This window comes from Homalodisca vitripennis, chromosome X (genome assembly GCF_021130785.1).
Source record: "Homalodisca vitripennis isolate AUS2020 chromosome X, UT_GWSS_2.1, whole genome shotgun sequence".
NCBI classification, from domain to species: Eukaryota; Metazoa; Arthropoda; class Insecta; order Hemiptera; family Cicadellidae; genus Homalodisca; species Homalodisca vitripennis.
This window is the reverse complement of record NC_060215.1, coordinates 103,942,384-104,230,741: the sequence shown is the minus strand read 5'-3', so window position 1 is coordinate 104,230,741 and position 288,358 is coordinate 103,942,384. Positions and strand designations below refer to the sequence as shown.

The window sequence follows — 288,358 nt, the reverse complement described above, 5'->3', positions numbered from 1 at the left end:
TAAACCTTTTGATACGCTTCCAATTTCAATCACCACCAAATTTAGTGTGGCTGTCAATGATTTATTTTTTAAGAACAATTCCTCTATCAATTTCAAGAACAACCAGATTGTGTGATTATACAAACAAATCAAGTTGGTTCTTGGCTGTTATTACACATAACAGGTTGTTATAAACAGTAAGTTCCTTTACAATTTATTCTCCTAACTCAGAGCTGGTACTAAACTGCCTTGTCTACTCAGCACCTGCTTATGTTTGTTCCATTTGATGTGTGAGTCAATCCACTGCCAATGGCAATATTAACGTTATATAGCTGAGGAATTGCCATAATTTTAATAGCTGCCATAACCATCATATACCGACTTGCCACCCCTCCAATCTCATATAAAATTTGTATGGGAGCATATTGTTATCAATTAATTGCAATATAGCATTCAATAGATTTAATCATCAGTTAAGTAAGTTATGTAAGTAAACCCAATAAATTGAAATAGCAGGTCTCATCATTTTTGCATGTAATTCCATTCCTATGCTGAACATTCCCTTACATTACAGACCATGTAAAATGGTGTATAAAATAGTTTGAGTGTTCTGTGCTGTATTAGGTTCGCAGAGGACCATTTACCAGTTTAGTTTGGATTTCAGAATCTTTGACTGTTCGTACTGAGTAATTAACAAAGATGATCCTGAATTTTCATTCTTGTGGAGTATCACCTCTTGGCTAACAAAACAATAGAAATTCCCAATTTGAAAAACACAGAACTTCATCATCATGTCATATGTGTTAGTATATTTAAATCATCAATAATTTAAGTTGCCATTTTTTCACACCTAAACCGTAATTTATTAAATTAATATGTATGAATTAATATGTGCTTACATATTAAAAGAGCTACAGATAAAACTGACTGGTTTGTTCTACATCATAAGATGTTCAAATGGTTCTGGAACAGAGTCAATGTAGTGGCCAACCAAATAATATAATTAATTAATTAACAAACAAACAAAATAGGAATAAAATAAATCACGAGGTAAAAATGATAATTTTACAGTTTATTCTTACATATTTACATATAAACAACACAAGTACATAAATAAAAATAACAGTAACTAAATTTATGTTGTACCCTATTTTTAGTAGATTCACACAAGTAAACAAAAATAAAACTTGCAATTAGACCAATTTCAAAATCCTATAATGCCCGGCAATCTCTTTTGTAGAACATTGAATATTCCATGGAAAATTATAACAAGTGAATATGGATCATTAAAACATTCATGGTATCATGAATGTATCATTAGTGATTTACAAAAAACTATGACTCTCGTTTGTAATTAAAAATGTTATAACTCACATCATACCTAAATAAATTAGTTATATTTACAACTTGTAATAAACACTTGTCAGTATATAGTAAGTATATCAAAAATTGAAAATATAAAAATGTATAGATGTGAGACTAATATAATAATACAGTACATCACATTTCATTTAATTACGAACACATATATAACTAGTTAATATTAACTATTTTGCTCGACTAAATATAAAGAATATACATACAAAAGTCAAAGTTCAATGTATTTAAAAGATGTTAATTAAATTCCCTGGCTCCTTTATATTGTCTATGTACATAAATAGCTCATTGAAAACACATCAAATTCTAGCAAATATATTACACAAAAACGTAAAAAGAATATAACAATAACTAACCTATGAAACATAGCTGGAATGTGCAATTTACAAATTCATATGTTACTTGTCAATTATTTTTATTTATTTGATATTTTATTAACAAACACAATCACTAACATAAGCATAAACAATTTAATGCTTTATAAAAATTACATTTAATAATTGTAAAATTTATGATGTAATCAAATTCTGGTTGGATTAACTTTTTTATATAATAAGCTTGTTATCATAGTCATTTAATGTCTTCCCAAAAGTAAAAAATAATAGAAAAGAATTTTATGCTACATGAGGAGTTTTAGGTATTTAAATAAACAGTAGAGGCCATATCGAATTCAGCTCCATTAAAAAATGGTTGAAGATACAGATTTGATTTTTATCATTTGTATATGAAAGATGACTCAAGGGAATGGCATGGCTTTTGTATATAAAAATTAATGTTCTTAAGTATTATTTCATTAAAAAACACATCAAAACATTTTTTTTTTTTCATTATAAATTACATTACTTTAAGTCATAATTCATATGAATATTGAACAAAATTCATTCACTCACTACCTCTGTTACTGTACTATACAGTCTTTCCCCAGGCCTCAGGAGTCTTAATAAGATTAAATTAAAAAAATATATCAAAATCCTATAGTAGTAAGTTATAAACATCAGTCCAAAATTGCAATTTAGAGATATATTTTGCTTAACAAAAGGTTCCCATGTATAGATAGTGCTATGAATACAGTGAAGTCTTAAACATGATTAGGTCTAAATTAGAGTAACTAGTTTTAGTTTGGTGATTAGCCCTTAGGCTAGCAGGTTGATCAGTAGCCTACTGCCCTTTGTATATGTGAGACCGTTTTGTGGGGCCTTCCATTTTCTCTTCTTCAAAAATTACCCTTTCTTCATTCACCAAAACACAACACATTGCTTAACACAGCTTCCTATAATAAATGTTCTTAATTGTACTTTAAGTTCCAAAGTTCCAAAAAAGAAACATTTCTCCAAATTACTTGATTTGAAGAACCACATTCCTGAATTAAAAGATTACTGTTTCAGTGAAACATACTTTAAAGCTAATATTTAACATGAAAAATCGTTTTAGAACCATACAATAAGGATAGACTATAAATAAAATGTAGAAACATTGTATCTAAAACCATCTAGATATCACTAAATCCCTTACTTCCTGATAAGGTTAAAGGGATTAAATTTCACAAAAATTAAGTTTATAACACTCAACTAGGCAATGTAAGGCATTATACTTCAATATTTTATGTTTAAGATGTGTAGGATACCAAAGTTTTCCCAAAAACAATAAGGATTATACAGAAAAATGTTGAAATTTTAAAATGGCCTAATGATTTAATGGTCATGAACAACAAGAAGTTTGTTTTGCATAATGCTTGAGAAGATTTTCATATAGAAAAACATATTAATTGTTTGTGTGTTTGTGGATTTCATCATTTAAAATTTAGCTGAATTGTTTGATCAAAAACAAATTTATATTTCCCATGAACTCTTCAATGACCCTTACAATTTTTAATAGTTTAGAACTGAAAATTTTTTTGAAAGTATGGGATTATAAATATAATTCTAATAAACATACATCCTATAACATTTGTATATGAAAAAAGTGCCAGTTAACAGTCCAGAAAGTGTTGGTTGTTGTGATAACTCTAAAAGCCTTCCTTCAGCCCAATCACAAAATTAAATTTTTTCTGCTATGGAATATACTATTTTAAAATTAAATACTAATGATGATGTATAAAGTACAATATCAAGTGGTGATCTAATACCTTGATACGTGGGAAATTTTTTTATTATTTCAGTGGTGGTGAACAATTCCTTTCTTTTGATGAAAATAAAATAGGAAGTTTATTAAGGACAAGCGAAGAAGTCATCCAACAGCCAGTCCTGGCCTCGAACAAAGTAAGTGTATTATAGTGTATTTCCTCTTAATTATCTATCTGACTAGATGGTAATGGAATTATGACTCAAAATTTAGTTCTATGGCATAAATTTCTAAGGAACTATTTGAACTATCATCATTTTGTTTTATGGTCATATGTAATTAAGAATTACAGGAATTGTGGTGTTTATTGCTCAACCAGAGTATACTCATGACGTGATCTACCTTAATTGTATTGTTACCATACATTTAACCACTCAATTTAGGAATAATACCTAAATTTAAGAAACATCTTCATTTCACCAATAATTTTCCAAGATTTCATTGTAACAATGAAATATTATTATCATATGTGACTAAAATCTCTGATTTATGTTACAAAATTATTTCAATATGTACTATAAATGTGAAATATAGTAAATAAAGAGGTTTTCCAGATGCCTAATTCTAGTAGTAGATTGACACTCTGGTAAGAATGCATATAAGCTTTCCTCTAAAAAGGTGCAAAATTACAATTCTAGCAATACAGATTTTTATCTCCCTGACTTTTTAATGTTTTGAAACACAATAAAAATATAAGGCAAACAATAAACTTATTAGCTTGCTGTCTTATAATACCCAAACTATAAGAAATATATATTTCAGTCACCTTCCTTTAAGAAATGTTACCAACTCTCTAGTTTGAGTGCACCCAAAATTCTCCTTATTACTGTTTCACCTTTTTTTTAACATTTTCATATTTATTTTTTTATTTCAATGTTCTATATCCATGTTATAATATGTGTTGTTGATACGAAAGTGACCAGTATTAAAGGAAGGAAAACACTGAAATGATGACCTGATTTTCCAGAGTTTCTTGGTTCTGTTGTTACTTGCGCTGTTGTTCCTTTAGTGTCTGTAGAATTTGTTACCATAATTGAAGTGGTTGTAACTGGGTCCATTGGTGTAATTGTTGATTCTTCAGTTGTCTGATTAAATAAAGAAATAATATCTATCACTGTGGACATTTCTGTAGAGGATTCGAAAGATTGAGAAACTTCAGTGATTGAAGATTCAGTAGTGTGCCCTGCCAAAGTCGTAAGCCAATCAGTTGACTCATCAGCTGTTGTTTCTGGAACTTCAGTGGAGGATCTTAATGTTTTTGATGTATTAAAGGAAATTTCACTTGACAGTACATTCAGTAGTGTTGAAGTTTCTGTTGTAAATAGAGAAACAGTTAACTCAGAATTGTCTTGTAAAGGCTTTGATGTTATAGATGAGAATACTGATTTGGATGATTCTTGAAGTGGCTCTTCAGTTCCTGAAGAGTATTCAGTAATGGATTCTGAAGTATCTGAACTAGGTGATTTAGTCAAAAATATCGTAGAAGTTTGCAGAATTTCAGATGAGGTACCAAATGTTTCCAAAGTAGATTCTAAAACTTCACATGAGGTTTTTAACGTTTCTGATGTGGGTTCTGAAATCGATATGGATGGAAAATATTCCAAAAATGTAACTTCTTTGGGGATCAGAGACCAGATTTTGTAATTCAGAAGAAGGTTCATTAACTTCTGGAGAGATCTTGGACATTTCAGAATACAACTCTTGTGATAAGTGAGATATGTATGTAGGAGATATTGGGTCTTGAGATAAGGATTCAGAGGCTTTAGGTGCATAATATGAAGTTTCCGATAACGGTTCTGATGAAATATGAGTTTCAATAGGAGTATGAGTTGTTGTCTCAAAAGGTAATTCAGATACTTTAATTGCTAGAAATACAGTATCAGTTGAAGATTTCGATGAGAATAATTCGTCTAAAGATAAAGAATTCTTGGAGGATGGTGTTGAATCTTCAGGTGAGGATATATTTATATATATGTATATATATATATATATATATATTATTTGATTTAAAAAATAAATCGCAATATGGTTAAACGATTATGATTCTATTCCATTGGGGCAATTATTCATCCCATCAATACGGCGCTGATTTAGCAGCCCCTAGATTATCTCTCTCTCTCTCTCTCTCTCTCTCTCTCTCTCTCTCTCTCTCTCTCTCTCTCTCTCTCTCTCTCTCTCTCTCCTCCCTCTCTCTCTCCCCTCTCTCTCCCCCTCTCCCCCCCTCTCACCCCCCTCTCTCCCCCCCTCTCTCTCTCTCTCTCTCTCTCTCTCTCTCTCTCTCTCCTCTCTCTCTCTCTCTCTCTCTCTCTCTCCTCTTCAGTGTTTCTGGACTCAAGAAGAACCCCTCTCTGCAGTAACAAATCTGCCGAAGAATCACTTCGTGATGACTTCTTCGACTCTACTCACTCTAGGGACCCTCAAGGACGCTATGTCTTCGGCATCCCCTTGAAGCCCGAAAATCTCTCACTTGGAACTTTTGAAGCCGTTGCTCAGCGTAGGTTCCAGTCCCTTGAAGTAGAAATGAAAAATAATTCGGATTTCAAAACTCTCTATCTCAATTTCATGTATGAAGTACCTTGCCCTAGGACACATAGGTGGTCGTCTCCTCACTACGTACTGTCCCATCATAGCGTGTTTAACGCCCATAGTAGTGCCCCCAAAGTCTGCACTGTTTTGTATGCCAGGTACAAGACCAGTTCAGGCCTCTCTCAATGATGTCTTGATGACTGGACCAAAACTAAATATATTGCGATATTATTATCCCGTTCCACATGTACAATGTGTTCTTCTCGTGTGATTTAAGACACATGTTCCGCGCCATTAAGGTGCAAACCGAATTATCAACGCTTTCAGCTCATATTTTGGCGCTCTGATCCCTCTCAACCTCTCTCTGTCTACCAGCTCACTACGGTGACATATGGTATGAACATAGCTCTCTCTATCTTGCCATCGAAACTTTGAGGCAATTAGCAAAAGATAAAGGTGCTGCAGACAGAAATAAAGTTATAAATCTCAGGCCACCTGCAGGAAATACCAACGATTCGTTATATATTGCTGCCGTTAAAATTAGGATGTCCAAAAGCTGATAAGAAGTGCGGTGGGGGAGGAGAAAATGAACCATGTGGTTTATTAGACCCAATGAAATTACAATAAAGCCTAAAGAGCAACACCCATTCCAGGATGGCGGAATTTGATTTGAGAGAGTAAATAATGTCTTAGTTCAAACCTTTGAGGCTAGAGGTACACGTAAAGAACCGCGGCGTAAATGTTGCCACATAGGACACGAACCAAGTTCGACACGTGCACGCTTCCCTCGTGTAGCCGAGGTCCTCACACATCAGATTTATGTGGATCACATCATGATTGGTGCTAACAGTGTCGAAGAAGCACTAGAGCTTCAAGACCAACTTACCCAACTTCTGAAGCTAGGAGGCTTCGAACTTAGGAAATGGGTTTCCAACTCTCCCAAACTTCTACAGGGGCTTCCTGTATATCATTGTGACACTCCCGTCTTTTTTCAGCATTCAGATTACTCCCATTTCTCTATATTAGACCTACATTGCTCCTCTCAAAGTAAATCTTTTGCTTACAACATAGGCTGCTCTTTTGAGACCCCTACGAAGCGTAAAGTGCTTAGCCTTATAGCCAAGATCTAACTAAGATGCTTGTGGCTTCCTCTCTCATTGTATAATGACCACTAAATGTTTAACGCAGTTGCTCTGGACCTCTAGGAGTGATTGGGATGAACTCCTTCTACTGAACTTGTTCAAAAAGGGAACTCTTTTGTGTCAGTACTTAAAATTGTGATTGACATCTCTATACTTCGTCTTCTACAGTTGAATTACCCAGTAGACTATGAAAGACATGAGTACTCTGACGCGTCAGAAAGTGGTTACGCAATCGTAGTATACTTGCAGTGCACAAACAGTGAATGTGAAATGCGCTTGAGCCAAATTATATCAAAAACTCGTGTTGCCCCTCTTAAGCGTGTTACACTACCAAGACTAGAATTATGTACCGCGCACCTTTTAGCTTAGCTACATAGCCATTATATGTCGCTGTGGTGTGACTCTACTGTAACCCTTTCTTGGTTACAAACTTCCCTCTGCCATCTCAAGACTGATGTGGTGAACAGTGTAGGGCAAGCACATGAACGCACACCAGTTCAGCCGTACCAGAGCACCGCGCCACGAGAGCCGACCACCCGTCCCCTCTATACTGGAGCCCGCACCTGCAGTACCGTGCCTACTCCAGGCGGAACCCTGGTCAGCCCTGCGGTCCAGGTGTGTCTACTCCTCCACTAAGATAGTCTATGGTCCCAGGTCTGTGAAGTTGAAATACCCAAAATAGCTTACCCACATTTTTTCATACCCTGCGTTAGTTTTTCGTTAGTTCCTGTTAGTTCTCACGAAAATGTTGTTACTTCCGCAATATTAACGACTTTACAGCCTTAATTCAATGGGTACGCTAACTTCACACCATGAAAAGTAGCTTACCCAGATTAACTCGTTATAATTAGATTTTTAAGTATAAATCGTTAGTTCCTCGTTAATTTCCCGTTAGTTCTCATGAGAAAATGATTATATCAGTAGTATTAACTATTTTACAGGCTTCATTTAATGGGTAAGCCAACTTCACAGAATGAAAAATACCTAGCCTACCCATGTTAAATACATATAAGCACGTTCCTGGAGTATTTATTGTTAGTTCCTGTTAGTTCCAACAAAAACTTGGTTAGTTCATCGATAATAACAACTTTACAGCCTTAATTCAATGGGTACGCTAACTTCACACCATGAAAAGTAGCTTACCCAGATTAAATCGTTACAATTAGATTTTAGTAATGTATATCGTTAATTCAACGTTAGTTCCTTGTACTTTTCATGAAAATTTTGTTATTTCAGCAACTTTACAGCACTATATCAATGGAAAAGCCAAATCCAAACCATAAAAAGCAGCATACTCAAAATAAATCTTAATAATTGCATTTTATTAATGTATATCGTTAGTTCTTCGTTAGTTCCTGTTAGTTCTCACGAAAATTTCTTTGGTTCAGCAATATTTACAATTTTATATCACTAACTCTAACTAATGAGAATTAGCCCACCGTCACAGCATGACATGTTGCTTTCCAATTGTATGTGTCACATAAGGGATAAATAATATTATATTTTTTCATTACAGTTTAAATACAATTAATTAATTTATAACTTTACATAAAACAACAAGTGTGCTGAAATGGCCTTATCATCTCTAACAATCAATACTCTTTTTGATAAATCATTAAACAGCTTTCAAGTGCCATTTAAATTTCTAACATACGCTACGTAGTGGCCAGACGTATAAGCTACTACTCCAGTTAGAATAAATCTCTGGCCATACAATTGTAGACACACTGGGAATTCATTTAAGAATCGTGGCCGATTAAATGGCCTGTCTGTTCTTTTTACGGAAACTAATTGATCACTTAGGCAATCAATATCGATAACCAAACGTTCACCAACGTCCAAATGCACTGTGAGGCTTCCTTTGCATGGTGGTGCACAGGTAAGTAATTTATATTGGTTCGGGCTTGTAGTAGCTTCCTCATCACTTTTGACAGATTGAGTTCTTAGTGATGAAATTATAGCTTTATCAATAAAACTCACTCCATTAAGCAATAGGACGTCCATATTAGTGTCTAGGGCACTGATTATTGTAGACCGAGGAAGTCGGCACTCATCTTCCGAACACTTAATGAAATTTATTGTTACACTAGGAACACCACTCAAGAGCTTTCTTGCCAAGGTAGGCGCATTATCAGTACAATCGTACTCCTTGATTTTATTGCCATTATTCTTTGTACTGACACTTTCAGGCCAGTGAACCTCTTGGCTGAAAACTTCAATTAAAGCAGCAGCACGATGGACAAATGTGTCTTTTTGCACCCACAGTTGCTAAACTTCTAGCAGTCTTTAAAGGGACATTCGTTGAGCTGTTTATGAAATTGCGATAATTCTCATACATTGTGTAGGTTGACGCAATAACTTGAACTAACGCATCAAACGCACACGTGTTTCGTAAAAGTACCAAATTATTTTGACTTATTTTAATTGGTTTACATGTGTTTTTATTCATTAAAATTGGTTTTTTGGGTTGCTGTAAACATATTGGCACGAATTGCTGCTTCCACCTCGAGTAAAGGATTTAAGTAGGTTGATGTTTTTTATTTTGTATTTTCTACACCCAGACCTCTCCAATTTTCAACTTGTCTTAACTCATCGTGAATGTTTATATTATTTTGGCATGGAGTACTCCATTGGATACCTGCAGTTATTTCGTTCTTAGGGTATCTTTCACTTTCATCAGAAATATTTTCAGCAGTGGTTCGAGAATTTACGACTCTTTTTTTTATTTTATTATATTTCTGAGTCTACTTGCTCCAATCGGAGTGCTACGACGTTCGTCGTTTGTAGAAGCTCTAAAAATCCTACATGACCCCTCTATGGCATCTATATGAAGCGATAAAAACTTAGGGATGGACAGTGGTTTCGTTAACTCTTTAAGAATATTCTCTTTTAAGTCAGAAAAATCACTCTCAATAGATGGAAAACTTGCAGTTAAGTAAGGGGAAATCTGCCATTATTCACAGTTTTTTTTGAATCTTTTAAAAGAAGATTCAATCGAGGCAATCCACATCTTCATTTTACTTGCACTTTTAATTGCTGAAATATCCAATTCAGTTGGAATATGGAAATCTTCTTCATACTCGCTTGTTCTTCGTGTGGAAAATTGACGTTCTTAAAATATTTAATGTAATTGGAGAGTACGCGTAAACTCTGCTCCATAGGAAACTTCATCGCCAGTGTCATCCATACCTTCATTTGGTGAGAGGCATAGTACTAAGACGTGTTTGAAGGTAGTCTCAAAAGTCTGCAGGGTTTCACTTTGTATTAAAATTCCGAGACATCGAAGATAAAAAATCTTTAAGCCGAGTCATTGTTCTCTCCTGTCGTATGTTCCATTTACTTGCTGCGTTTAAAAAATGAGCTACGTCAAGGATTTAAGCAATATCAAGCCTTCTGCGTGGTTTGTACTGTGGTTTTCAAATTATATTTACTTTAAAATAAAGTTGTATTTGAATGTCTAGATCCTAGTTATTTTAACGTAAGCATATTGGATGCATAATATTTTTTACAATTATTCGTTTTTGAAATATTAAAGTTAAATCATAGCAATTAACAAATTGCAATATGGTTAGAGTGTTATTGTTTTATTCAGTAGGGGATCTTTATTCTCATCAACAATGTAAAGGCGACCGCAGATTCAAGCGGGTACTAAATCCACAGATGGACACGATCAAGGCGTTGAATTAGGACCCCCCTACTCGAAGGGGGTGCTTATTCAGGGCATGGACACGGCCACTGCGTTGATTTAGCACCCCCTTTCGTGACGTCAGTAGCGAGGGGGTGCTATGTCCAGGGGGTGCAAATTTAGGCGCACCTCGTCCGGCTTTGACGTCACGGCAGGGGGTGCTAATTCAGCGCATGGACATGGTCGAGGCCCTGAATTAACACCCCCCTATTCCAAGGGGGTGCTTAGTCAGGATATGGACACGGCCACTACGCTGATTTATCACCCCCTTTCGTGACGTCAAAATGGTGTCAGTCGCGAGGGGGTGCTATGTCCAGGGGGTGCTAATTCAGGCGCATCTTTTGAAGTACTTAAACTTAAGATAACAAGAAGATTGATCTCGTACGAAAATGTGTTGATAATTTTCTTACTCTATACTTTACTTAAAAAAGAATCCTTAAATATCGTAACATAAATAAATAAAATAATGTAACTTGATACATTATGTAGTATTACCTTCAAAATCATGTACAAATGGCACTGTTTGTTACAATGTAATTTGACTGTTCACTATCATAGAGAATTGATAAAAACTCCATATAGGTATTAATAGTATTATTAGGGTGTATAACAACCAAAAATAAAATGCACAACTCTTGGTTATTATATGGTAATACTTACAACTGAGTATAAGAACATTATGTGACGGAACGTGCATATCTTATTATTATTTAATTTTTATGTAGACTTCGTTTTGTAATTTGTTAACTAGAAATACTTTTATTAATAAATACACATTTTCAAATACAATGGCATATTGCTAACTGCGTTAAAAATACATATTTGCATTGAAAAGAGTTAAATTTAACATAATAAAATTTTATGTTTTATTTAAAAGTCAAGCTTGGTAATTTAATATGGTTGATTTTTAGACGCTATATATATTCAATTCTCAAGTGACGTATGAACTTGGCACACTAAGATCACTATATTACATGAGTACAAACATTTCATTTTAAACTTTAAACAAATCTTATTATAAAAATAAATAGACTCACTTACCTTTGAGACTGCTCGACGCTAGTAGTTTGCTCCAGAGCCAACTGGAAAATATGCTCGAACTTTCGCATGGTGTAGGTGTCTGAAATGTGGCTTCTAAAGTGGGAAATGAGTATACATATAGGTTCCTTCCCCTTTCTTCGCCTATAAGAACCCTTTGTTACACCAGGTAGCTCTTACGCTGAGCCCATTAGAAGGGTCTGCCATAAACCTCATTTCGGCGGACCATACGACGCATTGTTCGGATCACGTTCGCACAGACCAAATATTCCCAAGGTCTCTCTTATCTATATTGCCCATCATAAAAGTTCCCTGTGATGAAACATGCAAAGGACCGGAAATAAAAAAAAAAACGCCATTCCTTGTTTGAAGGGTTTTGACAACAGAGAGAATTGCGACCAGTGACCACACACATTCAAACTGCTCGGCACAGAAGATCACTACCAAATAGTTGAAAATTCGTTATTTAATTTATATGGGTAGGATAACTGTAAGGCACGGTTTGATGTCTTACATAATTAAGTAAAAAAACTATACCGAAGTAGTTCAATACTAACAGCGAGTAAAATTTAATCACTTTTAAGAAATTTAATATTCCTCAATAGTAAAATCTGTAAACTAGAGGTTTTTTAGTTTTATTTACTACTGCCACTGGTATTCATTAATAACACAAGTCACTAATACGCGACTCGCGCCGACAACATCAGCGATGAGAACTATGTTAAGAGAATTTCAAATTAACCGTTCAGAGAGATGATCGGTAGGCGTTCATGGCCATTACTCGCTGTCTCTCTCTCGGCTGAAGCGCAGGAAGTAGGAAGTGACAGAGTCTGTATTATATTTGCCAACCCCTAGGTCGAAGACAGACTCGCCACTCCGAAAATTACAAAACATGAATCTTGTGTTTCACTATAAGTCAACTGTTATAGTTAAAATGTATAAAATAAAAACTAAACTAAACAATGATACATTGTTCGACCACGAATATATTCCCAGTTTAACTTTCAGTAACTTAAATTTTAAATTAAACTTAAATATATCTTGAGTATTTCTTACAACCCCCAAACACCCCCCGCCCACCATGGATACGCCTATGCTTGCATGCACATATTCATTACGTAAAATTCAGTTTATACGATTGTTTTGAATTTGTCACTGCTGCCATCTTTAATTAAAGTTGGATAATAATATTTGTCCTCACTATTATATGCATCTCACACCAACAGCTGATATTTATTCATGAGAATTCATGCACAGTACTAGTATACAGCGTGGCATATTGCGTTCTGTAACTCGATCAACTGTCTAAACATTGCCTATCTTTATAGTAAAATACATTTTATTAAAATTACTTTTAAACGTATTCGTTGACCTCCTCCGTAGACTAATGGTTGTAGTTTCGGCTCTCTAACTGTGAAATCACGGGTTCAAATCCCGGGAGGGCCAAAAATATCAGTGTGATAAAAAATAAAAAGCAGTACACATCGAAGCCAGCATACCTTGAAGCTGAAGGCTTCAAAAAGTATTTGTGGATGGTATTTTGGAGTAATAATATACGAGTGTTTTATTTTAATACCTCGTACGTAGGTTTATTGTATTGGAAAAGGGTTTTTAATTAGTTTGTTGAAGTCCTGAACTAATTTCCTGGTCAATACTCCTGAACTAATGATTTTTTTCTTGATAACTAACAGGAAGTAACGAAAAACTAACGATATACATTACTAAAATCTAAGTATTAAGATTTATTCTGAATATGCTGCTTTTTGTGGTATGGATTTGCGGACCTCGTGGCGTCGCGACAGGAGGATGGGAACTCCTTATAGAGATAATCGTGGATCGCACTAAATTCCGTCTATTCAAAACTAACTCAGCCTTGATGACTAATAAATACCTAATAATTTGGGTATAGTTCCGGAAAGGTTCCTAACAAACATATACTTAAATCTAGACCACCCGCTAACTTTCCCGGTCACCCTGCTCGAAAGTGCACTAACGACTCTTGGTCCAAACCTCCGGTCAAGCCTGGAATAACTAGCAGGAACCATCTACAGAACCTGTCCGGAAGAATTTCCCGGATGGTAGGAGGTCCTTTTGTATTGAGCTAAAGGCTAGAGGTCGGCTCGCAGTGGCTATAGCTTTCGCTGGCAACAGACGGGATAAAGCGCGCCAGAATTCAAAAACTGTTAAGCGGCACTCGCCGCATCCTTCCCCTCTTCTCCGAGGTGTTCGAAGGGCTTTAGCCAATTAGCTGTGGTAGAAAAGGGTGAGAGGAAAGTTATTGGAAGGAACGAGTTATGGTTTAAATTGAGCCAAAATTCTTAAACTAGTAACGCAAGAGTTTTACTAAATTTCAAAAACTCACTACCATGCAGAAAGGCGGTGCAGAAACCAGCCATTCTCGTTGAACAGCTCAGTCTCAACTACAGAACTAATTAAACCATCAATTGGGGTAAAGCAACTAAGATCTGTCTATACCAATATGTCACATACCTGTATAAAACTTCTAACTCTTCCAGGTTAAGGTTGGGCTTACTTTAAAAAGTTTAATAAATTTATAGAGATAGTCTTAGGTAAAGGAATCGTGTTTTGACTGAGAATCACGACCTTCTTTCAGGCCACTCCCCCACACCCACCCCTTCCTCCCCCCCCCCCCCCCACCACCCCTCCCACCACCACCAACACACCCCCCTACCCCCCCCCACCCCCCACCCCCCATCCATCCCACCCCCCACCCCCCCCCCCAGCCCACACCGCTCCCCCCCTACCCCCACCCAAACCCAACCCACGCCCAACCCCCCCCCCCCGCCAACCAACGACACCCCCCCCCCCCCCCCCCCACCCCCTCACCACCCCCCCCCCACCCTCGACCCCCTCCCCCACCCCTCCCACTCCACACCCACCCCACCCCCGCCCCTACCCCCCATCTACTCAACACCACCCCACCCCTCCCAAAACCCCACCACCCGCCCACCACCAACCCACCCACCCGGCCCCCCCCCACGCCCCTCCCCTCCACCTACCAACACACCGCCCACTCCCTCCCCCCCCCCCCCTCCACCCCCCCCCCCCCACACCCCCACACATCCCCCCAACCCCCCCCCCCCCCCCCCCCAATCCCCCTCCATCCAACCCATCTCCCACCCCCGCCCCCCCCCCTCCCACGCACCCCCCCCCCACGCCATCAACCCAGTCGCTCCCCCGCCCCCAACCCAATCTCCCACCTCCAACTCCCCCCCTCTACCCCCCACCCGCACAACCTCCACACTTACCACCCCAACCTCCATCCCCGCTCCCCACCCCTTCACCCCCCCCCCACTCCCCCCCCCAACCACCCCCCCATCCCCCCCCATCCACAACCCCGCCACGCAAACCACATCCACTCCCCCACCCACGACCATCCCCCCCTACACCAACCCCCGTCCCACAATAACCTGACCCCCCACCCTCTACACTCCTCCCCCCCCCCACCCCCATCCCCCACCCGCCCCCTCTCCCCCCACCCCCCCCCAACCCTCCACCCTCCCACGCCAAACCCCCCCACCCCCCACGGATCTGCCCCCACCACTCCCCCCACACATCCTACCCCCCCCCTCCCCCGCGCCTACACCACAAAACCCCCCCCGCTCCCCCCACCTCCCACTCCCCATTCACCCACCCCCTCCCCAACCCCACTCCTCCCCCCCCCCCGCCACCATCCACCCACCACACCACCCCCCACCCCCCTTCACCCCACCCCCCCCTCCCCAACCCCATCACCCCCACCAGACCCCCCCCACCTCGCACCCCCCCACTACCCCCCCCCCCCCCCCCCCCCCCCCCTCCCCCCCGCCGCCCCCAGCCCCCCACTCCCCACCTCCCCCACCTCCCCATCACCGCCACCCCTCCCACCCCCGCCCCCCTCACCCCCGCCCCCCCCCCCCTCCCCAACCCCCATCCCCCCCTGAGTAACCCCCCTAATCCGCCCCACTCCCCCCCCCCCCCCATCCCACCCCCCCACACCCCCCATCCCCACCCCCTACCCCCTCCTCCCACCACCCCCCCCCTCTTCCCCCCCCCTCCCTCATAGCAACCCCGTTTCCCCCACCTCCTCCTTCCCCCCCCCACCTCCCCCATTCCACCTCACCCCCCCCCCCACCCTCTCAACCCTCTAGCCCCGCACCCCCGCCCCCCTACGCACCCCACTGCAACCCCCACACCAGCGCCCCCTACCGCTCCACCACCCACACACCACCCCATCCGCCCGCCCCTCCCCCCCCTCTTTCCTCTACACTCCATCGACTTACCCCCCCTCACTTTCCCACCCCCTCCCTCCACCACGCCCACCACACCCCTATCCCTCCCCCTCCCCACCTCCAGACCCACACCCTGCCTCCACGCATCCACCCCCCCCCTCTTCAACCTCACACCCCTATCACCCAAACTCCTCGTACCCTCCATATCCTGCTTCACCCAAATCCGTCCTCCCCAGCATCCATACCTCCCAACCATTCCCCCTCCACCCTACCCACACCCCCACGCCACAATCCCCCCAATATCAAATCTCCCACCCCTACACCACCCCACATTCACCCCCCACCATCCCACAACACCCACCCATCCCGACTCCCCCCCCTCCTACCACGCACCTACTCCCCCCCCTCCCCCCGCCCCCCCGCCCCCCACCCCTCCCCCCCTATCCCTTCTCTAATTTTTACAGGATAGATTTCTCTCCAAAAATCCTCCATCCCCGCCCCCCTAACCCCGCCACCCACCGCCCCCCCCCCCACGCCCCCCCCCCCCTAACCCCCCCCCCCCCCCCCCCCCCCCCACCCCCCCTCCCTGGCCACCCCCCCCCCCCCCCCCCCCCCTCCCCCCTCCCACACCTCCCCCCCCCCCATCCACATTCCCTCCCCCTCCCCCCTCACTATTCCCCATCCGATCAGATTTCTCTCAAAAATAGGCCAAGTAGGAAGGAGAAGTTAAGGAAATTTTTTTTCTCGCGTGTTAAACTCATAGAATATTTCTTCATCGTAGTGGCCCTAATCCTAGTTCCTTACTTCCCTCCCCCCCTCCAGCTAGCGTGGGAGACAAGCCTGCGTACCAACAAGCCAATCTACCCGGTCGCAAGAATGAGCAGGGAAAGTGTAAGGTCCCATGACTCTCTGGAAGAACATATACAATTAATTGTTTTTGTTCATATTTTTCAATAATGAAATACAGGAAAAGGTGGTGAATAGATGAAATGGCCAATGGAAAATATAAATCCAATCTAAATGCTGAGGACTCCCAGTGAACAGTCATAAGAGGCAAGGAAGAGCGAGAATTGGTCGTTGCTAACAAGTTCCTTTAAACTTATCTACCCTATTTAGCTTTTCAAGATTGTTGGTGACTTCTGTGCGAGTAGTATTCCCTAAATGGAGTGTTAAGATCGAGAAGGAATGGGCCAAAAACAATATTCAAGAGAAAAAGAAAAAACTCCTGTTGGCTCAGAGTGTAGTGGCCAGGAATTGATGGTAATAACCATTAATATGTGGATAGATAACATCTAGTTATAACTAACACATACAAATAAATTATTACCTATAATTACCACTTATAAGGTCGTAACACGATGCTCGAAAATACAAAGTAATATCTATCAGCAAAAACCTACCGAACATAAATATTCAAGAGCTTAACTTTTATAGCAATAAATAAGGTATGACTAATGGAGGCGTGAGTGCATTCGTATAGCTTTAGCCTAGTATGTATATAGGAGAAAAACTTTGTTGATACAGTCGATATAAGGGAAATGCTAAATAATGTCACGTTCTAAAGCATTTATTGAGACAAATTATTCTCTATCCTACATGCTTAAGTTATAACTTAACAAAAAACTAAAGGAATTAGCGCATAGATGTAGGTTAAAGATTTGTTAATAATGAAGTGTGTTGGGGGTTGCGATATGAGGAGGCAATGAGACGTGTCGCTGCTCCATTATTGATTACAGAAATAATATATAAAAAAATGTAAATCAGGAAGCTGTAAATACTTCAAACAAAAAAAAATTAAACGGCAGATCTCATAACCACCCTACCCTGTTAGTGTTAGTAGACAGTTTGGACAAACATCAGGAATGCAAACCCAACACCAGGTAGCCAAGAGGGAGCACGCGAGGGTGAACTCCTTAGCCAAAATCCACCTCAGTGTCAGGGCCCAGCCCCAATGCAGGGGTTCAATGAAGAGTAGAAAAAGAAAAAGGAAAAGGTTATTTGGTAAAAGGTGTAATAAGAAAAGAAGAATGAGAAAATAAATCAAATTAAACCTATATCACAATGGCTTTTTCGGATAGAGGAAATATCAGTGGGCAGATCATTGTCGTGGAGTTGGGAGAATGCCGTTTTAATATGGGATACATGTGCTGACTAAACAATTTTTGGTTTTTGGGTTCAACGCAAGGCAACTGTTACAGGGGAGGTAAGGTCTCAATTTCCAAAGTTTAGAACAATAGGCTGAACTGGCTGAGATGTGTTTGGGTGCATTACTCAGTAGAGTTTAAAAACGTCGGGATACAGTACTTATACCCACTATAAAGGGAACTTTGCTCGACCTTTATTCATACTGTTTGGATACTTTATCCTTAGCACGGATCAGAATTGTCTAGAGCTTTATACTCCATCTCTGTTCCATGATTCTTGGTTCTGAATTAGCTTCTAAAGAGTTGGTCAAGATTCCATTTATTTTCCAAGGAGTGCGCAGATTGTGTGTGTGATTTGGGTTTGGTTTTTTTTTTTTTTTTAGGGAGCCTAAACAAAGATACTGGTACCAAATAGTTTTACTTTTTTAATTATTAGACTGGAGAGTTTGAAAACAATAATAGTAATAAAACATTATTTCAAACAACTTGGCGGACCCTAGCTTTGAGAAAAATACAGCAAACAAACACCTTACTGGGCGGAAAGATCAGGTAGTACTTTAATAAATTATATATTAGTTTTATGATTGATGTTAAAAGTTTAAGTAGTTTTATTTTTTATAAAATTTACTTCTGTAAATTAGATTGTATATTTCTTTTGATAAATAAAAGTTATATTCTCATAGCATTTGTTAGAACTTATAATTATGTGTAAAATGTTTAAAGTACTGAAACAACGCTCGTATCCACATTAAACATATTTCAGCGAAGTGATATTTAGAAAACAAAGGTTAAGATTCACCGAAAAGGAAATATTGGCTATAACAAAATTTAAAAAAGTCACCAATACCTTAACCTGGATTCGTAATCAAGGTTAGTTACAAACTGATCGGTCGCAAGCTGTAATTTAAACAAAACAAAGCACCCAGTTATTATTATGTGTTTAACACTACTATCTAAACCAACATCTAAACGTTATAAGGGCTAAGTCGTAAAATAATTTTAAAGAAAATCATTCGGTTTACATTTTAATTAAGTGAAAACGAAAAAAAATTACGTTACTTACCAAAGATAACTTAACGTAGTACCTTAAAAACATTGACCGGGGAAATTATAAAATATTTTTATTAACAGTAGTAGTAAACTCTATATTAATCTCTTCAAATCTACAATGTAGAGTAACATAATTAGGACTTCGTTAATCTACGGAGTGATTAAAACGGATTGAGGAACTCTGCTTGACGAATTACGTGCTTGCACGGCAAAGACTAAAACTTGTGTGAAAATATTACTGCAGTTCACAAAAATAAGAAGATTAATTCGGTAAAAATATGAAGTAAAATAATTATTAAACAATTGCGAGCTTAGACACTTTAAGAATAATTACAAGGAAAAATGTCAAATTTAATTTTAAAAATGTCTTAAAACGAAACGAGAAATTCTTGGTTGAAAAGACAGACAGGACGGGTAATTACGAACTCGTTGTAATAAAAGTTTTAAGACTTAAGCTTATGAAAAACTTGAAAACGGACTTGTGGCTGTAATAAATAATAAATGGACAGTTATGTAATTAAAAGTCACCAAAGAAAAATACTGCATAACACCTATATTAGTGAAAACAAATGTTGTTACAGTCTAAATACAAGTGTACTTCACGGTTATAAGTATAAAAAGAAAAACTATAGAACTTGGGTTTTTTAAACAAGTCGTAAATTTCTGCTTAGTTAAAAGATAATGAGGATCTTTATGTTATTAGTTATTAAAAAAATACTATTTATGAAAATTTAAGAATTTTTTTATATTAAGGAAATACTTTATAAAAAGGGCAAAAAGTATTAAATTATAACGTTTGAACTATGGAATGAATTTTTATTATTAAAAGTTAAAACTGTGAACATAAAATAAATGTTTAAAATTAATCAAGTATTAACGGTTTATACTTTAAGCTTATTTAAATGCTTGACTATTTTAGTTATCTGATTTGTTGGTGTAGGTCGCTGTTCCTCTCGTGGCGTCGGTCGCTGCCTGGGGTGATTTACGCATTGTTTGTGAAAACGAAATTACACTGCTATTCGAAAACTAAAAAAATGGACGGAAAGCGTGAAATTTAAATTAATGCTGGTTTGGAATGGTGTTGGGAATCTAGGGGGGGGGGGGGGGGGGCGGACGGCTCGCGCTACCAATATCTGCGACCTCTGGCGTCGCGACCGGAAGGTGGGCTTATAGGAGGAATAATCCGTGGATCCGCACTAAATTCGTCTTATTCCAAAACCTAACCAGCTATGATGACTAAATAACTATAATAATTTGGGTATAGTTCACGAAAGGTTCCCTACAAAATACTACTAAAATCTAGACCACCCACGCTAACTTCTCCCGGTCCACCCTGTCGAAAGCTGCACAACGACTTTGTGTCCACCAACCCGGTTAGTCACAGCTGAAAAACCTAGCAGGAACCATCCTACCAAACCTGTCCGGAAGAATTCCGGATGCGTAGGAGGTCCTATTGTTTGAGCTAAAGGCTAGAGGTACGGCGCAGCTGGTATAGCTTTCGCGGCAACAGACGGATACGCGCGCCAAATTCAAAAACTGTAGCGGCACTCGCCGCAGATTTGGCTTAATCAATGAATTAAGGCTGTGAAGTTGTTATTATCGCTGAACTAACCATGTTTTAGTTGGGACTAACAGGAACTAACAATAAATACTCCAGGAACGCGCTTATATTTATTTAATGTGGGCAGGCTAGGTATGTTTATGTTGTGAAGTTGGCTTACCCATTAAAGTAAGCCTGTAAATGGTTAATACTACTGATATAATCAAATTCTCATGAAAACTAACGGGAACTAACGAATTATACTTAAAAAATCTAACTATAACCATTAAATCTGGGTAAGCTACTTTTCGTGGTGTGAAGTGGATACGCTACCATTGAATTAAGGCTGTAAAGTCGTTAATATTGCGGAACCAACGAAATTTTCGTGACAACTTACAGGAACTAACGAAGAACTAACTATATACATTACTAAAATCTAATTATTAAAACTTATTCTGGGCAGGCTGCTTTTTATTGTGGATTTGGCTTAGCTATCGAATTAGTGCTGTAAAGTTGTTAATATCGCTGAAATAACGAATTTTACTTGAGAACTAACAGGAACTAACGAAGAACTAACAATAAATATTCCGATAACGTGCTTATATTTATTTTATGTGGGTAGGCTAGGTATTTTTCATTCTGTGAAGTTGGCTTACCCATTAAATGAAGCCTGTAAAATAGTTAATACTACTGATATAATCATTTTCTCATGAGAACTAACGGGAAATTAACGAGGAACTAACGATTTATTCTTAAAAAATCTAATTATAACGAGTTAATCTGGGTAAGCTACTTTTCATGGTGTGAAGTTAGCGTACCCATTGAATCAAGGCTGTAAAGTCGTTAATATTGCGGAACTATCGAAATTTTCGTGAGAACTAACAGGAACTAACGAAGAACTAACGAAGGGTATGAAAAAATGTGGGTAAGCTATTTTGGGTATGTCAACTTCACAGACCTTACGTCCCCTCTCGTTTTAGTGTTGTTTTAACTAGCTCTTAAGTGTGTTTGGTTTGTTTTGTTGAATTCTTGCATGAGTTCAAGTGGGCCGGTGTTTAATATTTACAATAATCCAGTAGAGTAGGTTTTAGCTTTAAAAATTCAGTTTAGGACTCCTTGCTATCATTCTTTGAAATAGTTAAAAAAAAAACAATATATTCAGTATATCACTGAAGTGATCAGTGACCCTTGTACCTGTCGTCCGATTAAACGGGCGTCTCTCACATTGGTGGACACATCGCGTGTTCCCATCTGTCTGTCTGTCTGCCGTCCAGGAGCGTCCCTTGGACATCCGAACATTCAGTTGTACCGTAGGAGCCGTTCTGGAGATATGATCCGGTCGCGGTCTATCACAAAGTCTCGCATTTTGTTTTCTCCCGGACAGAGTAGTGCCGTCTTGGGTGTCGATGCACTCTTTCCTCGTTATAGTTAGAATTGTCTCGTTAGTATAGTCGGAGATGACATGGTACGCCCGCGGTCACTCCAAAGTCTCGTACTCGTTAGTGTGTGTATCGTAGCTTCCGTTGGAGATGACCTGGTCCGGCCACAGTCGCTTACACCTTTGTTCTCGTGATGGTTCCTCTTTAAACTTGTTCTTTCCTCGAAGCCAGTGACGATTCTTAGTTCTACAAATTAATTTTTTTCGGTTGAGCTTTAAGCAAAACCTTTTACTTAAGAGATTAGCAAAATTTGTCTTGTTTGTTTTTATGTGTTTTCACGATATATAAAAAATAATTTAGGTATATACTTGCAGTTTTCATAAGGATTCACTTCTGTACAAGTAACATTAAGTCCGATGTTGGTACATGTCCTTTCATGGAATTTAGCTGATGGTTAGCGAAGCCTAGCTTTCTGCAGAATATCTCGAGAACTCCCATTTACGGGACTGGCAAATTTATTCATCTGTCTTCGTGTCTATATGTTTATCTGTTTTCAGGAAGATGGACAATAAGCTACGGAACTAAATAAGCCAGAGATTTTAAATTCTACATCAAACTTAATTTCTGCATGACCAAAATCGTTTTATAATGATCCAACGTATTTGGCTGAGCGTTAGCAAATCTTATCAATCACTCGCCAGAGTAGTTTGAGCACAAATTTAACCACAAAATTAAAACTTTGCATATTGTACTATAAACATTTGTATTAAACTTAGGGAGATTTAATAAATGATAAAATGTATATTTTGTTTGTCGTTCTTTTCATAGGAATCTGAAGAATAAATCGTTGTATAGATAGGTTTGAATAAATCCTGTCACATAACACATGACCTGGCGTACTCATACAAAGTATTTTTTTACTTCAAGTTTTGAATTATATCTCATAAACGTAAAGTGTTACAGACACAATTAATGGACTTACCATGATATTAATCCATCAATAAATAGATTAACGACTTTGGGAAGAAACCTAGAAAATAGATTTGACCATAAAACCTTTGAACAAAAGAATCACTGTGGAAATTCAATACATAGTGTATGATTCTGACTCTGTATCAAGGAGTTATATTTAAGCAGTAATCTGTTTTCATGTATTGTTTACAAATATTATAATATTCAACTAAAAATCTTAAACAATAAAGGTGCTAAAGTCTCGTTCTTATGAGTAAAATGTTTTTAACTTTTAAAGGCAGGTCCCAAGACAACCTATATAGCCGGGGGACTCCCAATGCCCTTCCAATTGCATTATCTCCCAATTAAAATCCTGCTTATGCCACTGCATAGAAGATTTAATACATGAAACAACAGTGAAATATAGATCATCTACCTAATCTAAAAATTGTAATTATGATTACTTACTTGATTGTTCTAAAATGAGAAACTTTATTTCACACAGTAAGCATTATATACCTACGTACATATTTGTAAGTGAAATATGTTTCCAGCAAAGGCATATGCCTGTGTGCTGGGAACGAGCTCTAAAAGTCTACTAAATAAATATAGCAACCATAAAATATAAATATAAATAAGATAGTAGAATTAATTCAAGGAAACAAAAAATGAACTCTTGTAATCAATTTATGAATAGGTTTAACATAACTTAAATTAGCGAATTAGTAATAGATCAGAAAAAAAGGTAATACAATTTGAGACTACTTATTCGATAAGCTAATTACAATTACCTAACTTGTAATTAGTAACACTTATGTAACACTGTTAAAACTTTTGGCATCTTTTCGTCCTGCATGTGAAACTATCAACAAATACAAGACGAATCAGCAATTTCTCTCTCTATCTCTTTCTCACTCTCTCCTTTCAGTCAATCTCCCTCTCACTCCCTTTTACACATTCACTCACACCTCTTCCCACTTTCTCACTCATTCTCTCTCACACACATCCCAGCCGCTCCTCGCGCGCGCACACACACACACACACACACACACACACACACACACACACACACACACACACACACACACACACACACACACACACACACACACACACACACTACTCTTTAGGAGTATATAGAAACAATAAACCGTTCAACACCTTCTCTACCCACTTCAACTAACCATTTGTTTACTAATTTTTTATAACTATTTATACTTAGGACATCGTTAATTTTAAGGTGTGCTGGTAAATTTGCATACAACATGTTAATGATATAAAACGAACAGGTTTTGTTAACAGATTTCGATAGTCCAGGAATCACAATTCCAATATTTTCCACTGAACGAGTAAGGTAGTGATGGCCTATAGGTGTGAAAAGTGTAAACTTATTGTCAAAAATATATAAAACAAGGATTCTTACATAGAGTTGATTTATATTGATAACTTTAAATTCATCGAAAATTAAGTTTGTCGAGTATCTTCTGTCTTTCTGTAAGATTTTTATTTTATTTTTATTTTATTTTTATTTTATTTTTATTTTATTTTTATTTTATTTTTATTTTATTTTTATTTTATTTATTAAACAGTTGTTTTACATAGTATTGGCCTCACCAAGTTCATTACTAAACTATAAACTCACATTCGGCGGTTTAGGGCAGGCACTAGCTTAGATGTCTTGGTATGTGTGGTAAATTGATTGATCGAAACAGTACATTTTTCAAAAATAAAACTTAATGGTAATAGTTAAAATTAAAAGCATATTTGAGTCCCTAAAAATCCCAATTCATTTTCCCCTCAGCAACGACGAATGGCAACCCTGTCATCAGGAAATCTGACAACGCCGACTACCGGAATTCCCAAATCTCCTTCTCTCTAAACAAATAAAACCTGCCCTCAGTCAAATTCCAATACGTTTCTAGAGTGGACAGTGCGGTACTCAATCCGCTACTCGCTTTAACATGACTGAGGGAATTCCGGCGCGCGGTACTGTGTGTGTGCTCCCCTTTAGTGTTCATGGCGTCGGTGTTTGTGTGCGTCAGTTATAGGATGTGTCAGTGCTTGTGCGTGTTTAAATCATCCAATTAGGTTAAATATGTGTGTGTGCAACACCGTGTTGTGGTGCTCCCCGTGAGGTTGATAGATTTAATAATAACCTTTTGTACTATTTCTAATGGATTAATTACATTTTTATTTGCTCCACCCCAGGCGATTATTCCAAACTGTAAAACCGATTGAACATAAGCATAATACACACATTTAACAACGTTCAGATTAACCATCCGGCGTAAATTAGCTAAAACAAATATGAATTTTCTAAGCTTATTCCTTATTGTAATGATGTGTGGGGCCCAACTCATTCTCTTATCAAATGTCACTCCTAAATACTTATATTCGTCCACACTCTCAACACACTCACACGTTGTGCAACCATTCATTCTGCCACAAGTATGTAACCTGAGTTGTAATCCTACAGGATCAGAAGAAGATCAAAGACAGATGGCCATGCACTTTAGTTTTTTGCGTATTGACAGTAAGCTTATTTTGGCCAAACCACCCCTTAACTGTACGGAGACCCTGTTCAGCATTACCATAAACTGCATCCCATGTCGAACCCTCGAATATAAGAGCAGTATCGTCAGCATAAAGAAATATCTTGCCATTATCTAACCTAACCCTACATAAATTGTTCATGTATATTATAAATAGAATTGGACCAAGGGTACTTCCTTGTATAATCCCGTAATCAATTTCTGCTACTCTACTACTAACACCCATTATCAACACCAACTGACACCTATCACTTAAGTAGCTTTTAAACCAATCAAGTTCTAAGTCCCTTATACCAGCATTAACCAATTTTGTTAATAAAATACTACGGTCAACAGAATCAAACACCAAGTCAATAAACACCATAATACATTTATTATTATTATGGCCAATTGTTTCATGCATTTCTTTTGTAGCAATAAATAAATTATCATTAATATTTTTATCTCTTCTAAAACCAAATTGGATTGAAAACAAGAAATTGTTCCGGGTTAAATAATCAACAAGCTGTAATTTAACACACTTTTATCAATGTGTTTTGCCAGAACACAAGCGAGATTAATAGGCCTATAGTTAATGATCAAAATTTTTTTGCCACTTTTATAAATTGGAATTACTTTGCCAATCTTAAAAACATCTGGATATCTGCCCTGATACAAACTAACATTAATAACATGAGTAATAGGCATGTTTAAATTTTGAAAATTACTTTTAATAACTTTTGTATGGATCCCATCAACGCCTGGAGCTGATCCCCCTTTCAGTTATAAAACACTTTTCTCTAATTGTTCAAGAGAAACTGGAGAAAATTGGAATACGGAGTCTATCTGATAATCCTCGTCATTGACAACCATCTCCGTGACAGGTGGGATTGCATTAACCAAATTACTACCCACATTGGCGTAGTACTCATTAAACTGATCAGCAGCTCTAAAATTTTATCAGTTTCACTTTTACTGTTTCCAGATAAAAAATGTTCAACAGGAAATGTTTCTTTGAATTTAGAAGTTCCCATAAATTCTCCCAAGTTTTTCCAAAGTTCCCTTGCGTTACCATTTGCCAATATGATTTTATTTCTATAGTAATTTTCCTTAGCACTTTTTACTAATGAATTTACCCGATTACGACAATTTTTGAATGCAATTAATGCTAATGGGTTAAAAGGTTGTTTTTTTTAATTGTTTACTGAGTTTGTCCCTATTCCTGATTTCTTTAATTAAATTGTTTGTGATCCAAGGTTCGATTGTTTTGTATTTTGCAAGGATAATTTTTTCTTTGGTGCATCTTTTAATGATATTTTGTAAATTTGTAACAAGTAAACCCACACTAACATTGACATCATCCGTTTCTATGACCGGAGACCAATCTAACTCGGATATAAGATGACCCACCACTGCATCGTCAACAAAATGTGTTAACTTTTTATTTTTCGATTTTGTCTATTCTACCCAGTTTTTTAATTCTGTAATAATAAAAAAATGATCCGTCAGTTCGGATTGAATAACTGAGCTTGTTAACTTATTAATTTCCTTACAGTCTGTAAAAATATGATCAATTCAACTTTTACTTACGCTCGTAACTCTTGTGGGAACAGTAATACAACCAATAAAACCGGACCCGTACAAAACATCTAGGTATTGTTGTGAGAGGGGATTTTGTGTTTCCTGTAGTATGCAACAGTTAATATCACCAACTATCCAGTGCATGCGATCCCTGGGACTGTCATTACAATATACCTCCAGGTCTTGAATAAACAACTGTAGGTCAAGGTCAGGGGACGGAGTACGATACACTGCGAGTAAACAAAGCCGCTCATTACCTACATAATAAGTTTATCTTTATACTTGTGGCCCCGTGCATTCTGACTTCCTCATGCGTAACACTGAAACACTTTCGTACATAGACAATCACACCATCATTTTGATTTCTGCTTACTTTATTAACTATAACGCCATACCCATCCACACCAACAATCATACCACTTTCATCCAACCAAGTTTCCGTTAACACTAACAATTAAAGCATGTTTATTTTTAGAGAAGTTTAGAAAAATACTAATAAAATAAAGAATCCTAAGATTTAATAATCGCTCAGTACAAACACTGATTCTAACTTACAGAAGTGGCGGTCAAAATAAAAATAATGTTCCATGGTAAAGGGAATGATTAGGTATTTATAATATCGGGAATAACATAAAGTAGGCCCACCCTAATTCTAATATTCTTGAGTGTAACTTCAATACTAATTTTATTATTATTTTTCACTGTACCAAATATAAATACCAAATCTTACCATAAAATTCTACATACACTAAATTATATATATATATATATATATATATATATATATATATATATATATATATACACAGCACAAGAAAAAACTTTTTTTAACTTATGTAACCAAGAATACTGTAGGTACCTAAGCAAAAAAATCATAATAATCTTGAAATTAACTTTAATACTAATTTTACAATCCAATTTTATATTTATACTTGAACTATTAAGATAAAATTAAATAACTAATTATATATTGAGATAACAAGAAATAAAATGTAACTACGAAACGCTTCCTTACCAGTTTGCAAGATTAGCTCTAATCGAAAATACGTTGTATTTTTTCCTTCTAAGTAAAACTTGATTTAAAAAAAATGAACATACCTACATATTTTAATTGTACTCCTGAATTTGTTGTTTAGTTGACGAAAAAAATACACCTACAGAATTACCGAGCACAAACACGACATTCCTCATAAATTCTTAAAATTTCAGAGAAAATTAATAACATTATAACATTAAGAAAATCAATGAACATTTAAAGATATTTTATAATATTTTGAAAAATAAGTACATTTGCTAACTATAACAATATTGTTGTTGTTATTAACTTTCTTTTAAACTTTTTATGATTTCTATATGCAAATATTGTATATAAGTAACTCATTAGTAAAATATATATTTAAAAAAATCTCAATTAGCTCAAGATTAAAAAATGTATGTAAAATACGAAAATAAAATGCTTACGTTAAATTGTGATGAGCTATAGGCCTATCCTGAAGTCACATTGTCCTCTAGTTACTGTCCTCTAACTCGTTTAGGCTGCGGAAAATCTTTACTGCACGAGAGTTCTCACTTTTTCCAGACGAGTATCTTGCCGTTGCTGCAACAGGCGTAAGCTAGCTTGTTCTCTCTGACCATGGACTTGGCTTCTTGTAGAAGTTCTCTGTTGTGTGGGGAGAGATGCTCGACGACGAACACAGGGGCTGGCTTCAGAGATGAGTGAAGATCAGTCGTCTGGAGTTTCTTTTTCTTCGCCGGAGTCAACCACGAAGCTCCCACTGACCTCCGAGCAAACTGCACAACAATACTAGCGTGGAAGTTTCGGTCCTTAGGTGCTTGAAGACGATGAGCTGTAGATATATCTTCGTTGTTGAAGGGTACTTGAAGTGCTTTAGCCACAGACTTCAGAATAGTGTAAACGTCTTCATCACTTGTTACCGGAACACCTCTCACCTCCAAGTTACTCATTATTGTGTACTGCTCCATATCCAGGATCTTGTTCTCTGCAGATCACAGCCTCTGATTCAGTTGCTTGTTGTTCTCCCTCAGCTCATTGCACTTCTCCCGCAGTCTGATGTTGTCCTGCTCAACGTCTGATAACCTTGTGATTATATTCGCCATCGACTCTTGGATGGACGCCATTGACTTTTCCAGAGTGGCGAAGCTTGTCTTGAACTCCTTGCTGTCGACTGCCATCTGCTTTTGAATACTCTTCAATAGTTCCAAAGTGTTGATGTCTTCTGACTCAGACTTAGCGCTACAGGACTCGCACTTCCACACACCTCCTCTAGCGTTGAGCTGTTTCAACTTCTCAGCAGTTCTGATGCGGCAGCAAGCGGGATGGAACTGGTTAGAACACTCTGCACACTTGGCCACTTCCGCAGAAGAAGACAAGGACTGGTTGCAGCTTGCACACAACATACTTGTCGGTAGTAAATGTAACACAGTGAGAAAATAAAACAGCAACAAAAAATAACACCAACTTGTTGTTATAGAAGACTTTTTTGAAATAGTAAAAAAAGAAGACGAAAAACTAGGCGGACTGCACGATAGAACTAGCAGGGCAGGAAGGCACGCACACACACTACACGTGGAGGGCTTATCTCTACTCAACCTTCCAGCTCGGCAGACTGATAATAACTGAAAATCATTAACATTCTTTGTTTTCCAGTAAATGAAGACACGTTTAATGAAATGTTTTACAAAAGTTGTTACAGTTACTCATGAGTCAGCAATGTACTGTGTTTACCACATCTATTTGTAGTTTGTACTGGTTCCGCTAGACTGCAGCACATAATTGAATCATATGGATTATTTTGCTTGATGTTATAACAAACTATCTCTACTGTTGCTGTTAATGAATTTTCATTCCCTCTGTTAAGAATTATATAGTCTAAAGATAAGATAATATTATTTAAAAGACTAGAAACAAGTAGCAGATGCACAGGTCTGCCCACAATTAATCAATGTATTGTATAAATTAAAGTTATTTTAATTTTAACTCTGCAGCTAGTGGTTCAAATATGCAACTCATTGCAACATATATTATTACAGTTATGTTCCTTATTTTGCCACAGTGTTGGAATTATGTTTTTACTTTTCACAGCTGCATTATTGACTGAACTGCTGATTTTCATTACTCAGCCATTATTGACTGAACTGCTGATTTTCATTACTCAGCCATTATTGACTGAACTGCTGATTTTCATTACTCAGCCATTATTGACTGAACTGCTGATTTTCATTACTCAGCCATTATTGGACACTTTAGTCTCCTTCAATGCCTCACACGATTCATTATAAATCCATTAAAGGAGATGTTATGATGGTTCCCACGTAATTTCAGATGTCTGTCTGGAGGAGTGCAAGAGTGGCATGAGTTTCAGAGCACTCAGGGGACAGTTCGATTACTCCACTGGTAGTTGGCCAACAACTCTCCTGGAAGAATATAATTTGTACAGAGTCCAATGACCCACTTTATAAAGATATAGAGCTTCAATTACTGCAATGGCTCGTTGGCCCAACAACACTATTAGTTTTATTTCAGTAAATTATATAAACTTGAGTTGTTGGCCCAACAAACTTTACAGATTTAATTTACTGGTATAGGTTCGTTGGGCCAACGATCAGTGGTGTAATTTAACCACGCATTAATATTTAGAAAGAATAGTATTTAGTGTGTTGTTGAACTTTTCTATGATCGTGAAACATGGTTATTGATTGACTGCTCAATGCTTTTGTACCCCTAGTTTAAAACTTTCCAGTTTTTTTTTTTTTTTTAACCAAACCAGACGAAAGACAATTTCGGCTAACAAATGAGACTTAACACAGTGTTTGCAACAGGCATACCTGCAACTATTGATGCCTTACTTTTATCACGATGTAATAAACTTGCATAGGAGTCATGAGTTGAAACAGGAACAGATATGCCTTGTTTTTATTAGCATGTAATAAACTTGCACAGTAGTCATGAGTTGAAACATAAACAGATGCCCTGGAATATAAGTGTTATTTTTATAAATAGATATTAGTACAAACTCATGAGACATAGAAACAAATAATTGTATAAACATTATACTTAAAAATTACATTTATTAACAAATTTTAACAATGAGTTTCAACAAAACTTAAAATTTTTACTTTGTAGGCGTATTATCTGTTGATTTCTACCATATTGGTTCCTGGTCAAACATGTCAGGTTGGTTTAGAAGAAAACCTGGAACAAAAATTAAATTTAAGTTTTCTGCTTAATGTTGAAATAATGATCAACTATATCTCCTCTTCACTGGAGAAAACACAAATACCTTAACCCTCACGCACATGCTAGGGTGGATTCCATCCCAGGCACTCCTTTGTTACCTGTAGAAGTGAAATTACACACTGTCTAATTTAAAACTCTCTATACCTTTCAGTCAGCATGCTCCCTCTTGAATGGTCAAGGTCAACCATTCCTTGCTCACTTGTGTTACCATCAAGTAGCTTTTATTCACACTTATCACACTTGTTAGCAAAATGTTCTCTTCAAGGCTTAACTCTCCATGCAAAGGAAAAGATTAGGAGGCTCAGTAGCGTCCAAGAAGAACCCCAGAAAAGAGAGCCAGGAAAATGTGAAAATTGTTTCCGAGGAAAGTATAGAAAGACCAACACATTATGCTGCAATAGCAAAAAACTAATGTGTAAGGAGCACAGTAATGTGCACTGCAGCTATTGTGTGCTACATGTGACATCAAGTTCTCAACCTATACTGCACCATCTACTGCAGCTCTGAAGGCGGATGGGTAATTAACATACAATATTTATAAATTATAAATAATTATTTGAATAATAATATTTGACACCAGGCCTATAAAATTAAAAGCACTTTCTGTTTGTATGAATTCTTTATATTATTTTCCCTACAAAAATGTATATCTTTTTGAACTATTACATTTTTTGTGATATACACGCAAGATTATAATGTTCAGTTTATATATTTGCTATAAGGTACTCTAATACAAAATAATCATTCAAGATCAAAAAATTAAGTGTTACATTTAATTAAATGAAAAGTTATATCAAGGATATTATCACTAACAAAAATGTCAGCATATTTAAAGTAAATAAATTAAAATAAATTGGATTAATTTTATTCATATGCGTGGCTTATTCAAAAGAGTTAAGGTGTATTTAACATATTATTGAATGATGTTTTTACAGAAATATAAAAATGTTGTGTTTTAAGAGCAAAATAAAATGAGCTTGTGCCAAAAATTGGCATTTGTGTGACTGAGTGTTAAGGAATCAAGTATTCTGCTACATAAAGGGTTACATTATGTTTGGTTTTTCTAACGGTTTTTTAAACTTATTTATTGAACATGTGTGACACAGAAATGTTCATAAGTGACTTATTACAGCCAGCATTCCTGAAGAAAGCACATTCTTGTTTATTATTCAGTATAAGGTACAGGATTACTCAAGGAAGAGTTCACATAAAAACATTGCAGATACACTAGTGCCTTCAACATTAGGATAGCAAGATAGGTGCTGTTCTACAATTGCGTTGCTTTTGTTTAAGGAACTCCTTATATTTGAATGTATTGTGTGATTTATTTGCCCTTCTAGTGGCAGGGTTTTCCAATTTTTATAGATAATAACATATATAGGTAATTGATTCCTTGACTTACCTCTTGCCACTGTAAAGGACTATAAATCTTATTGTATAAGTTAAGCTGTTATTTATACAACAAGAGTTTTTCTATTAATAATACTAAGCTGGGAAAACTACTAGGGAGTTAGAGTTGAACTATCTTTATCTAATAATTAGCTGAAAATACCTATGTTTTGCGTCAGTACAACAGCATACTAATTATGTGTGTAGCAAAAGAATTTAATTTGAGAAGAAAATAAAATACCTCACTGTCACTGTAGAACCGAACATATCAGAAATCATGAACTCAAAGGACAGGTTCAACGCATCTCACTGAAAATTGTTAAAGTTGTGAGTTATTGAATTGTTTTGTTTATAAATAATAATTTTGATTTAATAATATTATTAATTTTCTTATTATTATATATTGTTGTAATCAATACTTTTCTCTGTATATCACAATTAAAACACATTTGTGATACTTATTCTTTCTTCCTTAACACTTTTTCCCAAAGAAATTAATAATATAAAAAAGTATATTACATTTCGCCTGGATCAACATATTCTGACATATTGGTGGTCTTATTTTTGGTTTCTTAAATTAAAATAAAACCATTACATTTATCGAATAAACTATAATAAACTTGTGCTAGCATCAAATTTAATTTCCACAAGAACAGTTTCTATCATAAAGTAAATGGGTAGGCAAGGTACTGACTGATTAATGTAACTCAGATTATTAAAGTTTAACAATTTGAGGGGTCCGTGCCAGTAAAGTGACTGATGAGGGGTCCTTGAAAAACTTTTGTTGGGAAGCATTGATATATGGGATTGAGAGTTTAAAAGATTTTTACATTTTGAAAGTCAAAGTTTCATGTGTGATAAACTATTAAATATGGGAATGTCAATAGTCCATTTGTTTGAATGTTCAACAACAATCTTTGAGTCTAGACTATTACAAGTGCCATCTTCCAGACCACAAATAACCTCACCATATTTGACTGCGGAGTGAAAAACAAAACAAAAAAACTAACATGCAAATTTGAGAGCCTCTCAGGAACCAAATAGAAGCCAAAAGTAAATTGAAGAACTTAAGTTTTTACTCATACATATATTATCTACATGAGAAACCAATTTCAGATTACTTTGTATATGAAAATAAGGAAGTTTTAAAATAGATAACTTTTGAAGAGTATTGTTTTCAGTTTGAATATAGGAAAAATATCATGTCTTTGGAGATGTACAGAACGAAACTGTGTTTTGGAGATATTAAGAAACAATTTATTTGGTTTCTACCATTCAAACAGTGAGATGGCTCGTGTTATCTGCAAACAAAATGATGAAAGGATCATTGCTGGATCGTACGCTGGCTGATAAATCAATTATGGAGAGGAGAAACAATATTGAACAAGTGTTCAACCTTGAGTAACACCTGTTTTTACAGGAAGAATTTCGAGTTAAAATGTTGGACGATTTTGGGAAATTTCTACATACTGCAACTAATTTAAAAGTATGAAGAGCTACATCTCTGAGTCTATACCAATTTAACTTATTCAGAAGCATTATATGGTCAACAACTTAAAAAGTGTAGCTAGGGTAACAGAGGAAACCGAGTGAGTGCTCACCACTTTTGAAAGAATAGTATTTTTAAAGTAGTACAAACAGAAAGTAGAATAACAAACTTGTGCACAAAGTTACATATAATTCCATTCTGTGGTATCAGAAATTTTGTTATGAGTCAGCCAGTGAATTTGGCTTATAAAATATAAATATAATACCCCATATGTACAATAATTTGTATTAAAAAAAATAAGTTAGTGGATTTAATTGTTTTAAACAAAGATACAATGTCATGATTAAATTTAAAATTTAGTGGTAGAGGTTAGTAAGAGGCATATAGTACAAGTACAAGGATTACAAAAGAAGATTGTGTATTGTCAAAAATCCATATAACTTCTGTTCTGCTAATTCTGTAGTGTCCGAACATACATTAGAATAGAACATACAATACATTAGAAGTTGTTATGGAAACTCATTGCATATACTGAAACATCCAATGAAGCTTTTACCTTCTATTTTAAAATGCAATTAAAGGATATCCATAGAAGTGCCAATAAATCACTCATATAAGTAACATCTTATGACTAGACTGTTATGTAGTATGACCTCGCTTGGTTTTCCACATATAATCCATTTGCCATCTCTGGTGGATAGTTTGACATGCTATCGACTATAAACTGTCAGTAAGATTACATCCTAATCCTGCTGCGCTGTCGTCCTGGGGTGAAGCGGGTTATTGACTGCACTCTTAATAATTTGTACAACTATTGTGCCTAATTTGGCAAACACATGCATTTACAATTTCTAGATACAAAGGATTTCTATAGTTAAAAGCAAGAGAAGTATTGAATAATTTGTATGGTTTTAGTGAAAATAAATACGAGAGTCTTGTTGATTAGTAAGCACTGGTGCGTTACTTGAGGGCAAGTAACTCGATCTGAGGCAGCGCAAATTGAAATTATTTCCATGTCACCAATTTTGTGAACATGTTAACCCATGTGATATGATTGTGGAGGTAACGTGAAATTAAGTTTCAAGTGAGTGGCTAGACTATATGATGCAAATGATTGTCTTAATAAATATAATCATCAATTTTATTAACTAATACCTCAGTTTAGAGAATTAAATGCATATGTATACGCATATATATATATATATATATATATATATATATATATATATATATATATATATATATATTGATTTAAAGTAGGTAACAAACAAGGGATTACAATTCGAATCGAGTTTTTTATTATGGCTAAAATGTATTTTTTCTTACTTATGCAGTAGTACTACTAAAATACTGAATCTGTCTAAATTTTAGATTGGCTTTATAGGAAAGTATTATGTTTGTTCTCTGGGCCACCTCCTATATCCCAAAGGACAGAAACTCTAAGGAGATTAATGAGTAGTTTCTCTCTCATAATTACCACCTTGGGAGACAGCCCAAATAGTTGAAGCTGTCAGACATATCAATTGATGTTTTCAGTCCAAATATATTAAATTTTACTGAAAACTAAAACTCTATGTGCTTAACTTGTGGCTTGCTGAATGCAAATTAGATGAAAAAGTGCACATAGATACACAATGTCAGAAACGCCACATTTTGACAATCGGGTTATTTTTCAAAGCTTGTGCAAACACATTAATGTACTTTTCTTAGTGAAATGTACTGAAAAATACAATTATATTTTGGAGATCCCAAACAGTTTTTGTGCTAGTTGATATTCTGTGAACATATATTTTTTATAAAACAAACAAACATTTAGGTTGTAATATTTTATAAAGTAAACTTCAAAAATTTAAGCCCGAAGGCCAAGATAGCTGTGAAATCCAACAGTACAAACTATTAAGTTTATTTATTTGTTTGATTTGTAGCGCTATTTACCCATTGGAAATTTTAAGGAGTTCCCATTCTCTTTGAAGATTGAGAAAGTAATTCACATGAATACATTACTGGAAATGAACCAATGAGACCTCTTAAGAAATAATCAAACACAACAAGTGTATTTTTTCGTCACCTCCAGATATTTCCAGATCATCAGCAAGTTTACTTGTTGAGATTTCTCCATTATTACACCATTTAGGGAAGATAGTTATAGTTCAGTTATACTAGTTAAGAAAAGTTAATAATTAATTAAAAATAAAATATGTATGAGGAACTATAATTAACTAAACCTATTGAAAATAACTAAGACCCGAATTTATACTAGAACTACTCTATTTGAGATTTTAAAACTCAGGCTGTTATAACAGACAAATATTCAAAACATAGTTAACCTGCGACGTGATGCCAGTAATTAATTGTCTACGAATAATTTGAACTCTATATTTGACCATAAAGTAACATCTGCATATTCAGTGGGGAAATGATGTCCAAGGAGATGAAAGGAGGAGTTAGTGGACGACATATTAAATTATTCAAGTCAGTAAAGATCTAACTTGGCTTACCCGAACACAGTCTTACTTTATATGCATTGGTTTCAGTATATAGGAACAACAGTGACGTATGTGTAAGCCATTGAATAACTAATAAATAACCTGTCAGCATGGTTAACACAGCTTGGAAGTAAACATATTTACTGAAAAGCAAGGCCAAATTCTGTATGTTATTTTCATACTTTTTTATTATTTTAAAATATTTTTGTAATAAACACATATTATTTTCTGATCTCACGGTATTTATGTTTCTCCAATTCACAATCTGTATCTTTTCTTTAACATTTACGTTATCTATACAATACTTGTTTAGTTGATTGCAGTTTATTCTTGTTTATTCAATGAGCTGGATTACATTCAATATTTAGGGATCCAGACTAGTTTATTATGGTATATTATATACTAAGATGTGTCCAGCCTTTTCTTTCTAACATCGGGAACTCCTTAAACTATAAAACATGATCAGAGTGATATACACAAATATACAACTGTTTACTAAGTTTGGCTCCTCAAGAGTACTAAAATCAGACAGAGGGATCAAATCTAGTTCGAGGAACAGAAATTAAAACGTGATGTGCTTGTTGGAGGCCCATTTCCTGAATCACATGACTCCCCCACCTACTAGGTGATCATACAGGGAAGTCACACATGGCTCAAACCGACAAATCAAACAGCGATGGGCAGCAGCTGTTTGTTTTGTTATGGCTTGATGTTGCTGTTTTAACAAGCAGGACATATATTTACAAAATCAGAATGAAGTATATCATTAAGTCCTTAAACTAAAATTATTATCCTGCTATTAGACACGCACTTCCTGTAGGAATTATAGTTTGGGATGGATACATGCGTACTCGACCCATTGTACATTTGTAAGTTTGGACCAGAACATAAGGAAAGAAATTTTTTCCTAAACGGCAGAATGACCAGACCATCAGATTTCTAGAACATTTCAGCTCCCAAAGTCAAACAGGTTTGTTCCCAGCATTACCACACAGAGGGACATGTTCCTATTTACGTTATATGGCAAAATCACAGATAAAATCCTAAGTCAAACACATAAAGAAAACACCCATTCTTTAGAGAATGGCTTGTTGAATCAGATGGAACAAGAAGTCTTCCCTCATTTAATTAAAACAATTGAACGTTTAGAATGGATATGGATGAATGACATGCAGAATAATTCACCATTACGTGTTAATACCTAAAAAGAAAATCCACAAAAAAAGTATTGCATAGTTGAGCTGGAAGTTTCTCAAGAAAAATGTAAGTGCCATTGAATGATTAATAAGTGGGGAATAAATTCTTTATGGGGAAAAATTGGAATCAAACATGCAAGGGACCAGACAGACTTTTTGCATAGAATTGCATATATTGCATCTAATAGGTTTACTTATTCGAGCGTAGCTTGGGTAAGCATATAATATGTCAAGATCAACTACATCAAAAAACACATTGAATTCCTTAATGCTAAACTTATGTTAAATAAAACTGATAATATTAAATTAATATGAATTTAAAGTTCAACTGAAAAGACAATGGAATCTTTCTGCTCAAATAAGTCAAGATAAACAACTAAGACAATGAACGTATGAGGACTGAATATTTTCTTAATACTGGGCTCATTTTTAATGAAGTTATTAACACAAAATAACACAATTTAAGAATTAGGGTATGAGTTGGAGGTTTAGATTCTTATCACCCACAAGGTTAGACCCTTGGGAAAGCACTTAAAGGAATTCAATATTGTAACTGGAGAGGTAAACTACTGAAAGTCCAAAACGGAATAATGAGCTCCTTGTTTATTTATTTTCTAACAGTGTTTGTGATATTGTAAAATATTATGTCTGGTAGGATAATAGTTTTGTGTACTAAGATTATCCAGCAAAACAGAGATTTTCTTAAAAACTATCAAAATTCCAAATGTACCTATATGTGATTCAAAAATAAGTTAATATTATTCTCTTATATTTACATTCTTCTTGTTTTAAGTTTGAATATCTTCTCTGAATCAGTTAAATTTCTTAAAGGCTACCCTATATCTCAAATGTAAAGATATGTAGACAATATATATATTGTTCTTACAGTATTAAAACTTGTTACAGGAGAAACTATATGAAATGAAAAACGTGCTCAACTGAATTTGATCACCAAATTTGATGCAGTCTTTCCAGTTTTGATTATACTCATAGTCAATAGTGACTTGTCTTTGTAAACTGGAACAGTTGACTTTATGAACTATTTAATATGAGTATGTTGTGATGAAATCCTGAAGTGGCCTGGCTTAATGAGTTGATAATGACACTTCTCAGATCATATTGATTTCTTCTTGAAACGGAGAGAGTTACACCATCAGCAAAAAGAAAGCCTGATCTGATGATGTTCAAAATTTTTTATCGTTGGCTTTCAGCAAGAATCAAGTTTTATAGAAGATACAGCATATAAAAACCAGTTACTTTTTTGTTGGAGATGACTTCAGCAAATTGTTTTTAGATCCGCTTCAGGTATATTACTTATTTTTGTAAAAGAAGAGAGAGTGCAACCCTAGTCCAAAACTTTGGAAAGATCACCAACATGGCAGTTTTACAATCTCTAACATCCAAATACTATAATATGGACATTAACATCCTAACCACAGACCTGCCAACATAGAGGCAACTCTGATCGGTAAACTCTTTTGGTGGTAGAATTTTGGGAGTTTAGGAATATCTCCCAAGAAAGCGGAGCTCCAGAAGTCCACTTACCAAAAAAGAATATTGAAAATTTAAGGTCAAAACGCCAGTTTTTAATCCCTTTCAAACATTTTCAGAGGTTAAACTCTTTTTTACTATTTTGTTACACTTAATGCACAAAACTATATGAAAATAAATAGATACAAGATTTTAAAGTATATTATAGGAAAACAAAATAACACTCAAATTGTTTAGATTACGTTTGTTATTTTACTGTGGCCACAAACGTTGAACACCTTTACATCATCATTCAGAGATAGAGTTCTCAAAGAATAGAATTGCCATATCTTGGTCCAAAACTTCACCATTTGTAAGTAAGGACTACATTTTCTGTTTTGTTGAGAAGTCAACAAAGTATTATCAGGAACCACATTTTCAGAGCCAGTAGCATTTCCAAAATCATTGCCTTTGTATTCTTTAACAGTATTTATGTTTACAAACTTAGAATTTAATTTCTTTAAAAAGAATGTACAGTGTCAATCAGAAGAAAAAGACAGGGCTTTTCTAATTTCAGGAACTTGTTAAAGTTCATAAGTACTGCCAAAGTAGCCGGAGTGAAAACACTTAAACTTCAGTTGTAGGATTGGTAAATGCTTTTATTCAACCTTTTAAACCTGATGTACAGATAAAACAACTATACACAGATCAACATATTGTTTTAAAGTTTGTTCTACTGCTGTTTACAATGACAACCACTGTGTAAAAACATGTTTCAGTATTTTCTTATACTCTATATCATAAAATGAACAAAATTCTTAAAATATTACTAATAAAAATAAAAATCTTAAATGTCATACTTACATATTGCACCAAACTCATAGCTCTGGAGACTGTATTGTGTACAGTATGACAAGAGCATCCCATGAAAATGTCTGTATTTTTCTTCAGAACCCTGGGCGTTATTGAATTAGACTTGCGAATATTTACATTGGTGGTGTCAACAGAAAACGACCTGCAATTTTAAGTACACTTATATGGTGTATACAAATTACTCTATTAACTTCAACATATAATTTTCCAATTCAAAATACAAAATAAGTGTTGTACAAAGTAATGTCCTGTCATGATTACTTTCCTGCCAGTCAGTATGTTTGTGTTTTTAGAAAAATTAAATGTGATAAAAAGTTATCAAATTTAAACTTGACAGCATTTTTCATCTAATTAAAGAATTGTTTTAATCCAAATTTCAGAAAAACATCATTTCACTTTGCAAAATAGCGACCATACAAAATTTCAAACTTTAATAACTAATAAAACTGGAAATTGAATGAAAACTTATACATATATGGGGTACTTCTAGATAAACCAAGTTTATTCCACCACAAAAATAATAAAGGTTTTACTTAATGCAATCCTTCACTTAAAAAAATGCTCTAATCAAGTTATAATAATGTTGTTTAACTTAATTTTCCAATACTGAAGCAAATAAGAGCATAATTTGGAGTCATCCACTGAAAAATTAATTGCACTTCTCACATTTATGATTTGTTTGCTTTTGTTTATAGCTTAGTATAACCTAAATATTCGGCTTTTGTTTATAGCTTAGTATAACCTAAATATTCGGCTTTTGTTTATAGCTTAGTATAACTTAAATATTCGGATTTATTAGATATAGTCTTTTCCTCAAGGACCAACTAAACATCAGTTTACTGGGCTTTCGTTATACCACAATAAAATAATAGAATTATGGTAAAGCAACAAAAATCGGAGTAAAGTTACACTTATTTCTATTCCTCAAAAAGTACACATTTCTTCAGTGTTTTAACCGATTTAACTGAACTCTAATGCAAGTAGTATAAAGTGATTAAGGCTTGCTTAGAACTTAATTAATGGGGATGCTGCCTTAGCATCCTCTGAGCACTGACGTCACTCCTGGAGTTTTGTTCAGTACATGGACAGGGTCAAGGTGCGGAATTATCATCAACCAGTTCCAATATTTTCCAGTTATTTCATAAATTTAAGGTTGTCTATATGTCGGTATCACGCACTCTGACCGCTACGTCACATGAGCGTGATTGATTCCTGTTTCCTACCATTCTTGCGATAAGACTTTCTTCCCCCTCTGGTCCATTGCCATCCACTATGAGTACTGGACATAGTTATCTGTATCCCACCTGTTCTCATCTCTCTCTCAATCCTACTGAAACCTAGATCTGGTAATTTTTATAGTAGCAGGGCACTATTTAATGTTTTGTAAGCATTCTTTTAGAAATTTATAACCAATATTATTTATTCTCAATCCATTAAATATTTGGTATTGCTGTCTTCATAACATTCTGAAGTTTATTTACATACCAATAAACATTTACATACAATAGACATGTCTTGTCTATTCTTTTTATTAAGTTGAACATTCAGTTTATAACAAAAACTTAAGTTTGGCAAAACAATGTAAGATAGCTAACTTAAATGTCGCTAAAATAAACTTTACAAAATAAAACACGATTAAAAGGTGAGATATAACCATTCCTTTTTCAAATTTTGAATAGCCATCAGCTTTAAAATTTAAGAGTTGTCAAAAATTTGTAAGTATAATAAAACTTTTCAATTATTATGTAATATTAAATAACTGTGATATTGTGTCTGTATCAGTAAATATTTAAATTAAAACAGTGCAGGTTGAATAATATACAGTAACATTGTAGAAATAGTGGTAAAATATCATCATTTCTAGCCAATTCAAATTAAAATTGGCACTAAAACCATACTTACCTATTACTTGGAGAAGTTTTCCCCAATGAAAGTCTAGTCTCGCAACCAATAAAAGGTTTCAAGATGGCGACTACCCACATTTGTGCGAAGTCACGACATAATGCAATTTTATGAACATGCATTCTATAAAATATTAAGTTTAAATTAGTGTCTAGACATATGACTAGTTAAAAGCATCGAAATCCTGTTATCTTTTCATATCTTCCATCGACCACAATCAATTTGAAACAAACAATTTGTAAGCTTAATTTAATCTTTGAATGTTTTCAGATTATTACGTAATAGCGATGAATTATTTTACCAAATTAATCCAATATAGATAGAATTGTTATTATGACAGCCATAATAGAAACGGTGCCAAGAGGTCAAATTTCCCTTCTGGCTTAATTGGAGGAAAGCTAGATTTTACATGTGCTGTTATCTCGAATTTTTTTATAAAGATTCAATTTTCTTGTATACTTCTAAAACTTTTGAACAGCTACTATCTTGAAATTTTAAGGGTTATAAAAATATTAAGAATTACAGTAGTTTCAAATTGCTTTATAATTTTGTCTCAATTCTGATTTATGTTGTGAAATACCCTAGACCAAAATTGGGAGTGCCAATGGCCGAGCGGTCGTCGTTGGACTTTGGGTCTGAGCTAGAGATAGCGCAGGTTCAATTCCTGTCTGTGACCGTTGCACTTTTAATCAGTAGCCTACCATCGACGTTGTACTGTAATGACTCTCCCCCTTATTCTGTTTGATAAGATCCTCGCACAGGCCAGTGGCCCACGAGGACGGACAGAATAAGGCTTAAAAGGGGATTGGCCTCTCCTTTTAAAAAAAAAAATAAAAAATAAAAATAAATGTTGTATAAATGGCCACCATCCTGAAACTTTCTATTGGTTGAGACTACCTAAAGAACTTATCCAAACAATATATAACTTCAGTTTGTCTTGGCTATAAATTATGGCAATCATGTGTTAACCATTAGTCTCGTAATGATATTATTCAATAGTTTGTACCATCATTATGTGAAAGACTTTATGATAGAATAAAACATGTAACAAACGTTATAAATGACCTAAAAATTCTAAAACACTTGTTTTTTTTATCTGTATGATAAGTAAAACCCGAGATATAACTATTCCTTTTGAAGTAAACAAAGTATATATTTGATTGTTATAAGTAAATATGAAAAAAATATCATTTCTGGTTGATTGTAACTAAATCAATTTTACGTTTTTGTTAACAAATGTATGTGTATAAGATTTTTTTTTCTAAAATTTCAAGACCATAGAGTTTTTTAATATTTGGAAGAGTTGCGAATATCATGCCAACCTTCATAGTCATTGTACCATCAGTGTTGTACAAATAACCGTCTATAAACTAAAAATGCATATTTAGTTTGATGTTTTGAGTGAAATCTACCTTTTTCGATTAATTTGAGCAGAATAATTTGTTCCTAAACTGTATATATTTTAAGTCACATTTTAATCGTACTTGTAATACGGATTTTTCATACCCGTAGAGTATCGCTACTTAATGACTACTTGACATTATGGAATAATTTAGCTAATAAATTAATACAAGTTATGTGTTATAAATGCTTTATATTGAATGAAAATTGCTTGAAAGAAGTTTATGGGGTACATATAGTCTATTCATGGAGTGCTGAGAGTGATGTGCGGTGATGCCATCTACCAATATCATGACATGGTGACCAATGAATAGAGAATGTCCTCATTACCAGCCTCGCTTGCTTGCTTTCAAAACAAAGTGCTATCCAGTTCTCTTTCTCAATGCCATGACACCCTACACTTCCAGCCAGACTGATTAAAGGACTGTCTTGTTTTACCGGAGTAGCATGATGCCTCTCAAATCACAAATCAGGTTGTCAAAAGCGGCTCTGTCACATAAAGCAGCTATGGTGGGAAAGAGCTGATTCAATGTGAATGTTGAGTTTAGCTCTAGTTCACCTTCCTCTTACATTCAGCATCTGAAATTTGATGCTGTTGCAGACTTGACTCCTGAAATCTGGAACAATGTTCGCCTGAAAAGATCAACAAATAGTCGGCGACAAAGAACGAAAAAGACCAAAACGAACCCCCTCCACATCATTTCAACATCGGAAACACCCAGACTACAAAAAGTAGTGCAATGTAGGTACATACTCTCATTGTCTCATCGGTTCCACTACTGAGTGGACTACGATGTTGACTGACATGATCGCAAGTAGAGCAACTGAGGGAGTCTTCTACACATAACCTTTAAGTCTTGTGTATTAGTTAACTGTTAGTTCTGCAAATTAATAAGGCTTCAAAAATGTATTACAATTAAAATTCAATGAGTTTAGTAACATTTGTAAACAATGTATAAAATATATTGCTTGATGGTCACTATTACACATACAGTAAGTAGTTAATATAACAACAAAAAAGTAAACTACAAAAATAAGGTATCCCATACTTTTTTTACAGCTCCATGTATGCTCATGTAGATTATTCTTGATACATTAACTTCTAACCTTTTACGTAATGGGATCCATTCAACGTCCGGACCTTTTTGACACTATCAGTCCAAACTGTGCTGACAACTTTGTACATCAAATACATTTTATCCAACCAATCCCAAAGAAATTGGAGAAGATTAGGAAAAAAAGTTAATTTTAGCTGTAGAAAGTGATGCCCACTAGTTCCATTGATGCTGGTAGGAGAGGGAATACAGAGTATGTAGAGGGGTTGATTGCTTTTCTAAACTAGATATACTTGTGTAAATTCAGCACTACACAGTATCTTTATTGTGAACATTCACGTAGGCCTATCACAATAGTTTCACCTTTTATAAGAGTAGTAGCCTAATAAGACCATATATTTTAAGAATTATCTCACAATCAGTGGCGCAGCGAAGGGGGGGTCCAGGGGGTCCGGAACCCCCCCCCCCCCCGAAATTTTAAGACGTATTAAAAAATAAAGCATGGAGCAGGAGAAAAAAAAGGAGAGTTATCATTTACTCTTGTCTACAAACATTAAATTGATTGATTTAATTGATTAAAGTGACCGTTGTTAAAAAATATAATTGTCCTTTCGTTTAAATCATAAAGTATCAAACGATACTTTTGGGCTCGGCCTTTCGGATAGTGTAGTGTAATCACGGTATTTCTATAGAGCGCGGTCACGTGACGTCGCAAAGCAACCTAAATTGTAACACGGCGAACATTCGACCTCCAGCGCTCGTTGTGTAAACAACTACTGGAACAACATGAGTGACATATTCAAGAAGATGGCACAGCGTGCCTTTGGAAGCGCCGGGAAGCCAGCTAAGAGGCCTAGTTCTCCTCCACCTGCCAGCTCGGCGCCTAAGAAGGTCGCTGCTCCAGCAAAGGGCCTTTTTAAAGGCCACAACGTCACCACTGCTACTGTGACATCTGACCAACCTACGGCTTCGGTTTATACGCCCAGGATACCCTTGCTGTTCCTGGACAGTGTTCCGGACTGGCCTACCCACGCCAAGAAGTTGGAGGAGTTGGCGCGGGACGGCCTGACGACAACATTCCACGGTGCTCACTATCGCTTGAAAGTGACCACCGTGGAGGACTTCAGGGCAGTTCAGCGGTACCTACGTTCCAAGAAGCTGCCCTTTACACTCACAACCTTGGGCGTGAAAGATCGCTTAAGGTTGTGATCAGCGGACTGCCCCGACACCGATGATGTGGAGCTCTTCGATGTCTTAACTGACGAGGGCTTTCGCCGTCGACGAGGTTGCACGACTTCGGACAGCCAGGAGACCTACTAGGAGCTGGCTGATCACGCTGACCAGGGACAGTGAGCGAGAGAATCCTGACAACCAACGGGCTTGCCAAATCTACAACGTGACAAGCCTGCTCCATGTCAGGGTCTCAGTCACTGTCTACAAGAAGCCGGTCGGCCCGCCGAAGTGCTACCGTGCCAAGGGTTTGGCCACGGCTCCGGCAACTGCGGGAGGCCGAGAAAATGGTGTCCGCTGGGGGGGAAATCATCTGAAGATGAACTGCCCCAAAGTCTCGACGGAGAAGGGTCACTGCTGCAATTGTGGCGGCGATCACAACGCCAACTATCGTGGGTGTCCAGCCTACAAGGAGGCCAGAGCGGCAGCTGTCCAATTAGGCCGCAAGTCCCGGCCTACCAAACCAGCGGCGAGGCGATCCAACGGCCCAGCCCGCCCAAGCGACCAGCGCGAGATGAGTCCACCAGCGGACTCCCGTATCGGAGAGTGAAGCTGAGGACGACATGCCGCAGAAGAAGAAGCGCGCCGGAGGAAACCCCAGAACCCAGCCAACCGACTTCCTCGCCCGCCGGCATCTGTGGCTGACCTTCCGGTCACACAGAGGCCCAGGGCGACTCCCAGGCAGAAACTAGAGTGGCCACATTCACCAGCCACTCTGCCGCAACAAACGGAGGCGCCAGCAGCTGATGCAGCAGCAGAACCAGCCGCCCCCAGCCCAGCGCAGCCTACAAGCCGTCTTGAAATAGCTGCGCAGCTGACCGCCCTCACCCGCTCTTCAATGAAGCTGTGGCCGTCAGTGGCACACCGACCGACCAACTGCTAGACTGCTGCAGGAGCAAATTGTACAGTTGACAGGCAAGTCATTGAGCTCAACTGCTCAGATACTGCCCACAGACCAGGAGGAGCGCCCAGAGGCCATCCTAGCGACCCAACTTGGACTTGGACAGTTTAAATTAGCGACCACTTCGTTCAAATTCGTCTTGAGACGTAAAATGGCTGCTTAGAATTAAGTCACGACGTTTATTTTAGTGTCATTAAACTGTAGACGTGTATATAATTATCGAAAAAAAAATATAAAAGATCACTTTCGGTCGAAAATACACTTTAAAAGCTCTACTGATAAGAAGTTCCGACTACTTTTGGATTTCCACTGACTGAGGTTATTTGTCTTTGCCTACATTTTCCTTAGTATATTTCCGATCGGAAGTGATTATTTTTGTTTTTTTTCTCGATAATTATATATTTATTCGTCGGCGTTGAATTAATACCTAAAATCAATGTCCTAACAAAATTATAAATACCACTTTTACCTCAACCACTCAATCAGTGAAATCCAAAATCGTCAAAACTTGAATCTGTAGAGAGCTTTTCTTCGGTATTTACCGACCGGAAGTGATTTTTTGTCGATAATTATATAGATAGTCGAGTACAGTTTAATGATAACACAAAAATCGTCGTCCTAACTCAATCAAAAAACCACGTTTACCTCTATAACCGAAGTCCGAAGTAGTTGAAGTTATAATCATTAGAGTTTTTTTCAGGTGTATTTTATTTCCGACCGAAAGTGATTTTTTTTTGGATTTTTTCCGATAATTATATACTCGTCTACAGTGTAATGATACAAAACATCGTCATTATAACTCATTCATAAATACCTCAATCAGTGAAATCCAAAGTAGCCGAACTTCTAATCAGTAGAGTTTTTTCCGGTACATTTTCCGACCGTTAGTTTGATCTGTACCCGAGCAACGTTCGAAAATTGCCCTCCTTTTCTAAAGGGTTTCGGCCGTCAGTGGCCCAATGTCCCCGAAGGGGTATTTCATTTTTTCCACAGAATATACTAGTAGTTGTGTTCAATTATAATGCTTGAGTGAAAGCTCTGTTTTGTTCTTTTTATTTCTTATCCAGTGAATCCAACGTCACTTTGGAGTCATATACTCGGCCAGAATCGAACTTCGTAAAGTTTCTGTAGCAATACAAGAAAATTTGTGGTACTAGAGAGTTGCTGTGAGAGTTGAATTTGCCTATTACATCTTTCTACTTTGTATAAGGCGTAGTTTACTAAAGCTCCCTAATTTTTGGTATTTACCTTTTACCAGTGAACTCATTGGCAAATAACACACAAAACGTCCCCCGGATCTTCCAGTTTCGGACCCCCCCCCCCCCCCCGAACGAAATTTCTGGCTACGCTACTGCTCACAATACTCCTTTAGAGACAAACAACCTTTATTTTTGTATTGTAATGAACTTGTACTGATGTGTCTTGAGGATTTTGTAAAATGTTCAAATCAGTTTGAGAACTAATTCCTCCCCATGTCTTTGACTAATGATGCTCAGAAACATTCTAGACGCATATGTTTGATGACCCCTTTTCGAGTGCACTAAATGTTTGCCACTTCAGTGACGGAGTGAACAGAATTTATCACTAAGATACTGACATTTGTAAGAAAAAATTGCACAAATTTGTTGCACGTTACATCTTACATGGATACAGTTTGTTTTAAAAAGTTAAACTATTTTACTTTTTCAAATAGAAACTAGACCATACTATCTCTATATTAAGTTCTAATCTGTTACATTTATTTCAGCATCCTTAAATATATTTACTGACATGAATATTGAAAGACATTTATTTCAACATTGTGTGATATATTGAGCAATGCAGGAAATTCCTACTCTCCAAAGTATTTTGGACAATTATCATTGTTGAACATTAGAAACATTTACTTTGTATTTGATTTTATGTTATATGATTTCTCCTCAAATTCTTGTCCAAAGGAAAAGAGTGTTTATGCAACATGCTTCAATATCATCAATTGGATACAACATTATATAAATAATTAATCTAACACAATACGTGTTCCATTTTTTACGATATGATGCAGGTGAGAAATGTACTTGTTACGGGCAATGATTACTGTAAGAATAATGGTTTAAGTGGGTGTTTTTCTTATCTGTGTCAAAAGTAATGGCTTACTTCAAATTTGACATTTGATTTTTACCCAATTTGGGTGGATGTGGCTAGCAGTCTTGATGACCCCTGTTTCCTCAAGAGCATTCCCTCCACAATGCCTGGAGTATACATTTATGTATAAACTAGAAATGCTACCCAATATTTTTTAATTTTATGACCATCCAAATAAGTGTTTATCTATTTGCTGTAATTTTGCGAGTTTTTATTTAGATTTACTTTATTATTTTATTTGTGTATAAGTGTATATTTTACAAGTGTATCATGTGAAGACATGCGACACCAATTAAATTTCATATCAGCCCTGTAATAAGTAGGCCTACTGCGTGCTATACCCTTAATATATAAAAAAAATAGTTAAATAGGAATAAGGGATTTTTTACTGTATTCCTTACAAAAATGCAGCAAAAAATATTTCAGTTTTTACATTTTCATAGTGAACACACAGTACGATTTACAAATATCTTTTCTCAATACTTTCAATGAGAACAATTTGTTATAGGATTTTCGACAATTGCCATCATCATATGTTACAAAAAAGTACAACACTTCAGGTAAACACAGTGTTATACTTTTTTTAGTATAGAATGTGGTGAGTCTCCAAAATTCTTTCAAACCTTCCATCGTCAATAACAAACTTTAAACAAAGAAATTTTTTACATCCACCAAAAAGGCTTAGACCATTTAGATACCAGCATATATTCCTTACCACCAGGCTACCTGTAGTAATATACAAAATTAACATATCCACCATTACGGAAATTTCTCTTTTACGCCAATGTCACTCTTTTACCCACAAGTTTTATTGTTAAAATTTTAATCTTGAAATTATCATCAAAATAATAAATAAGCCTTGCCCTTTATACTAGTTAACTTAATATTTTGCAATTTTATGTTTATAAACCTGGATGCTTTTTTAATGGTAAATAACTATTCTAAGTGATTATCATGTTTCTGTTCTAGGTTTCTCACAAATAGTTAAAGATTGTACAATTTTTTAACACAGTGCTAATTTGGAAACTGAAATGATAGTCATGACACCAAAATGTATGCCTAAGAATTAAAAACTAGGCCCGGCTTTATTCAAAATAACTTGCAATATACAGGTTTGGGCTGCCATTTTGCCTACTCAGTAACATAACATGAGTAGATGGTTTAGCCTTGCAATAATAAAAACAAACATGGTACGTATTTTCTCTTAATTTCATTTTCTAAATTAAAATAAGTTTATCTACCCAAAAAGATTTTTAAACTCATAAATATGATCTAAAATACAAAAATAAATATACGAAGTATTGTTTTGTACTTGAATGTATTTTATATTAACATATTCAGAATCAAGATTAAGATATTTAATAATTGTGTAACTTTACTTAGCTTCTATAAGTTAATTACCTTAGTAAGTAGTCAAAATTGCTTATCAACAAAATCATCTTTATAATGATACGGGACTACAAAAACGAAGAGATATATTATCCAAGAAGTGTAAATCAAAAGGAATAACATTAAAATGCAGAACAGAACCACTATATCATCCAGTGTAAGTTCTAATACCATTTTACAAAATGTTACTTAATTTTTGTTGACAATATTGAATAAACACTGTATTATAACAGTAGTTAAAAACAAATTAGATCGATTCTGAAAGTTATTTGTCTTTATCACTGCAGTACAATCAATGTATTGTAACATAAAAATAAAATACTAATCTCGTTCTAAACGAGCTGTCAAGATAAGGTAAATATTTGGCAGGAGACAGACCGCGAGAGAATAACTCCACCGACAAAAGAATTAGATTATACACTTATGAAAATAATTCTATATACGCTAAAGTTATTTATAGCACGTTTACATTTTTACGTTTCCAGTTGTAGACAAAAGAATAAAAAACATATAACAGAGTTTGAATAAAAATTACTTTAGCCTCCATAGATATTTTATCTTTTTTGAAGCTCGATATAGAAGCCAAACTATAGGACTTAGCTCGAATCTGACGGAAAATGTTTGTGAAGAATAAACTATTTACAGAAAAGATCCTATAACTTTTTCCCCGGTCTCTTATGGATAGGTCACAAAATGCTTGCATAGTTGAAATTCAATTGATTATATTTAAATTTCTGATCCTATTATACCCACGCCAGATTTATTCATCCGGTGAATGCTTGACACCAGGTTGAAACACCTGATAAACAATCATTTGATAAAAATGCCCTTCCAAGACACATATCCCCAGGTCTATTTATTCTTATTACAGACACAACCATTCCAGTAAAGACCCCCTGTTCTTTTAACCCACGGTAACATTAACCCTCCCCCCTTCCAACAGGGAATCTCTCTGGTATGGTCAGGTAATGCACTGAGTGAAGAAAAGATAAAGCTTAATGTCTTGGTCATCAGATAACCAAAAAACCGTTGTTGTTTTAACCCCTATGGTAGTGACGTACTCAGTACGTAAAATCTCATTTATTTCCTGGTATGCTGGAAGCATGAAATTTGGCACAATTCTAACTTAGGCCGAGTAACCGTCGGAAAACGTATGAAAGCTGTTAATTTTGTACTTTGAATTGCTATAAAAACAGAATGACTGGCCATTGTAGTCTGTTAAACCAAGCTTTCTAATAAAGTGAACTTGTAACTCTTTAACAACCGGTCAGTTTAATTTTGGGTTTATTATGTATTACTTGGGTTAATAAATAGTTGTAAAATTACACACTACCGTTGTGATGCCTCTTAGTATTGTATGTATTATTACTGAAATTTGACTACTTGGATTTCTGTATTTCGACGCTTTAGAGAAGACGAAAAGGGATGGATATAACCGCGTGCACTCGGTGTACTGTTATGTATGAAAGCATCCACGAGATCTACCAATATCTAGTCCTAAATGAATGCAATGATGTTAAAAAAAACATTCATCTATATATTTTCAAGCTCTCTTTAACTTTCCGTCTTTACCCTTTTCCCTACTTCTTCTCACGAGAAGTTATCTGAAGATTGACGGTTGAGAAGTTGTCTCAACACTGTTCAGTATGGCATTGGGAGTGTCCATCCTCCCAGTCCGGAGAGAAAACTTGGCTCTGTGTAGCCCGAGTTACTAGCGCCCTTCGGTCTAATAATGACTAGCCATAAAAAGGGCCTCGCCGATCTGAAGCTTATCAGGCGACATCCGGATGACCCCGGAAGAACACGTCGATTTGACCGTCAAGGGGAGATGCAGGTAGTCTGCACAAAGTGCCGTCGGTACTCAGGACAGGAGTGGCTGGCATTGCTGAGTGGGTTTGATGGGTCCAGGGATGTCGGTCCACCAGGCAGACGGCGATGTGACAAAACGGATTGATGAATCAGAACCTCTTTCCTGTTGAGCTGGGATCCTGGAAATGAAGAAGTCAGTAACCAACGGCTCTCCAGAGGCCTGTGAGGAAAAAACGTTGATTGTGGATAACAGAATGGCCACAGCCGGACTTGTCTCACATAAGAGAGGGAGCATCCAAGAAGCTTTTGAGAGGTTATATGTCAAAAAGGCCGTTGGGTACACTGCAGGATTCGTCATAGGTTGGAAGTGACGAAGTGATACCGGTGCTTCGGTTACCGCCACTTCCAGTTAGACTACAGAGGGTTCGACAGAAGAGGTCAAGGTCTCTCTATTTTAAGTATAGAAGGCGGATTACTGGTGGAGCGACTGTAAGGCGGAAGCCCGGTGTTGCCTCTACCTGGGGCTGAACGTATTCTCTGAAAAAGTCAAACATCTTCCTGGCACCTTTTCTGCCTTCCGACAGGATATAAACTACACCAGTAAAATATAGGAAGGTAAAAATGCTCGAAGGAAATCTCAACCGAAGTAGATTTGTCTCACAGTTTGTTCGGGAATACGATATCGCCTTCAAATTGATATATCATCGTCTTAATAAACAACCAGTACCGTGAAAAGGACGGGCCGTGCTGGTTCCGTCATACTCTTGAAACCGTTGTAAGTTGAGTTCTAAACACGAAAGTGTTCGTTAAACGTCACGGTACCTGCCGGGGCTTCGTTTGAGTAAATAGCGATAAGTTAACTTTAGTCAGCTGCTATTTCACACCCTAGGAAAGTATGGCGTATTTCCAAAATCTTAACAACCTGGTGGACGTACATCATCTCCCTTGGTGGAGGTAATGTTACTGTCGCTGTGGGTTTTAACAAAACAAAAAAACATGGGGGCAAAAAACATTCGAATAGAGAATGAAAGTGGCTGACACTAAACGTCGTCGCATTCTGGAGTGCTGAACGGTCAGTTCTTGTTGTCGTGAATTTGCGGAACATTTCCACATTCTGACAACTAGGATACCATCCCGGATATAAATTTTGTGGTGAAAACCTCTACGGAAGAATTACGGACTGGAGAGTAATGGAGGATTTTACTGGTCTGATCACCTTCAATATCATGCTAAGGAATCAGAGTTCCGTTCTGGACAACCCCAACGACCTTAAGGTTGAAACATCGCCAGGCTAAGCAAAGATACCATGACTAAAATTAACGTCATAGAAATGAGGTTGTCCTGGAAGTGATGAGGGACGTCGGTAACACTGTAAACTTTGATTTTATCGCGACGGGCTGTGACATCTAGATGCCGAAATGGAGAGGCACGAGACTCGGTAGAGCAGTGTAATGAGGTAATCGCATTGCCCATTAGAAGGTGCTTCAGTCTGAGGCGGAGTATTACCCCTGGTCGGCGGAGAGGACGCATATATCTCGGAGGGGCGTTGAAAAATTACATTTAGCGAAATGAGCTTTAAAGCGAGTAATTAACAGGAGCAAGTGTGATAAGTGGAACGAGTCGACATAGGACATGAACATCGACTCTTGGGACTGGGTTACCGAGTTGCAATGCGTAGATTCCGTGCCCATCTAATAGTAGATGCTTTGATTCCAACTCACCCGGTCAGTAAATACGAGAATATCTCAGTCGACCCTGGGGAGATTCCCTTCTTCATTGACGCGAAGCTTTCCTGGACCGTCGGACAGATAAGGTGCCGTTAGGCGCCTGGCACCGATGTTGTTCCAACGGAAGTGCTTAATTAAGGTGGTAGCTCGGACATGTCCACAGCTGCTGCTGAATATGTACAACCGCTGCTTGCTAGAAGGCACCTTCGATCATCACCTTGATCTTATATGTAAAGGCAGGGGAGGTTCTTATTCACATCAGCATACAGACCTCTTTTTATGCTGGATACGGCAGGGAATCTTTTCGAGCAGCTGTTTAAGCCGCAGTTCGTCGAATTGATCAAAGAAAATAAACAGGTACGCTCGTAAATACGTTTGAAAGCTCGAAATGTCCCTATGGGGACGAGGAGCTCGACGACGCCAATCAGACGTTCTTCTTTTGCTGACGGTAGGAAAACGAAAGAAGAGAATTCCAATCTTCAAAAAAAGGTCTCTGACAGACAAATGACTTATATCAGTACTTAAAATATTATTAACCACACATTAATAATAACGACTAGTAATAACTTGTTAAAAGAGTTCTAAAATCCAAGGGTTCTTGCTACTAATATGTGTTATTTCAGGTGCATTCATTCATATTTATTCTAATTTATATCAGTAATCGAACACAAAACTAAATTTGAGGGTAAAATTCACTTTACGTGGGAAAAAAGGGAAATTTACTTCCTGGGAAGGGGAAACCTCTTCTTGGCTGCTAACGTACTGATCTACTGGTCAATATTCAATTCAATAACGGATCATTGTGCTTATATTTTATAAAGAAAAATTGAAAGTCATAAAAATGACTTATGAAGTGGTCAAATTTGTCTTTCTATGGTACATTATAGTAGGAGTGTTCCTCATAATTTGCTTTTGTAAAGGTCTTTTATGGAAATGTATCGTTGATATTGCAGACTGGATCATCAGATTTTTAGATCCAATCCCATGAAGGAAGTGGGCCCAGCTGAACCAAGTGAACAAGAATGAAGAACTAAACCAAGAAAGACTAGTATTATGAAATTCTAAGTGCATCGATCTTTAAAATTCTTTAAAAATTACATTTTTATAAATTTTATATACATGTTTATAATACAGCTTCTCCTGTATTTGAAAATGTAAGTGTATCGTCTTCAAAATTCTTAAAAATAAATTACATTTGTTTATAACACAGCTTTTCTTGTATCGTGTAAATTTTCCTTATTCATAGATACGATGAAAACAAAAACCTATTAAGTATGGCTCTGCTTAGAAAAGTGTTTATTTGGCAATCACTATTACTGAAATGTTCAAGAAAACTCAAAATACCTGTTGAGTATTAAAATATTATACTAACTCATTATAAATAGGGGCTAAACTTTTCTAGTAGGGTACAAAATAGAATATTATATTCTAAGATAGACTACTAGTTTATTGATATGACAGTAGTTTGATGGTTATAATAAAATAAAGTTATTTGCCACCAGAATTTAATTGAAGTAGCCTCTTCTGTTTTGATACATTGAAATTAAGAAACATTTATATCCAGAAAGAAATTCAATAGCCTACATTTCTTCTATTTGGTAAAAAAAAACCATGATAGGTCTACCTGCATTTTTCTAAGATACTAGTTTATTGGTATGAAAATAATGTAATAAGCCTAATTAGTTGCAATAAAATATATTATTGACCACCAGAAGTTAATTAAAGTATTCATTTTCAATCAAATATATCATAAAACTGAAACAATAAATAAATAAAATGAAACTACTAGTATCGTTAGGTGGTATTCAAGAGCAAACTCGTTTAAAAGATTATCTTATAACAAGTAATGCAGTACAATTAATAAATAAATAACAACTTGTACTTATCGTTAGTAGACTTAGTCAGTAGCTCTTAATAAAATATTTCTTATTGTCGATTGATAACCAAATTTTAGTTCACTACGTAGGCTATATCTACTAGTAGAGCAATATACAGATTTTCATCACAGACCAATCGTAATAATTTTGATTACTTAATAGGTTTTCTTCTGTCTATATTTTTCAAATGTCTATAATAAATCCATAGCCTATTTCAAATACTCTGTATATATTTCATAAAAAAACCATTCATAAATGTTAAATATTGCCTAAGTGTTTACTCTGCACTTATATAAATCATAGCAAATATGATGAGTTTGGTTACTGGACAAATGAAATAGTTGCATTCTTTGCGTACAAATTTAAATTTCTGCATCACTACGAATAAGGGTGTAAGAATATAAAGATCCATTCATCGCATGCAATACCAATATGAAAATAGTTTAATAAGTCTAATTAGTTGCAATAAAATATATTATTCTCCACCAGAATTTTGAACGATGGTTTCTGTTTAATTAAAATATCATGAAATAGTTACTATAAATAAAATGAAACTACTAAATCGTTAGATGGTGTTCAAAAGTGAACTCATGTAAAAGGTTTATTACATAACTGCTCCTTTGTTTGAAGTTTGTTTTTGACGATGGAAGAATTATGAAGTAAACAGGTGTTTTCTGGACATTTGCCATCATTCAGTGATACAAAAACCAGTAAAACGTTTTGAGATCTGCACTCCGATCTCTTCTTCGGGTGAATAACTAACACTTAATTACAATTTAGGTTACAATAAGCTATGATAAAATAATTGTTTATTTCAACCTAGATTGTAATTCTGTGTTAGTTTAGTTATTCACCGTAAGAAGAAATCAGATTGCAGAACTCGAAATGTAATGTTACTGATTTTTTTATAACTTCACTCAACTAATGTAGTGATGATTAATGAAGAAAAATGAAATAAGCTGTCTCCTCTTTGTAGTAATATAAATTATAGTAAATAAGCGAGCAGATAAGTTAGGTTACAGAATGAATTAAATATTGACATTCTTTGCCTACAAATTCAATTATCTGCATTACTAGGAATATGGGTGCAAGAAGATAAAGATGCGTCCATCTCATGGAGTAAGTCGTGTGTGTAGCCTACCATTCTTTGATGTAATCGTATTGTATTTTAACTTCAAAAAATTGTATTATGAAAATGTATATATACTTTAATGTTATGTTAGCTTTGTAAAATAACTTATAAATCATGCACATTGACTAGTAATATACTCAAGTAGCATCTGAAAGAATAAAACAGGCTAAGACAAAATGTTGATAACGTACCATCATTCTAAATCAAATCAAATCGTTTATTTGTTATTGACAGTAAAATAGCATAACAAACGTCAAAATTAACATAAAAAATTAATAAACTAACTTAATTATACTACATTCCTGTCAGATAAGAAAGCATTAATAGAATAGTATTCTTTGTTTAAAAGAAACCTTTTCACATTTTTCCGGAACACAGGCATACTCTGTTCAGATCTTAGGTATACCGGCAGTGATTAAATAGTTTAATTGCTGAGCCCAAAATTTGTTTTTCAAAAAATGTTGTCCAATGCTGAGGATTTGGCAAGCAGTAGAGATCCCGCAGAGAGTAACCGGGTTGTGTGTAGGAACTAAAGAGTTGAGCATTTTGTTTCATGAAGGACTTTCTTTCTAAAATGAACATAGTGGGAAATGTCAGAAGGTTGCTTGAACAAAATAGACCTTTGCACGACTGTGATGTTTTGAGGCCAAGAATCACCCTCACTGCTTTTTTTATAAGCGGAATATTTACTGAGTCCTAGTAGATTCAGCCCCCCAAATTGGCAGACCGTAGGTTAGATGAGGGTAGATACAACCAAAATATGCTGCAAAAAGTATTTCCCTATTAGAAAAGTGAGAGAGTCAACACAATACAAAAATTCCACTACTCACTTTTCCACATACCTTGTCTATATATGGTGATGGTATTTGAGATTACAATCGATGACCAGCCCCAAAAAATCTGTTGACTCAGATGATGAGATTTCTGTGTCTCCTATCATAACACAGGAATTTGCATGTGCGAAATCATCACAATCATGTATGCGAAAGTCAATGAATTTGGTTTTTGTTGTATTGACTGCAAGAAGATTATCCTCTAGCCATGGCAAAAGGGAACCACCCTGAATGAATGCATCTATTTCAAGACATTCTCGGTTCCTACGAGAAAGGCTGAGTGAGGTATCATCGGCAAATGAACAAAAGGTAACTACCAACTGAGTGCGACCCAAAAGGAAAGACGATATCCAATCATAAGCAATTCCCCTGACTCCATAATGCTGTAGTTTGTGTAACAATATGTCATGGTTGACCACATTAAAGGCCTTACTAAGGTCTAAGAAATTCAAAGATCTTATTATTGAGATCTACTAGTGGGTACACAAAATACATATCTTATAAGCAACTGAATTTCATATTGTCAGCAAACTTTATTTGCCCCACTCCATTAGCAAAAAATTAAAAATATAATATAAACCAGTTAAGTTTTGCAAATGGTCTTTCGTTATAATGTATTGTAATAGTTAAAAATTATAAAATGTTTTTACCTTAATCAGCAATATATATATATATATATATATATATATATATATATATATATATATATATATATATATCCAGGTATTTGTGGTCAAGATGTTATTGATCAGGATTTTTACTTTTAAATCAACTTCTTTCAAATTTGAAAATGGAACAGATATTTTTTGTAACACATCACTAACTATTTTCTTGACCTTCAAACCCTCATACACAGCGCATTTAACTATTCTATTCTCACCATTGTACCATTCTTTCACCTGATGTGTGTGTTTTACTTAAACTGGAACTGTCTCAAGACAATGGTAGATTGGGAGCCTTGCACAAAATGTATGTAAATATGTTTACAAAAAAGATTTAATCTAACGTTCGTTTAAAATCATGAGAAACAAATTACCATTATTAATGGTAAAAGTAAAATGCAGTTGTCCATTTGCTGACTATCAAACAATTGTGAGATAAAGTGTATATTAAGCCATCAAGAGAATTTGAAACTGCAATAAATACAGCTCCCAAAGTTTTAAAACACTATTGTTTGTTGTCGCCAAAGCATAATTGTAATAGCACAGTTGAAAGTAACTACAGTGTCAGAGAGAGAAAAAAGTACTTATATCATTATGTGATTAGATATAATTTAAAATGTGTGAATTTTAAAACAGATATTTAACATAATTTTGACACTTTTACTTCTACACTGTTAAAACATGTTGTATAACTAAGTTCTAACTAAATATTTCGCTTAGCTTACACCAGATTAAAATATTATTAGACTGTTACATCAGTCATTCCTCATTCTCTTATTTAAGAGTTACTATATAACATTGCCAAATACCTTTGGTTCTTTTTTTTCTTTTTCTAACTAATTTTCTTATAAAATGTTTAACTTATCAAATTAGGGAATTTTAGAATTCCTGTAACAAAAATGTCTCCAATATATTATGGTAATATTTCAGGCTATATTTTGTATTAAGCATGTAATTGTACAAATTTAAATTGCATTACAATAAAGTGAATGTACTTGTTTACAATAAATTTAAGATTATTTTACCTACTTGTACTCAATACTCAAAAGTAGGATTTGAAAAACTCATTTAACTTTTGTAACTGTTTTTATTGTGCTGATTATGTAATGTAATATACCATTTCAATAATATTGTATTGCACAAAATTAAATTGTATGAAAGATATTTAGAAAAAGAAACTTAACACTATATATGACAGTGGATTCCCACCAACATTATTTTATGTCACATAGATTTTATGATCTGTGTTACCAATCTCAAAATATAATATCTACCTACACAAAACACTTGAGTGCCGTCAAACATTATTTCAGGTCTCATGGATTTTATTATAAGTGTTTAAAAGTTAGTAGTATAACAAACATTTAGGTATAGGTTCAGTGTAAAATAATTTTTATTTTAACTCAGAGCTTTAAATAAGTAAATCCAAATGTGAGTGTATAACGAAATTGCTCTTAAAAATAATGTTGATATCTGCGCATTTTAAGAAATACACATTTAAGGTCATAAAAATGACAGTTCAAGAAGAAATATCCCATTATATAAACTTGTAAAAGTGGCCACCCACTGTTAATGGTGTGCAACACATGTTAAACAATAGACAATAGACAATGTACTTTATTTGCAACAATCATAGAGAATGGCATTAGCGTCAAAAATATAACATCACATTATAAGAACAAATATTAGTTGTGTCAATATTATTACATGTTTATGTCAAAAGTTCTCCAAGATAAAAATTCATTTATGGAATAGAATGGGTGTTTCAACAGCCAGGTCTTTAATGTTTTCTTTATGTTTTCTTGGGACTTGATGTCAGCAGGCAGGCAGTTGAACAACTTCGCTCCCATATAGGATGGCTTTTCTTCAAATTGAGCAGAATGGTTGGGGAAGAGCGAAGTCTGCAGCATAGTGAGTGTTGTGTTGGTGTACGTCACGGCCACGGGTGAAGTTATTCTCATGGGCATAAGTTATTACACTGAGTATATAGAGTGATACTACAGTTAGAATTGAGTGATCAACAAAAGCAGCTCTACAACTGTCTCTAGACTGCAACCCAGCTAGTGTTCGTATGCACTTCTTTTGTAAGATTAGGGTTCTTTGTATATTTGACGAACTAGATATACCCCAAAATAAAATACCATACCGAAGATGTGTTTCAAAAAGTGCATAATAAGCAGTTTTTACCGTCTGCACATCACTAATTGTCTTTATTCTTCGGATTACATAAAGTCCAGAACTTAGCTTCCTGCAGAGACTGTCAACATGAGAGGTCCAATTAAGACTTGTGTCAATTATAACACCTAGATACTTGGCAGCTTCTACTCTATCTATGTTAGGTAGAGTTCCCGCTTCAAGCTTTCGTCTTCCCATTATTAAATGTTGCGATTTTGTTTCATTTAGTACCAGGCTTTTCTGATGGCAGTACTGAGTGGCTACATTCAGTGCTATGTACGTTGACACTTCAAGTGGCTCTGTTTCCTTGTTACTTAATAAAAGCACAGTATCATCCGCGTACATAATAGTGGTAGCAAATTCTTGCAGATACTTAGGCAGGTCATTTGTAAAAAGTACAAATAAAACAGGCCCCAATACAGAGCCTTGAGGTACGCCTCTCGAGTTTGTTAGCAGGCTAGATCTCACCGAACGAGTCATACCATTGTCCGAATGAACCAGCTGAACAAGTTGTTGTCTATCAGTCAAATAGCTGTCAAACCAACTCGCTGAAATTCCAGAAATTCCAAGAGCTTTCAGTTTTGTTAGGAGTTGTTTATGATCAAGGCTGTCAAATGCTTTACTAAAGTCTAATAAAACAGATGCACAGGTATTGCCATTTTCAAGTTGATCAATAATGTGTTCTATTAGACTAACTATAGCGGTTGATGTAGAACGTCCTTTGATAAAACCATGTTGCTGACTAGTTAGTAAATTATTTTCCAGGAGGTGAGTAACAAGACGAGTCAGGGCCACCTTTTCAAAAACTTTAGATATTGTTGATATCAGCGATATTGGTCGATAATTACTAGCATCAGAGGTGCTACCCTGCTTGAAAAGGGGAATAACCTTCGCCAATTTAAGCCTTGTTGGAAACCTCCCTTCTGCGAATGATCGGTTTATCAGTAGAGTTATTGGGTCCGTCAGTTCCATTACACAAAATTTCAGCAGCTTCGAAGATACCAAGTCAATTCCATAAGAACATTTTGTTTTTAAAGAAGATATGATCTTTATTACTTCGTCTGAAAGTGGTAGGAAAGAGTGTTAAGGGTGGAACATTATTCTGAGCAGGTACAAGTAGGGGTGGTTTTGGATTAGCCTCTAGAGCCTTGTCTGCCGCTGTAACAAACCTAGAATTTAGGTAATCAGCGATCTGGGTAGAGTCAGTAATTTTCCCTAATACCGGATCCATTAATTCCTTCGGACTATGTGATATTTTTGTTTTCCTTTCATTATTTACTACTGCCCATAAGGCCTTTGACTTATTTTCTGCATGAAGAATTTTGTCTGTTACTTCTTTACGCCTTAACTCTTTAAGTCTTAAATCATAGGCTTTCTTTTTAGAGGCAGTGTCTTGCTTATGAATCAATTGACCAGTAGTGTTGTATACAATCTGTGCTTGTAAAAAAACTTTATGTAGTCTTTCAGCCTCAGCATCTGTTATTTTATTTCTCCTTTTTCCTTTTACTCTAGATTTTTTTAGTGGGCAAGCAGAATTTATTATCATTCCCAAGGTGTTACTAAACAAATTGTAGGCTGTGTCTGCATCTATAGCAGTAATCAGATCTTCCCATGATTCTTGTTGTAGTTTTATTTTAATGTCCCTCATGTTCCTTTCAGAAAATTGTCGTTTTTCAGTCATCTGGGCTGTTGGTTTTACCTGCTGGTGGTGTAGCGTACAGAGCTGTGCCGTATGGTCAGAGATCCCCTCATCCAAAACTTCCACTGTTATTGTTTCATCTTCTACATTAGTACACACACAATCTATTGATGATTGTGAAAAAGGTGTTATGGAAGAGAAATTCTGAACATACCACAGCTTCTCATTATATCCTCCAACAGCATGTTGTCTCTGTTAACGTTTAGGCAGTCTATGTTGATGTCCCCCATAACAATTATCGGACACCTCCATATCGGCACCACTTGTATGCATTGGGATATAATCTCAAGGGATTCCTCTAGGTTGCCTTGGTTTCTATAAATACCTGCAATGTACAGACACCGATCCTGAAGTTTTATTCTTATAAGGGCCATTTCACAAACCATCTCTACACTCTTCACTTCAATAGAGATTGGATCAATTAGAGTTATTAGTGAGTTTTTGCAGAAAATACCCACACCTCCTTTTTTATGAAACTGCCGACAGAAATCAGCAATCAAAGTATAATCAGTCAGGTTAGTATTGTGCAGCTGGTCATTGCTCAGACCATGCTCAGTGAGGATTAGAATATCAGGCTCAAGTCGTTGAAGAAGATGAGTTATTATGTCAATTTTGTTGTTGAGCCTGTCAACGTTTTGGTGTACAATTTTTAAGTGTTCCTTGTTCAATTGGGGTATGGTAAAGCTGTTTTCATTTTGAAATTGCTGAGGCCGGTCTTGTCTAAAAAATATTTGTCCTGTTCATCTTCTGCTTGTGGTGGGCTCCGCTGGCCTGATTCAGATGGAGATTGTTGGCTTATAGGAGGCCGGGAATTGAACGTGAATGAATTAGACTCAATGCAATCAGCATTCGGCAATTGATTGTTTGTCATGATCGAAATGTAGTAATCAATGTTTGTGGTGTAGAACTCTTCTATACTCTCATCTTTAGTTCGTGATCTTGCATTCATCGGAGGCTTTATTACTGAGGCTTTAGCGACTACGTGTGTGTCTAAAACGGACGTCACCTGTAAGGTGTTACCAATGTTCAGTCCTGTGGATGCTTTAGCATTATTGTTACACATCTCAAATCCTTCTAAATTACACATGTTGTGGTTTTTATATTTTTGAGCTTGGAGAGACACTAAATAGGTTCTTTCCCTTTGCGTCCCGTCTAACTCCTGATTTCCTTTTGTTCCCTGAGGTAGACTTATTCAGGGTAGAATCTAGAGGATCATCTTTATGTTTACATTGTTGAGTAGATTTAGATGCTATAAAGTTAGTAGGTAGGATTCTTCCAGACTCATTTAGATGAAGGTGAGTGTTGTCTAGAAGTGCTGATATTTGTTGCTCCAGTTGGTCTTGCCTCCTCTTAAGGATTAGCATCTCTGAGTTCACTGACAAGGATTGTGGTGCAGGTGGAGGGGTGACTTCTATGGAGGTTTGGGTGGAGGTGTTTATTATTGCTTCCAGACTTTTAAACTTTTCTTCCATGGCATTATGGCTGTTTTTTAAGAGTCCGATTTCCAAGAGAACTGAGGGGAAGGTATTATTTGTTTGATAGTCAGGGGCCAATGTTTGAGTTCCTGTAGTCCTGAGCCTCCTGTCAGTTTTTTCAGGTGTCTGTTGCTGCAATGTCATAATTTTACTCTCTAATTCTTCAATCTTATTTTCATAGTCTTTAATAAGTTCGATCTGTTTCCCGTCATGGTCCTCAAAAATAGTTTGTGCTTCAACCACATACAGTTTTTCCTTGGTCAACTGTGCTTCGAGCTCGGATATCTTTTCTTGGAGCCTTTCCATATGTGCGACATACTTTCCTTCGCAGTTTTCTAACTCCTCTACTTTGGCTTCTAGACTATTCAGTTTGTCTTGGAGTCTACGATTTTCATTTTTTAAGTAGTTGTTTTCCTGGAGTAAAGCGGATCCGATTTTGGCGGCTACTATCAAGCTTTCCTCGCTACTCTGTGTGTCACATTCTGTCAGACTTTTTTCGAGTTCTTGGAGTGAGTTGCTTAAGGGGTTAAGTTCAGAGTTGCTGTTTATATGGGGTTTAGTTTGAGGGAGGTCCTGTGAGACAGACTCCGCCATTACTAGGGCTTCATTAAATTTTTTGTTTTTAAAATTGTTGGTTTTTTGTTTCCCATGTATGTGCTTGTATTCTGTGTATAGGCATATGTCATTTTGTCTGATAATGGCGGTGGTGTCTTCCCCAAAATATGTAACTGTGTATTTCATAGTTTTGATGTTTTCTGTAATTTCTTTTATTTGTGGTGGCCAGTAGGGGTAACCTTTAATTTTGGCAAAGACTAAAGTGCCAACTTGATATAGAGAATTGTTGTGTGTTGCCATCTTGATTAGAGGTGGGGCAGATTGTTTAAATTCCAATAAATAAAGGTATTAAGGTCCTTCAGTAATTGGTGTGCTACTAGCAGTGAGCACATGTGCTGTTGTTGCGTCCACAACTTCAAGGCACTGCTTGATTCCAGTTCAAATACAGTTTTTATGCCAGTATTGTTTGATTCCTATTTCAATTTGTAGAATTTAAATACAGTTTATTAAGCCTTTTAGCCTTAATTTATATAGATTGAAATACAGTTTTTTAGGCCAGGTTTGTCTGCTTCCTATCGTTAATTTTTAAACTTGAAATCATTAGCAACTACTCAATTCATCACCATGATACCAAGTTAAACCCTATCAATAAACTACTAAACATGTCTGTCAAGTAATAATAATAATTATGCTATTAACTTTCACAAAACTGTAGGATTAAAAGAAAAATTAGATTAATGTAAAAATGGAAAACTGTTTTTTATAACAAGGTTTGACAGATTCCTTGTGGTTAATGTTTTTAAATGTCAAAATGGAAAACTGTTTTTTATAACGAGGTTTGACAGACTCCTCGTGTTAATGTTTTTAAATGTCAAAATGGAAAACTGTTTTTTATAACGAGGTTTGACAGATTCCTCGTGGTTAATGTTTTTTCATGCGTCAGGTTGTAAGAGAATTAAGGTCAGGTGGGAAGCAGGTCTGTTGATTGTTGTCAGCTGTATAAGCTGCTGTCAGTAGGTCAGGTGTGGAATGTGACGCTGTCAGCACAGTCAGCACTGTTTCCAGTAAAGTTGTCACCATATGGCTTGAGTTTATTCAGTGGTTTTAAGTAAAGTATTCTAGACTGTGTAAATACAATTTTTGACTTGTAGTGTTTATAAGCTTGTTATTATGGTTTCATTGGTGATAAAGTTCTTTTATTGAAAAAAAATGCTTGAGATTAGATTGCAGTTTAGTTCTTGTGTTACAGTTAGTTTCTTATAGTTATCTTGGATTCTTGAGTAGATTAATTTTCTTCAAGTTTTATGGTGAAAATGGACTTACAGTAGTTCCAGGTAAATATCTGCACACGTGAGTAAATATGGTAACAGAACATACATAACATATATGTAATCCATAACATGTAGGATAGTGATATATTTCTATTAGCCTGAAACAAACAAAGCAAATATTCGGAATCCACCGAATATTAAATAGTCAGATAAATTTTTGTCAGTTTGGGACATGAATTCCCTGGTAGGATCTTTTCCCATGCCAAGCCAGAACTTCACCAAAACTGAGTGGAAACTTTTTCCAAGCAAATTTGAAATCAGTGTAAGGTTCATTTATCCAAAAATGGAAAACTTCAAATTGGTTTCCAGGCCCGTCCTATCTGCTGCAAAGTCCAACATCCCAAGAGTCTTAAATACTGGGGTGGAGCCAAGAGTGTGAGAACGTACAAGTTTAATAACACTGTTAACTGAAAAACTGCTGACAGTCTGCTAAACTTTCTTGACAAAGCCCAAAGAGAAAAATAGTAAATACTGTAAGAAATTTAAAGCGTGGTTCCTACTTAGAAAGCTGTCCACAAAGTAGTCGTCTGAGCCAAAAAGCGACATCACACATTATTCCCTGTGAAGGTGATAAGCGCAATGGCAATTTATTAAAGTCTCATAAGCTAATAAAACTACAAGTTAAATAAAATAAAGGAAATCTGAGGCAACGTGGGATGTTTCAAAACCGTTAACGATGGAGGAGCGAGACTAGCCTGGCAATGCTGTGCAAACAGGGAAGACCATAGAAATATCCAAAGTGAGCTGATAGCTATTGACCTATTAGCTGCATTTATAGATCTTATCCCGGCTTATAACACAGTGTGGAGGAAAGAACCTTCTTTATAAGTTTTACAACATTTTTCTAAGCCCTTTCCTTTTGAGGTTCTCAAATTCAATAAGCAATAGACTAATGAAAGTTTGCTTGGGTCACAGGGAATGCACCTTCAGACATTTAAATGACGACCTTAATCAGGGCTCAGTAAAAAAAAATCACTTCTACACCTAACTTGCCCCTCTGGCAGAACCTGCCTAAGGCAAAATAAGTCCTGTAAACAACCCTTATGTACAACTTCCTAGTTGATCTCAGAAGGTTTTTCCCCAAACGCTAACTGGGGTCTTTTTGAAGGACGAAACAAGTTTCTTAATTACAATCCAACAAATGAATTGGGTGGTATGGACCTTTGCTGGAGGAAATGTGTCTTTTTTAACTGATTTCTTACTCGAGTGGCCAGATGAAAGGCATAGAAATCCAGATGAGGAATGACTCTCGATCTATCATATGATTGTAGAGTAGGTTCTCAGACAAAGGAGCACATTGTCAACGATTACTCCTTCCGCATTTTTTCAGGAGGTTTAGGTGATTTTCATAGCTTGGACAGTAATAAAACAAATTCTTTATTTCTTCTTTCTCTTTTTTAGATGCCAAATAGTTTGCTTTACTCTTTTTGATGCAAGTACTTTGTACTTTAGTATGAACGATAAACGTACAGTAGCTGACAAAGATAATAAAACCATACAATATATATACACACACATACATTTATATGATTAGATAAATAATAATTATAATATGATATCCATCTACATATGACAAGCTAAATACCACCAAACATTATTTTACGTCACATGGATATCAGTGCTGCAAATATCAGATGATTATATACACATCTAATACGATCCCTCATGAATCAAGTTTAAAATAGCTATAACAAATTTATTACTTATTACACAACATAACATTTATTTTTTATAGAACGTCCAATGAAACAGATGCAGGTGTTTCTCAACATGATTATTGATATCCTTCAGACATTAACCATTCATGAGCATTCTAAGAGACCTGATCAACTACTGTAAAATCAAGTCTGGATAGGCTCCTCCTTCAAGTGTACACTTCAGTGTTCTTTACTCTACACTCTAGAAAATTTATTTTCTAGTTTACAGCTAAATCTTATAAGTTTAATTTGTGATACTTGTATTCTCATATGAGATATTAATTAAATTCATTTTAAGTTCACACAGGAATTAATTTATAGTTTTAATTTGAGCTTTTCTTCAAAGATTGGATGTTTATAAAATTGTATGGTTGCACTATTTATTAAAATTTATTTTACTATCAAAATTTATTTCATAATTAATCTTATGAATTGTAATGTAAGTTTATCAAGCTGTTTGTTGAATTCTTGTACATATATTTCTAGTGTTAAGTGAATCTAAATATTTCTTGGAAGTTATTTTAAATGATAATGTTGCCTAGAGCTGAACAATTCTTGTTCAAGTTTTGACATAACACATGAGCATCATTTAATGATTATTGGGTCACTGACTGTAGGTGTGAGATATAACATATTACACTTATTAACACATTTTATAGTCTTCCATAGGACCTGTGATTTGGAATACACAAATTATTTGACACAATAGAACATTACAATTTTCTCTGCATGCTATACAAACTTAAAATATTGTATTACTTTACATTTTATATTACTATACAATAATTACATTTAACAATGGAAGCATGTCCTGCTGGCCACACACATTCCTGCTCAATGGCCTCTTGCGGACTGTAGAATGCCTCTCCAACCAAGCTCTCAGACAAGGTTTGAAACTGTTGAATGATTCCATTACTGACTAAATACAGGAATTATTAAGATTCCACAGGTGGGATTTATGAAGAAAATTGTAGCCTATAAGCTGATACCCTGCTCAATTGTGTTTAAACAAATTGAACGCAAAGTGCATATTTTGATATAAAAAACACATAAAATCTTAAATAAGTTATTATACATTCTTTTTAGTGTAATGTACGCAAATAATATATCCGTCTAGTTTTAATTTTCTTTAATCAAAGTAATTTATTTGATCTTTGGTTAGTGTTTACACAATCAACTCATCCTAAAACCATCTGTACCTGGATTCAGAAACAAATCCCTTTAATTCCATACATCTAACTGGAGTGCTCATCAGCTAGGTTAATTTGGGTATTCATACTCAAGCATACAGTCCTATTTTGGTAAAATTGTTATTGTCTTAGAACTTTTGCCATGACGTTAATAAAAAGCCCATTTGGCTCAAAAATACACTTAAAATCCAAAATCAAACTATACTTAGAATTTTCTGATCACAGAACCTATGTATCTTAAGTCTGGTGGGACAAACATCATGTCCTTCTCTTGTAACTTACTACAGGTAGCTTGTTCCTGGACTTTGAGCATGGGAGTGTCAGCAAAATAGAGACACAGCTACATCATTCACTATTCATTCAATATAAGGCACCGGAAAGAAGAGATCACTATGTATAAACAAAGGAGTTCTTGGAGACAACTAAGCCAGGACTCAAGAAAATTAAATAGAATCTAACATATATTTTAATATCTCAAATTTAGTACTTCCTAAAAGCAGCTCAAAACTGAGCAAATGCAACAAAGCATCACCACAGTGTATTCTAAAAAGTTTAAATGTTGTATGATACAAATAACAATACAGTATATATAACAAATTTTCCAAAATTACCTTAGAAAATTGGAGATATACAGAGAACCGTATATAAAGTTACCCTACAACAGAAATGTGCTACAGCACATTCTGTAATATTGTGAAAAATAAGAGGTCGGTCAGAAATTGGTTTTGTTATCAAAATGTGTGATAATCTATGATCTCTGAAATTGGGTTTTATAAAGCATTTGTTGTCATCTAAGAATTTCGAGAGTTGTAGGATCATCTAAGGTTTGTAGGAGAAGAGACTTCATATTTCAAAATACTTGGTTCTTCTTGTTTTTGACTAATGTTCATATACTAAAATGAGTTCATTTCAGGATGTAAGGACACCAGATGTTGATAGTTTTAAAATTAACAGCTTATGCAATATTTAATTAATGTTGTGTTAAATTATATATCGTACTCACCATTATTTATATTATACTGTAGCTTCTGATTCAAATGGAAAGATGCAAAATTTTGTTTTAAGTTGTATTTAAATATAAAAAACTAGTTGAATCCAACTATATAGGCATATTACAAAATAAATAAGAAATGGCCAATCATCTTGGTAGGAACAGTTTATAATTTCATACAGTTGTTTATATACTTGTATTAAATAGGTTCTTGCTTTATCATATATGAAAGAATTCCTATTTAATTAACTAAATAGAAACTCACCGTCTTGTCAATATGCTAAATGGAAAGTAGCAGTGCTTAACAAACAGTAAAAATGTTAAGACTGAAAAGTAAAGTCTAAATTCGATTACTTTACAAACATCTTGACACAGTCACCAAATATTAAGTTGCCTGGAACTTAATAAATAAAACAACTTTAACAATAACATTTCCTTACATATCTAGGGTAAACAGTAACAAATGGTCTTCAGGTGTGATATTCTGAACAACTATATACAATAATGGGAAATAATCAAAGTTACAAGTCAACAGAACCTCTTCTCGAAGTTGCCAATCAATTTTACATGTTTTAAGGTAGAATATCTTAGCACGTTGTATCCTGTTAGTTAGATTGGTGTAAAAAGGACTGGTGTGAGTTTGTAGTCAGTTATTCTTACTTCTTTTTGACAGGATATTTTTCCATGATTATAAGAATTACTTTGGTAGCACCAGTATTTATAGGAAGTAACAATTCCTCATTGGACTATTATTGGCCGATTTAACTTTTCTCAAAAATTACTAAAAGAATTCCACATTTTTCAATAAACTATCACCTTATCTGATTTGAAACAATATTTTGACAATGGTTCACTACTATCAGGGGCCACTTTGCTCAAGAGACTTTATCGGCTTTTTTGTCCTATGTGATTGAGAAACTGGAGGAAAGGTCACAATGTTTGGAGGATTTGCAACCATTGGCTTCACAAATGAGGTGATTAGCTGCCTAGTCTTGAACATTAATACATTTCTCACAAATTACTAAGGCTCCATTACTGGGTTCCATGGTGTTTTTCTCTAGATAAATAATAGTGTAGTATCCGTTTATTATGCAAACAACATTGCAGATTATATTTGTCTGATCTCATCCTTTTTAATGGATTACAATGTACACTATTTTTAAATTTAAAGGAATCAGGCTGTAGCACATATTTATTTAGATTTTCTTGGTTGGGAGCACTGTTATATTTCTTCTATCAGTTGCTATAACTTACTAAGTCAAAGCTGTTATTTCTTCATATGTTTCTGCCAGAGAATGATGACTTTATCTCTGTATTAGCCATGGATATCATGCCCAGAAAGAGGCTGGTATGTTTTATGCTTTTTATAAACTGAACAAACCTAGGATTTTTTTACATCGATTAGGGAAAATTCCCTCATTCACAGTTGTATTGATACAAAATGAAAAAGGATCATTCAAACTTGAAACTAGTTTTCGTTGGACATATCGTAAATATCTAAACTGTCAGATCAGTTCTTATTTTTAACAGTCCTTGTTACATCATCAGGAGTAACAATTTTTAACTAAACTTTACAGGGACAAGAACATAGCTAACAGGGGTCTGGATACCCCCAAATTTTCAATCACTTTTTAGTTAACGATTATTATTATTTAAATAATTCAGTATTACTGAAGATCGTTCTCAACAAAGGAAGGGGTCAAGAACTGTTTAAGGAACAAAATGGGGCTTTACTCTCTGTCCACTATGGAAAAATATCGGTTGTCTGGACACCCCCAAAAGTTTTCCATGGCTACTTTCTTGTACAGGGGGTCTATGAATTTTTTTAATTAATTCACTAGATGTAATTATAAGTTTACGCCACTTTTGCCACTAAGGGAAATGTAATTGGTATGGTAATGAAAACAGTGAAACCTTCAGATAAACTATTACATTTAAAATTCATACTTTTTTATAATTTGATGTATGTTAAGGTGTGAAAATAGTTTTTGAAACAATGCCATTAATAAAATAAAATAAGTTACTTCAATTAAATGATGAATAAAAGATTTAAAACAATGTCATTCATTTAATAATTAATAAAATATTTATAAGTGAACTAACAATAGCAATAAATAAATAACAACGAACAACGAGATGTTATAGACTGATTTGAAATAACAAGGAAAAGGCAACTAGTAAAGAATCGAGACTAATAACATTAAAGGGTAAACAAATTCTCAAAAAGCAATTTGACCAACTGCAAAAAACTCTTGAAGGCTGTAAAAAGGATTAACCAGTAACCATTTAAGAAGTTTCTTTCAGGAAATTAAGCCAGAACATTTATCAACCAATGGCATCAATTTATTGAAAACTTTTAATGAAATTATTAAGACGGTTAAATACAGTTACTAGATTATTTTGATTCCTGGTATTATAGTTTCCTGGTATCCCATACATCGACTGTGTCTGGTAGAAAAAACTCCAATATACATGGCAAAAAACTATACAATAAGTTACCTAAAAAATATAAAGATTTAATCAATTTAAAAGCAAACTAACAGATGTTTTGTTGAAAAAAAACTATTATAGTATTGATGAGTATTTGTTGGATCCTGAATTTTAAAATTGTATTTTAACATAGATTACAATAAATTTGTTACGCTGTCTTGACCTCTTATATGTATGTTTATGTGTATATGTTTATATGTATATGTGGATGGTGATGTGCATATATATGAATGTGTATGTGTATGTATCATTAATACATTAACTTATGACAATGTTACCTGTTTCTATAGCAATGCTATGTATAAACGTTTATGTAGCAATAAAGACTGATTCTGATTAAGACTGATTCTGATTCAGTTATAAATATTGGATCTGAAGTCTAATTTACCTGGATTTTTTATAATGTACACTACCAAATATAAAATATATATAAATTGATTACAGTAGCTTGATATTGAGTACAATATCTACATAAGCTTGGCTGTTTTGGCAGTAGGTTTTATGATGTTTTTCAAATTAAATAATGAATAAATAACCAGTGTGCAAACACGTTCCTCCTAGTCACTCTCCACTACAGCCTTGTTACACTACAGTACTTGTTCAACACTTTTGAAATTGTGAAAGGCAAAAGCCTGTTAACATCATATAAGAACACAACCTATTTTTTTGTAAAATGATAGAACACTTTCGGCCTGGAAAGAAATCTACAACATGTTGCACCAGTTTAGTGAGGGCCGAATTTTGAAAGTAGCAAAAACATTAAAAATACAAAATACAATTATTTTTACAGGTAATATTTTTTAGCTTGTGACACTAAGAAGAAAACATCAGACACATAAGTTGTACTCATATAAGTGGCAGCCAACGAGATAAATAGACTAAGAAAAAGTTACTTTGAAGTAAAGTTCAGTCTCACGTTGGCTGACAATAATAATATAACTATTATTTATATATCTGGTAATTCATTGCGACTGTGTCAAACTAATGTTCTGTGAATTCTTATCATTTGGTAGTTCAACCTCTTGCCACCCTTCCATTTTGACTCTTATAAAAAATATCAATTCGTCTCTTAGAAGAAATATCTTTGTTGGTTTCATAAAAAACTGCGTTGTGTCATTGCACAATACAAATTGCTCTCCCTCCTGCACTGTTAGAAATTACCACTATGGTTTCTCAGATCCAAGATAATGTTGTTTTTCTGGGTTGAGCAGGATGACTAGCGGAGGTGAGGAAACTGAGCAGCATCAGATAGCTTATTCGAGCATTCCATATGGAAGAGAAAATTGAGTGAAATCAGAAAATTAAGTGAACTCAGAATTCCATCTGTCTATGTTGCTAAAGAGATTAGTCAAATAATCTACAAGTGAAGGGTGGATTACTTATACAAATTTATCTTTATTTATACAGTATTGTAACAACAACAAAAAACAATTCAAGAACAACAAATTTTAAAAATTGATTTGATCAATACTAATAATAACAAGAACAACATTTATATTAAGTTTCTCAAACCATACAACGAACATAATATTATTAAATGGTGTGGCATTGTAAGGAAATTCAGTAACAAGCAACTTCATGCAGCAAACCAAAAACATCCACTCAGTATGCTGATCTGAAACAAATAAAAAAAGTATATTGTAACAATTATGTGAATTATAATTACTAGAGTAAACTATGTATATCACTATCAGGGGAATATTTTGTACACAACCATCCTGTGTATATACTTTATCATAAATCTTTATACATTTACCTTGTTACTGGTCTATTTGTCTGTCTATTCCGTAATACCACTAGGTTATAGTTATTTTTTCGACATGTCTTATACCACTTATACTAGGTTTTTGTGTCTGTTCCATGGTACAAAACTATTTGTCAATGTTTTTCAGGGATTCCAGTTTAGTTGATTTTGTAAATTTTGAGATACTGTACATGCAATGTGTTTGTGCATGTTTATGTGCCATAATCCCATATCTTCAAGAATACCCTGAGGTACATCTTCCTCACCCCCACAACACATATTATGGACTCACAACTAATTCAGCTACAAATATATATCCCTACTATATTAGGTTACCTATGTATTTTATTCTAGTTAAGAAATACTAGAACAAATATTTTTATGTTAGCTCCAACATCTAACACAACAGAGAAAATATGTGACTAACTTTATGACTGAGATAATTCATATTAATCGTTAAATTAACAATTTCTGAATATGTCTCTTCTGCGTTATTTTTGGGTTTCCTGCATAGTTGTACAGCAACTACATTGTAGTTACAAAACTGTAGCACCATTGAGCAAAAATATCTATGAAATCTCATATCCCATAGTACATCTGACAATAAGTTAAGTTAATTTGAATGTTGAATTTAGCTCCAGGTCACCTTCTTCTTATTGCAGTGTCTGTTATCTGACGCTGTCTCAGACTTGACTACTAGAATCTGGAAACATGTTTGTCTGAAGAAAAAAAAAAAGTCTGTGACGAAGAAGCTCAAAACGAACCTTTACATCGTTTTGACATCAGAGACGCCAATAAATGGGTGAAGTGGCAGTCTCATTTTCTCATCAGGTGCACAATTGAGTCACTACGGTGTTTCTGACACGATGAGACAAGTTAAGTTAAGATTATCGTCTTACTTAAATTTCTGTTCAGCCATGTGACTCATACTTAATCTCTTTATTAACCACTGTATCCCAGGAAAATAACATTCATTCTGGATCATTGATAACACCATTACAAAATCGTTTCTTAATGGAGTGATGTAAATAAGCTAAATATGCTCCCAGCCATATTGTCTTGTAAACCAGTGGAAGACTCATAAATCTTCATACATATCTGTCGAGTCTATCTCCTTCTAATAGACACCCACAAAAACTGATGAGTTAAACTCTCCTAGTTTGCATCTCTGAGTAAACCATGATATTTAATCAAATTATACTACTACTATTAGCATTCTCAGAATCAATCAATGATCGATTAGGGTTGTTTTAGGATAATACAATACAAGAATAGAATTTTTTCAAGTATATATTTTATAAGAACCATTTGAATGTTTATTTGTATACACCACTGTCGGAACTTTTGAAATCACACTCATTACGATTTTTATAAGAATAGTGTTATATAGGATACTGTTGTATAAGAATAGTGTTGTATCAGGATAATGGTGATTTAGCTGGAAAATGTTGATGTATTAAATAGTGATGTTACATCAGGATAGTGTTTGTATATCAGGACAGTGACACAGCAAGAGGAGAGTTTTGGGGATTCCTCGGAGCTTAGATAAATATACATTGTATGAGGTAAAAAATAGATTTTGAGGCAAAGTTCTATATAGGATTCACCTGACCGTGATTAAGCCATAAATTTTTCTTTACCATAAAAACCCTTTATAAACTGTAAAAATCTCTATAACTTGTGAATAAATAAACATGTGTTGTCAGTGAACAATATTGCTATATACTGCATAATAAAAAGCACTATATAATCAAGGATAAAACTGAGTAGTTTGACCGGTGCTGTAATCTACACGATTTTACTAATAATGTAGTTTTAAAAAATGAGGGAAAGAAAGAGCTGGTGGGTGATGACGTTTTTGGCCCAAATCACGTGAAGTTTTTCATGACCGATATATACTTAATAAGGTTAGGTATGCAAGCAGTTTTATTTATTTACCTCTTTATTATTTAAACATTTTCTTTATTAATAATTATTTTACTGATAGTAATGTGATATATATATTATTGACCTGTATTATATATCACCAATGAAAATATGAAAATTAAATAATGATAGTTTATACCAATCAATTAGGAAGTGTGGCTGAAAGGCCAGTTCTAGCTTCAAAAGCACCAAATTGAAGATCATAAACCCAGAGGACAGATGCGTGTAACAGTCATATTTATAATTTTGAAATTCTCTATCCTACCTCAAACGTAAACATTACAGTAAATTAGTATAGGCCTAATTACAGCACAAACCTGACCCCTTTCCTTTGTAAACTAGCAATAACTCCCTTATCACCACCTGTTTAGGCGTGACATAACCCCTCTTCATTTTTTATTCAACTAATAAATAATTAATAAAAACCGCAATATATCATTGCAGGTTTGAATGTTGCAGCTTGGGAATGTTGTTTCAACAAACTAGTATTTTTAACAAAACTTATGAATTTAAGATTCATGCTAATTATCTTAAATTTGATTATAAACATATTCTTTAAAGTTCTTCAACATAATCTTTTTTTTTATTTTGATGATTAAGAGCTCTGGTAAGAAACAAACCCCAAATGATATGCCATTTTATGCCCATTATTTAGCAAACCGCAGCAAACTCAGCATACCGTGCTTGCACATCTATGCTTGTGTCATAGCCAAGTTCTATAATACTTTGTTTAAATATTAGAGTAGCATAAAATAGTATTTAAGTATCATGAGTTGTGTTTTATTTTATTTTCTTTCTGGAGATCCTCACCTGTTGATAGTTAAGTGGCCAAACCCCATAGAAGTAATTTCTTCCAGCGCCCTTGTATCAGGATAAAAATCAGAACTATTTCACTAATTATTTTGCTGTTTTGACAGACAATAACGAACACCCAGAAGCTTTAAGCATACTTACATCTACTGATTATTACCCACTAATAACATACACCATATGTTATGCTTGTAGTGTGACTCTGTTCAATTACAGGAACGGTTAAAATAAGCTTATTAACCAATAATGCAGAAAATACCAGTCTTATAATTTATTTACATACGTGATTCTTCACTCTTCAATATCCATCGGTACCTGGAGAAGATCAACTATGGCATCTTCAACTGGGTCATTCAAGTAATCAGGAGGCTCATATCCCACCCAACGGAATACATTTCTGATAAACCATCTGAATATCGCAAATCCAATAATCAAGAAGCCAAGGATGGTAAAATAATTTTCAATTCTTGCTATAAATGGACCTGTGATAAAACAAAAACTGTACATTTATGTATATATTTGTTTATATTTGCACTGATGCACCACTGTGCAACTCTTTGATGACTACAGTTTTTATGAGTACAGCTAGGAAGAAATTGTGGACTTACTCTAACACTCACTGAATCTGTAAACAAAACTAAACAATAACAGTATATCAACCATACTTCACGAACATACTTAGAGTATAGCCAATGTGATAACACTGTATATAAATGAATAGTCAGAGAAAACCCACTGATTAGTGCTAAAACCGACACCATATCCTCAAACAACTATCTGCATAATATATAAAGGTATCTTTCTTTATTGAACAGGTTTTTGTTAAAAGGGTGTGAATTAACAAAGTAAAACTTTTGGGAAATAACAAAAAATTGATATTTTCTTATTTTAATCGTAAAAAATCCAAAACATGTTTTCTTGAAATCTAACCTAGTGACTAATACATATTACAATTTTTGCATAAGTAAGAAGTGCTGTTTTCAAACAATTAAATCCTAATAATACGCCCTTTTAACAAAAATTTAAAAGTTAGTGTAGAAATGTTAACACATTCCAAACACACTTTTTCAGGATAATTATACTTTTAATGTGTTATAGAATAAATATTTAATACATTTTGATCAAGATATACATATTACAAATCTAAATAAAAAACTGCTTAAAAGAAATTCATGAAACGCCACAAGTAGCTAAATTTCATCATCGCTTTACTCAGGTTCAATGTCACTGTCAGTAAACTCAGCATCTATTGTCTGCCAGTTTTTCATTACTTTGTTGTACTCTTTGTACTGAGCAGGGATTTTTGCATTCATCTTCACAATATCCAGTATTATAACCTTCTTATGGCTAGTTTTCTGATATATAGGCTAGAACTGTTGTTGGTAGAACAGCTGCCTGTCACTTTGATGTGAAAAATGTGGAATAGGGAATCAAACTGTTTTTAGTAGAAAATGCTTCAATTAACCCTTTCTTTTATGTTTTATAAACAATAATTATGTACTTATTTAGAAGTAGACCTTCTCTTTTTTAGAAGATTTTTACCCTTTGTCTCTTGGGAAATAGATGTTTTTGTAGTAAACTTTCATCCAAGTTTTGAAGTCCAGAATTTCTGAAGATAAAATTTTACAAATTTTAAGTTTATTAAATCTTGATGTACTAGATTTAATGAGTTCTGAGATCTTGTTTATTGTGTACAAGCGGTTATGTGCCTTGAGACACTTTGATATGGTTCTAAAGTCTCGATCGGACGGCATAAAACTGTACCCCCATATGGGTTATTGAGTTACTTTTTTGAATTTTGCGGAATCAGTTAGTAAACAGCAAAGTATAGAAAAAGCCTGATTTTTATTTTGGCCACTTTAGTTGAAACGAAAAAACCTCAATTCTGTATAATTTCCTTCAATTACCACATTTAATTACTTATACAGCATTGAACAAAACTCATTGGGTCCTTTTTAGCCACTCTTTTGTGATATAAATAAAGATTGGTAGTGTCAGCTTTAATGTTGTTTATACCAAAAATGTTTACAGACAGCTATGGACATCACATTTTCATACCTGGACCTTGGTACCCCAAAATGTATATTTTTGACTAAATTAGGGGTATTTCAGATTCAACAGGAAAATATCTTTAATTTTGTGTCTATATAGGCAATAATAGGTAACTTAAATCATAAAAACTATCATGTAAAATTATGTGTGTTTCCTCCTCAATCAATGCAGCTATGTCTTATTTAATGATCTCAAAGTAAAAAATTAGTGTCTGTTTAAAAAGTTTTTCATGCCTGCCAAGTTTGGTTAAGTTCATACTAATTTATTTATTTAATTCTATCAACAGAGAACACATTAATAATAAACATTACCAGCAAGATCAATATGTCACTATGTTGATATCCCAATTATTTCCTATTATTCCCCATGCCTATATTATTTCCATGATAGATATAGGCATAGCATTTCTTATTGTACCCCACCCCCACATCTTCTTACAGGCTAATCAAATCTTACGTTTGGATTTCCACTGCATTCACGTACCTATCAAACATAGTTCATGTTTGTAGTGAGCCAGTTAGACCGTTAAAACTATACTTAATACTACACAGTTTTAATTTTTAGATGCAATTATTAATAATCAGGGTTAGATAAATCTGGACAAGTTACAAGACTAGGTACAAACTTAGTACAAACCACTGTAAGAGAAGTGAGTAAGGCCTATTACAAACCACGCTGTAAGAAACGAAGATCAATATCTGAAATTGAATAGCCTACAAAGTTATTTTTATGACCTGTCCAAAATTAAGACTGAAAAATTTGTTGCGAAAATAAAACTAAGGTTGGCTTTACAAAATGATGTTCTAGATTAACGTAATTACGTTCTTTAGATCATGTTTGAATAGTTAGTTTTTAAAGCGAAAACTACAGTATTCAGAAATTACTATACCGTACATTGTTTTTAATAATTTTATTGACTTACTTGGTTTTGGTACAAGAGAACGCTCAGGCAACTTGGGATCCATTTTCACACTAACTAAAAGAGATTTTAACAAAGATTTTCCTAAATTCACACTAAATAATCCAAACTAATCAGTGATTACGATGTAAAAGAACAGGAAGTTTAGGTTAATGCAGTACAATAAGTTATTTATGTTACATATTGGGGATGTCTTTCTCGATTTCGTTGTTGTGTCCTGACTATTCAAAAGAACATTGCGATATAATTAGATTTATAGGCCTACTGTATTAATTAATACAATCAGTGTTAATACATTATGTGTAATGTAATAACTCCCTTTTAACCTGAAAAGTGCGTTATAACTTAAGTTTTCAATTATGCGAGCGTAACTAATTTGTACTGCGATTTTATGGGAAAGTTTAGTAAAACTATTTTGAGCGTTGGGAGTGACAGTTTATAAATTTATATCAGTTTGAAAGAATGATCGCCGAGATAAAAAGGAGATACAACTACAGTGTAGGCTATTCACGCCATTGATGTATTTCAAGCCAACGTTGATTTAATAGCTACTATGATGTGTTTGTTGGGAACGTGAGTATATAGCTTTTTCTGCCTAGGATCAGAATCTTTGTTTGTTTGGCGCTAATGACAAACTTAAGTATATTAGCCTACTTTTGTTTTCGATGCATCTATAAAGGCACGTTCTATGCCGTAAAATATGTATTTAATTTAATTTTTTCAATGTTTCAAATTCTAAATACGTTGGCAATGTTAGTCTGCAGATATATACAAGTCAGAATTATTATGTTACCGTTGCTGTACTTGTATACTGATTATTGTCTGATTAGTATTGTAATTAACAAAAAGTAATTTTGTACTGTAATCAACGTTCTGTAATCTAGTCTATAAAGCAAGGTGTGATTCTTGAACTGGTCCTTCAATCGGTTGAGATATACTGTACCTCTGTAGACTAGCTAATCTTGAGCTTATGGTTGTGTCGAAGTGCAAAAAGGTCTATTTTATTTTATCTTCCGTTGCATCTGTCTTTTGGCAAGCTAATCAACCACCAGAACAATTTATTGTTTTCGGGCGCTTGGATGAAGCCGAATAAACACAACTAATAGTATTTGAAATATATCCGACAAATTAGTACCTACTTTCAATTTGTATTTTTCTATGAAATGACAGATAAAGAAATTGATTTATTGAAATGTCAGTGTAATAAACGCCGCTCGAAGGGAGCGCTTTTGTTGTTTTAGGATGGGGCGCCGCGGTTTTAGACGAAGCAGGAAGCGTATCAGGTCCGTATTCTGCTTTGGCGGGCCCCGGTAAAATTGTCCGAAAAAAAAACGGTCTGAGTACGGGCCTGGGCGTTATAATAGCAAATGAGCCATACACTGGCTTGCAATTGCAAACATAATATGGCATTGCAATCAGTGGCGTAGCAACCTTGGGTGGCAACCGGTGCGGAAGTTGGTGGTGTCACCCCATCAAAAGTAAAAAAACGATAGGCTAAATTTTATATGATAAAGGTCATGGATCATTTATTATTTATAATATTGAAGAAATAGCAAAATAGAAATTGGCAATTCACGCCAACCAAACACAACACACTTCACGAAACAAATGAGAAATGTTTGCAACTGAAACGTCAAAGATCGCGAGTATGGGACAGGGAATCCCCCACGACAGCGTCAGGCTCTTTTGGGGAATTCCCGAATTATACATAGAGCTGAGCTAGTGCTAGAGAAGGAATCCCCGAAAAAGAAATTTGTGCTAGCGATTTATTTTGTGTTTGTTTGTACATTGTTCTTAAAGTTGAGAGACCGGGTGGGTGTCACCCCTAAAAAGGTGGCTTCCCCGGGAGCCATCAACCTTAGGAACTGCCCTGAGTGTAATGGGTAATGAATTCATTGATATTAACGTTTATAAGAAAGTCACATGTACCGTACCTTTTTACCATGTATTTTCTACAAGCTGCCCCGGTCGCCGCTTTCGTAGGTTGAAGGAAGGGCGCCGCTGTTTTAGACGAAGCAGGAAGCGTGATAATAACTCAGCCACAATCTACACTTACTTGTATTGTACGGGTTTGCAATAAAATTATGCTTCTTAGTACATACTGGTAATGGTTTGTTGTAATGAAATGTGGAAATGGTAATGTTATCGGTATATTTGCTTTATATATTTATGCAACTCTTTATGACAAATCATATCAAAGGCGTAACACTTTCCTCTTTGGAAAGGAAAGAAGGACCATGGTGGGAGCAGTAGCGTAGCCAGAAATTTCGTTCGGGGGGGTCCGAAACCGGGGGATCCGGGGACGTTTTGTGTGTTATTTGCCAATGAAATCACTGGTAAAAGGTAAATACAAAAAACATGGAGCTTTAGTAACTACGCCTTATAGAAAGTGGAAATATGTAATAGGCAAATTAAACTCTCACAGCAACTCTAGTACCACAAATTTTCTTGTATAGCTACAGAAACTTTACGAAGTTCGATTCTGGCCGGGTAGAAGGCACCAAAGTGATAAGAAAGAAAAAGAACACAACAGAGCTTCAATCAAGCGTATAATTGACTCAACTATATTCTGTGGAGAAAATGAAATACCCCTTAGGGGACATTGGGCCACTGACGGCCGAAAACCCTTTAGAAAAGAAGGGCGATTTTCGAGCGTTGCTCGGGTACAGATCAAACTAACGCAACGGTCGGAAAATGCACCGGAAAAACTCTACTGATTAGAAGTTCGGCCACTTTGGATTTCACTGATTGGGGTATTTATGAATGAGTTATAATGACGATTTTTTGTATCATTACACTGTAGACGAGTAATTATCGGAAAAATCACTTTCGGTCGGAATAAAATACACCTGAAAAACTCTAATGATTAGAACTTCAACTACTTCGGACTTCGGTTATTGAGGTAAACGTGGTATTTTTATTGAGTTAGGACGACGATTTTTTGTTATCATTAAACTGTACTCGACTACCTATATAATTATCGAGAAAAAAAACACTTGCGGTCGGTAAATACCGAAGAAAAGCTCTCTACTGATTCGTTTTGACGATTTTGGATTTCACTGGTTGAGTGGATGAGGTAAAAGTAGTACTTATAATTAATTATGTTAGGACATTGAATTTAGAGATTAATTCAACGCCGAATAATAAATATATAATTATCAAGAAGAAAAACAAAAAAAATCACTTCCGATCGGAATATACTAAGGAAAATGAAATAATACCTCAGTCAGTGAAATCCAAAGTAGTCGGAACTTCTTATCAGTAGAGTTTTTCCGGTGTATTATCTGACCGGAAGCGATTTTTCAATTTTTCTTTGATAATTATAAAGATATTAGTCGGCGTTCAATTGATACCTAAAATCAATGTTCTAACATAATTCTAAGTACCACTTTTATCTCAACGACTCAACCAGTGAAATCCAAAATCGTCAAAATCTGAATCAGTAGAGCTTTTCCTCGGTATATTCCGACCGGAGGTAATAATAATAATACTTTTTATTGTGTCAAAAATAATAAAAATTGCGTACAATCGTCAAATTAAATTATTTATAAGTATGTATATCTATTTTAAATTGCCCCCATTCATACCCGTTCATACACAGTCCACACTCATTCCTAAGACTGATACATACTTACAGCCATACGTTTTAAAATCTTCTAAATTTTACCACCAGAAATAGAGGATGACCGAATTACTTTAAATTTCATCCCAGCGGCTCATCATAAACTCTTCCACTGAATAAAACACCCTCGACTCTATGTTAAGACCCTATGGGATCCCTGTGGGACTCCATAGGAAAAAAGTCGCTAATTTAAAGTGATTTAATTGTTTTTTTCTCGATAATTATATATGTATTAGTCGGCGTTGAATTAATACCTAAAATCACCGTCCTAACATAATCCTAAGTACCACTTTTACCTCAACCACTCAACCAATGAAATCCAAAATTGTCAAAACTTGAATCTGTAGAGAGCTTTTCTTCGGTATTTACCGACCGGAAGTGATTTTTTTCTCGATAATTATATAGGTACGGTGTACAGTTTAATGATAACAAAAATAGTCGTCTTAACTCAATCGAAAACCCCACGTTTACCTCAATCATTCAAGTCCAAATTAGTTGAAGTTCTAATCAGTAGAGTTTTCAAGTGTATTTTCCGTCCGAAAGTGATTTTTTTCAATAATTATATACACGTTTACAGTTTAATGACACCTAAAATCAACGTCGTAACTTAATTCTAAGCAGTCACTTTACGTCCCCACAACGAATTTGACCGAAGTAGTCGCTAATTTAAACTGTTCGTCGTGTTACGGTTCAGGTGACTTTGCGACGTCACGTGACCGCGCCCTATAGAAATACCGTGATTACACTACAGTATCCGAAAGGCCGAGCCCAAAAGTATCGTTTGATACGTTATGATGAAAGGACAATTATATTTTTAACAACGGTCACTTCAATCAGTGAAATCAATCAATTTAATGTTTGTAGACAAGAGTAATGATAACTGTCCTTCTTTCTCCTGCTCCATGCTTTATTTTTTAATATGTCTTAAAATTTCGGGGGGGGTCCGGACCCCCTGGACCCCCCCCCTTCGCTACGCCACTGGGTGGGAGTAAGGAGAACATGAGTAGGCCTGATGCCCATAACGGGAACCATCTATTTACACATTAATACGTGTATAGTGCTTCGCATTCATTGAAAGTACTTATTATAATGCTCATGAAACCCTAGTTTATTAGTACTAACTTGTTAATTATATTGTCTATGTTTAGGATATAATTAACCACATAACTTTATTCTAAACTGATTATTTGCAAATACTACAACTAAGTAATTATAATACACTGGTAGGCCTAAGTATGCTGTAAGAATTGACTTCTAGGAAAAATTGTAAAATACCTAGATATACGGAGTGTTCACAAAAGGGTGTCTAAAACTTTTATGGCAGATAGTATTCATTACTTCAAGCAAAAAGTGTCCTAAAAGTACAGATTGAGAAATGTGTCGTTTAGCCGCTAGCCACCATTTTGTATTTTACAAATATATATTGATATCTCTAGAATTACTTAAGTTAAAGATACCACAATTTGCACATAGGTAACAATAAATAAGAGAAAAATTAGAGAATAATGGTGTGTTTTGCTACAATATTAAGTCAATGGCGCGATGATGGAAATTTTTAAACCAAATAACAAAAAACCAGAACATTTATAACAAGTATAGAAGATACCAACTATTTTCTCATTTTGTCAACAATTCTAATGGTACCTTATTCAACGAAATCCATCAACGCATTAGCGAGCAAGGTCGCTTTAAAGGTTATGCCTGCACAAGCCGGAAGCAACAAAGGTTTAGCCAATTCAAAGGTATCAGCTGTTTTGCATCAGTTATAAAAGGTTTACAGGATGCTAACTAGTTTTGAATTTGTATAACTATTTAACGGTACTTTTAAGACCTCTTTAAAGGTATACCTACATAACTGGGATCAACAAACAGCTAATGCCTCTCAACTGAGTCATGTATCTTGGTCCAGCTGGATGTTTACCCAGCACCTTCTTTAAGTTGTTGGCTTTCTCGATTGTTAGTTTGGCCTCTGGGTGTTCGAGTCGACCAATGACCAGAATCTCCACTTAGATCTTTTTGATATGTTTTGGGTGTCTTCTAGATAACACTTCCACCATGCCCCTTTCTCCTTTTCTCCCACCCCTTGCTAGCTCCTCAGGTGTCAGCTGCGATCTCGGCCTCTTCACACCTGCGTAGCTGGTAGTTTGCTATTGTTTCTTGTCAACAGATTGGAGGAAGTTTCACCTTTCTCTGGTACAACGACAACATCTAAGTTCCCTTTTGGAAACCGGTTTCGTTGCGTGGTTTGACCAGCGCTGGGTTCTTCTCTTTATATCTCTTCTGTCTTTATTTCAGGGGGATTATCGGCTCACCTATAATCCTGGAGAGCTTCTTTTTTGGCCCTTCCGGCTGAACTTCGCATTCTGAAAAGAGTGGAGAGTCTTTCTTCCTCCATCACATCTTAGACACTCTTAGATTCTCAAGTGACAGTTCTTCAATTTGAGTATAACATGACTCTTGTATCTTGGAGTAGTTTGTTGTGTTTGCTTCTTCCATTTTGTTCTTACGAGAACTTGGTATCTGCAATCCATCTTCCCAGTGAACAAAATAGAAAGATAAGCGTATGTAAGACAGGGTGTCCCAGAAGGCTCTGTTACAGACACTGAATACTCCTAGTCCCTCGAGCCTAAACTGTTCACTAATATCACATATACTTGTATCATTGTTTTGTATAACACATTGTAAAACAAGAATATTGTGCTCCTGGTACGAAACATCTCAGTAGCAACAAAAATTAAGTCAAATATGCGGCTTTCTGTTTTTGTCCTAAAAAACTTTTTAAAACAAAAAGGTATTAATTCATTTTAACTTTTCCATGACAAACAATATTTTTCCCCCAGTGGTGGTAATGTTGCCCTATAAAGGAAGCCTTTCTACTGCCAATATTTAAAACTCTTTCTAATACAGATTTCCATCAGTCACCTTCACACAGTATTTGATTTTGAAGATGTTTAACAATACCTTTTAATAAAATGTTATTGATTTTGTATAAATTTCGACTTACAGTAATTATTTCTACAATCAAGGTTGTTTTCTTGGACTGGCAATCTGTCCCATAGTTTAGTATAGCGCTTTTCCTCAGGTGAAAACTCAATTAGTTTAGCCAAGTTACTGCAACAAAACTTATCTATAGGATCATGAGTCTAATCCAAAAATATAATACAAGAAACTACTCCACAAAATCCAATCACAAAAACATCACTCGTTTTTATTCCTAGAATGAGAACAAAGTAAATATCCTGAAAATGGGTTTCCATCACATCTTTCGGAAATATTCTGGAAATATTAAAAGTCTTCAAAAAAGAGAATTAAAGATTGACTTATTATTTATTATTGTTTCTTGACCTATTGTCTATTGACAATATAGGTCATGGTCCTAGATCAATATAATCCAAATAGTGATATTTTTTTCATGTGTATACGAGTTTAAAGCCTGATCTGGACCTCATTTCTTTGAAAATGCTATATATATATATGCCGATATGTGATATGAAAGCAACGGCTAAACTAGACAAGGGGTCCCTCTCTGAGGGATCTGGAGGTTTTCTGTAGTCAGCAAAACTTAAGTTTAAAAAACAGTGAAAAACATGTTGACCAATTCCCTCAGCTGCTTCCCTTTTAGGTACCATTTCTTTTTTGTTAGTAGTTTTGTTGGCAGGTGCTGTGCTCCGCTTATGGTTGGAGTGTGAGAGAGCGAGGAGTGACTGAGCAATGTACCTATTCCTCTAGGGAAAAACCATAAAACAACTCTATGTTTTCATCAACTCAGTTGTTCTTGAAACCTAGAAGCAGCTCAGCTACTGTTAAGATTACTACTTCTCAGACTGGAACCAATCTGCTACTTTACATGGGCCACTGCACTCGCACAGTTTTCTTGGGCTCTCCCCATTAAATTAGAAGTTTCTCTTAAACTTCCTTTTAAAGTATTTTACATTTAACAAATACTCTTTGGCCCCACCATTCCAAAGTCAAGAGTGATTCTCTAGCAACCCAAAAACCAGTACGCACTTTCATGGCTGTATAAACTTACTCACATTGTGCAATTAACATGAAACTGTGCATCTTCATGGCCACAATACATCTTCAATCAACCCTGTAGACGATCCAGTGGTTCTCCATTTCCTGTTCATGGCAAGAAAAGAGTGGTCCTCCAACAAACACAGGTACTCTCACCTCAATCATATTTAAATACTTTTACTTATTTTCCATTTCTATTCTAGAATTTGCTTTTCTCTCTAACACTTGGATACCACAGGAGGAAATGATATCAGGTGATAATTTTGGCCTCCTTTAACTCCTCTTGAATACACCCAGTTATAATAAAAGTGGCGTTTACAACCTGCAGCAATATTTTTAATAGTTAATATGTATAGTTTAGATTTTAATATTTGCATGCCCTTCCTACATTTTTCCTGCATTTGATATTATTTTATTACGCCTACTGTTGGCAGTTGACACACTACAGGATCTTGGTACCTGGGTCTTGGCTTTAGGAAGGGATGAATCAGGCTGAAGACAACAACATACCAGAAGATAAGAAATACATTTAAATTGAAATAAAATAGATCTAATTCGAAGTACAAACATTAAATGTACTATTTCAAACAAGTTGGGTTCCTGTGTTGTTAAAAATCTTGTAGGTCTTTAGGGGAAGGTCTATCCTCCTCATTCCCCTCCCACCAGTTACACCACTGGCTGGCAGTATATCTTGTATTACAGGATTGTTTTATCTTACTCAGGTAAAACAATATATGTTCATATATTGTGCAAGATCTTTAGATACTACACAGCATAAACTCACAGTTTATTTTCATTATAGCTTATTTATTATAACATTTTATTAAACTAATCACTTCACAGTTTTTGTCTTACTATTACATTCATAGCGATTGCATAAAAGTTTGCTACTTACATTATATTGTGCATTGTTATATAGTTTCTATTGTTTCTGTGCCAGAAGCATTCCTTAGCCTTCTGTCATGAGTGTTTGCACCTTGATGAATTTGCCTTAATCACACAGTGCAGACAGCTACCACATGGTATTGTTGCATGCCACCCATATCTTAGTATTTTATGGTTAGATTTCTAGTGTTTATTGTACCACAGAAAGATCCGACGTACAAATAGACGATTGGCTTCGTTTGCGTGATCATGACACAGATAGTGTAAATGACTAAGTGGACAATATATAAAAAAATTCACAAGAAAATAACATTTTTGTGTTTAAAAGTACACACCTAAACTCTACAAACATGTATCTGTATAAAACAGAATAAAATTCATCAAACAATATAGTTTAAGGTACAAAAAGAAAACTATAAAGGTGTTAAAATACCAACAGCTACTTTAGAGGATATCCAGTGAAGAGGAAAAGAATAAATTGAAATTAATTATAAACGCATCATGTCATCAGAAATTTAATTTTTAAACAAACAAGCAAAGTGAACTTTAAGTAATCCACAGGATAAACTGTTAAGACATAATTAAACATGCTAGTTTATTGTTATGAATTCTCTTTTCCAACAGAGTAAAATATGAATGACCCCCAGGATATAGTTCCCAGGAATTCCAGAATAGACCTTACTTTCATCTTTATTTCTTTGTTTAAAAATGAACCAATCTTTTTTGTTAGTGATGATGTAACATTTTCTTTTTTGATTACAAGATTGATATTATGATGTTTCTCTTCTTTTACGTCTAAATTTGTTTCTCCCTCTGCTTTCATGGAGTATTTGACTGTATCATTATTTTCAATGTTTTGTACTAGTTTGTATTTAGCAATCTGAGGAATTGTCCTGCTAAATATAACATTATTCTTTCCATGTTGGTGTACCTCAGCCTGTCTATTTCTCGTAATTGGATTATATTGTGAAATGATGGAATTATTAATTGATGAATTATTATTACTTCCCAGATTTTGTCTAGACTTACTTTCGGCTTTAGCTGTATATCTATTAGAGGAATGGTTTTGCGCGATAACTTTTTCTATGCGTTTGATAGGAACCTTCATGAACTTTTGGTATGTTTTGTTGAGTTATTGCATACGTTACCAAACTATTTTGAATATCTGGTTCCAATTTTCTATGCTGTGTATGGTTATTTATACTCCTGCTTAAAGGTTTAACTGTTTTGTATGTTTCACTCTTGAGAAATTCTTTTTCAGCATTAGTTTTAAAATATCTTGATTTTGTGTCTTCTGGAGTTTTTCTTTCATAAGTTGTTGAAATTTCAATGATTTTTATATTATTTGTGGTATTCACAAATGTAAAATTGTTTTGTTTGGTATCTAAATCACTTTTATTCTGTTTAGTAACTATCGTTGATGTGTTTGGTTTTATGAGATTTGAATTTGTTGTTGTAGTAGATTTATTATAATTTTTATTTGATGAAATCAGGTTTCCATAAGTAACTGGCACAAAATAAGGTGTAGAATACTCAGTTTCATTAGTTCTGTAGTTATTTGTATTACTGTTGTGATTTTCTGTGGTATAGTTTAATTTTACATCAACCGAATCAGATTTATTTAATCCAGTTAACCCGAATGTAGTATATATGAGGTGAAAAGGAATTGTAGTGCTGTTTTCAGCAGTAGAGTCAAAACTTCTTATGTTCCCTGTTTTAAAATTTATGTTAGAAACATTTACAATTTCTGCTGTGTACTTTGGTTCATCTTTAGTTGCACTATTTGAATCGGATCCATTTAACCAAAGCAACGTATCTGATTTTTGAAGAATACTTTGTTTGATAGTTTTCGATGTAGATGATGAAACTTCATTATCTTTATCAACTATTATAGAGTTCATGTCATTGCTATTTACACTTTCTGTTGTATGTTTTAGTTCTTCTTCAGATGAATTTGATATGTATGCATTGCCTAATACAAGTTCAAGATTTTGCTGTTGAAGATTCGTGCTAATGTTCCTTTTGGCTGTAGAGGATAAAATCTCATTATTCTCAGCTACCGTTTCAATGTTCATGATAGTGCTATTTACACTTCCTGTCGTACTCTTTGATTCTTCTTCAGTTGAGTATGTTGTATTTCCTTTAGTTAATTTAAGACCAAGATAATGCTGTTGGAGAGTGGTGCTTATATTTGTTTCATCTGCAGAGGTTGAAATCTCATTCTCATCAACTGATTCTGAGTAAATGTTAGTGCTATTTACACTTCCTGTCGTACTCTTTGATTCTTCTTCAGTTGAGTATGTTGTATTTCCTTTAGTTAATTTAAGACCAAGATAATGCTGTTGGAGAGTGGTGCTTATGTTTGTTTCATCTGCAGAGGTTGAAATCTCATTCTCATCAACTGATTCTGAGTAAATGTTAGTGCTATTTACACTTCCTGTCGTACTCTTTGATTCTTCTTCAGTTGAGTATGTTGTATTTCCTTTAGTTAATTTAAGACCAAGATAATGCTGTTGGAGAGTGGTGTTTATGTTTGTTTCATCTGCAGAGGTTGAAATCTCATTCTCATCAACTGATTCTGAGTAAATGTTAGTGCTATTTACACTTCCTGTCGTACTCATTGATTCTTCTTCAGTTGAGTATGTTGTATTTCCTTTAGTTAATTTAAGACCAAGATAATGCTGTTGGAGAGTGGTGCTTATGTTTGTTTCATCTGCAGAGGTTGAAATCTCATTCTCATCAACTGATTCTGAGTAAATGTTAGTGCTATTTACACTTCCTGTCGTACTCTTTGATTCTTCTTCAGTTGAGTATGTTGCATTTCCATTAGTTAATTTAAGTCCAAGATTTTGCTGTTGGAGAGTGGTGCTTATGTTTCTTTCATCTGCAGAGGTTGAAATCTCATACTCTTTAACTGATTCTGAGTTCGAGTCAATGTGATTTACACTTTCTGTTGTATAATTTAGTTCTTCGTTCTGGTACATTGGATCCCTTTTATGTCTTTGTTGTCCAGGCGAAACTTTGTGCATGGACAAAGTTGTTGTGTTCAAATTTTTATTGATGTTTGTATAATCCATTTTAGTAGTAGAAATTGTTACACTTCTGATTATTGAACTTTTTTCTATTCCTAACATGTTTGTTGGTATATCTTCATCAGAAAACATTTCCTCGAACTCTGGCCAACATACTGCTTGATGCATCCACACAAGGAAGACACATAGTATGAGTCGTCGGGATTCCATTTACTAAAACAAAACATAGTAGTCTTAAATTTATGTATCTTTTGGTGACAAGAAATTTACAGTTAGTTAGTAAATCTTTATATATATATATTTTTATTTCAAAAATATATTTATTTTTATGCTCTGTACAAACATTAGAAACTCAAACAAATTAGTTTTTATTATATCTTCATCATAAGTTTCAATGGAATGACAAAAATATATCCTAAACAGATCAGGCAAAATACATATTTATGTAACAAAATATAATAAACATGGACTTGATCTCTAACAAAATAACAAAAACAAACTTTGTAAAATATAAATCAAATAAGGAACATGAAATACAAAAACATTAAAACACTATTATACACACAGCAAGTACGCTAGGTTTAGTTTTGTCAAGATGGTACTCCATAGTTATGAAAATACTATTATTATTATTCAGATGTATAAACATAGTTAGACTTATAACTTACTGTTATAAGAATTTTTTTACTGTGTCTAAAATTCCTTAAGGATTGTCGCTGCCGTTATTAATTTAATAATTACGATAATAAAGAAATGATCACTTAATGTTTTAATAAAAATGTTATTTCTAATTATTTTTATCCTAAAATAAAAATATGAGTCCATTAATTACAAACAAATAAATCATAATGCTAATCATTGTGTATCAACAGCTTATCTGCAGTAAACTAAATCGTTTATTATAATTATAACCTTTAGTGTTTTAAAAAAAAAACAAAAAATAAAGTTACAGGTAATATAAATCATTATTTAAAACATATGGGGTGCTGAGAAACATAGTGGTGTAAGTCAAGATTTTGTCCCATTTGAGTTTATGACATATTCTGTTTCAAAAATGTACTATTCATCTCTAACGTCGCAATACGAATGCCCCCGCCTGTCCCTATTAATCATTACTTCGGATTCTTAAAACCAACAAAATAGAACCGAAGTCCTATTCCATTATTCCATGCACACAGTATTCAGGCAGAAATCAGCCTGCTTTAAGCACTCTAATTGGTTCAAAGTAAACGTGCCGGCCCATCTCGACACTCAGTCAAGAGCACCGCGGTGGGATTGAATCGGCGGCCTGAACCCTCGGGATGCTTCAGGCGGACCCTACACACCGCCGGGAACCCGGACCGCCACCGGCAGGACGTCCCACAGGACATGTCAGTTAACACCGCGAGCGATGAACCGACATCGTAAGACACAGATCTATATACTAATGTATATACTATATTAGAATATCCTAGGTACACTACAAGTACTTGTAGTGTAGTCATATATATATTTGACAACTACATGATTTATGTTTTTAAATACCACTGGGATTTACGAGGGTTTACTTATTAGGATTTCATTTACTGAACTTTGAATATAGAAATGTATTATTTCATTTTGTATTTTAAATTTAGCGTTTAGTTACTAACTGAATATTGAATATTGTGGCGTTTTAAAGTTTGTTTTTTTATTTTAGACATAGGAGATTGGGGTTCATTCATAGATGCGTTTTGTTATGTTGGGTGACATGAAATTGACTGAAATATTTCTTTATTGTTGTGAAGTAGTAATTTTTAGAGAAGGTTTAAGATGGAGTGGCTCAGAAAATTTTGAAACCCCTCTGATGATCTTATTGAAGCTAGAAAAGTAGGGAAGTTAGTCAGTAGTAGGAGAATGTTCTGAAGTTGTTTTAAGGTAAAACATAGCACAATTATACGAAATAGATATAATTCCTAACAAAGTTGGTAGAATAGATCCTTTTGTCAAATCTGATGTCCATTTAGTTATTGACATGGTTAGGGACAAGGAGTAACTAGGCTGTATGGGAAGAAGTTCATACGAAATTTAATTTTCAAACTTGCCTGAACTTTTTTATTGATAGATCTTGTCAACATAAAGAGTTTACTAATATTTAGTTGGTATGTAGTAGTTTTTAAATGTGATTTTTAAAATATAAAAAACATAGACTGACAATAAACTTAAAGATATATATATTAGTTTTTGGCTCTCGTTGGTCCATGAAAAAATCCTAAAGTTTTTAATGAGAGATTTGATGCCTGTAAACAAATATAAATTGAATTTAGTGGTATGACATTTGTTGTACCCGTGTAGCTTATAAGTGCACCCTCCTCTCCCAAGTCACTTACACATCCACAGCTACCAATTATTTATTATTCTACACTATACACACTAGTGTTTTCTCTGTTAGTATTTTGACTAAGTGAAAAGCCTTGTACTCATATTCAAACAACACACTGGGGTAAACAGATAGTGTAACAGATGTGCTGTTTTACACACAAAGAAAATTTGCACCAACTCCTACCTTGTCGCATCAAACTTTTATTGGTGAAAACACTTATATTCCCTAACTTAAGGTGTTTCAACACCGTGATCAATTACATGACTGAAGCCCATAGCACCAAACTGAAAAGTTTAAAATTATTTTATTTCATATCAGATAGAATAAACATGATACAATCAATATTCCACCTCAAAAATAGTAGATTTACATGTTTTTGTTTTGTATACATACATTATATTGTTATATTATGTAATGATTTTACAGGGTTTATTTATTCCATACAGTAACTTTACAAATAAAGTAATAAACTAATTCTGAGCGTTGTAGGCTGAGCAAGTATTACTATTACTGCTGTTTCATTTAGAGCAGTTTCTGCTTTACTCGTATATAGCCACGGCCAGAATTACAAGTTTCATTCTCAACCAAGGTCTATTTATCATTAAAGTATACTACACGTTGAGTTTAAATTATTCTATAATGTGTTCTATATATACAGAAAGAGTTTAATGCTTTCACATTTTCACATTAATAACTCAAATAAAAAGTTTAATTTATTTACCTAACATGGGGGATGGTGTTTTCAAAACTAAACATAATTAACGCAATCAAGTAGTCATATTTACTCCACTCTGAATAAGTAAAATTATCATATGTAAAAGGAAAAGCTATAAAAAATGCAATGAGGCTGAAAAAGTTTAGTTATAAACATGTACAATTTGATGTTGTTACCTTCAATGTACTGTCCTCCTGGGTCTCTACACAGCTACATGCAAATTTCCTGCTGTGAAGCACTGCTGCATCATTGCCTTAAATTTTGATTTTTTTTCGTTAATAATTTCTTTGCTGTGGAGAACAATGGTGGTGGTCAAGAAGACATCTTGACAATTCCTTCCATAATTAAAATATAATTTTGTGTTTGGGCCTAGACACTTAACATTCAGTCAATTTTGTAGGATATCCTGTACTGATTTATGAATTTGACAACGGTTTTATGTAATTGTGGAAGTCAAGTTCATCCTATATTAATTATTAGCCCCTATAGAAAGAATCTTATGGATAGACCTTTTTTACATATTGTGGGTGTCATATTGCATACTATTAATATCCTTGACATGAATTTTAGTTGCAAAGCAACCGGTTGTTAAACATCCACATTAAGAAATGTATGAATACTGTGTCACGTGTAAGAGCATGGATATTTCTAATGGGTAATGACTAACAAAACTTTACTAAGATGAGCACAAAATTTTATTTCAAACTTATCAATCCCCAGGAAGTCACATTTAACATATACTCTACACTATTAATTATATCTTTTTAATAATTCAGGAGAATAAGTCAAAAATTGTTTACACTTACAGAAATATCAAAGTATAGTAAACATGCTACTTATGTTGTTATGTTAAATACATGTGATTTTTTACTTTTTCAACAAACATAAAGTCTAACAGTGAAAATTCATTTCCACAGTTACTCTTCATCTAACTGTAACAAATTTGGTATAAAATGTTTGGTATTTTTAGCTTTGTACTTTCATGATTCTTGAAACTTTATTTCTGTTATATGGCTTTTCATATGTTGATCAAGATTTTAAAATAGCTGTTATTTAGAAACTAATGGAGATATCAGTGTTATTCATAATTTTTGCACTAGCTTACATCATAGTAAGAAAATTAACAACAAAAGTTACAATCATACAACTTGAACTGTAACTTACAAGGTACAAGGTTTATAACCATAAGGTTTATACATAAAAAAAACAACTTGTAATCAGCAAGGTATGATTAATACTAACAAATCACAATATGTACATGAGAATTGGAATTTGATGGCATAGTTTCATCACATTTTATATTAGTTTAAATATGAACATTGTATATCCTAAAAAAGCGAATATAGCAGAATATTTTGTTACACTTTATTTATAACACATTTTTCTAAAATGTATTATCTACTTTAGACATTTATATTTGAACTTGAAGTAATAAATCAAGTTCTAAACTATCTATTTCAAAACTTACACTTTTTTATTTAAAATTATAAATTTATGAGATTTCGCTACCACAGAATATTAACACACTCTGAAAATTTGAAGATAGTTCACAAACTGGGTCAGATCGAAAGGTTTCCAAGTTCCATAGTCCTTTATTTGTTCCTGACTATGTTTTTGTAATCCATATATAAATAGTTAAAACATTTGATTATATTTTGTTATAAGTAACCAATAATAAGCCTTTCTGATTACATAATAATGTTTCACAAATAACTAAATAGTTTAAATTTTTCAAATTATTGTTACAAATTATATTTCAACCAGATGGTAAAAATAATGTTAATGTTGGATAAACTACAAACAGACATTTGTTTAAAATAAAATAAATTACTTAATGAGTGTCTAAAATAAATTCAAATTATAGTTTAAATGGTTCCGTAATACTTGACAAAAACGATTTAATTTGTTTTAAATTAGGTATACTTCGTTTCGTGTTTTCTAAAATTTTAATTAACATGTACTACTGAATACTGAAGTATTTTAATGATGAATTTATTTATGTTTTTTCTACTTCCAACTAACTTAAAAACTCTCGTTGCATAAAAGCAATAATGAAAAAAATCTACAATCTAAGGTGTACAAGATCTTGAGAATTTCTAAGTGTTTTGGCGCTGGATTAATACACTACCAAGAAACTTATCTTTACATGTAAGTTATACAAAAATTCACTATTTCATTTGACAATATAAAAACTTAGAGTCTAATTTGAAATGTTTAAAGTAGAGACTGATCAACTATTTACATAACGTTAGAAATGCATAAATATATTACTCGAAATTGCACGAAAAGTATTAAGTAATAAATTAGCTGATATTTTAAATTTTAATAATCTTTGAATACATTGTTGACCGTGTATCAAATTCCAAGTTATTTATCTTCGTTTCAAGAAATTTAAATTGAATTAAAAAGTGAATTTGTAAACAAAGCAAAGTAAACGTATAATTACTAATTGTTTAATTAAATAGATATTATTACTTAGCCTCACATAATTTGCAAATGATTATTGTCTAAATTTTGCACTCCCGGCCCAAATTTAAAAATACTGCTAGGGTCGTCACAGTGGAGCCCCTTCGCACGCGACCCGCATCCTCTAAACATTTTTTACTAGACTGAATGTTCTCCATCATCCAGCAGTCCCTATTAGATAGACTCCATGGCTATGCCTTTGCCACCAGAACCAACTATTGTCATTGGTGATTGATATATATATATATATATATATATATATATATATATATATATATATATACCTAATCAATATCCAGTTATTCTATAATGCTTGGTAAGGATCATTCAATTGGAGGTTAATTTACATAGGAGTATGAAAAACTTGATATTTCAGGGTCAATGAAATTTAATGACTGTGGGAAATGCATGACTTAAGAAGATTTAGATTGTTCTGTAGAATTCCAGGAAGAGTAATATGAGATAGTCTGTGTTTGTACTACAAGTCTGTGAGAACAAAGGTTTCACTCAGGAAAAGATGGCAATATAAATTAGTATTCTAGGAGCAGAGTGCTAACTTTCACTTTATAAAAATACAATCCAGTTTTTTTAGTGAAATATTTTTCTAAGAAAGAAATCAGTACTCATTTTCTCATTTTAGTAGAGATAAAAATGGGAAGTTTAAACTTTTTATTATTTATAGCATAGTTTTCCAAACTTGATACCGATCGTCAAACGCATAGGCTATTTAATAGTTATATCATCACAGACTACTAGATAAAAGAGACCAAAGGTTCCTATTTTAAGCGTTTAAGAAAAAATTATCGTTTTATGTTTTAAACCTTTTGATACGCTTCCAATTTCAATCACCACCAAATTTAGTGTGGCTGTCAATGATTTATTTTTTAAGAACAATTCCTCTATCAATTTCAAGAACAACCAGATTGTGTGATTATACAAACAAATCAAGTTGGTTCTTGGCTGTTATTACACATAACAGGTTGTTATAAACAGTAAGTTCCTTTACAATTTATTCTCCTTGTCATGTGTAATCTCTACAAGACTCAATGCTGCCCATATAAAAGCTCATCATTGTCAAGTTTTTTATTTTCTAGCTGAACAAAATATCTCACTAGTAAGTCTAACAAAGGCGACACAGTAGAATTATCATTATAAATAATATATTTATATGTGTCATTGTTTTTCAAAAGGTACTTTTTTGTTGTAGTTTCAAAATTGGGCAATTTTTGAAGAGGTTTCGTTCTAGTGGTGTTTTCTTGAACAAATTTTCTTGAACTTTCTTGTTTTTTGATAGGTTTTTCTTTTGTTTTCTTTGGCGTTATTTTCTTCAATTGATCTAGTTTAATGTTTTTTTCAGACTTAATTTTTCCTGATTCTTCTGTTAATCTATAATTTTCAGTGCTAATTCTTCTTGAGATTTCTGTCTTAGTACCTTTCCTAATTTCTGGTTTCTTAGTTTGTTCTTGCACAGTAATTTCACTCTCATTTACTTCAATATCACCTCTTTGTTGTTTTTTATCTATAACAACGATGTTTTTCGTGTCTTCTGGAAGTAATTCTGGATAATTTGGCGTTGTTTTCGCTCCCGTCTTATTTTTGACAGTGATATTTCGTGGCACACTATTTTCTTCTATCTTCAAAGTTTCTTTAAATGTACCTGTGAGAAAATTTCCTTCTGACGTTGTTTCGTTTATTATTTCACCAATGGTGCTATTTTTAATATTCAACTCAATTTCTCTAGTTCCATTCAATTTATTTTTTGTATCTACAGCATCTGTTTTATTACCCTTCAACTTTAATGCAGTACCACCACTGAATGTGCTATTTGTAATTTTTGAGATTTTACTTAACTCTTTTTTTGCCATATCCATGGTTAAATTTTCAGTATATGACTTATTTACTGAATCAACCAATGGTTGGTTACATTTACAGTGACATTGTGTTTCATTTTGAGCAATGACTTTAATAAAATTTAAGCATATTATGGCAACAAATATTGCTTTGTTTCCAGTAGTCACACTCATGACCTTTTCCTGAAATCAAAAAGAAATTTGAACATTTCCTCTTCTAAACAGTTATATAATGCCATAAAATCTAAATTTCACTTTTTGTGATCTCCATAGTTTTGTTACAGGCTTGTTGTCTTTATAAAAGTTAATTTAAGAGAGCCTCTGATGTAACCACAACACTCTTCGCTACCATCACAACTTGTATGAGTTGAATATCACTTGGCTTTGAATTTGGATGCATCAGCCAATCATTTAGATACCAAGAGTAGCAAATCCATTTTTGTAAATGTACAATAGTAACAGATTAAAACAAAATATTTTAATGTGGAATATGATCTAGAATTAAATTCTTTGATGTGATACTTTGTCTATTTAACAAGAATAATTATTTAACGTTCCATGTGATCTTAAAGTTATATCTCAAATTAAATGCCTAAGTGAAAGATTATAATACATGTTATGTAACGTGTATCATTTCATAACTTTAGCTATGAGATGATAACCACTTTTGGATGGTATGGATGTGGGTGGTGACCTCTTAAATAAACAGTATTCTAAAAGTTTTCTACTGAGTGAATAAATTAAATCTAAATGGGGATATAAATATTAATTAAACCTTTGATAAAGATTACATCGATAAGTACCGATTAATTACTTGAACCTTATCAAAGAACCCCCTTATTAAGGGGAGGGAATCCCTATTTGAGTTGCCTTGTTTGACACCTAGAGGCATTGGTCCACCCACTTGTGCAGTGGAGCTAAAGATTACTTAACTAAAAATATATCAAACTTCAAATGAAAGTTAATCAATTGAATGACTTGAGTGATCTCATGAAGATAAAATGTAATGCATAAATGTATTCACAGCAATTCATATATTTATCAACAATGTACAAAAAGAGTTGAACTTTTTTAGACAAAACATTTATATTTCAATATACTTTATTTCCGATATCAACAATTAATTTGAAACTTACCTGTACACCAACCACAAACACTGAGAAATTTCTTACAGAAAGCTAATATTCAGATTATTCAAAAACAAATAAAAACTTTTATGGAACAAAATCTTTTAACAGATTGATAAAAAACTTTGGCTGAGAGTTTACTTGTTTGTTCATAATTCTATTAACTTTAAACAATTATTTGCTATAATTATTATCACATGGCCTTTGGTGCAGATATTTCGTATTCATTCAATAAGATACTATGTTTACTATCGTAATATAAATGTACAAATTCTTTTTCAGTGGATGTAAAAGTAATTATGTTTTGTTTTTAAACTCAAATTGTAATTTGTTAATCAATATTATCAAAAGAAATATTTTAGATTTGAATTGTGCTTATGATTAGTTTGATTAATTCTTAAAATGGTAGAATGAAACTAAAACCAGCCCAGTGGTTAATATTATTGCAATACTGTAATTAAATATTACTGGTACTTCTTTAGCTTTGATCCTGCCTATCAGATCATTACATATCTCCTGTTACTGTTTAAAGTGTGTTATTTTTAAATAGATTTCCACATACACTGCCTTATTGAAAAATCCACTCACCTTGCTTAAAGAGAAACGCAAAGGAACTCAGCTGCAGCTTTGTATAAATTTAATATCCTCTACTGGTTTAACATTATCAATCGGACCCTAACTCAGAGCTGGTACTAAACTGCCTTGTCTACTCAGCACCCGCTTATATTTGTTCCATTTGATGTGTGAGTCAATCCACTGCCAATGGCAATATTAACGTTATATAGCTGAGGAATTGCCATAATTTTAATAGCTGCCATAACCATCATATACCGACTTGCCACCCCTCCAATCTCATATAAAATTTGTATGGGAGCATATTGTTATCAATTAATTGCAATATAGCATTCAATAGATTTAATCATCAGTTAAGTAAGTTATGTAAGTAAACCCAATAAATTTAAATAGCAGGTCTCATCATTTTTGCATGTAATTCCATTCCTATGCTGAACATTCCCTTACATTACAGACCATGTAAAATGGTGTATAAAATAGTTTGAGTGTTCTGTGCTGTATTAGGTTCGCAGAGGACCATTTACCAGTTTAGTTTGGATTTCAGAATCTTTGACTGTTCGTACTGAGTAATTAACAAAGATGATCCTGAATTTTCATTCTTGTGGAGTATCACCTCTTGGCTAACAAAACAATAGAAATTCCCAATTTGAAAAACACAGAACTTCATCATCATGTCATATGTGTTAGTATATTTAAATCATCAATAATTTAAGTTGCCATTTTTTCACACCTAAACCGTAATTTATTAAATTAATATGTATAAATTAATATGTGCTTACATATTAAAAGAGCTAAAGATAAAACTGACTGGTTTGTTCTACATCATAAGATGTTCAAATGGTTCTGGAACAGAGTCAATGTAGTGGCCAACCAAATAATATAATTAATTAATTAACAAACAAACAAAATAGGAATAAAATAAATCACGAGGTAAAAATGATAATTTTACAGTTTATTCTTACATATTTACATATAAACAACACAAGTACATAAATAAAAATAACAGTAACTAAATTTATGTTGTACCCTATTTTTAGTAGATTCACACAAGTAAACAAAAATAAAACTTGCAATTAGACCAATTTCAAAATCCCATAATGCCCGGCAATCTCTATTGTAGAACATTGAACATTCCATGGAATATTATAACAAATGAATATGGTTCATTAAAACATTCATGGTATCATGAATGTATCATTAGTGATTTACAAAAAACTATGACTCTCGTTTGTAATTAAAAATGTTATAACTCACATCATACCTAAATAAATTAGTTATATTTACAACTTGTACTAAACACTTGTCAGTATATAGTAAGTATATCAAAAATTGAAAATATAAAAATGTATAGATGTGAGACTAATATAATAATACAGTACATCACATTTCATTTAATTACGAACACATATAACTAGTTAATATTAACTATTTTGCTCGACTAAATATAAAGAATATACATACAAAAGTCAAAGTTCAATGTATTTAAAAGATGTTAATTAAATTCCCTGGCTCCTTTATATTGTCTATGTACATAAATAGCTCATTGAAAACACATCAAATTCTAGCAAATATATTACACAAAAACTTAAAAAGAATATAACAATAACTAACCTATGAAACATAGCTGGAATGTGCAATTTACAAATTCATATGTTACTTGTCAATTATCTTTATTTATTTGATATTTTATTAACAAACACAATCAGTAACATAAGCATAAATAATTTAATGCTTTATAAAAATGACTTTTAATAATTGTAAAATTTATGATGTAATCAAATTCTGGTTGGATTAACTTTTTTATATAATAAGCTTGTTGTCATAGTCATTTAATGTCTTCCCAAAAGTAAAAAACAAATAGAAAAGAATTTTATGCTACATGAGGAGTTTTAGGTATTTAAATAAACAGTAGAGGCCATATCGAATTCAGCTCCATTAAAAAATGGTTGAAGATACAGATTTGATTTTTATCATTTGTATATGAAAGATGACTCAAGGGAATGGCATGGCTTTTGTATATAAAAATTAATGTTCTTAAGTATTATTTCATTAAAAAACACATCAAACCATTTTTTCATTATAAATTACATTACTTTAAGTCATAATTCATATGAATATTGAACAAAATTCATTCACTCACTACCTCTGTTACTGTACTATACAGTTTTTCCCCAGGCCTCAGGAGTCTTAATAAGATTAAATTAAAAAAATATATCAAAATCCTATAGTAGTAAGTTACAAACATCAGTCCAAAATTGCAATTTATAGAATAATTTTGCTTAACAAAAGGTTCCCATGTATAGATAGTGCTATGAATACAGTGAAGTCTTAAACACGATCAGGTCTAAATTAGAGTAACTAGTTTTAGTTTGGTGATTAGCCCTTAGGCTAGCAGGTTGATCAGTAGCCTACTGCCCTTTGTATATGTGAGACCATTTTGTGGGGCCTTCCATTTTCTCTTCTTCCAAAATTACCCTTTCTTCATTCACCAAAACATAACACATTGCTTAACACAGCTTCCTGTAATAAATGTTATTAATTGTACTTTAAGTTCCAAAGTTCCAAAAAAGAAACATTTCTCCAAATTACTTGATTTGAAGAACCACATTCCTGAATTAAAAGATTACTGTTTCAGTGAAACATACTTTAAAGCTAATATTTAACATGAAAAATCGTTTTAGAACCATACAATAAGGATAGACTATAAATAAAATGTAGAAACATTGTATCTAAAACCATCTAGATATCACTAAATCCCTTACTTCCTGATAAGGTTAAAGGGATTAAATTTCACAAACATTAAGTTTATAACACTCAACTAGGCAATGTAAGGCATTATACTTCAATATTTTATGTTTAAGATGTGTAGGATGCCAAAGTTTTCCAAAAAACAATAAGGATTATACAGAAAAATGTTGAAAGTTTAAAATGGCCTAATGATTTAATGGTCATGAACAACAAGAAGTTTGTTTTGCATAATGCTTGAGAAGATTTTCATATAGAAAAACATATTAATTGTTTGTGTGTTTGTGGATTTCATCATTTAAAATTTAGCTGAATTGTTTGATCAAAAACAAATTTATATTTCCCATGAACTCTTCAATGACCCTTACAATTTTTAATAGTTTAGAACTGAAAATTTTTTTGAAAGTATGGGATTATAAATATAATTCTAATAAACATACATCCTATAACATTTGTATATGAAAAAAGTGCCAGTTAACAGTCCAGAAAGTGTTGGTTGTTGTGATAACTCTAAAAGCCTTCCTTCAGCCCAACCACAAAATTAAATTTTTTCTGCTATGGAATATACTATTTTAAAATTAAATACTAATGATGATGGATAAAGTACAATATCAAGTGGTGATCTAATACCTTGATACGTGGGAAATTTATTTTATTATTTCAGTGGTGGTGAACAATTCCTTTCTTTTGATGAAAATAAAATAGGAAGTTTGTTAAGGACAAGCGAAGAAGTCATCCAACAGCCAGTCCTGGCCTCGAACAAAGTAAGTGTATTATAGTGTATTTCCTCTTAATTATCTATCTGACTAGATGGTAATGGAATTATGACTCAAAATTTAGTTCTATGGCATAAATTTCTAAGGAACTATTTGAACTATCATCATTTTGTTTTATGGTCATATGTAATTAAGAATTACAGGAATTGTGGTGTTTATTGCTCAACCAGAGTATACTCATGACGTGATCTACCTTAATTGTATTGTTACCATACATTTAACCACTCAATTTAGGAATAATACCTAAATTTAAGAAACATCTTCATTTCACCAATAATTTTCCAAGATTTCATTGTAACAATGAAATATTATTATCATATGTGACTAAAATCTCTGATTTATGTTACAAAATTATTTCAATATGTACCTACTATAAATGTGAAATATAGTAAATAAAGAGGTTTTCCAGATGCCTAATTTTAGTAGTAGATTGACACTCTGGTAAGAATGCATATAAGCTTTCCTCTAAAAAGGTGCAAAATTACAATTCTAGCAATACAGATTTTTATCTCCCTGACTTTTTAATGTTTTGAAACACAATAAAAATATAAGGCAAACAATAAACTTATTAGCTTGCTGTCTTATAGTACCCAAACTATAAGAAATATATATTTCAGTCACCTTCCTTTAAGAAATGTTACCAACTCTCTAGTTTGAGTGCACCCAAAATTCTCCTTATTACTGTTTCAACTTTTTTTTAAACATTTTCATATTTATTTTTTTGTTTCAATGTTCTATATCCATGTTATAATATGTGCTGTTGATACGAAAGTGACCAGTATTAAAGGAAGGAAAACACTGAAATGATGACCTGATTTTCCAGAGTTTCTTGGTTCTGTTGTTACTTGCGCTGTTGTTCCTTTAGTGTCTGTAGAATTTGTTACCATAATTGAAGTGGTTGTAACTGGGTCCATTGGTGTAATTGTTGATTCTTCAGTTGTCTGATTAAATGAAGAAATAATATCTATCAATGTGGACATTTCTGTAGAGGATTCGAAAGATTGAGAAACTTCAGTGATTGAAGATTCAGTAGTGTGCCCTGCCAAAGTCGTAAGCCAATCAGTTGACTCATCAGCTGTTGTTTCTGGAACTTCAGTGGAGGATCTTAATGTTTTTGATGTATTAAAGGAAATTTCACTTGACAGTACATTCAGTAGTGTTGAAGTTTCTGTTGTAAATAGAGAAACAGTTAACTCAGAATTGTCTTGTAAAGGCTTTGATGTTATAGATGAGAATACTGATTTGGATGATTCTTGAAGTGGCTCTTCAGTTCCTGAAGAGTATTCAGTAATGGATTCTGAAGTATCTGAACTAGGTGATTTAGTCAAAAATATCGTAGAAGTTTGCAGAATTTCAGATGAGGTACCAAATGTTTCCAAAGTAGATTCTAAAACTTCACTTGAGGTTTTTAACGTTTCTGATGTGGGTTCTGAAATCGATATGGATGGAAAATATTCCAAAAATGTAACTTCTTTTGATGATAACTGGACTCCAGATGTAGGTTCATAAGTTCCAGATGTGGGATAAGGTATCCTTGTTGTAAATTCTGATGAATGAATGCCTTCACTGAATAAGTCTGTCGCATCTTCTGTTAAAGTTGTAGCTTCAGAAAATGGTTCAGGTACTTCAGATGGTACTAAATTAGCTTCAGATGAAGATGGTGCTGTATTATCTAATGTTGAGGTTGTATAAGATGGTTTTAAACCCTCCGAGATTGTTGAAGAGCTTTCGTAAGAAGAGGCTAAATCTTCATAGGAAGATATTGGCATATCTGATGTAACCGAAGCTTCAAGTAATGATATAGGTATCTCATTTGTTGAATCAAATACAGAAGAAGATGAAGAAAACTGTGTATTGGATAAAGGGTTAGGTAAATAGGTTGATGAAGTTGCGTCTTCAAAAGATGGTTCAGGTTTTTCAGACGTTGTATAAGGTGATGTTAAATCCTCTGAGATCGTTGAAGAGCTTTCATATGAAGAGCCTAGTTCTTCATAGGAAGATATTGGCATATCTGATGTAACTGAAGTTTCAAGTAAAGGTATAAGTGTTTCAGTTGTTGAATCAAATACAGAAGATGATGAAGAAAACTGTGTATTAGGTATATAGGATGATGATGTTGCGTTTTCAAAAGATTGTTCAGGGTTTTCAGACGTTGTATAAGATGTGTTTAAATCTTCTGAGATTGTTGAAGAGCTTTCCAATGAATAGCCTATGTCTTCATAGGAAGATATTGGCATATCTGATGTAACCGAAGTTTCCAGTAAAGATATAGGTGTTTCAGTTGTTGAATCAAATACAGAAGAAGGCAAAGAAAACTGTGAACTAGATAAAGAATTTGGTATATATGTTGATGAAGTTGCATCTTCAAAATATGGTTCAGGTTTTTCAGAAGTTGAAGAAGGAGGATATTGGTCCTCAGATGAAAGATTTGACCCTTCAGTTAACAAAGTTAAGTTGCTAGAGGATTGGTCTATGTCCTTAGATGTTGTAAGTAGTATTTCAGAAGAAGGGTATAGGGTTTCAAAGTTTTGTATTGTTGACGTTAGAGTATTGTCTTCAGATAGTCTAGTGCTACCTTCTAATTCAGCATTGGATGTTGAATTTATTGTTTTAGATGGACGTTCCGGTGAAGAATGTAGTATTTCAGATAGAGGAAATGATATTTCTGAAGGGAAACTTGTAATATCAGTAGAAATGTCAGACAATGGAAATGATATTTCAGGGGAAATATCTGAAGGAGTGTGAGAATAGAGGTATGTAGGTATTAGTGTTTCCGAAGAAGTTACTGAAGCTCGAGTAGAAGATTCTGGAATGTCTGTTACAGGCAGATCAGATGTTTTATTAAAATTCAGAAGATAAGGTGTTTCAGATGAGGGATCAGAGACCAGATTTTGTAATTCAGAAGAAGGTTCATTAACTTCTGGAGAGATCTTGGACATTTCAGAATACAACTCTTGTGATAAGTGAGATATGTATGTAGGAGATATTGGGTCTTGAGATAAGGATTCAGAGGCTTTAGGTGTATAATATGAAGTTTCCGATAACGGTTCTGATGAAATATGAGTTTCAATAGGAGTATGAGTTGTTGTCTCAAAAGGTAATTCAGATTTTTTAGTTGCTAGAAATATAGTATCAGTTGAAGATTTCGATGAGAATAATTCGTCTAAAGATAAAGAATCCTTGGAGGATGGTGTTGAATCTTCAGGTGAGGATATGAGCGTTGCAGATATTGGATTATCCTCAAATAATAATTCTGTTAGTTGCAATGTGGCTTCAGATGTAGTCTGAAACGCCTCCGATAAAGGTTCATCAGGAGAATTTGACACTTGTAGAGATGATAAATCCAAATTTTCGTATGGAGGCTGGGAACCTGAAGATTTTAAGTCAACTGTTTCAGAATCTTCAGATGATACTTTACTGGTCACGGTAGGTTCTGCAGTTTTATTATGTGACTCATCCAATGCTTGCTCTGTGGTTTCATTTGGATTCTGTAATTCACCTGATGTAAATACGGTGCTCCCTAAAGTATGTATTGTATCTTCAGCATTTGAATGTGAAGACTCTGGTGGTGAAAGAGAAGTTTCCGGAGGACTATTCTTAATTTCTAATGAGTCATCCTGTACTTCTGAAGAAAGAGAGATTGATCCGGGCTTTATATTTATTGATTCTTCACTTGAAAGACTTAATTCATCGTCAGTTGCCAAAATTGTGGTTGTTTCTAAAGCCTTGTTGATATTTTCCATAAGTGCATGTGGGGTAGAAGTGGTAGTTGTCAGTACCTCTGGAATTGTATAAAACTGCTTCCTGTTGTCTGCGATAATTTCTCGTCTATGTACAGGAGTGGCAGTCAACAGCTGCGCTGAGCCAATCACGAAAACCACTACAATGGTCGGGTTCATCTTATAAATTACCTGTAACAGAATAATATTGTTGCATCAAATACGGTTTTGAAATAAGCTATAAACATAATGTTAAGAGTCCATAGAGAAAGCAAATCTCATAATAGCTATGTATATAAATCAATCAAAAGAGCTTTAATTTAGGATGAATTGGTATATTGTACTAGCCTGTGTACTTGGAATATACAGTTAGTGCTTATACATGATAAATTGGCATAGTAAAGTTATTATTTGGCTTAACAAAACGAAAAATTTTATATATATATATATATATATAATTAGATCAATATTTAGCGGTCTAGGACACTTTAGGAGCCAGATGGTCATCAAATTGAAAAGTGAAACAAATTGAATGAAATTACCATGTAAAAACAATAAAAAAAACTCTATAAAGTCAAACATTTAAACACTTCATGGGACAATCACAAATTCATTGAGAGCCATGTAAAAATTGAGAGTCAAGCCAAAATCAATGAAAATGTCATGTAAAAACTATAAAAAAACTCTACAAAATCAAATATTAAAAAATTTCGTAGACAATCAAAAATCCAAATGAAAATAATCAAATATTGAGAAGAATATTTTATACTCATTGGAGATAAAAATAGACTGATTGGAATGCACTAAAAATAGATTTATATAAAAAAAATAAATACATTTTTGTTTCTAATCTGCGGTCTCATTTTATTACCTCAAAAAGAATACAATTTGTATTAGATGTTTATGCACATATTCATAGACTTTGCTTCGATATTCTTAAGAATTTTAATGAAAAAAATCTTTATTCTACAATATTAACCATATTACATTCTTTTTCTTTTATTTTCTTTGCTCCAATTCAAAGATTTAAAGTATTTTATCAAAATGAATGATTGTGTCTTTGGTGTAGTCTTGTTAGTGTGCATGTTTTTGCCATTAGGTTTAATGAACATTTTATTCATAGATTAAAATTCAATATTCTTTACACGAATTAGATTAATTTTTGAGGTAATGAAAAGGGCCCTCAAATTATAAACAAAAATGTATTTATATTTTTTTATATAAATCTAGTTTTGTATTCATTCCAATCAAAAAGTATAAAATATTCTTCTCAATATGGGAATATTTGATTATTTTCATTTGAATTTTTTATTTTCTCCGAAACTGTTTATTGTTTGACTTTGTAGAGTCTTTTCTATAGCTTTTACATGATAATTTCATTGATTTTGGCTTGTCTCTCAGTTGGTCCATGACTCTCAATGAATTCTCGATTGAACTATAAAGTGTTTAAATGTTTGACTTTATAGAGTTTTTTTATAGTTTTTACATGGTAATTTCATTCAATTTGATTCGTTTTTTAATTTGACCATCTGGCTCTTAAAGTGTCCTAGGACCGCTAAATTTATACCTCAAAGTTATCAATATTTTGTTTATAAGTTTATATATATTGTAAACTTTGAGCGCTTTCAGTTATTTATTGAAAGCTAATTTGTTATAAACACATGAAAATACATAAACTAATTTGATATTTGTAATCAAGTGTCATATATTAATTATTAAAATCCTATCTGTTTTTAAAATTATACAATATTACTTGACGAATTAAAAGAGTTCGAACTATTCATCAGGATAAGTGACTACATTTTTGCGTGGCAAAAAATTATTTTGACTGGATTTCACAGTTTTTTTCCTGGAAAACTATTGAAGCTGAGAGTTTTAAATCAGTGACAATATCTTTGATTGTTCAAAATAACATTTTACATAATTAAAAATGCCAATTCATAAATATAAAAAAATCTTTGGAACATTTTAATTTTAATAAGAGTCTAAGGTTTTTATAAATTACTATTTATACATACTATTATATTTCTTAGCATTGTGTAATTATTTAAATATTGTTTTTCAGACTCGGACAAGCAAAAAAGTATCTCTTACTGTTCACCGTGTAGAAATCGCGTTATGTGTGAACAATTCTTTCAATTTATATGCATAATAAAAGCTTTAAATTAGGTATAATGAACTCCTTTATTACAGTCATCTTACAAAAACTCTCCAAGCACTTAAAAATGTTAAGTAAATCTTGTGACTAGTAAGACTAAAAGATGAGTCTTATAAACTTCAAAATATTTAGTAAGTGCTTTCTTGATTATTTTATGTGGAACTTAAACTAACATTTTCTAACATTAATATATATCAGCGATAGTTCCAGAAAAAGCAAGAAACCTATCTGTTTCAGTCTCTTTAGATTCTTTTGAAACTGGAATGGTGAAAACTTGAAGTATTAAGCTTCCATTTAATATTCATATTTTACACTATCTAAAATTTAACATGTACTTTAATGGTCTCTGCAACCATACTGATGAGTCATCAAAGCTCCAAAATTGTACAAGTATTATAACCTGTATTCTATGGGTCAGCACTAATTCATAAAAAAAGTTATCTTCATTAGTCCTGAGTCATTAGTTAAACATTTAGATAATGTCAGTGACTTAATTCAATCTATATACCAAACTCCTCATATAGCCATATTGTAAGCTGTTATAATAGGTTTTAACACCTTCACTGCTCCTGGTGGTCAATTACATTGGCCGTTTTTTTTTTTTGTATTTAGCTTTGTTGCCTTTTTTTGTATTTTGCTGTCTTAGTAGGTGTAACTAATACGCACTAATTAACATGGTTATTCCGTTGTAGCCATATAGTTGCATATGAGGTGTAAATGAAATATAACAGGCCATATGAGGGTAACTCTCCATTTAGAGATAATAAATCAGAAGTATGCCAATTTTTTTATTAAAATTTGGTATGGTTCATTTCCTGGAATTTCTTGCTGTGTAGCAGAAAGTGACGTGAAAGACATTGTAACGCTGAGTTAACTTTTATTCTTTATGAAATTATTTAATCTTATATCCTTTATTATATCTTTAGCTTTGGGTAATAACATTGGTTTACTATTTAATAAAAAACTAGTTAATACAATCTAACACACAAATGCGCTCTTGAGCACACTATGGAAGTGCCTCTTTAGTTAAAAGGTTCATGGTAGCATTTTCATGAGTGTGAGTTATAACTATCTTGCCGGAGACTTGATAATATAAATCGAATTCCAATTAACTGATGATGCCTGGATTGATATGGTTTGGTTATTTAGGATCAGACTATCTACTAATTAATATTATTTATATATAATGTATAGCGTACTTTTTTTAACTTTTTAAGCTGATTCATTTGTGGCCTATTGAATGTTTACCGTATTTTTAATAGTTTATCTTCCAAAATTCCGGGGGAGGGAGGATATATCTCGTATCCCCACTGGCTACACCACTCAATATGGTATGAGTAAAATGGCAAAATGTTGTGTTAAAAATAAGTACAATGTGCTAAATTGTAAATTGTTTTGTTTGATTGCTTGCTGTTAGACGTTTTGCACTCGTACATTTGAGTACATCAAGTACAACATGCGTAGTATATAAGCAAGTGAAACAATCAAGCTCAGAGATTATCAACTGATATGTTATGCCAATTGAGAACAAATCTTATTTAACTTGATTTCGTAAGAAAACATATATTTTGTAATTGAAACAAGTGCGTGTAAATGTAGCTGTTTAAGACATATTTGTGTTTGAGTTCTATATAAAAGAATATTGGAAAAGGCGATCCTAAGTTCCATTCAAATTATTGACATTTGTATCTCAGGATCCGAAACAGGACCAAATGTCTGGTTACTCGTGTTTTGCATGGTGCAACGTACAGAGCGTGCCGTAATCTGGGCCGCCTCGTGACAACGATCTCACTGCACGCTTATCAGCTAATGTGCAGCTATAATCCCATTTTGCTGCGACCGTTATAGACGTCCTGCTTTAAACAGTAAAGCATTTACCAACTAATTGTCGGACACTCTATCATTATTGGAAATCAATGCTTCTATAATTGATAAAGGCGGTGTATTCATCAGGGCCACCATCATCCACATCCACAGTCTGAGGAAAAGAATTTAATCTGATGGTGAGTAGTGACTAATCTGAACATTTAAGTAAAAACTTCAAAGTCAAGTCTTTTATTGCCGTTGATAATAATACAATTATTTGGCAAAAGTCATACAGATACATCTATAATTTTTACATTCGTTCACAATACCACATTCAGACATACAATCGTTACATTCATCCATACCACTTAATCGCCAATTCTCTCCACCGCCAACGCCAGTGTCAGTCTTCTAGATTGGAGGTCTCCCAACTATAATTCAAAAACTCGTCGACGCTATAGAATGCTTTAGATGCTAAAAAGCGCTTCAGACGAGTTTTTAAAGCCTTGGGCGTTTGTACGTTTTTCATGGAATCAGGCAAACTGTTGATGAAACGGACACCTGCCTGCGAGGGCAGGTGTTCATAAACCACCGTTCTGTGTCGCCCAGTACGGTAGTTGTCTCTGCCTCTCGTTTCATATTCATGCACGTCACGGCCCCTAGTCAGGGCACATTTTGACTTACAGAATAAAACTGCCTCCAAGATATAGAGACATGGCAGAGTTAACAGCTGCAATTTTTGAAAGCTGGTCTGCACGACTCTTTTTTGAAGCCTGAAAACTCTCAAAATTTGATTGTTTGAACAAGCTCCCCACACAATCCCTCCGTAGGAAAGATGTGGGTAAATCAGGCCTTATATGCATTTTCATTTAAAAAACTCCAAAAGTATTGATTTACGTTTCCATTAGTTACCTGTCCCTAAAATGAGACCAAATCCCCTGAAAAATGGTTGCGAACGGTTTAGCGACGGGCGGGCGGCCAGGTGCGCGCTCGCTCCACGTCGGATCCCGCAATTGAAAGCGATATCAAAGAAATAGTAGTTTAAACTCGTGCTTTAATATCATAGGAATCTGTATACATATAATTATACAACAATTTTAGTTCGGCATCCCCCAATTCTGTACAAGTGTAGAATTCATCATGTGCTTTGAGTTGAGCATTTTTAATACAACTGGATCCTGTTCTGAAGTTATTCTCAAAGAGGGCCGCGCCTCTTGACAATTGCAAAATGTAAAAATGCTAGCTAGTTATTCGAAAAAACAATATAATAAATAGGGACATACCTTTATACGCGCGGCCCGAGATAGAAAGTTAACTAAATTTCGACCCCTCCCCCTCAAAGTCATTACCTTCCAACGTGCTTTGCATGTTTATGACGCCTCATAGTACTAGTATTTTGTGGAATATATATATATATATATATATATATATATATATATATATATTTTTAATTTGTGTTATACATATCCGCTCCATAAAGACCATACTTTAAAACTTCCTAACGGCTGTACATAGTTATGTTACAGTAAAAAGTGGACAGTAAGTTGAAAGCGTATGCAGTTACATAGCAGGATTTGAGACGAGGTCAACTTAACTGACTATTTTATGAGGAGGGGATGAATAAATAAATATTTATTTTCCAACATTTACATACATGTTTACAATAAATGAAAAACTCAGGTAGTCACTGACCAAAATCAAGTAGCCGGCCAGTGTAACAGATAAATAATACATAAATAAACAGTTTATAGCTTGCTCTCACATCTCGTCTGCACAAGACTACATCAAAACTACAACCAAAAGAAAGACGTATAGCAGACTTTTATACAATATAGAGTGATTATTATAATCTAATTAGACAATGTAAAGAATAAAAAAACTGTTTTGAAAACAATACAAATATACAATTTTATGTACTAAAATCATAAATAATTTTACAAAAAATGTATAAAGAAATATATTATAATAATTCAAAATTTAATTAATGTATTACATAAAATTTCATACAAATATGAGACAAATCACATACGTACACTTACATGCAAACGATAGAACATCCACACACTCTAAAACAAACATTCACACGCACACGCTACTATGATTATGATAGTTTTACACAATCAGGTTAAAAATGATGTAATAATGATGTAAATGATGTAATAAGTGGTTGTATAAAACTTAAATTAATACACTCGTTAAAAAAGTAATATCAGGTTTTGTAAACCTGATAGATTTGTGGATTGTAACTATACACAAACAAGCCAGTTTCTTCAGGAATTATATGTACCATTACCAATTTATAAAGAGCATGAAGTTATATCCACATTTTACCATCCAGTGATGAATAACGCAAAATCAATACTCTAGCAACCCAGCTTCTAAATTTCGGCGTCAACGATACGTGTTTAACTCCTTTCAAGGCGTTGAAGAAACGACCGGAAATTCATTCGGTCGTCTAAAAGGAAGTAACTTACCACTTATATATCATTTACAGAGATTTTGCTTCTTAAAACTAAAATTAATTCAAGTCAAATTTATTTTCATGCTTAATTAGAATTATACTCTTGTCAGAGGATTTTATTTGTTAACAGTTTGGGGGGAGTCTTTCCGGACTCCATAAATAAGCCACTGCAATAAAGCGGCAATGTCTGATTTGATGTTATCTCCCAGATTTGTAATTCACTCAATCTTTGAAACCGAGGACAGGTACAAGGAGAGAGGGGTCGTGCTTTATCAGGCGAATTACCAGGCGTACTCTATTTTCAAGATCGGGGGGAGGATGGTAGTGCCAAAGCCACACATTGCAGGATTTTTTCAGAATTCATTAGATTAGTGATACTTATGCGTATGATGCTTACCACGCTCTGGGATAATTTGTTTATTTTAACCTAGATTGTAGTTACGTATTACGTTAGTTATCCACCTGAGAATTACAGATAAATTGATCTTGCTTATTTATTGTATCACTACGCGATAGCAGATTTCAGGAAAATGCTGTTTCCTTCACAAGCCTCCCATTGTCAAAAACAAACTTTAAACAACTGATACTATGAAAATGTATAAACCCCTCGTAATAGACGTAATTACAAAGCGAATTCCGTTTTATAATGTACGTTTGTAATATTTCTTATGAATCGGTGTCCTCCCGAAATGGCGGTATAGATTGCGCGGCTTTACCGCCGTCCCGGATAAAGACATTTAAACACAGAATAAACTCATTAATGAAATCCATTTAAAGGTTACTTGAGGTTTTGTTCACGTTTTTATGAACATTCTCAACCTTTAATGCGTAATACTAAAATAAAGGAGGTGTATCTAGCCCCTCCTACCACGAAATAAGAGATGATACTCAAATTATGTATACACCACTTATTGGTAACATATCTCAAAGGAATAAAGAGATAAAGTAAAAGGTAATTTTTACATTAGGCAGGTGTATCTTTCATAGAGAAATCTACTAAAGAGTCAACGCAACATAACGTAACTTATTTAAAAGTGTTTGTTAAGTTCTACTTACCCATTGTGGTGTTTTCGCCTCATTTTCCGTTAACATATTAGTCTGATACGATAACTATCTCCTAATCTAAGGCATTCCCTCTCTTTGTAGGGGTCATGTTCAATGTATGTTAGATCAAGTATAATAATTATGAAAACAGTTTAACATCTGTTTACTGAAGATGAATTGATACGCAAGCCAGAAAACTTAGATGGCAATATTTTGAACACTGTTTAGTTTCTTTGCATCCACCACACTCATCATTCTCTTACAACCGAAGACCTTCTTTCTGAAAGTCATGTACACATATATATGGCGAACAACGTTAACAGTAATTTTAAACAGAGTAATACAATTTTGGAAAATGGCAACTGTGCATTTGAAGGGTGTATCAATCAAAGCACTCCGTCTAGTTTCGGGCGATGGCGAGTTACACGCAGGCGTTTGTATATGAAGGACGGGTAAAATGTACCCGCAGTCGGTTCGGAGGGGCAGGAAAAATGCACTAAACAATGTAGTAACTATAATCAGCACCAATAATACTAGATACGTTTTAATTTTTAACACTAGCTATTAGTTCTTATTCAAAAGCCGACAGAGACAGACATATGGCCTAAATATAAAATCATTTCTTTTTTAAGACGTTTTAAATTAAGTACAACACACCTATTTAGTTAGATACTTTTTAAAGATATTTATTTTGTAGGGTGGGAAAATTTGGTAAATATGTTTAAATATGTTCATGTGACAATTTATTACAGCTTAATAATAATTTTCTGGTTTTTAATTTTAAATTTGTTGAAAATTCCAGTTATATGTAAACCCCAATTTTGTTTTTTTTTGTTCGCCATTTTGTAACGGTAAAACGTGTTTGGAAAGAAACTTCACTGAAATGAACCAGATCTTTTAAAAAGTGTTAAAATATTACTTTTGAAATTTTCGAGATTTAAATCCTGGACCACCAGTTTTGGCACATATTTTTTTTCTTATTTCATGAAAATATTTAAATAGTTTCCTTGAATGTCATTTAGTGGAATTTAATTTTGTCATATATTTCTTTAAAAAATTAGTTACATGAGATCCAAATTCTGAAATAAATGTCATTGCTGATTAAAACTAAAGAGCACCAAGATTGTTTCCGTTTAGGAACAAAAAAACTGTTGAAAATATATTTTAATATTCAGTTAGATCTTGCGTCATTGAGAAAGCAAAATTTAGATATTAAATTTATACGAGTGAGTATTTATTATCGTATTTTATGCTATAATACTCTGGAAGAATGCAAGAATTAAAAGTTAACTATGTCATGAGTTTTTTTTTCTTTTCTTGTTTATGAGAAAATGTATAACGTATGGTATACTTGAAGTGTAAATGAACAGACTGTGCAACTGTCAGTATTTAAAGTAAATAATTAATAAAACATTCACTTAAAGTACTATTCATTAATATATTGTTCTGTTGAACTCTACTATGCAAGCAGGAAATAATTTGTACTTGCCCCTCAGCAGAAATTTTGGGCTTACTCCCCCCCCCCCCCCCCCCGAGAACCTCTGGTATGCCCCGATTATCTAATTACCGAATCACTATAGTGGCCGTTGGTCTTAGCCCAAATCTAAGTTTTTAAGAAATTATAACATGATTTTATCTACTAAAAAGACAATAATGTTCCGTTCGTAAGCCCAAAACATCTATCAACGTAAATTTGTGTCATCGTTTGATAATTACAAGCCATTAAACATTTTCTGCGACTTCATTTTCTCCGATTCGATTCAATTTCGGATTAATTACGTAAACCACCTAGTAGTAAATGTTCGTCTGTCTGAGTGCTTTAGGCAGGATATACTCCTGTCTATATCAATCCGAGAACGAAATTATCTGTGGAGTTAACATTCTACACTACATATCGTTACTACGTATAAAATAAATAGATCAATTGAAGTTCACGTCCGTCCAAGGATTTTTACTAAGAATTAGCGTCACTTTACTGCCCTTACAATATTTCTAGAACGAATTGAACTATAGAGATGAAATTTGTCGTTTGACTTTGATTCTACGTAGGTAAGACAGAGTCTGTTTATCTCCACGACAATTGGACAAGCGTTAGTGAAGAGGCGTTAGTAGATACAGACAGAGTGTTATTTTTCTGTTGACCAAATAGTATTTTTGCATGATATTTTCGGAAAATACTTTCTGGCCAAAATTTTATGATTACGGTATTATATAGAGGCATTATTTATTATATATTATGTATTATTATATAGAGGCACAGTAATTTTGAATTCATCAATCAAATATTCGTGTATGCTTAAATATATTTTAAAAGATAACTGGTCAAAATTTTGTTCATTAAATTTGTAGATAGAAACATATTGATTTTGAGTTCTGTTTACCATAGTAGTCTATCCTTAAATATCTTCGAGACCATGCTCCCTGGTCAATATTTAATGTCCACGATATTAGTAGTCCACGATATTGACAGAAGAAGACGTCGTTTTCTTGACAAGTGTTCTTGTAATTTAAATCACCCTATGAACTTAATCCTCTGGCCAAAACCTTACGAATGAGAATGACAATACTAGATAAGGGAACATACTCTAGGGAAGTTATAGCATGACCGGTGGGATGCGCGTGAGGAGTGGAGGAGTTGAGCGCGTGGGGGCACAATCTAAAGTAGGGGAGTGAATACGGTGCTACTAACCCTACTGAGAGTTTTCGGCTCCCGGCTCATAGTGGTGGCGGGAGCCGAATATTGTAATGTTTGCCAACATTTCTAGACCCTTATGTTCTTACCACGGTGGTCTTTTATGATGAGCAATTTAGTATAGGAGACCTTGAGAATATTTGAACATTTCTAGACTCTTTTGAAGTTACGGCGACGGACTTTTATGATGGGGAATTCAATACAGGAAATGTTGGAAATATTGGGACCGGATGTACGTGATCTTAACAATGACTATGTTCTACCGAAATTCACCCTGCTGCTGCTGTTGTTCATAGCTCACCCTTCTTAATAAGTTCGCAGTAGAGATACCTGGTGGTAAGAAAGGGTTCTCATAAATTGGGAAAGGGTAGGAATTTATATTATTCTTGATCTCCAACGACGACAACAGTTCAGAATTGTAATTGTTACGCTTTGTTAGCCATTAAAATTCAATTTATCATATACTAACCGTGTAAGCTTCAGGATTTACGATAGTAGATACAATTATACACTACAAAATTTTCAACTGACATAGCCTAGCTGCTAAATTAAAAATTAATATAAAACTGGTTAAACTAATTTGTCAATATACACAGTAGAATAAGAAAAAACTCAGTTTTATCTACCAACTTGTATCAAGTTAATTTAATGATGAATACTTAAAATAACAATAACGCCAAAGATCCACACGCAATAGTTAACATAACAAAACCCCGTTGTCGATGAAAATTATGTATTGTTCTTCGAACTACACCCAAATCAAAATTGTCCAGATTACTTTTAGTATGTTTGCGTTTTCTTACTTTGTTAGGCGTACTAAAAGAATTGCCAATTGGACTTATTTTTTTCCTCCTTCAAAATTCGTCTCAGCGTACTTCCAGAAATTCCAGTTGCCTCTACGACACGCTGTTGAACTTTCTTCAAATTTATAAGTGTGTTGGTTTCTGCTTCCCGTTTCATAAAATGGGAAGCACTTCTCTTGCTTGGCCGTGTATAACTTTTCTACCTCCAATTTTACTTTTTACATTATGATCCATCTCAAACTCTTTACTTAAAACGTAATGAGCACAACGCAATTAATTCACAAATTGTATTACAACTCGTGAATTGGCACAAGCGAATGTTTTTAGGGCGGCACGTATAGAAGACTGGAGACCGAAGTTCACAAGGCTGAAGACGGCAACAGACTGAGCAGCTCCACCCCCCACCACTTTAGTTCCGTCTTTGCCTACGGCGCATCTCGAAGTCACCGGTCATGCTATAAATTCTCTACTATACTAATCCGTTAAACTTTCTTCTCAATTTGTTCATGTCCAATAAAAATAATAAAAAATTAAAATGTTTTTACGCAATACTAACCCCCACGTGATCTATTTCTCTGTTAAAGTCTTAAATCCCCGGTTAACTTAAACATCCTGTAAACTCAACCCTTTGATAAACCACTTGGTCTTGTTATTCCTATAATGGAGTCAATGTACTCTACAATGTCCCCTGTTCGTTTCGTCTCCGATAAGTCCGTGGTAGGTAACTTCTCTGTTATGTCCAGATTATGTAACCCCTATTTTAACTTCAGTGGTACTGTGTTAATATACCCACTTCCTGGTGTGATTAAAACATAATTTGGCACAATTGTAGCTTAGGCTATATAATTATCAGGAAACGTCTGAAAGGTGGTAGTTTCAAAAGGCTCGACTACTTTTAGTCGTATTTCAACGGTTAATCCACTAAACGAAAGCTAAATGAAAACTTATTTTAAATGTAGAAAAGTGAACAAAGTACAGTCTACCTTTAACTTATTTACAAACCTCATCTCCGAATTCACTAATCGCCAAATTGCTTCCAGATACAACTGTGAATCCTTGTCCTCAACTGTTTTGATTAGGCTTGATTCTAAGGTTTTCCAAAATTCTACTTCTAATTCCTACCACTTCTCATGGAATAATAAAAATGGGCTTCCCTATTTGTAAGTCCACAGATATAGTATTTTAAGGGGCTGTGACAAAAATGTTCTTTAAAAATAAAAAAATATCTGCCTCCACTCCTTCTACCTTGAAATATGTATGAGTTGATGGGTTTGAGCACCCACAAATTTTAAATATCGATACGCCACTGGTGACAAAGAACAATAAAATTCTGGCCATTGTGATGTTCAGGATATAAGAAAGTCTTTCTTGATACATGTCTTGGTGCCCTCTCTACCTCTTGTACGTTGGGATGTCACATTAAAACAAAAAATAGCTTACACCTACACAATACAGCGTTTTAACGTCTATTTTACTACATTTTGTAACTCCCCAGCACACCAGCGTCTCGATTAAGAACATATGCGGCTTTATACGTAGTGCCTTTCCAGAGTTTTAGTACCAGCATTTAGACACACCACAGCATCCTTGAAGTGAAACCGATTTTTGGTTCGATTAATTAATTTTTGAAGTGAAAACTTCTTTAGGCGCGTTGAGCGTTTTGGTAGAGGGTAAAATCCTCGGTTCGCGTCACCGACATGCTAATGATACTAACCTGCATGAAAAAGTCAGTCTCGCTATGTTTTTTAACCGTAGACTTGGCCGCGGACTGCTAACCTGCATGAAAAAGTCAGTCTCGCTGTGTTAAAACTGTCCCGGCGGAGTATGAAAACAGACTGCGAAAATCAGTGACCTTTACGGCTTCCTCTCGCGATTTAAAAGTGAAGCCAATGTCGTACAATTCTGTAAGATGCGTCAAATTAAAGATCTTAATATTGGCAATCTATTGGTTACATTTTTAAATATTAAAAAAAAATTTCGAAATAATTTTGATTATTGTTTACATTTTACATAGCGTTTACAATGACCAGAAAAAAGTAGTAAGCGAGGATTTTTTTTATTTTTTGGTCAGACAAAATTTGTCAGCGAGAAAGTTGTGTGAAAATAGATGAATATTTTTTTTGTAATTTATCTTTTTTTTATTGGAAGTTTAGTTTAGCCTGTAGTAGCGTATGAAGTGATGAGTGAACTGTAGTTGGCGCATTGGCTCACTGATACCGTATTAACTCAATAAATTAGTTTATTGTGCAATAAAAATACCTTTACGAAAGAACCAAGTTAATTTAACTAATTTATTAGTTTTAAAAATATTGTGGATTTAATTGTTATTGCAATTATATACTTTATCCGTAAGTAAAGTTAAATTGACCACGTGGGAAGTTCAAAAGTGAGTATGAAACATATTAATATTTTTATACAGATAAATGAATAATGAAAACAACGAATATATTTTTAAACATTTTTAATATTTGTACGAATATTTGTATTTAAAATTTAGCATTATTCATTTTAATTATGTTTTTAATATTTAACCTCTTCATCATGAAATGAGTATTATTACGGTATAAGACTTATCTTACTAGCGTGGTAAAATAGATTTCTAGTTATTTGATAATATTTTTTCGTGGATTTTAAAATTGGAAAATTAAAAACGCGTCACATTTACAATTACAGATGTACTGCTACTATAACGTATTGTTAATTACTCTCAACTTAATAGTTCCGTTTTCACTTCTATCGGCAGTCCCACGACTGCTACTGTTTTTTTTTATATTAAAGATAGGCTGTTACATAAAAATGCATCTTTAAGTAATATTTTCTACACGTACTGTAAGAATTTCGAATCCTAATCTTCAACAGATTTTCTATGAGCTTATTACAAGATATCCCCAAATTCCACTTTGAATGCCTACAATTAATTCCTCATATAATTAGCAAAACAAGTTGTTCTATTTTTCTTGTCTACAGGAAATTATCTTAAAGTGCAGTCCAATCAAAACAATTTTGAAATACAAAAATCCATCAGAACGTCGAATATACCAACTCAACTTGTTAGGTTATGCTGGTTTTTACGTACTTATTACCTGTTAGCCTACACTCAGTTTAGAGTACAGAAACACTACAACCAATTACACCTTAATTCATCTATTTTTAATATACATACATTAAGTTGCATTTCCTGTTATTTTATATTAATTTTGTAATATAGTCCTCCTTTCGTTGCTCATATTTATTATGACAATCAATGAACTGAGGCCGCCATTGAAGTACGATAAATATAATTTTAAATCATTATCACTTTAGATCGTAGAGTATTGTTGATTAACGAGTTCTGTAGATCACCCATAGGGAAGTAAACACTGCAACTAAGGTCAGTTGGTATTTTAAGCGTATGAAATCGCAAAGGAAGTCTTAATGAGCCACTTTCATTGCGTTAAATTACCCAGATAACCGTTAATGGAATCATATATCAGCTGGTGGAGTCACTACGAGTCAGATACTTGCAAATAATGGCCCAGTTGAGATACGTGTGAGTCAGTTGAACTCTGGCCGGCGACGATGACGCATACGCGGTAAACTGTACGTGCAGCAGGATTTCTGCGTACTGGAGACAAACAGCGTTTACATGACATCATTCGATGTTTAAAAATCAAAGGTTGACAAGAGTTTGTTATTTTTTCCTTAGAGATTTATCAGTATTTGGGACGACTGGTTCCAGTCAACAATATACCGTCTTGGAGTGTTAGCAGAAATAATAATTATTTCCTTTTCTAATTAATTATGCTAAAAATTTTGGTATATTTTTAATAATTAGGTATTAAATAACACGACGTGAAGTCAGTTCCATAACATACATTTATACACACATTCATACATACATACATACATACATATAAACAATGTTTAATTGTGCTAAGATATACTATAATCTTGGGGATTTAAAAAGCTTCTTTTATAATCCCGGAAGAGGGTTCAACGAGGGGTTTAGGACAAGGAAGTCTTGGGTTTGAGGAAGAGTAATTTTAAAATTTTTTTAGGAAGATTGTGGTACATGTCCGACGTCCGTTGACAGGAATGGTATGACATTGCTCTGTCACCTGCTCCACACAGCTTGACAGGAATGGTATGACATTGCTCTGTCACCTGCTCCACACAGCTTAACAGGAATGGTATGACATCGCTCTGTCATCTGCTCCACACAGCTTGACAGGAATGGTATGACATCGCTCTGTCATCTGCTCCACACAGCTTGACAGGAATGGTATGACATCGCTCTGTCACCTGCTCCACACAGCTTGACAGGAATGGTATGACATTGCTCTGTCACCTGCTCCACACAGCTTGACAGGAATGGTATGACATTGCTCTGTCACCTGCTCCACACAGCTTGACAAACCAGGGCTAGCCGTTTAAATGATTGAAAGTTAAAAACTCTCTTACCACTGGTATACACCCGAAACAGATACTTCTCGGTTTTTCCAATTTATATATTAGTGTTCAAACAAAGATGGTTGAACCTTATGTACTGACCGGCGAGGAGTTCCACTGGCATCACTGTAGAAATGAAATCCACTTTAACCAAAGTTCCAGAGATTAAGGATTAAAAGAATACTTATTTGTAGGAGTGGAGAGGGTGAATGTACCCTAAAAATATAAGAGGATGTCTGATACAAGTTATTTGACTGTTTAGAGCTTGAGAATATGCACCTTCAAACTTTGTACTTATTGCAGGACAATAAATAAACGAATAACTATAAACTCCAGAAGAAAGTTATTTCCCGGATGCTCATCCAACCCTGAATACAAACCTTATATACTCCCATGACTCCATGGATTGCAGAGAGTGTAAACCCCAAACATTAATTTTTTTTTAAATCTATAAAAGGATCAACCAGTGGCGATAATAATAGGGCATTAACTTACGTAGCTTGATAAATAGTTTGTTAAATCTGTAGTAGAGTCGTGGTGATAAGGTCCGTATATTATCTTTACAAGGATAAGTCTTCTTTATTAATTTTAGGGTGGTTATAAGTGAGCTACGATAAAAACTAAATAGGCTACTATTCAGAAATTAATGAAAATATTCTCATTTTTTTATTATTCCAACACTATCTCGAAAATGTTTACAAAAATAAATTCGATATTTATATGATACAACATCTCCTGGATTTATTTGGGAATTTGTTTCACTAAATTCTTCAATTCTCTTCACATCGAAAATGTATTGACTTAGCCTCTATTTTTTTTACAACACTCAGATTTTTTGGCCAGTAGCAATAAGGTAAAATTGGGCGAAAAAATATCAAGTTTTTCATTTAAGAAAGTACTAATGAAAACTATGAACACAATCTTATTACTCCGAGAGTCACGGTAGTCTCCTTATCTTGTTACGTAGTTAAACGTGTACTTAAACCAACCAACTCCCCTTTTTCAGAATACATTTTCTCCCTCAACCGTAGTGAAATCATCTTATCTTTGTAACAGCACGTCGCGCGGCGGAGTCGCCACGATAAACGGGGAAACTGATAACCACGTCGCGTGAGCAAGACCACAACCATGAATGTGCTCACGGAACTCACGTTTCAATGTTTTAATTATCGGTTAACCATTAAAAAAGAGATAGATCTTTTTTAAATGGAGGGGCAAGAGGTCATAGCTTATAACTACCTATTTTTATAATAGCACCAACTTAAAGAGTATTGAAGCAGAGAGAGTATTTTCATCTTCAGTCTGTATGTGCAATAAACTAGCCCACTGGGAAGTGGAACACTAGATGCACTTTTGTCCCGCTCCCTCTTCCAGTCATCAAAATTAAAAGACCAATATCAGTGAAGTGTGGTGATTAATGCCGTATGTAATTTTAATTTTATTATCTAAATGTATTTAAATTCAATTTAACATCACAAAATATTTGAAATATTCTATTGGCCTTTAAATCTTTTAAAGAAACGTTCTGAAATTGGTTTTAAAAGAATTTTTTTGTTATTTTTAATTTTTAACAAAGTTATCTGATAGTTTATTGTATTCAATTTACCCACTTGCTATATCTTTAAAAGGAAACTTAAATATAAGTAAATATGGCTGTGATAGTCATTTATATTCTATTTAACGATTTTTTTATTTGAACTGTAAATACAGTATTTAATTTCACGAAATATGATTTCAAATAGTACCACCTTTTCTCTTTAGGTGATGTGGTACAATTTTACACCACGAATAAAATAATTTATTCTGTATATTTTTTCAAATATTTTGTTACCAAATTTATAAAAAGTAAAAAACAGATTTCTAAATCTCTGAATTGAGATTTTCTTATCCCTACATCTCGGAACTACAATAAAATTCCCGGAGTGCACCTAGGTATAATATAGAGTTTATTTCTGTAATTAGTTAGGTATCATTATAAAGCTAGGAAAAAGAATATGTAACGATAGACCTTTTACAAAATCAGTAATTTGAAAATAAAAAAGTAAAGCTTCAAAAAATAAAAAGTTCCACCAAACTCACCCAGAGCGCCCGTAAAAATGTAATATATGTACACTTCTTTTTTTTGGTTGCGTTATGTCAATATCGTATTGTTTTTGTGTAAAAATAATCTTGAACTCTGAGGAAAGAATCCAATAAGACGCATTATGTTGACGTTGGTTTCATAGGGCTTCTATAAATATGTCCAAAGTGGACTATAACAATTTTGCTGAAGACTACTATCAATTAGAGGTATAGTTGATTGTGATTCATCACCCATAAACTACTTTTAAGAAATTGTCCTCAATAATAAAATACCTGAATACCTGAACTCACTAATAAATTAGACTTACTAACATCCCTCCCAGCAAAAGTGGACAACTTGATGACAGAGGTTGATAATTTGAATAAGAATCTGCTAGTGTTTGGAGAGACGCGTGTGCAGCAAACAGGCAAAAATTAAGACTCTATAGGAAAGGTATGGATTTACATATATATATATATATAATATATATATATATATATATATATAATATAATATATATATATATATATATATATATATATAGATATTATGAATCTCTGAACCTTCGTGTAACCCGAGGAAGTCATAGGAGAGATGAATAATCGTGCTTGTCGTTCTAGAAACGTGATGCTCTTCAATTTCACTGAATCTCAATACGGAAAACTCGCAAGCTAAATGTTCGCAGTATTGTTAATAAATCGGTTACTTCCTACCTTCCAAATATTTATTGCAATACTGTTAATACCTTCATAGTGGACAAGTCCGATCCATACAAGAAGCAGTCCGTCATGCTTATTTTCGATTGTGATACTAACGCTAAGGCATTCTTGGCAAGTTTCTCGACTGATGTTGCGACTCAAATCAATCAGTGTTTCTCAACCAGTAGCGTGCCTAGAGAAAAACCCCTAGTGAAATCGATGACTTACTGAGATTTGAGTTGAGTGAAAATATCTCGGGGGATGAAAAGGGTATGAAAGTTAAATTTATTAATAACGCCCCCAGGATTGTAACAGATTAAGACAACGTGTAACTTGCAACTGTACACAAAGAAAACTCGATTGCTATTTTCAAAAAGTGAATGGTATTCGAAACAAGTTGGTAGAGTTAACTAAGGCACTGGAAACTACTTCATATCATGTTATTCTTTGGAGGAAACTAACTTAACGTGAGTTGGATGATTTTGAACTGGATTTCGTAAACCACAAGGTATTAAAATGTGATAGTTCTCCACAGCCTGTAGCAAGTGTAGTAAGTAGCGGAGTGCTTATTTCAGTACACAATTCTTTACAATGCTACAGCATATTGTCTGGATATTGCGACAACGAAAATTCTTTATTAGGTGTATCACATCGCTACCTCACATAAAAATTGGCTCTGTATATATCCCACCAAATCAGGCTGCTCCCACACACTTGAACTTCTCCATAGCCGTTGACGAGACTGTTAGCTCTGGTGAGGTAATGGATAATTTGCTTGTGGTGGGTGACTTCAATCTACCTCATGTTGATTGGCATGATAATCTCGAATGTATTGCGCGTCACATCATGAATATAGCTGCCCCCTATGACCTCTTGCAATTTAATTGCACAAGAAATCAACGAGGTGTTGTTTTGGATCTGTTTTTTCCCTTTCTACTACACAAGTCACCCATTCAATAGATGTTCTTCTTCCTGAGGATGCGCATCACCCAGCCTTGTACATCACTCTCTCGTTGGAATTGCGTCCGTTATGTTCTAACACTAGATTCATCCCGGATTTCATTATTGTAATGTTGATAATGTCTTCTACCAATTGCAAGCTCGTAATATGCCCTGTATTGATAGCGTCAATGATACGGAACATCACTTTACATTAATTGATAATAAATATACTTTCATCAATCATCGACCAGAACACTCACTTGAGGAGAATTAAAATTTCTCATTTCTCTAAATGGTCTTCAAGAAGACTTGTAAAACCTTGCCATTGACAAAATGCTGTACATAAGAGATTTAAAACTACTGGGAATTGTTATGACTGTTACCTTCGTGAGACATAGGCGGAATTGTTAGCGCCTGGCCTCGTACTGTTACAGAAACTTCATTGCAAATATTGCGGACAGTATTCCACACAATATCACAATCCTTCTGAAAAGCAATATTAACAATCTGAAAAGCAACTTCCCTTCCACTTATAATAACATTGTATGGATCTGTAGAAGATGACTCTCTGAGTATCTTTAACCTGTTTGCTTAGCATTTTTCTTCAGTTTTTTTGAACCCTGCATTGGATATCCCTCCATTGAATCTGGGTGGAATAATTCTTTCTCACGGATAAAATTAATCGGTCAAGGGATCTTGGAGTTGCTATGACCAGTACTTTAAGTCTTACTGACCATATTGTTAGTATCACCTTCAAGTCATATCCTCCGTTGGGCTTTATTGGAAGGTGAACAAGAGGCTTCAGACCATACCAATCCTTGTTTGTCTTGTACAGATCATTGTTTGAATATGGTTGTTGATTTAGTTGCTTTAACAACTGGGCCACATAGATGAGTTGAACAGAGTACAGGCTCGCTTTGTGAGGATGCTTGGCGTTCGTCTGGGTTTTGCCTACTTGGAAACACCAATACCACAACTGGAACAGCTTTTCTCTCTACACCTCTTCATGACTACAACCTGTCATTTGGGATATAATACTTTTCTTAAAGATACTTAATCTTGGTGGAGATCTTGGTAGATTGCCGTGATCTCCTGGTGTTGATAGATTTGAGTGTAATGAGGGATTCCGGTCAGACTTCAGTCTGACATTCCTCCCTAAATCCTATGCATACACCTGTGAAGTGGCAAAGCTTCAGATGCTTGGTGGTGTTGACTTTATCTATGAGTATGTTTCGTCTTTCAACAAGAGTCTTTTGCAGTTTATGAATCAGTTATGATTTGTCTATTCAATTGTCATGCATTGTACTTATTTTGTTAGTTGTATACTCTGCTAGGTAAAATTATTTCCTGCTGTCCTGGTTGTTGTTCAATTTTTCTTGTGTTATTGTTCTGTTATTAAATTATTACTAATACTGATCAATGGTTAAAACCATATTAAACTATAACTTTCCTAACAATAACACGAGAAACGTATCCGGATAATACATGGTATATGAGGTGGTCTGATAAGCTGTGCTCAGCCAGAGATAAGGTATTATTTGTGTACATTCTAGGTTATTCTCAGTTGCTAGTAGCACCTATTGGAGGAACTTGACACCGGTATTCAGCAACATTGGAGACAGCCATTCCCTTTATATAGCATTCGATTCAATAATGAAAGTTGGTAATTTAAAAATGGGCATTTGCATTTACATTGACTAATATTCGAAATCGTCGACCACATCGAAAATTAAATACAACCATTTTCTCACCAGCCATTTAATAGTATTTGGAACTATGTAATAAATAGTTCAAGAGATCCAAAGCTGTGGAGGCTAGGGGAAATTTGAATCCGTTTAAATCCTCTACATTCTTCAACTGCAGCAGATAAAACTGTTGGTTTGTGTGTGTTAAAAAAAGGATTTTGTATGTATCACCTACGAATACTTTTCTTGCAGCTACTTTTTTTAATCAGTCGAATAAAAATCATGATGTCGGTACATCTGCAATCGGTTTTACCTTTGGTTGAAGATGTTCCCTCGGACATTCTCGAAAACTGTCTCCATTACCCCTTCAGTGAGGAAACAGAATACATTTTCTGCGCAAAGTCTCCCTTTTTAAAGTTGTAAATTGTTGAAAACAGTGTCAAAAAGAGATTATCTTTCCAAAAACTGTTTCCCCTCTACCTAATTTTACTGTACTACTTAGTTTTGGTCGTTTAGTTTTAAGTAATGATTCCTATTTTATTTACACTATTTATATCTTACTAAAACAACAGCAAATCGTCCTTGGAAACACATTACAAAACATTTAAAACTAGAAGATAATTCTTTTTTTAATCACACTACTTGTGTGATTAAAAGCACTGGTGAACACATATGTACACTCGTAATCATGTGTCGAAATATAAGTGCTGTTCATGATATCAACCAAATTAGTTCTTATTTTTTATTTATTTATTCCAACGGTAAAGACCACTTTTTACAATAAAGGTGCAAGTTAGATGGCAAAGTATAGATAGTAGGTAAAAATCAATAATAGCCAGTAAGCACTTAAAAAGCTAAATAAATACATAAGTAACATGCTACAACAAAGTAAGATAGCAAACTGAGATAACAGTAAGAAGTCCTGTAGAATTGTAAATTGTCACAATACAGGAGGAGTAAATAAACTAGCGAGTTATTTATTTATTTAGTTATGTATTTGGATCAGCTGAAAAGATATAAACCTAATTACTTGTACCAGGATACGTTATCCTAGGATTAATCTTCTGGACTTAAGTATAAAATTACCTCCAACAAGATGTGAAAAAATAAATGACAACTGTGATTTGTTTTCTTTGTGGATTCTACAGGGCTTTTGTCAAAATTTAAACGGTATAATCGTCCAATAGAACATGAAAACCACACTTTTAGTGTGTATTAATACGCAATTAATGAATTAGTGTGTTTTAGTTTTTGAGTTGGGAAGGAAGATGATTTAAATGGCAATCCTATCGCTTTGCGTGAATAAACCTAAAGTATTGGGATTGGTAGCTCTATAAAAAATGAAGAAGCCTTGAGTGGTCTAGATAAGAAGTACGATAGAATTTCCATTAATAATCAGTCTGAAACATATAAACACGATTTTCTAGTTCTTATTGATAAAAAAAACACTTACTATTTGTTATCACAGTTTCTTACCTAATAAGGACACCACCCCTTGTTGGGTGATGAAAAGAATTTAATTTCTTGTTACAAGTGCATCAGTATACAAATGTTCTGTGTTATCAAATTTTAACTTTGGAGTTATTTCCTCATGTATCTAATTTATTATGGACTCTCATATGTGTTTACCTCCTTCAAACCATGCACCACCATGTTGGAGGTCCTTGTTCAGCAGATTTAAGTGTGAGTCAGATGTTGACATTTATGTAGGAGTGTTTTCGGAAATGTGTCGTTGCTTCAATATTTGATACATAGTGCCAAAGTTGAGAATATATTTTAACAGTTTATTAGGGAACTTTTGAGTTTTAATAACTGTGTCCTACATAGTAAAAAAGGCGTAAAATATACACAAATCATTAGAACCAGGAAAACAGTAAACATACATTTAGTAGTATGCTCTGAAGATTTCATAGCTCCACTTTTAGTAGTAGTAGTAGGGAACTCGTGTGGATAGTCTTTTATGCGTGGGTAATGGAACTTTTGCTTTGGTATCCCAAAATACCTGTTAAATATTGACACCACCTTCACATGACGCTCTTTTTGATGTGGATATTGGAATATGTTTTATTTTGATATCACAAAATACCTGTTACAATTTGGTATCACATTCAAAGGACGCTCTTTTGTATATGGATAATTAAACACAGTTTATTTTGGTATTCTAAAATACCCGTTAAATTTTGCTATCACAATCACAGGACACGTTTTTATATGCGGATAGTGAAATATGTTTGATTTTGATATTCCAAAATACCTATTAAATTTTGCCATCACATCCACAGTCCAGAGTGAATTACCATTTTATAATGACCATTTCAAACGTGTTTAACATTAAAGTCAATTTCATAATGCAGACAATAATCTGCAATATAATCTGGCCCAGTTGTGGCAACGAATCGTATCTGCGATCATAGGGTTGTATTTTATGAGGTGAAATGAAAACGATGCCATACAAAAAAAAAAAAAAAAACAAAACTTTTAGGGTCACCTGTACATATTACACAATGAATAAAATTCTACAAACTACCGAATGTAACTTTAAGGTCCGCAAAATATAAGTACTGTCGTTGGAGAGAACCGAGAACGATATAGAGTTCAAACCACGATGTACACATGTACGGACGGTTGCTAAAACTAACCTTCGACGAATGGCCCTACATTCCGTTTAGACGGCTTATTGGATAATGGATGTACGTCCTGTATCGCCAGAGCCGGCGCGGCGGTGCGACACCAAACCCAATAAACTCTAGTGGTAGGGCGACTATTGTTATTATTGCAATGGCACAAGTGTGTTTAAGCGATACTCTCCGTTTTACTCGATTATTTGCAGCAAACTGTTCTCGGATTAATAACAGCATTTGCAGGATTACTGCTGCAATTTTTCATTTTTTGTTTACTATTTACAATACACAATTAAATTGTAATATTTTGGAAATTTCCATAATAATGTTTTGATATAAACAAGGAATTTCGGAAACTGGCATCCTGTATATTTTCTATAGGTATAAAATCCTAAAGTAGAAAGGAACGTATAGTATAAAAGTTACGGGAATGTTAAGTATACAATTTTACAAACACGGCGCCAAAAAATCTAATTTTACAAAAGGAAAACCGGCTTGTTTTTCCATGCATCATGTTCTGTATTATTAAACATTTATATTTGATTATAATACTCATTATATATGTACCAGTGAATATTTAACACGATTCCAATCGTGACTTTTTATACAAATACTGAAATTGTATATATTACACGCGTATCAATTTAACTTCAACATGTTGCACGTGTAGAATATTTTAATTACTTAACCAATGTTATTCCACATTTAAAGCTTTATACAGTATTTCCCAAATCATTTTCCAAAACTTCTTTGGAATAATATCACGAGAATAAAGCAAGCTAAGGAATGTTTTATTCAGATAAATAAACCGAAATAAACATCAGCCTAAATAAAAGTTACTTAATTTATGTGATATAGTTAAATTAACATATATATATATATATATATATATATATATATATATATATATATATACTTTTTAGTTTTACTGGGCAATCTAACAACTAATAATAATGTAAACACTTAAATTCATAAACTTTGCATATGTTTTTCAAACTCAATTGGTATTGAGCACAAAACAAAAAGGATCATTTAAAAGTTAATATCAGCTTTAAAAAAATATTGACTTTTGTATGGCTCCGAATCAAATTAACGACGGGTATTTGATACGATGATTTCGTATAAAATTTGCAGCTATCCAATCGTATAAAATTGATGTCTTCGTATCAAATTGAGAGCTATTGATAGTCACAATGAATAGTTTAGAGATCTAGTATTGGCCATCCAAAATTGCAGCTTTAGTGGAATTTGACATCAAACCAATAAATACAGCCATGTGAAAAGCTACTAAATTGTTATTGGATTTAGTTTAAATTTGTAAAGTATTTGTAAATTTGTGCTTACTTGTATTTAACTGTTACTTATTTATTATGCTTGTATGTTCCTAAATTGTTTAACTATTATAAAAATGAAAATTAATTAATTTGTGTCTCAATGCACGTTAGTGTATCTTCACTGTGTGATAGAACCTCACATCCAGCAGGTTTGAATATTTCTCACCCGTCTAGTAGTACATATGAATTCAGGGTGTGTTAAATTATATAAATGGAACGTGTGTCCTTAAATTAGTAGTAAATGATATTTATTAAGATAATAATTGTATTGTATTAATATTAATTAATACATTTGATTTGTGTACTGTTCTTTTATAAAGAATATACGAGATTGCACAACTTTTTGTTTGAAAAAAAAAAGACATATTATCAGGTTTCGTTGAAATCTGTGTAGTGATGTCACTTTGTGTTAAACCGATTGAGGTTGTGTTTGAGATGGATTGAGTGCAGTTGTGGTTACTGTGCAAATATACTAAAACATTCAGGCGGTTATTGTATATATCAGAATTCCGATAAACCTTTTAATACTGACGTGTAATATAAACCTTTTGATATATACGTAAGCGTTCCCAATTTTGGAATAGCAGAAATCATCAGAAAAACTCTCCACCCCCAGAATCCAAGAGTTGTTATGGCTAGGTGTGTAGAGAAGATATCTCCCCTGAGTACTTTAAGTTAGGCTCCTGAACGTAATTGTAGGTACTTTTAGAGTCAGACTTAATACTTAACACTTTTTCGTTAGGAAATAAATAAATAAGCTGAAATAATTAATTGATACATCATAAACGACAACCCCAAACTACAGGGCGTTTTCAAATAAAAATAGCAAAAATTTTACAATAACTACTACTTCTGCAATGATAACCCGTCAGCGTAGAGTGAACAACTAAATAACTCCGATATTACCCATAGGTTAACCTAAGTTCTGGATTAAATAAGTGAGCTAAACAGAAAGATCGCTTTATTCCGCGATTCGGCAGGGCCAAAAAATGTCAATATTTCAAGATTAATAATAGTTATTATTCTAGGCGATGTGATATCGAAATAAACCAGTCTACGAACCTTACTAGAGGCGAGTTGAGAAGTGCTATGATGGGTGGATACCCTGGATCTCAGCATTGTTCTACACATATGTTTTGTTGACTTGCGGTACCCAACTGAGAGTGCAGTCGGCAGGCGAGCTAATATACCATACGTCAAGTCCATGATCTACACGTCACTAAAGTAACAATGCACGGGACATTTCTCAGAGTAAATAAGAAATTAACTTTCCTACGAGGAAAACATTTTCACACCAACTAACTTGTTGCTAACTTCTCAAACGTCTAATGTGCCAAAAGCAACATCCATCAAAGATGTTCTCCCTTTCGAAAATGCTGAAAGAAACCATAATATGTTTTTTACTTGAAGATTTTGCTATAGGGTAAGCAATAATTTCTCACTTTAATTTTCCCTTTAAATGACACTTAAATAAAAACTATCTATAGATTTTTTAAAACTTGAAGTTGAAAGATACGTGAACATTATCGATATACTTATGAAAATCAACAGATTTATTGTGAAAACCTGTATATTATATAGCATGTTCAATGTAGTTTAATCAGTGTATATTGTCTCTTGGCGATACAAATATATTGATAAGAAACTATTTTAATTTGGGCAGATTTGGAGAAAACGGCAATGATTTGAAACTTCCGTTGCTTTTAGTTTGATTGTTTCGACTTACTGAGCGACGGTTTTCTATGCCCTAAACCTGCTGACGACATAAATAAGCAAAGTGAAAGTCGTATGTAATCTTTGCAAATTAGGGATGAACTTTAAAACAAGCAATACAATTATTATTGTTGATATATTATAATTATGTCACTAAAAGAAGTTTTTAATGTATATTTAATGGAATAAACGTTAGAAAAGGTGATTGAAAAGTCTCGTGCGCGTTTGTTTCTGACTTTTTCCAGAACCAGTTAAGTTAAAATTGAACTTTAGTGTTTGAATATATTTATCGTAAGTAAAACCACTGCAGTCATCAGTATTCTCGCACTTGAGAGATTTCGCGAAATTATAATGATATGTGTGTAAAACTATAATTCAAATTTATATTAATTTTAACGATACAATTATATCGATGTGAAAAATTAAAATGTTGACCAACCTGGCGATTAAATGACATATATAGATATGTCATAAAAAATAATATAAAAATATCAATATAAAAAACTTCCTTTAATATTAGTTTGAGTTTATCGATTTATTGAGAAACTGTAATTTATTGTGAGATTTCTATAGGTGCCTTGATGATATCGGTGCACTCTTACAATATCATCGATGAAGGTGTCGACAAGATTTGCCGATAGGCCAACACGAGTCACATGGCTTGAGTCACATAAGCTATAAAGATAACTGAACAGTACTTAACATATGGTTTACTTTTTAAATGTTTTTATGGCCGTTCCTAACACGAATAGTGGCTACTAAACGTGTTTTATCTTTTTTAAACACATAAGTAGGTCGAGTCGTGTAGTACTTTGAAATTGTTAGTGGAAAAAGACAGCATTGTGAGTAAATGATCAAGCAACTGTGTTGTATTTTCTAGTATTTCAATAGAATCTACTCGTCACGTAACCTCTTCCGATGTTCCTACTTTCTTTGTAGGGCCGTTTCGTGTTTTAATCCATCGATGCTAAAGAACTTAGGAATATGCTATCAGCGATTTGAATCACGTTTGAATATCATAGAGATGATTCACGTTCTCTAGAAGATGTTAGGATCTCATCGACTTTTTCAAAATTTTACCCACGTTACATAAAACTTACAGAATAGTCAGTACGAAAAATAAGATTGGCCTTTGATGACTTACACTCGCATATAGTATTCTAAATAGTAGGATCACCGAGCAGTCTTAATTAGCCTAATAAGTTCAGTCGAGAACCTTTAAATTACTAATTAGCAAATGGTTTCTTGGGCCTTCATCTTCACTGAAACATTATCTCCTTTAAAAGAAACCAGTTACCATTACAGTTTTTGAGATAATATGCAACTTAGATGTCTACCTTATGAAACGAGTTCCTTTTAATCTTATAACATTACTTAGCATAACCGCATTTTCAAGGCGTTCCAAAAACTAAAGACTACTTTCTGAATCGACAGTTGAGAGTTTACTGTAGTTTTTTCGGCTTACATGGCCAGTGTAGTCAAGACTACTTTAGTTTTTCTGTTCACACACCGCGTCTAAATATTTTTTCTACACAATTGTTATTTTGAGACAACTTAACCCCGCCGTGGGAAGCCATAGATGTTAAACTGAAATTGAGTTCCAGTTTAGTATTTCATTCTTAACGCAATGAGTGTTATGGATGAGTTAACACAGTTTAGCCTGTGGAGATTGCACATGCCGAAGTTACTCAGTTGGGAAATGAAAACATTCAGATATTTGAAAACTTACATACAACGTTCTCAGCAGATTTCGTCAAAACACAATAATTAGTATAATCTAAAACACACAATTTTTTTAATATTTTATATTTTAGAATAAACCCTTATTTTAAGTTGCATGCAGGTGTCCTTATTTGTTAATAAGGTAAAACAATATATAAAACCAAGTTTACTGAGTTTGCATCGTGCCAAGCATTTGCTTCATACCAAGCAAACAGTCAGTAAGTTGTAATAACGTTATATTTATCAAGTTTTGTAAGTATGGGTTCTTAATACAACTGGTGTATTATCATTGCTCTGAAACGACAGAACCGTAAACTACAAAGAACATTTTCCAGGTTTTAAGTTCTATCTCTTCTTTTGTATAATTAGAAATACTCCTTATGACTGCTGGAAACATGATGTATTTCTTAATCTTGTTTTTGTTCGAAATATGTGTGAACTTTTCTATTATACTTCATCGATCAATCCAATTCTATATTGAATATTTACGTATATAATCATAGTTCGGTGGTAACAAACTAAACCGTACATTTGTTTGAATACAGAGTGTTTACGAAATCTTAGGAGATCTTTTTGAGATTTGTTCTGATTAAGGCAAACACAGAATGTAACATAACCGTCCGCATGCCTATTCGTGTTTTTTATATTTTATTTTTTTACTTCAGAAGTTAGTAAAGTAAAATAAAATTGGAACAATTATTGTTTTTTTGTGTCTGAAATCAAGAGAAAAGTTAGTATTAGATTACCATATCTAGTTTCAAAATAGCGGATGGTTGGACTTTTTAAATCTTAATAACACAAAAACTAATAAGATCATTAATATTTGTAAAGAATAATAAAAGCCGATAAATTTAATTGCAAACTTTTTTATACTTAAAACATAAAATCGTTCAGCAATGGAGATGTTAGCTTTAAGCTGTTGTAAGGTTTACTGCATTTTAACCGTGCATTACAACAGTTAAAAAGGGTTATTTAGGCCACGTATGTTACGGTCCAGAATGCTTTATGTGCCTGGTACTGACAAACAACAGAACCGTCCAGATATGTTCAGATACAATGGGATCCTACTCACAATGGTATATCACGGTCATCATCACTACAAAGTAACAGAACCATCGACGTAAATATGTTGGTGTATACTATGATGGAATCCTACTCAGGTATGTCACGGTCATTACGAGTATATGTCCGATGCTACCAAACAACTGAACCAACAACGTAATATGTTGGTGTATACTGTGATGGAATCCTACTCAGGTATGTCACGGTCATTACAAGTATATGTCCGATGCTACCAAACAACTGAACCAACAACGTAATATGTTGGTGTATACTGTGATGGGACCCTACTCAGGTATGTCACGGTCATTACGTGTATATGTCCGATACAATGTACAGTCGTTGTTGGTCCGATGCTACCAGGTATCTGAACCAACAACGTAATATGTTGGTATTTATTGTACCGGGAACCTATCAGTATATATCCCATGCTACCAAACAACTGAATGGTCGATGTAGATACGATGTCGAGATAATATGTTGATATATAATAGGATCCCGCTCAAGTATGTCATGGTCTAGCGCCAATAATAGCCACTGCAATAAATCTCCAAACCGTAATTCGCGGACATCCCGCTACATTTGGAGACATCCTGTCGACCAGGTCACGCCGTTGTCCATATCAATCAGTTCAGGGCCTCGTTCCAGTGATAAGCAATATTATCGTTTGATAACTTATTGAAATGTAAATCATTTAGGATATATGTGAAAACAGGCATTATGTAAAACCAACGCCTCTTTACAAAGGCTTTGTATAGTGAAGAAACATTTAGATACATTGTCATAATCAGTTTTCTCTTCACTTTTATTGCGATTACGAGAGCTGTTATCATCAACCCCTTCCTTACTAATAGTGACGTTGTCCACGATCAGCAATTTTATTTAAAGGAAAATAATGAATCAATGTTGTAAAACATTAGATGAAGCAATTGATTTTGGAGCCTCATAACACTAAATAATCATTCACTTAGTTAACATACCTGAAAATATGCCTCATTTAATAGTATTCACATAAAGTACAATTATGGTACACGTAAATTTTATCAAAGTAGTACACTAAACGTTAATATATACGTAGAATTTATTGCAACTTAAACAAATTTGTATTATTAAATTTTTATATGATATAATAAAGTACTTTCTATTCAAAGTATATATAACATGATCTTTAAAGATAAATACTTTAAAAGTATTGACTATCTACAATGCGGCTTTCTAAAAAAACACACACGCGCGCGCGTGTATGTGTTTGTGTGTGATAGAGCCAGAATAAAGCATGTGCAAATATCAGTAAGGAAATTTCTACGGATGGCCTGTCCCTCAAAAGCATGTTTTCAAAGATTTATTAGAGACACTTTCATAGTTATACTAGCGCATGTTGTATATTTGTATTGCCAAACCAAAACTTACTATTGAATTGGTGTAACGAGAATTTTCAATACAACAAAATATTTTAAATGCTAATTTACAGAAATCCTTTATTAAGGAAAATGTATCCCATACATTAACCAACATTTCAAACCTTACATCAAATTATGAATTTTATAGTATTATTAGAAGAAAATAATAAATAGCAACAAATTCAATATGTACATAATGTAATAATTTGAATTTGTGCTATAGCTCATTGACATTGACCCAAAAATATGTTTTACTAACACGTAATATTAAAATACGACTGAAATACACTAGAATAGAAAATAAACAATTGTAAATTGTCCTATTGTTCTTGGAGACTCACAAAAAAACTAAACGAAAATAAGCCTGAAGTGTTAACATAAGGAATTCAAATTCATGTTTTTCAGGATAAAGCCCAGCCTAAATGCTCTGATTCTAGCCCACCTCTTCAATTTTTCTTTAATATGAGTTCCAGTCTTTTTAATTTCTTAGCCTTTGTTGAATCCCGTAATATTACCGTTTACAGGTAAACAATATATTAATACAATATTTTAATAATCGTAACTTATAGTAGACTGTAAAGTACCAGATCTCGTATACTTATGCAGTATATATGTACATAAGGATTAATGAAGTTCATCAATAAAATTTAATTCCGAACATTATTGCATTGGAGAAAAAATAAAATTCCAATCACTAACATAATGTTGCACTCAATCACCCGGGTTTTATTTTACATTCTAAATTAAACTTCGAAAATATGTTAATTGTTTTAATTTTATTTATTGACGTAAATTTAGGCATGGCTAAATGAAATCAATTAATTTATAGGTAACGAAACAAATAAAATGTATGAGAAGATAAACAACATTTCAAATTAACCAACCTGAAAAAATTAATTTTAAATGTTGTTTATCTTCTCATAAATTTTATTTGTTTCGTTACCTATAACTTTATTACAGTGTTAATGCTGTTTCCACGTCTAAGACGTTCTGCAGTCTCGTATATTATATAATTTAGTATTAAATATAGAATATTATTTCATTTAAAAAATAATTTTGAAGAAATATATTAAATAAGTCTTTTTGAAAATTTAACGCTTTTAATGTTATTTAGAGGTTTTGAAAATTTTGAAGTTGTTTTTTATGTAAACACGTAACTACTAATAGGTGGCAAGTGTAATTTACTGTACTAAATACTGTAATGCCATGTTATTGTGATGAGTGAATAAATTGTAGAGAACTTACCCACTAAATGTGTAATCCAATCAGGGTCCTGACCCCGGACACACAGACAGACGCACTGACTGACAGGGGCGTCTGGTCAAACAGACGTATTTATACGGTGATAACGTATCTTATCAGAGAAGTCCCACCCCCTCCACCACAGAGTGCCCGAGTCGGAGACGTGGGACCATCACAAGAGTGGCCTAAGTGGCGATACAGCCATCGCCTTCGCCTTCGACTACAATTGAACTCCTGCACAATCAGCTGGTCTCCTGACTCCCGCCTCGTTGCTTCGACGTTTCAGTTTCGGTACCACAGACCTAGCCTAACCCGCAATCTCGGGAGCTATAAATTGCTGTATATGTGCCTCATTAAAGCAGGCTCCGACAGTTATTGTCGAGTACTTGGCATGAATAAAAAGTATTTATCTATGATATTGGTGTCATTAGATTGTGCAAATTATAGAACGTATTAGAAATCCTTATCTTTTCTCGATTAGACGTTCTGTTTCAAACGATAAATCTTCTCAGAAACTGAATAGAAAGTCAGCTCGTACATAATATTGGTTTGTGCCATATTTTTAACCACCATATTCTTCGAATCCGAATGAAGAGTTTGTTATTCCATAAATTGATTATTCACAAAATAAAATATTTTCAAACTTAATAAATCTGACTACCAGTGTAGAGCTACGAGTGGAGCTAAGAATTATGTGATAAAAAGAGGATGTCAAACCAGGTTACCTGAAATTAAGTTTATACAGATACTTGAAATTGTACTTGATATCTAATTTGTTCACAAAACATTCCATGTCCCAATATATTTCTAGTTGTAAATTATTCTTGTAATGCAATCATTTTAAGAATTTTCATAAACGTATCAAGGACCCTTTTAAGCTTTTCAAAATCGTGTCATTGTGTATACGTCCCTGTGACAACTCCTGACAGAAATTGTCTAGATAGTCTAACTTGGACAATTCTTCCAAGGAAGAAATCACATGATGAAGAAATTTAACAAGCTGAGTGCAATCATATGACATTTTATCATGTGTTATAGTAAGACATCTGATGAAAACTTTTGTTCTAGTGGTTGGCAAGACGTTCCTTAGAATCTGTCTGGTCATTTTATGCTCCGATGTATCGATTTATTATTATTTTCATACACATTCTACGAGTATCGTCCAGAACATAAAATGCAATTAGTTCTAATCCAGTAAACGACCATATTTATACTTACAATAAAACTAAACCGCAAGATACTCTTAAATGTGTTCAGAATTTCTATTGAAAGGTTTGTTTCAAACGCTCTTTTGTCAGTGATTAATCATAATTTGACTTCTTCTTTGAGGGTTTCGTCACTTTTTATGCGTTTTTAGAGACATTACAAATATGAAATATATATTTCCAACGACTGAACGGATCAGTATAACAACTGTTACTTTCCCATCTATTTTTGTAAGAGATTACTCCTCCAAGATAATTATTCATCTTAGTTACATGTAATTGTAACTTAATTAATTACTCATCTTAGGTTAAATACAAATTTTCTCTTATTAGCGAAACATAATTTGCCTCTTTTCACATTCATTGCAATTTCACCATTAACACGTTTTTATTTGCCAAGAAATCAAATAAAATCCATATATAATAAGTCAATATATAAAATCCATCCAATATATAAGTATACTCATACTCGCTACGAATGTTAATTTTCGCGTTCCACATACGTTTCAATAACAAATCATGCACTTTGCGCGACGTCATGTCATTAAAACTGGCGCGATAAGATTCCCCCTATAATAAGAAGTTCAAGAGCAATTATTTAGAGCATGTCTAAAGATATACGTAGAAATTGATAAGCTTTGTCGTTGCATACATTTCAAAGGCGATGATGCATATATTTATTAAAGTATGTACCTAAGATATATCATGCAACAACGTCAGAAAAATAACACCAATGTGAATTGGAACTATTTAATGCATTAGATTTAGCGTTATTTAATATTTGCTACATAAAACTAACCCGACTTGGTTATACAACTGAGGAAACAAGAGACTCTTTCAACTTATCTGTTTGATTATCACTTGTGTTGGTAAGGTTTTCTTCAGAATTGCACACATCACTATTTCAGAACGGTTAATGGGATGTACTTTAGACTTGTTTGGTTGTGTGTATTCCCGTTCAACTAAATATATAGTATTGATTAGTATGTGGTTTTAACCCTGAATCATACCATGCCTCACCACTACGACTAGGAATACCGAATCCTTTAGGGATTATTTCAAACCTAGGGAAGATTCTGGGACCAAAGTCTAAGTTTTATTATAATAAACAGGAAATGTAGCTTGTTTGAAGATACTAAAACCCCCTGATATCTAGTTTTTCTTTTATTTCGGTGATAATACGTGAGCACCAGTAGGTGTAGAGTGGCTGTAGGTACTCTGTGAAGAATTTATGTGTTTTTACACATTTTTCATGTTGTTTTAAAATCCAGTCTGATTAAAAACATTCTTGTTCCTGCAGCCAGGGGCAACTTGGAGGGATCTTGTTATTGGATTTCCTAGTTTTATCATTGATAGAGTTTGTTATATGATGTTTTACATATCATTCTCCCGAAGCGACTTGGATGTGCTACGAATGTTTGGAATTGGCACTGAGATTACCTAGACAATGAAGGTAAATTCCTGTTGAAAGTTTCCGGAGTTGCAGTCCGTCGTTGATTCGTTTTTCTACAAAGTTCTGTACGGTCACGGTGAATCAACAGAAAATGTGTGTAAGAGTTCCGGTGTATCCTATACTCTGCGCAGGGCAAGATAATTCGGTAATTCGAGTGTGTGGCTCGGTAATATGGTAATCACGTTTAAACATTTGGATTTCGTCCATAACGAATTTTTGGAAAGTTTTTTTACTAATCATGAAAATATCGCGTGAGCTATGACTGACTGGAATATGCAGACAAGATTGTTGTAATGTATCAAATTGTAGGTGAGGAATGCTTGGAGTTTTGCCTGTGTTGTTCTTAGTTCGCAGAAAGATGGCACGTATACTGACTTTTTCCAATATACTCGGAAAGGAAAACAGTTTACAAAACAAATATTGTTGGACACAATAATATATTCAAATAAACCGATACAAGTTAGTATCGAAAAATCCGACAGAACGTAACTAAACGAAAGAGTTATCGCTCAGTCTGATAGACAGACGTACAACTGCCCTTTGACCTCTTGACCCCAAATTCAGTACAATTCTTCCTTGATTTGGAGTGACCTGTGTATTGTGTATCATGTGTGTTACTCCAGGACCTCTCTGTCAAGTGTTATCGCACAGATGTATACACTGATTGCCCTTTGATCTCTTGAACCCAAATTCAGTAGAATTCTTCCTTGATTTGGAGTAACCTATGTATTGTGTATCTGTGTATTCAATTCAATTTTAGTTATATTTAAGTTTCCTGCATGTAATTCGTTCAATACAGATTTTTTAATTATATGGTACGGTTCGTGATTCTCGACAGATGGAAGAGATCGTTTGATGAATTTCAGGAGTCAGCGTGTTTAATCAAATGTACAACTTAGTATAAGGCAATGCAATGATTTTTCAAGAGAAAATACATATTTAGTCTCTTTACAAAATTCACAAATGTTCATTTTCTGAATACTGAATAAAGTTAACATTAGGAATACCATTCATCAATTTCTCCTTATCATTACCATTATAAACTGTCACTGTATTCACATAAGTTCGTTATAAAGCACTAATTTCCAAGCACAGTTCTTCCATTTCATATCCATAATCCAATTACATTTCTGATCCTTCGTCTTCTGTAGTAAATTGTAATATTTATAAAAAATAAAAAAAATACCATATAACATTTAAATATAAGTACCATATTTTATTTTTAAAATTAAAGTGGGATCAATTAGTTAGAAAACTACATTTGATTTTTTTAAACTGATATAGGTCTTAAAACTACCAATAAATGATTCCAGTTTATGTGATATATAAAAGAGCTTTATACATTTTTGAGACACAGAGAGTCAGAAGTCAATTACGTAATAGAGTATCCGAATTGATGTCGCTCATTATTTGGAAAGCCACTTTTCAGTTACAGGTACTTAATGAATCGGATAAGTGATCAGTTTGCCTGTTAAAATACCACTGTACTGTTTAAGCAGTCGTGGACAACATGTTGTCAGTTTATTACAACTTAGAAGCTTATTTTGGGAGGTTGTGTTTACAGAAATGGTGAAAGTCTTATCGAATAGGTAGATGGAATTTTTTTTAATCCTCTTGTCGGAAAGTCTTTGCGATTAAAATCAAGATGTTCCACATAGCACAGTATCGGGAGACATTGCACGTCATTCGTAATACGTCATATGGCGTTGTCATCGGTATATAAGAGCTTTCTATACTGTGTTGCAGGTAGCCAGCAGTGTAAACACTAAGAAGAATTGGAGCATCTAGCGTACTATTACTTCTAAGAAACTCATAGTGAATTGGATTATATTTCAGTTAGTCTTATAAACTTTTTACAGTATCCTGTCCTTAAAATTTCCGTAGATTCTCGCCTTCATAAAAATTACTATTGTTTGAGAAAATCGGAAACACACCATTTTAGCTTATGTATATTTTACCCCCTTTTGTCATAGATGTGATATTTGAAAGAAGACGTGTAAGGTCTAGTAAGTAATTTATCAGTTAGGCCCTTAACTGTATTGAATTAAATACGAAAGTAGCTACTGTATCTGCTTGGATTGCGGTAAGACACACGGACGCGCCATACCGTGGAAATTGGGTTGATGGGCGTATTGGTACATTCCGGTGACTCACAATCAACAGCTGGTTGATAATTTGTTCTCGTTGTATCATGTTTCCCCGCTGTCGCAGGAACACCCAGTGTATCTTTCGTTGTTTTGCGATGAACCTGTGAATTTAATGAACTCTTCAAATTATTGACGGGGACTAAATATAATACAGAGATGCCTTTTGTACAGATTACGTGTTATTATGGCAAATTTTTGTTAAACCTTGGTTTTTTAATTAAAATATTTTAACTTTTCAACTCCAGCCAACTTGTATGTTGAATATAGACACATCCATACCTACGGACTGCAGTCAATTTTACCATGTTTTAACCCAAGTTGAATCATTCAAGATCCCGCCATATCTTGAAATTAATTATTCATGTAACTCTTGTGAATATAATCTTCACGGTCTTCCTTCGAATCCGTCCTATAACTAATTCAATCTTGTAAAGTTATGTTTTAAAACTAATTAGCCTTTCCAGTTTGGGTGTTTTAGTAGCTGCAGAGCATATAATCCATGTTTAATTCCAAGCTGATCATTGTTCAGGAAAACCTTTTCATGTAACAATTTTTTTTATTATTATTCATTATTAACTAAGCTTTTTCAGAGAATCGACCAATTTAACAGGAAGGTATTCCGACAAAAACGTTTCTAACCTCCTCGGGAATAGAACCCCGATCTCCCGGTGAGAGATCCACAGCGTTAAGATAGGTGGGGTTCGAGAGGAAGTTACAATAAAAATATTGTCCATTTAGAACCCAAACTGTCCTTATTTGTACCGTAATTTCGGACTCAAGGGAATAGGCAAATATAAAATGATATACGTGTACAATGAGAGTGGGTGTGCTGTGTAGTGTAGTCTTCTCACACAATATCTAAGAGCGGTTGATTCTTAGAAAATGTAACCAGTTAATAGTCTATTGACCAGGGAAAGTAACGTACATACAATTTTAAAGTGGATTAAGAACCACTTAATTACTAAGCTGGTTGTATTAATTAATTATTTTAATGTACTTCTGATAACAGAACTAAAAATCTTCCTTTTTATGACCGTTGTAAGACATTGTCTTCAGATGAAAAATAAACCATGAAATAAAAACTATTATAGCTTTAGATAACCCTTTAATTTTAATTTTACAAAAATATTTTATATGTTAATCAATCCCATATAGTATTACACAAGGTTTATATTTGTCAGGAATAGTGGCTAAATGTTTACGTCAGAGAGTGAGTCGATCAGATAATAATATTGTGCAGTTTTATGTAATAGGATGATTCCAACACTAACAAAATTGGCATCGCTTCGTTTTATCATTTTATCTCATGTAATTTATCATATTTGTTGGCGTGTAGATTATAGTGTACATCCAAATGTACAGCGTAAATGTATATTATAGCTTACGCGATAAAACGACACGGTTTCTAATCCCACTTGATAGCTTTGCCGGTTTTAACTCAATCGAATAATATTTTAGATTATTTTGTACGTAAAAGTGAAAAAAGGCGGAAAGGCTCATTTCTCCTGCAATTTTTGTAATGAATAAAAATGGCCAAATTTATTTCCGAAATTTAGTAGCAGGCATAAATATACGACTTTTTCCTTTTTTCTACCCACCTTCCTGAGCTGTACATATTTAGTATACCAAACATGTAAGGAGAGAGTCTGTATTAGATCTGCGTCTCTGTTACAAGTGCACAGGATTTCATAGAGGAAGAAGGGAGCACTCCGTTACCATACGGAAATTAAAAGTAAACGTAAGAAACTACTAATATGTTCAGTTTAGAATTTTAAAAGTCAAATAACATCTGTATTTTGTTTGATTGCTTTTATTCCCATATACGTACCTCGTGTAATAATAATATTTGTAAGACAATACCAGTAGCCAACCCCCGAACCATCAAATAATAACACATGAGGAGGAAATAACTCATACTGTAATAATTGTTTGTCTGTACCGGATTTGTAATATGTATTTTACGATTGTCTGGTCTATTCATATGGAACGATCGGTTTTAATTTCAGACTCATTTCCCTTTTAAATAACTTCCGTGAATACAGAAAAATGTAAAAATCAGGTGCACGATTGGGTGCACTACGATGAGAGAAATAGAATGCCTCTTGTCTGATTAGATTTCACTTAGATCTAATTGATTTAGATTTCACTATATTTTGCATTATAGGTGTCTTTGATGTCGAAACGATATAAAGAGTTAATTTTGAGCTTCTTCGTCACCGACCTTACTTTATTTCTCCATGCGAACGTGACTCCAGGTTCCAGGAATCGTGTTTGTGACAGCGTAAGATTCCAGACGTTACACTCAGAGAAAGGGAAACTTACAAAATAATAAGAGTTTCTACCAAAGCGTTTATAAAATAAGTATCGCTTTAAAGCTCGTGTAAAACTCTTGAAGCCTGATAAAATTGGAGTGAATGAAGTACGATATAGAAACAAGTACAACCTAGTTCTAGCACCTCAGGGTCAACAAATAACCCAGAAAATGTTAGGGAAAAGAATTCATCAAAACAGAAAGGTAGGATCAAGTTTACCTTATTATTATTTTTTAATGACAGAAAGGCTTAATAAAGATTGTAATGCCTTTCCGCAAATTTTTGAAAAGTTGCAACTTTTACTGGCTTATATAGCGGTTTGTGTGAAATGTGGTAGAAACATCAAAATAAAACAAGTACCATTTTGGGCTAAGTATCAAAATCCATTCATATTGTGGTGTATAGCTGTGGATTTGAGTGTCCGAAAAGAGTGGCAGTAATACAATCCAGTAATAAAAGTGCAATAAATAGTATACTAGGCTGATGAATACACTTAGGTGCATAGGTAAAGACAAAGAGTCGGCCACGCATTTTTGTCTAGTTGTGTATTTTTAAAATCCTCTGGCAATGTGTTCAAATAGTATAATAAAATTCTTTGTAATTTAGCTAAAGAAGTATAACACTATGAAAGTTACAGTTACTATCATCTTCAACAGATTCTTCAACCGTCTCTTAGTAAGTAGTAGAGCTACTCTCGTTATTGTAGATCTACTAGTTAGTTTGTGGTTAACTTTCAAACTCGAGTACCTATACTCTTTGTTCCGAGAGTAGTAAAACTAGAGAATTCTGGTGACTTTTCTTAGTCTGAGTAGCTACTCTGAATAAATTTACACAACAACAGCTGATTTGTTTTATAATCAGAAGGATAAATGGATAAGGAACCCGCAGCCGGAAACCCTTCATGTTTTACCTATTTAAATGCCAATTTTTTCAAGATTATATAAGTTGTAAGGGCGTATTGGGCTTAAAACATTGCGTAATGTTTTCGTTTCAAAATGTGTTTGTTTATTTGAAAAATTGCACATTAACTGTATTTTGTAGACTTGTTTCCCTTGGTAGCTTGTCCGGTAAACGAGCCCTTACGAATACCCGCTAATAAAACAATTTAATTTGTATTAATTTTGCAAAACAGCTTCCTGTTGATATTTATTGTTCATAGGGCAGCTCTATATAGACAAGACTTCTAGCGTTATACTCGTAAATTGAAATATTTGAAAAGACTGGTTCGTAAATTAAGCTCTATTATCAACGCAGTCAACTGATTATTTAAAATAAAATATATTGAGCTCGAGGTGATATAAAAAGCTGCGATACTTCACATTTAAAGTGATTTCTTGTAAGAAAACGTTATAAGAAGATTACTTGTATTCTAGTATTATTATATTAGTAATAAATATTATTGATAAACAATTCTAAATTAGTATTAGTTGTATATAAACTCTAGTTATATTTAATTTACAACATGGCAGTTTGTTTACTCCGTATTTATTACTATTAAATTAATAATTAACTTTTGAAAGTTTACTTTGAAATATATTTGGGGTAGAATATGATGGAATTTGACAATATAGTTTTTTGTGTTCATCTCATCCTGATGATGAATAAAACAGCCTTTTATCGTAACGTTTAAAAATCCATAACTTAATACAACGTATTTACAATATTTTAGTATAGGATTTTTAAGCATTTCAAATAGGAAAAGTGTGATTACTCGCTCATTATGAATAACCTTTATATTTAAAGAAGTCGATTTTCTCTACAATCCTGCATATATAACATAATATTTTGTAAGAATATAAATCAGGGATAGAATGCAAATCTGAAAATTAAATTAAACATGGTATGTATTTGAGAGTCAAGATACTTTAGAGGATAGGTAAAAAAGTATTATTTGGCCTAATATATATATATATATATATATATATATATATATATATATATATATATATATATAAAGAATAATACAAGAATTTCTCATGATTATAATCTCTGAGATAATAATCATAAAAGTCATAATAACTTTTCTATGATTTGGAATCCAATCCAAACAAGATAAAACAGAACGGCAAACGTACGCTAACGGTAGAAAATATTATTGCCAACTTCATTTATTTATTCATCAACGGTGTCCACCATTTTTACAATAATAATTAATAATATTTGAATAACACAATACAATATAGGCCTACTAATACTATATGAATACACAATAATACATGCATTAAATATGTGGACAACAACTAAGACAAAAAAAGTCAGGAGCTGGTGAGCAAAACAGCAAGTGTAACAAGACTAGTGTCCAGACAAGAAAAGAGGGCAACAATCAAAAATAAAACTTGAACGACTATAACGGTAAAATTTTTAAAGCAATAACAAGAGATAAACTTGAAACAAATTATAACAATATTATAAAAATTAAAAAAAAAAAATTAAATTTCCTAAAGAAATAACAAAAGATAAACTTAGAACAAACTTCAACAATCAAGACAATAACAAACAAACAATAAGTTAGGCATACAGAAAGTAACAAAAGAGTTAAAAAATTTTACCCTAAACAGAAATTGCCATACCTATGATACTGCCACAACAAAAGCCTAACTAGGGTTTCTTATAAATCATTTGAAACAGTTCATTTCTAAATCCAGTTGGCCTTATGGAGAAGTCAATCAGTGGAACCACGTCACTGCCACAGCGGAGGAGTCTTGGGACTGATGAGTTATACGCATAGTATGAGGGCATGGATCTTCTCTGGAAGATTGTCTTCGATCTAGTACCTTTTGGGATGGAGATGTCGATGTAGCTTAAGATGACCGGGCAATCCAGCACACCACTCACGATCTTGTTCAAAAACACAAGGTCGAGGAACTTCCTTCGGAGAGAGAGGGACTGCAAGCCAAACATGTCCTCCACTTCAGCTACTGGAGTGCCCAGAAAGGTATATCCAAGTCGTATTCCGAGGAGACGTACAAAACGTACCTGAACCCCGTTCACCATCTTTAATGGGGCCAATTTGATAGGGTGACCAAATTACAGAACCGTATTCCAAAACAGGGCGTACTAGGGTCTTGACCATGGTGATTGGGGATCTAAAGTCTCTAGTAGATCTTACAATGAAACCGATGAGAGCATTGGCTCTAGAAGTGACATTCAAAATATGGTCATTGTAACTTAGGGAAGAGTTTAGAATATGCAAGGTCGCGCATCCTGAACACTCTTTCAAGCTGTTTGCCATTGATACTGTAGTTTAAATGACGACAGGTCTTGCCACGATTGAATGTCATTACCCTGCACTTGGAAATATTTAATTCCATGGCGTTGTTGTTGCACCAATCACTTATGCTGATCAATGATGATTGCAGATCGAGTTGATTTTGCTCACTAAGCACATAGGTATAAACTTTTATGTCATCAGCAAACATGGAAAATTTAGTGGTAATAACACCTCCAATGTCATTTATAAATAGATGGAACAGCAGGGATCCAAGGTGGGATCCCTGCGGTACGCCAGAAAGGACAGTATAAGGCGTTGATGTAGTGCCATCACATTTGACTAGAAACACTCTGTTCAGTAGATAACTTTCCAGCCATTTTAACAAGGACCCACAAATCCCATATCAATGCAGCTTTGCAAGCAGAATATGATGATTAACCTTGTCAAATGCTTTGGCATAATCCAGGTAGACGCAGTCCACTTGGTGACCGCTAACATGCGCAGAAGTGACGACTTCCTGGAATTGAAGAAGATTCGTTACAGTCGAGCGTCCTCTCATGAATCCATGCTGTTCCATTACCATACAAAGACTAAGCCGAAAGTAGAGGAAGTCGAGAACAACACTTTCAAACACTTTAGCAATGGCAGGTTGAATAGATATAGGACGATAATTCATAACATTTGCTTTGTCACCTGATTTGTGAATCGGAACAATATAACTCTGCTTGAGAACGGTAGGAAAGACACCTGATCTAAGTAAGGCCCCAAAATGCAGAGCAAGGTGTGGTGCCAAAATGTGAGCACAGTGCTTAAGTACCAGTGGGGGTACGCCGTCAGGACCTGCTCCTTTGTGCTGATCCAATAACTCAAGCTTCCGTTGGATGTCTGTGGCAAAAACAGGACAATTATAGATAGACATATTCCATTCAAAATCGAGCGAAGGTGCGATGACATCAGAGTCATTGTAAATTGATGTAAAAAATTCTGCAAAAAGATTGCATTTGCCATGAGCTTCATGTGCCTCAGCATTGCCATAAAACATTCTTGGTGGGAGATTAGAAGAGCCTTTTTGGCTATTTACATGAGACCAGAAGGACTTGACGTTTCCCGGGATGTGTTTTTCTATTCTACTTATATAATCATCATGACATTTGTGTGAAAGTATTTTGCACTCCCTCCTAGTCTTTTTAAAATGTTCATAGTCATGAAAGTCTCCTGATAGTTTATACTTCTTATGAAGTATTTTCTTCCTTACAGTTAAGATTTTAAGGTCCTTGGTAAACCATATTGGAAATTTAGTAGGATATATTACTTTTAGAGGAGTATTTGACATCACTACCTCACTAAGTTTAGAAAAGAACAAGTTTAATGTTATCTCCGATTGGGGTAGGTCTGTTAGGCTTGGGTGATCGAGGCTTTGTACCTGCCGAAAAACAGAATCAAGATCACAGTTTCTGTAGTCCATGACTTGTTTAGGCTCCCTTGATGCAGATGGCAAATCAACAGAAAAGGAAATCGAAAGCGCAGGATGGTGTTTGTCTTCATGTAACAGAAGATCCTCAGCAGCAGTAACCTTAGTCGAAGGAATTGAGGATAGAACGAGGTCTAAGCAAACACCGCGGTAATTGCGAATAGAATTGTACTGTCTTAAGTCAAGTGTAGCCGCCAAATAAATAATGGGACGAGAGCAATCGCTGCTCCTAGAGCAGGCAAATTTAAATCACCCATTAACATTACATTATCGGGGCTCCCCGCCTGCGCTGAGACCTCTTCAAAAGCATCACAAAGATTGGTGTAATGAGATGAGGGGCTATTTGGGGGAATGTAGACATTGCCTATAACAAAACAAGAAGAGGACTTGGCACATTACACAAAAACTCCTTCAAATGTGTTGAGACTTGTTGATAACCTGCAGCTGTAGATAGAGTCCCGCACAGCAATCAGGACACCTCCTCCACTGGATTTGCGACTGGTAAACAGAGATCTGTCACATCTGAAAACACAATATCCTGACAGACCGAGTTCAGAGTCGCTAATGTCTGGTGCCAAATTAGACTCAACAAGAGCAATGATATCATATGCACAGGAAGCTGCAGATCTAGAGAACAAATTCAACTTACTTCTTAGCCCGTTAACATTCTGGAAAAAACAAGTTTTTTTTTTTTTTTTTTTTTTTTTTTTTTTTGTATGGTACATTGTTCCTGTATTTGATGACAAGACCTTTTTCCCCACCCGATTCACGATCGTGAATTTCATTTTTCAGAAGGCGGAAATACTCTTGCTCACGTGGAGTCCTGTCCCTTTAGAGCTTTACAGCAGCGAAATCGTCTTCCATAGCGGCAGAAGCTTAAGGGGTGAAGTTTTGCAGATCTAGTTTAACATCAGACTCATTACATTACCCAATACGACTTTTAAAGGTCTCGGTTTTGTTTTTTTTAGTTACTTTACCCACTCGAAAAGTCTTCAAAGCAACAGGATCAAAGTTGGGTAGAAAGGTTCGAAGAAAACTAGTAGTAGTGTTGATGTCATGCTTTTTTCTGTTTCCAACATTGGAATCTTTTGATTCAATCAAATTGTAGATCATAAGATTAGAGGCACGACGAGCACGGTCGTTAATCTCTGCAATGGTTTTTTCAGCATTAGATGAGTTTAGTTGGAGTGAGGTACTTATTTTATCTTCAAGTTCCACGATCTTACCCTCAACTGCAGACACTCTTGGCTCAAGGTTAGACAAAGTATTGTGTATTGCTGTAACCTCAGATTTTATCCCAACAACGTCTTTGGATATTTCATCAATTTTGCTGACTTTGTTTAAAAGATCATCCAATTTGTTGAGAACAGTACTCATCTGGACTGTGAGCAACTGTAGAGGCTGATTAGTGAGAGCTGTGCAATCGGTTCTAGTACAGTACCACTTCTCATTGTTATTTCCACTTAGACGCAAACATTCAGCTTTTGACAATTTAAGGCATTCTCGATGAAACCAACGATTACAGGCGTCATCACAGGAAACTCCCTCATCCGAGTCCAACACTTTCTTAACACACAATGGACAAGAAGAAGATATTATACAGTATATTTAACTTAGCGTGGATGATATACAGAAGGCCGTGGAAAAAATGTTGCAGCGATCTTTACTCTGTGACACTGCAGATCAACAAATGGAAATATGGAACGGAACGCAGTGGTTTGAGACTTTTAGTTCTTATTAGATACAAAACAACGTACAGAGATTGTTGGCAAGCTTGTTAAATATGGATTGGGTAATTAAACATATAGCCACATTTAGCTTACGTTACTCTGATGCACAGTTGTTGAAATTTTAAGAAATGAATGTAATACAGTATTTGCAATATCGGCCAAAATCGGATTAGAGATATCCAAACCAACCACCAGCTACCAAAAAGTGTGAGAAACTCACAACGGAACTTATTTAGCGGCTCAGCGCATCCCAGGACCAAAAGACGAGACAACTCAAGAACGGAGATGAAGTACCGAAAACCTACACAGTTCCTGAGAGATCTTCGCACTCTCGTTCCGCCGCGCCGGTCCGAAGGTCTTTGACGGGGTGTTGAAGCCACTGTGGTTGACTAGACTGCCAACATCGACACAAACCATTCTAGTGGCTTAACGGAATGTCGATCTGGACGCTCTTACCGTTCTCGCAGTGTTAGAAGCTAAGACCACGACCTCAAGTACAAGGCCACTGCCGCTACCAACACCCTGGAGGACAGAGCAATTCACAATCTTGATAACGGAAAGTACATGTAAGCTCTCTAACGCTTACAACAGCAATTGGCTGATTTTAAACAATCCTGAGGATGTTTTCCGCAAAAGTTCATTACTACAAGGATGAGTATACAAGACGTATAGTAATCAGGTAAAAGACTTACAGACATCTCAGGTTAAATTTGAGGAAGAAAATAACCGTCTAAAGAACATTTTGACTAGATACCAGAATTAGTTGGAGAGAATGGAACAGTATATAAAAAAAGAACTTCCAAAGTGAAGGAATTCCTGAAGCGGCCACAGAGAAAATGGGAGATATTCTCCTAAAGATATCTAAACTGACAGGTCTTCCAATAGACCAGAACACTGATGAACAAGCAATAATACTGATGAATGCATAGAATACCTAAAAGCGAGAAAGAGGCCCTAAGCCTATTGTTGTACAGTTCTCCAACAAGCAAACACGGGAAAAATTATTGGGCAAGTGGAAAATACCTAGCATAAAGTCAAATTATTTTATGCAGAATTCACCACAAGCCAATTTGGATATATTCTTCAAACCAGTGCAATACGTGCAGGAATGTACTTTATTATAAATGTACACTTATTTGCATACAATGAATACCTTCTGTTTCAAGCAACAACAAAATATAAACATGGTTGGAACATGTGTAGCTTCTTTATGGTAAAATCTATGTACTGGTGGCGAGAGAAAAGAAGAGACCTGGCCCGTGCCGGCGCACAGCGTGTACTAGTGTGTTGCCGCGCGGTAATTTCAGGCGCTTCGCCCCACAGCCAACCCTGCGAATTGTTTATCCTAGCAATGGAGTTATTTGTTTTCAGTAATGTGGCATTCCTGCAGAGTGTGACTCATCTTCGACGCGCCCATTATTTCAGTCTGTCAGTGTTGCATCACGTGTTCTGAAGTATTGATTGATTTCAATAGACATTGTTATTGTTGTTTTAATCTTGATTGTTGTTGCTGTTTTATTAGTATTTGTACTGTTATTTTTAATTAATTGTATTTAAAATGGAAAATGTTCGGAAACGTGGGGCGACAATTCATAGTAGGGAAAGGGAAGTTATAAGACGAGTGATAGAGATTTGTGATAAAGAAGCGAGTGACAAAGTGTTAACAGTGCCTCTTGCAAAAGCAACAGAACGTGCTGCTAACTATTGCAAAGTTTCGAAACAATCAATAAAAAGAATAAGAAAAGAAGCAAAATCCACTCCTGCAGAAAAACTGATGAGCCCTGGTAAAAAACGTCAAAGATGTGATCAATACAAAATTAAAATAGACGAGTTCGACAGGCGAGTGATTGTGAATGTCATTAGGGACTTTTATGCAGTAAAAAAAGTTGTGCCAACCTGTAAAAAACTCTTACCGGTTTTATGTGAAAAAATACATTTTGTATGGAGTGAGTGGGCTCTTCGACGTGAACTGAAAAACATGGGGTTCAGATGGAAGAAGTGTGGGTCGAAAAGAAAACTGCTTATTGAAAGGCCTGACATTGTCAACTGGTGATTCGTGTATCTGAGAAACAGTAAGAAGTGCCGAGACAATAAGAAGAAGATATTTTACCTGGATGAGACGTGGATTGACTCTAACTTAACGTTTCAAAGGTGTTGGCAAAGTCTTGAAGTGGATGGAGTATTGCCGGACATGAACGCAGCAAACCGCGTGATCGTTGTGGACATAGGATCTTAGGATGGCTTTTTGAAAGATGGTCGCCACATCTACAAAGCTAACTGTTCCACGGGAGACTACCATGGACAGATGAATGGTGTGAACTTTGAAAAGTGGATAAAAGAGCGTGTGCTGCCAAATCTACCTGATGACTCTGTTGTAGTGATTGATAACGCGCCTTATCACGGGGAACAGGTAGATACGAGTAAAATACCCAGTAAAAGGACTACAAAACGCGTCATGATAGAGTGGCTGCAAAGACATGGGGAATCCTACGGTGAAAGGGCGACAAGAAAAGCAGTGTTGTATGAAGCGGTTCAAAGATTGAAGCCACCCAGAAAGATCTACAAGATTGACAACTTGCTGAAAGAAAAAGGTCATACTGTGTTGAGACTTCCACCCTACATGTGCGACCTCAACGGTATTGAGTTTGTCTGGGCTCAAGTGAAACAATACGTTCGACTCAACAATGCTTCAGGTAAATAATTTGTAAAATATTTATATTTCTGAATTGCGTTTTATGTTAATCCAGTATATCACAGGTGCTGCATTTCTTATTTAACAAGGCATTCACTGTTGTGATTAATTTACAAAGCTGTCCTTATTTACGAACTCAATTTTTTTTAATAATATTTTTTTTAACACATATTATAAAGAATACCCTGTGCAAAGCCAGTTACAGCTGCTAGTATTTGATATACTGTATATTTAAACTTAGCGTTATGTCAAGAGTAGCCTATACAAAAGAACTCGTTGTTTTGAGGAATTTGTCTCATATTGGTGTAGTAGTGCTATGGGCCTAAGTGAACTGCACTGTTGTTGGACGAAAGAATAAAAATAATATTTACGTAAATATTAAATATCAAAGTTGCAAATTTATTTGTAATAGGATTATTGTAATCATTACAATAAGACATTTAATTATACTTAGCAAAAACATTCATACCGTAATTTTTTTTAGGTAGTGTGTCCTTAACGAAACTATCGAATTTGGCGACAACGGCACTGGACTCAGTGACTCCTGCTAAGTGGAAAAATTATTGTGACCATGTGCAGCACATTGAACAAGAGTACTGGGAGAAGGACGGCATCATGGAAGACGCAATAGATGAGTTCGTCATACGACTAGGCGAAGATGACGATGATAGTTCCAGGTCTGACAGTTCGGATGACCCTAGTTACCCTGAGTCTGATGAAGAATTGCCGATGGACACTGATACTAGCACAGAGAACAAAATGTTTTCTAAATGAATGTGAACACACTTGTTTAACTTTAAATGTAAAATAATGGGTTGTTAATTTCAATATTACTAACAGTAAGTTTTTTATGTTATCTTCCGAACATGCTTACCATTGGAGGATTAAACTGTGTTCTCTCGGTTTCATATTCAACAATTTTTTGTTTAATGTATATCAGTAAGGTATCAATGTTAAATTTTATATACATAAAAGCACTACGTTTACATTATACATATATGAACATTAGTAATTGTTATCTTAACAATACAAAAATCTTCAATTTCAGCAATTCATTCCTTTAATTATTGTTTGTTTACAACCACTGTAGAGCCTAATTATTAGAATTTATTACAAACATAAATTTTGCTCAATTTTAATTGATCAGAACAGTACCGTCATTTAAATCATCTTATAAAACATAACAATTAGGCCGCAAATCAATCAAAACAGTGAAACAATAATGGAATTACGAAACAAGGCGCGGCAACATACCAGTAGTAGCGCCTGCAATTTTCAGATAGGCCAGAATCCAGGTCTCTTCTTTTCTCTTGCCATCATACGAAAGTTGGAAGACTACACAAAATTGAAATCCCATCCCACGATCAAATCATTACATCTTTAAATGTATAAAATGGGCAGTGAAAGTACCAGTGTGCTCTTTGACATTTTATACGGGTTATTATACTGATTATATGACATCCACAAATTTACCAAAAGACTCAAATATTTGTAACTTGAGAGGAGACGTTTCGATGAACTTTGCTTTTACTTGAGCAGTTAAACTTTCACACACAAAATTATCGTTTTATCAGAAGTTTGGATTAAGAGCGGGGAGGAGAATCGATATGAGATGCCAGGTTACAACATGGTCCTTCGACCTAGGCCTGACAATCAGGCTGGCGGCGCGCGTCATTTATCTAATGGACTCTGGCCTTCAGTACGTTATCTATGTATTAATCATACTGCTCATATTTACAATGGACCATTTTTAATATATCGGCAATGTACATTATTTTAAGGAATTCACATAAATTTAAAGAATTGAAATCATTTAAATAAAGTGTAACGATTTATTATTTGTATTAGGTTATATGTTTATTAAAACATTATTGGTTCCTGTAGAGAGTTTTTAAATGTAATGTCATCATTTGGTTTTGAAAGTCTGGTTAATGTAAGTGTTCAATAACAACAAATCATGCATAGACATTATTCTAATATTTGATTGCTGTGTAATACAGCTACATATAAGTGATATGTTTGCTCTGTAACTTAGAATTACAGGAAATAATAATCAAATGCCTCGTTCCAAGAATCTTAAGATTTTAGATCGGGGTTTGCTCAGCAGAAAATTGAGATTAGCGAATTGGAGTTCTGTATTTGAGGGGCCTCATGTAAATACATGTATAGCTAACTTTTATGAAATATGTAATATTTATTATGAGGGCTATTACTTACTCAAACATTTTAATAACAAAAACACGAAGAGACATATCTGTTGTAGCTGATTCATTTTACGATTACTTGAGAACTGTTATTTCTACATGAAACGTGACGCATTTGGCTATGATTTGTTTTCCGAGGATAATTTTCCACAAGATATATATTTGAATAAATTTGAAGTGCTACTCAATCTATTAAGGACTAAACTAGCTGCGGTGTTGATGACATAGATTTACACATTATGTTCAGAACATCATACTAACGTACATTGTTAAGTACAACATTGAAATATGTTCTCCTCCTGTATGTTGTACAACATTGATCAAAAACCTTCAGAGCAAGGGAAAACTAGCTTCTGTCGTGCCAGTTTATAAATCAGGAAATGGAAAAAAAATTGTTATCATATCGTCGTATTTCTTTAATTACTTTAAAGACTATAGCGAAGATTTTCAAAATTGTTATTAAAAACAAGCTAGATAACTACTTTATGGAGAGATTTTTATTTTAGAGTAATCGATTCTGTTTCTTTCCCCAAAGAGGAACTAACTTATATTTAGAAAGACATAAAATATAAATAACAAATTCTACTGATAATCAGGAGTGTACACTCACATAGTATCTCGACATACAGAAAACATTTGATATTTTAGATTTGAATATATTAATGAACAAATTTGGGTATTACATTATTGGCAACTAGGCATTCACACGGTTGACAAGGGTAGAAAACAGGTTGTAAATGTAAATAATTGTTTTAGTACAAATTTAGCACTACAGAACAGCACGGGCGGGCGAGTTCTTGAAGTAAATAACGATTAGTTGAATATCGAGATTAACTCATCTATCTATCTACTCGTATATTTGCGTATGCTGATGTTACTGCACTTCTCTGCTCTGCCAGCAATAGACAATCATTACAAAAATAAAAAATTAATAATGACCTAAAGAAAGTTTCCCTGTAATTAATTAATAACAAGGAAGAAGGACGCCACACCTCCTGTCGGAACATGAAAAATTTCAAACTGATAGCTCATTTAACTCTCGAGATATCCTGCGAACAGACAGTCAGACAATCACACACCAAAGAAGTTATCACACAAATGACGCATTACAGAATTCGTTTAAACATTCAGTTTCATGCAAAATTTAAAGTCTACATACATCTTGACATATCTTGCCAGGTGGTACATTCATTTTGTAAATTAACTTAGGCTTTATATCAGTGTTTAAATAATAAAGGCTACACACCAAGTCATTATATAACGATGTTATATGTGTTGGGATGGTTAGGCATGTAAATAATATGTAACATGTTTGAACCTCTTATGGGTGTGTTGAGTTTGTTTACAAATTTAAGTTTTTTCCTTTTTCTTGTTGCCAGTTTGGTTACTCATAAGACCAATGTAAAACTATATGCTAACGCTCAGCCAAATTCCATGGATTTACATGCACCATCACAAAACACAATGTTCCTCGTATATAAATGGAGTTTGAAATGAAGTCTATGTGTTAAATTTTATTTTGGAGATATCGTGATAGCAGACAGGCAGATAGACAGATAGAGAGGCAGAAATGGAAAATGTCTACCCACACGAATCATTAAAGCTCAGGCAATAAATTGCTAATTATGCTAGTAAGTCTAAGTGAATAGTTCTTATTATCAGAATATTTACAGAATGATTTAAATTTGATTGTACATGAGTACCAATCAATATGGCTGCACCTGATCAAGTGTAGAAATTGTCAAATTTTTTAAAACTCTTGGTTTGTATGTGGACTAGTTTCAATTTGGTAAGTATCATTAGGACCGTAAGTTCTAACTTTCTCACACATACTCCACAATGAGAATGTGGGTCTCATTGTTGTTTGTTAATGGTGCAACAATTTTTCCTAAATTGGATCTTGTACTTGCTTACCATCAAATTCCTGTTTCTCCCGGGAATAAAACTCAAGATAGAGCCATCGATAAGCCGTTTGGTCTTCTCGAACTCACGGACTTTACAATGCAGCACACACCATCCAATGATTCATCGTTGGTGTTTTTGAGGGCCTAGATTTCTGCTACGCCTACACCGACGACATTCTTGTGGCCGAAGAGGAGCATCTCGCCCATCTGCGGTTGCTTTCTGAACAACTCTTTGGCATTTTGGTCAACTCCAGCAAGTGCATTATGGGTGCCGAATGCGTCAATTTTCTAGGGGCTCCAAACCCTTACCTGAGAAGACACAAGCCGTTCTGTCGTATCCCTAACAGAAGATGGTTAAAGACCTCAGACGTTTCACAATAATACTACATTCTATCATCGAATTTCACCGTCTACACGGACCACAAACCACTGTCCTTCATTTTCTATCAAAAGCCCGAAAAATGCTCGCTAAATCAGTTCCATCATCTGGAATATATCAGCTAGTTCACAATGGACATCCGCCACATTTCTGGATCCGACAGTGTTGTGGCTGCCTCGTTGTCAAGGATTGAAACATTCGCTGCCTTATTAGATTACGAAGCATCGGCTGAGTCACGATGGGCTACAGCAGCGCCTCAAGTCGGATTCTAACCTTCAGCTAGTGCGAGTTCTAATACTAGGCACAAGTCTATCCCTGTATTATGACTGCTCTAGCTGCACTTTCCGACTATTCACAAACAAGAGTCGGAAGGTAAACTGTCCACGGCGAAGTGAAGTGCGATAGTTTGATTAGCGACACAGCGTTTTGGCTGAGGATGTCAAAGCGTCGGTTGCAGAGATGGTATATGGACAAACCCTTCATCTTCCAGGAGAGTTTCTCGCTGCATGTCCATCGGGGAACCACACCCCCGCTTCAACTTTTGTGAGAGATACTCAACATCTATTTTCATAAAGGACACTTTAGAACAGGCGTATTTGACGTTTTTGCTTTTTTCAATGAAAGAAATATTGTGAAATGTGAAGTCCAAAAAAACTAGATATTATGCCAGGCATAGGCGTATCTAGGATGATCGAATGGGGGAGGAGGGTTGCCAATGCCGGGGAAAATCTATACATTTTTCCGTACTCCCAGTCAAGCTGAGGTCCATGGGCAAGGTAAACTCCCATTTCACTTCTTGGAGTCCGCCCGATAACACAAACATAAGAAAGAATACGATGTTATTTTAAAGTAATTTACAGAGGCTCTGGAAGTTCTTTAATTTTTTTAATTATAAAATGGGCTACCAGTATATATGTCTTACTTGAAAAATATGGAGATTACACAAATAATATGTAAATTTACATGTTTATTAATTTCAAACCATTCCATCCTTAGTAAAAATTATTGGATTAAAAAGACCAAATATATTTTTATAGGGGAATATTTACTGTGTACAGTATTCAGTTACATAAATTGTTACGCACGAAATTAGTAATGATGTGTTTTTACAGCGGTTGACGACCGCAGATATATTCGGCATACGGATTGCGATTAACAAACATAGACATACTAAATACGAACTTCTATCTAAATATTATTTACCAAGTACGATATTATCATCAAATTTCGGGTTGTCATACACAGAGTACGACAAAAACACGTATTAGCGATCGGTAAATAAATATCGTAATAATGAATTAACGTACACAAATAAAAATCGACGAAAAGTAAATATTTGTTGGAGAGTTTAATATAATCCCCTTGGTTATAAAAAATAATCTAATTTCATATACCTGAAAAAAGAAAACTGAATATTTTTAGTGAGAAATAAAAAAATATCTAGAGGTAAATTAAATGATTAAAAACATGTTTTGGTTAACATCTATTTTTTAATTGTCTTGAAGTCTTGGACAATTTTCATAGAAACGTACCGAGAAATGTGACAATAACAGCAAGTAAAATTTAAGTAATCTCTTTAGAGAAATAAAAAATTTATTAAAATAAGCAAATTAAAGGTATTGCACTTTTTTTGTTATTACCACTACTATCGGCACTGTTCCGAGTTAGCGAAAAAGACAGGAGGCCTCGGAAGCGTGCCCCTCCCAAACTCGGAGCAAATAAAAAAAAACAATCACATGCCACTAGTGGGAAGAGACAAAAAGCGAGACAAGATTTCGAGTACTGGATATAATTAGTAGGTGGCAAACATTTCCATGCAAAATACAATATACAGTTAACTGCAGCACCACGGTGCACCGCGTAACTTAAAAACTAAATAACAACAATAAAATAAATTCCAATAATAACAATAACATAATAAATAAATAATATAATATTAATAACACAATAAATAGAAATTTGGTCTATAAATAACATATATCAGGTACGGCATGTAGGAAAAATTATCTTTAACAGGTAAGTGTTATGAACTGAGGGGAGGGAAAAGGTTGTAGAATTTCTAGGCCCACTATTTTTAAAAAGTAATTTGGTTTCAGGTTTGTAGCCAAAAAATAAAAAAAAATATTTAAAGCCGATTTTCGAAGGAGGCGGGGGCTTAGTTGCCTCCACGAATCCGAATTAAAGATGAAATCCTCCCCTTCAGTTCATGTAACTAAACTAAATACACACTACTCTTAACACTGGCCCTCCTCCAGATCTAATATCTGGCAGCGCTCGCTGCACCCCAATCCTCGCAAGTTCAGTATTAGAAAAGTAAAAAAACATTTTGGATCCAACCTTGTTCCAGATGAAATGAATATGAGCACATGCACTCCGGTTGGATGCCGGTACAGGAGCACTGGCAGGGCGCGGGGCATTCAGTTTTGGTTTCAGTGGTTTCATTGGGCAGACTCGCCGCACCAGTCCCGCTGACGACACTCACGGGGACCCTGCCGAAAGTCGGAGAATTAGCCAGCCATGGAGAAACGTGAAGAACAGAGAACAGCCAGAACACAGTAAGCTTCTCCAAACGTGTCTCCGAACAGTCTGACCGCTCCGAACAGTAGCCGGTGCCGGTGCCGGTGAACAGCTGGTCGGTAAACTAGTCAAGGTCAACCAGCTGACCTCAACCAATCAGTCCAACCAGGCAGAAAATCAATACTTGACGGAGTGACTCCCCCACCGACTGACAAGAGTGGCCGAGGTGGGAAAATAAAAGACAAAAATAATTTGTCCAAACTGAGCCCCGGCTCAACCTCCACAACTAAAAAGGGTGCAACCCCAAACAAAACCTCTCCCCCACTGAAAGAAGAACCAACAAGCTCTGGCACAGGAAACGGGAAGTCGAGAACCCTAACAGGAAACGAAGTCCTGAGCAGGAGGCAGACAAAAACACGATCCTCCTGAAATTTTGAGAGGCGCCTCTCTTGGAGAAAGAAGAAAACAGAAAGAGAGTAAAACGACACCACAGGGAAAACCAGGGGTGATCAGTCCCCGGACACCCCCGCAGCCGCACCAGTATCCAGAGCATGACCAGAGGTATCACCACGGAAGGCCTTCAGATGAGAAACGTGGGCCTTCCGCCACAACCTCCCCGATACGGGATCAACCAACTCAGCAGTAACTGGGGAGAGAAAACGAAGAATCCGGTGAGGACCTGTCCACCGATAGCAAAGTTTGGCTGCCCGTTTATCCACGGCCGAACTGACCGGATGGGCCTTACAAAAGACAAGATCCCCCACCTGGAAGGGGTTAGCAATACGTCCCTTATTGAATTTTCTCCTCACCCTTTCCCTAGACTGTAGGAGCTTAACCCTGACTGCTTCCCAAGTGTCACTCACATTGGGAGTACCAGGCACTGGTAGAAGACTATCCAGACTCCAGAGATTAGACAAGGGATCAGAAGGAGGACGACTAAACATGACCTGGAAAGGCGTGGAATCATGACTTTCGTGAAGAGCAGAATTGAAGGCTAACTGAAGCCAGCTCAGGTTTTCATCCCAGGTAGTTTGTTTCTCAGCGTGATAAGCGATGAGGGCGGCTCTGAGATTGCGGTTGAACCGCTCAGCATGAGAAGGCTGGGGGTAGTAAGGAGATGTCGTAACATGTTTGAGTCCATGCCCAAAACAGAAGCGATGAAACTCCCTCGACACGAATTGTGTGCCGTTGTCTGAGACGAAGGTGGCGGGCACTCCAAAATTCTGTAGAAGGCGGGACTTGAGTGCCTTGACGGTGAGCGACGCCGTGGCACTCCTAAGAGGAATCAACCAGCAAAACTTAGAGAAAGCATCCACAGCGACAAGCAGGGAGGTGTTCCCTGACTTGCTACGGGGAAAGGGTCCCACATAGTCAATGAACACCTTTTCAAGAGGCCGCTCCGCCACCTCGGAGGAAAGAAGTCCTAATTTGGTATTTTGTGCTGGTTTACTGACCGAGCAAAGATGACAAGCTCGTACTCTACCAGCAATGTCTCTGTCCATACTCTTCCAGATAAACTTATCTCTGATTTTAGCGATGGTCTTGTGAATCCCTAAATGACCGCCCACGGGAGAAACATGAAAATAGGAAAAGACCATCGGTATGAGGGCACTCGGCAGAACAATCTTGGGACCACCTCCGCGTCGGGCACGACAGCAGAGGACACCCTTGGACAAGAAGTAAGGAGAGTGGGCTTCTCCCTCCTGGAGCTCACCAATGATGTTTGACAACTCGGGGTCTTGAAGTTGGTGAGAGCCAAAACTCTCAAAGGCAGCAGGGAAATCCAACATAACAGTCCCACACAACGGTGCTTGAGAATCAACAGGATCGCTGGGTAGATGATACATTCTAGAAAGAGCATCGGCGACGACGTTTTGGGTGCCGCGAATGTGCTGCACCCTGAATTTAAAGGCCGCAATTTTGACAACCCAGCGACCAATCTTCCCGAGTTGTCGAGGATGGGCCAATAGCCAGGAAAGAGCCTGATTGTCAGTTTCCAGCAGAAATTCGGAATGCTCTAGGAACCTCCGAAACTTATCCATGCCGAAAACGACCGCCAGACACTCCAGCTCATAAATAGAAGATTTCTTTTCCTGAAGGGTCAAAGTCCTAGATGCAAAAGCTATAGGTTGCCGAGCGCCGTCGAATTCTTGAGAAAGCACAGCTCCTACAGCACAGGATGAGGAGTCAGTCTGCAAGATGAAGGGCCTACTAAAGTCCGGTATTCGCAGCACAGGAGGTTGGATAATGGCCTCCCTAAGCAGTTGAAAAGCACGTTCTTGAACTTCACCCCAAACGAACTTTGCGTCTTTCCTTCTTAAGGTGTTCAGAGGGGCGGCCACCTCGGCAAAGTCAGGAATAAACCTACGGTAGAAATTAACCATGCCGATGAATCTGGCAACACCCTTGGCATCCTTCGGAGGAGGGAAATCCCGAATGCCTTGGGTCCTGGCAGGGTCTATAGATACACCCCTAGACGACACGAGGTGACCGAGAAACAATATTTCAGACTTGGCGTAAGACACCTTCTCCGGATTGACTGTAAGGCCAGCCCTACCCAACCTAACCAAGACCTCCTCAAGATGTTTAACGTGTTCCGTGAAAGACTCACTGTAGACCAGAAGGTCATCAAGATAATTAAAGACATATCTGAACTTCACATCGTGGAAGATGGAGTCAAGCAACCTAGTTAACGTTTGGGCCCCCACAGCTAGCCCCATAGGCACAGATCGGTACTGATACAAATTCCACGGAACACAGAAGGCCGTGAGAGGACGTGATTCCTTCTTCAACGGAATCTGATGATATGCTTGGTTCAAATCAAATATAGTGAAAAATTTGGCCTTACCGAACCAATCAAAAGCAGAATGGAGATCGGGGAGAGGTACTGAGTCTATTTCAATTTTGGCATTAAGTTTTCTTAGGTCAACCACCATACGATGTTTTCCATTAGGCTTTGGAACCAAGAACGCTGGACTGGCATACGATGAGTTTGAGGGCTCAATAACTCCTTGATCCAAGAGATCCTTGATGATACCACGCATAACCTCCATCTTTGGAGGAGCCAACTTGTATGGGTGGGAGCGTACTGGCTGAGTGTCAGTCAGACGAATTTCATATTCAATAAGATGGGTAGAACCGAGCTTGGGTGTGAGGACCTCCGGAAATCTTGAGCAAAGCTCACGGAGAACCCCAGCTTGCTCCTCATCCAAGTGACCGAACGGGTCCCCAGGGGCAGACCCTTCCTCACACTCCACCTCACCAACCTGCGGTGTCGATTTGAATTTATCAGAAAAGGGGACTGACACTCGCCGATTGAATTTGAAATAAGACTGGCCCGCCTGAAGATCCAGCACCAAACCAGTCTTTTGAATAAAATCCGCCCCCAAAATACAGTCCATGCTCAGGTCCTGGGCCACAAGGAAGCTCCACACCCATGAAAAACATTCAACCTTAAACTTGATTGAAGCCTTCCTCGAAATTGGAAGAGGGGAATTAGAAGCAGTCCAGCAAGTTAAAGAAGACTCCTCGGTGTGCTTCACCAAACCTAACCTTGAAATGGCTTCAAAAAGACTGGAAGAGATGAGGCTACAGGCTGACCCGGAATCAACTAGGGCCTTATGCACTGAGTCTCCCACTAAGATATTGATATAAGGGCACACCGAAGATGCTGTCCTAAGCCGCAGGTTTCCCTTTTCTGCTAGGCTCGTAGTGTCCAAACTATTAATCAAATTTTTCGCAAAGGTACTATTTTTTTGAAATTTTTTCTTAGACCTCGGGGGAACTTCAGATAAAACCCCCCTTTGATCTAGTTTTTTGGACCAGTGCGATATCTCCTAGTACACTCCCGACGAGTATGACCTTGTTCACCACAGGCATAGCAGATGGGTAGACGAAGCCCACCTGAGTGGTGTGGCCCATCCACGGGATTCTGTACGGCCGTGACAGCCCTGGAGGGCTGGATGGAACGATGATTGTTCCTCTCCGCCCTCTGCCGGTCAGCAAACTGCACGCTGCGCGAAGCAATGCACAGACGGTCCAGTTCAGAAAAGGTGGAAGGGCGACCAGCAAAAACTAGACGGGACCTCTCTTCAGGATTGAGACCCTCAAGAATGGTGGTGACCACAGTACTTTCGGGGATATTGAGCCTTAACACCCTATCAGTGTCCCTCACCTCGGCCACAAACTTAGCCAAACTCTCTCCGTTGCCCTGAGGCCTAAAGAATTTCTCCACACGGAGACGTTCCCTCAACTGACCAGGAACAAAGAAATCCAATGCCTCCCTATGAAAATCATCCAGGGTACCACCCCTCTGGAGAACTCGAACCAGACAGTCACCCAAAGGTGGCCTACAAAACGGAGAGATGACATGCAGGAAGCTCGCTCCCTGAAGACCAGGCAAGTCATGCAGTCGCAGGATCTCAGAAAGAAACCGCAGCAAGGCTTCAGTATCTAGACCATCCACCGTTGGTAGTCGCTGCAGCAACGGGGTAAGTGGGTTCGGAAGCTTGTGATACTGAACAAAGGATCCCGTCACCACAGTCCCTAGTCCTCCAGATCCAGCAGGCAGGGTCCCGTCCACACCAGACACCCCCGACGCCACGCCCACATCAAAGTCTGCAACAACTGACCCAGGGATCCGGCATTCACCCTTAACAGCCGCAGCAGAGTCAATCGCAGACAAAGTTTTTTCAGGAGCCTTTGCCCCCTCGTCCCTCTCGAGTACAGTCAGCAGGCCGTCAACCAAGGTGACGCGTTCCTCCAACCACTCCTTATCACCAGAACTGGTAAGCTTGGCTCTAAGTAGCGACAGCCTCATATGTAGATGGGTAAGCCGGGACAAATACCTAGCCCTCTCTCGGCCAGTAGGCGGCGACTCCAACCAGTCCTCCTGACTATTCTCAAACGTCTCCAACTTAGCCTCCAAAATAGGCCTCTGCTTCTGGAACGTCAAATCTCTAGGCCAGGTCGTGTCCAGTTCCATATTATCACGCAGTTGCTTCCGCATGGACTCGCAGTCGGAACCCGGAGTAAGCCCACGAGCCAACAACTCAAAATGGAGATCCTCCTTCAACAAGTATTCAGGCACCAGAGAGACAGGCATGATAAAAAAATAAATGACACAGACTAACAAGTAACACACACTGACTCGAAGTCAACGACTAACAAAGCAAAATTAGTAAGGCGACAAGAGAATAACTTAGTGAGACAACACTCTCAGCAGGGTCCCCAGAATTCCTGCCGTCCACGAAACACGGCAGCGAAACCAAAAAACCATAACAAAACACTACGCCGTACCAGAACAAAACCAGAAAAAAAACAACGATGACAAAGTATAACAAAAACACACAAGTAACAATAATCAGAAAATAAATAAGTTCACACACTTCCTGTCGATCGGCGAAAAAATAGCACAGCGAGACGGCACAGGCGCAGGAAGTCAACTAACAACTTCAACTCATCCCTCACCACCAGTGGCAAAACAAAACCCCGGGCCCGCAGAGGGTAAAAACACGTAACCACGCTCTGCTACCATTTTGTTCCGAGTTAGCGAAAAAGACAGGAGGCCTCGGAAGCGTGCCCCTCCCAAACTCGGAGCAAATCAAAAAAAAAAAACAATCACATGCCACTAGTGGGAAGAGACAAAAAGCGAGACAAGATTTCGAGTACTGGATATAATTAGTAGGTGGCAAACATTTCCATGCAAAATACAATATACAGTTAACTGCAGCACCACGGTGCACCGCGTAACTTAAAAACTAAATAACAACAATAAAATAAATTCCAATAATAACAATAACATAATAAATAAATAATATAATATTAATAACACAATAAATAGAAATTTGGTCTATAAATAACATATATCAGGTACGGCATGTAGGAAAAATTATCTTTAACAGGTAAGTGTTATGAACTGAGGGGAGGGAAAAGGTTGTAGAATTTCTAGGCCCACTATTTTTAAAAAGTAATTTGGTTTCAGGTTTGTAGCCAAAAAATAAAAAAAAATATTTAAAGCCGATTTTCGAAGGAGGCGGGGGCTTAGTTGCCTCCACGAATCCGAATTAAAGATGAAATCCTCCCCTTCAGTTCATGTAACTAAACTAAATACACACTACTCTTAACACTGGCCCTCCTCCAGATCTAATATCTGGCAGCGCTCGCTGCACCCCAATCCTCGCAAGTTCAGTATTAGAAAAGTAAAAAAACATTTTGGATCCAACCTTGTTCCAGATGAAATGAATATGAGCACATGCACTCCGGTTGGATGCCGGTACAGGAGCACTGGCAGGGCGCGGGGCATTCAGTTTTGGTTTCAGTGGTTTCATTGGGCAGACTCGCCGCACCAGTCCCGCTGACGACACTCACGGGGACCCTGCCGAAAGTCGGAGAATTAGCCAGCCATGGAGAAACGTGAAGAACAGAGAACAGCCAGAACACAGTAAGCTTCTCCAAACGTGTCTCCGAACAGTCTGACCGCTCCGAACAGTAGCCGGTGCCGGTGCCGGTGAACAGCTGGTCGGTAAACTAGTCAAGGTCAACCAGCTGACCTCAACCAATCAGTCCAACCAGGCAGAAAATCAATACTTGACGGAGTGACTCCCCCACCGACTGACAAGAGTGGCCGAGGTGGGAAAATAAAAGACAAAAATAATTTGTCCAAACTGAGCCCCGGCTCATTATTATCAACGAAAAGTCCAATACATGACTAACATCGACAACGAAAGCGTTAGGAACAGTGTTAAATTTATTACAAATCAGGAGTTCATTGAGATTACATATAGGCGGATGCCATTCTAAACGCGGAAAATTTGCCAGCTAAAGTGGCTGTATTGTATTTTGTCAACCCATACGGGTTGCAGCATGACTCATAATTTCGAAAAAAAAATTAAACCCGGGTCTTGTGTTGTACTTTATGTCAGCTATTGTAGTTAAAAACACAAATTAAACAAATTTGTTTTATTTAACAGAAAAGTGAAACTGAATTACAAGGAGAAACTATACTTTCGAATACAGGTATACTTTCAGGTTGACTATATTTTTACTTTCCGTTTAATTCAAGTAAAAATATACCTTGAATATTTGTATCAATGAGGGGAAGAGTGTTACAACCCCCAAACACCCCATTGGATGCGCCTATTGTGCCAGGAAGAAGCTGTGTTGGAGTAATACAAAACTTTGACAAAGAGTGATTGAAAAAAGCTCTAAAGGACATAGATGAAATTCAGAATAAGTGTCGTCAGAAAGAGAACGCCGTAAAAAGATACCAGGAGAACAAAAGATAAGACCCTGAAAATCTTACTTATGGAGCTAAAATGTATTAAGGTGGTTTTGATATAATAAGATGTGTGTAAGTTATGCCTAGTAACACTTTATATGCGTTTCCTAAAAAATGTGTTTTTATGTCAAGAAACATCTTTTAGGAAACTCGAAATGTTTAGGAACATATTTCTGCAGAACCAGAAGGGATATTGTCATGATTCCTTTTTTAGTTTGTTTATCACTTCATAATCACTTATATCTTAAGTTTTTGGGATAAATGTACTTTAGTCTCATTTAACACAGCCAAGGTATTGTAAATAGAATTTTCCTAATAAATCTATACAAAACACTATTGCCAGAGAATCAAAACATGACAAAAATATGACCTTTAAAACGACTAATAAATTAAACAATACTTTAAAAACTAATAAGAAGGGTTGTGACATTCTTAAAAAGGCTGAGGTATATTAAATAAAAATAAAATACACTGACTGTCCCAAACATTACATAGACAAACCAGTATATTTAATACAAACAAAGGTACAAGGGGCAATGTTCAAATTTTAAATTAAATTAACAAAGATCCACTTTTGTCCAACATCTGGTGAATGGAAACACAAGACTAGTGGGATGTAACACGGTAATGTATCGTTGAGGTAAGAGTTGATCTTGCCAACACTGGAAGAATATTGAATATATGCTGCATTTAAGAGTAACAACAGTAATAGTAAATAAATAAACATGTTTACATTTATAAGCGGATCGCAGTTGTACACTGTTTACAGAGCTACTACGATGTCTATAAATAAAAATAGCTAATAAAATCCATGACATAAAAACTTAATAAATTACTTAAAACTAAATTAACTTAATCTTTAATATATTTTAAAGTTTGTCTTTAAAAGCACTGAGCCCGTTAGTTATCAGATCTAAAGGGAGGTCATCGAACAGTTTAGGATCATAAAAGGAAAATCTCCTCATCCCGAGATCCAGCCTCACTTTTGGAAAATGCAACGCGCTACCAATACCGTTCCTATATTGTGAGACATCCTCTCTAAAATAGAGCCTCTCACAAAGATATTGGGGTTTATTTAAAGATGAAATGTCGTGAACCACGCAGTTATTTTAGCATTTCACATATAATCTCCATAGGCAACATTCCAGAAAGGGAGAAACGTGAGAAAATCGACCAAGACAAAACGGACTGCAGAAATGTGTAAATTTTTATTCGCTCTTTATTCTTCCTCGAGATGTTTTTATCGTAGGCTATATAGCAAAGAAAAAACAGGATTAGTGACTGCATGAGTTCAAACTTCTCCGCCTCTGGTGGCAGATCTCAGGTCCTGCACAGACTCTCAGCCTACTCAAAGCGCTCTGAGAGACGCGCGTGACGTGTACAGTGAAGGTAAAGCCGGCACTGACCAGCACAACGCCGAGAGGTTTATCCTAGTCGCACACAGCCAAGCTCTAGCCGTCTAACGCGACACTAATCCCACTATCGCTGAGAACTCGTACCATGTCGTGTGTTGTAGTTTGCAGATAAGTACACTTGATATGCTAAGTTTCAGGCCATTTGATAGGGTCTATGCCAGAATGTTATCCATTTCGGAGTTTATTTGAAAAGTGGGTACGCGTACAAAGTCATAATCAAAAGACACGTGTAGCTACGAGTCATCAGCGAACATATGGACTGTGAAATAATCCAAACAGCTTGGAAAATCCACTGTGAAGGTCATCCCAGTTTTCAAGAAGGACGACCCTCACTTTGCAAAAAATTATCGCCTTATCTCAATGCTGCTGGTATACAAATTACCAAATTCTATTAAAAGTGCGCCGATGCTTAAGGCATTTAAAACTCCGAAAGTCTGGAAAACTACTTTGATTGCAAAAGCATTTTACAGTACAGACGAGTTTAAGACACACCATAGGGAGACCGCAGAATTTAAAAACTGGCCGGGTGCTACAGTGAAATACTTCGAATGATTGCTGAGATGAGTAAGTGCGGAGATTGTTTGTTGGAAAGAAATTTACATTTACGGATGATGGACGTTTTTAGGATTGTAAATATGTGACGATTGCAATACTATGTAAGAAATTGTTAGTGCAATAATACATTTATTATTATTATTATGATTGTTGTTGTTGTTACGGACGGATAGACAACGCCGTTGCGTTGTGTGCCGTTGCACGTTTTTAAGACAGCTCTTTGGGATTTGTAGTATTAAAATCCTCTAAGAGTATTACAGTTGGTTGTTCTATTTACAACTTTAGATGAAATAATAATGTTCATTGTACGTATTTTTATTGGTAAGAACTAACATTTCTGTACATCAGCTTTCTATTAGTCACTTTCTTCCGAAGACCATAAGACCGAACCAAACTTCAGTCGCAATGGTGGCGCGGCTGACGCGGCTTGGCGGCCGACCTCTCACTTGGGAGATAACCTGAGCAGTAATGGTTAGGACCCTCACAATTAATTACTTATCCGATTAGAACCAAATTTATTATCATTACAAACATGTTTTCCAATTCCATACAATTCCGTACAGATAAAATTAGACATCAGTTTTAATCTGACATTGTTTATTGCCTCATTGGTTAATTTAACTTTTTTGTGTTTAGCTCCGGAATTTCAATATAACTAGAAAACAATTCGGGAGCATTCCCGGAGCAGACTGTCACTGATTGGCGGAGCGCCAGCGAAGCCTGCCACTCGGAGGGCAGGAAAGATTTCTCTTCTATCTGTCTGTTCGCACGGTATTCACGTTACACAATTAATATTTTGTATGAAGCTTCAAACCTATAAATGCAACATCAAGTTTTACGGTGGTACATGTATCTCCATGAGGTTTCGCTAAGCGTTAGTGAAGCCTAATATTCCGCAGGAGATCTCGAGAACGAATTGATCTAACACTTGAGATTTTCTTAACTTTGGTACCTCTCAGGACTGAAAAAATCCTTCTTTTATCTGTCCATCTGTCTTTTGCAGAATATCTCATAAATGGAATACGCTATAGACATTATATTTTGCAATAAGCTTCATTTTTACATAGACAGGTTAGAGCTGAATTAGGGTGTGCGTGCCGTTATGTTATTGGGGTGAGTATCAGCAAAGCCTTTTACTCTTGGAGCAGGCCAAATTTATCTTCTATATGTTTGTTTGCCTTTCTGTCTGTCTGTCCACTGGATATCATAAGAAACTGAATTTCACATTAAACTTCAATGAAGCCTTCCACACAACATGTGGTGTGACATGTTTGTTAGTTCAAATTGTCCATCCCTACATAACGGATAGACAGATTCACGCAGTGATGAGTACATATAATGGTTAAAAAAGCTGTTTAGTTTATGTAGTGTCTTGATAGTAAAATCCCTTTGTCTATTCGTAAATGTTTTGGTTCACATTTTCCGAGCATGAATACGAAATGTAAGAACATTTAAAATAAATACTATTAAAAAGTCAATAACCTCCTCCGTCCTCATAAAATATGAGTTTGCCTTTAACTTAAATCCTCCTGTATATGCTATTAATTCCCTCTCCACTTTCGACTTATAAAAAAATTGTGCTAATTGTACAAGATGTAGGAAGTTTGGAGATGTGGTCAATATTAGGTGGATCTTTATACAAAAATTGAAATAATACGTTTAAAAAAAATCTATTTTTGAGGTATCGTAAAATTAAGAGGGGCGGTTGGAGGATAAGCGGTTTGGTTGGGGGGTGCCAAAATAAGGCCTTGCACATGTTAAGTTTCTATCTTGGGCCGCCCTAAACCTTGATATCCTCTACAGAAATAATTCAAATAAAATATTATCTTTAATATTGTTATCATCAATAAAAATGAGTAACCTCCGGTCAGAACAGGTGATTGGAATGATACAGTATAGCCCAGCATAAGTTGTGTTTTCAATGTCAGTAAATGAAGTTTATAATATTATTGTCTCTGAAATGTTCAGCAACATTGGATGTTTATGATATGTCCAATGATCTTTTGAAAGAAACAGCTTTAGAAATTTTGAAGCCTCTAACATATTGTATAGTATATATTTTATTATTATAAAAGGGTATCCATATACAAAAAGGAGATCCTAAAAAATTTAGCTATCGCCCAATATCATGTAGTAGAGTTGGCAAAAATCTATGGGAAGTGCTCAAGATTCACATATGTCACCATTTTGAATTTCAAAATTTATTCAGTAATAGCCAGTTTGGATACCTCTCTGGACGATCAACTATACAGGCTGTATAGACTCTTGTGGGTCAATTGTTATTGACTTTAGAAGATGGTACAGCATAATTTATTGTTGGCTAAATTACAATTCTATAATTTTCAGGGTACAGACTTAGTTTTTTTTAACGTTATCTCAAAACTTGTAAGCAATTATTTGATATAAGAGGAGATAGATCTCAGATTGTATAAATAAATACTAGAGTACCTTAGGGATCAGTTTTGGTTCTGATTAGTTTCTTAATTGTAATAAATAACTTAAGTTCAATCCTTTCAATTTTACAAAAATTTATGCTGCTGACACCTAACTTCTGAAAGTACATAAAAATGATGAATAGCTCAATTTCGTATCTGAATACACTTTATTAAGTGCAACTTTTTGGTTTGAAACCAATGTCCTATTTTTTAACATAAATAAAACTCAAAAGATTGATGTTTTTAAGAGCTTTAAATATAACAAAAAATGATAAAAATGTGGTTACCTTGTTAGGAATATTTATCATTTTCAATCTATCATGGAAAAGGTGTATTGATAGTGATTCTAAAAGTAAGAGTAATGTATTTACTAGCAAACCTAAAAAGCCATGTAATCTATTAATTATGTACATTAGCTTATTACTCATGTTTTAAGTATTGCAAAGTACGGTTTATTTGTATGGGATGATGGTGTGGGCATAGAGAAGATTTTAATCATAAAGAAAAAAATCAGTAAGAATACTTTCCAGTTTTAAACCACTGGCTTATTGTACAGCTCTTTATAAAAACAAAGATTTTAACTATACTAAATTTGTATGTATTTTATGTTTGGGTTTTAGTTAAGAAATAAACTTATGTTTGTAAATACTTTTTAAGAAGTATGAAACATAAAAATGATACTAGAAATAGCAACAAATTAAAATTAACACGGTATATAGAATAACTAAAACTATGAGATATTACAAATATCTAGGTTTAAAGTTGTATAATGGTCTTCCTCTTTCATGGCAAAATCCGATAGACAAGTGATTTGCAGAAGCTTTCTATAACTGGTTGTTTAGAAACTCTTTCTATAAATTTGAAGAATATTAAATATCTATTTGTTTGAACAATTTGAGATAGTGATAGAGTATTAGTCATATAAAATTATGTTTTATAAGTAAAATTTTTTATTTGGAAAGAGTTGTGTAAAAAAGAATGATATATGTAACTTTTTACGTCTTAAGGTTGGGACACACATAACCGCACCGTGCCCGACACGTGAGTCGGCCGATTGTCGGTGCGGGCTCGGCTCGGTTACCGTGAGGCCACACATGTCCGTATGCAGTCCGAGCGCAAACAATGTCACTGTTTGTACTAGAGCATGTTTCTTTTGAATTCAAAGTGACAGATACTTAAAAAATATTTGGAAGATTAAGTATTGCTTGAGAAAATTGTTAATTTCGTTGTTGTTATGTTTATTAGTAGCTGTGGTGAATGATACATTGCAATGCTACAGTAAAGCCTTTGTACAATCAGCTAGTGTGTAAAATTTGTAAATAATATCATTATCTTGGTTATATGTTTAATGTATAATGTATAATTCTCGTTCATTGTGTTTCATTGCAGTGAATTTCGGTCAAATACACTATAAACAGTGTATTTGGTGTTTTTTGTATTAAACCCAAGAGCTATAGTGTGATGCCAGAGAGTTTGCCATGTTGCAAGCCCGTTTATAATAATTTGTAAAACATAGTAAATATTTGTAAAATATATACTGGAGAACATACAAAAAACAAATTTTACAAAATTATTTCTTTTTATAGCTCCGAGGACAAATAATTTTATTGCCAGAATTAGTCAAAAATAGTAGAAACATAAATATATTTTCTAAAAAAATTAGAGTATGGTTGATAGGTCAAAATGATATTGAGTATATGTTTAAGATAATAAATTAGTGTATGATTAGTCTTGTCTGCTAAGTTATAATGATATTTAAAGTTAGAACATTATAAAATAATTATTTATAATATAATATTTAATGCTACATGTGTAAAGCCTAATATTTGAATTGTAAATCATGCATAAATCCTTTTTGTTTAATACAGCACAATAGTTATACTAAATTTAAACCTTGAAACGTAATAGTACATTATTTACTACATAAGTTACAATAACTAATTTTTATCATTTCATTCTTGCTCGATTCCGCTATTTTTATTTTTTACCCTTTTTGTATATAGTATCCCCAACACAGGAACAGCCTCTTATGGGTACCTAAATTTCCCTTATTTTGTAAATCTATTGGCCTAATTATTAGGCTTAAGAAAAGAAATAAAAATCTAAAAGGATGTAACCTACTTTTTATATTTTATTACTCTAAGTACATAAATTAGAAAAATAAAGTAAGTAGAAAACATTTTTTTATTTTGTTATTTACTGCTATTGTAAATACGTTATGTCATAGTCTTATTTATTACTAAGCACTGGGCAATAATATTTATTTGTAATATTCAGTTTGTTATGTATGGGGAAATAAATGATTTATTATTATTATTTTTTAATTTTAACATGGGTTTTTTCTGTTTGAAAATCTTATTGTAAAAAAATATTTTAATTTTTACTTTATTGAAGTGAAAAGAATAATAAATAAAAACTGTCATAGAGACATTCTAAATATGACTCTTACAAAATACCGGAATAAATTTATCAAGTAACTTCAAAACATCAAAGAAAAATAGATTTTTTGCTTCAAATAATTACATGCTTGTTATTTTTTAATTAATGAAAAAATGTTTATAGACTTTTTTAATAGTTCGAATGTAGTTGTTTAAAATCACTTAATGTACAACATGGTTTTCAAATTTGTTGTAATAAGAAAATATGCACAATAAGAAAAATATGACTAGTTTTACTCTAATGTAAGAAAATGTAATAGCCTACTTTTTATCAATAAATAATGATTTGTACGCGAACACAGGATGTAGAGTTAGTAGGCTATACTAAATAATTCAATAAATAGAACGTGTAGACTACTTAAATAGTTTTAAAAAGAAGAACGCAATAGTAACCAACATATGATGCCGCTCGTAGACCGCACCGTGCCCCGTCAAAATTCAAAACTCCACACATATCGGTGACGGTGCGGGCACGGTGCGGCCACGACGGTCTGGTGTCGGTGCGGGACAAGTATGGACTTGCAGGTTGAAAACTGCGCTGCAATTCTTTCACCGTATGACGGCCAGCATACGGCCGACTGACGTGTCGGGCGCGCGGTGCGGTTATGTGTGTCCCAACCTTTAAATGTAATAGTGAAAGAATCACTAAAGTAGATGTAAATAACTCATGCATATAAATAACACGGCAATGTCCATTGCAATGTATGTTACATAAGCTGTCTTACTGTCTTACAAAAAAATCCCATAACCAAAGAAAATTAAAATCTTTGGTACCTTATTATTTTCAGAAAAATGTAAAACAAATAAGAAAATGCTTTTACTGCTGTTGTGCAATGAAACGGTGATAAAATGTAATCCATTCAACAAACTTATTTTTATATAAACAGTAAAGTACACCACTGTGTATCAAAATGTAATATCAAAAGTTTTAAAAATCTTGCAAACAGCCTCTCTTGACAACCAGACTTCATCCATATATAATTACTTAAAATTTTACAATTAATAAAACACTAATATTCTTCTGGTCACACTCCAAGTGCCTGGACAATTTTAGCTGCAACACCTACATCACCACAGCATTTATATTGCCTGTTAAGAATTGAAGGAATTCAGAAAAATAAACTATAATTGACTGGCAAACTATTAAGCATTTCTAGAACTGCTGTAGTTAAGTGAAAACATGTGGATCCAGAATAACAGAACAATTCAAGCATTACTCACTCTTATGTTTTAAGCTCATGCTTTAGACCAAAATAATACATGCAAAAAGTGTAAGAATTTTGTTACAGCAATTATCTTGAAGTAAAACTGTAGTAATAGTACTAATAATTTGTAATGTGTAAGTATGTAAAAACTGTCAATTTTGTGTCAAAATTACTTGAAATATATGAATAATAAGCAGCTATGCATATTGAATTTCATTTTGCAGGAAAATCACAGTATACACTTACACCCCTGTAATGTTATACAGTGAAAAGTGTAAGGAGTTAAAAAAAAAAACATTTGATTTACGAATCTTACTTCCTGTGTATTGGCTAAGACTGTATGAGCAGTGAGCTTACTTATTATTCAGCATTAAGTTACACAATAAATATCTGATATCTCTGAAAAATGAACACATACTGCAACTATAAATATAATGTTAAATATATTCTATAAATAAATACGATCGCTAACATTATCAGTCACAGAATCCCTACAAGGACGACTGTGCAGGAAGCAGCACGGCAGGGAAGAGGTTCTTTCATGTAAACATCATGTGACTCACCCCTTATTCAGTAGATATAAGCACATGGGTCAACTAAAGGAATGATGCATTTCAGTGTTGCCTCTTCTATTTTTTGGAGTCCCAGCTCAGAAATAATGTGCAATGGGCATTAATAACATTGAACTAATCAAAAAGATATTCAAAATAACCACACTATTTTAAAATCTTAAATTATCCATATTTATAAATTTAAATATGGATACAAGTCTTCAAAAACATATATATATATATATACTGTAGTTCAGGGGGTATACACTAATAGAAGAAAAAGCCTGTCAGTGCTTACAGTAATAATTTATTGTACCACATTGGTTACACAGAATATACTACACCTTAGACGAATTGCTCACTAACCAATCAGATAAAAGTTTTAATCTCATTATTCAAACATAGACCAGCCCCTAATCTTATTCCTCACCATGAACACTTTCCCTCTAATGTCACAAAGTTCCCAAATAATTTCAAAACAAAAACTGGGTAATTTCAATCCTTCCCCTGGATCACTGATCTCGCTTTCCAGTACAATAAACCACGGGTGAGGCCACGACATATTGGCTCCATGAACTCTTGACACCACGGAAGCACAAACTTATGGACATGGGATTTTGCTTCATGATTGAGACATGTCAATTTTTGGTCTAAAATAACCAACATGGCTGACTGACAACCATAGTGAATTCGACTCTTAGAAAAGTGTGTTTTACGTGGTGGTAATTCAAATAAATATTATTAATTTTTTACTTACCTAGGAACACATGTAAGTTCATATTCATATACATTTTAAGAAGATTTTACAATTCAAATGTACAAAAATATTAATTTCAAACACTTGACACTAACAGGCTAGCAAGAATCTTATTTCCTTTTACCAAATAAAATCTGACAAAAATTGATTAATCATAATGAGTTAATATTAATAAGTTAATATTTCTGGTAATTATTAGTAGTTCTCTTGACAGTACATAAATTCAAAGAAAATATAAGCAACGATTCAAGTTCAGTGGGATAATCCACTGATGTCACTGTCAAATCACAATCTAAAGATACCAATCTTCCACATCACACAGTGTTGGAGCACAGTTACCAGGCCACCTGTAACTAGGACACAGGCCCAGATACTACATCAGCACTGTCAGCATTGACAGCTACTTTACTGCACATACATCTGACACAGCAATTGGTTTCTGGTTAACCAAACCAGTCATACAATTTTAAGTAATAAATTATATCTAAACTGACTCAAGTTATTTTAATCTATAAACTTGCCATCAATATTTTTGGACTAAAGAAACCAGTCAAACCTTTAACATAAATTGCAATTATTTTAACCGATATTTTTTAACCCTCTCCCGGGCAAACGCCTTGAAACGCCTCGGCAGGGCGCCTGGCGCTGAAATCCAAACGCCTCCAACTGCTTTATCAACGCCCTCTGCTTTGTGCTGCTGTCATACGATTGTTTGGGGAATTAATACTGGAAATATCTATTGGCAGTGTCATTGCTGCCTTGTTTATTCATAGTTTTATAACTAGGGACGCTATCTAGGATTAATAATTTGAAACGGTTCATTGATTACTTCATTGGTGGTGATCTAGTTGTTAAGTAGTACAATTCTTTCTGACTTGTGCTGCTATCTTACGTAATTTGATGAACTATTTGGGACTTTTTATAACCACTTATTTACTGAAATCATTTCGTTAGTTGTTTTCTAGTTGTTTTCGCAGTCTTTACACTTGGTTCTGTACTTCATAGATGGCAGGTTCAAGGTGTTTGCGTGATAGCGAAATTGATCAGGTTATTATTTTAATAAATATAACTTTATTATAGAGGATTTAATCATCTTTGTAACGATGTAAAATACATAATAGTTTTATTAAAATAAAGTTCTTAACTTAGTAAAAACGCGAATAAGTGTCCCCTCGCGGCAGAGCGGGCCGATTTAATTCAGCCCAGTAGCGCTAAAAGCGCGTCGCAGTAATTTGACCGGGAGAGGGTTAATCAAGGAACCAGTCAACAATTACAATAAGTTTCCGTAAATAAAGAATGTTTTGGCTTTGACTAACAGAATTCACCACAGTCATACTGAAAGTGAATGTCTAACTTAGCCACATCAAAATATAAGAAGTATTTACAATGATGTCTTACCACATCATTGCATATCAAATTTATTATAAGTATTAAACTTGGATTAACTATGATCCACTGTACTACATATATTGTTAACTTTTATTATTATTAACCCTTTGGACACCAGTGCCCGAAAGGTAGGTACTACCCAAAACCGTCAAGGCACACTTTTACAATGCTTAATGTTTTGCTCTGAACTCTTCTTATTTTGTATGTAAATTAAATTATTTTTATTTGTTTTAAAGCTTTTTAGATGGGCTATTGATTGGTATAAATTAAATTTGCATTATGTATATAACGTATTTGGTAATTACATGGTGTTTACAACAAAAAAGAAATTTACACAAAATAGTCAATTTAGAACAAAAATGCGTGGAAATGTTTTTTTCAATTGGAAATATTTTATATTGATAACATGGTTACATCATAAACTCATTACAAAATTACAGAAATGTTTTTGAAAAATAAATTGGCAAGAAATTCTTATTGCACAGAAATGCATTATAACAAGCATTGTAAAGCTGTGCCAAGGTCATTAGTGATACCAACTTTAAAATTGATAAAGATAGTCCTAACTTACTTCAAACAAACTATAAGTTTGAAGTTTATTTGTAGTCGAAACAAACTTCAAAAGCTTGTAATTAAGGTTAAAAGTAATTCTTTCCTAATGGCTGACCAACCAAACGTTGCGTCCAAAGTGTTAGGTTAAACATCTACTAGCAAATGTTAACGGTAACCAAAACTACACACATATCCTGGGACGGAAGCTCATTATTTGTTAATACAATCCAAAACATCAGGTGGAGGGATTGACAACGAGTGTGAACTTGTAATAGGTATAAATAAACAAATGAATACAAAGAAAATTTGTCAATTTATTTTATAAAACATATATTCTTACATGAATATAAGTGCTAAAAGAAATGAACTGTAATGATTGATAAAATGGTGGTGACCACTAGTGCGAAGACGTGTAGGTCCGTGAGTGACTTGGCAGCAGAACTGGGAGATGGGGTCGTGCTGCTGCCCGGTGATGGAGTGGGTTGGGGGGCCGCTGTTGACAAAACAACCGTCACAACACAACTTACCAGTGTAGACAACTTGAAGTAACCTAATCATTATTATACGTCTTAATAATAATTAATCAATACTTCAATGCTACAATGCTTCAATGATTTGTATTTAAAATTACAGTATAGTATCAGAACTGGCCAACAGAATTTAATTTAAAACCAATTCCTACACTATTAACAATAGTTATTCACACATGTGATTGGTATGCTACTTAATTTGAACTTATGTGACCAATTTTGACTGCAGATTAAAAATGTAAATTACAACAAATTATTTCAAAAATAACTTGATTATCTAAACTGTTAACAATAGTTATTCACACATAGAAACACAACCTTTTGATTTGTACATGCTACTTAGGTTATTTGAGGTTATGCGACCAATATACTCACTTCAATAAATTTGCAAAATAAGTTCAAACAATAACTTCAATATATAACTATAGTTTTTTATGTACTTAAACATTTTCAATCTCTATTAATGTATTATTACAATTAGCACTCACACAATAATTACACGATCTTACAAAACAACACACAAATTTGATAGCAGCACAAACTCTTGGGAAAACCTGGAATTAAAATAGAAAAACATTTTAAACTGCGATCGTAGCGCATTCTGCTGGATCCAGTGTAAAACATTCCAAGATGGTCCACCCGCTTAGGAGTAGTTCAGCTCCATACACACGCACACAAGAAATATATATATAAAGATAATGCAATTCGGTAGTTTAGATAGGCTAATCAGAAATCAATAATTCGATTGTGATGGTGGCCGCTTATTATACTTCAGCCTTTAAATAACTATAATCTAATTCGGATAGTGGTTTAGATAGGCTATTCAGAAATATCAATAATTCGATTGTGATGGTGGCCACTTATTATACTTCAGCCCTATAGGAAATATTTATTTAGTATTTTCGATCAATTAAATTCTGTTGGCCAGTTCCGATACTATACTGTAATTTTAAATAACTATAATGAAATTGGGTAGTTTAGATAGACTAATCAGAAATATCAATAATTCGATTGTGATGGCGGCCGCTTATTATACTTCAGCCTTTAAATAACTATAACCTAATACGGATCGTCATTTTAGTAGTTTAAATAGGCCATTAAGAAATATCAACAATTTGATTGTGATGCAGGCCACTTATTATACTTCAGCCCTATCGGAAAACCATCTAATTTGTTTGTGTATACTCCTAAAGGATTAAAAAAAATATTGTACATTCAATGAATAAATTAATTTGCAAATTAAAAAATATACCAGGTTGTTAGAGATATTTGCTTTTTGATCTCATTTGCGCTCCAACTGTTACGCTAGATTTTACGAACTAATGAATACAAGCATATATTTTTAATAATTTAATATTTGTGGGCGAGCTGATGGCCACATAATATAAATTGCCAGACTAGAAGTCTGAATAGAGAGAGTGCCGGCCTAAGTCCTGTCCATAACTACAGCATTGTTAATTAATACTGACAAGTGATTAATTAACTTCTTCCTCTAATTCTGTTTCATATAATCTTTTGGACCATGAGGTCAGGCAGAATAAAACTAAAAAAAGACAAGATTTTACTTTTTTCTGAGCTACTAGTGATAGTGTTATTGAGCTAATGGTTAATGGTGGGGTTATTGACCTCCAACGCTTCCTTCTATTATCTGAGGTAATTGACTTAATGTCTTCAGTGCCTGACTTCTGGACCCTCCTCAGAGCACTGAACCAAATCAAGGAATACTGTAAAACTAATTAAGATTTATGGTGGGGGGGAAATATCCAGCTGCTGATTTTCACATAAAAGGAAAAAAGAATGTGATTGCAACAAAGCAAGTAAAGAAACAAATATGAAATATAAATTATGTAGGTATTGAACAATTTACACCCAATGTAACTGATATATTTTTAAAAATCTAATATAGTACACAATATTTTACCCTCTATTTCCAAAAAAAACATTATTTGGCCATATAAATAATTAATCACTCAAAACTGAACAGCAACAACCAATCTTGAGTATTTCAGACACAATTTTTGTCAAGTTTAAAAAAGAGAGATAAAATATTGTGTGGTCAAGCTCTTTTCAGCTTTTCGTACAAGACTACACGACTTTTTTGTACTTTTATTATCAGTAATAATAGTTTTAATATTAAGTCTTATTCTCTTTTCTTGACAAAGAACTGGAAACTGAAACTGATACGTCAAAAGTTGGTAATTAACTGAAGCTTTCATGTCCCAGGATTTTACCAAGTCCATTCATTTCAATTAAACCAGATACTATTGTATTTTATATTTGATCTAAATAAGAGAAAGTCAAGTACCAAAAAAACCGAGATATAAGCAGAATTATTTAGTTCGGATTAGTGGGACGTTTTAAGTACTAATTTTTTTCGGACAGTATTTTGGATTAATACTAATTCCAAAAATTAATATTCATAGTAATATCCATAATTAATTAATAGGTCATTAAAATTAATATACTAAGTGTAGATAGATTTTTCATTCCCAAAAATAAATCAGCTAAACATTCACTATGAACAGATTTTTGTTAGTTATGGGACCATACAATATAAATAAAGTAGTAATGAACTAACAAACCAAGCAACGTGAAAAAAAATTAATGTCACAAACAAAAACCAACCGAAAAAATGAAATTTTACAAAGAATACATGACACAAGTAAATAAATAACAAAATATGTAATTATGTGTTTTTGTTAAAAATATTGATGTTGTGTGTCTTGTAGCTAAATTGATACAAGACAAAAAAATCGAAGTACAAATAAAAACGCAACTCTACAAAGCAGGAACAATTGCGGCACAAGCAAATACGTGACCTTATTTGGTATATACCCAACAGTTGCAGTACAAGGTTGCAACCTCACATAGTATCGCGAAACAATCACATGACTGAGCAATGTTCCAAAGAATTTGAACTTATTTACTTTGATACTATAAAAATAATTTTACTTGATACTGAACATCCTTTAAAAATATTTTCTACAAAAATTACTTGTACTGAAGTTATTAACAATTTGAAATGTGTTTGACTGTTCTGTAACTTGTAAAATAAGATGCCCTTTGACTTAGTGTTATCACAAGTAAAAAGATAGAAAATTGGAAAGTAGCCCACTCTTCTTAAAACTCCAGAACAAACTAACATACCATATGATGAAATTTACAATTCTTTACAATATACATTTTTATTATTTTGAGTTAACAGCACTAACTCTACTTTTGTATTTGTTGAGAGAAAATACTGGTAACTTTAAAATAACATTTCAATGAGAACTATACATGGTTCACATATGTAATTACTTTTACCACCCTCTAGTTTTGAGAAACTAAAACGTCAAGAAAACTCTGCCAAAACTTTATTCCCTAATTTTAGGACAAAAACATTCCTGCTCAACCCATTGTGGGCGAAAGACGCGCGCTATACACCCAACTGTTCAGTGAACCAAATTCCGAAAGACGTGAGCTAAGCGTAATCTGTTTGCTGTTTAGCAATTAATGTTTATTTCATACTTTTCCAATAAAATGTGCTCGGATGCTCTCAGCTACGTTTGGTACTGTATTGTTTTTGCAGTAGTACTCTACAAATATTTGATATGGATGATATTTGGTAAGGTATCAGCTGTTACTAATATGATGTTCACTTTCACTTTCAGTTCTGTTTGTAATAAATGGCAGTCGGTCGCGTTTGTTGTTTAGAATGGGCGATAACCTGTGTACTTCAGAACTTTACAGATTCTTATTTTCAATGATGAAGAATATGGTAACAATGATGATTTGCTTGACAATGAATTAGTTCGAGTTTGTCCATAAATATTAGTATACATTTCCGAGTTGTGCGAAACCTTCGACGAACAAGCTGAATCTTATTGTAGATTTATTTTACTATTCTTGTTCAGTACTTATCTAAATAATTAAATGCATATAGTATTATATAAAAATGTATAATTTGTTATAAAATTGTATTTAAAATTACCGCAAGTGACTGTTTACGCACACGGCGGGGCGACTGACTGTCTACCGCTGTAAACAACTCCGGCCGCTGGGTGTCACGTGGTAAGGTTTTTCGTCCCCCGCAATGAGTTAATTAAGTTCCGACCAGGCCCATCCATTCCTATTCTAAATTAATTATGAATCTATTTGAATTAAGTTTGAGTTAGGAATTTATTTCATTTTCAAACACACATTACATATATAAAATATTTAAAAGATTTCTTTTTAATTTGTTTAAAGTATTATTATTACTGTAAAATAATTATGAATAGTTTATTATGATCAATTACTGAAACTCTTTACAATAGCTAATACTCACAATAATCATATGCCCTAACTAATTACCATATCAGTTCTAATTGATTGTTCCTAAATGAAACAATTAATTTTATTTGAGAATGTACATTTGAAATACATTATATTCGGCAAGAAAGCGTCTGAACATCAAATAAAACAGGTGTCCTGATAGTGACAATAGTCTTGTTTCAGTGTTCTCGGATCCCTGGAATTAGGATACTTACCAGGCAAAGCAGATTCCAGGGCTGCACCATTGTTCTGCCACCAGGTGGTGCTGGCGTTAGCTGCATCCATGGTCCACAACACAGACTGCACTACACGTGGGTCCAGTCCCAGAGTCATGTTAGTAAGGGACCACAACTGGAACATATTCACAAATTGTATTTTACAGAAACAAATCAGTTTAATCAAACTGGAGTCTCTCCATCAATTTTCAAACATTTGTCAATAGAAAAATATAATTTTTTTAAATACGAACTCTTGTCAAATATTCACTAAATAGATACCACTATTTTGTAGCAGACATGCAAATAATTTGTTATATTCCATTAATGTTTGATTTTGGCATCAGAGTTGCTATTTGAAACAAAAACGTTAACACTATATTTCAAGATCTGCAATCTGATCTCTTTATTAAGCAAACAAACTAGGCTAAATTGTGATTTCTGACTTCTGCATGCTATAATGCACTAGTATGATTTGTTTGATTTCATTTAGTTTGTAGTCTATTTGTAGTTTAGGTATCCATCCGAGAAAGAAATAATTTTGTAGATATCGAAACATAGTATTTACTGTTGATTTTGCTTCAAATAAGTATGGAAAATGTCCGGAAAAACCCTGTTAACCTTGCTACAGATCCAAGGGATCAAGAAACTTTTGGCTCAAGTGAAAACACACCTAATTTCAAAGCTATAGCAAAATAGCTATAGGTAGAAGAAACATCTGAGGTAGAAACATTTTTTAAATGTATAAAGTCTATTTCAAACACATACATGAAAAACCATTAAAAATAGTATTTATAACATTTTCCTTATTTTTGAAAGAAGGAGGATTTTCTAGTAAAAGTTTAATTTAGCTTTAATAAAATTGTTTTACGATTGTTCTTATAACTTATTATACTTTGCTGTTACACATCATTTTTTGTATTCATGAGAGGAAAAAGTTAGTTATTTACATTTAAAACTCTTTCAGCAGCTACCAAGCTATTGAATCACAGGATTTTATGGTATCATCATCAACTGAGTTACATGCAGGCTAATAAATAAACAACCAAAAATAGATAAAATCTTGGCTAAGGTGGACAGTAAAAAATACTTCAAACCGGAGTTTGGTATTTTCATTATGTTTGCAAAATCTCTTATTAACCTTCTCTCACCATTCATCAACAATCGCCTTAAAGGGGAGCCTGGGGTTCTTCATTGCCATAATTCTCTGCTTTGTACTGACGTCATAGAGAAGTTGCTTATACTTCTTATGAAACCTATTTGTTGTAGTGTTGTCATTGTTCACAGAAAGGCTGTTTTTGCATTGGAGTGTTGCCTGGGAGTAATATAAAAAATGTTTTTACATCACTCCATTGCCAGTGATCTGGAGTGACAATAGGAAAATGGAGTAGAAGTTTCATAATAACAATAATTGTAAGTCTAACTTTTATTTATTTAATTTATATTATAAATTAAAGTTACTATACATTCATAATTTTTGTACATACAAGACGTAACAGATTTAATTTTTACATATGATTATAATTTTACTAACTTTAATCTTGTTAGGCTAATAATTATCATTGGCTAAATAACCACATTATAGAGAATTTTATAAGCTGTACAGGATTAACACTAGCTCAAAACAAACCTAAAGCGTTGTGGCAAGTTATTAATTCAGAGAGACAGAGCAAACAATCATCAGAGACAAATTCACTTGAAATTCATTTAAATGGAAAAACTGTAAGTGATCTTGAGTTTATAGCTAATCATTTCAACAAATTCTTTTCTGAAGTAGCTGAAGAAACCCTAAACCAACTTTACCTAATTTTCAGCAACCAGTTACATTCAACTATTCCAGTCCTTTTAGATTTAAACATACCACTCAGAAAGATACTCAAGATGCAATAGCTTCCTTTCCTTAAAACCTAAGCTCTCCTGTGGAAATGTTGAGATACCAGCAAGAGTAGTAAAGCATTGCGCTCCGCAACTCACAGCTCCTATTGCTGGCATAATCAATAAGTCTTTTGCACTCAGCCAGTTTCCAGCCTCACTAAAAATTGCCAAAATTTACCCTTTACATAAAAAAGGCTCACGCACTGAAATAAAAAACTATAGACCAATTTCATATTTCTCCATTTTTTTTAAATATTGAAAAGATTGTCATGACTCAATTATTAACCTACCTTAACCATGAACAACTCCTGAGTGAAAACCAACACGGATTCTTCAAAGGTAAATCTACTAATAGCGCACTTGTATTGTCGAATTCATCATCGATCAGTTAGATTGCTGCAAACATGTCTCAGCAATTCTTATAGACTACAGTAAAGCTTTTGATTGCCTAGGACATGGACTAATAGTAAAAATACTAGCTGCCATGGGTATAACAGGTAAAGAACACCTGTTATACCCATAACTGGCATGGTTTGCCAGTTACCTTGAAGGGCATACACAGATTGTAGAAGTCCAAGATATCACAAAAGGCACAAAGACTGCATATATGTCTGAGCCGCAGCCCATGAAAAGAAGAGTACCTCAAGTCTCAGCCTGGGGCCAGTGCTGTACATTTTGTTTACTAATGACTTGCCAGACATCTTCGAAGCAAATAGAAATACAAAATGTATCATGTATGCTGACGACACTACTCTCCTTCTGAGAAACAACACCTTTATGAAGACTCATTATCCACACTTGACAAAGTAATTAACTACTGCAGCCAAAATGACCTAGCATTAAATACATCCAAGACAGTGCACTTAAACTTCAGTAGACTAGCAGAAACTATTTTAGATTTACCAAACATCACCTCCGAAGAAGAAACAAAATTATTAGGTCTGTCTCTTGATACTGGCCTCAGATGGACTAGCCACATTAATAGCCTTTGTAAAAAAAATCAGCACTGGAGTATATGTGGTCAGAAGAATATATTGGGCAGCAGGACTGGGTACAGCAAAAACTGCTTACTATGCCATGGTAGAATCACACATCCGCTATGATATAGCTGTTTGGGGAGGGACTTCTGAGAGCAATCTTAATAGTATTTTAGTACTGCAGAAAAAAGCTGTTCGAGTTTTGTCGAACTTGCAACCTCTTGAAATACTAACAGTTGTGGCAACTGGCATACTTCAAACAAGAGATCGGGACTTACATACAAGAGGTGAAAACATCCATTCCTACAACACCCGGTATGCCACCGAATTCTTCCTTCCATCTCATCGCACAGTCCAGTTCCAAAGAAAACCAAGTTACATCGGATGCAAGTTATACAATGCTCTCCCCACATCTTTAAAAGCACTCAGAGGGAAACCACTAACAACAGGACTTCACAACTGGCTCAAGACAAGACCGCTCTATTCATTGAAAGAATTCTTTGAAGCTACACATCAGTAAAGAGAAATAATTTCAACATTGTAATTTGTACTCACATATTCCTAATTGTTTGTACTGATTGTATAATATTTTTGACGCCAATACGTTTCTTGATGTTAATGTAAATAAAGATGATTGATTGATTGTTTGTTTTGATATGAATCAGTAGTTTTGTATAAATGGAAATTGGAAAAACGTGGATCTGTGTTCATCCACAGCAGATTGGTCAAATTAATTAAGCCTAGTAGTGCCAAAAACACAACACGGTAGCTGGGCCGGGAGATGGTTAACTTCCTTTGAGCTGTAAATGAAACTTTACAGAATATTAAATATGAACTTATACAACTCATATGCAGTAGCCCATATTTCTTTTAGTGCATCTACATGCCATACTACACACTGTATGGGTTGTAATGGATTACCTTAAACGTATAAAAAGCGCCATTGGTTAAATGAACTATATATTTTATTATTATCTGGGTCTGACTCCCATATCAGAATACTACACAACAGTAACCAGCCACATATTGTGGGGGGTACTCACTCTTAGGATCTGCCATTGTCACCTTGGAAGAAGAGATAGTGTTGTTCCACCCTTTGCCAGAGGCAGGCAGAAGATAAGTGGTTTCCTGCAAGTTTAAGTTCCACCCCTCCAACTAACATCCTCTGCAGTGAATGAGACCCATCGACTAAGTCAATCCATTATCTCATTATCTCAACTTTCGTGTTAATGTAATGATGCTCCTGTGTGTTGCCTGGGTGTAAATGAAAATGGTTATAGCTGTAATCAGTGTAGGTTCTACTAAATTGGTATAAACTAGCCAGAAATAGATCTACCTGGGCGATGAATGTATTGATTTCAATTCATTACAACACATCATGAACATTTTTTTGCAGACTATCAGGAATTTTCATGGTAAGATTTACTCAATAAAGCTTGTAAAAATTCTTATCAGAAAATGGAGATGATTTAACTAAAAATATTTAGAGAGATTATCACAAGAAATGCTTGCAAAACTTTTCCTCAGAAAATGGAAGAAATTTAACGTAAATATTGTTAAAATATGATCACGAAGTGTCGAAACACTTTGTGATCATACACTGTATGTATGACTGAAGTGTATACATACTTGTAAAAAGAAGATTGTACAGTCTGGAAAGATCCTACATAAAGCAACATATAGGTCCAGTGCAGCCACTAAAATTACAAATATCCTAAAGAAACTCCCTGACACCTAACTTGCCATGAGATAATAATGCCTAATGAGAGTTCTTTTCTTCGACTTATGGCAAGTAAACAAAAATTTTAAAAGTCACTACTAACAAATGCCTCAGAATTATTAAAATAATAATAGAACAAATATAACTAACCATAAATTTATTCAACTTCTATATTATAAAGTTTACAAAAATCTACTTACATTCGACAAATCAACTTTAAACTTGCCCAAAACTTGAATAGTAGTAGAGAGGGCTCCAATACCAAGTCTGGAAAAAATGAATTATTTATATAAATCGTTACAAGTTTACACGTTAAATAACTGTTTCTACTCATACTAGCAGCAATGGGTTAAACAATAATAATTTCTGACATTCTAAAAGTAATGTATTTTAGAAACTAATAGAAACAGAAATGATACAACTTAGTAGTCTGACTAGAACATCATTCATGATCCTTTGGACAGACCTAGAACTATGATTAATAAAACATCACTATAGCACATCACTAGCAAATTCTGTAGACTAGTCTTGGTTATTTATTAACCTCAGTGTGATATCTAGGTTTGACTCAGCTAAATTTCACTAATACTACTGTTGTATTGTGGAACTAATACACTAATACTACTCATCTTGTGCCATTAAACCAGGTGTTAAGTTTATAGTTAGCCATCCTGTTTTTGTCATCAAAGTATGCTACTTCTGCTTTGAAAGAGTTAGGTTTTAGCTCTTAGGTTGAAAACAAAACTATTGAGAACAACAATTTCAAATGCTAGACTAGTATCTGTTGCTTGGACATCTTTATGTTGTGACACAACAGCAATTAATTGGTTTGAATAAACCTTCTATCCTGTGTTTCAGGAATCTCAACTGAATAAACCGTAAAAAGAATTGAAACAAGGCCAGAACTCTGGATGAGGCCATCAAGAAGCTGTCTAAAGCCACTCTACTTACATCCCACAAAAATCATTAATCAATCAATTCTTCATAAAGTCTGTCTAGAAGGCCTTTTTTCCTACCATTTTGTAAGTTGCTAAGAGATACACAAAGGCAATCAATGTAAGTTGTTTTTGAAACCCAACCTCAATGAAAGATGTTAGTGAAGGGATGTGGTCACAGCAATTAGGACCAAACCAGAAACCAGCTTGTTCAGAGAGAGGTTCATGGAGTGAATGTTGATTCCATGAGGAAAGAATTTTATACTTAAATGTGCTCCTCAGACGTGTCAGCTATTATATAATTGTAATCAACCAAACTAAATTCAAATGTTTGTTACTAAATTTATGTTCTTCTTAATCAAGTACCATAGGTCTCTCCCAGAGTTTTGAATTTTATGTTTACTTGAATTAATGGTACTTGAAGATTTTAAAAAGATCTTTTATAATTGGAGTATCTAAGCAATGTTTAACCAAATGAAAATCAAATGTTTATTAATAAGCGCTATTGTATTGTTGAATATTCCTGTCCCATAATCTTTAATTATTGTCCTATAAGGACCAAACTTCCATTAAATTACATTTGTAGCAATAACAGTTCATTTAGTAAACCTAACAAAACAATTTATGCAATTTATTGTAATACTTTTCTTCAGACCACCATTCCGCTTCTAGGAACATGAGAAAACTGCAAATTTTACGCACCGGCCTTGGTGTTCTAATTGAAAAGTGTGTACAGTTTTAAAATGGTTGGCCAGTACATTTCATTGGAGTTTAAACATGTATATCTCTTCGTGGGACACACTACGTTTTTTTCACATTCAATTACTTTGTATTCTTTACAATGCTCTATATGGTTTGGAGTCACCTTACGCAAACATGTTTTTGGAATACTTATATCGAAGTTAGTTTCTGTATCCAATAACACCCAAATTTTTGGAATTATGTGCTACTCTTAGATTATTAACAACTTGGAATCTTAACCCTGGAACTGGCAAACGCCCGATATCGGGCATTTTAGTTGCATCCTAGATGGCAGTGCCCGATATCGGGCGTTTTAATATGTCTTTTATTTCTCAATATTACGTACTTAATCAAAGAGTATCGGTATTGATACCAATCAAAAGAGGAAGGTTCAATTTATGTAAATAATACACTAATAAATAATTTTATCGTTTTGTTACACGTCCATACGTTTTATAATCTCTGAAATGTTTGTTTACATTCTCCCGCGTACCGCGCTACTTGCGTGTGCAGCGATGAATCAATTGGTTCATTCGGCTATTGTTATTTCGTCAGCTGCATGGTGTTCTGTCTGATTTATTGAGTTTGTTGTAATGATGGTTGTGTATATGACACAATAATAGTAAGTTTTTTGTGCGTGTTTACATAATGGATCGTAATTTCCGCGATCGTTCAAGTGACATTCAAGAACTAGTTGAATACGAAATAAGCAACGATGAGGATTCCGATTTAGATATTCAATCAGAACATAATTTAAAAAATATATATAATAAAAAAATAGAAAGTTAATATGAACTAATAGTTACAAGATTGTACAAATCCAAGTGAGCTTTGAAGTTCTTACTTTTGTTGGTAAGTAGCACTTTCGAATGTCAGTGTATGATTTTTGTATCATTTACCACATGTAAAAATAAATACCTTATAAACCATGTGTTGTTTTATTTTTACTCAGAATTAAATGCTCTTTCTTTTTTATATTTTGGATTTTGCATGTCACTAACAAAAACAATTTTACAAATCAAAAACTTTGAACTAACTTTTCTTTTTTCTAAAAAAATTTTTTTCATGAAGAGGTAGAGTAAGGATATTATTTTTTTAATTATATTATGTGAAAACTGTTCCTTGAACAATGCTGAATAAAAAATATATAATATGACATAGGTACTTTATAGTAAACATGTAATAATAAAATAAATATAAGGCAATGTACGAAGTACTAAAAACACTCCGCCACTGAGAGAAATATGACCGCCAGTTCCAGGGTTAATATTAATAAGTGTTACTATTGCATAGAACAAGCTTTAAAATTTGTTTAAAAATTTCACTTCCAATTTATTTTCACTTTGTAGATGGCTGCAATACATACTTTTCTTGTATAACAGATGACTGAGTCACTATGAAGTTCACAATTGCTTCTGAGTTTTGCATACTGCCGGCCAAACCAACCATGATGGTCCTGGCATCACCTACTGTGAATGGAGAACTTGAGTTCACTATGGTATTCAGAATGCTGGAACATGGAAGCATATATCACATTAGATTGACACAATTGATAATTGCAGCACACACAAAGACACCATGGTACCCGACAAACCAACCTTAACCCGTCGGTCGACATTTGTCTACATTAACTTTGGGATTTTTTAACATGAGCTTACTTGCGGATAGACAGCGGAAGGGAATTTTCTTTTATTCAGTTGGTATTCTTGATGCGCAACAACAAAGTCAGCCACTATTTCTTAGTGAATTTTTGAGGAAATGTACATTATGAGGTTATGTACTACTGCACATCACACCATGTCATTATGTGATTCCAAAATTCTTTTATTGTTATTCTTTTGAATTATGCATGTATTTACAATATTTTCATTTTAGTTAATAGCCATTCTGTCATATACATACAATCGTTTGATTTAATTAACCAAAAACATGTGATATACCGTTGTAAAGTCTGATGTAGACAAATGTCGACAATGGTTAAGAGTGGATACAGGTCCGTTGTTGTTGGCAATTACAGTTTCTACCAACAAATGTTGACAGTGAGCGCAAATGGATACAGACTCATTACTGTTACAAAATTGGGATTTTTCATTTCAGGTTGAGTGTGATGCAAGCGATTTTGTCAAGGCTGCATGGAGTATTTAGAGAGCCTCTGGAAAATGCTCTTCTTAGTGATGGCGACAGTGATGACAATGACCCCACATGCGACATGAACAAGATGAGTGGCAATCAATTACGACAAGGAGCAGAACTTGTATGAAAAAGGCTAACTAAAGACGGTGATGAAATAAACAAATATGGGGTCTGTGAAGACACTGATCATGACGAGATACCGGGAACCCCAGATTCAAGTCCAACTCGCTTTTGCTGAAGCTTCTGTGATCTAATAAGGCAAGAAATACAAATATAGGCAATAAAAGTAAAGAAGTGTACCATATTTAGCAGGAGTAGGATATCAACAAAGGAGGTGAACAGTGAAACCATTAAGTCAAGGAGGGAATAAGCCATGTTCAGAAAGTAAGAATAAAAAGAAATGTTATAAAAAAGCATAAAAGAAGCCAAATCTCAATACAGAAAGCAAATACCACAGATAATGTTCCTAGGATGAAAAAAAATAAAGTAGGAAAAATCTGAGAAAAACAGAATATATCTGATAATTCTTAAGTTGAATTTGAATGATCAAGGTGCTTACCTGGCAATGATTTTATACCTTTGGAAAGACTTTAACTATATTTATGATAAGGTAGTTGAGTACATTGTAGAATTACAAATGAATTCACAGTAGAGAAGAATCCAGAGGATCCTTCCACCAGTTCACCGACCAGGAAGCTAACATTGCTCTGTTTCAGTAAAATAATAATAATGTGTTTACCATGGTATCAACTGTTGCTCAAGTTGAGCTTGTTGGTAAAGCAAGACGGTGGTCAAATGAGCACAAAAAGTATATCTATATTGATGATATGAGAGTGATGTACCGAATTTATGAGAACATCGCCTTCTAGAATTAATATTCAATCTAAGAAGTGGTATTGGCCCATGATTTCCTACACGCTCATTGTGTCCATGAACAACACCTGGTTGATTTATCACCTCACCTCTAGGGGTCAGAAAAATTGGATTTCCTAGATTTTATACGCTACCTAGTAACGTGTTACATGGTGAAATACACTGGAAATCGACTCACAGCAGGACGCCCAGGTACTAAAGCATCTAGGAGGATCCCAGCAGATGTTCACTTCTGTGGAAACCACTTTTTGGAAACATCAATGACACAAATCAGGTGTGTACACTGTGGTAAGCCACCAGAAAAATATGTGCTACGTGTCAAGTTGCCTCTCATGTACTATGTGACAAACCATTTCACACACGAAAACCTAATTATGTCCACTAACATCAGCAGTAGTATTCAACAAATTATTTCCAATTTTGAGTGAAAGGATACAGACTGTTGACAGAAGTTCTTTTGGCACCAAATCAGAATCAGAATCAAGTTTATTTATTCAGTCCGTACATACATAGAAGAATAGTGTCATATAAAAGTGTCAACACATTTTAAAGTACATGACCTACGTATTTAACCTAAATTACAGATTACATATTCTAATTTCTAAAACATGACATTTCTGAATTATTGTTTGAGTCTATTTTTTATCTACTGAGCATCTAAAATATAAATATATTAATATATTTATATTATATTAATATATGATTTTAATATAATAAGATTTAGAAAAAAACTCTTCCAGTGAGAAGCAGGAATTTGCAGCAAATATTTCTTTAGAAAATACCGGAAGCCCTTTTCACCGATTTTGCTCTTTGTATTTGATGGAAAGTGATTTTAAATTTAGCAACCATATAAATGGCTTTCTTTTTGTAAAAACTAAGTTTCTTTTGGAGTAAATCTAGGTTGTTTCTGTTTCTACTATGATAATAATAAATATTACAGCGCGTATCCAGTTTGTTGAGTTTACTTTCTACCAACATAATGCACTCTAAGTTGTATTAATCATATATTGTTTGGATTTCTAAAATAGAGAATTTTTCTTTTACAGATACTCGCTCTTCTAAATTTAAAATTATTCTTAGTGCTTTTTTTGAAGTATCTAAATTTTTTAGATGTTCCACCAAAAATGGCCCATCCGTAAGATAAATGAGAATGTATATGCCCGTAGTAGGTTGACTTTAATGTTTCAATGCTACACAGTAAATACATTTACCTCAAGATGTAGAGGCCTAATGAAATTTTTCTCGATAAGTATTTTACGTGACAACCCCAACTAAGGTTCTTCTACACATTAAGACCTAAGGATTGTACATTATTCATTTTTTCAATTTTAGTTTTTTAACTGAAATTGGTATTTCTGAAATATCTTTACTTTGTACTGTGGAAAATATAATTTGATTGGTACCCATTTTTTTTTTTTTGCGCCCATTTAAAAATAAGCTATTTCTTTGAAAATAATTGTTTTGAATTGTTCTTCACAGGCTATTTCCAGATTTTTATAAATTTTAGCAGTCACAATTAAGTTAAGACTCATCAGTATACAAGTATATATCTATGATCTAAAATAGAGGGCATTCCTTGGATATAGCATAAAGCAATGAATAGAACCCTGAGAAACCTGATGCTTGATTTTTAGTGTGCTTGATTTGTCTTACTAATTGATTATTTTGTTTTGACATAATCTCAACATACTAGGATCTGTCCGAGAGGTATGATCTAGACCAATTTAGAGAAAGATTTGGTAAACCCAGTGCTTAATTTCTGAAATTTTAGGTGTGGGAACTCTTAAAGCGGGAAGCTCAGACCGGTGGGTATGGAATACACCCCAGGAAGGAGGGGGGCCCTCACCCAGGAAAACTTTTGAAAATTATAACTGTAAACCTTTGTTTTTAGGCCACCCAGACATAATAATACATTCATTTTTATAAAATACCAAGTGATATTTTAATGCTGTTTATTTTCTTTAAGGTGCTTGATTAGGATGTAAGAAAATAAAAACATGAATTTAAATTATTGAGTTTACTCTCTACTCTACTTTACTCCATTAACACCTTGTTGCCTACTTTAAATTTCCCAGAAATATTTGGTTTGATTTCATTGACCATTTTGTTTGAATCAATGAAGCTCGCCAATATTAATTTTTTAATGAATGATAAAATAAAAACAAATTGAGCCTTATTCACAGTTTTATTTATACACATTACAGTAGTAATAATAATACATATTAATATGTAAATGGATGTTTGTTAATATAACAGCTTTTTTACAAGTTTGCATATTTTACAAAAAAAATTGCATACCTTATGGGTACAAAACAATATTAATACATTAAAAATAAACCAACTTCTTGGAAAGGAAAAGGAAGCGTTTAATTACACACAAAATAAATGACACACAGAGTGGAGTAACACGGTTTCATTTTTTTAAATTTAGTGTAGTTTTAAAAAGTTAAGGTTGATTATTTTATTTGCTTATTAGTTATTATAATAAATATGTACGGATTTGTAGTATAATATTGTAAGGCAATGCCAAGACTGTTGGTAAACTTAGTTTTAGTTGTTTGTTAATATTTTAAAGTGAAAACTACAAAAGAAACAAAACAACAATACACAAAACTAACTGTAAGTACAAAAAAGAACTCAGAAACTTGAGTTCAGAACACAACTATAAGTTAGGCATACTACTACTACTGCCGGGGCGTAACAAATCTCAGTCGATTCTTTGCCTCGTCTATGAGCCTCTTCCACGCCACCCTGTCTTCCGCCAGATCCACAGACCCTCCACACCGGGTTAAGTTAGGCATAGGCTAGTTATTTTAATGAAAACTTAATGTTCTGAAATTCTAAAAGATATTTAAAAAACAGATTTAGGAAAAAAGTTCCCACAATGCAATGCTGTCTTCATGGTAAGTTTTCTGCCCTCGTTGTTTTGACTTGGTGTCAAGTGCAGAATGGTGTCCCTTCGCCAGCCAGGTTTTGACGTGTCGCTCGGGATTGTATCTAGCCACAGGAGGTCCTAGGAGCCTGATCCGCAATAAATCGCAAACAGTGCTAATGTAGAGTGAAGATCTAAGAGGAGACATAATTAGATTCATTGCAGAAAACCCACGTTCACATTCAGCACTAGACACTGCAATACTATTTATGATGGAAATCAGTTTCTTAAACGACGGCGGTTGCTCTAGAATAGTAGGTTTCTCTCCACTTAACATAGGCTTCAGTCCCTGCTTGAAGTGTCTGAAGTCTCTAATTATATCCTGAGAGCTGCTAATCTTAAATCTATCGCAGATTCGCTGGATCTCACATTCTCCGTAGGTGATGGATAAGTCTTTTGGCCAATACATGGGGTGGATCACTTTGATGTCATTCATGACTTTGGTGTAGTGTTCAGCCGCATTTGAAGATGATGATAGCAACCTTGAAGTCAAGTTGTTAGCGAGGCTCCGATAGAACTGTTTTTCTGGAATACTGGGTATCTTGGATCTTACACAAAGTTTAACATCTTGAAACATCAAATCGTCAATAGCAATTTTAGCTTCCACTGAACGTCTACCCATGTTTTCAACTCGGTTTTCAAACACTTTGATTAACAGTGTTACATCACTGTGGGCTTGGATAAGGTTGAGGCTTGATTTTTGAAGCTGTAAGGACAAATCCGATAACTCTTCTAGAGCATCGAACATCAATGCCAGGTTGTGTACAAAAGTTGTAGAAGATAATGTACTACAAAGCCCTTTGTAAGTTGAACGTTGCTTCGAGTCCCTTTGTTTGTCTTCAGATGCTTCAATGAAATGATTGTACAAAGCTTTAAAATCTGTCCAAACTGCTTTCACCGCCATTAAGCTGGAGGCTACCCAACGAGTATCTAAAACACGGCCGATTTTCAACATTTGCTCCTCTAGTCCTTTAGCAACTTCTGCCAACTCCCTGCTGTTTTTCGGTGAACAACTAAACATGTTTCTAATTTTATCCATGAATATCTTAAAATGATTGATTCCAGCTACTTCTTCTATGGAATCGTGGCAAGCTCTAAACGATGGTTCAAACAATGCCAAATGAACAAGTTGGGGAACGTTTCAGTAAGCTGTATAGCAAGGCCAGATTTCTTGCCTAGTAGCACTGAAGCACCATCACAAGTTAGAGCAATCATATGGTCTTTCATGAATTCAAAGCTTAGACCTAATGCTTGTAACTGATTTAAAAGTTCTTGTAATATACCAGCTGATGTTGTGCTATTTAGCTCAAAAAGTGTTAAGGACACTGTCATAGGGTTTTGCATTCCCTTTAGAACAGTTCTGATATAAAACACCAAAGCATTTTTGTTTGAAACTGAAGTGGCTTCATCCAAAAGCAGGGAAAATTTAGAGTCTGACTTGATTAGGCCATTTATCAAGTCTGATTTCATTTCATCAGAAATATGATGAATTATATTGGAGCAAGCAACATTTGAATGTAGGATTCGCCCCATATCTAAGCCATTCATTATTTGAAGATCAATTTCAGTTTCAAACTCAAAAAATGGCCTATTTAGTTTAGCTTGCTTATAAGCCACGCTCAGTTACAATCTGCTGCTCTTTATGCATAGAAGCAACAGCTTTTTTCATTGTATCTTTCTTAGCTTCAATGAGTATTTTTTCAGCTAAAGAATGAGCTCGAGACCCACGGTGTAAAAATATCTTTTTCCTAAGAGAGGATTGCTGGTCTTTTTTATTGTTTCCATAAGCGGTAACAGTTCCTAAAACCCACTCTTCGCTAATCTTTAGGCCCTTCGTTTTCTCTGCACCTAGAGTACTCACACTACGGCAAACGTTGCAACCTAGTTCTCTGTTCACAATTAACCATGGATTTTTAGCTTTAAATTCAACAATTTGTTCTTCAGACCAACAAACTGGCTGTTCACCCCTATTAACAAAATCATTATTTTCATTACAAACCTTAGCTTCGTCTGCATCAGATCCCAAACCCACCAACCTGGATACTATTTTGACCGACGAGGAAGTCGAAGGGGAATGGTAATCGCAATTATCCTCATTGATCCCGATTGCGTCTTCTTTTTTATCTTGATCAACAATTGAAGTTGTAGTCAATGCTTCCGAACTGCAGTTCTCATTATTCGCATAACCTTTTTGTTTCTTAGGGTTAGGTTTAAAGAAATCAACAATTTTTCTGGTAGTCATAGTCAATTAGGAAACTATTTAGCTGCACCAGCACTAATAAGCATAAACACGAACACAATCAACGACCTGCACCTCAAAAACGAACTTAAGCGTGATGGGATGCGATGCAACTTGTAACTTAAACGCGAAACACACCAAGGTCAAGTCAACTAGTCAACACACTTGTGATCACTGGGGCGGTGGCGCGGTGAAGGAATGGAGGGGGAAAGGAAGGGGGTGGGGTGGGTATTGCTTTGTTATTGAGAGGCGCAGCCGCGCATGCGCCAACTAGGATGACTCGCCCGTCACCTTCCTCCTGCCTGATTCCGTGCAAGACTCATCACAGCACAGCTCACAACTGCTTGTACGGGCGCTTACTATCTGCTTACGAGTCACTCGCAAACAAAGCATAGCATAATATTGATCCTACCTACAATTTTTTTTAACTAAAACTTGTACTCGTAGTTTTAAAAGCGTTCCCTTGCGTTCCGGCACTCTTGGGAGGTAAGGGAACGCCGTTCCCTTGCGTTCCCACTGAAATTAACCACTGGACCTGAGGTCAATGCGATTGTGACCTGAATGATTGCAAGAATTGTGAGTGTGAGGTTGTGTGAATGTATGGATGATCTCGTGTAAATGGACTTATAAAAACTGTTGACGATTGCGATACGATGTAAAAATTGTTAAAAGAATGCAATAAAGAGATTATTATTATTATTATTATTATTATTATCCCAAATCTGCCTACGTGTTTTTATAGGGAGATCCGCACACATATCTTTTTTTTAATTTTAACGTCATAGACGAAAGAACTCATTCAACCTCCTTGGTTGTACATGATAAATGGCTTTTAATATTATTAAAATAAGCAGTCAAACATTAATCTCCTACAGAATTTATGTAATTCTCTAAGCCTACCAAGTATTTCCTTTAGCCATTCATATGTATAATGAAGTTGTTTTAAACGTATCTACGTTTAGTGTTTGAAGATTCTTTATGAGGGTGCTTCTATAACTCTAGCTCGAAATGAATATGGCTAATTTAGATCGCCGTCTTCCATATATGGGCAATTTTAAAAAGAAATCTACATAAATGTCATGGTATCTTTTATTGTATATAAGTAATTATACTGGAATTCGCATAAAGATTTACGATTACCCACTAACAAACAGATAACTATGAGAGCTTCTCATTGGATATCTGCAATGTATATTTTGGATAAACTTGGAGGTAATTAAGAAGTGTGGGATATAACTGCTAATAAATATGATCCTATATTAAAAATGTACGTTCGTAGATTTACTACTATCATTGTCTATTCCACAGATGTTTAGTTTTGTTGAATGTAGTTTATGTGCCTCCTTGCGACTTTATGAGCATACTGCAATGTAACTGATTGCGTAATTTAGGCAGCTTAGAGTGGTCAATTAATTCTAAACGGAATTTCTATGTATTAATCACCTGAAATGCTTGAATTACCGTGTTATTATTTTAAATAGTTAAAAACATAACTTAAATTAACTTTCCCGGGTTACTCCATGGTTCTAAGGAGTAACTCTCTTTTCTTTCGATGTTAGTAACTAAGATTCATACCCTAGCAAGTTTATTTGTTATATATAATTTAATAAAATCATATCAAAAAGACTTAAATTTAAATAGTTTAAACAACTCATTTTCTATCCTTTTATTAAAGAAATATTTCAAATAATGTGGTCTAGGATAGTTACTGCGGACTTCCTTGGCTTACAATACACTTTCGGTATAAGGAGAAGATTACACAATTCTTACTAACTTCATGTAAAGTTTAAAAATATAACTTTTTAGTAGGTATCGGGTGATAAAAGTCTTGTTTTTTTGGAGTTTAAACTGGGAAAAAAGGCTGTTAGGCACGTTATTGTCCTCTTTGTTTTCTTTAAGCTACTACAAAATGCAGTATGACAATTTTAATGAAGCCAACCAGTGTCTAATATTTTATTTATAAATGGCCACAGCTTTATATATTAAGATAGGTTGTATGACAGTGCTTACATTGTATTTAAAGCGCATAAAGCGTTTTAAATTTACCAATCGGCTGAATTTGTAATGAAAAGTAGATTGTGACTTTTTCTTGGTTATCTATCTTTACACTACTGATCAAGTGCACTTGTATTCTGTATACTTAATTTGTCTAAAATATAAATTTAAGAGATTAAAAATCTCATTAATTTCATTAATAACTTCTTTTCTTAACACAATCATTATTTTTCCAAACTCTAAAATATTCTGACGAATCTCCAATTTTTCTCTTATTATAAATTATCTTCGGATTCCAACAAACGTTTCACAAAAATTGTCCAAATGATCACTCGTTGTCAAGATTAGGGCTTAGCAATTCTTTAGTGAGGAATATTTATTTATAATATTTGTGTTTGATGAAATGTACTAAAAACGCTATATAAAACACTTTTTTGATATTATATTCAGTTGTTAAAACTAACAGATATATCAAACTATTAAGAGATTTTAATCCACTAGTTTTTTTTTAACGTAGGGGGAATGCATTTGCGCACGGAGTGTGGGACTCCCTTGCGGACTACACACTAAACCCCCTACGCGCCACGGAGGGCCCAGGCCGGAACCCTTTCGGATGACATCTTGCCTGGTCCGTGTGTCTTATGTCCCAACCAGGACAAAACTAATTGTTTCGAAAGCTAGGGGTCAGCCAGGCATCCGTCTTCACGCTTCTGATGAAGGATCGCATGTACATGAGTGGTGACTGCATTCCAGGCGTCCTCACTCTGCAGCATCATCTCCACAATGGTGTCTGCCGAAATATCGCCAACTGTGGTAGCGAGCGTTCGCCTGGCCTCAGTGAAAACGCCCGCAAGCGAAGAAGGTGTGATGAACATCATCATCTTCCTCTGGATAGTAAGCACACCGAGGCGACCTGACTTTTCCCATCCTGTAGAGGTACTTCCTAAAGTAACCGTGCCCCGTCAGGAACTGACACAGGTAGAAATCACAGGGTTGAAGCTCTCGAATGAGACGGAAGGTCCAGCGACCGTCCGATCCTTCCGTCCACCTCCGCTGTGAAACCTGCAGAGTTTCCACCCTGGCAGCAGCCAAGGCATCCTCTCAACCCCGCTCGGCAGCCTCCCGGAAGACGGTCTGTCTCTCGATGGCCATCAGATCAATATGAAACACCCCAGCCACGACCGCCACGGCCGAACCGGAAACGGTGCGATAGGCGCAGGCCACCCTAAGTGCCGCTCTTCTCTGTACTGATAACAGCTTTTGACTTTATCGCCTTATCCTCATGACACCCGCCCAAAAATTGCGTTCCCACTGAAATTAACCACTGGGTAAACCCATAACTTTAAGTTTGTTGAGAAGGACTGTGAGAAATACTGTCAATTGCTTTTGACAGGTCCATGAAAATACCTATGGACTTGTCTATCGAAAATATTATTGTTTCCGTAAATTCTAGCAAGGCTGAAGAGTTGGATTTATCTTTACAGAATCCGTGCTACTGCTCATCAAATACATTTTTGTTTTTAGATTAGCTACTAATCGACCACTAGTTTCAGTTACATTTTCAATACACAACATTTTTTACGTATTTAACTTTATATACTACATTCCTTGATTTATTTTTACAAATGTACTTACTGCATTTTAGTCTCACCTAACTATGTGCAATAGAGCACAGAATTATAAGTTTGTATTAAGTGTTATGCAATACTGTTTTGAAACAAAGTTACATTAATGAGAGTATCTCCAACTGCATTCCTTATGCAATCAAACCAGAGGAACCAGAGGAAAAATTAAAGGCATTTAAAGTACACACATTAGGTAATTTTGTAATTATACACAAAGAAGAACCTGTTGAAGATAAGGAAATTAATTTATTATAACTATCAGTCATACTACATGTACATACTTTATAACATTAATATCCATATCGTAAGCTGGTTTTCGTGAGCCTGACTTGATAGCCAAATTTACATATAAATACAATTCCTTGTGAAATGAAAAAATATCATACCTATTTTACTTATCTTCAGGAAATATATCTTAAAGGACACTAACTAAAATTGGGTTAGTAAAAATTTAATTAAATCAAATCAAATTACTCTTTATTTTCAAATATACAATAATTACAATTACATGATTATTATTATGAAAATACCGTCACATGGGCCGAGGCCTGTGCGTGACGGCGAGCTCTTATTTACAACAATTTAGTAGAACAGACTTTTTTAAAATCCATACAATAAGCAAAATTCAGCTCACACAATCATTCCCACAAAATAAAATAAAAGTTACGAAAACAAAAATATCCAAGCAAGCGGCCTGAACATGTTGTATATGCTGACACGACGGCACAGCAACTGAAAGTAGTTATAGTAAATGTAGTTAATAACGGTAAGTGGGAGTGAGGAGAGACTCAGCGTTATCAGAGCCGACCATCCGCAGCCAGGTAGTAATCAGTCGTTTGAACAGACCAGTTGGTTCGGCCCGCAGGTCCCTTATCACTGGAGGCAAGCGCCTGTACAATGTACTCGCCACGTAGTAAATTATGATTGCACCTTAAGGAATCAAAGCTTCAAAAAGTTAATTAGCAAATCCTACCCGACTTGAGAGGAAGAAATAATTTCCACCTTTTCTGATTTCAAAATATCATTCCCATTTCATTACTATAAATTATAAAAACTAACTGGAGAATAACATACTGAAAATCTCGGACATACCCTCAGGTTACAAGATAAGAAGATGGACTTACGTCTGTACGCTGGGAGGATCTCTGATGCAGCTAAGGGACAGGGTGTACAAATATCGAAACCAAGGACTGGGAGCATTCTTGTAGGCCGTCATCAGTTGGCCAAGCACTGATGTGCTGTAGCGTGCTCCTAGGCATGCCACGTTGTCTATGTCTTCTACATCTATCCTGTGCAACAGATGTTGGATTTTTGAGAATATGAAGCTAACAAAGGATAATAATATACAGAGTTAATTAAAAGTCTTGAGACACCTATATAACTGTTTGTGTGTTTGATTAGAAAAACCAAACTCATGTTTTTATGCATACCTCAATGTTTCCACATGCCAAAATATTTGAAATTTTCAGGGCAGCTAAAAATGTTTAAATGTATTATGTATGTATCCTAGATCTTCGTAAAGGATCTGAACAGTACAAATTAGATGTCTCTATCTTTATCCTACCCTAAATGACAAGAGTTAAAAGAACAAACATTCTTAAGAAATTAAAAAACTCAACTTCAATCCTCTGACCAATGTAAACTGACTGGGTCTTCACTCTATACTGATCAGTTGTTGGGTCCTTACTAATTATAGTGCCTTGACAGTATTCACCAGAGTAACATCTGATTTCTGCTTTAATTATGCAGTTGTGAGTGAGAAAGCATAATACTAATACTACTAATGATGCATGGTTACAGTGATCAAATTCGCTCTTATAATGAAAAACGGAATTTTTCCAATGATTTGCATCCCAATTGATAGTTATAAAACGATTAGGTGTTTTGAATAAACAGGTTCTGTCAAGAATTTTTCAAGATCAGGCAGACCTACATCAACAATAACCGAGTAACAATGTGAGGCGGTTTTGAAATCTGTTATTGAAAATTTAAATGAAACAATCACATCAATGTCTTAGCGACTTGGGATTTCTCATGCATCTTTCTGTAAGGTTTTTAAAGGAAATAAGTATATAGGAAGCAAAATCCAACTTGTGCACAAGCTGAACAAGGATGACTTTATGGATGGTTAGAGTTTTGTGAAGAATTTAGGGATAAAATTGACAATATGATAATCTTATTAAATCATATTGTTTTAAGTGACAAAGCTACTTGTATGCTCAATTTAGAAGTTAGAGGATATAATTGCGACTGAAGTAATGTAAACTCTCACTGGATGCGAGAACAATACACACAACATCCGGAAAAAAAAATCAATGTATGCCTTGGTTTTATGAAAGGACAAGCTATTGGACCATTTTTCGATGATGGAAACCCTTTTGCTGAGGTTTGTTTATGAATGCTTCAACAACAGATTATTCTAGCTATCCAGGACGTCACAAATGATTCTGAAGAAATGTGGCTTCAAAAAGATGAAGCACCTTCATACATATGACCAGGAAGTCCACCATTATTTGAACAACATTTTTCTGGAGCGATGGATTGGTAGACATGGTGCTGTTGAGTGGCCTGCCTGATCATCAGATTTGCCACTACTGGAAAACTTCGTTTGAGGTTATTCATGCATTCACTGCAGGTCTGCTTAGCAGGTCCTATCTTCCATGTGGCAAAATAAAAAATATAACAAAGCACATCAAAATGTATATTTTTGTTTCCTATTTGATACTATAAAGCATATGTAACATTAAAAGTTAATAAAATAAGTTAAAAAGTTATGACGCACAAGTGAGTCATTCATACATGGCATGAAAAACATGTTAAATACAGGGTTTACAAAGAAAACTATAAAACTTTACTGATCTCAGAAATCTAATAGTTCAGGAAATCCAATTAATCCCTCAGGAGACGTTTCACTTTGAAGGTGAAATTTTTACACAAGATTAACACATTCTCAGGCCGTTGAGTAAAAGCAATTTGAACATCTCCTGTGAAATGAAATAATGGTAAGATTCTAATTACATAGTTTATAAGTAATTTTGAAGTAAACTTTAGTTGGTTTTTTTTATAAGAGGAAATAACCCGCACATTTTACAAGTTGTTTATTAGGTGTCATTTACGATAGGATAGAGGCAACTTCTAGTTTGTACTGTTCAGTTTCTTTACAGCTGCCGCAAAATGAGCTACCATAGATAGGAAATTTATTCAAACTGAGGGTAACGGATGTTATAGCCCCCTAGACTTATGGTAATTGATCAATTAAAAACTGTATATATGCAACACATGTATGAATTTGGATACCCAACATATTTAACAGAAAACAAGCTCAGAAATGGTCATCCACAAAAAAAGTAACGGAAAAACATTGATGTACGATTGAAAAGCATTTGAGATGTAACAGGATTTTGCAATGTCAGAAGATGCATAGGTTCAACTTACCCTGTGACGTTCCCCTGAAGAATGTGCTGGAATAGTTCAGCCGCAGCCTGTTGACAAGTTCCGAGGTTGAACTCGCAAAGCCATGGTGTCACTACAGCACGCACAAACTCCACATTTGTGTTGGCAGAACTGTTTTTCAGATCAAGAGAGTTCAAAAACTCCTTTGGAAACAGGCTTTCTACATATACCTGAAAATGTAAATCCTTTATATAACTAGATGGAGATTTACCTCATCCTAAATCAATTCTATCTGTTGATAAAGTCTAGAAAAAACTACAAAAATTTAACCTACTACAAAATGTATGTCATACATTTTTTATATTCTGAAAAGTTATTGAGATCAAGAGTAAAGACTTGTAAAATTTCTGTAAATATTTGTTAAAATCACAACTTTATGGTACTAATACTAATGGTAATAAATAATACTGCCACAGCTTCCTCTTTTTTTTATCAAGGGACACAACTAATGTGGGGACCTTCTGCTTGTTAGTTCAGACAGAGAGGACTCCTTTACCAATTTTTCTTTGAACTCCCACAGAGCACGGTCCAATGCACATGAGTGAATACCTACTCCTATTCATAACCTTGCTTCCCCCTTATTTTTTCCTCTTTCTGTTTTAGCCCAACCTTACAACGTGAGGCAATCCGAACAAAAAGAGTGAGTAGTACAGAGCATGAACAAACCTTCTAGGATACTGTTATACCTCCTTGAATATTCTATGCTTGTAAGCTCTGTCATGGTTGACAACCATTTCGATATCTCCACATGGTAATTACATTTGAGTAAACAAACAAGAAAGAAAAAACAATACATGGGTCCAAGAGACCCGTCACAGATGAAATTCTCAAAGAAGGTTTAGATAAGACTTGTAACACTATCTCCAACGAAACAATGGTGGTTTATAGTTGAAAATTCACAGGTCTCTTGTAAAGCAGAGGAATGGGAAGACTCTAAAAAATATCTCCAAAACTCCATATCTGAACAGACTTCAATGTAGGTCTGGAAATGAGAAAAATGAAAAGACTGGAGCTGGAATCTGAGATTTCTAAGCTCAGCAGAAGAGCCCTTAAAAGAAGATTTAGAACTCAGTAAAATTTTTGTCAAGCAGCAAAAAATTCATGTAAAAAGCACCACAGATTTGTGACCCTCGAAGGAAAAATATAGAGGCAGGGAATAAGAAATGACTTACAAAATAGTACCATAAAACAAGAATAGCAATGGTTTTAGAACGTAATTAGAGTACATATCAAACCTTCTGGGGAAAGATTGACATCAACATAAGAGGTGAAGATTTTCTTTAATTTGTGTTTAGACTGTAAATGATCTATATTTGTAAAAAGAAGAAAAAGGGAAATTTTATCTTAACCCTCTAACTGCTGGTCATTTTCCCTAACACGCTAGGAATGGTTTTGATAGTTGTTTTTTACTCTTAAAAGCTACTATGGTTATGATTTAATAATAAATGCCTTGCAAAAAATAAAATTACACAAATTGAGTGGTTTTAATAGTAAGACAAAAATGCACAACAGGTGTTTTAGGTCTGGTAAACTTATACAAGAATACACTGATCCGTCAACTTCCACACAAGGCAACCACCGTTAATTTAAGATGGGCCCTACCACCAGCTTTACCACAGACCAGTGACTCTCATAAGTGAATACCTACCGCAAAAATCCCTAACATCAAGTGCAGAAATCGAACCCGTGACTCCAAAGCCAACTCCTACATCCAAGAGTAATACCATAGACCACACAGCAATCCTGACTTGATGTCTTAGGTGTGCAGATAGCTCACTTACGATTTCACTTTAGCAGCACTCACTCAATTATCGATTTGGCAACACTCTAATGTATCACGATTGCGACTTGTAGCACTAATAGGGTTAAACTTAATATCTCTGCAAACTTTAATGTGACAGGTTAGCATACCACAACTTCCTACCGGATCAATAACAAATAACATTTCATTTGGAGCTCACGTAATGAAGGACACTGAGTACTATCATTACAAATCAACTGATTGGCATGGATAATTAATGTCATTAGTTTAACCTACAAACAACAAGACAGAGAAATGGTTGCAGGTAATGATGAGGAACTAAAATAGTACACTCAGAAACTGGAGAAAGCTAATCTTCTGGGAGGGTTCACTTCTAACTGGTTTATACCTACAGTATCTATGCTGTGTAAACCTAAAACCAATATTGTCACTTACATAAGGGTAACACTATTGATGTCCAGGAGCAGCACATCGCTATCTGAACATTTAATACAGATGTATAAATTACAGCGGAGTGTGATTTTTGGAGTGGGTGAGGCTCCCTTATTGTTAAAGGTTTTATTGCACCTAACGTTAGAAGAGCACTCCTCAGCCCGTTTTTGACAGCCAAAAGTTAGAACAGACAAAATCTTTGAGGTGGTATGACTGAGATAGTGCCCACTACCTCTTCTCATGATGGTTGTTTCATGGGATCTTGGTAGAACCTAGCCCTAATCTCCCAACATCACCCATCCTTGATATTCTGTCACTTTGGAAGCTGTGCAGAAGACATAAATTTACGTAAAGCAGAGGTTTCTACAACTTCTTGTCCTTATAAAAAAAATTAAAAGTCTTTACAGAATACAACAAAGAGCTAAGGAACTAAAAATACAAACATAGAGGAAGTTCTGTCAATACTTGGAGAAGCCATAAGGGTAAAAAATAAAGCCTACACAGGAAACATACAAGCCCTCAAGAGTTGAAAAGAGAAAAGAGAAGCTTCAATAGAAACAGAGGTGAAACAATCCTGGAGCCCAATAGGTCGTCCACAGAGGAGGAGCTCTCACCCATATAATTATGGTGGTGGATAATTTCCTGACAGTGGCTGAGCAAGAAGAATCAGCTTTGCAAGCATTTAAGCAAAAAAGAAAGGATTACTTTCAGCATAATGCTGGAGTGATTCCATTTACCAGAAACTTACTAGGAATCAATGTGTAGAAATGGTCTCAGCTTTCCGCACTTGGACCTGTAGAAAGTTGTCTTTTAAAACATTGGGCCTCAGGACAGAAGTTATCTTCTGTCACATACATAGCATTGGGAGTGGTCCAAAGTAGAATGGATGAGTGCTACCAGTAGTTTCACGCTAAATTTCAGGTCACATTACAGCTTGTTCTCGAGTTATCGTGCGGATAGAAAGACAGACAAAAATGAAAATCTTCATCCCTTGAATAATAAATAGGCTTCTCTAACGCTCAGTCAGTTAGTTTAAAAAAAACGATTACTAAAACACATGTGATGCTCAGGAAGTTTTTTCAATCCACTAACCAATTTAATATATGTTGGTTTACTTTATACTTTATTAACCATTACTTTATATTGGTTTACATTAGTATAAGTTGTATAAGTTACTTTAATAAAAATTCTACCAGAGATCAGTTACAAGGACAAGCCAGCGCGAATTTAGTATTGGTTTGTACAAATGTACATTCCAAAATACTGATTAAAATGCGCTTTATTGTTTTACCAACTATAATATATATATATATATATATATATATATATATATATAAAATATAAAATTTAAGATAATTTCATACCTACCATTTCAACCAACGGTTTATTAATGTTTTAACCATTTCCTGTAAATCAATGAGACTTGGTATATCAATATTACCCATAAAAATAAATTTGTTTATGCTATTGTCAGGTTTTATCTCATCAGAGGGATGGCCCGCAAGGAGGCAGAAGAAAATCTTAAATTAGAGCATAGGTTGACATGTACATCAAATTATAGGTCTTTTATAGTAGAACACGAGTCTGCAAAGTTGACCAGAAAAGGCTTATCCTTTCCAAAATGACGGCTTTTTAAAGTTTCTTAACATATCCGGAGGTATTTGCAGAGTTTCTTCATTGATGCGATGAATTAGTTCTTGTGTGTTGGCAACAATGATCACAACAATGGAATTTCTGAGATAGTGTATTATTCTTGAAAAATCATTAGCCTTTACATCCTTGTTAGTCAGTGAATATTGTTAATGACATCCCTTCTGTCATTTCAACATTAAAGTGATTCGTTGTTTATTTCATCTAATTTGATTGTAGAATAATTTCAGACAGGAAATTTTATTTTTCTTTGGATTTTGTACAGTTGATTTTGTGATACAGTGTTCAAAATAGATTTTTACAGTTTAAACCAGTTTTTAATGAATGTTTTTTTTAACACTGAATATTTGTGTATTTTGTTATTGTGATGTCTCTGACTGAAATTTAAAAACTAACCCTTCTTATGATGACCATTTACGAACATTTGATCAAGTTGTGCATTTATTTAATGACAGTTTCACAGACAGACCATCAATATCAAAGTCTACAGTATGTAGAACAGTTCAACGTTTCGAAGAAACTGGTAGTGTACAAGACTGTGAAGGAAGTGGTAAACCTAAATCTGTTACAAATGAAGATAAAGCCATAGATGTATTACAAAGTTTTCATTGAAGAGCCACACACACCAACAAGAGCTGCAGCTACTTTTCGAAGTATAAGCCCATTTTCAGTGTCAATATTTTTTAAACAAACCCACTAACATCTTGATAAGTTGAAATTGTTTCAGGAGCTTTCGGAAGACGATTTTGATAGAAGAGTCAAATTCTGTGAAACCATGATGGGTAGGTGTGGACAGGAACTAAATTTATTATCTAAGGTTGTATTTTCAAATGAAACTACATTTACACTTCACAGAGTTGTAAGTAGGCATATCTGCCATTATTGAAGCGATAACAATCCTCACTGGATAAGTAATAGCCATACACAGACACCCCAAAAAGTGAGCATGTGGGCTGGGATAGTTTGAAATCGCATAGTAGATTCCTTTGTAATCAATGACAATTTGAATGGAGTTTCTTATGAATTTATGTTGAGAGATACAATTATGCCGGCTTTACATACTGTGTGGTGTTAAAGTTATAATACAGTATGATATCAACAGAGTGGGGCACCACATCATTACGCACTACAAGTACGTGAGCTGCTGGACAGAGAGTTTCCCAATCGTTAGATAGAACGTAGGGGAGCAATAGAGTGGCCACTTAGACCACCAGATTTAAACCCTTTAAATTTCTTTATATGGGGTTATTTAAAACAAAGAGTTTACATCACTAAGTCTGCCAACACATAAGAACTAATTCATTGCATCAATCAAGAAACTCAGCAAATACCTCCAAATATGTAACAAAATGTTCTTATTGGTATCTACCACAAATTAGGATATTGCCAACAGAGACTTAGAGCAAATTTTGAACACTTACTGTATCTGTAAGTACTTGATTTTAAATTTCACTACAATAAATTAATGTTATCTTTAAGAAATAGAATAGTATGTGTTATATTAATTTGTATAATTTAAGACAAATTTTAAAACACCGTCCTTATAGATAGGTTAAACCTTTTGAGGTCTGGTTTGCGGCATTGTGTTCTACTATAAAATATCTATAATTTGATGTACATCTCGACCTATGCTCTAATATAAGATTTACTTCTGACTCCTTGCAGGCCGTTCCACTAATGAGATAAAAACCAGAGAATTGCATAAAAATTATATTTTTAAGGGTAATATTGATGGCCCAAGTCTCATTGTTTTGCAAGAAATGGTTAGAAAATTATTAAACCATTCCGGGACTTTTCAAGCACACTGTATATATTTAATGAGTTTACTCTCAAATAATCAAGTTCAAAAGACAATACATTTTAGAATTACCAGTTTTAAGGCAACCCCAACTAAATAGTATACTTGTTCAAATTAATAGAATATCACTGTTTTAATAACCAACCAAGCATACAAATTACAGTTATTAGTAGAACTCTTTTGGTTATACTGAAAAAAATAGATTACAGAAAAATTAACAGTATGTCACTCAGATAAGGCAGATCTCCTGTCTCAAGAGTATTGAACAACAGACTATCATTGAATACTCACTCCGAATGAGGCATGAACATTCTCGTCATCCCCAATTTTAGCAGTAATGACATCGAATATCTTGACAGTCGCGATCCAATCGGCCTGGTTGCGCTGAGTGTTGCTCAACACAGACAGCATGGTTGTGAATGGAAGACAACCAGCAAGAGCGAGAGCTGTGGCATCTTCCTGTATCATGGCTCTGATGACATCTGGCGTGTTAGTGGAGGCTCCCAGGTCTGTCTTTAGGGCTGCAATGATCTGATCCCAACTGCTATGATAATTTACTCTGTATGGAGCTGAAAAATTGTTTGAACATAGTTAAAATTTATAATTTAAGACAGTATCCTATCTTCCATTTTAAACCAAAATAAACCTGATGTTTGCTTACTTTAACATATTTGAATATAAATAATAAAAGATTACCCATTAATTAATGGTTTAGTCACTAATTATCCTATTTCCTGTTAAATAAAAATTCTGTGCAGATTAACTTTTTATGACTAAAATTAAAGACATTTTCATCTACATATTTGTATGTAATTTTTGTGGTTAAGGTCGTAATCTTTCCAACTAACAATAAGATATACAACCAGACATTTTAAAATTGCAATAAAGCCCTATGTAATGGAAGTACATTAATTTGACCAATTTTTTGAACTACGGTAAATGTTTATTTTAAGAAAATTCAAAAACATTCTAATTTTCGTTTAGTTTTCTGGGAAAAAATATTTGATAAGTGGCATTGATAGGATATTTTATGCATGAAAACAGAATTATGTATGTGAATGTTTAGTTTAGCTCCATTTCATTCCGCTTAGTGCAGCATCTGAAATCTGACACTGTCTTTCTTTTGTGGTCTACGTGTTTCTGATGTCAAAACAGTGGAAAGAGTTTGTTTTGGATTTTTCCATCACCTACTTTTTTTTGCATCTCTTCATACCAGATTGCAGGAGTCAAGTCTGTGACAGTGTGAAATTTTAAATGCTGCACTAAGCGGAAGGTGAAATGGAGCTTAACTCAACATTCGTATTGAATCAACCACTATAGCTACATTAGAAATGTACGTTCAAAGTGCATCATTATGTTTTGAAAATACGTGAAATTTTCCTTCTGCGTGGTTTATCTCCTGAATTTTATTAATTTACCAATTAAAAATTATTTAAAGATCTGGTGATTATAAACATATTGTTAATAATGGCAAAGCCCTTTAACCTCCAATCATGTATTTCTATGTGTCAATGTAAAACAATTAGAAGACACTAAATCTTTACAGAGGTTTGCAATCATGTCCACAGGGTCTGGCACAAGACGAATTGACTCCCACGGAAGAAAATGGGCAAGAAACCAATTACTTTCAAAGGTTTACCCTTATACAAAATTTAAAATACTTTTTATTTTTACAAATTTTATACATTAGACCAAATAAGCAATTATAAGTTTTAAAATATAAAATCATGTATATGGTTGTCAAAAATATTTGTATAAAATCCTAGCATCCTGTTATATGAATGTACGCAGAAGGTTTACACGTAGCATGCTGAACCTCTGCCGTCATGCAAATACGTTAAGGTAGCAGCCTGCCCATGGTGTGTTATTTCTGATTAATAATTCTAGCTTCTACTCTACTGTAAACATGAGCATAACATAATTGAAAATGGTTTTAGCTAGGTCCACCTATCATTAAAATAGAAAGAAATGAGGACATAATGTAAGGTTCAAGGTTCATCCATTGTTTTTAGTTTGAGAAGAAGAGAGACAGTTTCATACCATACTTATATGATGTCAAAACAACCATGAAAAGTTTTTGTAGTATTTTCGTACAAGTTATGATAAGTTTCAGTCTGTACTCGATCATCTGGATGACATCAAGAAGTGAAATATCGAGTGGAGAAAATATTCCCCCACCCTTCGGTGAACTGATGAAAAATCAAGATCTTAAAATCAACTGTTGTTTGACTGGGTCTCACCGGTCTCCAGGTTGAAGACAATCCACTGGTCCAGCTGGTGGGAGATATCGAGGGAAGAACTCAGCAGCCACATACCCTGTCTGTAAAATGTCCAGTCTCGAGTACTGTTCTGGGTATAGGATATGGAGATAGGCCAAACCGCTGATGATACATTATTTGTCTCTGAACAGCTTGCACTCTGAAACATGTTCCACAATTACCATACATATGAGAAATTGGTATTCCATTAGTTGTGGTGCAATACTGTATTCCAAGTGCTTGGAGAGAGACAAGTTTATTTCTAATAAACCGATACAACAGAGTATTGAAAGACCCAACAGAATGTAACGAATGAGGTTGCACAAGGACACAGACAGACAGCCCTTCTACTTTTTGATCTTATAATCAATAGAGCTCTTACTTGGACCAAGAGGAACATATGTACTAGTTTCAAGTCTGTAGGATCTTATGATCACATGTATTGCCCTTTGGTTTTTTGGCCCAAGAATCAGTAAGATTCTTCCTTCGGCCAAGAGGACCCATGTACCAAGTTTCAAGTGTCTTGGACTGTTCTATTCTGTAAAATTATTCAATCATATTCAATACATTCATATTATACATGATAAAATTCAATTGAATCAATAGCTGCGTTATGTGTAGAAAACTTGGTTGCTCCACTGTGCTTAGAGATTGTGTCTATCACATCGTATTGCACTCAATTGTGTACCTGATGAAACAATGAGACAACCATTTCACCTATTTATAGGTCTCTCTGATTTCGAAACGATGTAAATGTTTCGTTTTGAGCTTCTTCGTCGTTGACTTTATTAAGATCTCTTCAGATGAACATGACTCCAGATTCCAGGAGTCAAGTCTGAGACATCGTCAGATACCAGACGCTGCCATAACAGGAAGGTGAACTGGAGCTAAATACAAAATTCAGTTGAATCAACCCTTCCTACCATAGCTACGTTATAGATTTAACTATTGACATATGTTACATAAAAGCTGTAGTTTCAGTGATTGATAGAAAATTTCATTTCTAGCAGTTTTCATTCTGGAATACAATAAACAATTTAAATTTTACAAAATTTGTTTGACTAATAAGTCCTTTCAGTGTGTAGGGTGATTATTCAGATAGGATTTCAAGTTAGTTCAAAACGTGAAGACTAGTAGTGTTCCCCACTTTTTCCATGTTTACAGTGATGAACTAAGTGCAGTAAATACAATTGAAGGCACTTGGTCCAGCCACAGCACAATGGGCTAGGTGAGGGGTGGATGAGGAACATAAGTGAAAGTTGAAAATGTTGACCTGCAATACTGAGATGACCCATTCATTCATAGAATAATGTGCCAATTCAAGGGTACAAAGGTCTTGGTTATCATATTTTTTTGTTAATTTCCTATGTACAGTTGGAGGAATTTAGCTGTGCTCGTAGGGTCCTAATACTACCCTTTCAACAAATAAACACTATCTGTGTGGCGGGTTGTGTTTACATGCTAGCCGCTGAGATGAAGGCGCAACAATGTCTTTAACGACTTTAAATTCACGATTTTGATTTGCAGATTAGTATTGACAAATACGTGATTTTTTAAAACACGTTACAACACTATAACAACTGAAAAACAAGGATAAGTCCTATTATTGCTATTATTTGGTATTCTCTTATTATTTAATTCCACCTCAATCAGCACTGACACAAAACAGACTGAATTTAATGAGTGTGATGAGTTATTTGGGCCAATACGATTCCTGAAAGGAGGGTTTTACACATGAGTCACAGGATATGTTTTCGAGACACAGCGCATAATGCTACCCCGCCACCCCTCCCGCCTATCACCACACACTCAAGGTTACGTGTGCAGCTAAAGTCCTCGAACTGTATTTGGTGACTAGACATACTTGTGCTTTGTTTGTATATGTTATTTGAGCACTTTGTTTTGGAGAGTGTTAGGAAGCCTTCAGTCAAAATCAGCAGTAATCAGTGTAAGGAAATAATATTTATATATGCAATCGGAGGCAGATGGTAACAGTACAAGCAAGTATAGTGACAGCTGCTAAAACTGGTGTCCTTTGAGGACAAAATTAGCCTGTGACTGAAAACAACTGTGGAAAACATTTTTATATGAATGAAAATGATCTTCTTACTATCCAAATTTTAAAATGACTTATAAAACAAAATAAATTTCACCATAAGTAATAAACTTAAGGGATCATCATAAAATAACACTTGTAATAAGTAGAAAAGGTCTGAACACAAATGTACAATATTAGTAAAAAAAATGGGATATATGAGAGGAACATATTATTGATAACCTATCTGTAATCAACACAAAAGGCATAGAAGAGAGGATTGAAATTCAACTCAAAACACTAAGATCATACATATTAACGTTTATGATAGGTTTAAATTAATAATGACCAAATAAAAATAATTGCATATCAGTAAAAAGAATATCACAACAAAACCATTACTACAGCAAGTTTAAAACAATACTATTTTATTTTACACCATAAACCAAATGTAAAGCAACATGGAGTGTAATACATAGAAAAACAATTAGACGCAAACTTGAAGTATTCATCTCAACAATTTCACTACATGAATTTGACAAGTTTTTCATTTATATAGTTTCAAGAGTCACACAAAATAATACATCCTTAAGTCCAAATTTTGTTTCATATCTGAGGAGTTGCTATAGAATTTTAAGATCTAAAAATCTAAACCCCAAACAAACAATGGTTTTGCATGGACAGTTACAAATTGGAAAGAGACCATACTTTTTGTTAAGAACATAAGTGACTAAGAGAAAAAATATTTCATTTATTGTACATTACCGTATATTGTATTTCTACTGTGTTTGTAAAATATATAATAAATAGAATTTTGACTGAATAAAACTCCATTAATATGGTTTTACTAAAGGAAGTATTCATTAGATGTTTGAAGATAAATAAAATCAATCCTATCTTTTAAAAAATGTAACTATAAAGATAACCCGTCTCATTTCCATAATATTTTCACTGCCTCAAAATTAACTGTATAGCAGTACTAAAATACTATGAAAGACTATTCATCTACTCAACATTGCTCGTTATATTGATATGCAAGTGCTAATATAATCAGAAGTAAATTCTTAAGATATTTGCTTAAAGACAAAGGCATAATATCTTATACAATAATCTGTCTCGTGGCAATTTAAAAAGTTGCATTACGATACATTGAAGACATTACAATAAGAAGACAGAAAAATGTATTTATGTATGTAGCGTTTTTAAAGCTACATTGGTTTTTTTTTTAATTAAAATTTAAATTAAAGGAAAATTTTGGGAACGAAATATTAGGTTTTAATTTTAAATTAGATTGTGAGAAGTTAGGGTAAAAACGAATATGTAATCCTTTGGCAATTTACTACTGGTAGTTTTAAATTGTTAGGAAGGCGGTTCACTGCCTAGATTTGATCAGAACTTGTCTTGTTACGGCTATTGTTCTCCTTGTTTGATACAGCTGGACCAATGAGAGAACACCGCGGATGTCCATCAGAATTGCTTGGAAGGGGAAGTATATAAGCGCCATCTCATAATTTTCGCCCTTCTTTGGGTAATTTTCGTGAATTAAGTTGATTACAGTGCGCCGTGTTTCTAAATTTTTTTTCCGCGAGGGATTTTGAGGAAAAAATTAAATTCATAGAAACTAAAGAGCAATATGAATAACTGATTCTCGATGAACAATAGAACACAATAGATACAAGTTACATTTGGTTCAAACTTGCAAGAAAAGTGAATTAAAATTGAACTTTGTCAATAACTTTAATTGAAATTTGGAAATGTAGTAATTTAATTGGAACTGTTTTATTGTGAATTGTTCATTTGTAATTAATTGAACTTTAATAATTGTTTGAGAGAGTTGTAATCTGAATTGCAGAGACTTGAAAGATAAAGTTCAACTAGTAGAAAGAGACATTTAAATTTTTATTTTTGAATTTTGAGTGAACTTAGATGTGAACATTTTTATTTTAGTTATTTCCAAGTGGTATTTGATTTTTATTTTATTTTAGAATAGAGCTTTGATTTTTAGTTTTGTCAATTCTTTTTGGAAAATAAAGTGATGAAAATTCTGAAACGTTGAACTTATTAATTTGCCAGTTAATAAACCCATTATTTTAATTTAGAACTTTGATTTTTATTTAAGACAAACCGGATAGTATTTAATAGTTTAAAAATGTAGTAATAAATGTTACAGAATATTCACTCAGAGCTTGCTAATAAAAAAATATTTCATTTTCATGTTCCGTACATTTTCATGGTCTTGGATGTCTAAATATTAATATCTACAATCCAAGTCATTATAATGTACCATAAGTGACAAGATTTTCTTTTAACTGATATTAGTAAAGAAATCAGATTATACTATATCATATTATACCTGAGTGAGGGTGAACATAGAGTTACTAAGAGGCTGATAGGTCAGTACAGGGTGTCCTGTAGTATTCAGCCAGTAAGGCAGCAGGTTTATTGCAGGAGTGACATCATAAGTAGTATTTGCCTCAATGTTAGCCACCATCAACTCAAAAAGATCAGCTGTTGTTACCATGGACTTCCTGGAAATCATCAAAATTAATGTTCTATGGATACGTTCTCACTTCTCCTGTAACCTGAATCACTGTAGATGCTAATGTTCATATCTACAATTAAAGAGAATTCTCAATATATTATGTTAATGTCACAAGAGAACATAACAGTAATAAATAAACAACCTTGGTTCAAAGCAAAAGCAAGAAATTTTATTTTAAAAGTGTTGATTGCTAAAGTAAAGTTAATTACACTTATCTCATAATTAATATACAGAAAATTTTTGTCATTTGTTTGAAAAACTGTATGTATGAACTTTACCCTGCTTATATGTTTATAAAATTGTTGAACTTAATACACAAATACTATTGAACAAAACTCAAAAACACATTCATATCAATCTTATTATAGAAATATGTGAAGATTTTCTACCAGTCAAGGTTATGAGCAAGTAGTCCATTGTTAATTCTATGACAAAATACCTGATAACATAAACATTTTGAATAAATTCAGTTTTAAACTCTTTTACAGTTCTATACATTCACAAGGCATACTAATTCCAAATATAACAAAAATCCCCATTGAACTTCATTGACACGATTCGAATTGTCATAATGTTGAGGTCAAATCATTATACCATACTGCTTTCTTATTATTTTAATTATAATAATACTGTTATGTTTGTATCTAAATAACAGTACTTATGCCGGGGGCGGGTGAGTCGAAATAAAGAACACTTTTACATTTCTTAAGACACGGCCACACGAGGGGTGGTGTGGCAAGCGAGACTGGGAGTTGACTGCCTACTGCGGCTCAAGGAATGCTCGGACAAGGCAGTGACCAAAGGAGAGGGGGATCAGGTGATCTCGAGTAGCCAATGCCGTTTATTCAAAATCATACGATTAAAACATCCGACACATTACGTCATATGGGGTGATGTGCACCTGTTGCAAATATATTTAAACTTACTAGATAAAGACACAAAGAATATTCATATATAACAATTTCCTCCCTATTAAATTCAGAAATTACAAACAAATCTAATTTAAAAATTAATTGTCCTTCAATAGTTTGAATGCTTCCTCTTGATACTTAAAGTAATAATTGATAAAGTACTGATATGACATGATTCTATAATTAACAACAAGTTGACAAAAAGTAAACACTAAACAAGTTTAAATTAAAATAAACGCTTGATAAAACCACAATGTAATAAAAAGAAAAACACATAATATAACATAATACACAACCATTACTGAATAAGTACATCTTTATTATAAGTCAAGTTTATTTACAGGTTTTCTAGTGCGCTCAGGATAGCGTCGCGTCCGACTTTGACAGGTGCTGTCAAGAACAGCTGATTTTACGCGCTCTGATATGGGTGTAGTACGGTGCGGGGTAGAGGGGGAAGAGAGTGACCTTCCACCACTCGCCGTAGTGGTTGCCATGCCAACTGGCGATCGATTTACGTCATGCGCAGGGGGAGAGTTACATTGCGATTGGTATTGCGGCGCTGCCAAGTCTACGTCTGCGTATGCGGAAGTAGGGGTTGCCACGTTTCTCGGTACAGTTTCTGCTACTGCACTCGAGTCTCTGTCTAGCGAACTGTCACTCAGACCGATCAATTGATCTATGTGACGTTTCGTTACAATGCCAGAACTTAACTCTATTTCATACATAACAGGACTGATTTGTTTATTTACAATACCTTACAACCATTTGTTGTTTGACCTGTAATCTCGCATTAATACAGTTTGACCTGGATAAACTACCCTAGTAATATTTGTATTAAAACTATTTTTGCTCTCCTCTTGTTTCTTATTTACAAACTGGGTAATGTTTGGTCTCAATAGATCCAACCGGGTGCGCAGTTTCCTGCCAAACATTAACTTGCTTGGTGTTTCATTGGTAGTACTATGTACAGAGTTACGGTAGTCAAACAATATCCTACTTAAGGCTACGCTAGCATCTGCATTGTCATGAAATGCTCGCTTTAATTTGTCTTTAGCAAATTTCACGCTGTTTTCTGCTTGGCCATTACTTTTTGGATGATACACTGGACTGAAAGTATGTTTTATACCGTTTATTTCCATGAACTGTTTAAACTCCGATGAGGTAAAGGGTGGTCCATTATCAGAATGTAAATTAACAGGTAGACCAAAGCGACTAAATAGCTCTCTTAGAAAACTTATAGCTAGTTTAGCGGAAGTTGAACTAACTTTGCCTACTTCTAACCATTTTGAGTGAGCGTCAATGACGATTAAATACATTTTATTTTTAAAAGGTCCTAGGTAGTCCACATGAATACGTTCCCAGGGAGCGGAAGGATAGTGCCAAACATGTAATTGACTCTTTGACGGGTTGTTCCGTTCCCGGAGACAGGAAGAACAACTGTTAGCCATATTTGTGATCTGTTCATCAATACCGTTCCACCAGACGTAGCTGCGTGCTACCGATTTCATTTTCACAATACCTAAATGACTAGAATGAAGCTCTTTAAGTACATAATCCCTTAAAGTTACTGGTACGACTACTTTATAACCCCACATAATTACTCCAAATTCAACTATCAGTTCGTTCTGTCTCTGGAAATACGGAGTAAGCTCTTCGCTTCCCTCAGGAATGACATTAGGCCAACCGTGCATAATGTAGCCATACACTTTACTTAAAACTGGATCTTTCTGTGTATCTGATTTTACATGTTCAAAAGTCAAAGGTAATGAGCTTTCTTGAATACAATGTAAATATGTACCTTGCCACGCAAACTCATCAGTAGCATTGTTGTGATTGACACTTAAAGGCAATCTAGATAACATATCTGCATTATTTAGTTCCGTCTTTACGTATTGAATGTCAAATTCGTAACCGGACAGGAACAAAGCATATCTTTGCATACGACCGGCAGCAAAGATAGGTAACCCTTTTTTATTTCCAAAGATACTTAAAAGAGGTTTATGATCAGTGTACAAAATAAATTTCCGACCGTACAAGTATTGATTAAACTTTTTGACTGCAAACACGATAGCCAGAGCTTCTTTTTCTATCTGTGAATAGTTCCGCTCAGCTTGTGAGAGTGTGCGTGACTGATAGGCTATTGGTTTCTCTATACCACCTGGTGAGATAACACTTAGGACGGCTCCCAAGCCAACTGAACTAGCATCTACGGCTAACTTCAAAGGCAATTAGTGTCATAATGCGCCAAAATTGGTGCGTTTGAAAGTAACTCTTTTACTTTGTCAAAAGCTGCGATACAATTCTTATCAAAATTAAAAGGTGTGTCCTTCTTAAGAAGACTGTACATGGGACTTAGTATAGTGGAACAATTTGGTATGAACTTTGAGTAGTAATTAATTAGACCTACTAAAGCTTTGACCTCTGTCACTGTTTTAGGTATGGGAGCATTCCTAATTGCTTCTACCTTAGATTCGGAAGTGTGCAACCCTTCTTTGTCAATACAGAAACCTAAATACTCCACTTTAGGTGCAAAAAATGTGCATTTATTCTTTTTTACTGTGAGACCATTTTCGCTTAGGCGTTTGCAAACTTCCCTAAGTTTTTGATAGTGTAGATCATCATTTACATCTGTAATCAATATATCGTCTAAAAATACAACAACATTGGACAAGTCTTGTAAACACTGTTCGATTCTGTACTGAAATATACTCGTTGCGGAAGAAATTCCGAACGGCATTCTTTCATAACTGAATAACCCTTTATGGGTACTGATAGTGCATAATTTCTTAGATTCTTCATCTAACTCTAGCTGCATATAAGCTTGGCATAAATCTATTTTACTGAATTTCTCGCCTTTCTGTAAACAAGTAAACAATTCATCTATTCTGGGGATAGGGTACTTTTCAACTTCTAAACATGGATTTAAGGTAACTTTAAAATCTCCGCAAATGCGTATTCCTCCGTCTGGTTTTATTACTGGAACAATGGGAGTGCCCCAGTCACTACTTTTAACTGGAACAAGTACTTTTTCCTCAGTTAACCTTTCTAGTTCTTTTTCGACTTTAGTTTTAAGTGAAAAGGGAATGGACCGTGGCTTAAAATACCTTGGTGTGGCGTCAGGTTTTAACTTTAATTTAACTGGTTCACCTTTGTATTGACCTAATTTGTCACTGAAAACTTCCGGAAATTCTTTGATCAAATCTTTAGTTAATTCAATGCAATGTTTACTCGTAACATCCGGATTACTGTCTTTATTGCTTATGTCAAATATTTTATTTTTGAAAGATATTTCCACACCGAGACTTTGAAGCCAATTTCGTCCTATGAGAGGGTGAGCTCCTTTCTTGATTACAAACAATTCAAGAAATTTGCTAACTCCTTGATATTGAACATCCACTTCAATTTTCCCTAACGGAACTATAGGTTCATTCGTATACGAACTTAGAGATAAGTCAGTGGGCAATAATTTACAACTATTAAGGTTTTCTTTGTAAAATTTCTCGCTGCATACGCTTACTGACGCGCCTGTATCAGCCTCAAAATAGATTGGCTTACCCTTAACTATTAATTCTAATTTAACCGGACTAACTTTAATGTGCTCAACTTCCCTTTCATTCATTTTAAATAAATTTGAAATATCTTCCTCATAGCTTTCAGGTTCAACATTACTATCAGTGTTTTGACTACATACTTCTTCTACATAATTATGTCTACTATCATTTTTATTTTTAAAGTGTTTAAACTTAGATTGTTGGTTTTGGGGCTTACCCTTTGATCGACAAACCTTAGCAATGTGATTCTTTTTTCCACACGCGTTACACGTAACACCAAACAATCGACACTGATGGCGCAAATGGCCCACATTACCACAACACGAACACTGCACTTTGTAGTCGTGCGAAGCGCTGCTTTTGGGGTTGTGGTGGTGACTTCCAGGTGTGGTAGCGCCGCCGGCACCCGCCGATGCTCTGCTCCCAGCTGTTACACTGCGGTGATGAGCTGTCATCTTTTGTAGTCGCTCGGCGTTGCGGCTTCCGTTGATCGCCAAGGCTGCTGCATTCTTCTCAGCGGCTTCTGCTGACGTGATGATTTTAACTGCTTGGTCAAATGTCAAGCTGGATTCTCCTAACAGTTTTTGTTTTGTTGCTTCATTTCTAATTCCGGAGACTAAACGATCTCGCAGGTAATCGTTTAAAACTGCCCCAAATTCACAATGGGTGGACATCTTTCTTAACTGGGCGATGTAGTCTGCTGCTGATTCGCCTTCGTACTGAATCCTCTTGCTGAACTTGTACCTCTCGGCTATGAACGATGGTTTTGGATACAAGTGATCTTGAATCAAAGATACTAATGCGTCAAAACTTTTTGTAGACGGCTTATTGGGCGTGCATAAATCCCGTAACAGACTGTACGTTTTTACACCGGCAACAGTTAATAACGTGCTAACCTTTTTCTCCTCCTTAATATTGTTGCACTCGATGAATAGTTCGAAGCGCTCGATATAAGACGACCACGTCTCACTATTTTGATCGTATTCACCGATTCCGCCGATTATTCCCGACATTTTTGTGTTGCCCGGCAGTTCGATATTGTGTAGTAACGGCACTAAATCCACTTCGTCATCCGACATTTACACGTGTTGTCCCAAATTTACACTATGCGGCACAATCGAACAGTTGCATTGCCCGGTATGTAAATTTAACCGACCTCGTCGCCATTTGTTATGTTTGTATCTAAATAACAGTACTTATGCCGGGGGCGGGTGATTCGAAATAAAGAACACTTTTACATTTCTTAAGACACGGCCACACGAGGGGTGGTGTGGCAAGCGAGACTGGGAGTTGACTGCCTACTGCGGCTCAAGGAATGCTCGGACAAGGCAGTGACCAAAGGAGAGGGGGATCAGGTGATCTCGAGTAGCCAATGCCGTTTATTCAAAATCATACGATTAAAACATCCGACACATTACGTCATATGGGGTGATGTGCACCTGTTGCAAATATATTTAAACTTACTAGATAAAGACACAAAGAATATTCATATATAACACATACCTATTAGATTGTTTGTACAGATTATTTAGGCAACTTATCATATATGTCAATAATCCACAATAAGTTTTACACAAATCACAGTAATAAGTTCACAATGAATGAGCTCTCAGTTGAATTTATTGCTTCAATCTTGTAAGCTTTATAAATATTTATTTAGCACCAGGTCAGTTTAAGGAGAAATTTGTTTTTTTAATTTAATTTTTAGCATAATTCTGCCATACATTACCAACATATGCAGCTGTTAACATATAAATTTCGTCTGATTGAATAAAACCATCTTTTCTTATCAAGAACGCTGATTATGAATTTACACTAACCTGGTTGTGAATATTACAAAATAGTATTTTTTTTTTTATTTGATTTTGTATGCATTTACTAAAGCATACAGTAAACTTACTTCAGTTGAATATAATTCTGGATGGTTTTCATGACCAATCCTTCAGGCATGACATCATTCCACATGGTTAGAACATTAAGTCCTGAAACAGAAAAACAACAATATGATCTATTTTGATTGGTTTTCAAAGATGAGAACAACGAAAGAGCATTTAAAATATTTTGAATTCTCTATTACTCATTCTCTTTAAACTTTATTAACCATTCAATAATACTCAATTTTTATGCCCTAATGTCATATTTAGTAGAGATTCGTCTATCTTTAAACATGCTTGCACAAAAAATCAGTCTGAACAAGAGGTCAATTCTAGCAAAACACCTAAATACGCAGGCAGCTCAGAAGTGTTTTGAGACTAAATTACAAATAAAAATAAATTTCTACTATTGTAGTGTCAACCATTCTACTAGAATACTAGCAGAAACAAAGAGAAAATGTTTACCTTTGTACTTGATGGATTCACTGGCTATTGCACTCTCAATGTCCCATCTCGAGAGCAGCTGGTCATCTACCACTGGACGGGTGGAATCACTGAAGTCTGGACCGAATGCATTTCTCCGCATTTCTACTTTGATCCATGGTAAGTACTTTGAATCTGAGTACTGTGATTGAAATAATCCATTAATGAATATTTTGAAATTCATGCTAAAATGTAATACATAATTTGTATCTTATAAAATACAGCGTGTACAAAACATATGGAAAGAGCCTGATAACCATTCAACTCATAGAAATTAAACTGCATACCAACAAAGGGCCTCAGAAACAACTTTCCTATTCTAGTGTCATGTAAACTATCAAAACAATGAAATTAAGTTTTTTTAAAACCTCTTACTGTACAAAGTCATAACACATTTGGAACACTGTTAACACTGAAAGCATACCTAGAGGCCTAGAAGTATATATACATAAAACTCAGATAGTACGTATACAGTTACTATATTTAGTGAGGACATTTCAAGTCAACTAATATTTTATGGAAGAAACTGTCCATCATTGAAATTCAAAGAATTCTTACCGGTGTTTAACTGTTCAGGATACAAACCATGGAAATAGGTAATCGATTAAAATAATATTGCTTCGTATTTGTATAAGTTGACTAATTGACATTACCTGCACTTAGCTACAGTAAAATAATACACAATCTATGTGTGTTATAACTTTTGGGTTTGAGGAAATAAAATAATACTTTTAGATTTGCCAGCAGGAACTTGAGACTTCCGATAGTGAACTGCTGGACACAAACACAGACCTCTACAAAATCTTCTAATAGACAATGTTGCAATATTACCAGACTGTCAGAGGAGCTTACACATAAACAGATAATAAACAATTGGCCTTGGGAGAAACAGCATTCCCAAAATCCTCCCTGTCACTTTCAAAGACTGACCTTGCGCTTGGTCTATTATCATGACGAATTATACATTAATAGGACACTGCATCCGTTTAGTCTGAAAGTGGTAGAGGGATGGAATAAAGGAGATTCTAGATAGAAAAACTATTTGTCCTGCACCACAGCCTGTGAAGGTGATTGCTTCATTAACAATTTCTGATTAAAGCTTTAACATACAGGAGGAACCAGATCATGGAGATGTATTATTGGAGCACCAACTTACAACTGAAGATTGTGACGTGGATTCCTATGTGGATTTAAAGTGTAGCGAAACTCTTAGGTTAGTGAACTGTACCCTCAAGCTCCACAACAGAATCCACAGATTGATATTTCACTATCTCAGTAGGAATTGGTCTAATAAAGAATCATTAATGCTTGTCACCACGTCTTTTTTGTTGTACTAGATGGATCTTTTATTTAGCCATTCATGATTATCTGTGTGTATTGTGCTTGAATTGGGATAATTGTTTTTCCTTTAAACTATCTAGATCTTTGAGGACTGTACATAGATTGTCTGGGATGTTTACTTTACCATTTTCTTACCATACGCTCCCTTCACCTATTTTAAGAATTACGTTGAAAAAACCCGTCTGTCCCAAATTTTCTCACATTGACATGCAAGGATACGACTAGACTTTAGGCCAGAAATAGGTGACTTAAAGTAGTTTATAGAGAATAACAAATTTACACTTTGAAGTAACATTTGAACTGATAAAACTTAAGCAATACAGCCTCTTTAAATTCAATGTAGTATAATGAAATAAAAGAGGGAATGCAATAATTACTTAGATAATAGTTTTGTGTTATTTAGATATAAAAATTAAAACTTCTAGTGTCATCAGAAAATTAAAAAAAAATTACTTTGTGATTGTTCAGGGAATTTTGAAACCAATCAGAAACAAGAGTTTGATCAAAGGGAGGAGCATTACTGTCCACCATCTTGTATCTTGTAGTCATTGTGAAATTCAATATTGTAGGCTCTTTTTGTAATTTTTAGATTTAGTGAAAAATGTAATTTCGGCTTTTGTTTAAAACAAAATCCATGCAAGGTTTCAAATTTGTTTTCTCATTCATGGAAAATAGTAATCATTAAGTGAGTGAATGAATGGTATATGGCATATACAGGGTGCTTTAGACCACCCGTGCAGTATTTTAGTAGCCAAACATACCAAGCTGCATAGTTCATTTCAACAGATACCAACATTTTTGACCTCAAAGAATTCGTTAACACTCTTTATAACCTGGAAAAATTGTACAATAGGAAATTTTTTAGGGGTAGAGGTAATTTCTGGAAAATTTTCAAATGGGACCATAGGTCATTTTAAAGGTATATGTACCCTAAGCATTTTAGCGCCAAAACTTAATATTAGAGCAATTACATTACATTGAACAGTACTCTTTACAACTAACTTACAATGCTAAAATGTGCAATTAGTATAATTTATGAATTCCAAGAAGGTTTAGTTATAAAGAAAGGTACTATTTTTTATTTTATATTAATGTACTTGGCTGAAAGGAGAAATGATTTGGTATTCAATTGAACACCTATTTAATAACATAGAATAATATTTGAAGGCATGTTTATTTGGTGGGCATATTTTTGGTAGCAAACACTAAATACCCATGAAAATAAATTATGTTAAAATTAATTATTATTTTTGTTACAAATCTGCATGTTACTACTTTAATTAAAATGTGCTGTGAATTTAAAATCTAGTTCAAGCATTCTTTACTTGGATTAAAAAGGAATATTTAACATTTACGTATTTAACAGTTTATCTTGAATAGTTTCATCAAAATATTAATAAATTTAAATTTAACATATTTGGCAACAGTATCTTTGGTTAATTGTATATATTAAGCTGGATGGGCGATAAGACATGTTATGTTGAGATTTTTAGATGACGAAGGTTGCTTGTTGATAAAGTTGAATCGGTGGTCGATGTGAGGGAGCTCAAAACTAACTTTCATGAGGGAAAAAATGAAAGTGGTGAGTAAAAATTTACATTGGTATACCAGAACATTAGAAGTTATTACAAAAATGTTAATTTTTAATAATGTTACAATCTATGGAACTTAAGATACATTGTGTTATTCTCACTGAGGCCTGGTTGAATGATGACTCCGATCTGATGAACATAGATGGATTCAGTTGATACAGATCATACAATGGTCTGAACCAGAATGATGGAGTTGTTTATTTACATAGACAGAACAATATCAGTCTCTATCTGTAATCAATTGCTCGTGGGCGGGGTAGCCCCAGGTTTGGCTCTAACCTTTGACTGGGCCGGCCTGCCTTGTCAGTTACTCACCGTTTACCGCAGCTCTAATTCCAGTTTGCTGCAATTCATTGAGAGGATTGGTGAATTTTGTAATTCTAATTACAGATAACGTTTTTCGTATTTTGATAGGTGATATGAATTGTGACATTCTTAATCTGACCAGGTTCTCTGGGAGAAAGGTATCAGCATATATTAGAAGAGGCAGGTTTTGTGAACTGCATCAATGTGGTTACGCGTCCACTTAGTAAATCTTGTTCAAATAATTGCTATATAAAACTCAAGAATCAGATTTATATTAGTTCATGTGTCCTGGAATCAGCCGTTATTGACCACTTCACTCTTTGTCTTGATATCTAATCTACAAAACATATTGAACCTAAAAGTAATTAATTATTCTGAAAATCTCACAATTGATATCAATATGTAACAATTTAAGGGAACAAAATTCGGAAGAAGTTGTAAGTTTAGAATATATAAACCAATGAGCAAATAAATTTGTAGGGAAAATACAGGAAATAATCAGAAATCAGAAATTCTTTATTGTCAGACAGTAGAACACTGCAAAATAGCGTCAACAATATTATGTAATAGATAATTACATTAAGTTATTTTCAGAATAGCCCAATAAAATTAAATATAAAAACGTCAGATTAATTTAAACAGCACTAAAGTTTTTTTCAATGCTAAAATAAATCAAACTAAAGCTTACATAGGTGGCTAGTCTTAACATAAAGCTTAATATAAGCTAGTCTGACCAGAGCACTCGACAAAGTCCCTGACACTGTAGTAAGCCCGCTGTACCAAATGCCGCTTGACCTCCCTCTCAAAAGAAGGACTTGTTTTTGTTTTCATAGAGTCTGTGAGTGCATTATATAGTTTAATGCCGCTGGTTAATAAATGTCTTTCAAAAAAACTTGTTCTATGGGCAGGAATGGTAATCATATTGGAGTGACGTAGATTGTGACGATGTAGGGGATTTTGAGATTTGAAAAGGTGGAGGTTTTTGTGAACAAATGTCACGCAGTACAAGATATAAATCGATGGGAATGTTAGAACCTTTGCCTCCCTAAAAAGCGACCTACAAGAAGTTCTACACGGTTTCCCAAAAACCGCTCTCAACGCCCTTTTCTGGAGTTTAAAAACGAATTTTGTACGTACACTTTCACATCCCCAAATGACTACAGCATATGTGAGAAAGGGGTAGATAAGCCCATAGTAAGCAGCCAAGGTCACTCTGGTATCAGCAAACTTTGACAGGTTTCTAATAACAAAAATCCCCGAGCTTAGTTTCCTACAAACGAGCTCAATATGATCGTGGAAGCTTAATTTATTGTCAATCTGAACGCCTAGAAACTTTAGCGACTTACCAGATGAAATCTCTTCATCCCCCAAATGGAATGGAATTTGCTCCAAATCCTGAGAACTTCTGATAGAAAAATAGATCATTTGAGTTTTCTCGTTATTTACTACGAGCTGGTTATGCTGAAACCACTGGGATATTTTTTGTGGTTCTTCAGAAGCCAGAGTCATGAGGTCCAAGTGGTTTGGGGCTTTCACTGTGAGGGATGTATCGTCTGCAAAAAGACAAATTTTGGCATTGGGACCAGAAATGCAATTTGGGAGGTCATTCACAAACAAGAGGAACAGGATTGGTCCCAGTACTGAACCCTGCGGGACTCCTCTTATTACCTCACATGGTTTTGACGAGGCTGTTCTTTGACAGCTATAGCTGTCCAAGAAAGGAAGCTGAACTGATTGCGTCCTCCCACGCAGGTAAGATGAAATCCAACAGTACGATACACCTCTAATGCCAAGTAAGTGAAGTTTTTTTAGCAAAATTTTATGATTAACCATATCAAAGGCCTTGGTCAAGTCGAAAAACAATCCCATAGCTGAATTGCCCGAGTCCAGAGCCTGTGTCAAAAATGAAATAACAGAGTCAACTGCGTCAGTGGTTGATTTTCCTTTAATGAAACCAAACTGACTTGCAGAGAGAACTCCGTTTCTCGCCAGAAAAGACAACAATCTATCCAGAAATATTCTTTCAAATATCTTAGAAAAGGTTGTAACCAGCGAAATAGGTCTGAAGTTACTACAAACGTTCCTAGCTCCTCTCTTGTAGAGAGGGTGGACTATAGCGTGTTTTTGTGAATTAGGAAATTCACCCACTGAAAAAGATAAATTAATTAAATAAGCAAGTGGGGAAGAAATTAAATCATGGATCTGCCTGAAAAGCTTGGAAGATAGTCCATCATTTCCACAAGATGGCTTAGGTTTTAAAGCAAGTATCACACGCGATACTTCTTGCTCTGTGGTGGGGGACAAGAACAACGACTTGGTTACAGATTGTGGTGTAGTAGTTTGTGTTGACTCGCTTAGGCCATGAGAAATATTTCCACTGGTGTCATGGTATTGACCAATAGTCGAGAAGAAGTTGTTAAACATATTGGCAACCCTGACAGGATCCCTAACTTCATTGTCATCAGAATCAAGCAAAGTGGGGAAAACAGTATTATTTTTTCTGGAAGGCTTGCTGTCATTAATGAGAGTCCAAATGGTTTTTGTCTTATTTGCTGATTCAGAGATCCTACTCAGGAGTTGATCCGACTTAGACTTCCTTATTGCACTTTTATAGGAACGCCTTAATTTTCTGTATGCCAATCTGGAGGGATGTGAGGATTCTAGGTCCTTCGTAAAGGAATAGCAAAACTGTAAGCTGATCCTTGAGTCTTAGAATTTCGGGACTCTCCGTGACGATCCTGTTAGAAGAATTAAGAGGGTGTATTCTTGTCTTTGTCAGAGGAAAAGTTGCTTCAAAGTAATAAGAAATTAGATTTGTAAATTCATTAAATCTATCATTGAAGTCCCCTGATTTAAACACACTACTCCATGTTTCATTTTTTAGAAAATGCCTGAATGTTTGGATATTGCGGGACGTTATCCTTCGCGACATTCTAAACTTAGGCAAAGGTATGGTCTTAGCTGGGAGGACGATAACAGCTTCCTGACCATGATGATCTGATAACGCAGTTATCACCACATTGCTATTTATCAAGGTATAATGCAATCTAACATAGAAAACTTCAAAATATCAGCAAAATATTTTAAAATAAAGCCATGAATTATTTCCGGGCTGATAAAATCAATTCAAAATCGGAATAAAGTTTATAAAAGGCTCAAGAGAGAACCTTATAATTTTCTATTAAAAAACTACTTGTACGATATTGGAACTTTGTACATTCACTAAATAAAAAGAGCAAAATTTAATTATAAAGACAAAATCAATAACACAGCGGGTAATGCTAGCAAATTTTGGGATGTAGTAAATGAGGTAACGAGAAGACCTGGAGTTAAGGAGCAGTTCCCGGTCAAACCGTATGGTGATAACGGGAAATATGCCGACCCCGCACATATCAAAATAATCAACCAATCTTTTAATCAGTACTTTGCTTCTGTAGGGGGGCAGCTGGCTGGTGGCATAGTACCACGTGGTGTTACCAAAGTGGCTGATGCGGACTACACCATGGAATCGGTATTCACAATGAAAGTTGTTACTCAGTTATTTAATGTTGAGTTTTTTAATGTTGTTAAATCTTTGAGAGGAAAATCTGTGCTGGGCTGGGATGATATCCCAACAAAATTACTCCAGGATTCAATTTATTATCTAATAGAGCCCCTAGTGCATATAATAAATGTCAGTATTCCTTCTGGAAAATTTCCTGGTTTTTTAAAATTGCAAGTCATTCCAATATTCAAATCTGGAGCGAAAACAGTAATGAGTAACTTTAGACCAATATCTTTACTATCAATCATAGGTAAAATAATGGAAAAATGTATTAAAATTCAACTTTTGGAGTATTTGGAACAAGAACACATAATTGCTGACTGCCAATATCGCTTTAGACGAAGTAAAAATACTGGTGACGCTTTGTTTGATTTTACTAAGACCGTAGCTGAGAAGTGGGGCAGTAAGAATCGTTTAGTTCTAACATTTCTAGATCTGGCAAAGGTTGTTGATTCAGTAGATAGGACAAAACTAATTTCGAAGCTAAAAACTATCGGGATTGAAGGTACTTCCTTAGATTGGTTTGTCAGCTACTTGGATTTTCACCTTCAGTTTGTGTCTATGTATCTATTAACGGCAGTAAGAGTGACAACATAGATATACATTATGGGGTTATACAGGGCAGTTCCTTTGCTCCCCTCTTATTTTTTATATACATGAACAATATCTCAAAATTAAACATCTCTGGCAACATCTTCCTCTTTGCAGACGATGCTGTCTCGGTTTCTGCTGGCTGTATGTGGGAGGAGACCTATGGTATGGCATCATGCGATCTGGCTAAAATTAGAAGTTGGTTTGGAAATAATACATTAACTGTAAATATAAGTACAACTAAACATTTACATACCAATCTTTTCAAAATCTAAAAACGAACCAGTTCGAGTGGTGCTTAGGCTACTGCACTCCTGTGGTATTCCGTAGGCTGTTTCCTGTGGGTGCAGCATCATTGAGCGAGTCGACCAGTACAAATACCTTGGAGTAATTATTGACCATAAGTTATGTTGCGTTCCACACAATCAATATGTCAAGCAAAGACTCAGACAAATGATCTACCCCTTCTCACAAAGTAAAGTGCTGTCCGCAGAACACTGCAGGATGGATTATTTCGCCTATGTGCAGTCGGTGCTACAGTATGGAATCTTGGCCTGGGGCGGTGCCTCCACAGTTCTCTTGAAGCCGCTAGTGGTCACTCAGAGAGCGATTATTAAAACGATATTTAAAAAAAGGAGTAGATGCCCGGGTGAAATACTGCAAAGGAAGTCTCCAATTCTTAGCATCCAACCATTGTTTATTAAAAATCTCATAATACACATAAAGAACTATGATTTACTCTTCAATGTTCAGCACAAGCATCTGCCGCGAAAGCGAATTCATTTTGGATTCTTCACTCCTACACTAAGTAGTTAATAATATCTAATAGCCAAATCAAGCCGTAATAGATTTAAGTTTGTTATTTGTGTAATAGTACTGTGCAGTTATTCATGGATAATTAAGATACCGACGGACTGATAAAGGTACTCTTCCCTACTCACACATCATATATATATATAGGTGAAATGTAGATGCTTTACAAGATGCTGACTTAATCAGACAGAGCTCCTTACTTATAGGTAGTGAAGTCTTTGACATACATGGAGGTGGTGGTTTCTAATTGGTTTCTATAGCTTACTGTCTTACTCCACTTATACCGTTCCTACAACATCGATTTCCCAGTTAATAAGTAGAACTTATAATCTAAAATCAGGAATTGAAGAATCCAACAGCTGTGGAATATCTTTTAAAGAAACTGTGCTTCACAACTTTACTCCTAGCCCACAACATCATAAAACATCTATCTAAAGCAACACTAACCTCTGGTTGTAACATCATAGCCACAAAGGTACCAACACTGTCAGACAACCAGAGATCTGACCACCACACTGGAGTCATCTGGTACTCCAGGTACTGCTGGAGAAAGGCTAGTGTCAGCTTCTGTCGGAGGAAAAACTGCTTTCCCTGTCCAGGCTCCTGTCCCAGGTACACCTCAGGGCTGCAACAGTTTGTGCCATATTTTTAGTTTGTAGCTGTTTAATGTTTAAGTCTCAATCAAATCTGTATCCTTAGTGTATTTCCACATTGACTCAAATCGAATTGCTATTTATTTCACATATATGTAGTTAATTTTAAAAGATAGACCCTTCTAATTTTTTTCAATTATTATTTTATAATTCAATTTATTCACTTTGAAATATAGACAAAATAGGAAAAATGATATCAAACCACAATAAGTACTATATCCTTACATTTTTAAACATAATTAACATTCTTGCGATACTGTTACACACTCCTGACATTATTCAGCTGAATTGATTTGGTTGCCAAAGGATAACCATAAACTTATTCATGTTTTTTTTTTTTAGTTTTTACAAGTCCCCTCAATCTAAACTGTTACATATTAAATAACATTATATTTATAGCTTATGTACAGCTTATTTATAGCTCTATCGTGGGGTGATACTTTAAAATTAGTAATATGACTTATAGAATGAGGAAAATAACAGTAAAACTTTTCAACCATGTCTCATATGAGCTATAGAAAGTTAAAAAATCACTACAAAAGATAGCAGTATGAGACAGAATGACTTGTACAACAAATCAAATACATTTTTCTCAATGGAACCAAAGATCCAAAGTGGTTCACAATCTAACAGCACAGATCAAAGTAACAATCCTTTCACAGGGAAATAGCAAAATATCAGTTATTACATTTTAACAAACTGTATGTGTATAAATCATAAATTAATGAAGTGAAATCAGATTCCATAATGTTTTGACATTTTAAATTTCCTTATTAAAGAAAAAATAATCTCTTTAAATAATGTTTCTATATACTTATTTCCTAAATAGATCTATACAGGAAATAAATCAGCTGATTTTATTAACAATCATATCAGCTGAAAATAATCAGGTTAGCTGAAGTATATAGCATTTAAATTTACTGTCACTTAATTTGACAGAGATAGATATGACACTCTAAATTGATAAGATAACATTCTTAAATCAAAGTACCTGGTATAGACGATGCCATATGATGAAAAAGCGGTAAAGACCTTGTCAGGGAGAACAACCAAGTTGAAGTTGCCTCCAGGAGTCGGGAGGTTGCCCACTGTATTGTACATGTTTTGGAGAAGGGTTTCAAGGTAGTTGACATTAGTGGCAGTACCAGGGGGAGCATATAGTTGCAGTCCCATAGTCGATACCGGTGCCATTGGAGAGATGAACAGGCCGAGCGAGTGCAGGGAGATGTGCTCACTGATTTCAAAGGTGTCCAATACCATGTCATTCACACTGGGAAATAAATACATTTCAAGATCTGAATTCAATAATGTAAATCTAGTAAGAATTTCAAAGACAAACTAAATAATGTTTATTACTCATGAAAAGATGGCAAAACATAAGTACTGCCAATTTAAAAGTGTAAAGATGACAAGACGTAGAGAAGAACCTGAGAAAATTTAATGTGATAGTAATAGAAACATTGTTTATAGACTAATTATAGAATAATTTGTTTATAGACGGAAAGGAATTAGAGGAAAATTAAACAGTTTTCAACTCACATTAGTAGTGAGGTTGGTGGTACAGTAATAGCTTTAACTTTCCTCAGGACAGTCTTGCATGCAAGGTAGACAAAGAGCATAGATTTTAAGTTCAATTTAAATTACTAAGTTAACACTTCACACATTTGCAGTTTGTTAGCACTTAATGAAGTTCTATGGTCAAGATCGTAATCCATTTCAAGACTTTTACAATGTTTTAATCATATTCTTTTATAAAAGTATAATTGAATACTTCAATATAGATATAAAAACCTACTTTTTATACAAATCAGTCAGTGAGTTTTTGTTTTCTACCTACTCTGTGAGGAGTAAAAAAATGGTTAACATAGAGAACAGATTTAGGTACAGAACAGGTATTTTCTTAATGGAGAGAACTGAAGAGTGTACAGTAATGACGTTTACAAAGAAAAAGCAACCTATTTTGGCTACAGAAGCAGTGTAAGGGCTTCGGGTTACTTCTTGATATGACTGAGTTTTAAGCAACATATATAGGGGGTTTATCAAAGAATATCCAACCTTGACTTTTGGTAAGAATACAAGTCACTCTGTAGCAACTACAATCCAGTCCACTTAATAGTATTCCCTTCCACAAGCCAATACCATTGTCCAATGCTCCTCCCACTTCCAGAATGATTTCTTGAACTCATTTTTGTAATGGCTAACAGATCACTCGTCACATTTTGTTTAATTTGTTCTATGTCCTCAAATCATGTCCCTTTCAGAGGAACTTTCAATTTTGGGAGCTGCCAGAAATCACTTGGAGCTATATAAGAACTATTGTATTTGTATTTCTCCAAAAAGAGCTGAATAAGGTTTGATGAATGAGCTGGTGTGTTACTGTGGTGCAGAATCCAATCACAACTTGCCCATAGACCAGCCAGTCTCCTCGACACTACATCTTGAAGCTGCCTTGGAATATTGAGATAATATGTCTTGGCATATTGTACTGTCTGAACTGTACACTCGATCGATGGTTTTTATTAACTGCCACAAGAACATGTTCAATGTTTACAGGATTTCTAGCTGTTGCATGCCTACCAGATCACAAGTCACTCTCCAATGATTCAGGAAATGATACTCCTTGCAGACAAGTTGGAATTGCAAGAAGACACAAAACATAAAAACATACATATAATGCTAAGCAACCCACTTTAATCACCACAGCTCAGCATCATACTGTCCTTTTTGAGAAGAAACTTATTTTGCAAGACAAATTTTTCAACATTCTGCCTCTAAATTATAACATTTTAACTGACATTTGAAACTACACATAGCTCACAGACTAACACTCCACTGAAGAGTTTCTGGAAACAATGCTACTAGGTTCAGCCTGCTCTGTGAAGTACCAAAGTAGCAATTCAGCCTGTTCTGCTATACAATTTTATATATAATTGAAGGTGCCATGTTATAATTTCTAATGCCTGAAGTATTGTGGTAACTTGTATAATATGTAATAGTTCTAAAATAATTTTTTAATAAAAAATTATTATATTTTGACTACTATCTTTCTAAGTATACCTACTGCTGACAATTTCTTAACTGTTATTAATAATACCTCATTATTATTTTGAGTGAAATGCACAGAGGTTTGCAATTTTGTTCAATGATCACTTTCTTTAGTGACTGCGCTTAATCTCTAATTTCTGTAAATATTCATTCACAATAAAGGTTAAGTGCCACTAATATTAATTAATGTACATCCTTAATGTTTAAAATTCACAGCATTATAAAAACAAGAGCAAAATTGTAATCAAACAACAATCTTCAAGGTTATGTTCGGAAGAGTAATGATTTTCATTTTGAATATTAAGAAGAATCACTGATCAAATTTTCTTTATACATAACACGCTTATTTATTATTTCATAGTTATTTTTCTTAGTTGGCAGTAGATTAATTTTACCATAATTATTGAAGTACTCCTAAATGTAACATCAGGCTATAATTCTGATTCCATTATCTTAACTTGGTCTTATTCAAGAGCTTAACACAGCCACTTATAGATAAAGCAATCTGATATTGTTACCAATCATGTACTACTAAATCACTGTTTCTTTTTTAACTGGTACTTATTATCAGCAAACGTTTAATATTATAGTTGTATGAGCATGAAAGCAAATTCAAATAATAAATCTAAAGGCAGTTATCTATCAACTTCTGCTAGTTTCAAAGTTTCACAACAAATATTTCTTGAATACTCTACACAGTGTCCATTTTAATTTTAAAATATTCTGATGGCTTACTCTGGCGATGTTGAGTTGATGAATGGAGCAGTGGACACTGCATAGTAGTTGGCAGGCCGCTGAACCCGGAGTGTTATCGGAGTCTTGAAGTGGGGCTCATCAAAACACGGAAATACGTTGCGAGCAAACGTGGGACGAAAGTAACTGGCAATGTAGTTGCTGAAAAAGCACATCGCCAAAAGTTGAAAATAAGAATAATCACTATATTATTCTATGTTAATCACTATACTGTTGGACACAGTTTTTTTAGTTATATTGTATTCTATTAGAATTTAAATTTAAGACAAAGCTGTATAGTGTTAATGAAGTCTGATATTACAGAATTTTAACTTGTTCTCACAGTTGATCTATTAAAAAGTTCATATTTGGTATTATATTAGTAGAGACCTCCAATGAGCAATACTTAGTAAATATTAGCAATATATTAAAAGAAAAACGTATGATGATTGTTAACTGATACAAACTTTATATAAAGTACAAGATAAAATAATAGTGTTGAACATAAACATTGCAGATGAAAAGCTGAAAATTAGTGGAGTAATTACAGCAATGTCAGATCATGATGTTCAAATATTAGAAGGTTTTAATGTTCAAGATAAATATTCCAAGCAAAATAGTAAAATAAAAAAAACAAATAGGAAATTTTTATAAAATTTATTTAAATTTATTTATTAGACACTTATCTAAATATACATGGGAGGAGGTTTATTTAGCTAATGTAGAAAATAAATTCAACTTTTTCATTCTATATTTATGTATTATTTTAACAAACATTTTTCTAAAATTTGGATATTAAATAGAGAAACAGATGAAAATTTTTGGATAACAGGTGATATAAAACAAAATCAGAAGGAGGTCATAAACATATTACATATTTATAGAAGTACAAAAAAATTAAAATTTGAAAGAAAAAATAAAAGAAAAAAGATGGAGCTTAGAACTCTTTCAATATCAAGAAAAAACAATATTATGACAATAAATTTTACAATTCAAGCAATAAATAAAAAATGACATGGAAGATTAATTCACAGGCTCAAAAAACTTCCTGTGCACCCAAAACAAATAAAAATATTTCATTCATTGATAAAGATACAGTTGTGTGTGATCCAGTTCTTATAAGTGAATTATTTGATAACTATTTTATTAACATGGTTGATGTTCAAGTCTTGCCTCACCTTGATTCGTTAAACTCACCAAATGTTGAAGAGCTAGTTTTTAATGATGAACAAACAAATATTTTAGTAGATAAGTTATAGGTTTACACCTGTTACAGAATATGATTTCAATTTCATCATTTGACAATAAATTTTCAGCAGGTATAGATGATGTCCCTGTGATCATCACGAAAGATATAAGGTAATTTCTGTCTAAACTTTTAACAAATGTAATAAATTCTGCCTTAGTATCAAGCTATTTTTCCAAATAAATTAAAGATAGCACTGATTGTCCCCAAACATAAAAAAGACGCAGCAACCCAATTAAGCAATTATAGGCCAGTATCAGTACTTCCAACATTGTCTAAGATTTACGAAAAAGCTCTGTATAATCAGATAATGCCTTCCTTTGAGAAGAATGATTTGTTGGACAGCCAACAGCATGGTTTTCGACCAAAGAGATCAACAATAAAGGCTGCTATAAAATTTGTTGGAAATATTATTAATGCAGTAGACAAAAGAGAAAAGGCTTTAGGAATCTTTATGGATCTAACTAAAACCTTTGACAGTGTTCGGCATGATAAACTGTTGCTGAAGCTGAGGAATATTGGTTTCCAAGATAAGGCATTAGAATTGTTGAAATTATATCTCTCTTGTTGTAAACAGTACATAGGAATAAAGTTTAAAGAACAAATTTGCATTAAATCAGCTTTTTCATCATTACAAACAATTCATTATGGAGTACCGCAAGGATCCATGAGTACCTTTACTTTTTTTATGCTATATTACAGGACTACCACAAGTAACCCCTGGTGTAAATAATGCAATATATCTTTATGCTGATGATGCTAACCTAATAGTAACTGGAGGAAATAAAGACTATATAGAAAGCTCAGCACAGGAAAATCTATTATCTCTTAACAAATTCTTCATTCAGAAAAACCTTCTTCTAAATGGCTCATAAACAGATTATGTCTCATTTTGCACAAAGCATTGTAAAACCAACTGGGAGTATAACTTACATATGGGCAACATAAAAATACAAGAATGGAGAAAACAAGTTTCCTGGGACTTATTATTGACATAAATCTAAGCTGAAATGATCATATCATGCACACTTCAAGAAAAATTTCCTCTGGACTAGATGCCTTACAAAGAATGTCTTTAATTGTAATTTGGAAACACTAAAGATAATTTCTTTTGCTCTAGTGCATTCCCACATTTCGTATGGAATATCTGTGTATGGGGCAACCACCAAGGAAAACTTGGATATTGTTCTCAAACTCCAAAAAAGAAGTATTAGAATAATGAAAAATTGAAAACAAATGATAGTTTTAAAGACCTTTTTAAAGAGCTTGAGATTTTTAGAGTATATGAATAAAGATACAAGCAAAATAATATTAAATAATTAACGTACATAAAATTATAAAATATGTAAAAAAATAACAACCTTCCATGTTAAGAGCGAGTCATACGTACAGTACAAGATGAGGTGTTACACTGGACAAACATATACTGCAGTTTTATGAGAAAAACGCTAATTACATGGGGACAAAACGTTTAACTAAAATTACATTAACAATAACAGCAGAGAAAAATAATGCAATATTTACAAACAAATTTAAGTCATACTTAATTTCTTTATCTCTTTATTCATTTCAGGAGTTTTATAATTCTGGGTTGAGCTGAGTTTTTTATAAAACACCAATATATCAATTTGTGTTTTTATGGTTATGTATTCGTTTAGATTTTTTTGTGTATTTATTTAAATTATTGTTGCTAACTTAAGGTTGATTACTGAAATATACTATTATTGATATTGTTATAGTTCCATAGTTTAAAAATGTTTCTTTTAATTATTTATAATATTGTTAACTATTGCTGTATATTTTAAAATTAATTTGTGTTATGCTGTAGATGGAGCTTATATTGGTTACTGTTAACTTACATTAAAACATAAAACCAATATTTAATACTTTTATTTTTTTTTGTGATGTGTCTGAAGAAGATTGCCTCGCTATCGAAAGGCCTCACACAAAAAAAATAAAAGTATTAAATATTGGTTTTATGTTTTAATGTAAGTTAATCTGTGTTATGCCTAAAGCTGAAATTATTGGGGCATTTGTAATTAGATTGACTATAAAATTAGAGTATTTTATCGTATTATAACCTCTTAGTTTAAAGTATATTAGTTAAGTAATTTTTATGACGCTATTCTATGTATACAAAATGTATATTCAATGAATAAAGAGATTTTCAATTCAATTCAACTGTAAAGAACATCTGTTACATTTAATGTTAAAACATTTTGTACGTTGAATTCATATTGTTGTAATCTACTCATGTCACATTGCAATGAATTACTTTGTACTTCTAAACATCCAAATGTTTTAAAATTACATGAAACAAGTTTAAGCATTTCTGTGAAGGTCTTACAAACATGAAAGATTATATTCAGGATTGGCATACATATATTTTCACCACAGATAAGAAAATTGATTACGCTCAAGACATTGAATGCACTGACAGTTGAATAACAATTGATGTTATTGCCTATGAACTTAGAATTTCACATGGGAGTGTTCACAGTGTTTTATTTGAATATTTGAACATACATCTGTAATATTTTTACATAAAAACTTTTCATAAAAAATTACTTGACTGTTAATAATTTACATGAAATTTTGCATTTCTGATGAAATGACCTCTCTACATAGCAAGTGCTGTAACTGTTGGAAATAACATTAAATAATAATGGCATCAAAAGGTTTAAAAAGACTAATTTCATCTGGTAGTGAATATTAACATATACAATTAGGTAAAATTTGGATACTGCAACAAACTAATACTCACAGAACTAGTGTGGTCTGCCATTGCCATCTATACGTCTGCAGCAAATGACATAACCTTTTGTTGGGCGGATGAGGAAGAGGATTGGTTACAAGTATTTAGAGAAACAATACCATATCTTAAAATATGCTCTGAATGAAGTGTAACTGACCTGGTAGTGTTATATGAACCTATAAACAACCCATTAGGTTCAGAATACAGCCGGCAAGCGAATTCTAGGACGAGCATGTACATTCCATTGGGCTTAAGTGTGTCCCCATCCGGCAGCACAAACTGAATTAAGAAAAAACTCAGTTAGTTATTAAACACCATATTAAATCTAGAGCTCATGATTACTGCATAGTAGTAATAACAGTTTTTGGGATACTACATGTATTTTACAAGTCATGAAAGATAAAACATAAATCTTGGTTAATAAAGTATGTGTTGGTATATGTCAAGTTTTGAGAAATCTAAAACAGGACTAACTTAACAGTCCATCAAACCATATCACTTTAATAACAGTAAACTATTTTTAAAATTCATTTTAATATCCACGAAGTATATTAATAAAGAATTACATAAACTATTAAAATTAAAATATTACACTACATTTGTTTAAATATTGTGCAATAAAAGAATAATGTACTTTATAAGCAAGATATTTACCAAACAAAATGTTCATATATATATATATATATATATATATATATATATATATATATATATATATCACATCATATACCTTAAATTGAGTTATTCCATCAAATTTAAATATTTTTAAACCGTCTATACCTTGATGAGTGTGTTGGCATCATCATACTCTATTGCTCCAATAGGAACTTTTAAGCCCGAGGAGTTAAGCAATGTTACTGAAGACTCTCTCACTGTTGCATCTACACCCAGGTGCAGAATTATGGAGTTGAGGGAATCACTCTGAAACAATACCAGTAGAAATACTTTTTTACAATTAATCATTAATTTTTCAAGTCCCTCTGTAATAAATTAATATTATCAAGACTTCACTTGGTATTTGCTGGAATGTTGTGGTTTTTTCACTCCATGGATCCTACCATGAAGTTTTTAAAGGAAAATTAACAACTAGAAAATAGATTATGTCCATAAATCACATTATTTCTCTTCACTGATTTTCAAAACTCTTCAACTTCCCTTTCTTGTATGAAAATACGGTCACATTTGGCTGAAAACATGAAACCAGTATACTTCCTGTACATATGTACTATGGAATTTCTATCAAAACATGAAAAAAAAAACAGGTCAAATGATAGCACTAAACACTACAAAAAGAAGTATATCTAACCGTAATATGATATTATGTTGGAGCAATTATCCAAATTATTACTAACAAAATCAGTGATACACACAGGAAATAAACAGGAAAAGGCAAACATTGATAATGGTTTAATTTCGTTCCACGTTTGAAAATCAGAATGTTAAAAATCACTTAAATCTTCGATTGCTTGATGTGGAGCCTATACTTTTAGTCCATTTTTAAATAAATCTCAAAAACCCAAATATCCCTAGGAAGGTTGGCCCTAAGTGCCAAAATTAAAATCACTGCAATGGTATGGTGTCACCCTTATTCAAATAAGCGAGTAGAACATGTGGTCATACATTAATTAATTACATATTTATAAGTGGCTGTAGGAAAACAGCTTTGAGCCATTGTTCCATACAGAAATTATCAAATTCAATATTTAATTCATCGCAAAAATTACAAACCAATGAAAATTCTAAATCTATTTTGAAAGAATATTTAATTAAATTAGCAGCCTATTCTTTTGAAGAACTTTCCAATCCCAATTGAAGGATTTATTTTAATAATTCAATTTGTGTAAATATTTGATCCATTTCTGTAATAAATATAGTCTATGCATTAAAAAAAAACTTAAAATAGTGTATAATTATTTTGACTCAACCATAGATTCTATCCTTATTGAATGCTTAAATTGTGTTGAAAAATTACCTGTGAATCACATTATATTATATGACATCTGACACAATACAGTTGTATACATTTGTACAAAAAAATTAATAAAGATCTTTTGACTTGACTTGAATACAAATTTCTCTCTTAAATTTTGATATAGAATATAGCACGATGTTTTAATCGTATGTTTTATATGTAAACAATAATCTTAAATGTCTTATTAAGAGCAAAGATACATTTAGTAATGAACTGGCCATTTTAATGAAAAATGTGATTTTTTATAGTTGATTCATTACCCTTTCTTTGCACAGGCTTGCTATAGGTTGCTGGGTCACCTGAAAACCAGCAGGAGAAAGTAAAAAGAATGTTTAAAGAGCGTAAAAGAAGGAGTTTAATGAGCTGTATTCTTTCTACATTATATTACTACTTGAACTATGAGAGAAACATCCACTCCCACCCACATCCTGCTTGAAGAACTTTACCAGACGCCTTTTCTATTACACAAGCTTGAGCCACCAAGCAATGGTTGTAACAGGAATCTCCACTTTGAGTTGTTATAGTGTATAGCCATATATTATTGTATTATAAGAGTAGTAAGTTCTTGACATTAATTCCCAAATAAACACTCAACCAACATTGTTGGGTATGCATGTGCTAGCTGATTACATGTAGTGTTTAATCTGATTACAAACAGATGTAGCCAAGCTTTTTGAGTTAGTAAAAGAAACTGATTAATGTTAAACTTGGTTGTCTTAAATATAGTCCTGACTCAATTGCTGCTGCTTATGAATCTCTGAAATATAAATAATTGGTATTATTAGGGAGGATAAATTCTTACAATCTGCGAGTATCATCCTGCACAAATTTAATATTGTTTAAATAGACTACAACATTCACCCGCGGTCTGACGCACATCTGTCTTTTTGACTGACACGACATTTTCGTTTATTGTACAATGTGTTGTGGACAGACCGGCTTTTCCAGTCATGATATTGCTGATGTAAATTTACAGTACATAACAGTACAGAATTTTGCAAACCAGTTTAAGTTGGAGGGACTGTGGGAAAGAATTAACACAGCCTCAGGCGGTTTGTCTGAAAGCATTTAACAGTTTTTTGTTATTTTGCAACTAACAAACTTTGTTATTTTTTCGTCTAGAAGTTAGTAATTTAATATACGTAAATACTAAACAGTTAATTTACAATTTAGTTTTTTTTTTTTTTAATGGTTCTTTGTAACATTAGCCGTTCCAGTAAAATTTTTAATGTTGTTTATTCTCAGACTGAATGAGCTATTTTTAGGTCTTAAATATATTTTCATTAATTTTTTGCCATTAAATAAGTAACTGAATAACTAATCATGTTATAAACACAATTTGAACACAAAATATATTTTTTCCTAAATATACTCCGCTATTAAACTTTTTTTAAATGACAGAGAGCCACGAACCATGTAACTCAAATGTTTGTGACTGATGAAAGGTTAACCGAGAATCCAAAGCTATATCACTTTCTCTGCTCCACTCCTCCAACCAATGAACTTTTGCGGTGAGTCTTCCTTTAGTGGCCAGCCCTCTTGAGCTGAGTAGATGATTGCTAAATCGATCTGGTTTACTTACTAATTCTTAAATGAAACAGTCATTGAAAGGTTTTTACATTCTTTTAAATCTGCAAATTGTTAAAATTGTATCAACATTTTCTTTCTTTCTTCTGAGATTTAAAATTTTTTATGAAATAAAAATTTCAAAATTAATTTGATCAACTTGTAGTTTTAAGTTTGTATACCTCTTCCAGAACTAGAACTAATACTGGCACCAAACGTCACTAGTAGAACTGTATGTTAGCTTCTGGAAAATGTTGAGACAATTCTTGCTCAGTGTAACCTGACAATCACATAACTTAGACAGGTAAGTTGTGATTGGTGTAAAGCAAGCCAAGAAACTACTAGCAACAATGTTGTTCACAGTACCAGCTAGGTTAACAAAAGGGTTTTCCTGCTAGCAAGCCAAGAGTTAATTTTCAGTGCAATAACTCCCTCCACATTACGTTTGTTCAACGGATTTCTCTATCAGAGTTAGTAATTACAATAGCACAATGCTTCTTACCCAAATCACAGGTGAAAGTTGTTTAATGCTGCCCTACCAATATTACTCAACCACAATCCCACTTAATTTTTTATTTGTCTTGTTTCTTTACTCAACAAGACATAGTCAACTATAATCCTACTGAATTCCTGAACTGTCTGGTTTCTTTAATCAACGAAGACAATAAGGTAAATTTCATAGAATATGACAAACTGTTTCAAATAAATAGAACAGGAACCAAAAAAGACGATGTACATTTTTAACTCTGGATAACCAAAAAGTTATGCAGCACTGTTTACAGCTCTCTCTCACTCTCACTCTCACTCTCACTCTCACTCTCACTCTCTCACTCTCACTCTCACTCTCACTCTCCCTCTCCCTCTCTCCCTCTCCCTCTCCCTCTCCCTCTCCCTCTCCTCTCCCTCTCCCTCTCTCTCCCTCTCTCTCTCTCCCTCCCTCCCATTTTTTTCACTGAGTGACGTGTGTTGTGATTTTATTGCAATTAATTTTGACATTGTTCTCCTGTTTAAAAAGTATGTATTTGTGTTAGAAAATAACAATGGCTGACGGTGAACAGTTACGACGTTGGTTATCTGAAACGGAGGAAGACATTGATTGTATAGTGGGTGAGGAAGATCCTGATGAACTAGAAACTGATTATATTGAAGTTCAAGGACCCCAGACCTGAAGTTGAAACCCGTTCTGATTCCGAAGATGTTAGTGTTCATTTAATGGATATTTCGGAACTTGTGGCAGAAATTGAAGGCACTGAAGAACAGACACCAGAGGTGGAATCTCCGCTACCCCGTCCACAGGCTCCACTGCGAGTTCCATTTGTAAACCCTGAATTTTATTTAGGAAGAGATCGAGAAACAAGATGGTATATTGACCCACAAACACCAAGAACGTCCTGCACTCCTAGGCACAACATCCTCCAAGTCTTCCACACACCCAGACCGCAAGGTAGTGCTAGGTTAGCTGAAACACCTGAGCAGGCTTTTTTGAATATGATTGACGAAGAAATTATATCAAAAATTGTTGAATACACCAGTATTTATATTGCCAAAATTAGGACCAACTTTGAAAGAGAGAGAGATTCCAGGCCAACAGATGTTCGTGAACTGAAAGTCCTGATTGGAATTTTGTACATTGCCGGTGCTCTAAAAGGTGGAAGAAGGAACTTGTTTGATATGTGGGACAACACTAGTGGTAGTGGAGTCAAACTAGTGTACGTTGCAATGAGTTTGAACCGGTTTAAATTTTTACTACGCTGTCTCAGGTTTGATGACATTCATAGCCGAGAAGAACGAAAATCAACTCACATTTTCACTGCATTCACAGAAATCTTTGAAAAATTTGTCTCCAATCGCAAGAGCTCTTGAGCAATGTTAAACCTGACACTTGATGAACAGTTGGTGGCTTTTAGAGGAAACTGCCCCTTTCAAGTATATATGCCCAACAAACCGGCTAAGTATGGGATTAAAGTGTTTGCTTTAATATCTACTTCAAACTTTTACGCTACAAATCTGGAAGTTTTTGTTCGCAAACAGCCTGATGGTCCTTATCGAGTTAGCAGCAACACTTCAGATTTGGTTGTACGATTAGTAGATCCTGTAAAAGGAAGTAACAGGAACATAACTTGTGATAACTGGTTCAACTCTGTGCCCCTAGTCATAAGACTACAAGAAGAATTCAAACTAACAATGTTAGCAACATTGAGGAAGAACAAACAAGAAGTGCCTCCAGATTTCTTACCTGAGACAAAGAGACAAGTAAAAAGTAGCGTTTTTGGCTTCCAGAAAAACTGCACTTTGGTGTCTTATGTGCTAAAGAAAAAGAAAGCTGTTTTGATGATTTCTTCTATGCATGACAATGATGCGATCAATGAAGCAACTGGGAATTACAAGAAGCCAGTCATAGTTACCGACTATAACGACACAAAATATGGTGTTGATATCCTCGACAAAATGTGTCGACAATATGATGTTTCCAGGAACTCAAGACGTTGGCCATTGACTCTTCTTCCACATACTCAACGTTGGAGGTGTTAATGCGTTGAATGTCTATAAAGCAAACCAAAACATTGCTTTTGTAAACAGATTGGACTTTTTGAAGAACCTATCATTTCAACTAATGCAACCTCACAATGAGCATCGAGTTAGCCTTGACATAATTCCTACGCAGATAAGAACAAAGGAAAAGTTTCTATTGAAGCTGGACAACGAAGGACCTGGTCAACCTCAACCTCAACCCCAGAGAACAGCTGTACAAGGGAGATGTTACCTCTGCGGCAGAGCAAGGAACAAGACCTCAAGGAAATCATGTTTCAAGTGCAACAAGTGGGTGTGTCCTGACCATTCAAAAAGTGTTTGTGGGAGTGTGCTGAATAGGTAAATAAAGTTTGTATCCTCTGTTTCAGTTTGTAGTTTATTTATAGCTTAGTTACAGTTTGTATTGTTTATCTTAAGAGCTGATGATTGATTTTTCCACGTAAAAGGTAAAATTATTTGTTAACAACTCATCAATTTCTTTAATTCTAATTATTACTATTATTATGTTCTATTTAAGTATGTTGTGTGTCTGAAAATGTAAATAAACTTTTGTTTTAGTAAATAACATGTGTATGAGCACATTATTACACCTTAAACGCAAATTGAAATTACCAAAACTGTGAATAAAATGGAGTGCAACAGCCCTCCACGCGAGCACCGGAGTCTTAAATAATGGGGTAAGTTTTGTGTCTATTACAAAATACCATTTATTTTTATTTGATCAGTTAAGTGAGAAAATGTACAATCATTGTTCTTTCACACACACACTTGTGAGCTTATCACGTAAGTGGTATCTAATATGAGCATTATATTACAACATACTTGTTACAATGTTATTCCACTATCAGTGGATACTTGAACCTTGATATTGAAAATTTAAAAATCTTGCCGATACCTTGTGATTAAACTGCCGGGCCACATATTGATTAAACTGTGTTTTAAAATCTTAATTAACCCTTCAACTACTGTAAGACTAAGATCGTAGTGACACCTAAACTCCAAGCTGTAGCTTTTAAGCTGAGATAATCCCTAGCACTGAGTATTGTTTCTGCTTTTAACGGGTTTTCATATATTATTAAACATGTTATTTATAATTTAGAATAACAATTATACACAGGATTTATAACCATATTAAATAGCAATTATGAGTTGAAAATATAAATTATAATTCGATAATTACCTTATTTACTCAACTATTGGCAATTCAATATTTTTCTAAACACGCCATAAAACAACAAAATACAGCACAAATGAAAGATATCAACTTGCATTCGATACAATGCATGAGGTATCCAAGTTGTTTGACTAATATAGGGCCCGACCTAATGGAGCCCCAAATAACAAAATAAGTAACATAATTTACAATCTGCCATCACAAAAGCAAAACACCTTATAACATGAAAGCGGGATAATTCAATTGAAGGAATTATGCAAAAAACAAATAGATATACTACACTAGACATATATCTTGGCATTTTTGAAAAATATGTGCTGTTTTGGTAGAAATAAATAAAACAGAGGTATACAAAATTATTTTATTTATTTCTTTTTTACCAAAAAGTTTTGATTAGAATGTAGTCAGAAATGACTTGATTGTGGCTTTAAGTTTAATGTTTCCATTGTTTCCAACCAGATGTTCTGATTTAACCTTTGAGTGATATTAGCAACAAGCACTGTCAAGAAGCAAGACAATACCACTACTGCATGTCATCCAAAACTTCTTTGAACTTAACAAAACTGTTGCAATCATCCTTTTAAATCATTCCGTAACTTATCACATTTCACAGATTTTATTATTAATGTCAGTTGACTTCATATTTTGTGTGTTCAGAAATCTGATTATTGATCCCACAGTCAGCAGAAGAGTCAGTGGACTTAAATAAGGAAATTAAACAATATTTTCCCGCAACTACAGTGACTGTGTAAGGCCAAAGAGACAAGAATGTAATGTACACATGTTAAAAGGGAATTGTCACGCTATTTATTTCAGCAGAGCGAAATTATGCTTACTTTTCAAACAGCTTGTACAAATTTTGAACCTCTTCCTTCCTCCATGCTGGTGTAACTACAGCTATAGTGCTATTCTCCTTTGTCAGCAACATGAATGGAAATGTCAATGAAAAGAGGGTGTAAATAAGACAGGAAAGATAGGAAGATGTTTCAGCATGTAGTGAGAATTTCGTACAATTGAATTGTTTATTTTATGATATGGTTTTACATGTTTTTAACTTATTTGACTTCTAAGTTTTTATACACCTGACGATGACCATTTCATCCCAAAACATGTAGTGAGAATTCTAAAAATAATAATTTTGGAACTGTTGACAAGGTAAAGTACTATATATTTGTTTAGAATTACAGTTTCATGGTTTCTACAAAGATGGATTTATAAAGATAGGAAGACTGCTAGTATATACAGTAGTGACTTCACTATCACATCTGGGATAGAATAATTAACTATTTTACCCAGTCCCTTTCGCTCTGGTTGTCATCTTGTTTTATTCATTGTAGTTGACATCTTTGGAGAGATCTAGTTGTGATTCTCCAAAGTAGCAAAAAAGAAAAACCAAAAACCCTGCAATTTAACCCTTTGGGTACTAACGTTCGGATATTCAGACGTGTGAAGAAATGCTCAGAAATACTAAGGTTCTGTTATATGGATGTGCCTGTAACTGTTGTAAAACACTATTGTCTAGATATCAAATTTTATTTTTGTATTTTTTTACTTTTTAATTACATTAATTGTATTTACTAGGTTTTATTTAAATACTATTAATATATACTATATCTTTGAAATGTGGATTTTCACTGATTTTGTGGTTGTAAATACACTACAAATTACCAACTTAAAAACATGTAAAAATCAAACATTCAGAGTTTTTTCAAAGCGTCATAGACATTGTATTTTTATTGTAAAACCAATATAGATTTGTAATTGTGTACAGTTTTATCTGTAGCGATTAGTGAAATAAAACATTTTGCACTTGGAATTGTTGTAAAGAATGTTGTTCCTGAAAGAAGAAAGTATTATTTTAATTGTTGTTAAGTACATTCTTTATTATTACTTCTAATTTTTATATTTGTTTTATAAAAATAGGTCCGTAATATGACCACATATTGTACCTAAACATTTTATACAATGTGAACATAATGATAGACTTGAACTTCTGAGACAGAACCAGCAATTATATAAAATTGTGGACACCTTTGAATCATGTAAATTGAATGAATGAATTAGTTTATTTCCATCTATTTACAATATATACAGGAACAGATTATACATGTAATAATTATCATCAATCTAAAAGTTGCTCTAAGGAAATGGGTCTACATAGGCAAATGTTCAACACAAGCAATCCACTCACAACATCAGTTTCAACACATGCCAATACTCTATATGACAACACCTTTTATAAACCATATTGGACTTACAGTGTCCTTCATCAGCATTCAAATACTGCATCTATGACAAGTAAGATAAAGTTAAATTGACTGTATCACACTTTGACTTGTGAATGCCTATGAATTTCTTGCTCATGGCACCTTGATCCACATGGGACAATCAAATATTACCCTACCCTCCTCATGCCATGTCATATATATATATACTGTGTTAAAATCCACTTGAATCTAATGTGTACTTTCTGAAAGTGACTCCAATATAAAATTAATGTTAATCTTATTTCAAGCCCAAGTGATTGATCAGCTCCTCAACTCAAACAGAATGGGACAATGCTTAATAATCTGGGATGATGACTTGTACAAGCATTGCAAGTTTTTCCAAGCACCAAACCAGGGGTAGTGATGAAAGTAAGAGAGGAGATGCCAAGTCAAACAAAGCCCTCGAGTCATACCTCACAAAAGTTATCACTATCGCTGGACTGAAGTAAGTGCTGAGCAATTAAGTGATCACAACATACCTAACATTACCGTACCAGGCAATAAATCTTAATAACGAGGGTTAAAAAGAAATAATGAGAAGAAGATCAGAAGAACAACGCAACATTTCCAAGTATTGCTGATTGTTTTAAAATAAACGTCATCTAACTTGTTAACACATTTTTCCCAAGGCGAAAAAGAGAAGCAATACTATCTTTTGTCTCTCAATTTCACTGGGTTAGAGGAAGAGACACAACACTGCACTTGACCAGATGCCCAATTATGTGCTGGTATCACCTACTAGAACTGATCCAACATCGTTTGAAGTTTCCATTTTTACTCGGCAGTTGAGAACAGATCAACAGCGAAGCAAAATAACTTGCTCAGTTCCTCTCAATTTCAAAGTCCACATCTTGAGATATTGCCCTCAAAACAACATCAACACTAGAAGATAAAACAGAATCAACATCAACAGCACACTACCTTACACAGCAGCAGACACAGTTATCACTAGCTTTACTCTGCCATTTCAAACACCGTTGAAGTTTGCTATTGGACTCACTCTGAAAACTTATATAGAGTTCTTTACACAGGAATAACACTAAAATTTGGCAAAGTGCTTGTAATGTCAAACACCTGGTGAAATACAAAAATGAAGCTAGCACAAGTCCATTAGACTTTAAAAGTAATTAGATAGAAATTCACCAGGATATTATAATATTTTCTAATAAAATCATAACAGGAAGCCCCTCTACAGCCAAGCAAAGGGACACTTTGACCTGTGAAGTTCGACACAAATCCACTTTATTATGATGACATTTAAACTACACATTATATTCAGTATTTATAAAAGTTGTAACGGAAATGTATGATATAAGCTCCATACTAGATAAAGTGCCATTATTGTGCCAAGTATGTGTCATTATTGATTGACAAATTGGAATGTCACTGTGTATGTGTCATACTTGCTAACTATATTTTTATGTCACAAGATAACACTGTGACATTAGCCATATTGTACTGTATATTTAACACTTCAAAGTTTATCACATCATCAATAATGCTGTAGCCATTTCTTCACCAAATTACTGTCAAATTTTTCTCTCAGGATATGATTTGTCTTTTCATCCTTTCCAATCTGTGTGAATCATCAACCACTTATCATTTAACATGCATTGGTTTGATCAAAAACAGTTACTCAAATGAGACTATAATACAAATAAATGTAGCCTGTGTGTGTGTCTTCTTTTAATGTTTGAAGCATTATTTATAGTAATTTCTGTGTTCTAACAAATCTTTTTTAGAAAAATAACTCTAAAATTATATTTTTTTTTTTTAATGAATACCAAACTCAGACCTTTCTACCAACTCCAAAAGTGCATAATTTATTTTATTCCCAAATTCAAGTGAATAGCCAACTTGATTGTTTTTGCTTTTGATCCATCGAATCACTGATACAACAAATTTATTGGTTTTATGTACGTTATGGAAATAGATCAAATGTCTACATTTCTGATACATTTCCAAATAATACGATTTGTGAAACAAGGAATTCTCAGGGATCTGTCATTTTAAATAATTATCAAGTGTTTGTGTGCCTAGTGAGACTGTTCTGTTGATATTAAGCTGACAACACCTTTTCAAGGCAGATGTTGTCAGTAAAAAGGCCAAAACCAATTTTAGCAGAAACTTTCTTGACTTTGAACTAATTGATTTTTAATATTTATGATATATTTATAGTATTGAATGGTCAAAACAATATTGAAATAAAAGTAAAATAAGACTAATGATTTTGTGAATATTTTGTGTTGATTGTACCTCATTTCTGGAAGTTAGCATCTCTAAAATCATGGCTCCAGACGCAGTTTTAGCTGCCATGTTAGGTTCCAGATGCACCAGATATTTGACAGGAATGATGGAGGTTGGGAGGCGGTACACTGGGGGCAGCGGTGCCTGTGAGACAGCAGAGCTCACTAGGCACAGCATCACCGCTGCCAGGAACATCTTTCTCCTGGTACAAACATGTTAAATTTAATTATCATCACAATCATATATAACATACAATATTATAAGAACAATAGCACCAAAATATAAGGTGCTTAGTCATGATTTTATCCATTTACTAAACAAAATTATAGAAACTATAAGAGTAAAGTATTAAATAACATTTTATACGATGATCACGATTGTAGTACACATATCTATATATGTAATAAAAAAATCAATTCACAAACAAATTTTAAACATTGGACATTTGTTGATAACTTTATGGACAAAAGGTACTCCCACATTTTCTTATGGTAAAATTACAGAAAAAGTACTTTTTTACCTACCCTAAAAATTAACAAACACCAAATTCAAAATGTAAACATAAGAAATAAATACTACATACTTGATTAAAGGCTATCATTAAATGTCAAACTCAAAGAATAATATTTAAAATTTTATAAGTATTTGAATGTAGGGTATTAAATTACAGTTTTTTTTTTTATAATACCACCTTTACATTGCTTTACATTGAGCACCTTTACAATCAAGCACAACACGTACAAAAGGTTTTGTTCAAATGAGATTGTTAAAATGAAACAAACTCGACTAAGTGTTCTACTGCAGCAAAGCCTACAGTCTTAAACAGCTGCTTCAAGATATATAGTATCTCCTATTTCCTTCACTTCGTGTTTAGTTAATGTATTTCTATAATATAATATTTAATAATAATATTGAATATAATATTTATATAATATATATATATATATTATATATATATATATATATATATATATATATATATAAAAGGTCTAGAATGAAGAAACTAGATTACATCATTACACACAGTTGACAGACTCTCTACCTTCTTCTTGTTCTAGGTAGAAGACTACCTAGAACATCATACATAAGCCTTCTAGATTATCTAGTAGCAGATGAAGTGACTGATATGATATCAAAGGCCTTGCTAAAACCATTCACTTTAACCTGAGAGCCATGACAGAAAAAGTGTTCAAGTTATCATTAATTGATGTTCAAGTTGGGCACAGATAAATGGCCAAAGGCAGATAAATTATATAAGTTATATGTTTATCTCCAAAAATGAAGTGAGTGAACTCAATCCTTTATTTCTTCCCTTCACAGTTATAAATGTTTGGTTCACTTCATTCCAAATTATTTTTTTGGATTCAAATGATTAAAATTGTAATTTTAGTAAAATAATTTATACACCGTTTTAAGCTAAAATGGAATATTTTAGATAAAACTAGATTAGGTCCTTTTGAGTATTTTAAAAAGAACTCTCCAAAAAAAAAAAAAACTATTAATTTAACACTGAGTGTTTCACAAAATATTACCATGCTTAGTTGCCAATTGTTTGACCACTGAAGCAATATTGTTCAAAGGTCTTTCTATTTATATATAGAGATCTAAAGTTTATTGATTGAATTGAATTTCCATTGTTTAAGGTGTGCAAGTCTGCCAGTTAGTTAGTTACATGTGGTCACTAAATAAATTTTGTCAAGAAATGTTTTGTGGACTAATATTTTAGGGCAGTTGCAATCAATATACTACAGTTTTAAAACAACAAAAGAAAACAGTACATTAGTTAACAAACATTGCAAGAAGAACCTCATGTGGTCCTAGGTTTTTACAGTACAGTATGAGATATGTTCAAAAAGTAGCAGGAATTTTCATTTTTTGAAAAAATATTTATTTATTCGTCTGCATAAATGTTGTCACCTTCAAAATAGTTCCCATTATATATTATGCACTGGTGCCAGTGCTTCTTCCAATCCCTGAAACACTTCTTAAACTCAATCTTTGGGATAGCCTTTAGCTCTTTCAGTAATACACTTTTAACGTCATCTATGATTGTAAAACGACGGCCCTTTAAGGTTCTCTTTATTTTTGGAAGTAAAACAAGTCAGGCAGAGCCATGTCTGGAGTATATGGAGGCTAGGGTATTGTTACAATACTATTTTTGCCAAAAATTCACAAACAAGCAATGAAGTGTGAAGAGGTGCATTGTCATGGTGCAAAAGCTATGAATTGTTTTGCCACAAATCCGGTCTTTTTTTAGATTGCATTATGCTAACAGTTTTGACCTTGCAGATAGTACACCTTATTAACCGTTTGACCTTGTGACAAGAATTCATGATGTATTATGCCATTAAAATCGAAGAACATAGGGAGCATAACCTTTACATTTGACTGCACTTGTCAAGCTTACTTCAGTCTTGGCGATCCAGATTGCCTCCACTGAGATGATTGAGCCTTAGTTTCAACATCATATCCGTCAACCCATGTTTCGTCACCTGTTATAACACGTTTTAATAAGTCTGCATCTTCATTGATTTCATTTAATAACTCCTTAGCAACTTCCATTTGCCGCTGTTTTTGTTCAAAATTAAACAATTTTGGAACAAATCTTGCTGCCAGAATTATTATACCCAAAACATTTTTTTTTTATGTCATGGCATGAGCCAGTTGATATGCCAACATCATTAGCGAGTTCTCCAATTATAATACAGTGAATGTTCATAATCATTCCAAACATTTTTTTCACATATTCATCGGTTGTTGACGGGCAGGGGCGTCCAGAGCGTTCATCACCTTCAATGTATTCACGGCCATATTTTAAATGTTTATACCACTCGTAAACCCTTGTTTTACTCATAGCAGACTCACCATAGATCTTTCTTAACATTTTCCACACTTTGTTACACAATTTCGTTTTCACACAAAATTTGATACAAATTCTTTGATCCATAGTCATAGTCAAACTGCTTGATTCTGTAATATGTACAAGGTACAAACCCATTTTTTAACAAACACAAATCACTGAGTTCATAAACACTTTTAAACTTAGCAGTTGCCATTGAAAAAGTAAACAATAAACACAGCTGAAAATGTTATTATACTTCAGGAGCATGAGTACTAGCACAATAAAAAAAATCTTGACAGTAAAAAGATTCTTGTTACTTTTTTAACACACCTTCGCATACTAACATTTTTTTAGCTTATTCATTTATCAAATGTCATTTGAATGGTAAAACAACATTTTGAGATGTTCATGGAAAAACAGGACTCTTATTAAATTAATATGAATTAAGATACTAAACACTAAAACCTCTAGTGGCTATGGGACGATAATTCAAACGAATGAGTTTGAACTGTTTTATTCAGTATCCATTAGGTCAAAACATCCAGTTAATTAAAAAAGAAAACTTTACGGTGGATACCATCACTTCTGACTTTATGCAAGATTTGGGTGAGGACAATGAAGGGCGAGACAAAACGTCTGCTTGGAGATATTCTAAAAATTACCCCCAAAGGAATTCCAAAACAAATGCGTGAAGACATAAATGTCTGTATGAGTTGGCACATTTGATAAACTGGGGAGCTATTTTTCATCAGTCCGTTTGGGTATAAAAGAGGTTAAAACGATTCATAGACTTAGATCACATTTTGTGTTGTTTAGCCATTACATGCAAAATTATAAAAATATTTACAATAAAGCATTTTAACTTAAATGATTCATATTAATACAGGTTTTTTTTATTATTATTATTCTCTTAGGACAAGAAACTTAGAAATTGCACCTAGTCCTAGACGGACCTTTGCGCTGCTTGAATATTCTCAATGGGTAAGGTTGGGGGTAGGGGCCGCCTCCTATCGAGATCCATGAGGAAGAATTTGTTAGGGCAATAATCTCAAATCATGTCCCCCCCTGTCATCTGTTAGTACAGTTAAGATCCATGCTGATAATCAGGAATTACTCAAATAAATTCAGTTACTATCACTGGTGCATGTTGCAAGTAACAGCATTGACTTGATAGAATAAAATTACATGTAGCTGTTTGGTTTTAATTGCTCGTTTAACCCAAGAACTGCCCAACTATTTTTCCTGTGCTGGAAGGCCTATTTTGGCCGGTTTTAAAAACTTTTTTAACTCCTTTGACATATATTGTTTTTACTCAAAAGTATGCTTGTTATATATGGTTGTTTCAGCTTGAAATGAAACATTTGGTTATTAACAACCAACAATTAACAATCTATGGTTATTATTGTTGTCAAATTGAAACTCTTGGGTTTCCTAGTTCCTACAAAACTTTATTTTAGCATAAATCAAGATGTATCCAAATAATGCCAAATATATATATATATATATATATATATATATATATATATATATATATATATATATTTGTTTTAATGCTGTATACCAAAACTTATAAAAGAGGTTGGAAATGTACAAGAAATGCAAAGTTTTTATTAGCAAAAAAAAATAGATCATTAAGTACTATCCCAACACAATAAAAGTATTACAAATGTATGTTTAACTTGATTGTAACTTGTACTAAAAAATTTAGAAATTAAATTTGAAAATCAAGACATTTCATTATAAAAACATTATGAAACATGCTATCATTTATCAGAATAAACTGTAGTAACAAAAAATGTAATAGTATCTAATAGCATAGAATCTAAGCTTTTGATTGTTACACAAAACCTGTTGAATACTTTAATTTATATCAATATTAAGGTTAAAATACTAAATTAATGTATCAATACAGTGGTTGGCACCAATAAATCACTGACTGTTATGCTTTATAAAAATTCACCAATAACTCTTTTGAATTTAAATTACCTCTTTTAATAGTGTAATTAATTAGGAACATTTAACACAATTTGAAAAATTTATTGGGATTAAGATCTAAATTAATAGTTAGTGATGTAGACCGGAAATGTTCCCAGTGGGACGGAACTTACAAAATGGGAATATTGCAGGGAATATTTCTTTACCTGGAAAGATTCATTGGGGGCACCAGCAACTTCTGCTGCCAGAGAGCATACATTTAGTACGTTTTCTTGGATGCACTCCAAGAAAAGAAACCGTCTTTTGTCTGACGGAGCAGTGAAATTGACATTCCTTTCTTACAACTAGAAGCTCATGAATGCTCCACCTCCAGCAGGAAAACTGAAGGCAACCCAGATGAAACAGGAGGAGGGCATCATCGGCAGTAACGATGATAATTTTTTCAATTTATAAATGCAGGAGAAGAGAGGGATGAAGAAGATTATGGACACTGAGAGTGACAGTGACTAGGGGACTTTAATAAACCGTTGGACAATCTGGCACATGGTCTGAGGTCGGGAACATACTGATCAGAAACGTCCCTTGCCATCAGTGCGGGCTATGATGGCACTTTCAACGCCATCCCACACTTCTGGCAAAAAAAGAAAAACATCCCTCATGATAGTAATCAAATTCAAGTTCAGATCACTTGAGCGCTCATAAAGATATCTTCAATTTTGGTAATACTAGTATCATATTTATGATAACCTAATCTAAATCTACTTATAACCTCTTTGTCTTAGCCTAATAACAAATAGTAGATAGGGATAGAGTAACCTCCTTATCGCCAACACAGCTTCCTTTTGGGAGGCAGAAAACAAGATCGTCATAATGACGTAATTTCTACAGTAAATCAACAAAAGTTTGTCCTTTCTAATAATGTAGTTTTTTATATCTCTGGTAAAAAAAAGTATTAAGCACTTTTAATTTGATTTTTATATTATTTATGTTCTGTTATTTTTATGATGTTTTTATTCAATCAAAAATAAAACTTTTTTAAACATATAAGAGTGTTTGTGTTTTATTTTATCACAAAATTACCATATTGTCCTATACATTTGAACGATATAAAATAAAGTATGTACAAAACAAACATTGTGTTTTTATTTACTTTCTACATGTACGTATTTACATAATGTTAAAATGAAAATAATATTTAATAAACAAGATTAAGTACCTACTTATGCAAAACGTATACTTTTAAGTATTTTCCCTTTTGTCGTTTTACTTAACCCTTATTATATGCTTGTATTATTATTACAATTTAGTTTATGATATGATTGATTATGCAACACACTTTATTCAAACTTATTACATTAATGAAGTAAGTTTACATGTTATACTATAAAGTTTTACAAGCAATTACCACAAAGAATACTGGTTCTCTCTAATATACCTACATTTTGTAGTTTTCTTGTAATAAATTCATATATGTGGCAATTGTTGGTATATTATTTTCAAACTTGCAGAGACCTTCCTTAATTCAATGTTTTATGGTAAAATAAATAGTTTTACTGAAGGAAATAATATTTTGAGACAAATTTCAAAGACGTTTCTTCCAGAGTATTTGTTTAAACTTTTTGAAACATAAGAAAAAAATATTTATAATTATATTATAATACTCACTTTACATATATTTGTTAACCATTTATTTTATTTAAAAACCCCAAAAATCTTTAAATTTGCATGATTACGTAATACGGTGTAACACAAACGGGCAAAATCCTATCATACTCTAGCGACAGACACCACGGAAGATGTCTGGTGCCCAACGCTACTGCCAACAACTCCGACGCCAAAAAGGTCAAATACACATATTTTAAGAAAATTTTTATAAAAATCAGACAACTTCAATAAAATCAATGTTAAGGTACCCTCCCCCCCTCCAAAAAGGGGCCTTTTGATCATAGTCAATATAGAATTTTGACCATTGACCTCCGTGGTGCTTTCATATTTCTACAGTTTCATTTTTGTGGAACTAGTTAATGTACTTTTACTCGACATACCCAATTTTGTCATTTCGTGGGAGTTTTTTTGGCCTCCCAAAATAAACTGAGGATTAAAAAATGTTAGGTTTCTTTTTCCCGAAAATAGACATTGAAACACGTTTCAAAAATAATTTGGTTGAAATCGGACAACTTTAATAAAAGGGGTGGTCATGGAACCCCCTGTAAGGAGAGAGTACAGGAGTAAAATGTATACCATATATTTATTATTAGCCGTAGGAACACACTTGTGAAATTTTAAAAAAAACTGGATCATGGGAAATGGGCTAACCCCTAGACCCTGTGATCACTAGAAAATCACAGATAGGCTTAATAAAAACGTGTTTGGAAATTTCCTTTGAGACTTCTCTATCCAGAAAGCGGGTGAAACCTTCTAACTTAGCTACAGTTATTTTGAGGCAAAACACAAATAGAATACTTTATATACTTTAAAAATGTTGTGATATTTAAAATAAAAGATCGAATTTAATTACAAAGAAACTTTGGTGTTTTCTGCATATCCAACTAAAATATGCCTGGCAGTAAATGGATAAAAACTAAAAATGCATGACATCAGTCAATGAGGTAGTAGCTGATAAGATAAACCTTAAACCCTCCCCCCTCCATCCACTAATAAATTGCAGTTGCTGATAAAACAAACCAAGGCATTCTGTGTATCCTTTCTCATACTGTGCTTTTTGAGGTTAACTTAAGTACATTGAGAAGTGGGTTTCTAAATAATAAATAAAATGTGTTCTACAACTAAATATTTAAATAATATAATAATAATAAATAACATTTAATTCGATTTTACTCACAGAGCAATTATTACTTGTGAACTCCTTACTCATGTTTTCACCGTATACACTTTCAATAACCATACTAAAGTAGCAGCAAGATAAAACCAACTCTGTTAGAAATATGATCACTCGCATAGTTACTCGTTTTTCACATTATTAAAACTCCACAGATTAAATAAAACATTGAATTAGACATTAAAACAAAAGATCACTATTTAGTCAAGCCGTTTGGAAGAATAAGTTTAAAATGTTTCAAAAAAACAAACAAACATAACCCCACTTAGTCGACGAACAACGGAGTGGCTATATGCCCGGTCACCGGTCTTGGTTTCAAAGAACGGGAACGACTATGACGTCACAGACTGTGACGCCAAAGGTTTTGAAGTATATAGCTCTAGTAAGCCAGGGCCTAGTATCAGCCCTGCTAGTAAGCGCCAAGCGGCACTGTGCATTGTTATTAAAATGGCAGGTCGTAGAACGGTTTTTTTGACCAGTTGAAAACTTTTATCAATAATAAAGAAAATACGGACCATATTCAATTAAGAATAAGTGATTCGAGATATGCTATATACTTTAAACTGTACCAATATCCCTTCTATAAGAACTTACAGTCCTGCTTAAGTCCGATAATACATAAGTGATTAATAATAAAACTAGTTTTAATCGGTAAATGGAAGAATTGATTTTCAAATATCTCGAGACGAGAGACTAATTTCCATCTTATCACTTACATACGATATACAATAAAATCATAACCATTTGAGTGTTATTAGTAAATAAAACAAATGTTCCAGTTATTTTATGCTATTAAATTACATACATATTTAATATGACAAAAATTATTTACAATTAATTATGACTATTAATTGAAACATTGCAGTAAAATTGAGAGAAACAAAACTATATCTTAATAAACTACGAAGTGTATATTCTGGTACATGGTTAATTTTTAGTTGTATATTTCTTCTTTTAATTTATTTAAGCGTACACTTTTATTACATTACCGTTCAATACATTACCAATGCATAATAATATGCAATTAATAAAATAGTCTACAAATTGTGTTTTTTATATTTCTAAGGCAGTGGTGTAAAGGTGACAGTTATGGCTGCCCTTTCGTTACGTCACGTTTGACGTCACCACTCATCGCCCGTCTGTCTAAACAGACGGTAGCCGGCCATATAGCCACAGCGGACAAACAAACACGTGAAACACGCAGTCCACAAACATAACCCCACTTACTCAGTCGATAAACATAACCCCCACTTGTTATTTGTCAGCTGTTTATAATCTAAGTGAATATGCATCGCAAACTACAAACAAACGTGAGCGCCATTTCCTCGGTGTAAACTGGAAGAGTTAATACGGATAGTATGACATCATATCTGAGAAACTGAGAAACTTGCAGGGGCGGAACTATATCTATCACAACCCGGGGCAAGGGTATATTTCTTCTCTCCCTTTATTACTTTTTTACTTGTCCTTATCCTTCCGATACTCTTCACCAACTAAAAATATTTATAAGAGCGAAGGAATCCACTGGCTTTTTATTATACTTATTTTCTAAAAACTAACTTTGTTTAATTTTGAAAGTGTGTTCCTCTACCTTAAAATAAAAATTAAGCCATATTGAGAATCCATCACAGTGTCATGGCATCAACAATAAGAAGTAATTTGTCTATTATACATAAACGCCTACACCCCCATCCACTGTTTCGTTTTTGGGGGGAATTTTGCATATTTCTTCATATTTATATATGAAGAATATAAAAATACAGTGTGGCAATCAAGTCCTGATACGCCTGGATATATTCCAAATGGATTGGGATATCGATGTACAATCTTCACCATATTTATTAAAATACTATTTTGGAATTTTTTTTAAGAATAAAAATATTTTCCCCCTCCCTCTTTTCAAAGGGAGTAGAGGGGGATCACTTCAAATTTTTAAAATTGTAACCCCTATCTTGTGATCTGTCATTTGAAAGGTAAATGCAATAGATATTCCAAACGGATTGAGATATCGATGTACAATCTTCACCATGTACATATTAAAATACTATTTTGGAATTTTTGAAGTATACAAATATCCCCCCTTTTTCAAAGGGGGTAAATGGGGATCACTTTAAATTTTCACATTGCAACCTCTATCTTTTGACATGTAATTTTAAAGATCTATTTTATATATATATACACACACACACACACATTGCCCAGGACATTTTTGTTTATTTTTAATTTTACATTGTAACAATGGTTGGTGAAATTTCACTCCAGAATTTTGGTGTATTCAGGGGAGACTGAAAGGTCATGCCCCACCCAAACTATCAAATAAAAATGATAAAACCCTCTGACAGGAATATTAGCAGAAACTAATAACCTTATAATAAACATGTACATTAGTTAATTTTTATTTATCACAAATCAAATAAAAACATAAATATTGATTTAGGACTGATAGATTTACAGTAAATATTTCCAATCAACTCTAGAACTGAGATGAAACCACATTCTGTTCAGAGGCACAGGCAGAAGTGTACGTACATCAAATCGTACTACATAGCATCAGTGTTGTAAATTAGACATTTAATTATTTTGTTACAATCAGTTTTTTTTTTTTTTTTTTTTTTTTTTTTTGTATGAACATGTATATAAATACAGATAGCTGTTGTAATAAAATTATGAATCAACTTCCTCTGTGGCAGAATATCGATTGATTTAAGAACTTCAAGTTCAACAAATATGATAGACATGAATGAATTTTAGTGTATATATATATATATATATATATATATATATATATATTTACTGTACTATAGTTATGTATCTATATTTCTATATAAGTATTTTTAAAGTCATTTGCATTATTTCTACGCACTACACTTTCCTAAGAACTGCTAGGGTACTAGTATCTAAGCGTATTAGTATAAAAAAAATATTATATGTCTTCTGGTTGATTTCAAAATGTTGATAGCTTGAGAAAACGGTTAATAATGTTACTCCTCATCTTTACTCCAGCATTCAGAATACATAGCCTTGCTGGAGGTTAGACTAAAGCCTAAGTATAAACAATTTTTAAGATTGCTTTAATTCAGTATTTTACTCCATATATTTAGACCATATTTTTAAGGTTATTGTTTGTGGGATTTTTAAATATTTAAGATGGGGTTGAAGTGCTAAAAATTAACCATCATATCTAAAACAACTTATAAGAAAGTTTCTTTTCGGAACAAAGAATAGTTAAAAAAAAAACTATAATTAATTGTCTATCATTAATTTTGACAAATTAAAAAAAGTTGTGTGGAATATTTATAAATTAGATAGATACTGATTGACATCAGCCTCAGACAATCTCTGAACTTGATCATGCTCTCTTGAGAATATCAACAAGTTTTGTGTTTTACTGTTTCTAGAAATTCAAGCTGAGTATTTCCAATATGATTTAAAACAATAAGACTTATCATATCTATTTTAATATTAATCTTGATATTTGGCATGTGCAGTAACAATGTCTACTCGGCAATTGTTTTACTATCCTTACTGTTATTTTCACCAAAAGTTCATTTGTAATATTTCCTATTTAATGAACTTTAATTTGAAATGGTACAAATCTCATCAAAGTTATTAGTCCCATTTTCTAAATGTATTGTTTTTATTTATTTATTTAGTTTTTTGTAAAAAAACTAAAATAATGAAATGTGGTATATATAAGAAGTATAAATTTTAACCAAGTAACTAAAAGTTATATTCTGTCTTCCTGTTTTATAAAAAAAATAAAATAAAAAACCAGACGCTTGGTAAAAAGGTTTAAAGTGTCATTTGCCATCATGTCTTGTCTATTAATATTTCTACACAAAATATACATGAATAACCATTTCTAAAACCCAATAATAAATCTGGACAAAATAAAATTTAAATTTTGAAATCATGCTCTGAAACCATTTAAAACTAAAATTATTTTTAGATTGTCACATTACTTCCTCATACTACACACAGAATTTTGTTTTTTTATAATGTAGAATTTAAACTAGCAAATATTGTTGACAACTAAAAATAATTACATATCCTGAGATTCAAACTTACTACTTTTCAATCTATTTAAATTTTTTTTAACTTTTTGATAGGAGATGATTTATCCCCCCTTAGTAATCTATTATGGGAATGCCATATCATACAAATATATGGTATGTAACCACTTATTTAATACTCAATATATTAAAAATTACAATTTTTTTTGTGGTGTCTGTGTTAAAAAAAAAACAAACAAAAAACACTAATGAGTGTCATGAAGTAGATGAGCTTGTGGAATTATCTATGAATAATGGTAAATTTGAACTATCAATAAATATAGGTCTCCAGCTCAGTAAATATTCAGTATTGGAGCCCTTAGAAATAATTAGTTACAGGAAAGTACTTGAACACACACTTTATAAAATTGGAAAGATGTTTTTGTGTTAAACTAGAATTATAAGAAATCTTGTAAGCCAGTGAAAAGCAAACAATCCACTACAGATAATAATAGCTAATAAAACATGTAAAGGATTTAAAAAAAAATACAAACCTCATTGTCTGCATTGTTGAGCTGAGAGAAAAACCCAACTGTGCCGGTGCTGTGAGAAAATCACCTGGCTAATCTCTTATCAGGTGTGGAGGGCAGCTACTGATATGACTGTGTCAAGTGTTGTCATACAAGTTGTTGATATAACGGCTTAACCAGCCAGTTGTATCAAGTGGCTTTGACAATAGTCTACTGAGGTTGGAAAGAAGTAAGTCACTGATTATGTGAGCTTTGTGATTTGTTTTATGATGTGAAATATCGACTGGGTAACAAGGTGTTTATCTAGGCATGTCTCTGTGTTTGTAAACAAGACTAACAAGGCTGGGAGGTTATGTTCCCAATATAACCTGGTGAAGTAAGATATAACAAACCACAAAATTTAATGAGTGGGATTTTAATTGTAAGCAAAATAAAAAGTACAACTGTTTCCCAAAAATTTTGGAGATTGTTGATTGAGACCCTTAAGAGTGAAAAGGGATTAAAGTGTTTTCTATATTTCATAAGAATAGAATAGTTTTTACTTAGTAAGCCAGAGGCAGTACAATAGTCAATACACGTTGAAATAATATGTTGATATTAAAGTCTGAAAATTTGTTTTGAGTTATCAATATCCATCAAAGTTTGTGTTTTTAAAGTCTGACATACAATAAAGTTCCTCTTCCAACACAATATGTTTTATCTTGTTTTTAAAGTTCTTTTGTAGTAGACATTTTATCCTTTCTGGTAGAAGGATGAACAGTCTCATTCCAATTTGGAAGGGGTCAGTTGTCTGTGTCTTGGTGAGTCTGTAATGGGTCACGTCTAAATTATTTTTCTGTCCAGTGTTGTAGGTGTGTATTTCACTCTTGCTTGTCAAAAATTGTGTTTTCTTTTATATGGGTCATCATCAGGATCAAAGTGTATAGGGAGGGAAGATGAAGTGTTCCCACTTTTTTAAAATAGCTACAGCATGACTCTCTATGACTTAAACCACACAAAATACACATTGCAGTTTTTTGGATCTTAAATATAGTGTCTGTATAAGGTGAAAATCTCAGGCCTGTATGCAGTATGACAATCTGCTAAAGAAGCAGGCAAAGTAAACTGTTCGTAACACCTCATAGGAGGTAGATCGGGCGAGTCTATGAAGCATAAAATTGCATTTTTGAAGTTTCTTGCCTATGTCGTCTACACGACCGCACTCACCAAGTAAGACAATTATCAAGAGTCACTCTCAAGAATTTCACGCTGCTATCACTATTGTATGTCCCAGATAAATTAATATGAAGATTTTTGATTTGATCAGAATTTTGCTTGGGGCCGTTTAAAGAGCACCAGTTTCTTATTATTTTTTCAACTTGCTTAATGTGATTTTTGAGATTTTCATCCTGTCTTGCATCAGTTTGGACAGTTATTTCATCAGCAAAGAGGTATGCGGATATTGATAAGAAGCTGTGGTGGTATGGTATGTCGTTTATAAACAATAAAAAGAGGATTGGCCCCAAGAGCGATCTTTATTTCACACCTCGTGTAATATATTGTGGATTTGACAGGTTACCTTCATACTCCACCACCTTTTGCCACCCTTGGAGATAGTCTTTAATGAAAGTGATAGCCTTTATACTGCAACCATAGTATTCAAACTTTGCAAGTAATATATTGTGGGGGACTAAATCAAAGGTTTTTGATAAGTCGAAGAGGCTCAATGATATCTTATACCGATTTTCCAGTCCCTGGAGCACATCTCTTACTAAGTCCGCTATGGCTGAGAATGTGCTTTTGTCTTTTCTAAATCCGTACTGGTGGTCATTTAGTAGATTATGTAGTTCAAGAAATGACAGTATTTGGCATATCAAGATTGATTCCATGACTTTAGCCAATATTGGTATAATACAGACAGGGTGATAGTCTTCATACAAGGCCATTTTGCCTTTTTTAGGAATGGGTGTGATTTTCCTCATTTTTTAGATGGAGGGAAACACCATAATATTATTAAAGCAAAGGTTTAGTATGTACATCAAATGTTCGTCAATAAGGTTTGCTATGTCTTTTACTACTCGTGGCGTCAATTGAAAATGATCATTGTTACTGTTGTTTCTTTAAGATTAAAACTTGTTGATGGTGTTGGTGAATGCTGCAAATAGTTCATATCCAAAGATTGTTACCCCAACATTTTGTGATGTAAAAATGGAGGCAAATGCAATATTGAAGCCAGATGGCTTCAATAACTGGGTCTAAAGTCACCATTTGGGGTAGACTTGGAGACCGAACACCGAACTCAAACTAAGCTCCTCTTTTAGACAATAGACAATAGACAATAGACCCACGTTTACCACGTTCCACGAAGTTTTGGCTATGTTGTTAGAGGCAGATATTCTGTTGTTGTTGAATGCCTTTTTTGCTTCATCCACTCCTCTTTTGTATGTTGCTCTTGCTTCAATACTGCACGTTTTGACGACGGGAATTCCTGTGTCCCTGACCCAGTCTCCCATAAAATAGTAATGGTCTCGAAGGTGATAAAAGATAAAACCTTCATGAAACCCTTTATTTTTCTTTGTATATCTTTGTTTGCTTATTTTCCAAGGGCAGGTGTATCTAAGGCCATAGTCAGTATATTAACAAACTGAGTGGTTGCTAGGTCCGCATCCTTGATTTCATACACTGAAGTCCATGTCATTTTCCTCAAGTAATCTTTAAGCTGGGTGACATTGTTCTTTAATTAATTTTTAATCTTTAATTAATTAATCTTTAATTTTTGTTAAACCTGGAATCTTGTTGACGTTCTTGGGTTTAAATCTACTGAGAAAGCAAATTCTTGCGTGGTGTGGTCTGATAGTTGTATGTCACCAATGTAACTACCGAACCAATCCCTGTGGAAGTTAGTTATAAAATTGTCAATACAAGATGGTTTACCATAAGATGGTATTCGAGTATAATCTTTAATGGTGTACTGGAAAACCATATGACTCTAGCACATTGTAAAAGGTTCTTTTTTGGTTACGTTGTTTGTTGTTAAGGCCGGAGTCTATTTCAAGTTGGACATTAAAGTCTCCCATAATGACTACTGTTGTCTTTTGAGCTGAGAGGAAAGAATTTTGATGTTAACTCGAGAATTTAAAAAAAATTAAATTATTGTGCTGTTATTTGTGTACCAAAATTATGTACATTTTACACAACTGTATAAAACACATGTCAACAGAAGAAATTGTTTATTACCAACTAGAGTTGGGCAGGAACTAATTTCACTAACAAAACAGTGGAATTTCTTCGATTTTATTTTTTATGTTACGTAAAAAATTAATTAAACATAATCCTAATAAACAATAAGTAAGTAAACAATCCTTCAGACAATCATCACTTTAATTTGTGGTGACTTATTATTTATTCAGTGCAAACAATACAAATCGTGTTGATGAACGTTCACCATTTAAAAGGTTACTACCGGTGACTGGTTCTTTTTTTATTATCATTTGCTCTAGCTATACAGTACTGTTAAACATAGGTAATTATCACAGGAAAAGACATTTGTTATTTTGCAAACAGAAAATAATTACTAACATGTTTTTTCGAAAACACATAAATAAATAACATTTTAGCAGACTCAAAAAACCCTATCATTGATATCAAACAAAACTAAAATGTATAATACAGCTGGCCTGCAAAAAAAATAGTTCCATAATTTTAAAACATAGAAATATTTTAAATGATCAGGAAGTTTATTATGTAAGCAAATTGAACATTCCTCTCCAAATTAGGATCACAACTGATATTTTTGAACATATTTTAAAGACATAATAACAAAATCTGTAAGCCATGTTGAAAGACCTGATACTGGGATCTAGAATACAGCTAAAACACCTGATATCGAACATTTTCCCATTGCAGGCTTAATACGTTACTGTTGCTATGGCAACTGCAATGTTTAACTTTGTGCCAAAGAAAAATAATCAATTGACTGGCTTTAAACATTATTTATGTACAAAGGAAAGAGTCCTAAATATCCTCACACAAGTTTTAACTCTGGTTATTTGAATAGAAGTAAAGTAATCTATTTTTTTGTTTCTATTCTCTCTGAATAATATCTGAAGTTTAGGATCAAAGCTGTGTAGAGATGTCAAAGGTATGACTTCAGAATATTAAGGATGTATTTTCTGGAGAAAACCAAGTTAATAAACTGAAATATAAATGTGACAGAGGAAAAATTTTGACATAAAGATGCAATATCTTCATTGCATGATGAAGTTATTACTCCACACTTTTATAGCCTTATGATAAGTATGTTATTGTAACAAATGACTCAATTTACGTAGGTACTAAATTCTGCCATAATTTATACAGTAACGAATCTGACAGACTTTTAAGCATAAATGGATCCTTTGGATGCAACAGAGAGTTTACTTATGGCTGTTAATGATTGTTAGGATTTGATCGGACAGGAGGTTTTTCACTGATGTACTCAGGTTTATTGAAAGATAGAAGAAATAAATCCTATAGCAACATACAAATCATGTTGCAAGTAAGCTGTCACATTCCCCAGGAGGGTTCACTTCTGGTTGGTTTATACCTTCCAGTTGAACCTACACTAGGTACAGCAAAAACCGATGTGTCACTTAAATCCGGGCAACCTAATGGATGTCCAGGAGCAGCACATCACTAACTGCAAATGTCAAAATTCTAAAGTGCAAGGGTAGATCCATAAGTCTAATCTACTGCGGGAGATGACTATTAGAGTAGGTGGGGTTCTCTAAGTGTCAAAGGTTCTTTCTAGCCTAGACACAAGGGCTTGCCACCTCTGCCTGCTTTGACTGGAGAGGCTGGTTCAGAGCTGGACTCCCCTTCTTCCAAGGAGTCATGATTGAGGTTAATACCCTAAATTCTTACTCATGGATTTTGACAGGAGGTGGTCCCTATCTCCAACCTTATCATCCATTCAGAATATCCTGTCACTCCAGAAGCCGCACAAAGATCCTTTTAGGACTGTGTGCAAATTCTAAGCTTCTTTTCCTAAGAGAAAAAAAACTGTCACGTTAATTTGTATAAAAAAAGGCTCCTGAAACGGTAGTACTTTATGGGCACCTACAGGAGAATTCTTTAGATTGTGAAATATTTGCTTTGGCTGCAAAATATGTACTGAATACCAGTGAGATGGGTGTTGGAGATAGTACATTTTTGAGATTAGATAGTTTTGATTGTATAAAAAATGTTCTTACTTGGACTGTATTAAGTGGGCTAAATATGAGTAAAGAACGAAAGTTGAATTTTAATTAACAATGCGCCTACTTTAAAAACCTTTAGTAATAACATTTTAACGGCTTGAAAGGTCTTGACTGTGCTTGATGAGGAAGAAGAATGATTAAGTCAACAATGGGGTAAAACTTCTGATAAAAGCAATCTTGTGTTCTTATATACAAAAATTACAATGAGGTGGATATCAGAAACATCTTTAATGTGTTACACCTCTCTGAAACTGAACCACCGTGTGTAGAGTTGGTGGTGTGTGTATGCATCACACCTTGTAGAATCTACTGCTGTACTGGTTTTAAAATTCAGCAACAATAATTTGAAGACAAAGTTAAAAGATATAAAGAGGAAAATCACACTGTTTGAAGACGTAGTTAAAAGATATTAAGAGGAAAATCACACCGTGTAGAGTATGGATATTGGCTGACAGTCACAGTCGTGGATGTGAGACTATACTGCAGGATAGTGTTGGGCTAAACGACTTGTCGACTACCAGTTTATTCGACTAGTACCCAAAGTAGTAGGTTGATTTGATTAGTCGTAGTTTGAACCACTAGTTGTTAGTAATGAGTTACATTGCGTTTTCAATATACTGTAGTGTTTTGCTAAAGCCTATAATAATTGAAACATTGACGACTAGTAAATTTAGTCGACTGATGACTAATTATTTATACATTAAAGTAAAGATGTAAATTTGTTCATTTGCTAGTTATGAAAATCTTCAGTCTACTCCTTTTATCATTTGCTACTTGTTAGGCAATTAAAAAAGGACTGGTGTTGCTATCATACTATATGTACGTTTTTGCAAGCAATAAATATCTGAAATTACATTTTTTTTAATTTCTCACAATAGGAGAAAGGTTTTTTATCAATCAGCTAAAGGTAGTTCCAAATAGTGTTGAACTATAAGAGCAATTCCGACTAATGACTGGAATTATCACTGGCAACAGTAGACTTTTTTCATGTCAAGACAAGAAAAACTAGTCGACTAGTCTAGTCGATGTTTGAATGTAGTCGGTTATAAAAGGTAGTCAACAGTCCCATCACTACTGCAGGACTAGCTAGGGCACCAGTTTGATATCTCAAATGCTGTAAATTCAAGTGTGTGGTGAGGATAATTATAACTACTCTTACAGAGGACTTCACCATGGAAGACTGTGTTATCATTACAGGAGGAAATAAGTATATTGGTTGATGTATAAGGTATTTTAATGTACAAAGTGTTTTATTAATTTATTGTGAATAATACAGATATTATTATTCCAATTGTTTCTTGCATTGTGGTATACATATGCTGAACACAAATATTGTGAAGTATAAGAAAGTAAGAAACTAATATTTTAAAACTATCTAAGGAAAATGAAAACATGATGGTGGTATACATTAAACTTAAATTCAACGTAATGGACAATATTAGCTATGGTAATATCTAGGCTTACAACATCTAGGCTTATCTAGATAAAATTGTATTGTATTTAGATTAACTGATTTAGTGGTAAAAATTAAATTTAATAACTTACATTTTTATTCTGATGTAAAAAGTGTGTTCACAAATTCAATGGATTTTTAAAGAAATTTCAAACTTTAATGGACAAAGAACAATCAGTGTTTTAAGTGGCTGAAGTAATATATATATACTACAACGGATTATCTTCTAGTATCAAGTGTCACTTCTTCAACAGATATGATAGCTTTATATCAATGGCTAAGGTGATATATATATACATATATATATATATGGCAACTGTGATCTCAATATATGACGTTGAAAAACCCCTTCCACCTAATCACTTGAATATTTTCAGCAGAGCTTGTTAACAACTAAACACTTAACAATGACTAAAGCGGAATCTGTGTGTCATCATTGGTCTCAACATATTAAGTTGAAACATCCTGTCTATATAATTACTTCATTGAACATTCTAGGTAGTTAAGTACCATACTAATAGCAAAACTGGAATCTGAATGTCGGTGGTGATCTCAATACAACATTGGAACACCCCTTCAATCTAATCACTGAAAATCACATTCTTGATACCGTCCTTAACAACTAATAGCAAAACTTGAATCTGTATGTTAGTGGTGATTATCATTTTCCTTTAATCACTTCACTGAACTTTGCTTTAATTCTCGATAGTGACTTGTAACAATCATGTACTTTAGTAATTAGTTAAAGTAATAGTAATTTATTTTAACAAATATTACTGTGCCTATAAATATACCCAATTAAAAATGTTATAAAAGTAATTTAACAAGACCTTATGGACTTTCAAATTATGACTCATTCAACTGTTTAACTGATTAAAAGTTTCAAATCATTATATATTGTTCAACCAACTATAAACTTGTCAAATGATTGCAAACTATTTTTTCAGCTGGATACACACTCTTCATCTGACTATAAACTGTTTAACTGGATAAAAACCCTTATAACTTTTGAATATGGGATAATTTACATGTCCAATCCTCTCCTGCCATTTCAGGCTTACCAAATAACTCGTAACTGAACTGCATAAACCATAAAGATAAATAATTGAGTATTAATAAAACATAGTGTGCAAAGTATACTTATTAAAAGTGTTACCTCTTTGTTTCTCCAACCTAGTTTCTGCAATTTGACAACAATGGGTATTTCCAGTTTAATCTCACTATGGTTGACAAAGTGTTCAGTGGGCACAAAATATCCCATTTTTGTGCTTATTTTGATATGGCTCTGTGTTAAGACAAATAGGAATAACTTTTCAGTCTGGTAAAGATAAGTCTGCTATTCCTATCTTATAAAAACTCTAAATGTTAAAATGTTGCTTTTTGCCATCGTTTATCATGAAAACTTAGGTTAAGACGTAAGCCTGAGTTAACATAAGCATTTGTTTTAAAAGATGTTGAACAAATCCTAGGCAACTTTGTAGTTATACATTATTACCAACATCCATTCCTAACCCTGCTTGCCATTTTAGTCTTCCAGAATGACTTGGGCAATGTAATAATGTTTATGAGACGTAATATTATATATAACGTAGCTGTGGTGGGAATAGTTGACGCAAAACTAAAGTTGAGTACCTTCCATTTCACCTTCCACTTAGTGCAGCGACTGAAATAGTATTCTGTCACAGACTTGAATCCTAGAATCCAGAGACAAAGTCTGTCTGAAGAGAGCTAGGAAAAGTTGGTGACAAAGAAATTAAAAAAGAACTCTTTGCATCGTTTCAACATCAGACTTTATTGTGAGCAAATTTCATAGCTTAGCTTTTTCCCCCACCTATTCAAGTGAAGACCATGAGTACTGAAGTGGAATCTCTTAAACTGATCTAAATCAATCAGATGAGCTTGTTCTATCCGAATTACCAACTTTTTTATACAGGGTGATTCATGAAGATATGCCGAAACTGTGGGAGCTCGTTCTACATGTAAAAATAATAAAAAAAGTTTATATAAACATGGGTCTGGAAATGCTTCGTTAGCGAGTCCTTCTTCTATGGGGCGGTCCATTGCCATGCACTTAAGCCTCAAGGGCACCCCGGAAGCACACCATGAGGCTTACCAGTCTATGATTTCAGCATTTTAGGTTCCAAAAACCGCCGAAAACTACTAATCAGGTCCTCCTGGGGAAATTCTCCACCCTTGTCCAAACTACGAAAGATGGCATACCGCTCCCTTGCTAGTTACAGCTAACGAAAGATTTTGCCACCAGATAGCCAGATTTCAGCTCACCATGTAAAACGAGGTCTTCCTGAAATTCTGGAAAGGTATGTTAAAGGATGAATTCTTACGTTTTTTTGACCTGATAAATTGAATGAAGTAAGTCTCAGAACTGTAAGTTAAGTAGTTTTTGAGAAAACCAGTGTCAAATGCATAAAAATGGAGTGAAAAACATTTTTTTAATCTTTGGGCAACAATAACTTTATAATTTCACCAAGAAACATGTTAATTTTTGTAATAAAACTTGTAGAAAATTTTATTCTGAACATCCAACTAACTTTTTTCCAGGTGTCAAGTTTTTGACAGCATCAGATTTCAGATACTGCACTAATAAGCTGAAGGTGGAGCTGAACTTAATGTTAGTATGACATGTTACTTTTGTTGAGGAGACGTGCATAATATCCTCAGGGGTTTTAATGGTTAAAACTTGCTATTAATTGGCAGAATGGTCTACGGCAGGTCTAGTTAAGGATTTGGTGTGATAGAAACTTGCTGTCTGGATGCAGTACTTCCACTTTGACAAGCCTAGTAAAAATATTTTATGTGTATGTGATGTGAATGGATTTTCTTGTTAACTAGCAGTAAAGCCATTTAGAACTCTTTAGCTGGTGACTTTAAAATAACATACTAACTCAAAATTATCATTAAGCTTTTTCATTATCTGGCCAGACAAACATACATTGGAAACTGCAAAGGCTTTGATAAAACTCCTTATTGACTGCCTGGAAAGTAATTTGGTAAACTTGGTTGGTTAATTTTGAGCCTACAATATTCCAATATCGGTTGTAAAGCACAGACATGTTCTGATTGTTTTAAGGAAATTAGTACACTTTTGATTTGGCTTTAGGCTCCAACTATGTACCAGCAAGGTAGCACTAATAGAAAGAGTTATGTGCTTACCATCATAAAGATTATCACTCTAAAGATCAAGTATTTAAAATATGTCTATATGCTTTGTAAAATTTTAATTTTAAACCACACTTCTCCAAAAGGAAAAGTACATTGAAAGAACATTTAGCCTAGGTGATAGCTATTAGAAGGCAGCAATATTCAATAAGAATATTGTAGTCAGGCACTTGTAGTCATATTTAACTTTATAAAATGTTATTTTACATTCACAATATTTTCAGTAATTGGTTATGTGCAAGTATTATAGTATTAGAGCAAGTCAAATGAATTTTGGAAGTACAAGATTATGTGATGTATTACATACCAAAAACATTATACCTATTTTTCGATAATGTGAATGTTGCACAATATTGAAAAATTCTTAGCTCAACAGAAAACACACAATGTGTTGTAACAAAGGATTATGTACTTGTTTACAAGCCCTTTGATATGAGAATTAAGAGTGATTGTGAAAAATAAATTGTTGAGAACTCTACTTAATACAAGTTTTATTTTGGTTCGTAGTAACTTACTACTCTAAATTAGATTTAAATTTACAGCAGAGATTTTAGTCCTAGATATTCAAACAAACAATAATATTACTGGGAGTTAGTATAATTTATTGTATATATTAACTATACAAATATTTTTGTTGATAAAATTATTCATACAGCTAAATTTACAAACTGGTTTTTATATTTAATTAGTCCAAACATTGTATTGTATCTATTGTATTCAATACGATTATCTAATAAAATGCTATGTTTATTACATTTTTATTAATTTTTTAATTAATTATTAAATACATTTATAATGGTGATTTTATGCATAGCATACAGTAATTCTGTGATACTATTTCAGTACACAAAATATGCACTAATTGAATAAAGAAAATTTTAATTTGAGTTCAATACTGAAGTTAAATTTAAAATTACAATGTAACAAAATTTACAAAAAACAGCAGTAAACAGATTTTTAGCAAGTTCGTAATGTTCTAATTATGATTAAGGGCTTTTAAATTTTTACTGTACTTTAATAGTGATGATTCTAAACAACTATTGAAAACAGATTCAAAATAATTTTGCTTTAATCTACTCATAAGAGAAATAACAACAATGTATTTTTATCAGTAAAATGGCCTTAGAGAAGTCGGAGCAGTTAAAGAAACTACACAAAAAGATAAATATTTTAAATAATATTAGAAAGTGCTGGTGCCCCAAATTGTCCATTTTCATCACTGAGACATCATCAACATTAAAATAACAGCTTTATGTGCTTTACTCATCAAAGAGAATGATGAGGAAAATTAATCTCAGTTAAAATCATGTTGTCTGCCACTTATGAGAGTCACCAGTTTTTTATATCTATAATACCAAATAGGCTTTCTATGGAAATAATAATTTTGGGACACCCAGGATAATAAAGTAGTTTTTGAAAGTTTTATATATATATATATATGTGTGTGTGTGTGTGTGTGTGTGTGTGTGTGTGTGTGTGTGTGTCCGTCCAATTGAGTCTGAGAATTTAAGCATTGGTAATGACCTAACTAACAAAGATTTTTCTAATTTGGTATTTGGCTGTAGTTAGTGAATATCCTGATGGATAGATACACAGAATAGTAAGCAATTAACATATACAGGGGCGCATATGTCAGTTTCCCATAAATTGGGATGTTTTGTTTCCATAGGTTGGCAGCAACACGAGTAAGTTCTTTGCTGTCTGTTATAGTTAATGGCTAGTGTAAAGTGACGCTCTTTGCATCTGTTATTTGTTTGTGTGTGTTTTTAAAATGTTCACAACCCAACAACGAGTTCAAATACTTCAGCTGTGGTGGAAGCATAATAAAAATACTGCTATAATAATTGAAGAATTTAGTGGTAAATATCCAGGTGTATCAATACCCACTTGACAATATATGTGGAAGTTAAATTAGAAATTTGAAAACACAGGAAACGTTTTAAATACCCCGAAATGTGGCCGTCCATGATCAATTTGCAATGAAGAAAACCTGCAGACAGTTGTTCAAGTTTTTGTAGCCAGTCCTGGTAAATCGACTCATAAGGCATCTGCTGAACTAGAAATATCAAGAAGAAGCGTGCAAAAAATGTTAAAGCAATTAAAATTTAAGCCACACCGTCCATATTTATTCCAAGCGCGTCACGAGGCAATTGGAATTCCGTGAGACAAAAATTATCTGCTCAGAGGCTGATCCAAATTTCTTGTGATCAATTTTGCGGTCTGATGATGCATGTTTTAAACTAAATGGACGTGTTAATCTGCATAACTGTGTGTACTGGTCAGATGTAAATCCTCATAATGTAATCCAAGCAAAACTCAATGTGCCTGGTGTTATGGTATGGGGAGGTATTTCGAGTACTGCACTGATTGGTCCTTATTTTCTTCAAGGAAATGTTAACTCTGAAAGTTACTTATGGTTGCTGCAAGAAGTAGTAGCGAAAACCCTGTTTTGAGTGAGAAAGTCCTCTTTAAAGCAAGGTCGATCAGCATCTCAAAAAACCTCAAATCTCAGAACCAACTATCCAGCCTCAATTTAGATTTAAATATCTATAGGAGGAATTTTTAAAATAAACTCCATGACCTTTAATGGTTTACTTCTCATTATTACTACCGACACTCAGATACATGACAAGTTTTATACTCAGTTGACCACTATCCTTACACTTCTTTTGAGGAAGGTGAGCAAAAAGGAGCTGTGAAAGTCGTGATGGCCTTATGATACTATAGTGTACTCTGTGACCTATCTATTTTGCTTCTTATGTTATCTGACCAGTTCATTGTTTCTATTCAGTATTATTCCAAGATATTTAAGTCACTCTGACTAATGAAGCTAATCATTAAAGAGCCTTGGTATGTAAAAACCATCTATCTATCCTCTATTCATTGAAGATAACTGAAAAGTTCTATGTTATCTGGAATGACAGAAGATTTTTCCTCTATATTTTGTCCACCCATTCAATGTCACCTTATATAACAGCAGCAACTGTTAAAGCAAATCTGCCATTCCCCAAGATACAGTAATTGTCTCCATATACACTGGCATGTTCTCCTCTTGGATAATTGGATCTTTAAGGATTATAACTACCGAGAACAATGAAGAGGTGACAAAGCTTCTACTAAGTGCAGCCTGCAATGATGCTTTCATTCTTATAATAGATTAACAAATCTATCTAACCAAGTTTCTATTAACACCTCTCTAAAATTTAACTAAAAATTTAATGAAGACTTTGTCAAAGGTATTCTCTATGTATATGAACACACTAATATGGACTACCACAGTTCATATATTTAAAGTTGAATAAAAATAATGCTAAAGAGTGATAACAATATTTTGATTCTGTGAGAAGGCAGGGAATTAAGGGCCCCTGATCTCTCACTCTTTGTAAATACATTTGAAGTGGAGAGAAAACAAAATTATCACATATCTTTTCCACTGTTTCACATAAATCGTATCTGGATACATATTTAAAGAAAATAACTTATAAAATCTTTAAAGGAATTTTTGAAATATAACGTATCACTTCTGGTTGTGATGTACCTGATTCAAGATTGGGAGATAATTGTGTACCTGAGATAGGAAAATAGGATTATATCTGAAACAAGAATGATGAAGTAGAGACTAATCTTACAGTACCTGACATGAGTGATGTGAACTTACTAAAAATTGTGCAACTGCTTAAGCTCAATGCATTTTAAGGCTGAGTGTATTTCTAAATACATTCTATATATAAAAAGTAATAAAAAGACTAAATAATAAAGTTGTAAGAAGTAATTTTATATGGCATCATAAAAAAACACATAGAATTAGTTGAAATTGCACTAGGTTAAGTTTTTTCCACTTGCATAGTATAATATTAAACTGTAATGGGACGTGATGTTTAAAAAAATATTTAGTCTTTGATGAAAATATCAATTCTATGATCGTCTGACACAAAGAGGTGAATTAAAAAATATGTAAGAATTGTGTTGCTAGTCTCATGGATGTTCAGATTTATATGTAATTTGACATAATACTGAGTGTTCTTAAGTTCTCACCTACCCTCTCAACTTTTGAATGAGTATAGGATGAAATTTTTATGAGAGTTACCTGAGAAGGTATCCAATTAGTTAAAAAAAATAAGTAAACATTAAAAACTTTTTTATATAATTTCTTAAATTTTTTCCAATTTTTTTAAAGGCAGTTTAAAATTTTTGTTTAACCATTTCTCATAATGTTCTACACTTTGATGTGTCTAAGTGAAAGAACTGTGCTATCTCTGAGAAAACCCAGTTTTCAACTCCTTTAGTCATCATCTGTGGTAAAGCGCTTGCCACTAAGAAACCTCTTTGGGTAGGATAATAAGTGAAAATTGCTCTATATTAAGGTTAGACTGTGTAGTGGATGACTAATCTATTCCCATCCAAAAGATCTGTTCAGATTTTGAGTTTAACTGGCAAAATGGGAATAATTTCATAATTATTGTAGAAATGTTATTGTAAAACATTTGTCGTTGTTTTCCTATCAGTAAGGTACTAAGTTTACAATTTAGTGCTCAGGTAATAAATAATTAACAGTAAAATACATTTGTGATAACATAATAAATATAATTATGGTAAGTGTTTTTTAAGTACGTACTGTTTTGAAATTCCATTGCTGCAGCACTGCAGTCCATGTCCCACGTTTTCACACTATCATCGATTGTGTTTACACTGTTTATGGGTATTTAAAGTGAGAATCCTGCTAACTGTACAATTATCTGTTTTCTTAGTGCTAAAGGTGTTAAAACAGTTAAAATTGATCATCAGAATTGTAAGGTGCACGGAAAAAACATGAGCGATGGAATGACATGAAAATGAGTAGAAGCTCTAAAAAATTAACAAAATAATGGTCATGATGAAAAATGGAGTGGACAACCTCAGTGATCACTGAAGATTTTGTGCATAATTTCTTCGTTATAAAAGGAGTTTCTTCAAGTTACAAGAAGTTTTCTGTATCAAACATTTTAACTATTGAAAAATAATTATTTTGCTGAATGACAATGTCTCTCTAATAACATGAATTTATTCCATGGCCGGTGGCGCAGTGTAGTGGGTACGGCGGTTATCGCAAGATAACCAGATCAAGCAACGCCGAGCGTGGCTGCTGCTTGGACAGGTGACCGCTGAGCGATCCTGTCCTTGCAAGCGGCCCGCCTGCCCGGCCATTGGTGGTGGTTCGGAAGTCACCTTTAAGCCGTTGGTCCCCAGGTTAAGTGTTAGAGAGGGCTTCTTAGCCCTAACTTCGCCTGGTAAAATAAGACATTCTTTACTTTTTACTTTTACTTTTTACTTTAATTTACAATGTAATGTCCTAACCACTAGACAATCACGACCACTTTCTCTCTTTATGTGGAACCTAGTTGCGGATGACCTGCTTGTGTCTTTAAACAACAGTGGAGTCTTTGCACAGGGGTATGCAGATGACGTGCATTACAAGTTCAACACAACAGTCACAGAACTGACCAATGCTGCTCTGAACATGGTGGGAAACTGGTTGTTAGTGTCAACCCCACCAAGGCTGCCATGGTTTCCTTTACAAGAAAGCATCAGTTGGAGTGTATTGGTCAATTCTTATTGAGAGGCTCTTCTATTGAGATAAAGTCTGAGGTGAAGTACCTGGGTGTCATTCTTGATAGGGTCCTGAACTGGGGACCCCATCTGAGAAAGTGTCATCTCCAGAGGGAAATGGTCTTTGATGCAATGCAGATGTGTGATAGGTGGGTCTTGGAGACTTCAACCGTGATGTTTGTATTGACTTTGTGTTTCCGAGGTTAGACCTGGATTAATATTTGGGGCTGTTGTCTGTGACCAAAAACGGAGGCCAGAATGGCAGTAGCTAGTCTGGCTAACATCTAAAGGATGGCTTGCCCTGCTATCACTGGAGCCTTTCCAGCTGCACTAGGCGTGGCTCTAGACTGCTGTCTCAACCTTGCGCCCCTGGACATTTGGGCTAAACACAGGAGGTGTGCCTACTGTCTTCAGCAGACAAAGCTTTGGTCAACCTTGGGCTACAACAGGGGCCACTGCAAAATTAGTATGCTGATTCAGGGAAATGCTCTGCACATGATCTCTGACCAGATGTTTCAAAGGTTTTTCTTCAACAAACCCTTCAGGATTGTCATACCTTCTAGGGAGGCTTCGTCAGAGAGAAGAATTGGCCCTTGCCAATTTAAGATCAGTGTCCAACATGACGGGACCTCAACCATACTGTGGTATTTCTAGGTATGAATTCTTTGGGGCTGTCTCAAAGTGGGTTCATGCTGAACATAAGAGAAGATGAAGGCTGCATTTGGGTCTGAGAATGAGCAGAATGGTTCTACGGTCGCCTTCCCCAGGGTGGCGTTTCACCTTCTCTCCTTAAATAGATCAGTGTCTGGGGTTGTGGATCTAATAACAGGACACGTTCACCTGAGGAAGCATCTTCACAGAGTTGGCATTCTTCAGGAGGATCCGCTCTGTAGAATGTGTGACGAATAGGAGGAAACTGCCAAACACCTACTTTTTGAATGTCCTGCAATAGCAAGGGAGCACTGTGCCATCTTTAGTAGTTTGGACAAAAGTGGAAAATTCCCCAAGAAGACCTGATTGGTTGTTTTCAGCAGTTTGTAGAGTTGCTGAAACTGTAAACTGGTTGGTCATGGTATACTTCCGGGGTGTGCAAAGGCCCTTGAGGCTTAAGTATATGGCAATAGGCCGCCCCTTAGAAGAAGAAGAACACGAATTCAAGATCTCGTCACAACATTTGGCTGGGAAAAATGTTATAATCTTCCATACAGCCCAAATCCAGTGCCCAGTGACTACCCTGTGATGTTGCAACTGAAGAAGCATCTTGAAGGTCGACGCTGCTATGTCAACAACCTCAAAATGATCATGTTGCAGTCACTGTTAAATCAGGTGGCAACTTCTATTGAGTTGGTATACAAAAGGTTGTTTTTCAGTATGGTGAGTGCCTTAATATTTGTGGCAATTGTGTAGAATAGTAAATAAATGTGTGGAATGTCATATAAAAATTGAACTGTTACAAAAATTTCACTTTTTATATATCTACCCGGTACTTACTTAAAAGACACACCTCTTACTTGTCCTATGAAGAAGTTAAAATCAACTTACTTTGAGTAAGCAGAATGCAATTTTGAGACACAGTTTTCATTAAGTGTTTATATCAGAAGACAATAATACCAGGCTGTCTTATCACTTATCAGAGGGTTATATAACATTTCAATGTCTATTTTCTGGTTTTCATTTCCTGTATTGATTTCGAGTCATTAATCTGAGTTTTAAGCTTCTGAAACTAAACTACGCACTACACATGTACGTTTCTTAATTTAATTCAATGTGACCTCCCAATGTTAACAACAGTAATGGAATTCCAGGCCTTTAAAATTCAATTCAACAATACTACTTTTGAACTAAATATATGTAAATTCCTTTACAAATTCTTGAATATAAGAGGACTAAAATACAGTTTTAGAGCTAGATATTTTTCAAAGTGTTCTAATACATTAAAATATATCACTCAGAAGCATTATTAAAAATAATTAATGTAAGAATTAACAGTCTTAAAAATGTTTTTATTGTGTTTAAAAGTTCTTTAAGGGTTGAGTTGCAAATGTAAAATACCACATAAAGAAGCTATTAGGCCATTAATTATAATGTACTTGTATTTTATTTATGACAAGTGTTTTTGTTTTAGTTGTAAGGTGAACAACAAATTGTATTTCTTCCTCATTAAGTAAACTCTAGTTATAAATTGGCATAGTGTTAGTGAAGCCTATCACTCATGGAGCTGAAAAATTTTCATTTGTCTGACTGTCCGTGCTATATCTCGACAAACAATTAACTTATAGATATCAAATTGTGTATGAAGCTTCATTTCTACATGATGAACATAGAGCTCGATGACGGTGCATGTCACTCCACGTGTGGTTGAGAGTTACAAGTATGTTTACATTAGTCTTATGGGTAACCAAGATGGTAACTAGAAAATATTTATAAACAAAAGTGTGTACAATTATACAAGATTTTAACATGTAGCAGTTTTATTCATAGAGTAAGATAAACAAAATAATAGAGGGAAAGCTGATGTTAAAAATCTGTGACAAAATTTGATTTCAGCGCTCTCTTGTATTTTGATAACCTCCCTAGCTTACCGGAACTTTTATTATTTGAACACTACTATGAAACCTAACTTAATAAACAAAAATGTAAATGTACTATGTGACAAGATATTCCAAAAAATTTCATCCATAGACAAGTAGTTTTGGATGAAACTCCTTTCCACATAGACAAGAAAGTGTGCTATGATGGTGCATTTTCTACCATGGAATTTGGCTGAGCGTAATTTTTGCATCAATTCTTTTCTGTATGATTGTATGTCTTTCCATCTACCTACAGGACATCACAAAATAAAATGAGTTACATATCTGAAATTTTGCGGGCAACCTCAGCAAAGCCTGATAGGCGACACATGGTGTGGCGTACTCCTACCACGTACTAAATTTACTGACTTTTATTGTATACCTTAATCAATGGCATTGAAAGTGAAGCAAGAAACTATTCTAAGTGTTTGGAATATTTCATAAAACAGCCAAACAAAATCTATCATATCTGGCGATTATAACTGTGTTTTTAAATGTACTTTTACTTGCTGAATCCAAAACCAAGTCAAAATCGACCCATTGCTTTTCAGTTATTCAGAAAACCTTAATTTCAACAGTATTTTTAGTTTTGTAAAGAACTGGCATTATGAAAATGTAAAATCTGACAAGATTAGAATTTAGTGGTTTGAAATAATTAAAACATACATGAGTCTGGTCATCGGATTTGAAATTTTATTCTTTTTATGGATAATCCTCACCACATAAAGAAAAAATTCAGATCTGATGAGTAGGCCATATTTTGTAAGTACTTTGAATTACTGAATCTGAATCCACTATTAGAATTTGTCCATTGCATCTGTCTTTAAAATAACTCAAGAATATAAAAATTTGTCTAAACATTGGAGATTTTTTAAACCAGATCTGTTGAGCCAATGATTGGAATACAAAATTTAGCATATTAAAATATATCCAAATATAAGGGACAAAGTCTCCCCTTTTTGTATAGCTGTTAAGTATTAATTTCACTCGGAATTAATTTTATTTTTAATCTGTCTATCCTAATGGGTTATTGGTGCCAACTTCATATGGAGTGATGGGGCCTGAGCTATGATTATTGGGGTGCCAATACTTTGTCTGAACACAGCTAACCTACCAGCAGTTGATACAAAACCCCGCCCTCTTGATCAGGTTAGGCCATGTGCTTTTGTCATCCGTTCAGTTAATGTGATTCACTCATCTATTTCTCATATAGCTTATGTGATTGTTAGTAAGGCTTAATAAATATTGCTGTAATTATTTCAATCTAAAATAATCAGTTTTTTACAATTCAGAAGTATTTACCAAAATAACCTAGTTTAGAAATAACTCCTTATTTGTTTATCGACTCCCGGTCCGTCATCATGCAGTTCTCTTATACTATGGATCAATTTTATGGGGGTGAAATCAGATAAAATAGAACTTTCTAAAACTCATGACTCACCATATAGTTGGATTGAATGGAGTTTGACTGATTAAAAAGTTATTTGAAACATTTATAAGGAGGCTGAAGGTAAAGAAGGGTTTAATAACATTTAGCACAAAAAAGATTTTACATCCGTTGGGTTCTTCGATTGGAGAAATGCACTGGAAAGGTTTCGTGCTCACATAAAAAAATAGCACGAAACCTATTTACCTATTAGCACAAAATAGCTATTTTTAGTCACGGTCATAAAAAAATATATTCAAAATTGTATTCAAACAAAATGTGAGAGTATTATTGGATGAATAAGTTAAGGGAATAAAAGGTGCACCTTCTATAAAGATGTGCATCTTTACAACAGTAAAAATTTTTTGTCGTCACATAGTCATTACTCAGTACTTTTTACCATGAACATGATATTTAAGTCATAGTTTTTAGCTTCAGAGTGTGTAAAATAATTAGATAAGTGTTTACTTTTAATGTAAGCAGTTTAAGTGAAGCATAAACTTCACTTTCTGCCAGCAGAGGTTAAATTAACTAAATTATTAAAACTACTTACTCTTACAGTTGTCAGAAGTACATGTTCTAAACACTGATTTACTACTGAATATCAATTACAAAACATATTGTACAACATTGAAGTATTTTTCTTCAGCAAATTTGGATTTTCAATAAACTATTAGTCAGCAGTGCAAACTTGTTCTTGGAAACTGTGGTATTTCCTGTTTCTGCAGGATTTTGTTACAAAGTCCACGAACTCAAGTGCAATTCACTTGGGACAGTTACCTTATCAATCAGTTGTGTCAAAGGTTCAGCTACCAGCTATCTCAGAACCTTTGTGATTAATTGCTGGACTGAATAGTCAATTTAGCAGGGAAGTTGCTGTACAGCATATGCATAAATAATAATAAAAATATACTGCAATAATATATTTCCTTTCTATATTTATTCCTTTATTTTTAGAATTTTTACCAAAGATAAATTGAAATTTAGTTAATTTTATTTCATTACTCTTTTAGCTTATATTTTAAGTGACAAACCTTTATTGTATTTACAATAAACTATAAATAACATAATTTATTTCCATGGATTAAAAAATTAAATTTTATATTAAAAAGAGTGATTACCAGGGGCGGATCCAGAGAAAACTTTAGGAGGGAACACAGACACCCCCCAGGAGATGAGATTCCGGGGGCTCTTTTAAGTTCAATGGAGGCATTTTGAAATTTTAAACTCATTGCAATAGGGTTTTCAAGCTTTCAATTATCCAAAATCATGTTTCATAAACTATTTAAAAAGTGTACAATCATAATTTTAAAATTAACGTTTCATCTAATTTTATAATAATACTATTAGTATAGTACTGTCATCTACATCTGTCCAAAGGATGGGAGCATTGTACTGCTTTTGCATAAAGATAGAGGAACTACAGTTTAAAGATTTGTTACAATTTTATTTAAATACAAATAAGCCTTGTCATTATTGTCGTATTAAACTAAAAATTACTAAAATAAT

At 34.3% G+C, this 288,358-nt stretch overlaps 3 protein-coding genes across 6 annotated transcripts; all 3 read right to left on the bottom strand.

The window, feature by feature from the left end:
* Positions 1-63,450: 63,450 nt before the first annotated feature.
* Positions 63,451-64,422, bottom strand: LOC124369540 (BICD family-like cargo adapter 1). The gene has a single exon (XM_046827564.1). It carries the CDS (start codon positions 64,420-64,422, stop codon positions 63,451-63,453), a length of 972 nt encoding a protein of 323 aa, XP_046683520.1.
* A 24,134-nt stretch (positions 64,423-88,556) lies between these two features.
* LOC124369773 (mucin-3A-like) lies at positions 88,557-139,464 on the bottom strand. Its single transcript, XM_046827859.1, has 3 exons — positions 139,275-139,464; positions 100,177-107,593; positions 88,557-91,302 (listed from the first exon to the last, which is right to left on the bottom strand). The coding sequence occupies exon 2, from the start codon at positions 107,579-107,581 to the stop codon at positions 104,417-104,419; it is 3,165 nt and encodes a 1,054-aa protein (XP_046683815.1). The 5' UTR covers positions 107,582-107,593; positions 139,275-139,464; the 3' UTR covers positions 88,557-91,302; positions 100,177-104,416.
* Positions 139,465-181,366: 41,902 nt separating this feature from the next.
* LOC124369772 (glutamyl aminopeptidase-like) lies at positions 181,367-287,563 on the bottom strand. Of its 4 annotated transcripts, none has more exons than XM_046827857.1 (18): positions 287,403-287,563; positions 255,293-255,485; positions 244,306-244,446; positions 243,683-243,804; positions 239,528-239,686; positions 236,739-237,017; positions 235,542-235,719; positions 226,890-227,049; positions 226,451-226,532; positions 219,900-220,074; positions 215,494-215,671; positions 213,545-213,822; positions 207,594-207,781; positions 205,283-205,447; positions 193,728-193,871; positions 190,886-190,952; positions 186,114-186,249; positions 181,367-181,565 (listed from the first exon to the last, which is right to left on the bottom strand). In XM_046827857.1, the coding sequence occupies exons 2-18, from the start codon at positions 255,476-255,478 to the stop codon at positions 181,426-181,428; spliced, it is 2,778 nt and encodes a 925-aa protein (XP_046683813.1). In that variant the 5' UTR covers positions 255,479-255,485; positions 287,403-287,563; the 3' UTR covers positions 181,367-181,425. The 4 variants fall into 4 exon arrangements, with proteins under 4 accessions (XP_046683813.1, XP_046683812.1, XP_046683810.1 ...); XM_046827856.1 differs by lacking the exon at positions 287,403-287,563 and adding an exon at positions 274,183-274,305; XM_046827854.1 differs by lacking the exon at positions 287,403-287,563 and adding an exon at positions 267,446-267,591.
* Between the last annotated feature and the right edge of the window lie 795 nt (positions 287,564-288,358).

Excerpts from the sequence above, each read along its gene's own strand:
- LOC124369773 (XM_046827859.1), bottom strand. The coding sequence starts at position 107,581 with ATGAACCCGACCATTGTAGTGGTTTTCGTGATTGGCTCAGCGCAGCTG.
- LOC124369772 (XM_046827854.1), bottom strand. Across the intron at positions 215,672-219,899 it reads CTATGTTCACCCTCACTCAG|AGTGCAAGCTGTTCAGAGAC; the intron begins GTATAATATGAT and ends AACATGTTTCAG. Across the intron at positions 186,250-190,885 it reads TTAAAGTTGATTTGTCGAAT|TTGTGGTCCCTTACTAACAT; the intron begins GTAAGTAGATTT and ends AATATGTTCCAG.
- LOC124369540 (XM_046827564.1), bottom strand. The coding sequence starts at position 64,422 with ATGGCGGAGTCTGTCTCACAGGACCTCCCTCAAACTAAACCCCATATA.